Consider the following 258,947-nt stretch of genomic DNA (forward strand, 5'->3'; position numbering starts at 1 on the left):
GCTATTATTATATTGGGGTCTACATCTCCCCTTAGCTCTAATGGAATTTGGTTTATATATCTAGGTGCTTGAGTTTTGGGTGTATATATATTTACAATTTTTAATGCCTCTTGCTGAATTGACCCCTTTATCATAAGACCTGATTTGTCTCTCTTCTTATAGTTTTTGTCTTGAAATTATATTTTATTTTCTTTCTTTTTTTTTTTTTTTTCAGGAGAAGGAGTTTTGCTCTGTTGCCCAGGCTGGAGTGCAGTGGTGCAATCTCAGCTTACTGCGACCTCTGCCTCCCAGGTTCAAGCAATTCTCCTGCCTCAGCCACCTGAGCAGCTGGGATTACAGGCATGTGCCACCAGACCCTGATAATTGTTGTATTTTTAGTAGAGATGGGGTTTCACCATGTTGGCCTGGCTGGTTGCAAACTCTGATCTTAAGTGATCTGCCCACCTCGGCCTCCCAAAGTGCTGGGATTACAGGTGTGAGCCACTGCACCTGGCCTTGAAATTATTTTTTCTGATAGAAGTATAGCCACTCCTACTCTTTTTTGGCTTTAATTTGCATGGAATATCTTTTTCCAACCCTTTATTTCAGTCTATGTGTGTCTTTATAGGTGAAGTGTGTTTCTTGTAGGCAACAGAACGTTGGGTCTTTTTTGATTGGAGAGTTTGGTCCATTTACACGCAGTTATTGATAAGTAGGGAACTGTTCCTGCCATTTTGTTATTTGTTTTCTTATTGTTTTGTGGTCTTCTCTCCTTCTCTTCCTTCTTGTCTCCCTTTTAGTGAAGGTGATTTTCTCTACTGTTGATACGGGAGCTAGAAAGAAATTATTTAGGCAGATAGTGTGCATAAAAGGAGTCTTCGACAAGGCTTCTCTTTTAACAAAAACCAGCTCCCAAATCATTTCTTTTCTAACCAAGAGCAGCCCGAAAAATCAAGCTGCAGACATAGATAAGCAAGCTGAAAGCTTTGCATGGGTGAGTGCCAACAGCTGTGCCAATAGAAAAGGGCTACCTGGAAGCCAGGTATGTTCAACATGGGGGCTCCATCTTCCCTTTTCATTGTCACCACATGTACAGTAAGGAGCAGGCAACATGGCACTGGCCAGGTAGAGAACCCATCTGCATAATAAAAGATTAGGATGGGACAGCCAGCTTCTTCACATGCTATGCAAATAGCACACCTGGTCTGACCAATCTTTTCTGCCCTCTGTAAATCAGACACCACCTCCTCAAGCTCATCTATAAAAATTCCTGCACTTCACCAGAAAACTGGCAATACATTTTTCTCTGGGACCCTTCTGCACAGAGAGCGCTTCTCTTTCTTTCACCTATTAAGCTTCTGCTCTTAACCTCACTCTGGTATGTCTGCATCCTAGTTTTCTGTGGTCATGGGACAACTAACCTCAGGTATTATCCCAGATGAATGATGCTGCTTCATTGTGGGGGCCTGCTTGGGATCTGAGGTAGATTCATCAGAAGGGTGAGTATAGGATGAGACCCCAACTCTTTTCTTTCATTTCAAGGCCTTCTGCCCTCCATTTTAAAATCAAACTAAACACTGGGACCCTGTCAGCCATTTAAAAATGGTTAGCCTGGCTGCCAGTCTTACAACACTCAGAGGACAGGCTTGCCAGGGGGAACTTAGCAAATCACCCAGTATCCTCAGGGTACTAGGAATGTTGACTTTGTTTTGAACTGGTTTCATTTCATGGAGAGCCTAGCCATCACTTGGGGCTAGAAGAGGTCCAGAGGCAACTGAGGGTTTCTGGCCAGGGCAACATCCTAGTGTTACCTGAAGGCTTCTGGACTAACTCCAGCCTCTGACAGCTCAGTGTGTGATGGCAAAGGATCTCCAAGCTTTCTCTGTTGCAATTTTCCTTCATTTCTTATATCCATTCTCTGTATGCAATGCTGTGGGAATTTTTACAGTATAGGCAAGTAATCCTATTAGGTAAGATCAGAAAATGCTGTAGTAATTGGGAATACAGCTCAAGCTCAAGGGATTGCCATTTTTGAGATTTTCTAGGAAGAGAGGGCCCCCCAACCCCCTGCAGCAAGCATCTCTCTCTTTATATTTGGTCTGGAGAGCACATGGTATTTCAAAGTCAACAGCACCACCTAGTAGAATAGGAATCCTCTCCATTAGGCACATTGTTGGCCCTTTGCCAAAACACTCTAACAGCTTCATTAAGCAGTTCCCCAATAGGGACTCTGTATGGGGGTTCTGACCCCACATTTCCCTTCCACATTACTGCAGCAGAGGTTCTCCATGAGGGCCTGGCCCCCTGCAGCAAACTTCTGCCTGGACATCCAGGCATTTCTAGACATCTTCTGAAATCTAGGCAGAGGTTCCCAAACCTCAATTCTTGACTTCTGTGTACCTGCAGGCTCAACATCACATGGGAGTTGCCAAGGCTTGGGGCTTGCACCCTCTGAAGCCATGGCCTGAGCTGTACATTAACCTCTTTTAGCCATGGCTGGAGCAGCTGGGAGGCAGGGCACCAAGTCTCTAGGCTGCACAGAGCAGGGGGCCCCTGGGCTTAGCCCACAAAACCATTTTTTCTTCCTAGGCCTCTGGACCTGTGATGGGAAAGTCTCTGACATGCCCTGGAGACATTTTCCCCATTGTATTGTTGATTAACATTCAGCTCCTTGTTACTTATGCAAATTTTTGCAGCAGGCTTGAATCTTTCCCCAGAAAATGGGTTTTTCTTTTCTACCTCAAGGTCAGGCTGCAAATTTTCCAAACTTTTATGCTCTGCTTCCTCTTGAATGTTTTACCACTTAGAAATTTCTTCCACCAGATACCCTAAATCATCTCCCTCAAGTTTAAAGTTCCACAGATCTCTAGGGCAGGGGCAAAATGCCATCAGTCTCTTTGCTGAAGCATAGCAAGAGTGACCTTTGCTCCAGTTCCAAATAAGTTCCTTATCTCCATCTGAGGCCACCTCAGCCTGGACTTCATTGTCCACATCATTATCAGCATTTTGGTCAAAACTATTCAACAAATCTCTATGAAGTTACAAACTTTTCCACATCATCCTGTCTTCTGAGCCCTCCAAGTCTCTAGGAAGTTCCAAACTTCCTTGCATTTTCCCGTCTTCTTCTGAGCCCTCCAAACTGTTTCAACCTCTGTCTGTTACCCAGTTCCAAAGTCACTTACACATTTTCAGGTATCCTTATAGCTGTGCCCCATTCTACTGGTACCAATTTACTGTATTAGTCTGTTCTCATGCTGCTAATAAAGACATGCCCGAGATTGGGTAATTTATAAAGGAAAGACGTTTAATTGACTCACAGTTCAGCATGGCCGGGAAGGCCTCAGGAAACTTACAATCATGGTGGAAGGGGAAGGAAACACATCCTTCTTCACATGGCAGGAAGGAGAAATGTCAAGCAAAGATGGAAAAGCCCCTTATAAAACCATCAGATCTGGTAAGAACTCACTATCACGAGGACAGCAGCATGGGGTAACCATCCCGATTCAATTACCTCCCACCGGGTCCCTCCCATGACACATGGGGATTATGGGAACTACAATTCAAAATGAAATTTGGCTGGGGACACAGCCAAACCATATCACTCAGCTTCCAACTGCTGGGATGGGTGATTCCCATCTGGTTAGGGCTAAATACTCCCTTTGTGGGCACTGGCTGAATTCTGTCTGGTGCTGGCATCGCTGAGTTCCAGTGCAAAGCCCCAGAATCACTGCATTCTCCTTCTCTCCCCCAAGAGCACAGATTCTCCCTGTGCCACGCAGCCTCTGCCTGGGGATGGGAGAGGAGTGGCATCAGCAATACAAGACTGTCTTTCCCACCCTCTTCAGTGCCTCTTTCAGCAGTATGAAGTTAAAAACCAGGTATTGGGAGTGCTCACCTGCTTTTTGGTTTGTACGAAGATTTTTTCTTTTTTTTTTTTTTTTGTAGACAGTCGTTATATTTGATGTTCCTGAAGGAAAGATTGGTGGAGGCTTTTATATGGCTATCTTGATGTGCCTTATTCTTTATTGTTTTTGTTTTCTATTTCATTAAAATTCACTATGATCTTTAATATTTCCTTTCTTGTGCTTCCTTTGGGAAGCAGTTTATTCTTTATTTTCTACTTTCCTAAGGTAGAAGTTGAAGTCATTGAGACCTTTCCTCTTCTCTGATATGAGGAGGTCTCCAATTATTATGAAAAATGGAATTATAAAATATAAAACTTTTAATTCTCAACTTAAGTTCCATTAAATTCAAGACATTTTTGTACACAACGATCCCTGCCATTTAGTTTCTCCTTAAAGAACTGAGGGTCCTGAGAATGTAATCATGTCAGTACAGTCTTTTCTACATTATTAACTGAAGAGAAATGGGTGCTTTTTATAGATTTTTTTTAAAGATTAGGAAACACAAGTCAGAAGGAGCCAAATCAGGACTGTAAGGTGGATGCATAATGCTTTCCCATAGAAACTCACAAAATTGCTCTTGTTTGATGACAGGAACGAGCAGGAACATTGTCCTGGTGGAGACGGATGCTCTGGTGAAGCTTTTTTTGTGGATTTTTGTACTGAAGTTCTTGTTAACTTTAACATCTTTTAGAGAAAAAGGTATTGCTTTTTCATCCTGACTGGAATGCAGTGGCACAATCAAAACTCACTGCAGCCTTGAACTCCAGATTCAAGTGATCCTCCCACCTCAGCCTCCTAAGCCGCTGATGTGACAGGCATACACCACCGTGCCTGGGTAAACTTTATTACTTTTGTAGAGATGGGGGTCACACTGTGTTGCACAGGCTGGTCTCAAACTCCTGGCCTCAAGTGATCCTCCTGCTTTAGCCTCTGAAAGTGCTGAGATTACAGGCATGAGCCACTGCACCTGCCTAGATGTGTGTTACTTAATTTCCAAAAATTAAGGTTTTCCCAGATACCGCCTTCTGCTCTATGTTTATAATTTAACTCAACATTGTGTTCAGAGAACATACTTGGTATGTCTTAGATCCTTTTAAATTTACTCAGACTTGTTTTACGTCCTAGAACATGGTCTATCCTGGTAAATGTTTCCTGCATAGTTTAAAAATATATCTTCTGCTGTTGTTGGGTGAGGTGTTCTAGAAATGTCAGGTTCAATTGTTTTATGTTGTTGTTCCTGTCTTCTATATCTTATTATTTTTCAGGATACTTTTTCTATAAGTTATTGAGAAAGGGGTATTGAAATATCTAACTTTAATTCTGGATTTGTCTATTTTTCCTTGCAGTTCTATTAGCTTTTATATCACGTATTTTGAAGATCTGTTATTAGTTACTTATACACTTAGGATTGGTGTCTTCTGGATCACTTGACCTCTTTGCCCTTATGAAATTACCCTCTTTATCTCTGGTGATACTTGTCCTGGAAAGACCTTTGGTGTTAATATAGTCACTCCACCTTTATTTATTTATTTACTTATTTTATTTTTTGGGTTTGTTTGTTTTTTTTGTTTGTTTGTTTTTGAGGTGGAATCTTGCTCTGTCACCCAGGCTGGAGTGCAGTGGTGTGATCTTAGCTCACTGCAACCTCCACTTCATGGGTTCAGCTGATTCTTCTGCCTCAGCCTCCCAAGTAGCTGGGATTACAGGCATACACCACCACGCCCAGCTAAGTTTTTGTATTTTTAGTAGAGACAGGGTTTCACCATGTTGGCCAGGCTGGTCTCAAACTCTTGATCTCAAGTGATCTGCCTGCCTCGACCTCCTAAGATGTTGGGACTACAGGTGTGAGCCACTATGCTCAGCCCCACCTTTATTTTGATCAGTGTTAGCATTATCATATTTTTCAATCCTTTTCATCTATTTCTGTCTTGTACTTCTTGTAGGTAGTATTGTTTCTTGTAGGTGTCAGATAGCTGAGTCTTATTTTTTTGATACAACCCGATGATCTCTTTTAATGAAGATGGTTATGCCATTTACATTTAATATGATTATTGATTTGGTTGTCTTTAATCTACTATTTGCTATTTGTTTTCTTTTTGTCCCAGTTATTCCTTGCTCCCTTTTCCCTCTTTTTCTGTCTTCTTTTGGAAAAATTATTTTTTGTGATTCCATTTTATTTTCTTTTTGGGTTTATTCACTATAACTTTTTGTTGTGTTATTTTAATAGTTACTTTAGGGCTTATAATATAGAGCATTAACTTATCACAGTCTACTTTCAGGTGATATTTCACTCTTATACCTGAGATAAGATATAAGAGCCTTAAAATAGCCTTAAAATAGTATGCTTCTGGGCAGGCGTGGTGGCTCACGCCTGTAATCCCAGCACTTTGTGGGGCCGAGGCGGGTGGATCACGCGGTCAGGAGATTGAGACCATCCTGGCCAACATGGTGAAACCCCATCTCTACTAAAAATAACAAAATTAGCTGGGCATGGTGGCGCGCATAGTCCTAGCTACTCAGGAGGCTGAGGGAGGAGAATCACTTGAACCCAGGAGGTGGAGATTGCAGTGAGCCGAGATTGCGCCACTTTACTCCAGCCTGGCGACAGAGCGAGACTCCATCTCAAAACAAAACAAAAAACAAAAACAGTATACTTCCATTTCCCTCCTCACAGTCCCTATATGCTGTTATTGGAATAGATTTACTTTACATAGATTATAAACTCCACAACACACTACACACTATAGTTTCTAATATAGTATTCAAGAGGTTTGAAAACATTTTTTAAGAATTTTTGTTTCCCCTTGTCCCCTCCCCTCTACCTTTTGTTTTGTAGGGACTTCAATTAGAAGTATATTATGTCACTTGAAGATTTCCTGCAGCTGGTTGATGCTATGCTCACTTTTTTTTCTACAATTTTTTATTTGTTTCATTTTGATAGTTTCTAGTTTTGTATTCATGTTCATTAATCTTTCCTCTACAATATATAATCTCCTGCTCATCTCATCCAATTTATTTTTCATCACAAATATTGTTTTAATCTCCCAAAGTTGTTTGTATTTCTTTTTTATGTTTTCCATGTCTCTACTCAACATGTTCAGTGTTTCTTCTAGCTTCTTGAACATACGGAATAGAGTTGTAATAATTTAGTGGCCTTGACTACTAATTTGATCATCTATGTCTTTTCTGGTTGGTTTACATTGCTTTTTATCATTATTGGGTCATATTTTCCTGCTTCTTTCCATTCCTGGTAATTTTTTAAGAGATGGGGTCTTGCTATGTTGCCCAGGCTGGAGTGCAGTGCCTATTCATAGGTGTGATCATAGCACACTACAGCTTTGAACTCCTGGGCTCAAGTGATCCTCCTGCCTCAGCTTTCTGAATAGCTGGGACTACAGCTGTGTACCACCATTCCTGGACCTGGTAACTTTTGATTAAACACATTCTGAATTTTACATTATTAGATAAATAGTTTATTCTTATAAATATTCTTGAGCTTTTGTTCTTGGGCGTGGTTATTTGGAAACAGTTTTATCCTTTCAGGTTTTGCTTTAAATGACTCTAAACTAGTACCCAAGAGGCATTTAGTCTAGGGTTTATTTCCCCATTATTGAGGCACCATTCTTGAGAATTCTACCTGATGCCCTGAAAATGATGAGATTTTCTCACTCCTAGTCATGGAAACAAATCTATTCTCAGAGCTTTCTGAGCTCTGAGGATTGTTCCAATTATTCAAGTGGTTCTTTCCCTTGCCTTGTGTAGTTTCCTCACATATAGTCACTGATGATTTCTCATCTGAAAATTTGAGGGAGATCCTTTAATTTCCAGAGTTCTCTGTGTAGCTCTCTCCTCTTTATTACTGTGCCCTGTGAATTCTAGCCTTCTTAGCCTCCCCAGATTCCTAGCTCTGTCTCTTCAACTCAAGGTCACAGCCTAGAAACTTACTCCAGGTAATAAGATGGGGGAAATAAAGGGATCAACCATCTCTCAGAAATCACTGTCTTTTGTTGCTTCATGTCCAATATGTTAAAACTGTTGATTTGTAGCTTTTGTCAGGCTTTTTAATTTAGGCAGTCTGTATGCACTGATGACCCTCATATTTAATAGCAATCTGCTTTTTGTTGTTGTTGAGATGGGGTCTTGTTCTGTTGCCCAGCTTAAAGTGCAGTAGAGTGATCATGGTTCACTGCAGCCTTGAACTCTCAGGCTCAAGAGATTCTCCTACCTCAGCCTCCTGAGTAGCTGGGACCACAGCCACACATCACCATGTGCAGCTAGTTTCTAAATTTTTTTGTAGCGTTGGGGTCTCACTATGTTGTTCTTGCCAGTCTTGAACTGCTGGGCTCAAGCAGTCCTCCTGCCTCAGCCTCCCAAAGTGTTGGGATTACAGGTGTGAGCCATCATTCCCAGCCTACAATATGTATTTTATATATATAATGTATTTTATATATATAATAATTATATTATATATAATTAATTTATATATATTTTATAATTTATATATATTATATGTAAAAATTAATCTATAAAATATGTATTTTATATATATAATAATTATATATATATTATATATATGTATTTTAGATACATGTATTTTTATATATATATATATATATATATATATATATATATAGTCTCGCTCTGTTGCCCAGGCTGGAGTGCAGTGGTGTGATCTCTGCTCACTGCAACCTCTGCCTCCTGGGCTCAAGCATCAAGCAATCCTCCCACCTCAGCCTCCTGAATAGCTAGGACTATAGCACACACCACCATTCCTGGTTGATTTTTTTGTTTGTTTTGGTAGAGACAGGGTTTTGCCATGTTGCCCAGGTTGGTCTCAGACTTCTGGGCTCAAGCAGTCCTCCCACCTTGGCCTCCCAAATTGCTGGAATTACAGGCATGAGCCACCACGTGTGGCTCTATAGTATTCTTTAAATGTCAGTTAAGTCAAGTCAGTTTGATATTATTCATAACTTCTATATCCTTGCTGATTTTTTTTTGGTCTCTTATTCTTTTAATTACTGAAAACTGGAGGTTAAACTATGTGGATATATTTGTCCCTTTAGTTCGGCTAGATTTCAGTTCATGTGTCTGAAGTCTGTTATTTGGTGTATACACATTTAGGAGTATGTCTTCCTATTAAATGGATCCTTTTACCATTACGAAACATCCTTTTTTAATCTCTGGCAAAACTCATTTTTTGACATCTACTTTGTCAGATATTAATATAGCCCTGAAGCATTTTTTTATGCTTGTTTCCCTGGTATCTTTGTCCATACTTTTAACTTTCATTATATTGTTGATATGGTTTGCTTCTGTGTCCCACCCAAATCTCATATTGAATTGTGATCCCAAGTGTTGGAGGTGGAGCCTGGTGGAAGGTGATTGGATCATGGGGCCTGTAGCCCCTTTGTTTTTGGCCAATTTTTCTCTTTTGGAATGGGAGCATTTACCCAATGTCTGTACCCCCATTGTATCTTTGAAGTAACTAACTTGTTTTTTATTTTACAAGATCATAGGTGGAAGGAACTTGCCTTTTCTCAGATGAGACTTTGGACTATGGATTTTTGAGTTAATGCCAAAATGAGTTAAGACTTAGGGGGCTGTTGAGAATGGATGATTGAACTTTTGTGTGAGAAGGACATGAGATGTGGGAGGGGACATGGTTGGAATGATACTGTTTGGCTTTGTGTCTCCACCCAAATCTCATGTTGAATTGTGAACCTGAGTATTGGAGGTGGGGCTTGGTGAGAGGTAATTGGATCATGGAAGTGGTTTTTAATGGTTTAGTACCATCCCCTTAGTGCTGCCTCATGATAGAGTTCTCACAAGATCTGGTTGTTTAAGAGTGTGTAGCACTTCCCCCTTTGCTCTCTCTTCCTTCTGCTCCTGCCATGTAAGACATGCTGGCTTCCCATTCACCTTCCACCACGATTTTGTTTCCCAAGGCTTCCTGAGCCATGCCTCCTGTATAGCCTGTGGAACTGTGAGTCAATTAAACCTCTTTTCTTTATAAATTACCCAGTCTCACATAGTTCTTTATAGCAGTGTGGGAACAGACTATTACAGTTGTCCTTTTAAAAGTGTGTCTCACTCTTTCTCATGGCAAATCTGTCTTCTTTTGGATCACTGTTCCCCTACATGAGGATTTTTCTGTCTCTGTTTTTAAGGTATTTCTATGTTTGGTTTACAGAATTTTCACTATTATATTACTAAGCAGGATTTTTTTTTTTTTATCCTGCTTAGGGCTTGCTGAGCTTAGAAAATCTATAGGTTGTCATCTTTTCACCACATCTGTGATATTTTCAGCCATAACTATAAGAACTTTTTCCTGCCCCATTTTCCCTTTCTTCTCTTAATACTGTCTTACAGGTCTTAGATGCTCTTTTTATATTTATTCAATCATATTTCTCTTTGTTCTTCAGAGTGGAAATTTACTATTTATCTGCTTTCAAGTCAACTGACTTTTCTGTCACCTCCAATCTGCTGTTAAGCCAATATTGGGAGTTTTAAATGTTCAGCTACTATACTTTTTGGTTCTAGAATTTCCATTTGGTTATTTTACCTCTAAACATCCATTCTCAATTTTCTTTTCTGCCTGCCTGTAAAATACTGGGACTCCCTAAGTTTCTACCTTGTACCACTCATTGATTTGTATTTGTCTAAGATTCCTCCCCATCTATTCACTCATTATGGCCATCTTTTCCTTTAAATCCTCAAAAAATATGAATCATGAGGGTGGGTCTTTCCCATGCTGTTCTTGTGATAGTCAATAAGTCTCATGAGATCTGAGGTTTTATAAAGGGGTGTTCCCCCACATATGCTCTCTCTTACCTGCTGCTGTGCAAAACTTGACTTTGCTCCTCCTTTGCCTTCTGCTATGATTGATTGTGAGGCCTCCCAGCCATGTGGAACTGTGAGTCTATTAAACCTCTTTTCTGGCCAGGCACAGTGGCTCAAGCCTGTAATCCTGACACTTTGGGAGGCTGAGTTGGGTGGATCACCTGAGGTCAGGAGTTCAAGACCAGCCAGGCCAACATGGTGAAACCCCATCTCTACTAAAAAATACAAAATATTAGCCAGGCATGGTGGTGGGCACTTGTAATCCCAGCTAGTCAGGAAGCTGAGGCAGGAGAATCGCTTGAACCCAGGAGGCGGAGGTTGCAGTGAGCCAAGATGGTGCCATTGTACTCCAATCTGCGTGACAAAAGCAAACTCCATCTCAAAACCAAAAAACCTCTTTTCTCTATAAATTACCCAGTCTGAGGTATGTTTTTTTTTTTTTTTTTTTTTTTGAGTCTCGCTCTGTTGCCCAGACTAGAGTGCAGTGGCGCGATCTTGGCTCACTGCAAGCTCCGCCTCCCGGGTTCATGCCATTCTCCTGCCTCAGCCTCCCAAGTAGCTGGGACTACACATGCCTGCCACCACACCCGGCTAATTTTTTTGTATTTTTAGTAGAGACAGGGTTTCACCATGTTAGCCAGGATGGTCTCGATCTCCTGACCTCATGATCCACCTGCCTCGGCCTCCCAAAGTGCAAGGAATACAGGCGTAAGCCACTGTGCCCAGCCAGGCTGGGGTATGTCTTTATTGGCAGCATGAGAACAGACTAATACAACTGCCTAGAATAGTCACTGATAAACAGTAAACTGACTCAATGAAAGTCAGCCATTATTAGTACAATTATAAACCTGTGGCAGAATGACTTACAAATTTATACTAACTTTAAAAATTAAGTAATACTAGAAAAATTAGCAAATAATAGTCTGATTAAGAACTGACATTCCTTGCCTCTTTTCCTTTCTCTGCCATCATGGTGTGTGCTTGACTCTGCTTCTTGCCATGTCTTCTCACAAGACTTTCAGGATTAAGTGACTGCTGGCCAAGAAACAAAAGCAACATTGTCCCATTCCCCAGTGGATTCAGATGAAAACTGGTAATAAAATCAGGATTTTATTAATAAAATAAAACCAAAAGGAGACAATGGAGAAGAACCAAGCTGGGTCTATAAGGAATTGCACGAGATGGCACACATATTTATGCTGTCTGAAGGTCACAATCATGTTACCATATCAGGCTGAAAATGTCACCACTATCCAGAGAGTTTGACATGTTTTGTTGGGAATATATTTTTTCTCTCTGCATCTGTTATGAACGCGTTGGTTGACTGGGTTCAGTAATAAATATGTGAGGCCTTTCATTAAAAAAAAAAAAATTTACATTCCTCAACGTACTTATGCATTTTAACAATGATTTTTATATAAAAAGCAAAAGAAAGCAGCAAGTTTAAGCCAAAAAACAATAAATAAAATAATAAATTTTCTTTAAAAATATAATTAAGTTTTAGAAGGGCTTTTAAAATATTGAAATATAAAATTTATTCAAAAGCAAAATAACAGCTTCTATGAAGTATGAGCTACATATAATAAGTAAACAGCACAGTACCAAAAATTCCATTTTTTCAACACATCAGTATCTTCTTTGAATTACACATTTTCTCCCTAGAATAATGCAAAATAATAGATTAATATTTGAAATATTCCTAAACTGATTTAGCATTAAAAGTCTACCATAATAACAGGAGTATAATTTAAAGCGAGAGTGAGAAATATTTAGTCTACTGAAAAATATGAATCATAAAAAGTCAATAATGAACCACATGAATATAAAATGCAGGCCGGGTGCAGTGGCTCACTGCCTGTAATCCCCGCACTTTGGGAGGCCGAGGTGCATGGATCACCTGAGGTCAGGTGTTCGAGACCAGCCTGGCCAACATGGTGAAACCCTGTCTCTACTAAAACATACAAAAATTAGCTGGGTGTGGTGGCGAGCGTCTGTAATCCCAGCTAGTCAGGAGGCTAAGGCAGGAGAATCCCTTGAACCTTGGAGGGGGAGGTTGCAGTGAGCTGAGATCGCACCACTGCACTCCAGCCTGGGAGACAAGAGGGTAACTCCATCTCAAAAAAATAAAATAAAATAAATAAAATAAAAAATAAAAGCAAATAATTCTGGCTTGATGAGGTGGGTGTGAATATGGGGTTAAACTAATTTTAAAACTCGAAAAAAGGAACATAAAAATAACATTTAGGCATCAGTGTCACGTTATAGTTTGAGAGCACAATAAACAAGGATGATGAATAGCTACATGAAAAAAGTCAATGAAAAAGGAAGATTAAAAGAAGAAAAAAAGAGCAGAAAAAGACAAAAGACAATTATTTGCATATAAAAGCAGTTTAACATAAAGTAGAAAAATAGAGGAAAAAGGCCCAGGGGATTTAAAAAAATATGGGCCAAATTTTCTTGTCATACCTTCATCTTTACTGAGGGTGTGAATTTGAAAATATTATCATGTGTCTAGGTATTACCTGTACTCCTGGTTTAACATTTTTTTTCATCTTTGTTTTCCCTATAGCTAATTTCCTAATTTCTGATTTTTCATCTTACTGCATGATATATGTACCATATCTTGAAAACTACTTACAAATAAGAGAAATAGAAGTAATAACTTCTTATAAATTCCTAATAAATGGTGAATTAGCTAATTAATCAGTATTCACAACACTTCCACTGCTCTAATCCAAAACAGGATTAGAATAGGAGTTAATATGAAGTCTCTGAACTTGCTGATATTGTGTTCTAAATTGTGTACAGGTGTAATTTTTTGAGTTCTGAAGCTTTTGTTAGTCTGAAAGCAGAATACTGCAGTGTTAAGAGGCTTTACTCTCAATGGAAGTGCCAACGTACTTAACCACTAGGAAAATAGTATTTGGGCTGCAACACAAGGGAGCTAACACTTATTAAACACTTCTCATGTATCGGTTTCCACATTCTTTTCATTGTACCAGTGGACTTTAAAACTGCACTTTCTGAAGCAGAGCTGGATTTAGGCCAGCTGATACCCTCTGCACAGCCCAACAATGGCGTCTCCTGGCCCTACCACTGCTTTAAAAAATTGCTTAAGAGTCCTTTAGACGAATCAGCTGATGAGTCAAATGCTATCCAGACCCAGGTAGCTGGTTTTGAAACTCACACCATGTGTAAAGAAACAAATGTAATACCTGATGACACTTTCAAATCAAACTTTTAAACTTTTGTCACTCATCATACCACAGAAAATGATTTTTTAATAGTGCAGATTAAATTTGAACATGGCAGATAAAGACAGTTACTAAAAATTCTACTAAAGTCAAGTGTGGCAGTGAACGAATTAAGAGGATGATAGCTAGGGCAAACAACTCTGTGGCATTCCCCTTAGTCCCCTATGCTCCTGCTTATTTTCCTCAATGATTAATCCAGGGCTGCTCTGGAGCTTTTGCATGAGCAGCCATGAGTAGATTTAAGTAACTGGGTAAAGGTCAGACATATCCTACCCCCAATCAGATAAACTACCTTTGAATCCATTTGACATACTGGATTTCTTTATTTAAATAATAATTTATTTGGTTTAAAAGAGTTTTAAAATCCTGCTTTTAAATAGGAGACCAATGCAATGTCATACTTAAGTGGCAGGTGAAATAAGCTGAGGACCTGAACTAGGCTACAGATCATGGCTCTACATCCCAATTTAAAATGTCTCTTTCAGGCCAGGTGCGGTGGCTCACGCCTGTCATCTCAGCACTTTGGGAGGCCAAGGTGGGTAGATCACTTGGGGCCAGGAGTTTGAGACCAGCTTGGCCAACATGGTGAAACCCCATCTCTACTAAAAAATGCAAAAATTAGCTGGGCATGGTGACACACGCCTGTAATCCCAGCTACTTAGGTGGCTGAGGTATGAGAATTGCTTGAACCCGGGAAGCGGAGGTTGCAGTGAGCTCTCGTGCCACTACACTCCAGCCTGGGTGACAGCACAAGACTCTGCCTCAAAAAAATAAAAATACATCTCTTTCATTAAATTTTACAGAGTAGTATATATTTATTAATGCAACATACATGTAAATGACTATGAGGTGGTCACTACCACAGGTAATGCAACTGAGGCTCATGCGCTATAAGAGTTCCATGTGAGCTTAAAGTTATGAGTATTGACAGTGGTCAATGCATTTAAAACTCAGTAGAGTATCATTGACAATCAAGAAAACTATGTTTGTACAGAATATAACTTTGATAGGATTTTAAGAATCCAATCTTTAAGTTTAACAATAGGCTACAACGTTTGTTTGTTTTGTTTAGAGATGGGTTCTTGCTCCATTGCATGATAATAGCTCACTGCAGCCTCGAACCGGGCTCAAGCAATCCTCCCACCTCAGCTTCCAAGTAGCTAGGACTACAGATGTGCGCCACCATGCCCAGCTAATTTTTCATTTTATTTTTCTGTAGAGATCGGGTCTTGCTATGTTGCCCAGGCTGGCCTTGAAATCCTAGTCTCAAGTAATCCTCCTGCTTGGCCTCCCAAAGTGTTGGGATCAAAGGTGTGAGGCACCTTGCCCGGCCAGTATTTTGAATATTTTAATTTGGCATTGATCTTCAATGATACTTGAATAGGTGAAATGACTTGAAAAATTCAAATATATATTGCAAAAACCTACAGAGTAAGAAATTATTCTATCTGTTATGTAGTAACTTTTAACTCCTACTATTTATTTATTTATTTAGAGATGGAGTCTCGCTCTGTCACCCAGGCTGGAGTGCTGTGGCACAGTCTCGGCTCACTGCAACCTCTGCCTCCCGGGTTCAAGCAATTCTCCGCCTCAGCCTCCTGAGCAGCTGGGATTACAGGTGCACACCACCACGCCCAGCTAATTTTTGTGTTTTTAGTAGAGATGGGGTTTTGCCCTCTTGGCCAGGCTGGTCTTGAACTCCTGACCTCGTGATCCACCTGCCTCAGCCTCCCAAAGTGCTGGGATTACAGGCGTGAGCCACCACGCCTGGCTAACTCCTACTCTTAATCCTTAATTGGCTAAGCAACTGCAAGACCAAACTATGTAATTAGACATACTGAAGAAAATACCAATAAAATTATGTAAAGATTATATATAGTGGTTAAGAGCAGGGACTCAGTTTCCTCATATCATAAGGATAATAATAGTACCCACTACAGTAGAACTATTAGGTACTATTATTTGGTACTATTCAGATAATAGTACCTATCAGGGGGTTGTTATAAGGATTAAATGAGTTAATTTATGTAAAGGATTTGCTTGACATACAGTAAAGGCTATGTATTGTTATGATCACAATCTGTCACTGTACTTATCAAATTTATCCTGCATAAATTAGATGCTATTTTTACCAAAAAGAGAGTCTTGCATATCTATGACTGCAAGGGTCACTGGAGTAGAGCAGAGGTTCTTAAAGGGTGCAGTACCATCCTCTACAGAACATTCTAGAAATTTGTGATGGTACTTTTTGTTTGTCACTGTGATAGGGGAGAAAGGGACATGCTGCTGCTGATATACAACAGGCAGAGATAAATGATGCCAGATGTCCTGTATCTTGCACGGTTGTTCCACATGACAGAACTATCTGGCTGGCAATTCTACTAGACTTTGCTAGTCTGTTTATGCTTTCCTACTCTCCAAAGTAAGTAACCATTTCACATACCTTCCCTGTTCTTAAATATCCAATATCTTACTGTGCCTTAACTAAAAACCCTGCTTCTTATTTCACTAAGAAAATAAAAGCAATCGTCCGGGCGTGATGGCTCACGCCTGTAATCCCAGCACTTTGGGAGGCAGAGGCAGGCAGATCACGAGGTCAGGAGATCGAGACCATCCTGGCTAACACAGTGAAACCCCCGTCTCTACTAAAAATACAAAAAATTAGCCGGGCGTGGTGGCGGGCGCCTGTAGTTCCAGCTACTCGGGAGGCTGAGGCAGGAGAATGGCGTGAACCTGGGAGGCGGAGCTTGCAGTGAGCCAAGATTGCGCCACTGCACTCCAGCCTGGGCAACAGAGCCAGACTCCATCTCAAAAAAAAAAAGAAAAGAAAAGCAATTGATAAAGAAATTTCTCTCCCACTACCAAACCTTCCATTCCATGTGTTTCTGTGCTCCCATATTCTGCCTTCCTTCCCACCACAGTGGATGAACTGCCCCTTCTTTTATCCAAGACCAACTCCTCTACTGCTCTCCTGTATCCCATTTCTTAAGCCTACCTTAAGGATTTTACTCCTTCTTCTCTGTCTTGAATTGCTGTTTCCCTGTCTACTGGATCATTCCTATCAATATCCAACAGCTGTTTTCTCTCTTATGTTAAAAAGCAAAACAAAAAACTCTCCCTTGACATCACATCTCCCTCATTTCTCTGCTTTACTCTTTATCCAAAGAGTTGTCTATTCTTGATGTTTCTATTTCCTCTCTTTCCATTCTATGCTAAACCCACTCTACATCAGGCTTTCATTCCCATTGTTACGCTAAAGCCAGTCTTATGAGGGTCATAAAAGCCTCGACATTACCAAATATGATAGTCAATAATCAATCTTCACTTTACTTAGCAACACTGGACACAATTGATCTCACCCTCCTTGAAATACATTGTGAAATATTATACTCTGCTAATTTCTCTTCTATTTCACTGATTACTTCTCAGTTACCTTTACTGAATCTTTAACTTCTTGGGTGCTAAAAGTAATATGCTAAAAGTGAAATTTTGGCCAGCACAGCCTGATGAAATCTAGCATTTAAAACTACAGTTGTGTTTACTGTATATAATTTATTTAGCCACTTGATACATTCATAAATATTCATTCAGCATCTACTATATACCAGGCACTAGAAATATAGAAATAAGCGAAATGACCATACCCTGTCCCCACAGAGCTTACATTTTCAGTGGGGGAGACAATCAATAAACAAGTAGATAGACATATACTTAAGCCAGCAAAAATAAGTATTATGAAGAAAAACTCACTCAACAATTTTTCTTTGTCTTGGATCTATTCCAGAAAAATAGTTTCTAACTGTTCAGGCCACCAAAGCTATCTTGATGTGTTTGAAAATGATGTTAGGCATTTTTTAAAAAGCTGACATTATCTAAAGGAGATTATTTCCATTCTCAAACTACAGATTAAATCCTATATTGTGGAACATAAGGAATATGAGGAGCAGAAAAGTGAGAAAGTAATTAGTTCAAAATAAGAAGAGGACCAGAAAAATATTAAATCATAAAAGTCAAGAGAAGAGAAAATATCAAAAGGGGGAATGGACAGTTAAATCTACAAAAGCTGAAGAAAAAGAGGATACTAAATTTGTTTATTATACAAAGAGTTTTTTTGTGACTTTCAAGAAAACAGTAAATTTAATATTCAAGAGACAAATACAGTAAGTTACAAAGTGGGAAGGGTAGTAAGGAGGTAGCAACAATGGAGAAATAGAATGAATAAAAATGTTTTTTGAGATGGGGTCTCCATGTTGCCCATACTTGTCTCAAACTCCTGGGCTCAAATAATCCTCCTGCCTCAGCCTCCTGGATAGCTGGGATTGCAGGCATGTGCCACTGCACCCAGCTTAGGGTGGGTATGAATTTAAGATGTCTGGAAATGAAAGGAAGAGGGAAATAAAGAAGCCTGAAGATACAGATTAAATCAGGAAGCAGAGAAGCAAAACAGGCAAGCATATTAAAGGCTTGAAAGTACATGTTCAAGAATTTCTCTCTAAAAAAGAAGAGGGATATATCTTTCTTTTAAAGAGAAAAGGGACAAAAGAAGGAAAGATGAACATATAAATATTTTAGGGTGAAAAATTATAAGGATGAGGGCAGTTGGTCTTATTCATGCTTTTAAATAATGGCTAATTCAGTAAATCAACTTTCCAAAGATCAGTGATAGCCAGCAATAACTTATTTTGACATACAGAGCCCAAATGAACAGTAAATTATGATGAAGTTATGAGAACATTCACCTCAGAACCTACTTTCTCTGGATTCCTCTCACTGCATATTTCTTCTTACCATTTTTCTTTTTTTCAGTTTTTTAATTTTTTTATTTTTAAGCACTTTCATGTCCATCTTCCTATTTTTCGTTCTACTTCCTGTTCTGTCTCCCTCTGCCTCTCTCTTTCCCCCTATTATCTCACACCATGCAATAGAGAAAATGTCTTTTGGTATTGATTTTACTTAATGTATAAAATGTAAAATCTTCCTTCTTCAAATATTAGTAGTTTTTCATTTAAATATGTGAATTTTCTTCCAAGTAATAAAATGATATTCTTTGGAAACAAATTATTACAGCTTACAGTGTATAAAATACATACCTGATTTAAACCAGCACCTGTTTGCATAGAAGACTTTTTTAATAGTCTTACTTCTTTGTTTATGTATCTTAGCATCCCACTAAGCGTGTTAAAGTCATTATTCTCAGAACTATCATCTTCTAGGTTATATGTGAGAGGTTTAAATGAGTCTGGCTGGGTGTAAGTCAGATTCTTATGGCTTTCTTCTAATGTTGAAGGCTGTTCTAATTGCATTTTCTTTAAGCCCTGTAGTAATTCTTCAGAAAGATCTTCATCACCATGAGTTTTGAAAGTAAGATCACTGGCACTAATAGAGCGACGTAATTTTGTACACTTGGAAAAAGATGTGTGAAAACGTTTAGCAAATTTTGGATCTTGAACATCAGGCATAATTTCTGTTGGAGATGTAAATGGGGCTGGCAGAAACTTGATGTCTTCTGCCTTTTCATGTCCAGAAATTTTGGCCTGTAATCTGGTTAATTCTGATTCCTGCAGAAAAATTGGTACATAGTAGGTGCTCAATACATTTTTGTTAAATGAATGAACTCCTTAGAAAATCATAGACTTTTAGAAAGTCAACCTTTGTCCCACTATAGGAATTCTGTTTATAATTCTTGACAGTTTTCCAAGCTCTGTTTAAAACCTTTACTTAAGATAGGTTCACTTTGGGAAAATTACACATATTCCTTTGAAATATGCTTATTCTAAGAAATTCCATTAAAACTAGATTCTCCTTATATATATATTTTTGATGTTAATGACAATATCAATTTCTATTCAAGATTGAAATCTTACACCTAAAAATTTCTCTGCAAAGATGTAGAGGTACACTATCTTTTGTTAATCTAACACATATAGACACAAAAAGACCCCTTTCAGAATTTCCAGTAGGGAATAAATAGATAAGCTATTCTGCTTTTTGTGTTCTCATTACAAGAAAGCTTTAGTGTATTAGAAATTTTTCAAAAACTTAAAGTGATAAATTTTTAATAAATCAATCCTTGTTAAATAAACTTTTCATTTCAATTTTTTTCATGTCTTTCATTTGGGTCCTCTGACTGAACTTTGGGATCCTAGGAATGAGACTACATACACTAAAAAACCAAAAAGCCTAAAAAAAGAGATGGTATTTTAATTTCAAAAGCTTAATAAGGTAAGTATAGTAGTCTCCTCTTCAAATACATTTGCCTTTTCTTAAAGGTATCCATAAGATATATATTTCTAAATCCTGTCAGTTTTACTCTGATAGTTTCTATTCTTAAAGTAGCTTTCAAAAATACTGTGTTCATAACTAAAACTGTCATAACCACAGAATGCATTACAAAATAAAAGTTTAACACGCATATTTTGGTTCTTTCCGGTTTTTTGTTTTTTTACTACTTCATCTAAAATTGATTTATATGATTTTTTAAAAATAAGTTCTAGGGTACATGTACTCAACGTGCAGGTTTGTTACATATGTATACATGTGCCATGTTGGTGTGCTGCACCCATTAACTCGTCATTTACATTAGGGATTTCTCTTAATGCTATCCCTCCCCCCTCCCCCCACCCCACAACAGGCCCCAGTGTGTGATGTTCCCCACCTTGTGTCCAAGTGTTCTCATTGTTCAATTTCCACCTATGAGTGAGAACATGCGGTGTTTGGTTTTTTGTCCTTGCAATAGTTTGCTCAGAATGATGGTTTCCAGCTACATCCATGTCCCTACAAAGGACATGAACTCATCCTTTTTTATGGCTGCATAGTATTCCATGGTATATATGTGCCACATTTTCTGAATCTAGTCTATCATTGATGGACATTTGGGTCAGTTCCAAGTCTTTCCTATTGTGAATAGTGCCGCAATAAACATACGTGTGCATGTGTCTTTATAGCAGCATGATTTATAATCCTTTGGGTATATACCCAGCAATGGGATGGCTGGGTCAAATGGTATTTCTAGTTCTAGATCCTTGAGGAATTGCCACACTGTCTTCCACAATGGTTGAACTAGTTTACAGTCCCACCAACAGTGTAAAAGTGTTCCTATTTCTCCACATCCTCTCCAGCACCTGTTGTTTCCTGACTTTTTAATGATCACCATTCTAACTGGTGTGAGATGGTATCTCATTGTGGTTTTGATTTGCATTTCTCTGATGACCAGTGATGATGAACATTTTTTCATGTGTCTGTTGGCTGCATAAATGTCTTCTTTTGAGAAGTGTCTGTTCATATCCTTCACCCACTTTTTGATGGGGTTGTTTGTTTTTTCTTGTAAATTTGTTTAAGTTCTTTGTAGATTCTGGATATTAGCCCTTTGTCAGATGAGTAGATTGCAAAATTTTTCTCCCATTCTGTAGGTTGCCTGTTCACTCTGATGGTAGTTTCTTTTGCTGTGCAGAAGCTCTTTAATTAGATCCCATTTGTCTATTTTGGTTTTTGTTGCCATTGCTTTTGGTGTTTTAGTCATGAAGTCCTTGCCCATGCCTATGCCCATGCCTAGGCAATGGTATTGCCTAGGTTTTCTTCTAGGGTTTTTATGGTTTTAGGTCTAACATTTAAGTCTTTAATCCATCTTGAATTAATTTTTGTATAAGGTGTAAGGAAGGGATCCAGTTTCAGCTTTCTACATATGGCTAGCCAGTTTTTCCAGCACCATTTATTAAATAGGGAATCCTTTCCCCATTTCTTGTTTTTGTCAGGTTTGTCAAAGATCAGATGGTTGTAGATGTGTGGTGTTATTTCTGAGGGATCTGTTCTGTTCCATTGGTCTATATCTCTGTTTTGGTACCAGTACCATGCTGTATTGGTTACTGTAGCCTTGTAGTCAGGAAGCGTGATGCCTCCAGCTTTTTTCTTTTGGCTTAGGATTGTCTTGGCTGTGTGGGCTCTTTTTTGGTTCCATATGAACTTTAAGGTAGTTGTTTTCCAGTTCTGTGAAGAAAGTCATTGGCAGCTTGATGGAGATGGCATTGAATCTATTAATTACCTTGGGCAGTATGGCCATTTTCATTATATTGATTCTTCCTATCCATGAGCATGGAATGTTCTCCCATTTGTTTGTGTCCTCTTTTATTTCATTGAGCAGTGGTTTGTAGTTCTCCTTGGAGATCCTTCACATCCCTTGTAAGTTGGATTCCTAGGTATTTTATTCTCTTTGAAGCAATTGTTAATGGGAGTTCACTCATAATTTGGCTCTCTGTTGGTCGGTTATTGGTGTATAAGAATGCTTGTGATTTTTGCACATTGATTTTGTATCCTGAGACTTTGCTGAAGTTATCAGCTTAAGGAGATTTGGGGCTGAGATGATGGGGTTTTCTAAATATACAATCATGTCATCTGCAAACAGGGACAATTTGACTTCCTCTTTTCCTAATTGAATACCCTTTCTTTCTTTCTCCTGCCTGATTGCCCTGGCCAGAACTTCCAACACTGTGTTGAATAGGAGTGGTGAGAGAGGGCACCCCTGTCTTGTGCCAGTGTTCAAAGGGAATGCTTCCAGTTTTTGCCCATTCAGTATGATATTGGCTGTGGGTTTGTAATAAATAGCTCTTATTATTTTGAGATATGTCCCATCGATACCTAGTTTGAGAGTTTTTAGCATGAAGGGCTGTTGAATTTTGTTGAAAGCCTTTTCTGCATCTGTTGAGATAATCATGTGGTTTTTGTCTTTGGTTCGGTTTATGAGATGGATTACATTTATTGATTTGCGTATGTTGAACCAGCCATGCATCCCAGGGATGAAGCCAACTTAATTGTGGTGGATAAGCTTTTTGATGTGCTGCTGGATTCGGTTTGCCAGTATTTTATTGAGGATTTTTGCATCGATGTTCATCAGGGATATTGGTCTAAAATTCTCTTTTTTTGTTGCGTCTCTGCCAGGCTTTGGTATCAGGATGATGCTGGCCTCAGAAAATGAGTTAGGGAGGATTCTCTCTTTTTCTATTGATTAGAATAGTTTCAGAAGGAATGGTACCAGCTCCTCTTTGTACCTCTGGTAGAATTCAGCTATGAATCTGTCTGGTCCTGGACTGTTTTTGGTTGGTAGGCTATTAATTACTGCCTCAATTTCAGAACCTGTTGTTGGTCTACTAAGGGATTCAACTTCTTCCTGGTTTAGTCTTGGGAGGGTGTATGTGTCGAGGAATTTATCCATTTCTTCTAGGTTTTCTAGTTTATTTGTGTAGAGGTGTTTATAGTATTCTCTGATGGTAGTTTGTATTTCTATGGGATCAGTGGTGATATCCTCTTTATCATTTTTTATTGCATCTATTTGATTCTTCTCTCTTTTCTTCTTTATTAGTCTTGCTAGGGGTCTATCAATTTTGTTGATCTTTTCAAAAAACCAGCTCCTGGATTCATTGATTTTTTGAAGGGTTTTTTATGTCTCTATCTCCTTCAGTTCTGCTCTGATCTTACTTATTTCTTGCCTTCTGCTAGCGTTTGAATGTGTTTGCTCTTGCTTCTCTAGTTCTTTTAATTGTGATGTCAGGATGTCAATTTTAGATCTTTCCTGCTTTCTCTTGTGGGCATTTAGTGCTATAAATTTCCCTCTCCACACTGCTTTAAATGTGTCCCAGAGATTCTGGTATGTTGTGTCTTTGTTCTCATTGGTTTCAAAGAACATCTTCATTTCTGCCTTCATTTCGTTATGTACCCAGTAGTCATTCAGGAGCAGGTTGTTCAGTTTTCATGAGTTGTGCGGTTTTGAGTGAGTTTCTTAATCCTGAGTTCTAATTTGATTTCACTGTTGTCTCAGAGACAGTTTGTGGTGATTTCTATTCTTTTACATTTGCTGAAGAGTGCTTTATTTCCAACTATGTGGTCAATTTTGGAATAAGTGTGATGTGGTGCTGAGAAGAATGTATATTCTGTTGATTTGCAGTGGAGAGTTCTGTAGATGTCTATTAGGTCTGCTTGGTGCAGAGCTGAGTTCAAGTCCTGGATATCCTTGTTGATTTTCTGTCTCGTTGATCTGTCTAATGTTGACAGTGGGGTGTTAAAGTCTTCCATTATTATTGTGTGGGAGTCTAAGTCTCTTTGTAGGTCTCTAAGGACTTGACTTATGAATCTGGGTGCTCCTGTATTGGGTGCATATATATTTAGGACAGTTAGCTCTTCTTGTTGAATTGATCCCTTGTTGAATTGATCCCTTTACCATTATGTAATGGCCTTCTTGGTCTCTTTTGATCTTTGTTGGTTTAAAGCCTGTTGGTTTAAAGTGGCTAGAGTGCCAATTTTTTTTGTAAATCCTACATTCACATTCTTAAAATCACAATTAACAGAACACTTGTAGAGTTGGCACAGAATAGGACTGTACACAGCTGTAGTCTTTTTCTTTTTCCTCTTCTGCATTATCTAGCCATAATTGATATGTGGTATCTCATATAAGTAGGATTTTATTTAAGTTACAGTTTAACACATAACTTTTACAATTAAATATAGTACACTGAATACATTAAATTAATTCAACTTTTTCTTAAGACTCAAAGAAGGTCACTGTTGTGAACGTAATTGTAGTGAGCCATAATATAATGATGCCTTCATGGCTCTCAAAAAATTGGCTTTGCCCTTGTTGACCTCTAGTGATCTGCCCACCTCGGCCTCCTGAAGTGCTGGGAATACAGGAGTGAGCCACCACGCCCGGCCTACTTTATGATTTTAAAAGAACTTTGCTGATTTTGAAAAATGCTTCTACTTTTTTTTAGGTACATCAAGTATAAAACCCTCTAAACATGATGATTAGTTGAGTTTATATTTGAACATTTATAAATTATATCTTCTATGGTAATAAGATGTACATCATCTTAATAATTTCCTAAATTCAACATCTTCTAAATAAAATGCTTTTTATTCAAACAGGCCAATATTTGGTCATATAGTCCTCTATAAACTATAAAGACAGGTAAATAAGTCAGACATTTACATTTTCATAGATATGCTTTATTACTTTTATATGTTTACTTACTTTAGTAAGTAATGCTTCATTTGCAGCTTCAATTACTTCATTCCTATCTTGGACTTGTTGATGCAAATTGCTTACAGTATCCTGAGCTTCTTCTAATTCCAGTTTTGCCTTCTCTAACTGTTCATTTAATTGCTGAACAGAAGACTTTTGAGAGTCAGCAGAAATCTTCCACTTTGCATGGTTCTCTTGATGTGAAATCATCTATATAGCCCCAGAATTGGAAAAGAAAAAAAATTAAAAAATAGAAGGAAACTGGATTCGACAAGTCTAATGCTTTCTACTTTTATTTACTTTTTCTTTAAAAAAAGTAAATTCTGTTTATAGTTACAAACATCTGATTTCTCAATGAATACTAGAGGAAAAAGGGAACAAAGGAATCCATAATCTTCAATTTACTTAAGAACTTAATTAACCAAATGCAATGGACTCTATTTGGGTACTGATTTGAACAAATAAACTATAAAGACATTTTTGAAACAATTGGGGAAATGTGAACAATGATTGGGTATTTGATGATATTAAGGAGTCACTGTCAATTTTTAGGTGTGATCATGGTATTGTGGTTCTGTTCCAAAAAATAGCCCTTATCTTTTAGAGCTATGTTACGGTTTGGCTCCGTATCCCCATCCAGGCTTCATCTTGAATTGTAATTCCTGTATGTCAAAGGAGCAACCTGGTGGGAGGTGATTGGGTCATGGGGATGGTTTCACGCATGCTGTTCTCATGATAGTGAGTTCTCATGAGATCTGATCATTTAAAAGTGTGACACTTCCCCTCTTGCTCTCTGTCTCCCACCACCATGTAAGACATGACTTACTTCCCCTTCTGCCATAATTGTAAGAATTGTAATTTTCCTGAGGCCTCCCCAGCCATGTGGAACTGTGAGTCAATTAAACCTCTTTTCTTTATAAATTACCCTGCAACTGTCACCATTCTCCAGACCCCAGAATGGTAGATCCAGCGACAGCCCTTGCACCTTCACCTGGAAAAGCCTCAGGCACTCACACCAGCCCTAAGACTGTGTAATTTATATGGAAAAGAGGTTTAATTGACTCACAGTTTTTATAGCACTGTGAAAATGGACTAATAACAGAAAACTGGTATCAGAATAGTGGGGTACTACTATAAAGATAACCTGAAAATGTGGAAGTGACTTTGGAACTGGGTAATGGGCAGAGGTTAGAACAGTTTGGAGGAATCAGAAGACAGGAAGATGTGAGAAAGTTTGGAACTTCCTACAGACTTGTCAAATGGTTTTGACTAAAATGCTGATAGTGATATGGACAATGAAGTGCAAGCTCAGGTGGTCTCAGATGGAGATGAGAAACTTATTGGAAACTAGAGTATCTTGTATGTTTTAGCAAAGAGACCAGTGGCATTTTGCCCCCACCCTAGAGATCTGTGGAAGTTTGAAGTTGAGAGAGATGATTTAGGGTCTCTGAGAGAAGAAATTTTTAAGGATTCAAGAGGTGATCTGGCTTTTGTGAAAGTGTACAGTCATATGCACTCACAAAGAGATGATCTGAAATTGGAACTTATGTTTAAAAGGGAAGCAGAGCATAAAAGTTAAAAAAAAATTGCAGCTTGGCCACGTGGTAGAAAAGAAAAACCCATTTTATGGGGAGAAATTCAAGCTGGCTGCAGAAATCTTCTTAAGTAATGAGGAGCTAAATATTGCCAAGACAATGGGGAAAATGTCTCCAGGCCATTTCAGAGATCTTCAAGGAAGCCTCTCCCATCACAAGCCTAGATATCTAGGAGGAAAAAATGGTTTTGTGGGCCAGGCTCAGAGCCCCACTGCTCTGTGCAGCCTCAAGACGGGGTGACCTGTATTGCTGTTGCTTCAGCTCCACCCATGGCTAAAAGGGGTCAAGGTACAGCTCAGACCATTGCTTCAGAGGGTGCAAGCCCCACACCTTGGCAGCTTCCATGTGGTGTTAAGTCTGCAGGTGCACAGAAGACAAGAGTTGAGCTTTGGGAGGCTCTGCCTAGATTTCAGAGGATGTGTGGAAATGCCTGGAAGTCCAAGCAGAAGTCTGCTGTGGAGGTGGAGCCCTCATGGAGACCCTCTACTAAGGCAGTACAGAGGAGAAATGTGAGGTTGGAGCCCCCACACAGAGTCCCCACCAGGGCACTGGGTAGTGGAGCTGCAAGAAGAGGGCCACCATTCTCTAGACCCCAGAATAGTAGATCCACCAACAGCTTGCACCGTGCACTTGGAAAAGCCCCAGGCACTCAACGCCAGCCCGTGAAAACAGCCACAGGGGCTGTACCCTGCAGAACCACAGGGGTGGAGCTGCCCAGAACTTTGGGAGTCCACCCCTTGCATCAGTGTACCTTGGATGTGAGACATGGAGTCAAAGGAGATTATTTTGGAGCTTTAACATTTAATGACTGCTCCACTGGGTTTCAGATTTGCATGGGCCTTGCAGCCTCTTTGTTTTGGCAAATTTTTCCCATTTGGAAGGGGAGCATTTACCCAATGCCTGTACCCCCATTGTATCTTGGAAGTAACTAACTTGTTTTTTATTTTATAGGCTCATAGATGGAAGGCTTGTCTCAGATAAGACTTTGGACTTGGACTTTTGGGTTAATGCTGGAATGAGTTAAGACTTTGGGGTTCTGTTGGGAAGGCATGATTGTGTTTTGAAATGTGAGAAGGACAAGAGATCTGGGAGGGGCCAGGGTTGGAATGATATGGCTTGGCTCTGTGTCCCCACCCAAATCTCATCTCGAATTGTAATCCTCAGGTGTGGAGGAAGGTACCTGGTGGGAGCTGATTGGATCATGGGGGTGGTTCCCCCAAGCTGTTCTCATGATAGTAAGTTCATTCTCATGAGATCTGATGGTTTAAAAGTGTGGCATTTACACACTCTCTCTCTCCTGCTGCCATGTAAGACATGCCTTGCTTTCCCTTAACCTTCTGCCATGATTGTAAGTTTCCCGAGGTGTCCCCAGCCATGTGAAACTGTGAGTTAATTAAACCTCTTTTCTTTATAAATTACCCAATCTCAGGTATTTCTTTATAGCAGTGTGAAAATGGATTAATGGACTAATGGAAAATGGACTAATACAAGATACTTATTGAATATAGAATAATTATGTCTACATAATTATTTACAGATGAAATAATTATGTCTACATAATTATTTACAGATGAAATAATTATGTCTACATAATTATTTACAGATGAAATAATTATGTCTACATAATTATTTACAGATGAAATAATTATGTCTACATAATTATTTACAGATGAAATAATTATGTCTACATAATTATTTACAGATGAAATAATTATGTCTACATAATTATTTACAGATGAAATAATTATGTCTACATAATTATTTACAGATGAAATAATTATGTCTAAAATTTGCTTCAAATAATATGTGAATATGGGGGATAGGTTGGGAATGGGTTTAACATTTATGTTAAACTCCATTCAAGGGAGTTTGCTAACATTTTTGTGGGTGATTGGTGTGGCTTGGGGGACCATGTCTTGCTTAGATTGGTGGGGCTTGTGGGGACCATGTCTTGCTTAAATACATTTAGAATCATATCTCTTTGAAAGCATTGTGCTTTCAAAGGTTAAAGGTATGTTGACACACTTCCGAGAATGCTTAGGACTGTCTAGGTTTTATGCCTGTTACCCTCATGTAATTACTATAGCATTCCTTTTCATTCTCAAAAGTATTCTCTTTTAGATAAAGAAAATGGTCAATGTATTTATGGATGAAATAAATTGGCTATGCATTGAAAATTATTAATGTTCAAAAATAAATATGAGGATGTATACTATTTATACTATTCTATTTTTAAATATATTTAAATTTTTCACAATTAAAGGTTAAAACAATCTCATTCTCCTCCAATAAGTCAGGAGTTTTACATTTATTATTAAGTGATTTTCTGACAATTTGGAAACCTATATATTAAAAAATACTGTTGATCTCGAACTGGAAATACCATTTGACCCAGCCATCCCATTACTGGGTATATACCCAAAGGATTATAAATCATTCTACTATAAAGACACATGCACACATATGTTTATTGCAGCACTATTCACAATAACAAAGACTTGGAACCAACCCAAATGTCCATCAATAATAGACTGGATAAAGAAGATGTGGCACATATACACCATGGAATACTATGCAGCCATAAAAAAGGATGAGTTCACGTCCTTTGCAGGGACGTGGATGAAGCTGGATACCATCATTCTCAGCAAATTATCACAAGAACAGAAAACCAAACACTGCATGTTCTCACTCATAAGTGGGAGTTAAACAATGAGAACACATAGACCTAGGGAGGGGAACATCACACACCGGGGCCTGTTGGGTGGTGGGGGATTAGAGGAGGGATAACATTAGGAGAAATACCTAATGTAGGTGACAGGTTGATGGGTACAGCAAACCACCATGGCATGTGTATACCTATGTAACAAAACTGCATGTTCTGCACACGTACCCCAGAACTTAAAGTATAAAAAAAAAAAGAAAGAAAAAATACTTTTAAAGTATAATAAAAAAAACTGTTAAAAATTATTGATCCTCTTTTCTAGCTCTCTATTACTTTAATACCATATCCTCTCATTTTTATATTCAAACAACATATATATTTTAAAAGTAAATTTTTGTCAACTTCCAAACAGGTAAAAATATATACTTCAATATTATAGACAAAATATTAGTATCAAATATTAAATAATAATATTAAATATTAAAATGCAGCGGCATGTACTTATTTTTTTTGAGACGGAGTTTCACTCTTGTCACGCAGACTTGACTGCAATGGCGCGATCTTGGCTCACTGCAACCTCTGCCTCCCAGGTTCAAGCAATTCTCCTGCCTTAGCCTCCTGAGTAGCTGGGATTATAGGCATGCACCGCCACCACGCCCAGCTAATTTTTGTATTTTTAGTAGAGATGGGGTTTTGCCATGTTGGTCAGGCTGGTCTCGAGCTCCTGACCTCAAGAGATCCACCTGCCTTGGCCTCCCAAAGCACTGGGATTACAGGTGTGAGCCACTGCGCCCGGCTGGCATGTGCTTTTACTCCCAGCTACTTAGAGGCTGAGTGGGGAGGGTTATCTGAGCTCTGGAATCTGAGGCCAGTCTGAGCAACACAGACCCCATCTCTTTTTAAAAAAGATAGCAATACTGAACTAATTTTACAATTTATTTTATGTACAATCTATTTATAATTTCAGGTGGCTTATAAAACTAAAAGAAAAAATTGGATAATTATACTTAAAAACAGAACAGAGGCCATATAATGAAAGTGTAATGAGTAGTTAAGGGCAAACACTTGAAAGCGCCTAATTATTACTGATAGTTACTAAGCTGAGCTGTTAATAACAATTATATAATTATGCTGAGTCCAGCAGCATTCATTCAGGTTTGTCGCTAAAGATCAAAGGTTGCAAATTCTTAGCCTTTGGATTAGATTCAGCTTCTAAATATGTTTTGTTTGGCAGGCACAATGCTTTCAAAGAGATATGATTCTAAATGTATTTAAGCAAGACATGGTCCCCACAAGCCCTACCAATCACTCACAAAAATGTCACCAAACTCCCTTGAATGGAGTTTAACATAAATATTTGCAACCCTTGCCATATTAGAAAAAACGCTTTATTAGCACTAAACATAAGTAATTTATTTAAATCATATACAGAGATTTTGGGTAATATCTTTAAATGTAGTTTTTAAAAAGATGAAAAATGCTATTCTAGTCAATAATACTGCCCATTTCTGTGAAGGCTCAAGACATGCTGATAGATAAAAAGGCTCTAGTATTATCTCTCTAGCTAAGTTATTATAAGAAGAAATGCTGAAAATTGCAAAGCATTATAGATTTACATCACATGAAACGGTTTATATCAGTTATTAAATATTTCCAGTTAATCTTTTACAAATGCTATTTTATATTATATATTAATTCATTTAATATTCACCACAGTTCTGTGAGGTAGATACTATTATTATATCCATTTTAGACACAGGTTAAGTAACTTACCCAAGGTGATACAGGTGGCTCCGTGGTGAGCTAGGGTTTAGAACCAGGTTGTCTGGCTCAGGAATTCAAGCTCTTAACCCCACAGTATATTAAAGTGAAAGCTGTATGTTTAGGCTACCAGAAATGAAGACCACAATGTATTATTCAATAATGAACACTTAAGAGCTGGACTCATACTTTTGTCCAGATAGGTCAACCTACGTTAGTGGGCACTATCAAAACAAATTAAATTTTTCTTTACCTCCATATGATAAGCTTCTTTGAGAGATTCTACTTCTGCTGACAATTTCTTGATTTCTGCTTGCATTCTTGCTTCTAAATGAGCTTCATGTACTTTAGAAGCCCCCAGTTCTTCAGCTAAATGGTTTCCATGAGCATCCTTAAAAATGACATATTGAGTAAAAGCTATAAAACTTGTTTATTTGGTTATTATAGCTAAACTAATCCAGTGCATTATTGGAAGTAGTTTAATTTTTTATATTATATAAACACAGACACAAAGTTAACTTACTAAATAGTATGCTTTAAAATCTAGACATTTCAGAGACTATTAATGGGAGAGTATTAATATAATTGTTTGCTGTCATCATAAAATAGATGTTCACTAACCAATGCTTTCTATAAAATGAACTATTAATAATAACCACAGGACACTGAACTCTGGCAGATAACAGTCTACTGCTAGGTATGCCTGTATATTTTTGCTCACTATATATATTGTCTGTTTATCAAGAGTCAGTTGTGTTTTTATTCAAACTTATTTATGCTAATTTAGCTAACTATGCTTGTAATTTTAATTGTGTAATTTTATTACAGATTATGAACATGATGAAATAAGCAAATGCAAAGTTTTTATCCAAAAACTAAGTTATATGTTTTGAACCAGCTTAATAAGTAAGTCATGAACATTTTGCTATCCAATTAGAAGCACTCAAAATTGTTATAAAACATGGTAGGAGGTCCCATAAAAATATAACATGGTTCACTTACAAATGTCTTTTAATTAATTATTATTAATTAATTTTTATTAATTTAATTTTATTAATTAATTTAATTATTTTAATTTTAATTAATGTCTTTTAATTAATTCTTCCTCCACTTTAAAGAAAGCAAAATTGGAAACTATAGATGATGGAATATAGTGTGGTGAAAGACCAGGTAGGAGTCTAGTTATGTGAGAAAGACTAGGTAGAATTCTTATCAAATGACTCATACAAAAAGAACCAAGGTTTGGCCCTACATCAAAGGAAAAACATATCAATATATATTTAGTTTTGGGTTAAAATAAGTATTTAAAACACTGTCAATTAAAAAATTCCTAACTTTAATTCACTTTTTAAAGTGAGCTTAGCTTATCAAATAAAAACCAATTGTACTATACTTTGACACTATTGATAAAGGCAGAAATGAGATAAAAGTAGATAGCTTTCCTTTTCCTAGAAGCCCAAATGTATAATATATCTCTAATAAACATTCTCTATGTATGCTTTACTGGTCTAACCATCCAGAAATGTGAATAACAACATAGGTAGGCTTAACCAAAATTAAAGGTAAAAATATTTTAATTCAATTCCTATGGAATTGAATTAAACCATGGAAACCACAATGGAAAGCAGAATTTTTTTTTTTTTGCAACATCAATAAACACATTTTTCTTAAAGTCTAAATAATTAACCCAAGTATACCAATGTAAATATTTTTAAGCCAAGTAGTTAACTTCCTACCAAATACTGGAAAAATAAAATTTATATTAGTATTTTTGCTTTTTAAAAGCACTTTACCTCCAAGTTACTTTATCAACCAAGGGTTTTGAACTACAGGTTTCCTAAAAGTTACAAATTTACATAGTTACAAATTTGGATAGTTTTCATGTTTTTTTTTTTTTTTTTTGAGATGGAGTCTTGCTCTGTCGCCCAGGCTGGGGTGCAGTGGCACGACTTCAGCTCACTGCAACTTCTGCCTTCGGGATTCAAGCGATTCCCCAGCCTCAGCCTCCTGAGTAGCTGGGACTACAGGTGCCCACCATCATGCCTGGCTAATTTTTTTTTTGTATTTTTAGTAGAGATGGTGTTTCACCATATTGGCCAGGCTGGTCTCAAACTCCTGACTTTCTTATCCGCCCGCCTCGGCCTCCCAAAGTACTGGGATTACAGGTATGAGCCACCGTGCCAAGCCAATAGTCTTCATTTTTAAGAGTCACTACAAATGTAAAAATTTTTACTAAAAAAAGATTAGCTTTATTTTTTCTTCAAGTAAGAGCTCGAACTCACTTAAAAGTCTAAAAGTGCTTTATAACTCAATTTGAGAACTAGTTTAACCAAAACTCAGTTCTGAAGGACTTCCTGGTTATATTACAAAGTTATCTATATATAACACAGTTCATTATTTTCTAAAATTGTGGTAAAATACACACAAAATTGACCATTTTAACCATTTTTAAGTGTATAATTCGGTGGGATTAAGTACATTCACACTGTTGTGCAATACAGTTCATTTTTGCAAGAACTATATTCTACAGTTCAAAAAAAATGCTAATATTTGTAAGATTTCAGATACATAAGATTATTTAAAATAGGGATTACTTTCTCTTTAGAGAGTTGCTTCATATCCTCCAGTTCGCTAGAGAGCCTTTCTATTTCTCTCTGTGCTTGGACTTGCTGATGACGAGCCTCTGCCAATTCTGTATGAGAGTTCTGCACCTGCTCCCGGGTCAGCCTCAATTCTTGCCCCAAATCTATGGCCTCCTTGTACTGAGTGGCAATGTACTGTTCTTGCTCTTTCATAACCTGAAAAGCATAAGGTATTTGTAGGTTTCAGAATGAAATATACAGATAACCTATTTCTTATTCTGATTTTGCTTAATAAGTAAATTTCCCCCTTCCAACTAAATCCTTTAACATACAATGAGTATGTTAAAATTTAACATACAATGAGTATCACCCACTGTGAAACTGATATTCAAGAAAAAAATCTAATGAGAAAATGACAAAAATACCATAATTGGGACTCTTATATATTGGGATATATATTACATGACTGTAACATACACAAGCCATATAATCTTTTATCATTTTAAATGTAACATTTATGACAGAAAACATAAAGAGAAAAGAGAAGTTAACATTTGATTATCTATGTCAAAGACAGAGAATATATTGGTATAGATAATTAAAATCCACCATTTAATCCACACAGCTGGGTTAAGGTCTTACTCTCTGTGAAAGTAAAACTTGTCACTGGGGCTGCTACTCCCACTGAAATGGTTTTATATTACTCAATTAAATTTCTAATAAAGTATTCCTCCCCTCCTCCCCTCTCTGCTTCCCCCCTCCTTCTTCTTCCTCTTCTTTCTCTTCCTCCTCTTCTTCCTCTTCTTCTTCTTCGTTTGGTACAGGCTCCTGCTCTGTTGCCCAGATTGGAGGGCAGTGGCGTGATCACAAATCACTGCAGCCTTGACCTCCCAGGCTCAAGCAATCCTCCCATCTCAGCCTCCCAAGTAGCTGGGACCACAGGCATGCATCACCACACCTAGCTAGTTTTTTAATGTTTTTGTAGAGACAGGGGTCCCACTGCTACGATGCCCAGGCTGGTCTTGAATTTCTGGGCTCAAATGATCCTGCCAACTTGGCCTCCCAAAGTGCTGGGATTATAAGTGTGAGTCATCGTGCCTGACCCTAAATTCACTTTTTAAAAGAGCAAGTGGAGGAATGAATTCACCAGTCAACACACATGCATACTGATGATATGAAGTCATCAAACTTCATCTGGCAACTCAGTGCACTTGGTCTCAATGTACAATTATTTATTTATCCATTCTTTTGATGGAGTTCCTAACAGACAAAACACTGTATCTTATTAATAGCTGACTCTTCGGCCGGGCACGGTAGCTCACGCCTGTAATCCCAGCACTTTGGGAGGCCAAGGCAGGTGGATCACAAGGTCAGGAGTTCAAAACCAGCCTGGCCAATATGGTGAAACACCATCTCTACTAAAAATACAAAAATTAGCCAGGCGTGGTGGCAGGCGCCTGTAATCCCAGCTACTTGGGAGGCTGAGGCAGGAGAATCACTGGAACCCGGAAAGCAGAGGTTGCAATGAGCCAAGATTGAGCCACTGCACTCCAGCCTGGGCAACAGAGAGAGACTCAGTCTCAAAAAAAAAAAAAAAAAAAAAAGCTGACTCCTCAATTCTATTACATAGCAGCTTCTCAATAAACATTTGTCAACCAAATAAGCATATATTGTAGATTTACTATATGAAAGATACCATGCAAAGGCCTGTACACAGAGATAAATAAGACACTGTCTTTGCCTGTACCTAGACCATCAGAAAAATATTTTAAAAGGTCAAAGAAACTAACAGGTTTCTGGCACAAAAAACTAGTCTAAAAACAGTTATGGCACAGTTTCTGTATATTAAAACCAACCAGTTTAAAACATAAAGATTCATTTCACTCAACAGAGACTACCACTTGTTCCTTAGGTGGAAATAATTTGCTTACACTCTCCATTTCTTTCATCCTTTGTTGTGTTCTTTCAATTTCTTTTTTCAGTTGACTTATCTCCTGTTCATTTTGTAGCATTATAAACTCTTTTTCTCGAAGCTGTTCTTTAGCATTTTGTAATCTGTCATTCAAACTTTCTATCTGAATTTTAAACAGATAAGCAGTATCAGTAAAACTAATGAAATGTAATTTAATCAATGCTGTGTTCCAAGTAAGTCAAGCTTTAAACACTCATATCTAAAAGCAAAATATAAATAGGTTAAGGCAATCTTATCCTGGAAATAAGCACAAAAATTCTTGTTCTTGGACATTACCAGAAAGGCAGAATAGAGGGTAACCCACTCATATTCCCCCACAACAACAGGAATTCTGCACCCTCTCAGACTTCACCACTATAAAATGTATCTATGTAACCAAAACTACTTGTACCCCAAAAGCGATTGAAATTTAAAAAATTAAAATAAATAAAAGTAGAAGTTGTATTCTACCATTGTATTAAATAGAGAAGACTTTTTTGTTTTTGTTTTAGCTTATAGAAGTCTGTAAATTACAAAATGAAAATTGTGTCTTCACCCCAGTCTCTCAACAATACCTAGAGGTAAATAAACACTGTTAATTTAAAATAAAATAAAATAAAAAAAGAATCCTGCACCTTTCTATAGTCAAAAGCCTCTTTGCAGGAGCCTCAGGATTCAGGTATGAGTTTGTGAAATCCTGGTAGAGATGAAGACGTGGGAGGGTTATTTTGAGAGCACAGACAGAAACCCAGGTGGCTGATATGCCAAGCTTGCTTCTGGGTTCAAGCCTGGAAACAGCCCACGTCCCCAAGGGACTTGGCTACAGCCCCATTTGGCCTTGAGCCTACAAGCACAACCATCTGAAAAGGGGTCCATAAGGAATCATGCATACTAGTGCCTTAGTGGAAAGGCTCTCTCCCTGCTGACATCAGTCTCAGCAGTGAACCGGAAAACTGCCTGGTGACTCTGCTCCAACTCCCCTCATCTAAGGTCCCGGCTCAGAGCTGCTCACACACAGACCCAAAGGGAGACCTGTCCTTATCCTGCTGCCTAGGAGTCTAAGCCTCCTTGAAAGGCTTGCCAACCTCTGTCCCAGAGCAGATCCCAAGGGGACCCAGTCTCAGCCCCGACTCTCCTGCTGCAATCAGGGAACTATCCCGTCTGTGCAGGGACTTGCTGGGAGACACATGCACCTCTGAAATAATGAGATAGGCTCTCCAGCCTCTGTCCCACAGCAGATGCTAAAGGGGTTAAATCTCAGCTCCAGCACCTCCCACTGCAGACAGGGAACTATTCCATCTGAGCTGAGACCTGCTGGCCCTGTCTGGGCCAACAAGATAGGTTCTCCAGCCTCCATCCCACAGCAGATGCCAAGGGGGCCCAGTCTCAACTCTAGCTCCTCACACTGTCGTTGGGGAAATATCCTGTGAAGGAGCTTGCTGGGCTATGTGTGCCCCTCTAAGCTAAGACTGGGCTCTTCAGCCTCCATTCCACAATATATCCCAAGAGGGCCAGTCTCAACTCCAGCCCCTCTCATTGCAACTAGAGACTCATCCCACCTGTCAAAAGATTTGCTGGGAAACATGCCCATCTGGGCCACCAGGACAGCCTTCTGGACCTGGGTCCCTGGCAAGCATTCCCACAGCCTTAGTACGCAACTTGACCCCTTCCCAGGTCCATGTGGGCCGGAAAGCCATGTCAACCTTGAAGCCCTCATAAGACCTGCAGCAAGCCTGGATGTAGATTATTCTCTAGTGTTCAACAGCTGCAGTGATCACAGCCTCAGGGAACACAAAAGCCAGTTTGCTTAAATTCCTGGAAGGGCCTCCCAAAAAGGACAAGCACAAACTAAGCCAGACTGCAAAGACTAAAATAAATACCCAGTCCCTGAATATGCAGATGTCATTGCATATCTACAAGTATCAAGAACATTGAAAGAAATACAACCTTACCAAATGAACAAAATTAGGCACCAGAGAGTAACCCTGAATTGATGGAGATGTGTGATCTCTCAAAGAACTGAAAAATAGGTATTTTAGGGAAGTTCAACAAACTCTAAGATGACTCAGGGAATCAATTGAGAAATTTATCAAAAAAACTTAACAGAGAATAAAATAATTTTTAAAAAATCAAACAAAAATTTTGGAGCTGGAAAATACAACAAATGAAGTGAAAAATGAAATAAAGAGCATCAACAGCAGAATGGGTCAAATAGAATCAGTGAGCTTGAAGATGGACTATTTGAAAATATATAATCAGAACTGAGGATGGTGGCTCACACCTGTAATCCCAGATACTCAGTAGGCTGAGAGGATCACTTGAGCCCAGGAGTTTGAGACCAGACTGAGTCACATAGTGAAACTCCATCACTTAAAATAAATTTTTTTTTAATTAGCCAGGTGTGGCGGCATGCACCTGTAATCCCAGCTACTCACAATGCGGAAGTGGAAGGATTCTTTGAGCCCAGGTGGTCAAGGCTACATTGAGCTATGATTGTGCCACTGCACTCCACCTCTGGGTAACAAAGACACCATGTTAGTTAGTTAATTAGTTTGATAGATAGATAGATAGATAGACAGATAGATAGATAAATAGACTACACAGTGAGAGGAGGAAAAAAGGAATAAAAAGGAATAAACAAAGCTTATGGGATCTTTGGGACAACATCAAAAGAGCAAATCTTTGAATTATTGGAGTTAAAAAGGGAACTGAGAAAGACAAAGGGGTAGAAAGCTTTTTTAAAGAAACAAAAGAAAAATTTCCAAACCTGAGGAAAGATATAAGTATGCAGGTATAAAGAGGTCAAAGATCGCTAACCAGATTAAACCCAAATAATAACACCCTAAGACATATTATAATGAAACTCTCAAAGATCAAAGACAAACACAGGATCCTGAAAGCAGTGAGAGAAAAGAAGCAAATAATATATAAGGAAGATCCAGTATGCCTGGTAGCAGACACCTCAGCAGAAATTTACAGACCAGGAGGGAGTAAGATGTCATACTCAGTGTTGAACAAAAAAAACCTGTCAATCATGAATACCGTGCCAAGCAGAGTTATCCTTCAGAAATGAAGAAGAGACACTTTCCCAAAGAAAAGCTGAGGAAATTTGTCTCTACTAGACCTGTCCTACAAGAAATGCTAAAGGGAATACTTCAAACTTAAAAGAAAAACAGCCACTAATGTGACTGTTATACCAACACTGAAATCATGGTGTGTAAACCACTTATATCTTTAGTAAGAAGACTAAAAGGCAAAATTATTAAAAATAATAATTACGACAATTTATTCAGAGATAGGCAATATAACAATTTAACTGGAACACCAAAAATTCAAAATGTGGAAGGAGAAGGAGATTAAAGTATACAAGTTTTTACTTTTTTTTTGTTTTTGCTATCACAGTTGATATCAGTTTTTGATAGCTTGTTATAACAATAGGATGTTTTCTGTAAGTCTCACCACAAAGCAAAAACCTGTGAGAGATACACTAAAAATAAACAGCAACCAATTAATCATACTACCAGAAAAAATCATTTAACCACAATGAAAGACAGTAAGTGGGAAAGAAAGGGAGGAGTTACAAAACAACTAAGAAACAACAGAAAGGCACAGATCCTTACCTATTAATAATAACATTGAATGTAACTGGACTAAATTTTCCATTTAAAACACATAGAGTGGGTGAATGGATTAAAAAACAAATCCAACTATATGCTTCCTAAAAGAAATTCACTTCATAAAGACACACATAGACTGAAAGTAAAAGAATGTAAAAAGATATTCCATTCAAATGGAAATCAAAAGAGCAGAAATAGCTATACTTAGACAAAACAGACTACAGATCAAAGACAGTAAAAAGAGACAAAGAAGGCCAGTATATAATAATAAATGTGTCACGCTAGCAAGAGGATATAAAAATTATAAATATCTATGCACCCAGGCATATAAAGCTCTCGAGTATATAAAGCAAACATTAATAGATCTCAAGGGACAAATAGGTGGTTGCAGTAAAACGACAGGGACTTCAATACCCCACTCTCAGTAATGAACAGATTGTCCAGATTAAGAAAATCAACAAAGAAACATCAGAGTTCAACTACAAACTAGGCCAAGGAGGCATTTTGTAACTGACATTTACAGAACATTTCACCCACTGTTACTGAATACATATTCTTTTTTTTCTCTCTTTTCTTTTCTTTTTTTTTTTTTTTGACAGGGTCTCACTCTGATGCCCAGGCTGGAGTGCGGTGGCACAATCATAGCTCACTGTAGCCTCGACCTCCTGGGTTCAAGTGATCCTCCCGCCTCAGCCTCCCAAGTAGCTGGGACTACAAGTGCTCATCATCACACCTGGCTAATTTTTTTTCACTTTTTGTAGAGACAGGGTCCCACTATGTTGCCCAGGCTCACATTCTTATCTGCACATGGAATATTATCCAGAATACATAAATATGTTAGGCCACAAAATAAGTCTCATCAAATTTTAAAGGTAGAAATCCTATCAAATATATTATCTAACCACTATGGAATAAAAATAGAAATCAATAATAAGAGGAACTTTAGAAATTATATAAATACATAAAATGTAAACAACATGCACCTGAATGAACAAAGGGTGAGTGAAGAAATTTAAAAAAAAATTTTAATGTCTTGAAACCAATAAAAATGGATATACAACATAACAAAACCTACGGGCTGCTGTGAATGCAGTACCAAGAGGAAAGTTTATAGCAATAACTGCTTACATCAAAAAAATACAAAAATTTCAAACAAACAATGCACCTAAAGGTGCATGTTAAAATTAAAAGCATTATTGAAAATATTATTGGACATATTACTGAAAATGATGCTTTTAGAATTGCATTGAGAATATATTTGATAGGATTTCTACCTTTAAAAATTTGATGAGACTTATTTTGTGGCCTAACATATTATATATTCTGGATAATACATAATACATTTATGTATTCTGGATAATTCCATGTGCTGATAAGAATGTGAGCCTGAGCAACACAGTGGGACCCTGTCTCTACAAAAGGTAGGTTCAAGTTGGTCTTGAACTGCCTTTCCCACACTGGAATAGCAACAGCCAAACCCAATATTATTAGAAGGAAAGCAGTAATAAAGATCAGAGCAAAAATAAATGAAATTGAGACTATAAAACAATACAGAGGATAAATGAAACAAAGAGTTGATTTCTTGAAAAGATGAACAAAATTAACAAATACCTTTAGATGACTAAGAAGAGAGAGAATCCAAATAAATAAAATGAGATGAAAAAGGAAACATTACAACTCATACCACAGAAATACAAAGGATCACTACAGACTGTTATGAACAACTACATACCAACAAATTGGAAAAGCTAGAAGAAATAGATAAATTCCTGGACCCACACAACCTACTGAGATTGAACCATGAACAAACAGAAAACTTGAATAGAACAATAACAAGTAATGAGATAAAAGCAGTAATAAAAAGTCACCCATCAAAGAAAAGCCCAGGACCTGATACATTCACTGCTGAATTCTACCAAACATTTAAAGAAAAACTACCAATTCTACTCAAACTATTTCAAAAAATTGAAGAGGAGGGAACACTTTTTTTTTTTTTTTTTTTTTGAGACAGGGTTTCACTCTGTCGCCCAGGCTGGGGTGCAGTTGTGCACTCATGGCTCAATGCAGCCTCTACTTCCCAGGCTCAAGCAATCCTTCCACCTCAGCCTCCTTAGTAGCTGGGACTACAGGCACATGCCACTACACCTGGCTAATTTTTCTACTTTCTATAGAGATGGGGTTTCACCAGGTTGTCTAGGCTGGTCTTGAACTGAGCTCAGGCAATCTGCCCACCTCGACCTCCCAAAGTGCTGGGATTACAGGCACGCACCACCGTGCCTGGCCCATTTCTAAACTCATTCTACAAGGCCAGCATTACCCTGATACCAAAACCGGACAAGGACATAACAGAAACAGAAAACAACAGGCCAATATCCCTGATGAACACAGAGGCAGAATCCACAACAAAATACTATCAACTGAATTCAAAAACATTTTTAAAAGATCATTCACCATAACCAAGTGGAATTCATCCCAGGGATGCCAAGATGGTTCAACATACACAAATCATTAAACATGATACATTACATCAACAGAATCAAGGACAAAAACCATATAATAATTTCATATTAAAATTAAAAGCATTATTGAAAAGCATCAGATAAAATTCAACATCTTTACATTATAAAAGCTCTCAACAAATTGGGTATAGAAGGAAAATAACAGGCTGGGCGCAGTGGCTCACGCCTGTAATCCCAGCACTTTGGGAGGCCGAGGTGTGTGAAATCATGAGGTCAGGAGTTCAAGACCAGCCTGGCCAAGATGATGAAACCCCGTCTCTACTAAAAATACAAAAATTAGCTGAGCGTGGTGGTGGGCACCTGTAATCCCAGCTACTGGGGAGGCTGAGGCAGAGAATTGCTTGAACCCGGGAGGCGGAGGTTGCAGTGGGCTGAGATCGAGCCACTGCACTCTAGCCCGGGTGACAGAGCAAGACTCCATCTCAAAAAACAAAAAAAGAAGGAAAATAACACAGTAAAGATCATTTACAACAAACCCATAGTTAATATCATAGGAATAGGGAAAAACTGAAAGTCTGTCCACTAAGATATAGAACAAGACAAGTATGCCCACTTTCACCACTATTATTCAGTATAATACTGGAAGTCCTGACTAGAGCAACTAGACAAGAGAAAGAAAGGGCATCCAAATTGGAAAGAGAGAAGTTAAATTATCCTTGATTGCAGAGGATATAATCTTGTATTTGGAAAAACCTGAAAACTCCACCAAAAAACTATTAGAACTGATAAGCAGGGCTGGCATGGTGTCTCATGCCTGTAATCCCAGCACTTTGGGAAGCTGAGGGGAGAAGATCGCTTGAGCCCAGGAGTTTGAGACCTACCTAGGCAACATGGCAAAACCCATCTCTACAAAAAATTAAAAAATTAGCCAACCATGGTGGTGCACGCCTGTAGTCCCAGCTACTTCAGAGACTGAGGTGGAGGGATCACCTGAGCTTGGGATGTTGAGGCGGCAGTGAGCTATGATCATGACACTGCACTCCAGTCCAGATGACAGGGTGAGATCTTGTCTCAAAACACAAACAAAAACAAAAACTAAAAAAGAACTGATAAATTCAGTCAAGTTGCAAGATACAAAATTAACATACAAAAATCAGTAGCATTTCTATACACTAAAAGCAATCAATGTGAAAAATCAAGAAGGCAATCCTATTTAAAGCAGCTACAAAAAAAATAAAGTATCTAGGAAGAAATTTAATCAAAGAAGTGAAAGATCCACAGAGTGTGGTCGCTCACGCCTGTAATCCCAAAGCTTTGGGGAGACCGAGGCAGGAGGATTGCTTGAGCCCAGGAACTCGAGGCTGCAGTGAGGTATGATCACGTGTCACTGCTCTCCAGCCTGGGTGACAGAGAACGACTCTGTCTCCAAAAAAAACAAAACACAAAACAACAATAACAGAAAACACCCACTATGTGAAGGGGTGTTTTTAGTTACAGTTTGAATTTTTAAAAAAATAATTTAAAATATGTAATTTTAAAATAATTTACCTGTTTATTACATTCTTTAAGTTCCAATTCTGATTTCTCCAGAGTACCTTCTAATTTAATTATTTTTTGTTCCATTTCTCCTCTGTGCTCACGAATAGTCATATCCAAATGTGTAACCTAAAAAATAACCTTAAACTGTTGTTCAATTTTATTATGATATAAAAACTTGTATGCTTAGAATAGGCTTTGTAATTGTTTATAGCAAGTATAACAAGTATAAACTCATTTCAAATTATTTTTTAAATGGGAAAAATAATCACTGTTTACTAATACTGGTTCATGAGCCCCATATACATTTTTTTAAACAATACATAGTGACATTCAATCCCATATACATTATAGAAACAATAAAATATAGTTGTGTTCATAAATGACAAATAATTCAGACTTCATTTTATGCTGGATAAAAAGTGCTAAATAATGCCTTCCAAATATTTTTGTTCCTCCAACACTTAGCTTCTTCTGATACGGGGTAATATAAGAGATCAAAAGGCTCAGATACTAAGCTAATCCTCATTTTCAAAATCTACTTGCTAGAAAAATATCAAGATAAAGAGAGATGACATATCTCTAATTTAGTAAACCCTATGTGCAGAGAAAAGATATGCTATAAAAATGCCCATTTTACAAAAAATTGGTGACCTCTCAAATCCTGTGTGACTGTGTCATAACAGAAAACTCCATTAAAATATAATCAAGAAAAATCAACCTGAGCTGCTCTTTGCTTTAGTTCCCAATTTCTCTCTTTAAGTGCCTGATCCATTTCAAGGAGCTCCTGCTTTTTGTCTTCAATCTCCATCTTGCATTCTCTACAATTTATCAAAGGAAAAAAGATCAAAGCAGATAGTAGGAAGAGTATAATTTTAAAAAGTTAGGTCAACCAGGTTACCTCTTCTATAAATTAAAAGCAAAATAATATATGCAATCAAGTCAGATTGAAAGGGTCAAATTTAAGGAATAATAGATAAAAAGATTGACATCAATACAATTAATTTAATAAAGGGTATTCTAAAAGGGTAAAAGTTCACTCACACTGTGGTATTACAGATAATTTAAGCTAATTGCTAAAACACTCCCAGGACTCCAAGATTGAATTATTATAAGAATTTTTAAAAATACATATCCACATTTTTTCATACACAGATCAAAGGAGTGTTTCAAAGTCTTTTACATGTAACAATTGTGACTTCATTACAATTGAATGAGGCATTTAACCATAGTATTTCTCATGAGGATGTTACTCAAAATGATGCCTTACATATAAAAAAGCACTTACATCTAATATAAAAATATCACAAATTCTAAGCCCTCTTAAACCCTAATTTATGTATAACTTTATATTATAAAATGCTTAATACTGACACAATTTTAAGGCTTTTACCAAAGTGAAGCCTGTGATCAGAGAATAATTTGAAACTCTAAGTTCTGATATGACAAAGGTTGAAAATGTTGATCTTGAAAATCTTCATATGATTTTCCAGTCTGAAATATGAAATAGTACTGATAAGGGTGCTAATTTTTAAAAGAAGATTTTGAACTTCTTTAATGAGTTGTTTTTAATATTCTTCTAAAAGTCTCAAGAGGTATATAACACAAGGCTAAAACTAATATTCTAAAAATAGTATGAAATTAAAGAAAACTCTAACTTCTATCTATGCAAATAGCAGAGCTTCCACAATTCATCTGTTAGCTAGAACTTAAGATTTCACTGTTTACATCTTTCATGTTTTCATTCACTTATTTATTTTGCAAATATTTACTGGATGTTTCCTATATGCCAGGGTTCTAAGTGCTGTGGATTTAATAGTAGAAAAGATAAATGTCTCTGATCTGAGTTTACATTGTAATAGGTCCAGAAGAAAAGACAGACACCTAAGTAAGAAAAATATAATATTAAATGCTATGTTAGAGCATTAACTGCATGATGAGGTAGTGACTGGGTGGCTACTTTAGAGTGGGTAGTCAGAGAAGGCTTTTCTCTGAAGTAATGTGAAGGACAAGAAGAAGCTGACCATATAACTGTTATTCCAGTAAAAAGAAACAGCTATGGCCAAGGTTCCATGGTAGAAGCAAACTTGGTAAGTGTAAAGTATAAGAAAAATGTCAGGAACAAGGAGAGTTGTATGAAATGAGGCCAGAGAAGTAGACAGGAACCAGACCACATAGGGCTTTGTATTCAAGATAAGGAACTTGGATTATTTTAACTGTGGTAAAATTCATGTAATATAAAATTTACCATTTTAACCATTTTAAAGTGCACAGTTCAGAAGCATTAAGTATATTCATAATGTTATGTAACCATCACCACTATCTATGTCCAGTATTTTTCCATCAGTCCCCCACAAAGAACTTCCTACTCATTAGCACTTATTTTCCATTTTCCCTTCCCCTTGTCCCTGGCAACCACTAATCTTTCTTTCTCTATGAATTTGCCAATTCTGAATATTTCATATAAATGGAATTATGCATCATGTGTCTGGCTTTCACTTAGCATAATGTTTTCAAAGTTCATGCACTTTGTACCATGTATCAGTAGTTTATTCGTTTTTATGACTGAATAATATTCTTTGTATGGATACACTATATGATATGGTTTGGCTGTGTTCCCACCCAAATCTGATCTTGAATTCTACATGTTTAGGAGAGACCCAGTGGGAGGTAATTGAATCATGGGGGCAGGTCTCTCCTTGGCTATTCTCGTGACAGTGAATAAGTCTCATGAGATCTGATGGTTTTAAAAATGGGAGGTTCCCTGCACAAGTTCTCTTGTCTGCTACCAGTGAGATGTGCCTTTCACCTTCCACCATGATTGTGAGGCCTCCCCAGCCACATGGAACTGTGAGTCCATTAAACCTTTCTTTTGTAAATTGCACAGTCTCAGGTATGTCTTTATCAACAGCGTGAAAACTCACTAATACAGTAAATTGGTACCAGTAAAGTGGGGCACTACTGTAGATACCCAAAAATGTGGAAGCGACTTTGGAACTGGGTAATAGGGTTGGAACAGTTTGGAGGGCTCAGAAGAATACAGGAAAATGTGGGAAAATTTGGAACTTCCTAGAGACTTGTTCAATGGCTTTGACCAAAATTCTGATAGCAATATGGACAATAAAGTCCAGAATGAGGTGGTCTTGGAGAGAAATGAGGAACTTGTTGGGAACTGGAGCAAAGGTGACTCTTAAGTTTTAGCAAAGAGACTGGTGGCATTTTGCCCCTGCCCTAGAGATTTGTGGAATTTTGAACTTCAGAGACATGATTTAGCATATCTGGTGGAAGAAATTTCTAAGCAACAAAGCACTCCAGAGGTGACTTGAGTGTGATAGAAAAGAAAATCCCATTTTCTGAGGAGAAATTCAAGCTGGCTGCAGAAATTTGCATAAGTAATGAGAAGCCAAATGTTAATCCCCAAGACAATGGGGAAAATGTCTCCAGGGCATGTCAGAGGTCTCTGGAGCAGCCTCTCCCATCACAGGCCTGGAGGCCTAGGAGGAAAAAATGGTTTCATGGGTGGGATCCAGGGTCACCATGCTGTGTGCAGCCTAGGGACTTGGTGCCCTGCATCCCAGTCACTCTAGCTGTGGCGGAAAAAGGCCAACATAGAGCACAGGCCGTGGCTTCAGAGGGTGCAAGCACCATGCCTTGGCAGCTTCTACCCAATGTTGAATCTGTGAGTACACAGAAGTCATGAATTGAGGTTTGGGAACCTCCACCTAGATTTCAGAGGATATATGGAAAGGCCTGGTTCTCCAGGCAGAAGTTTGCTGCCGAGGCAGGGCTTCATGGAGAACCTCTGCTAGGAAAGTGCAGAAGGGAAATGTGGGGTGGGCACCCCCATACAGAGTCCCCCCTGGGGCGCTGCCTGGTAGAGCTGTGAGAAGAGGGAGGGCCACCATCCTCCAGAACCCCAGAATAACAGATGCACTGACAGCTTGCACCATGAGCCTGGAAAAGCCACAGACACTCAATGCCAGCCGGTGAAAGCAGCCAGGAGAAAGGCTGTAGCCTACAAAGCCACAGGGGTGGAGCTGCCAAGACCAAGGAAACCCACCTCTTGCATCAGTGTGACCTGGATGTGAGACGTGGAGTCAAAATAGATCATTTTGGAGCTTTAAGATTTAACTGCCCTGCTGAATTTCGGACTTGCATGGGGCCTGTAGCCCCTTTGTTTTGGCCAATTTCTACCATTTGGAATGGGTGTATTTACCCAATGTCTGTACCCCCACTGTATCTAGGAAGTAACTAACTTGCTTTTGATTTTACAGGCTGATAGGCAGAAGGGATTTGCCTTGTCTCAGATGAGACTTTGGACTGTGGACTTTTGAGTTACTGCTCAAATGAATTAAGACTTTGAGAGACTGTTGGGAAGGCACAATTTGTTTTGAAATGTGAGGACATGAGATTTGGGAGGGGCCGGGGCAGAATGATACAGTTTGGCTGTGTCCCCACCCAAATCTCATCTTGAATTCCCATGTGTTGTGAGAGAGACCCAGTGGGAGGTAACTGAATCATGGGGGCAGGTCTTTCCCATGCTGTTCTCATGAGAGTGAATAAGTCTCAAGAGATCTGATGGTTTTATAAAGCGGAGTTTCCCTGCGCAAGCTCTCTTCTCTTGTCTGCCACCATATGAGATGTGTCTTTCACCTTCCACCATGATTGTGAGGCCTCCCCAGCCATGTGGAACTGTGAGTCCATTAAACTTCTTTCTTTGGTAAATTGCCCAGTCTCAGGTATGTCTTTATCAGCAGCATGAAAACGGACTAAGACACTATATTTTGTTTATCCATTCATCTGATGATGGACATTTGGGGTGTTTTCACTTTTTGGCTTACTTTGTAAACATTTGTATACAATTTTTGCTTAGATACCTGTTTTCAACCCTTTTGAGTACAAAACTAGGAGTGGAATTACTGAGTCATATGGTAATTCTACGTTCAACTTATTGAGGAAGGCTAAAGTGTTTTCTACAGTGGCTGCACCATTTTAGATTCCCTCCAGCAATGAATGAGGGTTCCATTTTTTTCTACACTTGCTAACACTTGTTCTTTTCCATTTTTTGGTTTTTAAAAATGACCATCCTTGGTATGAAGTGATATATCAATGTAGTTTTTATTTTCATTTGTGAAGGAGTTTGGATTTTGTTCTGAAGGTTTTAGAAAGCCATTAGAAGGTTTAAGTAGGTAAGCAATATGATCTTTTTTTTTTTTTTTTTTTTGAGATGGAGTCTCACTCTGTCACTCAGGCTGGAATGGATCATGGCTCAATCTTGGCTCACTGCAACCTCCACCTCCCAGGTTCAAACAATTCTCCTGCCTCAGCCTCCTGAGTAGCTAAGACTACACACACCTGCCACCACACCTGGCTGATTTTTGCATTTTTAGTAGAGATGGGGTTTCACCATATTGGCCAGGCTGGTTTCAAACTCCTGACCTTGTGATCTGCTGGTCTCGGCCTCCCAAAGTGCTGGGATTACAGGCGTGAGCCACCATGCCTGGTCTAATTTATGTTTTAAATAATAAACTTAAATCTATTTTTGGAAAATGGATTGTTGGGAGGGGGTCAAGATTGTAAGCAGAGAGCCCAGCTAGGAAGCCACAGCAACAGACCAGGTAAGAGATGATGCTTTGTGCTAAGGATAACAGAAAAGAGGTCACGAAATCAATGGATTTAAGAATGTGTTTTGGGGCTGGGTGCAGTGGCTCATGTCTGTAATCCCAGCACCTTGGGAGGCCCAGGTGGATGGATCACCTGAGGTCAGGAGTTCAAGACCAGTCTGGCCAACACGGTGAAACCCTGCCTCTATTAACAATACAAAAGTTAGCCAGGCGTGGTGGCAGGTGCCTGTAATCCCAGTTACTTAGTGGCTGAGGCAGGAGAATTGCTTGAACAGGAGGCGGAGGCTGCAGTGAGCTGAGATCATGCCACTGCACTCCAACCTGGGCAAGAATCCGTCTGAAAAAAATATATATATCTGTTTTGGAAATAAAGTTGACATGGCTTGCTAATACACTGGATGAAAAAAGGGATGGAAAGAGAGAACAAGAAAAATCTTATATATTTGTGGTTTGAGCAACTGCATGATACTGAGTTAGGAGAAGGGTAGGGTTATGAGAAAATATAAGAGTCCTATTTTGGCTAAGTCTGAGATGCCTCTTAAAAATATCCGAATGGAGGTAACAACTAAGTAGTTGGATATTGAATCTGGAGTTACAGGAAAAGGTAAATACTGGAGAAATGGGTTTGGAAGTGTCTGACACATAGTATTTAAAGCTACATGAAATTTACTAAGGATGAGTTTGTGGATACAGAAGAGAAGGAGGCCCTACACTGAATTCTGTGGTACAGTATCTAAGTTTCTGGGTTATCTTGCTGCTCTTTATCCTGTTCTTTTATTTCACATTTTACATCCTAATTTGTAATTCTATTTTCCTTTTCTGAATCTATTTCTCATACTTTGGCTCTAATCTGGCTGTCCACCTCCACTCACTATACATGTGTGTCAGCATAGCAGTTTATGTTATACTGCTAATCTAAGATCCCAGACTTTAGGGTTGGACAGACTTGTGTTTAACTCCCTTCTCTAGACTCTACTACCTGTATGACTTGGGGCATTTTATTTTTCTCAAGGCCTCAGGTTTCTCAACTATTAAAAAGGTGATATATGTTTCTAATAGGTGTGTTGTAAGGAAATGAGTGAGATCATATGTGAAGTCCCTGGCGTAGTCCTAGCATAAAATAAGGACTTAATACAAAGAACAATATTATCATTATTAATATCCTCCTGCTGTTAGCCACTGCTGTATGCATGCCCAGTGATTTTTTACCACTAGGGCTAGTATAAAATGGTCTAAAGACTGAGGATGAAAGTTTTGGCGGCCAACAAAGACAGCTGAATGAGTTAGATAAGGCATGGGATAGGCTGGCTGGGATGAGCCAAAGTGAGCCAAAGACAGTTGAGAAATTTAGACGTCTAGAATGCAACAACACATTTTATTGTATTATCCAAGGACTTATAACTGTGATATAATTTCTTATTATTTAACTCACCTAAGTTCAACTGTGAGATCCTTTATAGTAGTGTATTTTTCCTCTAATGATAATTGAGCCTTCTGTAGTACATCTCTCAATTCCTGGAGTTGTCTTAAAGTACTTTTTAATTCTCCATGAGCATTTTGTAGTTCAGTCTCAAGTACTTCCTGTTTTTGCAAGGCTTCTGTTAGTTCAGTTTCAGTACTGTGCTGTAACTTTTCTAACTCCTTTACTATTAAGAGGAGAGAATAATTTTATAACTATATGTAAACCATTTATTACAAACTTTGTATATATTAAGAATATTCAATTATATTCATCTACGAGAGGCAAAATACCACTTATTTTCCCTTCCAGCCCCACCATCTCAAATTCTCACATTATTTCACTTCGTTAAGTACAAATACATAGGCAGCTATACTCATCTAACCACTTGCTTACCAGCATTTGTTTTCTTTTCTAGCTCTGTCTTTGTCTGATCTAAGATCATATCTAATTGAGAGAGGTGCATTGCTTTATTTTCTCCATCTCGTTTTAGGTGCATTATTTCCTTTTCCATTTTAGACAGCTCTTCTTTGTACTGATCCATCTCAATCTTTACTTGCCTAATTAAAAACAAATAATAAAACAGGTAATTTAGAAACTTAACCAACTAACTTGTCTCTGACTAAAAAAAAGCCTGCAAGTTATATAAGGACAAATATCAGCAAAATATCTAGTCGGAATTTTAAATCACCTATTTTTAAAAATTCACCAACTAAAAACTATTCCTTTACACATTACATACCACTAAATACAACTTTACTACTACCTGGTAATATTTAACAAGCCTAGCATTCTTTTCACTCTAACCACATTTAACTTTAGCTTTGCATGTATTGAAAATATCCAAGGACCTCATTCATCTAGGAATTTTTGTTATTAGCAACAAAGAAAATAAATAAGCCAAACAATCAAATTATTCATCATAAAAACCATATTACTCACTGGAGAGCCAAGTCAATTGCTTTTACTCAGTTTTATTATTGGTTCTATCCTTTTTTTAGCTTTAAAAGGAACTAGAGATTCCTAGACTAGTGCAACTTCCCTGCTTTACAGAGGAGGAAACTGAAGACTAGGTGAGTTGTCTGAGATAATACAACTAGCTGTTAATAGTGATAGGGCCAGGTTTACTAACTTTGTCAGTCCTGAACTTATTCTAATACGGCAGCTCCCCTACAGACAAATCAACATACTAAGAGCCAGTTTTAAGTCCCTTTGTTGGTAATTCTAAAGTGATATTTACTAATTAAACAATTGTTCATGTTACCCTCAATGGTAGGAAGAGTTCATGTTCCTTTGTGTCAACACTTTCTGTTGTTTGATCTTTGAAATTTCTAAATTGAGTTTGCAAGTAGGAGCATTTCTTTTCTAAATAAAACTTCAACAAATTTGGATTTGTTCAAGAGTTTTTTTAATCGGAAGTCCATGAGTAAACTTAAGGAAAACTATAAAACCCCTGAAACAGTATGCAAAATTATACATGTATAATGTACATGTATACATCTATGTATAGAAGACAAGCTAAAGCTTTTTACCAGATCCTCAAATATGTCCATAGACCAATTAAGTACTAGATTAGACGAGTGCTAATGACACTTTTACATTTCTAAAATCCCAAGTAAATAATTTTTAGCTTGACCAATTAGCTCTAATATTAAAGTAGATATAAAACAGATAATTAGAAAAGAATAATCAAAAGAGATTGGCATAGAGCCATGAGCAGATGGCTTGTCAGCAAAGGAGTTAGGGGAAAATTATAGAAAATATACAAGGACTCAAAAAGCATTAGCAGCCTACAGACATTTTATAAAACACAGAACTGTATATGCCTCAAAGTTTCATTAGGGTATCACTACATGTTAGCATGATGTATATAATGATAACCCTGAGATACCCAGAGAAAGTAAAAACCCCAAGAAAATATACATTTTAGAAAATTTCTACCAAAAAATGTTATTTGGTTTTGATTTAAATTTTCAGCACAAGATAAATTCCATGGGAGTAAGTGGCTGAGGTATGTTAAAGATCAGGATCACTAGAGTACAGAAATTGTTAAAAATGAGAAGCCAAGGTGTCAGAAGGATCAGCTTCAGAGGTGTACTGAAATCCCCAAGAAGAATGACAGAAGCGATGCTGGAGAGGGCAACAGTAAGTCAGGCCGTCTAAAGAAATCAGCACCAGTAAGGGTTCTGATGGCATGAGGTTCACCAAGTATAGTATATACTTCACACCTTGCCTGGACCCTGTGGTACAAGAGCTATGGGGAAAAGTTTTTTACTTTAGAAGGCTATAGGGGAAGAAGCAATGTCCTTAGGGGAGGGTCAGGTTTCTATTACAGCAAGAGAAAAGAAAAAGTAGTGAATACAGAGAATGGATTATGAAGTTCAAAAGGCACAGTAGAAGTCTTTCAGAAGTTGGGATGGGGTTGGAGAAAGAAACAGAATGTGTGGAGAGTTTTTTGGGAATTAGTGTGAGATATGAGAGCTGACCTGGAAATCTAGGGTTTCTTGTGGTATCTGGCATAAACAAGGATAAAGTGATAATGCAATCAGTCTTCACAGACTCAAGGTGGACACTAGTGGTGAGGCCATGTTAGTGAGTAGAACATCTGTCAATGGAAGAAAGAAGGTGTGAAAAACTTTGGTCTTAGCCTTAAACTTGGGAAGCCCTCAACCCTGCTGAGAGGGTGACAGACATCTGAGGAAGCAAGTTGCTCCTCTGAGCACAAAGGACCCCTGTCAATGGAGGAGAGGGAACCTGGGGACATGTGGTTTTAGTGCCAGTGCCTAAGTTCACTCTTGACTCCTGTTGGTAGAAGGGTGGACTGATTATGTTATAAATTATGTCAATTCTTCCCAACAAAGTAGAAGAGATCTGAAGAGGCTGGGTACTGCTTTCAGCTCATGGGTTCCTTTCTTGACCAATTAAGTATCGATGCCTGGGACCAGCCTAGCCAAATTAAATCAGAATCTTTAGGTTTTATTTAATCTAAAAGTGAGACCCAGGCATCAGTATGTTTTTTTACAAGCTCTTGAGGTGATTTTAATATTCACTCAAGGCTGAGAACCACTTTTATATTGTCATTCTTCCCCTATATAATTGGATTGCCTGAAAGTTTCCTCTATGTGAGTACATTTACATTTTTGCCTACAACTTTTAATGTTATTCACAATTAACAGTTGCTGAGTGCCTATGAATAAGGAACTGTGCCAGTTGTTGTGTAAGACCCTAAAATAAACCAGGTATGATCCTTGCCTTAAGAAACTTATAATATAGTAGGAAGGTTAAAAGCATTAAACTGTAATACAGAAAAAAGCATAATGAGAGATATGAAGGAAATACAAACAAAATGCAATAGGAACACAGACTATGGAGACATTAATTCCTCAAGCAAATGCTCCACTGAACATTATCTGATTTCAAAACTCAGATACCACTGATATTGAAGTGGGAAGGTAAATAAAACATATTCACATTTTACCTGGCAGTGCCAGTAAGCTCAATCACTTTTTGCCTTTTCAAATCTGCTTCACGTGCAGCTGATTCACATTTCTCCTCCATTTTTCTCAACTTTTCAGCTGAACTTTCCTTTTGTTTTTGAAGTTCTTGTTCTAGTTTTGACACCTTGCAAAGCAGTTTTCAGTAAACATTTTAAATTCAGAAGAAAAATACTTTTATAAATATGTAACCTAGCTTATCAGTTTCAAGATGTATCATAAAAATCAACATATAGACCAAGAAGTAATGTTTGGAAAATATAAAAAGCAAGGCTTACTTTCTAATAATAAAGATACTTCACATACATATTACTATTTAGGGAAGTGGCCACATCATAACACTAAAGTGTTAAAATAATTGAACAAAATGATAGTAAATGTTCCCCTTTTCATTGTCCCCATTTGAAATGCCCTTTCTTCTCTCACCATACTGCTCCTTTCTTTTCTTCACGAATTGGCTCACTCAATAGATTCCTAGATTTCCACATGACCTCAAATGCTAATTTGCATTTGCTCCCATCTTAACTTGAATCTGTTCCTATTCATTCTTCCTCTATTCTACTACCATAAAGGGGGTATTCTTCCTCCTTTATATAAATCAAACTGCTTCATAGGTGTTGTGGATTCAATTCCTATTCATTTTTTCAGGAACTTCATACTACTATCTCCTCTTTCCAATATCTTCAGTCTCTCTACTGTTTTTTTAATATTAGCATTTAAACATGTTAAAAGACTTTCCCACTGTAAAAAGCTTTTCTTCAGACCTTGACCTCCCTCTACCTACTACCCTTTATTTCCTCCCATATATAGCCCAGCTTCTCAAAGTTTTCTATGCATGTTGTATCGCTGTCTCACTTCTCATTCTTCAACCCATAGCCAGAGGCCATTCCACAGAAATAGGGATTACAACACCAGTGACTTCCAAGTTGCTAATTCCAGTGGACATTTCCCAACCTTCATTTTACTTGACATTGATTCCAGTAGCCCATGACAGCAACATTCATTCCTTCCTTAATGAAATACTTACTTTGGCTTCCATGTATCACATCCCTCAGGGATCTGTCCAAGTCAATCTTCTTGCTTCTCATTCTATATTCTCTCCCTAGGTAATTTCAGTCACTCCATGTATTCATGTATTTATATGACTGTGGTCTCAAAGTTAACCTCTCAACTCTGACCTGCATATCCCCCCTGTTCTTCTAAAATCCCTCACTGAAGAACTAAATATAGATCATAAACCATTAATATCTTGCCAGGTGCGGTGGTTCACACCTATAATCCCAGCACTTTGGGAGGCCAAGGAGGGTGGATTTCTTAAGCCCAAGAGTTCGAGACCAGCCTGGGCAACATGGTGAAACTCTGTCTCTACCAAAAAAATAAATAAATAAATAAAAAAGAAAAGCCACACACACACACACACACACACACACACACACTCTTAGCTGGGCATGGTGGTATGCACTCGGAAGGCAGAAGTGGGAAAATCACCTGAGCCCAGGGAAGTTGAGGCTGCACGGAGCCATGATCATGTCACTGCACTCCAGCCTGGGTGACAAAGTAAGACCCCGTCTCAAAACAAAACAAAACAAAACAAGAAAACCCCATTAATATCCACCCCTCCACCTCAAGTTTCAAGAAGAAAATTAAAACAGTACCCAGGTAAAAAGGGAAAGGAACCAAGGAAAATCCACCTACTCAATTCTTAATTAAATAGAGAAATCTAAAGATGCAAAATGGAACCTATGCACAGTGTAATATGAATGAAAGGCAGAAAAGGAATACCGAGTCAAAAATTTACTCCAAATACTGAAGAAATTTTTAGATATAAACTTCTGTAGACCTCAATGAAGCTAATGAGAACACAAAATCTTTTAAAACAAGATCACAAAGAAAATCACCGAATAAAAAATACAAATGAGGCCAGGCGCAGTGGCTCACGCCTGTAATCCCAGCACTTTGGGAGGCTGAGGCGGGCGAATCACAAGATCAAGAGATCAAGACCATCCTGGCCAACATGGTGAAACCCCGCCTCTACTAAAAAAAAACAAAAATTAACTGGACGTGGTGGTGCGCACCTGTAGTCCCAGCTACTCGGGAGGCTGAGGCAGGAGAATCACTTGAACCTGGGAGGCAGAGGTTGCAGTGAGCCAAGATCACACCACTGCACTCCAGCCTGGCGACACAGTGAGACTACGTCTCAAAAAGAGAAAAAAAAGAAAAAAAAAGTGAACTTGTTAAAAAAAAAAAAAAAAAAACAGAAAAAACCATACAACCATTACAGAAGTGAGTTAGGAACAAGAATCATAATCAATCCTGCAAGAACCAGAGTCAATGACAAAGGATGTAGGTAGTGGGAATCAAACATAGATGAGAAGAAGAAATGCTTCAGGATGAAGCTGTATAGTAGGCATAGCAAGCAGTAGGTCTAAATTTTAACAAAAGGGATGGAGAGTCACAGGAAGATGTCTCTTGAAAAAAAAATACAGAGGCCAGGAGCGGTGGCTCACGCCTGTAATCCCAGCACTTTGGGAGGCCCAAGTGGGTGGATCACCAGAGAAGGGAGTTTGAGACGAGCCTGATCAACATGGAGAAACCCTGTCTCTACTAAAAATACAAAATTAGCTGGGTGTGGTGACACATGCCTGTAATCCCAGCTACTCAGGTCGCTGAGGTGGGAGAATCGCTTGAACCCGGGAGGCGGAGGTTGCAGTGAGCCGAGATCGCGCCATTGCACTCCAGCCTGGGTGACAAGAGTGAAACTCCGTCTCAAAAAAAAAAATACAGAATACCTGCCTGATGTGTTTAAATGTAGTGAGAGGAAGATACTTTAGTTCCACTGGACAGGCTGAGGAGGACTTCAGAACAAGTAGATAAAAGACCAAAAAAATGACAAAAAAGGAAAATACAGTAAGATTACAGGGGACGATCATTTTCTAATTTACACATTACTGTAAATTTGATTTCTTTTCAAAGAAAAAACAAAATAAAAATGTAAAATATCTAAAGAATTCAGATAAATTCAGTAATGAATTAAAGGAAAAAGATTAGATTCTAGTATAAAATTCTCTAGAATTCTTACATTCAAGTAAGTAATAATTTTTAATTTTAGAACTTTCAGGGGTATTTTCCCTTGGGATTTTTCTTTTAGTGCACTGCTTTGCCATTTCTTTAAAGAATATCACATACCATGTCGTGATCCAAAAAGGAAAAATTATAGGTATTCAGATTAGGTACAAGAAGAGAGATTGAATAAAGAAACATGAATTATAAATTGTATGGAACAGCAAACATATAATCATGGTATAAGAGATGGAGGTCAGATTACATAGGAATAGAACTTTATTTTACAATATCAGTATAGAGTATTTCTTATAATGCAAAATCCTTGAGGTTTAACAGCAATTTTTTTTTTTTTTTTGAGGCGGAGTCTCACTCTGTCACCCAGGCTGGAGTGCAAGGGCACGATCGCAGCTCACTGCAACCTCCACCTCTTGGGTTCAAGCGATTCTTGTGTCTCAGCCTCCTTAGTAGCTGGGGTTACAGGCATGTGCCACAATGCCTGGCTAAGTTTTGTATTTTTAGTAGAGACGAGGTTTGGCCACGTTGGCCAGGCTCGTCTCGAACTCCTGACCTCAGGTGATCCGCCTGCCTCAGTCTCCCAAAGTGCTGGAATTATGGGCATGAGCCATGGCATCTGGCCAAACAGCAATTTAAAAAACTAACCAAAAATCTATTCGTGATTTTAAAAATTTCTATTTCATACAAATAAAACAATCTCGGGCTAATAATATATACCTGTTTTTCAAGTTTAGTTTGAGTATCTTCTAGCTCTCCATTTCTAATTGTCTCTTGTTGTAACATTTGCTGCTGTTGCTGAAGAGTATGCTGTAGAATAACGTTTTGCTCAGAAGTCTCTTGAAGACTGTGATTTTTTATCTTTAGCTCTTTCTGTAAACAATATACCTGGCAAATATATATATATATCTCAATACAACGCAATGTTTCAAATAAATGGCAATAAAATGTCAAAGCTGTCCTCCTTATTAGATAACCATCCACTTGTCACATGGGACAATTGCATTCATGTCTATAGTTTGTCATTGGAAGGACAGTATTCATTTTTCTAATGGGGAGATGTACTGGAAGGGCTTGCTTATAGGATTGCTCTTGGTTGGTGTCTGGAAATGTGGCTTTAAAAATGTTCCTAAGTGATGAGGTTGTTTTGCCTGGCTGGGGCACTGAAACATGCCTTCCTTTAGAATTCTGGAATTTTTGGTACTTGTAGGCTGGTCATCGTTCCTGTGTGACAAGCCCCCAATAAAAACCCTGAACTTTGAGTCATAAATAGGCTTCCCCAGGCAGAAACAGATATTGCCACATTTCACTGCTATAAAAAGGAGCATGTTCTGTCTGACCTCTCCCAGAAGGAGGGAACAGCATAGGCAGCCATGGTTTTGTCTGCACTTCACCTGATTCTTTCACCCTTTCTAATAATAAACTAGAGCCATAAAAGCACTATATGATGTTTGGTGCTATTTATTGTTATTGTTGCTATTATTGCTGTTGTTTATATAATAATATCCCAGCAAAGCACTGCTGAATATTTATGCTACAAAAAAACACATAAAGGAATGACAATAACAACTAAGAAATTTCACTAATTACTCTATATATTTAGGACTTGAATATGATGGTCTCCAAAATTGCTTTAAGATACTTCTATCCAAGAGCACCTATTAAGAAGAAAAATAAATGCCCTTTGTCCTAGTAATCCAAATTCTAAAAATATGCCAGCAGAAATTATTTTTAAAATACTATCAACAATGAAACATAATTTAAAATATATTTTATAATATTCTTCATCTCCTACCAAAGTGAATGGAAGATTTAATAAGTGATGATTGTCAATGTGATTAAAAATGTGCAACCATTTAAAATAATTAAAAAGACAGCTAACATAAAAATTTATAAAGTTAAAAAATCACATTTCATTAATATAATTTTGAAAAATATACATGCAAACAGAAAAATGAAAACTGAAGTATTAGAGAATGGGCTGTAGGTAAATGTTCTTTAGAAGTTTTCTTGTTGTTGCTTATATAATAAATTTTTTAAGTGAAGGAAAATAAAGCCATTCCTTTAAAGCAAAGAATCTTTCCAGTAAATATCATTCCAAAAGGAAATTTAAACTCCTTATAGTAAATAGCGGAAGAGAATCATGACTTGCTTCTTTTTTCTAACTATCCAGCAGGTGAACATTAAGGCCTTCAGGGCCAAATATTCTTTGCTCATTATGAGAAGCTCTGAGATTTCAGATTTCTTAATTATATGATGATGTTGTATACTCGAAGTAACCCTGGATATCACAGGCAACTAACTGATCTCTAATCCTGAATTATAATCCCTTTTCATGCAAATCTGTTTTGTTTAATTCTGTCTTCATGAAAATAATTTAGTGTAAATATGTGTCAGTATCACCTGTTTTGTTTTCTCTCTTAGCTCCTGACCAAACCTGCAGATCACACTTCTGCACTGGTTTATTTTAGATAGAACTGACTTGCCTGCAAGACAGGTTTAAATACTGTTTTTTTCTTTATTGGAACATCCTGTTTCATACTTACCTATTCAGAGAAAAAAATGGACAAAATATTAAAATAAGACAAAACAGAAGAAAAAAATAAGATCTAACCAAAACACAAAGCCTTACCACATAATAACAACAAAATTTTATTTCAGTAATCTAGTCACTGACATTTCAATTACATATATTGAAATAGCTAATATTAGTTATCACAAATATTTACAAAATAGAACGTATATCTATCAAACTTACACTGACATTTCATTGTACTGACCTTTAACTCCAGTCGGCTTTAGTTTTTTTTTGTTTTTTGTTTTTTTTTTGAGATGGAGTCTTCCTTTGCCACCGAGGCTGGAGTGCAGTGGTGCGATCTCGGCTCACTGCAAGCTCCACCTCCCAGGTTCATGCCATTCTCCTGCCTCAGCCTCCCAAGTAGCTGGGACTACAGGCGCCCACCACCACGCCCGGTTAATTTTTTTTTTTGAATTTTAATAGAGATGGGGTTTCACCGTGTTAGATCTCCTGACCTTGTGATCTGCCTGCCTCGGCCTCCCAAAGTGTTGGGATTACAGGCGTGAGCCACCGTGCCTGGCCAGTTGGCTTTAGTTTAAAAGTAAATATAGAACAAATTGTTTTTACATCATATTTTCTACTAATGTATTATTATATTCCCAGAGTACTTAATATTTTATAATTGAAGTAAATAAGAAAGTAGAATTTAGATGATAAAATCTACCTTACACTTAACTTTATCTAGTATCACTATGTACCCAAAGCAGAAAGTCTCATAATTGTTGCTTAAAAATAAAATATAATGCAGAAATATGATGCCAGCTTCTCAAAATCTAAGTCCATCCATTTAAATGAAGATATTTATCAATGAAACGACTGATTTTATTGAATAAAATCTTTATGCAGAAAACATTTAGGCTTATTCGCATCTACTTTGTATTTAGTTTCTTTTATCATGTTGACAATGTAATTTTGCATGAACACATAACTTTATTATTTTAAAAGCATTGTTAAAAACATTTTAATATGAAATTAAATATCTTCCAACAATTCAGAACCCCAAAGTATTATTTTCATCATAAATATATTTATTTCAACATCCGGAAAAGAATATGTGGCTGAGGCAAAAGCTCAGAGGAACATATATTAGCTTTTTGCAACGGGTAATCAATATGTAGTTTTTACAACTGGCTAAATTTCTACCTATATGCCCTAGGGCCACTTAATTATTCAGTGAGTTATATGATTGGGGCATATTCCCTGATTTAAAAGATAAGAACATCTTTATAATATCACCTATTATTAACGGAATGGATGCACTATTACTCAAATCAGATTTTCTAAAATGTAGCTATATATGATGAAAACTTCACAACTCTGCTGTTACAAGGTGTTAATTATATTAACCAACATTGGAAAGAATTTTCTCTGTAAGACATAATTTGCTGTAAAGGCAAATAAGTCAACAGTTAGTACTCGGATTCTTCTCCATGTTTTTTATCAATGCACATGAACATGTGACAGATGACCTTTTAAGTAAGCAAGCCAATGCATGTGCAGTTGAGCTAACGATTGAGCGGCAATAAATGAGCTTGCAAATCTTTTTAATTTACTTACTCCCTAGTCTGGTCAAATATACCTGATTACTGCTTCTGGTTTCTAATTCAGTTTGAGCCTAGGTATGTATTTCCAGTTGTTGTAAAAATCATTCTAAATGAGCCAGGTGTGGTGGCACATGCCTGTAATCCCAGCTGCTGGGAAGGCTGAGGCAGGAGAATTGCTTGAACCTGGGAGGCAGAGGTTGCAGTGAGCCGAGATTGCACCACTGCACTCCAGCCTGGGTGACAAAGCAAGACCCTGTCTCAAAAAAAGAAAAAAAAAATCGTTCTATTTATTTTGTGTGTAAATATCTGTTATCCACCCTAGTCTCTGATGTTGTTTCTATGAATGCAAAGTCTAAAGCTCAACCGATTCTCCTGTTACAAATGCTGCCTACCTCCAGGTAGATTCCATCTCTGCCAAGTCTATTTATTATGAAGCGGAGTGTGGGTACGGGCAGTAGAATAAATGCCAAAATAATGTATTTTGTATACTACTTTAAAGATGATCATAGTAAAAAAAAAAAAGGACATTCCTATTTTTAAAAATCCAAGTACATACAGTTTAGATGATTTAGTTTCTATGTATTGGAGTAGAAAAATATATGCCTGTCAAAGATGCTATAAAAACCTTCATAAGGGAAGGTAGATGGAAGAAGACATGACTGTATAAAATCTGAAGTTTTTTTTTTTTTTTTTAAACTTCTAAGGCTATATAATTACTTGATGCACTTAAGTCTGGAGTGCTGGTCAACTACATTATTTACTCTTAGATTTACCTATGGCTTTCCCCTGTTCTGCTCTGTGTATTGCAGGAAACTGCATTTCTTGGCCTCCTTTGCCCTCTAGATTACAAATAGGTTTGGCCAATGGGAATGGCCAGTAGCTGCAGTGCTCCACCTCTATTGCCCCAGTTCCTATTGGACAGACCCTTTTTCTTTGGCCCCAGCTCCAGATAGGCAGCCCTGCTTCTAGACTATGATCACACCATCTTTTCCTGATGTTCCTCTAACCTTAACAATGGTAGCGGGTCCCTGCTTATAATAATCTCTGAGTCACTGTGGTATACTGTTTGGCTTCTCTACCCTTTCATCACCTGTGTATCTAATTCTCTGTATAAATTTGCTCTACTTAAAAGATATAAAGGCTTCTGTTTTTCTCATTGGACCTTTCTGATATAGTCAAGTCAATCTTGACTAATATGTAAATATAAATAAATAAATATATATATATATTTTTTTTTTTGAGATAGGGTCTCGCTGTGCTGCCCAGGCTGGAGTGCAGTGGCGTGATCACAGCTCACTGCAGCCTCGACCTCCTAGACTCAAGTGATCCTCCCATCTCAGCTTCCTGAGTAGCTGGGACCACGGGTATGCACCACCATACCTGGCTAATGTTTTTAATTTTTTTGTAGAGATGGGGTTTTGCCCCATGTTGCCCAGGCTGGTCTTGAACTCCCGGCCTCAAGTGATCCACCCACTTTGGCCTCCCCAAGTGCTGGGCTTATAGGCGTGAGCAACAATGAGTGGCCAAAAGTCAACCTTGATGAAGATTCATTGGGAACGATTTCTAAAAATAAATTTTAACCTTAAAATATATACATTATAAATTCTAACAAATACATTCTTCATTACGATTATCCATTTGAGCAAATGTTTAGTGAGTGCCTAACCAAAGTAAAGTGCTACAAATTGAGCATACAGAGATGAGTAAGATGTTCAAGAAAAGTTTCCAAGTCTGGGTGCAGTGGCTCATGCCTGTAATCCCAACACTTTGGGAGGCCAAGGTGGGAGGATTGCCTGAGTTCAGGAGTTTGTGACCAGCCTGGGCAACATGGTGAAACCCCGTCTCTACTAAAAAAAAAAAAATACAAAAAATTAGCCGGGCGTGGCAGCATGCGCCTATAGTCCCAGCTACTCAGGAGGCTGAGGCAAGAAAATTGCTTGAACCCAGGAGGTGGAGGTTGCAGTGAGCCGAGCCTGGGCGACAGAGCAAGACTCCATCTCAAAAAAAAAAAAAAAAAAAAGGGTTTCCAATGCAGTATCTGAGAAACTTATCTCAAAAAAGTTGAAATTCTAAAGTTAATTCTCAATCCTACAGACAACAAGAACAAAAACAAAATGAAAAATTCTTGAAGAATTTTAAACCTCTAAATCTAAAACAATGTTCAAGGTGTCATGTAATATTATATTAGAATGACTGTAATATTAATAATTTATTCTTCTGATTCCCTAAAAATAAAAGAATTAGAATTTTAAGGTATATTCTATTTTGCATTGAAATGTTTGCTCTTTAAAGAAAACAAAATTGGAATTTACATTTTATTGGAAATACTTTTTTATATCAGATACATAAAAGATATTATTTTGGCCAGGCACAGTGGCTCACACCTGTAATCCCAGCACTTTGGGAGGCCGAGGTGGGTGGATCACTTGAGGCCAGGAGTTCAAGGCCAGCCTGGCCAACATGGTGAAATCCCATCTTTACTAAAAATACAAAAATTAGCCAGGCATACCTGTAATCCTAGCTACACAGGAGGCTGAGGAACAAGAATTGCTTGAACCCAGGAGGCAGAGGTTCAAGTGAGCCAAGATTGCGACACTGTACTCCAGCCTGGGCAACACGGGGAGACGCTGTCTCAAAAGAAATATATATATATATATTTTTTGTCCTACATCTCATGCTTCTTTAAAAAAATCACTTGAAATATATGCTATATATAAAGTAAATGTTAATTTACCTCTTCAGATTTCTTCTTTAACTGTTTTTCAAACTTTTCCTTATTTCCTTCCAATTGATTCAAATGCAAGACAAGTTCTTCCTTACAAATTTCCAATGCTGAATCTAGTTGCCTAACCTAAGCAGGAAAAAAAGCAAAAAAAAAAAAACACAAAACGATATACAGATATACAGATATACAGATATTTTACAGATTTATCTCCTAATGTTACCTGACTGCTTCAAATAGTGAATATACAGTCCTACTTAGGATATAAAATGCCATTATAGAAGATATTTATTGAGTAAACTAATTCTTCATTGCAAATGAGGAAACCAAAGAGAAAACCAAGGGATGGAATCCTGAAGAATAAACGAGAGTTGGACAAGTTTAGAAGGGCATTCCAGGAAAAGGGAGTATGCTCAGAAGCAAGGCCCTGTGAAAGGGAGTGGTGAGAAGTTGGCAAGAGCCTAGGGTAGTAAGAAGATGAATTTGTAGGAAATGGTTATTTGGGAGCCACAATTGACAAGATAAACTAGGGCCAACTGTCAAGAACCTGTAGGCCAAACACCCTAAAAACTTTTCTTTAAAAGGTAAGTGGTATTTAAACCTACTTCTTAAGCCTCCTTGAATAAGAAAAATAGGAAAGTGAGTACAAACTAGCATACTGTTAACGATGCTTAAGTGAGATTTTTTTTTTTTTTTTTTTTTTTTTTGAGACAAAGTCTTGCTGTGTAGCCCAGGCTGGAGTGCAGTGGTGCGATCTCAGGTCACTGCAACCTCTACCTCCCAGGTTCAAGCAATTCTCCTGCCTCAGCCTCCTGAGTAGCTGGGATTACAGGTATGCACCACCATGTCTTGCTGATTTTTGTATTTTTAGTAGAGAGTGGGTTTTGCCATGTTGGCCAGACTGGTCTTAAACTCCTGACCTCAGGTGATCCACCTGCCTTGGCCTCCCAAAGTGCTGGGATTACAGGTGTGAGCCACCTTGCCTGGCCTTAAGTGAGAATATTTTGAAATGCTGAAGTTACTAAGAAAATAATTTGTCAGCTAGAAAAAAGGAAGTGAAACCTTCTTTGCTTTGAAACAGTGAAAATATTTTCAGAAAGGCAGCAATTTAACTTGGTCCAAGTGTTCATATAGTTGCCACTGCTTTACTACCTTAATACCAAAGAGCAACTCAAATTTGGTACTTTTCTTTCAAGGCGCACATATTGCATACATGCTCCACATCTCGTCTATTAAGATTCTTGTCTTGCTCCTTGTTTTCTTTATTGTAAATTTGAGCTTCTCAATGGTGTTCTTCCTCTTAATGCTAATAATGTTCTAGTAAGCAGTCTTGAAAAAGTGAAAGAAATCTTAGATTTCTTAGATGAAAAAACGAGAAAAACATTCTCTCTTGCAGATTCTATTCTACATCATGAAATTATCTTTGCCACTCTTATTTCTAAAAAGGGAATCTTATAAGATACAGTTTTTGAACACCACCCTTATAGTCTGTATATGAAACCATTAACAGCTAAAAAATCTGTAATTCTGAATGACTAATTAACATTTGTTTTATGAAAATTATAAATACTTAGAAATTTTCTTTTTTATGAAAGAGAATGGGCATTGGGACTTGTATCATCCTTCACACAGAGAAAATAAATAAAATCTATGATTCTGTCAGAATATCACTACCTAATAGTTAACAGTGTAATAACTCATTTGGGCAAGATTCATCATTAGATATGAAAGCCATTGATTATAAGGTTATTGAGGAACAGGATATTCACATGGCCTCAAAGACTCACCCCAAAGTTAGTTTGCTAATTATCAATGAAAATGTATGCCCTTAAAATAATGAGATCTGGCAGTCATCAAATTAAATAAGGTATATAATCCTGAGAGTGTCTCCTTAAATTTTGTGTCATCACACTTGATTCACTGGGGTGAATCAGGTCTGGGGCATGGCTAGATACTCTTCAAAGCTTCCAGGTGATGCTGATGCTGCTAGTTCACAGACCATGCTTTGAGTAGCAAGGCTATAAAGGACAATTTTATGTAATTGGGGAAATTTTAGTACGGACAATGTTGAATGATATTACTAACTTAATGTTGACTTTCTCTGTAGTGTAGTGGTGGTGTGGCCATACAGAAGAAATTCTCTGTTCACAGGAGATGCATGTTAAGTATTAAAGGGGTAAAGTATTATGACATCCGTACCTTCTCTCAGGCGGTTTGGCAAAAGGGAGGTGGGTTGGTAGGGACACACACAAGCATGCATGCATGTGTATGTGTAGAGAGAGATAAAGTGAGTGTACCTAGAGTTTAATAGAGTTTAACAGAGAGTGAATCTAGGTGAGGAGTAGACTATTTTTTCAATTTTTTGTGGGCTTGAAATTTTAAAAAATAAATTAGAAATAAATCAATTATAGCTAATAAACAACTAATTAAAAACCCAAAACATCCACCACTCTATTGAATTTCTTATTTGAACAGAGTTTGAAAGTCTGAATCTCATACAGATAAACATCTTGCATTGTATAGAAACCACTTGCAAATGTGTGTGTGTGTGTGTGTGTATAAATAAATGAAATCAAAACAAAAACAAACACCACTCTGCTGAACCAAAGAAGCTCCTCAGGTGCACAATCTGGAGACAACCAGATAGGGCACTAGGCTATGCATCTTCAAAAAAAGAAGGTAAACTCTCCTTTTATGTTTAATACTTTTTTGTGGGGGTTTTGGGGAATCCAAAGTAGAAAATAAAAGGAAAACAAAACAAAAGAAATAAAATCTGTAAATCTAATAAGCACCTTTTCAATTTTCTATTTAACAGCAGGTAACAACTGGTTTAATTTACTGATTTCTTGTTACCAGTTTAGAATTTTATCATCAACCTTTTAGCTTAGTGATACAACTTTAAACTGATCCTTATAACTTTCCTATAGATAAAAAAATTCATATTTCTTTTGCAGAGAACAAGTTGAGGCATGTTGAGAGACATGAACAAAAGTCATGAAAGGAAGGTAGTAACGACATAATCAGGAGAGAAGTAGACTTCAGGCTTCTATTTTGCTGCTATAAATAACTTATGTGTAGAATCAGTCAATATAGCTTAAATCATAGGACTTTGGCTTCTATATTTCTTACTCATTTTGATTTTTCCCCAAACAGCAAACCTGCTAAAGATGTTAAAGGAATAAAATCCAACATCATAATTCATTCTTTTGCTGATTTCTTTTCCATCTCATATCTGGCTATTAACACACGGAAATACCTTACCAGATGACTGCCCAGTTACGTTAGGTAGTTTAATGAAAACCAGGAGTTAAGTGGCTACATGAGTTTTATCTAATAAAAGTTTTCATGCCTACAATCTTTGTACAGTAATCATTTTTTAATATTAATGAAATTTGGGGCTATTCTTACACAGGGAAATGAACTGACATTGCATTAAATGTTAAGAGTTTTGGTGAATACTACAGGAATAGTTATGAATAAACATATGTCTACATGGGCATACACAGTCACAAAATGAATTAAAAACAGAATAGGGAAAAAATAACATCGTATCTTTAAAGCAGATCTTTTATATTCAAGCTACATATGACAGAATAAACGTCATAGCATATTTGGACCTACGTTTAACACTAAAAATGCAAAAGAGAAAATACTAAATATATAGCAGTTAGTTACAAGACTTTGGGCAACTCAGTATGTGCTAAGCACTTTATATACCCTGTTTCATTTAATTCTCACACTAATGCTCTTCTAGGGTATTGTCATTCCTATTTTGTGGATGAAGAAATTAAAGTTCAAAGAGTTAAATAACCTGGCTAAGGTTACAGCGAGTGGGTAAGCACCTGAAGCCACACTGAAACCCAATTTAACAACAAAGCCCATGTTTTTAACCATGAAGATATACTAGCCAGAAAGCCGTATTTTAGCTAGAAATTCTGGCTTTATCTCAATTAATCTTACAAGCCAACTGATAAAAACAAGCAAAATTGAATCACTTTTAGTTTTCTCTTCCTCCACTTCCTCTGGTAATTTTTTTTTTTTTGGTAATATTAATAAGTAGCAATTATAGCTAAAATTTAAAACAATTTTTAGGGTTATAAAAACTGTTTTAAGACAAAAAGAGGCTAGATAACCTGCAAACTAGATGATTAACTATCAAATAATTAAGATCATAATTCGCTCTAAAGAAAATACATTTAAAGGAACTAAGTTCATTGAGTCAGGTCAAATCGTCAGCTCTGAATTGCCTTTTATCTGTACGATGTTTACAATTTACAGAGAAAAGTAAAAAAGCCACAAGAATGTCTCCAAATAGAAAGAAATAATTAGCCAGGCATGTTGAAGCACGCTTGTCCTAGCTGCTCAGGAGGCTGATGTGGGAGGATTACTTGAGCTCAGGAGTTCAAGGTTGCAGTGAGTTATCATCATGCCACTGCACTCCAGCCTAGGCAAATGAGAGAGATTCTGTCTGTTAAAAAAAAAAAAAAAGGAAAGAAAGAAAAATAAATTAAAGTACTAGCATACTAGCCTTGATTGTTTCTTCAGATACTTGGTTCTGTAATGCTTTTAAAGCTTCATCTTTCTTCATATTTTCCTTTTCCATTTCCTAAAAACAGTAAGAAAAGTATAAGTATGCAAATAAACATTTTAGCATTAGTAACAGGCTGTTAACTGATTTGATTAGATTTAAAGGCAAGTTATAGAGACACAAAATATTAGTCAACTTCTAAATAGCACTTTTATAAGGATGATTTTACCCCTTTGCTTTCCGTCAAGAGTCTATCTAGTGATTCAAGATGATGTTGTTTGCATATTATATCTTGTTGCAACATGGACATAGTCTTTTCTTGTTCTTTAAATTGTTGGTCCTTTTTCTGTAGTTGAGCTTCAAGCTAAACATGAAAACAGAATTTTCATATTAAATATTTTAAAATTTTGAAACATTTTAAATATTAAATACATGTGAAACTATAATTGAAATTACATAGATTTTTGTATTTTGCCAAATTGTCTTCAGCTTCTCTCTTTTTAAGGAAGAAATGAAATCACTTGCATGAACAGACACTTCTCAAAAGAAGACATACATGTGGACAACAAACATACAAAAAAAAAGCTCAACATTGCTGATCGCTCAAGAAATGCAAATCGAAACCACAATGAGATACCATCTCATGCCAGTCAGAATGGCAATTATTAAAAAGTCAAAAAACAAACAGATGCTGGAGAGGTTGCAGAGAAAAGGAACACTTTTACATTGCTGATGGGAGTGTAAATTAGTTCAACCATTGTGGAAGGCAGTGTGGCATTTCCTCAAAGACCTAGAGGCAGAAACACAATTTGACCCAGCAATCCCATTACTGGGTATATACCCAAAGGAATGTAAGTCATTCTATTATAAAAATACATGCATGTGTATGTTCATTGCAGCACTATTCACAATAGAAAAGACATGGAATCAACCTAAATGCCCATCAGTGATAGACTGGATAAAGAAAATGCAGTACATACATACTATGGAATACTAACTATGCAGCCATAAAAAGGAACGAGATCATTTCCTTTACAGGGACACGGATGGAGTTGGAAGCCATTATCCTCAGCAAACTAACACAGGAACAGAAAACCAAATACTGCACTTACTCACTTATAAGTGGGAGCTGAATGATGAGAACACACGAAGACATGGGGAGGAACAACACATACTGAGGCCTATAGGGGAGTGGGATGGGAGAGAGGGAGCATCAGGAAGAATAGCTAATGGATGCTGGGCTCAATACCTAAGTGATGGGATGATCTGTGCAGCAAACCACCATGGCACACATTTACCTATGTAATAAATCTGCACCTCCTGTACGTGTACCTCTGAACTTAACGGCTGAAGAAAAAAAGGCAAAATGTAGAAACTAAGAATACAGACCCCTTTACCCCTCCCCCTTTACACTGTAGTTGTCACATGTATTATATCAATATACCTCATCAGTAAATGTTATAATTTCTTCTTTCAACTGCCATAGATATTATAAAAATCCTATATTTACCAAATATTTACTGTTTTTGTTGTTCTTCCTTTATTCCTGAGGTCCCAAGTTTCTCTCAGGTATTTTTTTTCCATGAGGAACTTTCTTTAGCATCTCTTTTAGAACAAGTCTGCTGGTGACAAATTCTCTATGCGGTCCTTCATCTAAGAATGTCTTTATTTTACCTTCATTCCTAGAGAGTATTTTTGTTGGATATAAAATAGATCGACAGTTTTTTTCTCTTTCAGCATTTAAAAAATGTTGTTCCATCTTCTTATGTCCATAGTTTTTGATGAGAAATCTGCAGTAATTTTAACATTTGTTCCCTTATATGCAGTGTCATTTATCTCTGGGTGCTTTCAAAGTTTTTTGTTTTAGTTTTTGGCAAGGATTTTGATGTGTCTAGAAGTAGTTCTCTTTGATTTTTTAAAATTTGTAAATTTATTTCCTTCATCAAATTTGTGAAGTTTTCAGACATTATTCCTTCAAATATTTTCCTGCACTAATCTCATTCTCTCCTTTGACTCTGAAGACAAGAATATCAGATCTTCCGATAGGTCCTTCCCCATATATCCCTGAGGCTTTGTTCAATATTTTTATAAATCTTTCTTTTCTTGGAAAAAAAAATTTTTTCTCTGTTGCTCAGACTGAATAATATCTATTAATCTACATTCAAGTTCACTGTCTTTTTCCTCTTGTCTGCTCCATTCTTCTGTTAAGCTCATCTAAATTACAGGAGCCCTGTGGTATTCGTGGTTTCACTTTCCACAGTTCAGTTACCTGCAGTCAACCCTGGTCTGAAAATACTAAATGGAAAATTCCACGAATAAACAATTCATACGTTTTGAATTGCAGTTCTGAGCAGTGTGATGAAATCTCATGACGTCCCACTATGTCCAGCTCTGGACAAGAATGATCCATTTTCCATGCTGTATAAGCTACCTGCTCGTTAGTCACTTAGTAGCCATCTTGGTTATCAGATCAACTGCCATGGTATCATAGTGCTTGTGTTCAAGGAACTCTTATTTTACTTAATAATGGCCCCAAAGCAAAAGAGTAGTGATGCTATCTGGATGCAGATCCAATTTGGATATGTCAAAGAGAAGACATAGCATGCTTCCTTTAAGTGAAAAGGTGAAGGTTCTTGACTTAATGAGGAAAGAAAAAAAAACTGCATGCTGAGGTTGCTAAGATCTACAATAAAGAATAAATCTATCCATGAAATTGTGAAGAAAAATAAATTCATGCAAGTATGGCAGTTGTACCTCAAACTACAAAAGTTACAACCACAATGCATAAGTGCTTAGTTAAAATAGAAAAGGCATTAAATTTGTAGGTGGAAGGCATTAACAGAAAACATGTTCCAACTGACTGCAATGTGTTTGCACCAGAAAATATTGAGTATATATTAAGACTTCAGCAAGGATCCCCTGAAACAAGTGACACCAAGTCATTTACTGCAAATAAGGGATGATTACACAGATTCAATAATAGGTTTAGACTGAAAAATATTAAAATTACTGGAGAAGCTGTGTCTGCTGATGAAGCAGCTGCTGTCACATTTCCAGCAGAGATGAAGAAGCTAAGGAGAAAAGATACCATCCAAAGCAAGTCTTCAATTGCAGCGAAACTAGGCTGTTCTCAAAGATGCCTCACAGAACCTACATTCATAAAAGTGCAAAGGAGGCTGGGCGCAGTGGCTCACGCCTGTAGTTCCAGCACATTGGGAGGCTGAGCCAGGCGGATCACGAGGTCAGGAGTTTGACATCAGCCTGACCAACATGGTGAAACCCTATCTCTACTAAAAATACAAAAATTAGCCAGGCTTGGTGGCGCGCACCTGTAATCCCAGCTACTCAGGAGGCTAAGGCAGGAGAATCACTTGAACCCAGAAGGCGGAGACTGCAGTGAGCTGAGATCACACCATTGCACTCCAGCCTGGCCGACAGAGCGAGACTCTGTCTCAAAAAAAAAAGTGCAAAGGAGGCACTAGGGCATCAGAGAACACACTTTTATGAGAACAAGTTTTCACATAACTTTTATAACAGTATTTTGTTATAATTGGCCGATTTTATTAGAATTGTTGCTAATCTCTTACTGTGTCTAATTTATAAATTAAGCTTTATAATAGGTATGTATGTATAGGAAAAAATATATAAGGTTCAGTACTATCTGTGGTTTCAGGCATTCACTGAAGGTCTTGGAATGTCTCTCCCATGGATAAGCAGGGACTACTGTATCTATTTTTTTTTTACTGTGTCTTGCATTTTTGGTCACAAATTTTCTTTTCTACTTTTAACCCAAGGTCAAGAGTGCTTCCCTTATTCTGCTTTTTCCTCTCAATCAGTCTTCAAGCAACTGATATTTTTAGGGAAATGGAGTCTACAGAATTACTCTTACTTTAATCATGTCAAAAATAATGATTACAGCTGAAACAGAAGGCATACTATATTCTGTTAAAGCACTGAAAAATTATTCAGAAAGATTGGGATTCTAATTACAGCTCTTGCCACTAACTTTTGTGTATCTTTGTGTCCTCGTCTACAAAATAAAAAAATGCTGGGGCTAGTAATGTTTAAGTTTCTTTTCAGCACTCATATTCTAAATATGTATTACTTACTCTTTCAATCTGCTTTTCCATTTCTTTATGCTGTTCCAAGTGAATTTTCTTTGCTTTTTCAAAGGCTAAACAAATTTTCTCATGCTCTGTATTAATATTGGTTTCTAGACTCCTTATCTTTTCATTCTTTTCCTAGAAACACAAAACACTTTAAAGGAGTATAATTGATTTGGGAGGCCAAGGCAGGCAGATCGCTTGAATCCAGGAGTTCAAGACCAGCCTGGGAAACACGGCGAGACCCCGTCTCTATGAAAAATACAAAAAATTAGCTAAGTAGGTGTGGTGGCATGCGCCTGTGGTCATAGCTTCTGGGGACGCTCAGGGGGAAGCCTGGGAGGCCATGGCTGTAGTGAGCCATGATTGTGCCACTGCACTGCAGCCTGAACCACAGAGTGAGACTTTGTCTCAAAAAAAAAGTATAATTGAAAAGCAGTTTTACATAAAAGTACATTAGTCAACCATTAAATATGCCATACTCCATTCTTTAAAGAACCACAGTAGTTTATACTTCAAACTTTAACAAAATGGCTAAAAATACTTTATCAAGATGAGAAGATTAAACTATTTTAAATATCAAGAAGCATATCAAAGAACTACCATTATCTTCAATCCTATTAGGATAAAAATGAGAAAACGGCCAGGTGCGGTGGCTCACGCCTGTAATCCCAACACTTTGGAAGGCTGAGGCGGGCGGATCATGAGGTCAGGAGATTGAGACCATCCTGGCTAACACGGTGAAACCCGTCTCTACTGAAAATACAAAAAAAATTAGCCAGGCGTGGTGGCAGGCGCCTGTAGTACCAGCTACTTGGGAGGCTGAGGCAGGAGAATGGCGTGAACCCAGGAGGCAGAGCTTGCAGTGAGCCGAGATCACACCACTGCACTCCAGCCTGGGCGATGGAGTGAGACTCCGTCTCAAAAAAAAAAAAAAAAAAAAAGAGAAAACTTGGATAACTTGCCATATAAGCCTATTAACTTAAAAATATAAACAAGAAATGATCAGAAGAGTTTAGTAGAATTTATACTTTCCTATATATTTTATAATAATGATGCTAAAACAAATGTGCTGTCACAAATTAAGTGCCTAAAAACCACAGTAAATTTGTAGCAACAAAGATAAGTTTTACCATAAGCTCCTGTTCTAGTTCTGCATTTTTTGCAGCAATAGAGGAATAAGCAACTATCTTTTCTTCCAGCTGTTTCTCAAGAGTTAAAAGTTGAGAACATTTCTTTGTCATCTGAAAACACATTGAAATAAATGTAAAATTATTTTTTAAAGGTAATGATTTTGCATTCTAAGATCAAACACCTGCTCCTCTTTCAAAGTTCAAATACATTGTGTCTAGGTAAATTGGGCAAACTTACAGTTATAAACATTTAGGATGCAAAGTGAATAACTTTTTAACCCACATAATTATAAGTATTTTACAAAATAAGTGACGATTAAGAAGAAAAACAAATACTGAAAACAAAGGATCATTTCTTCTATCTATGTAAAACATAAGTCATTTAATTCAGACCCCTATATCCAAAAAGGACAATACCCTAATCTACTTTTAAGTAGCTGTTAAAGACTGAAATAAGTACAATAAAATGTTATCAGCAGTTATTTCTGGTGGTAGAATTATCAATGGTTCATTTTCTTCTTTTTCCCCTTTTATATTAACAAGACTGTGCTATTTTTGTAATTTAAAAAACTTATTAATCCCAGTATTTGGCAATTTCCTAAGTAAACTGGTAGCTATAGTTATAAACTGTCTAAATCTCCATCTTCATTATTAACATAAGTTCCTATCTTATAGTTCTTTTCCTCAGCCTTGGCTATTGACTTTAAGCTGAGAAAGCAGGTATTTAAAAAGTGTACCTATAGATGACTGCAGCCTCTGGTTTGAAGATTGAGTATAAGATATACACATGTGGTCCTGGTCCACAATTACCTAATGAGGCACCCTTATCCTGTCCTCAGTGAAAATGAAGACAAGATATTCACAAAACACTCAATTATCCCCTTTTCAGAATGTAATTCCTTGCGTAGTTGTTTCAGGTTTACATGCAGTTGTTTAAAAATACAGACTCTTTAAACAGCAGAAATACACAAAAAATAAAAATACAGATTCCGGCTAGGTGTGGTGGCTCACACCAGTAATCCCAGCATTTTGGGATACTGAGGTGGGGATCACCTGAAACCAGGAGTTCGAGACAAGCCTGGGCAACACAGCGACTGTCTCTACAAATAAAAAATAAAAAAAATTAGCTGGACATAGTGACACACGCCTGCAGTCTCAAATACTTGGAAGACTGAGGCAGGAGAATGGCTTGAGCCTAGAAGTTCAAAGCTACAGTGAGCTATGATCACACCACCACACTCCAGACTGGGCAACAGAGCAAGACCCTGTCTCTAAGAAAAAAAAAAAAAAAGAAAAAGAAAAGAAAAAAGCAGACTCTTGTGCCCGTATATACTGAATCAGAAATTGCTGGAACAGGACCCAGAAATATGCATATTAAACAGGCTTCCTAGGTGGTTTGGGGTTTGCTAAAATTTGAAATCCTTTATTATCACTCCTTTTCTTCCAACAGCATAATCCAAAGTCTTTATTTATAAATGTATATTAACCATATTAACTTATACTATGGAAGAAATAATAGGCTGCAATGCAATATTATTTCCACCAAATTTGAGACCTTTTACCCACTGCAGAGTTTTTCCTACTTTTAATAACTTTAACTTTTAGTAAGTTAAAATACAAAGGTTTCCAAATATAATTTTAAAACAATTTATAACTTATGTGGTACCATTTTTTAAAAACTTTAAATCTGGATGTAAACATATAATTTTTATAAAACCCTAAAATAATACCTTTTGTTCTAGTTCAAAAATTAACACATATACCAAGCTAATTCCAAGCTTACTTCACTTTCCAGTTTGCTGGAGTTTGAAGCTTTCTCTAGCAGCTCCTCTTGAATCAGCTGAAACTGACTAGTTCTGTGAGCCATGTTAACCCTCAAATCAGAATTTTCAGCTTCTATTTGTATCAGCTTAGTACGTAGTTCTTCTATTCCAGTAACAAGTCTTTGCCTCTCTTTTTCATATTGCTTGTTCATAGTATGTTGATTTTGATCTTTTACGCTTTCTGCTAATAAACATAAAAGGAAAATTGTTCTGAATAGGACTTCAAGAATAAAAACCTACTTAAATAGTTGAAAGATTTAGTCATCAACAAAGTTTAGTTTCTGATCTAAAGAGTACTAAAAGGGACAGAGAATGAGACATTCATTAAGGAAATCAAGGAATGAGTAATGTGCTCTCTAAATTAAATACGTAACAAAGAGGAGAAAAGTTCTGAATCACTCATTTTTCTAGGTAGCTAAGACTATTCCTTTGTACCAGAAATGTAAAAATCCTTCTCCACCTTTTAAATTCCATTTTTTAATAGAAATCATTGTAAAAAAATTTTTTTAAGTTGCCCTGTTTCCTTAAACTGAAGGTAATCATAAAATTTATTTGGACAGTTTGAGATCATTAAGAACATTTTTATGTACTGCACACAGAAGCAGGTTCAAAAGCTCCAAAGAGTGAATCCTTCCCGACCCCATCGTCTTTCTCTCCAAACTAGCTAATGAGAATTCAGTGATGCTTTAAAAAAAATTACTGAGGGTAGCCAGGCACAGAGGCACCTGTTATCTGAGCTATTCAACAGGCTGAGGTGTGAGGATCACTTGAGCCCAATTCAAGACCATCCTGGGCAACATGGCAAGATCCTGTCTCAAAAAAATTACTGAGGGTTATCAGAGGTAGCTACTTGACCATGCCCCTTCTCCACTATAAACATACACATCTCCCACTCCAAGGTAAGTAAGCCTTCAGGAGTGCTTTTAAAAAGCATAATGTAGATGATTACATGAGAACACACAGATGTGGAAACAAGAAAAGATACACTTTGCCTTCAAGATTTGCATAAGTAGCCATTTCTCATAAATTCTCTACATCTATAATATTTCACTTTCTAGGCTATTTACCTTTTATTGGCTCTGTTCTTGATGTAAAAGAATCTATAACATATTATATTTATTACCACCTCTAATTACTAGTATTCTCAACTTGGAACATTCACCAAGATAGATCATACGCTGGTCAATAAACCAAATCTCAAAACACTCTTAAAAATGAAGTCCTATACAGTATGTTCTCTGATCATCATGAATGACACAAAAATATCTGGAAAAACCTCCAAATATTTGGAAATAAAACACACACAGCCTATGAGTCAAAGAGGAAATCACAAGAGATAACTATTTTGAACTGAATGAAAATGAAAATACAACACATTAAAAAAAGTAGTGGAATACACCCAAAGCACCGCTTAAAGGGAAGTTTCTATCCTTAAATACTTAGATGAGAAAAGAAAAGAGGTCTAAAATCAATAATCTAAACTTTAAGAAAAGTTTTGTGGTTTTTTTGGGAAAAAAAAAAGAGAAAAATAAGCCTAAAAGTTAACTGGGAAAAAGTACAAAGGATCCTGGTGGAGATGTCTTATGTCTTGACTGTGGTGATGGTAACAAGAGTTAAACATTAAAACACAAACACCTGACAAAACGTATCAAACTGTATATTAAAATGGGTGCATCTTAACTGCAGGGGTCCCCAACCCCTGGGCCACGGACTGGTACTAGTCCATGGCCCATTAGGAACCAGGCCACATAGTAGGAGGTGAGTGGCAGGCGAATGAGCAAAGCTTCATCTGTAGTTACACCCACTCCCAATCGCTCGCATTACTGCTGGAGCTCTACCTCCTGTCAGATTAGCGGCAGCATTAGATTCCCATAGGAACACAAACCCTATTATGAACTGCACATGCGCAGGATCTAGACTGCTCACTCCTTATGAGAATCTAATGCCTGATGATCTGTCACTGTCTCCCATGACCCCCAGATGGAACCTTCTAGTTGCAGGAAAACAAGGTCAGGGCTACCACTGATTCTACATTATGATGAGTTGTATAATTATTTCAACATCAATGTGATAATAATATAAATAAATTGCACAATAAATGTCATGCGTTTGAATCATCCTGAAACCAACCCTGACCCCGTCCCTGGTCCATGGAAAAAATGTCTTCCACAAAACCAGTCCCTGGTGCCAAAAAGGTTGGGGACCACTGTATCATTAACGAATGATACAAAGTCTAATAATTCTGAAATAACTTTTGCTGTCTTATCAGACCACAACTAGTAACAGATTATCAAGTATGTTTGATAATAGAAACCAAACAGTTGATAAATTTGTTCTTTAAAAACTATCATCTGAGAACACATGGAAACATAGAGGGGAACAACACACACTGGGGTCTATCAGAGAGTGGAGGGTGGAAGGAGGAAGTGGATCAGGAAAAATAATTAAGGGGTACTAGGCTTAATACCTGGGTGATGAAATAATCTGTAAAACAAACTTCCATGACACAAGCTTACCTATGTAACAAATCTGCACATGTATCCCTGAACTTAAATTAAAAAAAATTTTTTTAATAAAAGTTTTTTTAAAAAAACTATCATCCAAAACTCTGAATATAATTTATTAAAATAACTCAATATACTTACCTACTTGATGACCACCTAGCTTTACAGGTTCTGTTTCTAAACTACTTAATTTGCTACTTTCTTGGCTGTCATTACAAGTAATAAGACTCTGAGATAACTGATTTGCAGTCAGGTTTGCATGAAGCTTTTGAATTTCTGCCTGTTTTATTGCAAGCTTAATTCTGGCACAAAAGAAAAGAAGGGAAAAATTATTAGAAAGATTCTATAAAAAAAACTCATACTGTACTATTTTTCACCTTTCAAGTTGATTTAAAAAATTAGAATTCTAATATTAGTCAACTCTTTAGGCAGGATATGAAAACTCCCATATACCACTGTAGGATTATAAATTGGTTCAGCCACTTTACAAACTTGATGGTATTTAGTAAAATTGAAAATGTACACACTGTATGACCCAGCAATTTCACTTTTAGGAATATATACTACAGAAACTCTCATATATATGTATAAGAAAACATGTATAAGGATGTCCTTTGCAGCACTGTTTGTAACAGAAAACAGAAACAAGATACCTATAAAGGAACAAATAAATTATGACACTGTTATAGGACAGAATCCTATACAGCTATTAAAAGTAATTACACAAATCCATTTGTTAATCTACTCTATCTCAATATGAATGAATTTTTTAAATACTGCTGAGTGAAAAAGCAAAATTGCACACAGTATACAGTACATTTATATTTGTGTACATGTGTGTAAACATACAAAAATGAATAGAGAAATATATATCCAATTCATGATGGTGGATACTTAGGGGAAAAATGGGACTAGTCATAAAGATCAAAGGGCATTATTCATCCTGTAATGTTTTATTTTTTATTTGGAGAAACAGACTTAAAACAAATACCACAAATTTTAAGGAGAATCAATCCTGGTTAAGAAGATTCAATTCTTAGTTGTGGAATCACAGATACCTGTTATAATATTCTCTGAGCTTTTCTGTATTTTTTTAAATTCCTCAATTAAGGGTCTTTTTTTTTTTTTTTTTAATGGAGTCTCACTCTGTTGCTCAGGCTGGAGTGCAGTGGCACTATCTTGGCTCACTGCAACCACCGTCTCCCGGGTTCAAGTGATTCTCCTGCCTCAGCCTCCCAAGTAGTGGGGATTACAGGCGCGTGCCACCACCATGCCTGGCTAATTTTTGTATTTTTAGTAGAGACGAGGTTTCACCATGTTGGTCAGGCTGGTCTCGAACTCCTGACCTCGTGATCCGCCTGCCTCAGCCTCCCAAAGTGTTGGGATTACAAGCATGAGCCACCATGCCCGGCCAATTAAGGGTCTTAATTACCAATAAAAAACATTCTATTTGCTATAACTGCAGAATCTGAAAATTGTACCTCAATTCCGAAATCACCAATTTATTTGCCTCACAGCAGCCAATGCAACGGTCTTCCTTGTTTGAGAAGCTACTCATCTGGTATTTAGAAAGATATGATTTAAAGCCAAATAATTCTCTTTTAAACTGCAAGTTTAAAAACAAACATATGTAAACTTATGTAAATGGGATGCATTTGCTTTTTTATTCAGAACTTCAAATTTTAAAAACTGTATGAATTTAATGGAAACAACTTAATGTCCATCAATAGGAGAATATATAAATACATTAATAAATATTAAGATAATTGGAAAACTACAATAGTTAAAAGAAATAAACCTGAGTCACATAAATCAGTATGGATACATCTCATAACAATATTGAGTGAAAAACAAATTATAGTGGCAAACAGTATTTTCATAAAAACACTAAGCAACATATATATATTTCTAGATGCATCGATATGTGACAATATTTAAAACATGGACGAGAAGGATACACATGAATTTCAGAATAATTGCCATTTCTGAGGAGAGAGGAAGATAATCGGGATCTGACAAGGTACACAAAGAAGATTTACCTGTAAAATTTTATTCTAAAAAAACATAGAGTTGATAAGACAATATGTGTCCCAAATTTTACAAATATGGTGCTACACTAGCATATGCACCTTTCTGTATGTTTGGATAATACAGAATTTTAAAAGACAGTTATAAAAAGGAGCAAGGTAAGCATTTAATGACTTCTACCTTCAAACTATAACCAAATCACACCTCCTAGAAGTAGGAAAAAATCACATTTTCTAATCGTGTCATTCTTAGCACTACAAGAAACAAACGATCGAGCATACATTACCACATTCGGAATCATATCTCAAATGATTCTTTTTTTAGAGACAGGGTCTCACTCTGTCACCCAGACTGGAGCTTATGATCATAGAGCTCACTGCAGCCTCGAACTCTTGGACTCAAGCAATCCTCCTACCTCAGCTTCTCGAGTAGCTAGGACCACAGGCATGCGCCACCATGCCCAGCTAATTTTTGCATTTTTGTAGAGACAGGGTCTCACTGTATTGCCCAGGCTGGTCTTGAACTCTTGCTTCAAGAGTTCCTCTCACCTTGGCCTGCCAAAATGCTGGGATTACAAGCATGAGCCACTGTGCCTGACCATATATGAAATAATTCTTGATACACAAATGAGAATGCCAAATTAAAATTGTTATCTGTATATGATTACTTTCTAATTTCAAAAGCAAACAGTATATTAAAAATCCAAGCAAATAAACAGCATCCTGGGAAAGCAGATATCAGAGGAGCTAATATCTTATGTTCTAGTTTAAATTCTACTACTTACCAGTTGGGCAAGTTATTTACTTTCTTGGGTCTAGGTTTCTTCACCAATAAAATAGTATTGAATCAGATGATTTCTGAGATTTTTTTGGTTCATAATTCCACAGTTCATAACAGTTTAACATTGGTAAGTCTACCATCTAGTCTACCATACATTCATATCTGAAACCAACCATAATATATTTATCTATAGTTTCCCCTGATCTTTCCTTCATTTTACACCTATTGATTACAAATTCCTGAATAGGTTTACTTACCTTCTTCTTAATCTCATTTATATATATGGTCACAAATATTACTCAAAGAGAAAAGGTGGTAGACCATTATTATAAAAACATTTTAGGCCAGGCGTGGTGGCTCATGCCTGTAATCCCAGCACTTTGGGAGGCCAAGGCAGGCAGATCACCTGAGGTCGGGAGTTCAAGACCAGCCTGATCAACATGGAGAAAACCTGTCTCTACTAAAAATACAAAATTAGCTGGGCATGGTGGCACATGCCTGTAATCCCAGCTACTCGGGAGGCCGAGGCAGGAGAATCGCTTGAACCCAGGAGGCTGAGGTTGCAGTGCGCCAAGATCTCGCCATTGCACTCCAGCCTGGGCAACAAGAGTGAAACTTCGTTTCAAAAAAAAAAAAGGCCGGGCATGGTGGCTCACGCCCATAATCCCAGCACTTTGGGAGGCCAAGGCAGGGGGATCACGAAGTCAAAAGATCAAGACCATCCTGGCCAACATGGTGTAACCCCGTCTCTACTAAAAATACAAAAATTAGATGGGCATGGTGGTGCGTGCTATAGTTTGAGCTACTTGGGAGGATAAGGCAGGAAAATCACTTGAATCCGGGAGGCAGAGGTTGTGATGAGCCAAGATCACACCACTGCACTCCAGCCTGGCGACAAAGCAAGACTCCATCTCAAAAAAAGAAAAAAAATTTTAAGTTTTATGCCATTCTAATAAGTACATGAAAAGTTGCTCATCATGAGCCATTAAAAAAAATGTAAATTAGGGCCGGGCATGGTGGCTTACGCCTGTAATCCCAGCACTTTGGGAGGCCAAGGTGGGTTGATCATGAGGTCAGGAGTTCGAGACCAGTTTGACCAATGTGGTGAAACCCCGTCCCTTGTGCCTGTAGTCCCAGCTACTCGGGAGGCTGAGGCAGGAGAATTGCTTGAACCTGGGAGCTGGAGGTTGCAGTGAGCTGAGATCATGCCGCTGCACTCCAGCCTGGAAAACAGAGTGAGAGACTCCGTCAAAAAAAAAAAAAAAAAAAAAACCCACAATGTGATACCACTTCACACCCACTAAGATGGTTATAATAAAAGAGACAGACAAGAACAAGTGTTGGCAAGGAAGTAGAGAAACAGGAACCCTCATACGTTGCTGGTGAGAATGTAAAATAGTGTAGACATTTTGGAAAACAGTTTGGAATAAATTCACCATATTACCCAAGAATTCTACTCCTAGGTATCTACCCAAGAGAAATGAAAACATGTCCAAAGACTTGTATGCAAACGTTCATAGCAGCATTATTCATAATATCCCAAAGTGGAAACAATCCAAATGTCCATCAGCCAGTGAATGGATAAACAAAATATAACATATCTATATAATGAAATACTATTTAGCAATAAAAAGAAATGAAATACTGATATCACAACATGAATGACTCTCAAAAACATTAAGAATGCAAAAGACCAGGTGCAAAAGAGCACATATTATACGAGTTCATTTATGTGAAATGTCCAGAAAAGACAAATCTGCAGATGCAAAAACTATTAGTGTCTTCCTAGGGGTAGAAGTGAGTACAGGGACTAATTATAAATGGGTCCAAAATACCTTTTGGGGATGATAGACATGTTTCAAAGCTGGATCATGGTGATGGTTACAAAACTTATAAATTTACTAAAAATCATAGATTAGTACACAAAACAGGCAAATTTTATGGTATATAAATGATACTTCAACAAAGCTGTTTAAAAAAAATTCTGTGCCATTCTTATATATGGCATCTGAGAAACTGGGAAAAAGTGTAGAATGGTAAGTGCAGGAAAAAAAATAGAGATTAGACAGAAGAGAAATTCATGACTAAAAGTATAGAGAAAAAGAAATTAGAAGCTAATAAAGCAACCACAAAATGATAGTCTTTTCTAAAACACTTTAGTAAAATTCTTCTTTTCCATTACGTAATCACACATACTTACTGGCAACTGGGATATAATCTTTTCCAAATTTCTTAGTTCTACCCTTGAACTTTCGATTTCTTGTTGACATAAATCTAGTCGCTCATTCTGTGCTGCAACACGGACCTTTAATTCTTGGTTTTCATTCATTAAAGAAAATTTGTCTCTAAGTATTTCGTCTTTGTTCTCTAACTCACTCTCTAGCTTCAAAATACTTTGTCTAGATTCAGTTAGTTGTGCCATGACTTCTGAATTTTTCACTGCCATGATCCTTAATTTTTCTTTTCCGTTGTTATTTTCTTCTTTTAACTGCCTATGAAGAAAAGAGAATAAAAATGAAAATAAAATATATATGCATTCATTTTAATCATATTTAATCTTTTAAAATTTTTTGAAGCTTAATTCTAAAATAATACCTGCTCACATTTACTAAATACCTACTTTCTGCATGCCAGGCATTCACAACTTTATATGGTTGGCACTATTATTACTTCTTATTTACAGATGAGGTTACTGAGGCACAAAAAGGTTATATAACTTTCCTAGTGTCTCACAGTAAATGGTAGGGAAGGACAGCCCTACTGTCTTAAAAGCATTTCTGCTCCCTGTTTAATTATATAAGACGGGAAATCTAACTTCAAAATCCCTGACATAGCATTTCACATTATCAACAAAGTTCTGGATTCCTAAAACAGGAGAAAAAGTAAACTGGCTCTACATAATTGTACAATCAGCTTAAGAGCCCAGCATCAATGACTTTCTGTTCTTACAAGGATTCTTTTAAGAAATACTGCATCAACAACTCTTAATGGCACACTGGGAGATACTGTGAGGAAAAACTTAGACATTTTAGAGGGTTAGACTCCAAATGTGAAGTTTTAAAAATATCTTAACCAATTTATTTCACTTATATTTGAAATATGAGAATAACTTTTTTGAAAAATATGAAAATAACAACTTAAGAAATCATATCTAATTACAAACACAAGAATTCTTTCATGAAGTATAAAAATTTTAAGTGATAAAGGATTGCATCATAGTGTAATTGGCAGCATCTTTCTTTCTTAAAAGTATATCTTGCAATCGATAACCGATTCTAAAAAATACTCCAGTAAAAAGTATCTTTACTTCCTCCTCCTTGGCAAAAATACTAAACAGACTACCTTAAGGAAAGTATGGCAAAATTAGATAAATCAGTCATTGATTGCTTCCTGCTCCCCCTTTTTTTAAAAATTTACAGTTTGAAGTGATAAAGACTGGTTAATATTAACCTCTGAAAGTTGATGGGTGTTAGTTTTGAGAGGACAACATGATGTACTAAAAGAGAGCATTGGAGTCAGAAGACTTCGATCTTTCAGACCTTCAGTAAATTCTGGCTACTCTCGGGGCTTCTGTTTACTTATAAAATGAGAAGTTTGGACTAGGTAATTTTTTATGATTTGAAAAACACTTTTTTTTAGAACATCAGATATTATACACATTTTACTAGTGAGTTAATGTGGTTATACATCAAGGACATTATATCTATTAATTTTCTCTAAATATATGCAAAGCAAATATGTTGATCAGTATGTCTCCGTATTTACAAGTATTATTAGCATTAACACATTTTACTTCACTTCTAATTCTAACTCTATAGCTAGAAAACAGTTTCAGTCATGAAGCCTATCCTTCTATATAATGTAAGCCTATAATTACAACAATAAAATATTGTGTTTTAAAATGTTTCAGTTTTTTCCATGTCCACACAAAAATCCTTTTTCTACAACAGAATACTGTACCTTAATTTCTCTTTCAGAATTTCAAGTTCACTTTTATATAGACCACACCTTTCTTGTAGCCTTTTATTTTCTTTTTCACAGTTAGTTAGATTTCTCTCTAATATTTCTTCTTCAGCTTGAACCTAAAACAATAATTTAAGTGGACATACTAATGTGGTTGTAAGTTTTAGGTGTTTCAAGCTAAAAATGTCAGTAGTGATTTCAGAAATAAGCAGGAGAGTAGACTAAGAATTTCATACATTTAAGTCCCCAGCCTCATAGTGAAAAGAAGCAAAGTGAAGTTCCTGGGCAGTAGCAAAGGACAGAGAAAAAGACACTACTACCTGTCCAGAAAACCTGTAACAGATAGGCAATTGCATCAACTGAAGTCAAAAATTCATCTACAGTTGCTGCGTCCGAGTTACTAAAGGTTAATTTCAGTGCAAATGTTCCAGAGAAGTTACTTTTGAAATCTGAACCACAAAATTTACCAACGAAACCACAGCCCAAAATGTAGAACAGATAAAAGCACCCAAGATACACTGTTGAGAGGAGAAGATTGGGTAGATCTGCCCCAATTCCTTTGATACCCTGTTACATCCACCTAACTATAGGGCTTTGCTGAGCATTGTTTGCAATTGATAATCCTAAGTGTAAAAAAACAAAACCTGTCTCTTACATTCTTCTCTCCTTCTCCATAAAGTCCTTCTTCTCCCCAAGCATATTCCTCCTACTAGGTCTTCTACCTCCCCTTACTGATTACCTTATTAAAAATCCCTTCTAAGATATTTCATTCCCACAAGGACCCTCTTTAGCTCTCAAAACAGCGTTCTGATTAACTAATTCACACTTAAGATTTCAGTACCCTAAAACTTAAAGTATAATAATAATAAAATTAAAAAAAAAAAAGATTTCAGTACCTAGTGAGACCTTAATATTTTACACTGCCAAGTGATACTCACAGTTTTACTGCAAAGGAATGACCACGTTGTAATCAACTGCAGACTTTCTCCTTGATCTCAGTATTTAATATTGTTGGTAACTTCTCCTCTAAAATATTTTATCATGTAGCTGTCAGGATAATATTACACTTGACTCTGGCCACTCTTGTTTTCCTTGCTTCCTTTTATTAACTCATCATTCCTGACTGCTCTTTTCTTTCTATATATTCTCTCAAAAGTTTAGCAAATTTCTTGGCTTTCCTTATTGCAAATGTATTATGAGAAACACTCACCCCAAGTTTCCAAAATCCCTCCTATCCTCCTTACGCTATGAAAATTACTTAAGCAACATCTTAATTTATGAGACCAAAGACATTTAATTCAAAATCGTTCAATTTCCTTCCACCTAAAACTTTTTTCTGTTTTTATCCACTTTTTTCCCATAAAGAAATGTCCTATTTCATTAAAAAAAAAAGAATCTCACTTCTGCTCTTGGACTATCATCTTGCATATCATTCAGACCCTTGTGCCATCTTTTATTCCTTATAATTCTAGCATCTTCAATCTCCCCCTACTAATATGTTCAGGATACCCTTAGGTGCTTTACCACAGCTTCTTCACCTTAACTTAGCTTCTTTCTACCCTTCCATTCGCTGCCTCTCCCAACCCACCACACACACTTATTTCCTCTTCACCTACCATATGTAAAGAATTGTCTGTTAGCTACCTCTACTCCCTCCCTTTCCATTTCTCCCATTTCAGAGGTTGTGCCTTCTACTTTAATAAGTTGCTCTCTACAAAGTATCCAATGACTCCCTGATTATAAAAACCAATAGCCCTGTCTTGTTCCTCATCTTTCTAAATTTTTTTTTCTGATTTTTTACAGACAGGGTCTTGCTCTTTCACTCAGGCCTGAGTGCAGTGGCATTATCATGGCTTAATGCAGCCTCTAACTCCTGAGTTCAAGCAATCCTTCTACCTCAGCCTCCTGAGTAGCTGGAATTACAGGCATAAGCCACCACACCTGGTTCAGTCCTCATTCTTCTTGACCAGTTTGCAACATCTGGCACTGAAGATCACCACCTTCTTTTTAAAATGTTCTATCACCTTGGCTTTTCTTATTATACTTTCCTGATTCTCTAATTTTTTTAAATCACTTCTTGATATCTTTCAAAAGCTAATCTACCTGTTCTTTATCTCCCAGGGTATCTTTCATCTTGTTCTCATTCTATATGAACTCTGTCAATGTCCAAGGCTTCTACCACTTTAATTCAGTACTGTCAATTCTCAAAACTACAGCCCTAGTACAGATTTGTATGTCTAAATCCAGACCTATAGATACAAAAGCCTACTAGAAACCTATAACTGGACATTCTACAGACATTTCCAAAATAGAACTCATTAACATTTTTTCCTAAACTGTCTATTTTGATTCATGATGCAATCATCCAGCAGTCACTCAAACCAGCAACCTAAAAATATCCTATATTCTTCTTTCTCATACTGCCCGCTTCTAATGCATTCAAGTGGTCACTAGATCCCACTGATTCCCCAACTTTAACATCCCTCATAGCTACCTACTCAGCTCCTTCATCTTCAATATCTCTTGCCTTGTCTTTTAAAGTCTCCTTGACTTGTCTCTCACCTCTCAAATGCATCTTCACATGACATCAGAGTGAGCTTCCTAGAACATAGATTTTGATCATTTTCCCTGCTTAACAATGTTCAATGATATATCACAATCTTTGAGATAGCCTAGCAGCTCAAGCATTGCCTACTCTGTGAAGCCTTCTTTGGGTCCACCAGAGTTTATTAACCACCGCCACCTTCATCCCACCCTACCACACCTACCTCTTATTTCTATATTATACTTATTCCAAAATACTGAAATTATTTGTTTACATACTTGTCAATCTTACTAGACAGTGAGCTCTTTAGGATAGGTATCATGTGTTATGTATCACCGAATCTCCCAGAGACTAGCGCAGTACCTGGCATGTAAAAGGAATTTCATGATTGTTTAATAAATGAACACCCATCTTCTTACTCTACCCTTCTACCTAAACATTCCTTCCTCTGCCTTTCTACCTTTCTTGGATCAGAATCATAAACTTCCTCTGCTTTCATTGCTATCTCAAGATGGAAGTCTCCCATATTAGTATCTCTTTACCAGACCTCTCTTTTGAGCTCAATATCTGAATATCCAACTGTGGTGTTCCTCCATACACATTTCATTACCATGTGATATTACTTAAAGATACTAAATGAATATAATAAATGAATGTAATAAACTCACTATTATTTCTATATCAAATCAGTTCAAGGAACCTTCTGAGACGCAGAAGCAAGCACCTCTCAGAGTAGCAGACTGAGGGAGACCAGTTGAAAGCTACATAATCTATCTTCATTTTCATTGAAGTGATAAAAATGAATTTCTTTCTTCTACTTCTTTAGCTCCAGTCTCTGTTAACACATTCCATCCTTCTCTATATTTTGTTCCTTCTCCTCTCTCTACTCTTTTCCCTCTTTGGATAAAAAAAGTTTCTCCTGATAATAAAAGGGTTGGTGAACATCATCCTTAACTAACATTTACAAATTGTTTATTTAAATGATTTTGTAAGATCATAAAAATTACTCTGTCTCAACCATAAACATATTTTAATTATTCCTACCTTTATTGTTGGAATATAGACAGTAATACAAAACACTGAATTTGCACAACTGCCTTTTACCTTTTCCAGTTTTTCAGCCACTTTTTTTTTATATTGTTGGAAAGCTTTACTCAGCTCTTCGGCATTATATAGTGCTTCATTCCTTTGTCGTTCAGCTCTAAAATTTAAAAAGAGATAATGAATAAAAGTGAAGAATGCTCTGCATTTGAAGAGTTAAGTTCCAAAGTAATCTTTAATTATAAGGAATAATTGGAGAGAAACAAATTTCTCTGCACTAAAAAGGAGTATTAGGCTTAAAGTATAAAATGAAGAATGTAGATCATACTACAAAGATTTTCTCACTCTATCAATATGAAAAATAAAATACAACACAAAACAATAATAAACATAAATGTTGAAATATATATAAATTCTTATGTGTTGGCAATTTTTTTTTTTCCCTATCTGGAAAAGACAGATTAGGGAAATAGCCTGAGGCTGGATGATACATTTTCAAAGGTTAGGTATTACAGAATCAGTCTATTGTCTAGAATATTAAATATACTCAGTAAATTCTGTGACCTTTGCAAAGGTCAAATAAATTTCAAATAGTTATTTCAAAAAATGGTAACTTCTATTGATACCAGATATAAAAATCTAGACAACAAAAAACACAACCACCACCAACCACTGTTTAAGCCGAACCTTGTTGCCTCATCTCTTAGTTCCTCATGCTTCTTGCAATGAAATGAAAATTTGGGGCACAATACATTGAGAATATTTGGTCAACATCACTCTCACACCTAAAAATGTTTTAATATTTAAACCTATTCCCATCATATTCTTTCTAATGTAAGTGAGGTTAGTGACCCTCCTCTTATCCAGGGTGAATTACTCTATTTATAGTCTAGATCTTAACTCTTAACCCTTCATAAATACACTCTAGCTTCTGTATTTTCATTCTCTCTGTTGGTTATTTTGCCACAAGTATAAACAAGTTCAAGTAAAAGTACTCCTAACTTTCTGAGTCTATGTGGTTAAGTACATCTATTTGACTCCAAAGTTTCAGATAAAGGAAAGTAAGGACAACAAAGGACTTCTCTGAAAATGTGTAGGAATATAATCAATTCCTGAGTGTGCACAGGTACTGTTCAGATCAAAGGATACCTGTATTTCTCACTTAAACAAACAAAAACCTTCCCATGTATTGTGCTTTCCTCTATTATCCTTCTTTTCAAGCCAGACTTATCCACTTTACACTTATCTACTCTTCCTCACTTCCAATTTGTAAAAAGTAATGACATATTTCAGCCACATCAAAAAGTCTGGATAAATATTACCATGTACTCCCAATCACGTTTTAATGAATCTTCACTCTTTGTCTGAAAAGGCTACAGAAGACAAACAAAATATTACAAATAAAGTTGAGGTCCTTATGTGTCCCTTCCAAATCCCATTCCCCTGACTTCTTCCAACAGAGGTAACCCTATCCTGATTTTGGTGTTTTTTATTTTGTACATTCATGTTAACCTACACCCACAAATAGTATATATCACAGTTCATCTATTCTGAGAGACACATTGTTTTCACTTTTTGTTGTGTGTGTGGGGTCTTGCTATTTTGCCCAGGCTGGTCTTGAATTCCTGGCCTCAAGTAATACTCCCACTTTGGCCTCCCCAAGTGCTTGGATTACTGGAGTGAGTCACTGTGTCCAGCCTGTTCTCGCTTTTTTTTTTTTTTTTAAATAATCTCCTATAGTCTTACCATGTTTTCACATTTTTAACATCTCTAAAATTGTTATGTGCTGGGTGTGGTGGTTCACGCCTGTATTCCAAACAGTTTAGAAGGCAAAGCCAGGAGGATTGCTTGAAGCCAGATGTTAGAGACCAGCCTGGGAAACATAGTGAGATCGTCTCTACAAAAAGTTAACTGGGCATGGTGGTGCACACCTGTAGTCCCAGCTACTCTAGAGGCTGAGGCAGGAGGATCCCTTGAACGCAGGGGTTTGAGGCTGCAGTGAGCCATGATCGCAACACTGCATTCTAGCCTGGGTGACAGAGCAAGACCCTATCTCTAAAAAAAAATAAAATAAAATAAGACAGTTCCAGGTGGGGGTCTGTAAAGTGCAGGAGCCACGGCCAGCTACCTCATGCTCAACAACAGCACCTAGATGCTTATACTGGGGCTGGGCATCTGCAAGTCCCCCTTGGGCCAGGTAACTGAAGCTGTGAAGGTGGCAATTGACATCGGGTACTGCTGCATTGACTGTGTCCACATGTACCAGAACACAAATGAGGTGGGGGTAGCCATTCAGAGGAGCTACCCACTGTGGGTCTCCTCTGAGCTGTTCTGTCGCTCAACAGAGCTTCTCTTGCTCACCCTCCACTTGTTTGCTTACCTCATTCTTCCTGGATGCAGGACAAGAACTCAGGACCCACTGAATGGTGGGGCTTAAAATGCTGTAACACAAATGGCTGAAACACACCCCTTGCTCACTACGTTGCAGGCAACAAGAAGAAAAGACGAGAAGGAGAGAAGAGCTACAGCCCTTCAGGGGAGCCCAGACCTATGAGCTTCCCGAGCCAGGGCTGTGACACCCTCTTTAGGGCTCTGTGGTTCCTGGTGTCTCCAAGCTTCCAGTACCACCACGTTCCCTGGTGTTAGCCACAGAAGCTGCTTATGCTATGCCTGGTCCAGCCACAGCCTCGTGGGGAGCTGGCGCCCGTGCTGGTGCCTAGAGCTGCTCACACCACCACAGCCGGCATGCCTGGCTATGTATAGTGGCTGGACCCTACGGTCGTTCACACACACCTTGCCATTCTGCACCTAGCTCACCCTTGGCAGGTGTGGGATCCAGGGTGGTAGCACGAGCCAAGCGTAGCCTGCCAGGCTGAGTGGGCAGAATGAGCCCACTGGGCCAGAGTAAAACTCGGGCAAAGGTGCCACTGGCCACAGAGGTTTCTGGCTCATGAAGCAACACCCCAAGGATCCCAAAACAGCACATTGTGCCCCTCCTACTTCTAGAAATCTGTAAGTATAAAAATTTCTTCCTCCATGTCAGTCCTGTGTCTGTATCTTACCATACCTGATTAAAACAAACCCCAAATACATTTTAAAACACGCATTAAAGCCAGGCACAGTGGCTCATGCCTATAATACTTGCACTTTAGGAGGCCAAAGCAAGAGGACCACTTGAACCCAGGAGTTCAAGACCAGCCTGGGCAACACAGTGAGACCCATGTGTAAAAAAAATTTAAAAATTAGTCGGGTGTGGTGGGGCAAGCCTATAGTCCTAACTATCTGCGAGCCTGAAGTGGGAGGATCACTTGAGCCCAGTAGTTGGGAGCTACTGTGAGCCATGACCACAGCATTGCACTCCAGTCTGGGTAACAAAGCAATACCATATTTCTTTAAAAAAAAATTAAGACTATACATATCTTCTGCAGATTTTTTCTTATAGTTTTTCTTATTTGATTTTAATTTTTTATTGAGTAAAGTACAGAAATCCTAAATGAGAGAAGTTTTTAATAATGTGTATACTTACTTAACTACTAACCCAATCAAATAGAGAACACTTCCAGCACCCCTGTGTACCTTCCCAGTGAATATTCTTTACCCCAAAAAGGTAAGCACCATTTGGACTTTTAACAACATATGTTAATTTTGCCTATCCTTGATTTGCTATGGAATTATACAGTATTCTACTGTGTCTGGCTTCTTCTGCTGAGCATTATATGTGTGATAATAATCCATGTTGTTACATAGTTGTAGTTGCTCTTTTTTACTGATGTGTATAATTACGTGAACATACCACAGTTTATAGATTACACTGTTGATGAACATTTAGCAATGAATAAAATTACTTTAACATTCTTGTACATGTCTTTTAATACAGGGACTAAGTTTTGTTGAAATGAATGCTGGATCATAAGGCAGGCTTATGTTTACCTTTAGCAGCTACTGACAAACAGTTTTCCAAAGTGGTTCTACCAATTTACACTTCCATTAGAAATACAGGAGAGTGGGCCGGGCGCGGTGGCTCACGCCTGTAATCCCAGCACTTTGGGAGGCCGAGGCAGGCAGATCACGAGGTCAGGAGATTGAGATCATCCTGGCTAACACGGAGAAACCCCGTCTCTACTAAAAATACAAAAAATTAGCCGGGCGTGGTGGCGGGTGCCTGTAGTCCCAGCTACTAGAGAGGCTGAGGCAAGAGAATGGCATGAACCCGGGAGGTGGAGCTTGCAGTGAGCCGAGATCGCGCCACTGCACTCCAGCCTGGGCGACAGAGCGAGACTCTGTCTCAAAAAAAAAAAAAAAAAAGAAAAGAAAAGAAATGCAGGAGAGTTTCAATTCCACATCCTTGCCATAACTTGTTTTTGAGAGTCTTTTCCATTTTAGTCATCATGGGCTGTAGTGGGCCTGATGTTTCCTTTCCTTTTGTCACCATTGTTTTGACTAGTTTAGTTATTTGTGGGCAGATTTTTAATTACTGATTTGATATCCCTAATAGCTATATATATACACACACACATATATATGTATACACACACACACACACACACATATATTTATTCAGGTTTTCCATTTATTTTAAAGTTAGTTTTGTTAAATTATATTTTGCTGAGAATTTTATTTAGTCTAAGTTTTCAAATGTATCATCTTTAAAATGATTCAGTTATTGGCCTTATTTCTTATATATTTCTTATTGCTTACCGATTTATAGCTAAATCTGTAATTTGGGAGTCCCTTGCCAATCCCAACACTTGTGCCTTTTCTCCTTTATTAGTCTTGTCTGATGCCCATTTTCTTGTTCATTGTGAAAATAACCACATTTAGGTTTTGGTAATCCTTTATATTGTTTCACTGTTTTCTATTCATCCATTTCATCCTTATCTTTATTATTTCCTTACTTCTATTTTCTTTTGATGTTCATTCTTTCTTCTGATGTCCTCCTTTTCCTGACCACACAATTATCTATTTCAGTTCATTAATTTTCAGTCATGATATAATACATGTATATAAGGTTAAATTTTTTTCCTCTAAGAGTGTCTTTAGGTACAGCCTACATGCAGTGATGTGCATTTTTTATATCACTCAGTTCTAAAGGTTTTCTAATTTATTCAATGGTCAATGAACACCAGTAGGTCAATGAACACCAGTAAGCCTGGTTTTACATTTCCAAACATACAGGATTTCAAGGAGTTATATTCTAACTTAACTGAACTGTGGTTGCAGAAGATAATACATACGACATCAATCTTTTGGAATTTATTCAGATTCATGCTTTCTGGCATAGTGAGGTAACAGATTACATCCGCTTGAAAGAATGTCAATTTCAAACTGTTGACTACATGGTTCCATATACACATCCATTAGATCAAGAATATTAATTGTCTTATTCAACACTTCAAGCCTTAATTTTTTGTTACTTAATTTAACAATTCCTGATAAATGTATAAAGAATTTTCCCCATATGACTACAGATTTGTTATTTTCTCCTTGAAATTGTGTTATTTTTCTTATGTATTTTGGGACTAAATTAGATACATATAAGTTTAGAGTCTTTATATCTTGCTGGTTTAGAGTCTTTATATCTTCTTGGTTAAGTGTTAAACATTATATGAGTCATTTTAATGTTGGTAATGCTTGTTGCACTGAAGTCTATTCTGTGTGATCCTAATATAGTAATATCAACTTTGCTTTGGTGAGTATTTATCTGAAACATTTCTTTCCATTCTTTTTTTCTCTTTTTTGAGACACAATCTTCCTCTGTCACTCAGGCTGGAGTGCAATGGCACAATCTCGGCTCACTGTAATCTCTGCCTCCTAGGCTCAAGCAATCCCTTTCACCTTAACCTCCTGAGTAGCTGGGACTCCAGGCGTGCGCCACCACACCAGGCTAATTTTTATATTTTTTGTAGAGATGGGGTTTCACCATGTTGCCCGGGCTGGTCCTGAACTCATGAGCTCAAGTGATCCACCTATCTCGGCCCCACAAAGTGCTAGGATTACAGGTGTTAGCCACCGCATCCAGTCTGCTTTCAATTTTTCTGTGTCCTTATGTTTTAGGTAATCTCTTAGAAACAGCATAAAGCTAAACAATCTCTCCCTTTCTTTACACTGGCTTTTTAATCCATTATGATTAATCTTCTCCACCAAATAGTCCTTGAAAAGGTTCTGATCTTTCAATCTCAGAATATGTCTTAGTCTATTTGTGCTGCTAGAACAAATATCACAGTCTGGGTAGTTTATGAAAAACAGAAATGTATTTCTCACAGTTCCGGAGGCTGGGAAGTCCAAGATCAAGGTACTGGCAGTTTGGTAGGGCCTAATCTCTCTGCTTCCAAGATGGTGCCTTAAATACTACATCCTCCAAGGAGGAGGAACACTTTATTCTGACATGACAGAAAGGAAAAAAGGGACAAACTCCCTCTGTCAAGCCCTCTTATAATGGCATTAATCCATTCATGAAAGCAGAGCCCTTGTGACCTAAGTACCTCCAAAATGCCCCACCTCCCAACAGTGTTGCGTTGGGATTAAGTTTCCAATACAAAAAATTGGGGGGACACATTCAAACCATAGCAGAAGGTCAATATTCATTTTAGTTCTTCAAAAAGCTCCAAGAGTCTTCATGTCATACCTCTACCTAAAAATCTCAATTGGCTATTTACGCTTTCCAGGTTAAAATACAAATCCTTTGGTATAACACACAAAGCCATTTACAGTCTGGATCCAACCTGTCTTTCTTGTCTCATCTCCCACTACACCTATTTACTTATAAGAACATAAAATTACTTAAGAGTTCTTCAGCAATGATACCCTTTTATACTTCTATATCTTTGCACATGCTGCCCAGAATGTGTCTGTCCCCCACTTACTCACTTTGTGAAGCCAAAGTCAATATTTAGCCAGGCGCAGTGGCTCACACCTGTAATTCCAGCACTTTGGGAGGCCAAGGAGGGTGGATCACTTGAGGTCAGGAGTTTGAGACCAGCCTGACCATCATGGTGAAACCCAGTCTCTACTAAAAATACAATAATTAGCTGGGTGTGGTAGTGCATGCCTGTAATCCCAGCTACTCAGGAAGCTAAGAAAGGAGAACTGCTTGAACCCAGGGGGCAGAGGATGCAGTGAGCCAAGATCACACCACTGCACTCCAGCCTGCGAGACAGAGTAAGACTCCATCTCAAACAACAACAACAACAACAACAAAGTCAATACTCTATCCTAAAAGTCATCTCTTATCTAAGTTGCATAGAGGAAACTAGTAGCTCTTCCTCTTTATTTTTTCTTGGCAGCTATATTGTGAATGTGGTCTTCATGTATTATTATCTCACTATTTTAACTAACCACGTGCAAAGCTTATCTGAGTAAGTGAAGTGTGAATTCTAGAGTATTTAACCACAAAGTTTATAAAATAGTTAAATTGTTAGTATTTATTAAGAGGTACCTTACATTTCTTTTTTTCATTTACTCTTCATATCTATCCATATCAAGATAATATCATCTTTATTTAACAGATGAAAAAAACCTGAGATTTCAAAAGGTTATATCATTTGGCCAAGGTAACAAAGCCAATGAGAGGTAAAATCTAAAAATTTTCTAACTCCAAAACCTACGCATTTTCTACTAAGCAATATTGCAAATTGCAAAATTGCAAATATTGCTTAGTACAGATTATGACTTTATACTGTATAACAACTGCTATAATCCTATTTTATTATAAAATCTTATTAGTTTAAACTCAAAAAATTTAAATCTTTATCAGTTTAAAAGTGAACTGGCATTCAGAGTTAATGGTTCCTTGGACAGAGCTACTTAAAAGACTTGATCTCAAGATATAATTTATACAAAATAGATATTTTTGTACTATTTATATATTTCTAAAGGAAGATCCAACCACACATTCACAGGCATTGAGTTTCTTTCTCTATGAGGCAAAATTTTCTTTTAAAGAGTTCATTCAACATTTTATTTAGTTTTATTAGAGGTAATATTAATTTACAGGCTTTTTCCCTGTTAGTATTTTAAACTCAGTGTACTGGTTTCAAATAGGCCATAGAACTTAATTTCAGAAATAAGTATCATTAAACTGATAATCGTTATCAGTTTTGTAGAAATTAAGCCCAATCCAGAATGCTAATAACATAAATTCCACATATAAACATTTTAATGGAAATTTTTTAAAAATAGATAAAAAAGAACATTAAGTTAATTTATTGCCAAATCTCTGAAATTTTTTCACTTCAAAAATTAACTAGAATTTTAAATAGGTAATATATCCTTTTATTCCCTTTCAAAAACATGTATTTGCTTTAAAAACACATACCTTTTTCCTTGTTTGGTTTGTTCAAGTAAGTCCACCTTTAATTTTATACATTCCTCTTTGGACTCCTGCAAACTCTGTTCCTTTTCAATTACCATTTTCTGGCTCTGTTCCAGCTTATTTTCTGCCTCTCTATAAAATAAAGGATACTTTGTTTAAGACTACTAAAGAGATTATCCCAGGTATGCAAGAATAATTTAATATTAGGAATTATATTTGTTTAAATCAATGAGTTAAGAGAAACAATATACAAAAAGAGAGAAAAAGGCACATTCATCACTTGTTAATTAAGAGTTTTTTAAAGAATAAAAGAATACTTCCACCAGATGATAAATATATCTGACGTAATAACTCACATCGTATTTTATAGTCAGATACCAGAAGCATTCCTGTATAGTTCAGAAACTAAATAAAGATGACTGTTATCACCCCCACATCCAACAACTTTTCTGACAGTTCTACCCACTGCAAAAAGCAAATATGAAAAGGTAATAAGTAGTATAAATGCTGAAAAGGAAAGACAAAATTTTTTTTCTTTCTTTCTTTTTCCTACTCTTTGACTCAGAAACAAAATTTTTTTATTTGCTGATAATACCATTAGCTACCAATTACAAAATAATTATATTATACAAAAGTCGGTAACCTTCCCATACACTAGCAATGAACAAAGTAGGAACAATACACAATTGCCAAAAATATAAAATACCTACAAATAAATTTAAAATAATATACGTATTACAAAGAAAATTACAAAACTCTGATGGACATAAAAGACAACTTCAGTGTGCAGCAGCATCATTTGCAGAACTTGTGAAACCCCTCCCAACTTGGTTCAGTATGCCAGAGATAAGACCTGAGAATTTGCATTTCTAACAAGTTCCCAGGTGATGCTACTACTGCTGGTCCTTTAACTATACTTTCAGAATCACTCAGAGTAATATGTTATTTAATATGCATATATTTCCCATTTTATTCAAAGCAGAAGAGAATAAATTATAAAGTGCCTGATGGCAAGGCATGGCAGCTCATGCCTGCAATCCCAACACTTTGGGAGGCCGAGGCAGGACGACTGCTTGAGGCCAGGAGTTTGAGACCAGCCTGACCAACACAGTGAGACCCTGTCTCTACAAAATAAAAAATAAAAAGCTTAGCTGGGCACAGTGGGTGCGTGCCTGTAGTCCCACCTACTTGGGAGGCTGAGGCAGAAGGATCACTTGAACCCAGGAGGCTGAGGCTGCAGTGAGCCATACTGTACCACTGCACTCCAGCCTAGGTGACGCAGTGAGACCCTTTCTGTAAAAATAATAAAAGTGTCTGACTCCTTTACATTTTATTTCTTGAACTCCCTTTGAAACACTGAGTATATACTTCTATGTAGGTGAAGAAATGAACTAATTCATATTTGATAAAAGCATGTAAATAGGCATCTCACCTTAGTCTTTTTAGCCCCTATGTACTGCATGCAACCTACAGCCAAGAGGAGTTATAGACTGACTAAAAATAGATTCAACAAGTTCTAAGACAGCTGAACACCATTAGGTTACTGTAAATTTATTGGGTGTGGGGAACAAGATTTAACAAGATATAATAAAATGTAAAAGTAGAAAATAAAACTTTGAGAGCTATAAAAAGTATATTTACCTCAAAACTTTATCTTGAGCTGAAACCTCTGCTTCCAAATTTATAATCTGTTCTTCTAAGATTGGGACACTGGCTGCCTGCTGTTGAGCAGACTCAAGCATAGAAACCTAAAACATAAAAACAACTTTTATAGTACTTTCAGAAAATAAATTAACCTACTTGGTCCTTAGTTTTTTTCCTGTCAAATGAGGGTGTTCAATAGGGCTCCCAAATCATTGGTCAGATATAAAGCTTCCCATCTATTCCTTTGATCAACATTTACATGGGCATATCATTATAAGCCAGCCTTGGCATGTAAGCTCCTGGCATTACCTTCAACTTATAACTGAAGAGTTATTTAGGGGAGAAAATAGAATCTCTATTGATAAGCATCTAGCAAGATTCATTTTACATAAATTAGAAAATTAAACATAAAATATCAAACTATAAACAATTATAAAAGAAAATATTTATTGAATTTTTATGATTTAAAAACCTAATTATAGAATACATGCTTACTAGGAAGAATCTAAATACAGAAAAGCATAATAACCCTACAATCTGTATTATAAAGAGAGTACAACTACTATAGCAGGGTGGGAACCCACAATCTAAATGGTATAGAAGAGAGTATCAATAAGATAACTATCACTGAAAAAGAAGTTTAGAACATGAAGGCACAAGGTACTGTAGAGGGCAGAAGTGAGGACCCAGTGAAAAACCAGGGATACAGTTCAAAGTATCTGCAAGTAACAGTCATCCTCTTTTTCTCACTCCCAGAACACCAATAGCAAGGTGCTGGCATACTAGGAAAGAGGCAGAAAGTTTATTATCAGAAGAAACTGAACAGAAGAAGCTTGAGACTGTGAGACACTAAGAGTAATGAGCAGGAATGAAGTACAGCGTAACAAGGGAATTAATATAAAACGGTTAGCCCCACCTTACTACTCAATTTCATTTTGGGTTATCCCACAGGTGAGAAACTAAAGGATTCTTTGCTGGAGAAACTCAATTGCTCCACAAAAAAAAAAAAAAAAAAAAAAAAAAAAAAAAAATCTCCATGCTGATAGCACTCCCGCAAACATGGTGAACATTCCTAAAACCTGCGGGACTTTCTGTAAGAAGTGTGGCAAGCACCAACCCCAGAAAGTGACACAGTACAAGAAGGGCAAGGATTCTCTGTATGCCCAGGGAAAGTGTCGATATGACAGGAAGCAGAGTGGTTATGGTGGGCAGACTAAGTTGATTTTCCAGAAAAAGGCTGAAACTACAAAGAAGATTGTGCTAAGGCTTGAGTGCACTGAGCCCAACTGCAGATCTAAGAGAATGCTGAGTATTAAAAGATGCAAGCTTTCTCAACTGGGAGGAGGTAAGAGCAGAAAGAGCCAAGTGACCCAGTTCTAAGTGTTATCTTTTGTTTTATTATGAAGACAATAAAATCTTGAGTTTATGTTAAAAAAAAAAAAAAGGGAAAGAAAAACATCTCATACTGATACTGTTTGGGGGCTGGCAGGTGTTTCCCTACAAAAGAACCACCTCCCTAACCATCACCCAGAAATAAAGTCCACTGGACAACAAACCACCAATCTGCATTTAAATGCCTTTCTCTTAAATATGAATAGCTAAAATACTAACACCTGAAAAACTCTTTTTTTTTGAGATGGAGTCTCACTCTGTCACCAGGCTGGAGTGCAGTGGCGCGATCTCGGCTCACTGCAACCTCCGCCTCTGGGTTCAAGCAATTCTCCTGCCTCAGCCTCCCGAGTAGCTGGGACTACAGGCACACATCACCACGCCCAGCTAATTTTTGTATTTTTAGTAGAGACGGGGTTTCACCATGTTGGCCAGGATGGTCTCGATCTCTTAACCTCATGATCTGCCCACCTCAGATTCCCAAAGTTCTGGAATTACAGGCGTGAGCCACCATGCCCGGCCCAAAAGCTTCTAACATAAAAGTCAGAGGCCTAAACAAAAGAAAAAGGAAAGTAAAGCAAACATGAAAAAAAAATCATTAAATCTTCAGAGTGCTAAGAGAGAATACTACATTAGTATGTTATGAAATACAAAACAATCGGAACAAAAAAAAACTTCAGAAACCGAAAAAAGTATGACAGCCAAAATAAAAGTCAGGAAACAACAGGTGCTGGAGAGGATGTGGAGAAATAGGAACACTTTTACACTGTTGGTGGGACTGTAAACTAGTTCAACCATTGTGGAAGTCAGTGTGGCGATTCCTCAGGGATCTAGAACTAGAAATACCATTTGACCCAGCCATCCCGTTACTGGGTATATACCCAAAGGACTATAAATCATGCTGCTATAAAGACACATGCACACGTATGTTTATTGCGGCATTATTCACAATAGCAAAGACTTGGAACCAACCCAAATGTCCAACAATGATAGACTGGATTAAGAAAATGTGGCACATATACACCATGGAATACTATGCAGCCATAAAAAATGATGAGTTCATGTCCTTTGTAGGGACATGGATGAAATTGGAAACCATCATTCTCAGTAAACTATCGCAAGAACAAAAAACCAAACACCGCATATTCTCACTCATAGGTGGGAATTGAACAATGAGATCACATGGACACAGGAAGGGGAATATCACACTCTGGGGACTGTTGTGGGGTGGGGGGAGGGGGGAGGGATAGCATTGGGAGATATACCTAATGCTAGATGATGAGTTAGTGGGTGCAGCGCACCAGCATGGCACATGTATACATATGTAACTAACCTGCACAATGTGCACATGTACCCTAAAACTTAAAGTATAATAAAAAAAAAAAAAAAAAGAAAAAAAAAAAAAGAAGTGCAAAAAATAATGTTGAGAATACCTCTTAAATAAAAATCACAGGGCCAGGGGCGGTAGCTCAATCCTGTCATCCCAGCACTTTGGGAGGTGGGTGGATCTCTTGAGTCCAGGAGTTCAAAATCAGCCTGGGCAACATGGCAAAACTCCATCTCTACAAAAAGACAATACAAAAACTAGCCAGGCATGGTGGCACGTGCCTGTAGTCCCAGCTACTTGGGAGGTTAAGGTGGGAGGATCACTTGTGCCCAGGAGGTCAAGGTTGCACTGAGCTGTGATTGCACCACTGCACTTCAGCCTGGGCAGCAGAGCAAGACCTTGTCTCAAAAAAACCAAAAAAACAAGGCTTACATTCAAAAGACAGGTAATAACAAATGTTCGCATGAATGTGGAAAAAAGGGAATCTTCATACGCTGTTGGTGGGAATGGAAATTAGTACAACCATTATGGAGAACAGTTTGGAGGTTCCTCAAAAAACTAAAAATACAGCTACCATATGATCCAGAAATTCCACTGCTGGGCATATACCCAAAAGAAAGGAAATCAGTATATTGAAAAGGTATCTGCACTTCCATGTTTGTTGCAGCACTGTTCAATAGCCAAGATTTAGAAGCAACCTAAGTGTTCATCACAGATGAATGGATAAAGAAAATGTAGTACTTACACAATGGAGTACTATTCATCCATAAAGAAGAATAAGAATCAGTCATTTGCAACAACATGGATGGAACTAAAGATCATTATGTTAAGTAAAATAAGTCAGGCACAGAAAGACAAATATCACATGTTCTTACTTATTTGTGGGATCTAAAAATCAAAACAATTGAACTCATGGACACAGAGAGTAAAAGGATGGTTACCAGAGGCCGGGAAGGGCAGTTGTTGGGGTGGGGAGAGGTGGAGATGGTTAATGGGTACAAGAAATAGAAAGAATGAATAAGAACTACTATTTTATAGCACAACAGGGTGACTATAGTCAATGATAACTTAATTATACATTTAAAAATAACTAAGAGTATAACTGGATTGTTTATAACACAAACGATAAATGCCTGAGGGGATGGATATCCATTCTCCATGATGCGATTATTATGCTGCATGATTGTATCAAAAAACCTAATGTACTCCAAAAATATATACGCCTACTATGCACCCACAAAAATTAAAAATAAAAATTAAGAAACAGAAAAATTTCCAGAACCAAAAGATACAAGTTTCCAGCCTGAAAGGGCTCTCAAATACCCAATATGAGTAATAAAGGCCTATTCAAAGACACCTTGTTGTGCAGTTTCAAAACACCAGAATGGGAAGATCCTAAGAACTACCATCTACCATAAAGTGAAAAACAAACAAATGGGGGGAAAAAAGAGATTACATGCTAAAAAGTAATTCACAATGGCAACAGACTTTTCAAAGTGGCACTGGAAGATAGAAGGGAGTAATGTCCTAAAAATTCTGACATTAAATAATTTTCAAACTGGAATTTAATCATGAGTGAAGAAGAAATTAAGACATTTTCAGGCAGGCAAGGAAGTAACTGGAAGATATGCTCCAAATACAGAAAGAATAAACTAGGAAATAACAAAAAATGAAATTCAGGAAACAGTAGCTCCAACCTAGAACAACACCAAAGAGAAGTCCCAGGGTAGCAGTTGCACAGCAAGTGTAGAGGGCAAAAAGCTCAGAAAGAGCAGGATGCCAGGCTCCAGAAGAGTAAGTACAACCATTGCCAGACGTAAGTTATGAATATATTGATTGATTTCTGCAAAACAGTCTCAATAGTGGGCATATATGTAACATCAAAAGCTCATACATGGCCTGAAATAGGTGGCTTCCCTAAAAAATATTTCAACAACTTTGAAAATGCTGAGCTGAGAAATACAATACTAGTATCTTACTTCCTCACATAACCACTGGTATGTTTATATCCTAAAAAGAAAGGTTCAAAATGCTATTAGTTTGTAGTTATTAAATTATCTTTATGTCTCTTTTCTTACTTTAAATCACTAAGCAATCATGACTTTAAAAAGAGAGATTATCTACAGTTGAAGAAAAATTTTAAAAATAAGCAGAAAAAATGAACAGACAAAGAAAATCTAAATGGCAAACAAATATACTGAAAAGGTACATTTTGTAAGAAATCAACAAAAACAGCATTTTTCCCTCAAAGTGACCAAGAAAAGATGAGGAACCAAATGTAAATGCTTGAAAAACATTATTTCCCTAAAATTTGGTCATTCTGCCTCTGTAAGTCTACCCTAGAAATAATCTCAAACACCAAAGAAGTTTTATGTTCATTGCTGCATTTTGTTTTTCCTGTGCTGAAATAATCCCTAATAGCATTTTGTTTTGTTTGAAAAAACAGAAAAGAAAAATAAAGTCTTCCCATAACTCCTCTATTTAAAACTACATATAATGTATGTATACAATGCTTATAAAAGTAAATAGTGAAAGCCTCACTCCAACCTTCCAATCCCTCTCGAAATTATCAACAGTGTGAAGCATAGTTTCTAACCTTAATATATCACATGTATATACATTTACATACAAACACACACACACAGACACATGCACACTTCTTATAAAGAGGAAAACTAAGATTATTATACATGTGTGTACTGCTCTGTAATGTTTTTCTGCCACTAAATATATTAGGTAATTGTTTTTGAGTGCTGACTACACATAGACACTGTTTTAAGTGACTACATATATTATATCATTTAAACCTTATAATGCTCCATACAAGTCAAACAACTTTGCATCTTAGTAGTAGTATATTTGCCTCATTTTTTTAAAAAAAGGTTTTGTTGCAATCTATCTTATGGGTATACCATAATTTACCATGTCTCCATTATTGGACATTTTGGTTTCTTCTAATTTTTGTGTAATACCAATCATTTAGTAAAAAAATAGGAAACCACTGAAATACAGGAATTATTAACTAAATTATGATATAATCACATGAAATATAATGCTACCATAAAAAATGTTCAATGGAAAAGCTATGTAAATGCATCAGAAAATGCACAGACTATATATAAAGTAAAAAACAGAAAACACCAAAACTATTTAAAACAGTCTGGATTCAACTACGTATTAAACTGGTAAAGTGGTTTCTAGGTGGAAACTCTGGGTGATCTTTCTTCCTCTTTTTGCTACTTTTAAAATTTTCAACAATGACAATGTGTTATTTTAAAAGGGAAGATAAGTAAGTTATACTTCCTTTGTATAAAAAATAAAACCACACAAATTGGTAATCTTAACACCTTAAGAAGCTGACTTATCTAAATGCAAAAACTGTAAAGTTCCCTTCAATCATTTTCAGATATAATTCATACAATATTGATTTTATAACATGTTGATACTATAGTATTATAATGAAAATTACTTCCCATAACACATTAAGGCAATGTGGCAATACAAGGAATATTTTTCCAATTATAAATCTTAAAATAACAACTATTTTCTGTTGGCAAACTTATTTCAAGATACATACTTTTGCTCTTGACTGTGTTAATTCAAAGTGAATAGATTCAAATTTAGTCATTAAGGAATGATTCTGTGTGACCAAACAAGCATTCTGTTGCCTAAGTTTATTTAGTTTCTCTCGAAGGCTTTTAATCTCCTGATCCACAGGGGTAGAAGATGAAAACATCTGAAAGAATGAAAAAGAACAAATATATTTTCAATTATTTCAATTAAGGGTTACATGTAATTAATGGAAAATTATGAGCAATTATTAACAAAATGACTAAGCAGCTCAGAAAATGAGTTAAAATACTTAGTGAGTATTGACAAGGATATGTGGAACAATCAATACTCTCTCTTCCACTGCTGGTGGAAGTACATACAAGTATAACCTGGAAAACAGTGGTGCACTTTGGGAAACTGGCTGGTATTATCCAGCAAAGTTGAATATGCTAAGAACCAATAATATCATCCCTAGACATAAACCTGATAAAAACTTTCGTACTTTTTCACGTGCAGATATAAAACTATTCATAGCTACATTGTCCACAGAGACAGTAAATAGGAAGAACCCAAATGTCCACCAACAATAAAATGGATAATAGGTAAAATATTATTTCATCTGTATACATATTTTTATTATATTCTTTTTATACATATTTTACAATACATTTAATTTTCATGAGGATTGTGATTTTCAAAACATTTCTTTTAATTAACTTTATTTTGAGTGATTTATTTATGCAATTCAAAACTTGAAACTATATAAAAGAAAAAGTATACACAGAAGTCTCTTCCTATCTTTAATAGGTGGGTAACCACTTTTATAAGTTTCTTGTTTAGTCTTCTAGTAATTCCACATGCATACATAAGCAATACAAATTACCCACTTCCCTCCTCTCCTTATGCAAAAACTAGCACATTAAATATAACATTCTGCACCTTGCATTTTTTTTTACTTGAACAATATACACTGGCAATCTCTCCATAATAAATACATTGACAAACTCCTTTTTTCTTCTCAACTGCATAGTTTCCATTGTATGAATAAACGATTAGTTTATTCAACTAACCCCCTATTACTGGATACTTGAACTATTTCTAATCTTTTGATATGATAAACAATGCCTAATTTCATATCCTGCAGGGTGTCTATAGTATCGTTTTTCCAGAAATGGGAGTTCCAAGTCAAGGTAAATGTATTTGTAATTTTGGTAAATATTGCCAAATGCATCTCAGTTGGGGTTATATCACTGTGCATTCCCACTAGGCAATGTACCCGTACCCAATATCACCAATAAAATAACACCTCAAACATCTGAATGTTTAATAATTCTATAGGTAAGAACTAGGTAAGGTACTTAGGTATAGTTTCATTTTGAATTTATCTTATTATGAGTGAAATTGGACACCTTTTCATTAGTTTGGATATCACTTTTATTTCTTTTTCCGTTCATGTCTTTTGCCCATTGGGTTACTGATCTTTTTGTTCTCAATTTCTAGGAGATCTTTACACACTAGATTAGCCTTTTGTCTTTGATAGGCATTATCATTATTGTTTTCCCAATTAAGGCACATATACAATAAGAATGATCAGCAATTTGAATGAGGATAGAGATCAAATTTCTTAGAATTACATATCATGTAAACATGGAATTTGAATTTGTTTCTAAAAAGTAGATTCAGACAGCTTCATTAAGCAGATTCGTTACAAAAAGGAAAGCTCTTAATGGTTGGCTTTCCGAAGTGGAAAGAGCAAATACATATCCAAAAAGATTATGTGCAACCATATCTGTGTATATACATGTAGGGAGTCGGGGGAACAAAGAATAGGAAGAGAGTGTAAAAGGAGATAAAAGAGTTGAGTGAGGAAGAGGGATAAATGCAGGGAGATAAATATATGATAGAATAAGAAAAAGGAAGAGAGTTTCAGACCAAGCAAAGATCTCTAACATCATTGACAAAATAGATAATGAAAAGAGAACAGTGCCATACTATCCAAAGTACTTGATCCAGGCTTTAAATGGTGGGTATACCTTAACTACTTAATAAACAATTGATTACCTATTATGTATAAGATGTAGTGTTAAAATCAAGGGGATTATAATTTACTTAAGAAGACATTTAACTGCAAAAAGGTAATAAATATGTAAGTTTAAAAGTAGAGTAATACACCAAGATAACTACTTTCTTGTTAGAACATAAAAAGAACAATTATATTTAAATTCTTGAGTACCATAGTAAAAGATTATGGAAACCATGAATAAGGTATTTAAAGAAAAATTTTTTTCTTTAATTTAATTTTAAAATTAAAAAAATTTTTTTTTAAGTAGACAGGCCTAAAACCAAAACTTCTTTTAACTAGATAGGTCTAAAAACAATAACCTTATCTCTTGGCTTTTTTTGAAAATCAGTGCTGCTACCAGATATTTTACAGACGTTTTCATAAGGTGAATAATTCAAAAGTCCAGGGTGGCTAGGCTGAACATCCAAAATTAGCTTTTCAGACCTTGAAGGATTAGGGGCATAATCAGAATTTTCACTTGGACTAACACTAGAGAAAAAAGAAAAAACATATTTCAGTTCTTGGATAGTTTATTCACTACAAACTGCTATACATTAAATAAGAAAATAGAAAACCTGAAATGCTGCTAAGCAGATTCACAGTTATGAACATAAGGCAATGTTTCCACTAAATTTTAAATAAATCATAATTACTTTTAAACTAGCAAACTGTATTTCTAGAGCCTCTACGATAAGATTACTTAAGATTCAAAAAAATCACAAAAAATTAGTAAAGCCCAAAATATATATTTTATACTGAGTTCTAATACACTGAAAGTGTTTTTAATATGCAAAGAGGCTTCCCTAATATTCCTTATTTTTCCCTAAACTGAAAGTTACATTAAAAAGTATAAGAAAATTATTTCTTATTCCAGAGGCACGTTAGAAACAATACATCATAATGAAAGCCACACATTTTATATTGATGTATTTAAGGCACAGTGAATTCTATATGTGATTTTACTTACTTACCTGGATAACTCTTCCCCTAAACTCTGCAAACTCCATTCTGTTATCTTCAGTTCATGTCTTAAGGAAGCAACATTTGCAAGCAAACTTTCCTCTTCATTGTCTTTATTATAGTAGTCTGATGAACTAGATTCCATTTCTTAAAAAAAAAAATGAATTTCTTGTACCTTGTCTGAAAGATTCTGTAGTTTCAGTCAAAATACTCACATGAATAGAATTTAACTCATTAGTTTTCTATTTCAAATGTTGTGAAATCTTTCATGGTGGTTTAAAACAAAACAAAAAATCAATAATAATGAATTTATCTGTAGTGTAAAGCCATAAAGGAGTTCAATACAATTTCAATGAATGAATTTTTCATTTTAGCCAGGGTCTAGTTATTATAGTTCTCCTTTTCTAAGCATACCTGATCTTCCTAACAATTGTTAATTATTTTCATTACATGTTAAGGAAACTAAGAATCAGACATTAAATAACTTGCTCAAAGTCACACAAACTGTAAATGGTGAAATCAAGATTTGAATCCAAGTCATTAGGATGCAAAGACCATTAAATTATGTCGCATTGTAGCTTTATTACATATTACATATCAATTTCAATATGAGGTGTTTGAACTTTCATAATTACATTACAAGTACTGGACATCTGATTAAATGGTATCATTACAGTCATTCATATTTCGTTAGAAGGGAATTTATTACCAGATAAAAGCTGTCTCCTCCTCCTATGCCCAATAGTTATAAAATTTTAAAAACACACATTTACAAGTCACAACCACAGGGATCAAAATAACATTTGGCAGGTCAACTCATAGAAATGAAGAAAAGCTTTTGTTTCTTCAGTGGATGAGTATCTCTAGGGTTGTGAAACTACTAAATTTCTTTGCATATAAAAATCACAATAGAGCATCACATTTTATTATTGTAATTAATACAATAAAAAACTAAAGCTTTATAATCTCCACTACTACAGAGCTTTCTGCGCAATCTTAAAATTACATTCCTCTTTCAGATCCCATTTACCTTTTTCACTGTAGCATCTCCTTCAACGCCCTTCTTAGCATTCTGATCCCATCCCAAGTTCCAAAAGGTTAAAAGTCCTGTGCATTACGTTCAGGACTGCAATGTACTTAGAGAAGCTCAATATTTTGAATGAATTAACGAATACTAAACTGTCCTTCCTTCCCTCATCCAGTTAGAATGGTATGTTACATTTATTCCCCACTCAAAAATTCTCAGATGTAGGGAGGAAGATTAAAAAGAAAACTCCCACCTTATGGAAAGAAAGTGGCAGGAAATTAAATGAGATACTATGTAATCTTAATAGACAAACTGGTTCTATCCTCTTTCCCTTTTTTGTTTCCACAAATTTGCTTCTGCTTAAGTGACAAGACTCTCGCAGACAAGTCAATAAATCAGGTCCCCATCCTGCTTTATCTATTCAACATCTCTAGCTCTCTGTAGGATGGTGAAGGAGAAAAGGGTAGAGAAAATTGGACAAATTCTATAATACCATTTGGTACTATATATTTCATCTTAAATCAGGTTTTAGTTCAACATCTGTGTATTGCCATGCAAGAAATAACTCCCAGTCCGGGCGCGGTGGCTCACGCCGGTAATCCCAGCACTTTGGGAGGTCGAGGCGGGTGGATCACGAGGTCAAAAGTTAAAGACCAACCTGGCCAAGATGGTGAAACCCCGTATCTACTAAAAATACAAAAAAATTAACCGGGGGTGGTGGCGAGCGCCTGTAATCTCAGCTACTCGGGAGGCTGAGGCAGAGAATTGCTTGAACCTGGGAGGCGGAGGTTGCAGTGAGCCGAGATCGCGCCACTGCACTCCAGCCTGCGCGACAGCGTGAGACTCGGTCTCAAAAAAAAAAAAAAAAAAGAAAGAACTCCCTAACTCTTCTGCAGTAGCAATGAATATATTTGATACTAAAATGTTTTCATTTTTCTAGTGGGCCATTTACTGTCAAATGAATGTCCTTAACTTCAATTTACAGTAGTTACCCAAAAAAGGCTATCTTCACTGACTATGCATACCTAGAAGAGCACATCATCCTACTCACCGACCTTAACAACATCATCTTTCGGTCCTAATTAACAATGTGTTTGTAGGTTTGCACACGTACACCCATCAAACGAAGGACAAGTGTTCTTTTATACCCTATGTATGTGATACAATGGGCTGTAGTCGAAAAAGATTCCTCATTTTGGAAAGAAGTCATAACTTTATGTAGTAGTCTCCTGTCTCAAGATCGCTTGACACAGCTAATCTTACATCCGTCTGAAAGAAGCGGGGGCGGGGGTGGGGGACGGAAGTGACAGTTTCCTCTTTTTTTTTTTTTTTTTTTAATTTTATAGAGACAGTGGCTCGCCATATTGCCAAGGCTGGCCTCGAACTCCTGGGCTCAAAAAATCCTTCCGCCTCGGCATCCCAAAGTGCTGAGATAACAGGCGTAAGCCACTGCGCCCGGCCTCCTATTTTTCATCAAATAAAATATAACCGTTCAGAGCAGCATGCTCAGCAACCACAAGGACCAGTCCCAGTGCATCCAAGGTGCCGGGAGGGAAAGGAACAAAACTCCCCCAGGTAAGCCGGTTTCCCCACGTCAAGGCACAGTCGCTCACCACCCAAATCGTCGCTGGGGAGAGACCCACCCGGCGACTGCGCGCTTCGCACTCGAGTCTGCGTTAGGAAGCCTCTGACCCTTTCCCGGGCCCCTGCGCGTGGAAGCCTCGGACACAACTCGGAGAACCAGCGAACCCCGGCAGCACGGAATTCGAACCGCCGCGGGAGCCGTTGGGACGCGCCTACCCGGTCACTGCCCCGCCCCGGCGCAGACTACATGAGGCGCCGCCGAAGGCGCGGGGCTTGCCGGGGATCGTGGTCGGCGAGCGCGCCCGAGCCCACTAGCGGAGCCCGCCGGGGACTACATTTCCCACAATTACCGCCATGATGCCCATTGGTGGGGGAAGCCATGGGAACCGGAGGCCGTCAGGGGGAGAGGCGGGCGGCGCTCACGCCTGGCCTGAGGGGGCCGAGACTGAGGCGGTTGCGGAACGGGACTGCTAGCCCCGCCCAGAGTCCCTACCCTTTGGAGAACTGCGCTCCTCTTTCGGAGAGAGTGTTCGCCGCCGCCGCGGCCGCCACCTGGAGTTTCTTCAGACTCCAGATTTCCCTGTCAACCACGAGGAGTCCAGAGAGGAAACGCGGAGCGGAGACAACAGTACCTGACGCCTCTTTCAGCCCGGGATCGCCCCAGCAGGGATGGGCGACAAGATCTGGCTGCCCTTCCCCGTGCTCCTTCTGGCCGCTCTGCCTCCGGTGCTGCTGCCTGGGGCGGCCGGCTTCACACCTTCCCTCGATAGCGACTTCACCTTTACCCTTCCCGCCGGCCAGAAGGAGTGCTTCTACCAGCCCATGCCCCTGAAGGCCTCGCTGGAGATCGAGTACCAAGTAAGTGCGGAGGATAAACCAGCCTCCTTCCTTTAACCCAGCTGCACTGCGTTGTCGCCTCTCACCCGTTTAGAAACTTCTGGTGGACGGCCCTGGTGGTGAAGAGGCGAGGGCCGTTCAGGAAGCCGGCCCGCTCCGCGCAGGCGCGCGAGGCGAGGCGAGGCTCTCGCTGGGGCCGGGGACCCAGAACTTAGGCTGGACCTGGAATTGATGACTACCCGCCTTCTCCCCTTTCCTCCGGTGGGAAGGAGGCCAGAACTGGTGATGTCGCTGGCTTTTCTCTTTGTTTCCTAATTCGCCCACTGCTTTTCTTAGCCACTACACGCTCCGATACTGAGAATTTCACAATGCAGAACTGATACACGTTCTCCTTCATCATTGGACGAGGTGATGACACTTGTTTGAATCACCCCCACCCCTTTCACACAATTCAGATGTTACAAATCACTGTCTTTGCTTCAGTTAAGGGTTTTTGGATTATGATCGTGTAATTGGCATTAAGCCCGATTTTGAAATTTTTTGGAAGACGCTGTTGCTATATTTAATGATACATTTCCGTTTAAGTTATATATCCATTATTTTCAAAAGATCAAATCGTATATTAAAACTTTATAACCTTTCTTTTCATTTTTTCATTGAGCATTGTAAGCATTTCCCTCGTGTCATTTTTTTTTTTTTTTTTTTGAGACGGAGTCTCGCTTTGTCGCTCAGGCTACAGTTGGAGTGCAGTGGCGCTATCTCGGCTCATTGCAACCTCCGCCTCCCGGGTTCAAGCGATTCTCCTGCCTCAGCCTTCCGAGTAGCTGAGATTACAGACATGCGCCACCATGCCCAGCTAATTTTTGTATTTTTAGTAGAGACGGGGTTTCACTATGTTGGCCAGGCTGGTCTCGAACTCCCGACCTCAGGCGATCCACCCGCCTCGGCCTCCCAAAGTGCTGGGATTACAGGCGTGAGCCACCATGCCTATCATGTTTTCTTTTTAGTATCTGCATAATATTCTTGCTGGGAATTACCTTATTTTATGTAGTCATGGTGGTAGGGGGTAATTTCTTAGAAGAAATCTTCTTCGTTCCACAGCAAATTCCGATGTTTTCAGGTAGCAGTACAGGGGGAAAAGAAAAAGGCATTGATGTGTTTCATCTTTCAGTTTTTTAGAAGTTAATTATAATCATCAAATGTTAATTTTTTAAGTTGATGTAGAGAATTGTTTTTAAATACCAGGTACTGTCACATACAGAGCAAAATAAAGAGTTGTAGAATGTTTTATACGATGGAACTTTAGGATTAAGTTGTATATAGATACACACGATAAGCACAGAGAATAAAATATCTAAAATCACATAGTGAGCAAAACTGAGGCTAAAACTCAGTGTTTCTTGATTTCCAGTAAAGTTCAAAAGTTCAACATTTACTGAACAGTTAACACGTGCCAGGAATTGTGCATGGAGGTGGGGGAGACAGAGGGGGAGCCGGGTTGTGGGGGATGTAGGTAAAAGAGAAAGAAAGAATCCCTCTTCTCAAAGAGCTTAATAAAGGTTACTGGCTCATAAACAGGTAATTTCAATAAAGGATGGCTAAGTACCAGTAGAGGAGGGTCACTTCTAAGGGTTTCAGTAGAGGATTCCTGGAGAAAATAAAATTTAATCCAGAAAGATGCTTAATTGAGACGAAAATGCCAGGAACAAGGGATTTCAGAAAAGCGAACAAAAAGATCCATAGTTCTTAAAATACATAGTGTAAGTGGGGATGGTTAGTGTGTAGTGGACACTACAAGTACTGAGTTTGTATTAGACTTTAAGACATATAAAGTCTAGGGTGGGAGTAGCAGAAAAGGACATCGGAGAGGCCAGAAGGCTGGGGTCATTAAGCATGAATCATAGCCTTGTTTGCCGTGCTGAGTAGGTTTTCCTTAATTTTGTACAAGTCCATTTAAAATTTAAGCAGATCACTGGATGCAGTGTGGAAAATGGATTTAAGGAGAGCAAAATTAGAGTCAAGGAAACTAACTAGAGGGCTAGTGAAATAGTCTAGATAAGAAAACAATTTGTATTAATAAAAAAATCTTCAGTATTTACACACATATTAGGGAAGATATCTATTTTAACTACTGTCCTCTTATAGTTAAGAGCACCAGCTCTTAACCTTAGCCTGGGTTCAAATCTTGACTCTGCCTACTTAAAACTTATGTGATCTTCTCACTTGTAAAATAGAGATAATAATTGTAACTACATCATAGAGTTGATTTGAAAAAGCATGAGTTAATAAATGCTCATATTCAGTGTAAAGTGGTCTATTAAAAAATGCTCATAGATCATCCCTGACACATAGTAAATAATCAATGAATGTTAATTTTACATTTATACCTCTATAGTTATGTAGCTGGCTTGGTTTAGCTTTATTCTTTACATCTTTAGTCACTCTTAAAGGGACTGTTCCTTTTTTTTTTTTTTTTTTTTTTTTTGAGACAGAGTCTCCCTCTGTCACTCTGTTACCCAGGCTGGAGTGCAGTGGCGTGACCTTGGCCTACTGCAACCTTCATCTCCCGAGTTCAAGTGATTCTCCCACCTCAGCTTCCCGAGTAGCTGGATTACAGGCATGTGCCACCACCCCCAGCTAATTTTTGTATTTTTGGTAGAGACGGGGTTTCACCGTGTTGGCCAGACTGGTCCCAAACTCCTGATCTCAAGTGATCTGCCAGCCTCGGCCTCCAAAGTGCTGGGATTATAGGTGTGAGCCACCGCGCCCGGCTGGGACTATTCCTTTAAAACATTCTCCCTGAACAATTTGTTTTGATTAAGGAAAGAGGTAAAATCATTTGTCTGTAATCCTAGACAGTGTTGGTGAGATGTGTAGGGTAAATATCATCTTCCACCCTGTTTGTATTTCCCAACTTGTTTAATTTCCCAGTAACTACATCCTACTAATTTTTGTCTTAAAGTTAGTTTTTAAAATATTATAGAACAATCTAGTTTTGTCCTTGGTTACTTATTGAAAATTTTACTAATTTCTTACTTTTTAGGTTTTAGGAGAATACTTTTTGGATAATTGACTAGCCTCACATTATATTGATAGAGGTTCTTGAAAACTTTAATGCCAATTCATGTATCTTATGACTAAAATAGATAATCCATTTGGAAATTTAAGTCATTCTTGAGTGCTTGATATGTGTCAGCACTATCCAAGGTGCTAGGGATACAATGGTGAGTGAAAATATCAGCTAGGTGCAGTGGCTCACACCTGTAATCCCAACACTTTGGGAGGCCAAGGTGGGAGGATCACTCAAGCACAGGCATTTCACACCAGCCTGGACAACATAGCAAGACTCCATCTCTACCAAAAATAAAGTTAGCCAGGCATGGTAGCACACACTTGTGGTTCCAGCTACTTGGGAGGCTGAGGTGGGAGGATCACTTGAGCCCAGGAGGTTGAGGCTATGGTGAGCTGTGATCACACCACTGTACTCCAGCCTCGGTGACAAGAGCGAGACCCTGCCTCGAAAAAAAAATATATATATATGTTTGTGTGTGTGTGTGTGTGTGTGTGTGTGTATGTGTATAGTCTGTGCCCTCATACAATCAAGTATGGGGACAGACATTAATCAAATTATTACACAAACACATGTCAAAATATTTAATAAGGGTAATGAAGGTAAGTTCATAAGACTATGAGTGGGCTCAGTAGGAGGACTTCATTTTATCTGGAAATTGAAAGACATCCAGAAGTAGAGTTAAGATCTACAGAATTATCAGACTTTCACTCGGCATAACGGAATGAGTGGGACGAGACAATGGGTAAAAAAGAACAACAACGTGCCAAGATACTAAGGAAGAAGAGAGAAAGATACCTTTGAGGTCCTGAAAGATAGGATACAGAGAGAGAAGAGTGGTACAAGTCTACTTTAGAGAAGTCAGTAGCAACAGCAACCAAATCATTGTGGGCTTTTAGGTCCTTGTTAAGGATATGGGTCTTTTGCAGAGACCAGTAAGAAGCCACTGAATAGTTATAAGCAGGTTAACTTGATCTGTGTTTTTTAAAAGATCGTTTTGGCCACAAGGTGTTGAGCCTCTCTGTACCAGTTTCTATACTTTAACAGTAATCACCTGCTCCCCACTATATATTATTGTGAAGAATAAATATGCTAATACATGTAAAAGGAATGGTATCTAGCACCAAATAAGCACTCAAAAAATGTTAGCTAGAAAATAAACCCTGAGCCTAGAACAACAATACCTTTTTAAGGGCATAATAGGCACTAAAAAGTATCTATTGAATGAGTGAACCAGACGTTTACCAAACATGTAAAACTATCTGGGTGGGTTTTTGGGAGAATATAGCTATATCAATTTTTTAAAATTTTTATTAGTCTTTCATTTTTGTATAGAGCCAAATTTGAATATTTTCTGGTAAACTGACCATTTCATCTAATTTTTAAAATTTACTTGTATAATATACCTGATGCCATTTGGAATATCTCCTATTTCCATTTTATCTACAGGTATACATGCCTAATATTACATGTATAAAGTAGATAGGACTACTTTATTGATCTTTGGGAAAAAATGGCTTTTGAGTATTTATTATTTTTTGTTTTATATACATACACACACATATCTATTACATATACACACATTTTATACATATACAAAATATATAATATATTCATATACATATAAATGTATATGTATATATAAATATGTATATAAAAAAACAAAAACTCAAAGGCATATATGTGTGTGTGTGTGTATATATATATATATATATATAGGCATAAGGGAGTAAGTGGAACAAGACAATGGATTAGAAAGAACAACATGTGCCAAGATACTAAGGAAGAAGAGTGAAAGATACCTTTGAGGTCCATTTATATACATATATAAATGGCTTTTAAGTATTATATAAATATATATATAAAAATGGCTGGGTTTTGGGGAGAATAATATATTTAATAATTTAATATATATATTTGGGTTTTATGTGAGTCTGTGTGTGTGTGTATATATACTTTTTTTTTTTTTTTCCAGAGATAGGGTCTCCAGCAATCCCATTACTGGGTACACACCCAGAGGAATATAAATCATTCTACCATAAAGACACATGCATGTGAATGTTCAGTGCAACACTATTCACAATAGCAAAGACATGGAATCAACTAAATGCCCACCATGACAGTTTGGATAAAGAAAATGTGGTACATATACACCATGGAATACTATGCAGCCATAAAAAAGAATGAGATCATGTCTTTTGTGGGAATATGGGTTGAGCTGGAGGCTATTATCCTTAGCAAACTAACGCAGAAACAGAAAACTAAATACCACGTGTTCTCACTTAGAAGTGAGAGCTAAATGGTAAGAACTTATGAACACAAAGACGGAAACAACAGACACTGGGATTTACTTGAGGAGGGAGGGTGGAAGGACAGAGAGGCACAGAAAAGCTAACTATTGGGTACTGGGCTTTATATCTGGGTGATGAAATACTAAGTTGGTGCAAAAATAATTGTGGTTTTTAACACGTTTACCTATGTAACCTTCACATGTATCCCCAAGCCTACAATAAAAGTTAAAAAAAAGAGAGAGATGGGGTCTCACTATGTTGCCTAGGCTGAATTTGAATTTGGGCTCAAGTGATAATCCCACTTCAACCAGCCTCCTGAGTAGCTGGGACTACAGGCACATGCCACCACACCTGTCTCCTTTATGAATTTTTTTACTTCCAATTATAAAAGTAATATACAACCTCCTTAGAGTAAGTCAAACAATACAAAGATGTAAAAGCAAAAAAAGCCGGGTGCGGTGGCTCACACCTGTAATCCCAGCATTTTGGGAGGCCAAAATGGGTGGATCACGAGGTCAGGAGTTGGAGACCAGCCTGACCAACATGGTGAAACACCATCTCTTAAAAAAAAAGAAAAAACAAAAAACAAAAATTAGCTGGGCGCAGTGGTGCGCGCCTGTAGTCCCAGCTACTCGGGAGGCTGAGGCAGGAGAATCACTTGAACCCGGAAAGCAGAGGTTGCAGTGAGCCGAGATCGTGCCGCTGCACTCCAGCCTGGGTGACAGAGTGAGACTCCATCTCAAAAAAAAAAAAAAAAAAACCTCTTTGTAACTCTATTGAATGCCTGTTGTCATTCTCCTAGATGTGAACTCTTCCACACCTTTTCCCATACTCATAAAAACATATAGGGTTTGATGGGGTGAAACATATATGATTATTTAATTAAAATGTCATGGTCCTTAAAGTCCTTACAAAGTTTTTAACAACAGGTAAACAAACCAAATCAGTTTTTAATAAGGAAGTCTATTGGTTCATATAACTGGAAGTCTGAATAGGACTGATTTCAGGCTTAATTTGTTTTCCTCTGGTTCTTACGGCTCTGCTCTCTTGACTTTTCTTAAAGAATTGAATTACTTAAAGAATTCTTCACTGACAGATATTTTTCCTAAATGCATCAAAACTAGTATTTTATTGTCTTCTGACTTCGATTATAGCTGTTGAAGCTTCCTGTCAGTTTGTTATATATTTGTAGTTCATCTCTATTTTCTCTTGTAGCTTTTTAAATTTTCTGCTTCTGCATTTTCACTGCAGTTTAAGTGGATCATCCGAGCTTCTTAATCTCTCATGATTTCTCTCTTTGTCTCACTCTCCTATTTTATGGATAATTTCTTCAGCTGTATCTTCTACTTCAATAGCTTTAAAAATTTATTATCAATATTATTTTTGATTGGCAAATTATAATTGTATACATTTATGCAGTATAGCGTGATGTTTTGATACATATATACAACATGTAATGATTAAATCAGGCTAATTAACATTGCCTTGCCTATAATTTTTTATGATAAGCTATTTGAAATTCAGTCTCAGTTATTTTGAAATATACATTATTATTGACCATAGTCACCTTCCTGTGCAATAGATCTCAAAACCTACTCCTTCTGTCTATCAGAAACTTTGTACTCTGTGATCAACAACTCCCTATTCCCTCTCTCCCCAAGTCCCCCACCCCCAGCTTCTGGTAACCATCGTTCTACTCTCCACTTCTAGGAATTGAACTGTATGGAATTCTACGAATTCCACGTATGAGATACTGCAGTATTTGTCTTTCTGTCCCTGGCTTATTTCACTTAGTGTAATGTCCTCCAGTATTCCATTGTGTATCTATACCACATTTTCTTTATTCATTCATTAATGGACACTTAGGTTGTTTCTATGTCTTGACTATTGTGAATAATGCTTCAATTAATATGGGAGTGCAGATATCTCTTTTACATACTGATTTCAGTTCCTTTGGATGTATACCAGAAGTGAGATTACTAGATGATATGGTAGTTGTATTTGTGGTTTTTTGAGGAACCACCATATTGTTTTCCATAGGGCTGTACTAATTTACATTCCCACCAACAATGTACTAATTTGTTTTTTCTTTTTTGAGATGAGGTCTTGCTGTGTAACTCCACTGGTCTCAAACTCCTGGGCTCAGGATCCTCCCATCTTAGCCTCCTGAGTAGCTGGGATTACTGGGATTATAGATCTTGTACATATTTTGGTAGATTTATACCTAATTCTTTTTTTCTTTTTTTTTCTTTTAGTGCTAACGTAAATGGTATTGTATTTTTTATTCCCAACTCCAGTTGCTTGTTGCTGGTGTATAGGAAAGCAGTTGACTATTGTATGTTAATATTGTATACTGAGACTTGGCTATCATCACTTATTAGTTCCGGGACGGGTTTTTTTTGGCAGTTCTTTAGGATTTCTACATGGACTATCACGTCATCTGTGAACAAGGACAGTTTTAGTTCTTCTTTTCCAATAGGTATGTCTTTTCTTTCCCTTTCTTGTTGTATTACATTAGCTCGAGCTTCCAGTATAGTGTTGAGTAGGAGTAATGAGGGAGTAGCATCTTTGTCTTGTTTCTGATTTTAGTGAGAAAGCTTCTAGTTTCTTGCCATTAAGTGTGATCTTAGCTGTAGGATTTTTGTAAATGTTCTTCCTTAAGTTGAGGAAGTTCCCCTCTATTCCTAGTTTGCTAAGATTTTTTTAATATTAAATATCATGGATTGATATTGGATTTTATCAAATATGTTTTCCATACCCATTGCTGTGATCATCTGAGTTTTCTTCCTTAGCCTGTTGATGTGATGAATTACACAAAATAATTCATGAATGTTGAGCCAGGCTTATGTACTTGGAACAAATCCATCTGGTCATGGTTGTAATTCTTTGTTTACATTGTCGAATTAGCTTTGCTAATATTTTATTGAAGATTTTTGCATCTGTGTTCCTGAGAGATACTGGTATGTAGTTTCCATTTCTTGTAATGTCTTTTCTGGTTTTAGAATTAGGGTAATGTTGGCCTCACAGAATGAGTAAAGAATTGTTCCCTCAGCCTTTATTGTCTGTAAGAGATTTTAGAGAATTGGTTTCATTTTGTCCATAAATGTTTGGTAGGATTCACCATTGAAACTGTCTGGTCCTGGTCCTTTCTTTTGGGGGAGGTTATTAATTATCAGTATAATTTCTGTAACAGATACAGGCCTATTCAGGTTATCTATTTCTTGTATGAGTTTTGGTACTTCGTATCTTTCAAGGAATTGGCCTGTTTCATCTAAGTTTTCAAATTTGTGGGTAGAGATTTATTAATAATGTTCCACTGTGTCCGGAATTGGTGGGTTCTTGGTCTCACTGACTTCAAGAATGAAGCCGCGGACCCTCGCGGTGAGTGTTACAGTTCTTAAAGGCAGCGTGTCCGGAGTTTGATCCTTCTGATGTTCGGATGTGTTCGGAGTTTCTTCCTTCTGGTGGGTTTGTGGCCTCGCTGGCTCAGGAGTGAAGCTGCAGACCTTTGCAGTGAGAGTTACAGCTCTTAAGGTGGCGTGTCTGGAGTTGTTCGTTCCTCCTGGTGGGTTTGTGGTCTCGCTGGCTTCAGGAGTGAAGCTGCAGACCTTCGTGGTGAGTCTTACAGCTCATAAAGGCAGTGTGGACCCAAAGAGTGAGCAGCAGCAAGATTTATTGCAAAGAGCAAAAGAACAAAGCTTCCACAGTGTAGAAGGGGACCCCAGCGGGTTGCCACTGCTGGCTGAGGCAGCCTGCTTTTATTCTCTTATCTGGCCCCACCCACATTTCACTGATTGGTCCATTTTCAGAGAGCCGATTGGTCTGTTTTACAGAGAGCTGATTGGTTTGTTTTGACAAGGTGCTGATTGATGCGTTTACAATCCCTGAGCTAGACAACAAAAGTTTTCCACTAGATTAGCTAGATACAGAGAGTGTGGATTGGTGTATTTACAAACCCTGAGCTAGACAGAGTGCTGATTGGTGCATTTAAAATCCCTTAGCTAGACATAAAGATTCTCCAAGTCCCCACAAGACTCAGGACCCCAGCTGGCTTCACCCAGTGGATCCCGCACCTGGGCCACAGGTGGAGCTGCCTGCCAGTCCCATGCCGTGCACCTGCACTCCTCAGCCCTTGGGCGGTCGATGGGACTGGGTGCTGTGGAGCAGGGAGTGGCGCTCGTCGGGGAGGCTTGGGCCGTGCAGGAGCCCACAGCGGGGGGCTGAGGGGAGGCTCAGGCATGGCGGGCTGCAGGTCCCAAGCCCTGCCCCGCGGGGAGGCAGCTAAGGTCTTGCGAGAAATCGAGCACAGTAGCTGCTGGCCCAGGTGCTAAGCTTCTCGCTGCCCAGAGCTTGAGGGCCGGCCAGCCGCTCCCAGTGCGGGGCCGCGGAGCCCACGCCCACCTGGAACTCGAGCTGGCCCGCAAGCGTCATGTGCAGCCCCAGTTCCCGCCCGCGCCTCTCCCTCCACACCTCCCGGCAAGCTGAGGGAGCCGGCTGCGGCCTTGGCCAGCCCAGAAAGGGGCTCCCACAGTGCAGCGGCAGGCTGAAGGGCTCCTCAAGCGTGGCCAGAGTGGGCGCCAAAGCCAAGGAGGCGCTGAGAGCGAGCGAGGGCTGCCAGCATGCTGTCACCTCTCACCACTATTATCCTTTTATTTATATTTTTTAAGATGGAGTCTTGCCATCACCCAGGCTGGAGTTCAGTGGCACGAACATACCTCACAGCAGCCTTGAACTTCTGGGCTCAAGTGATCCTCTCACCTCAGCCTCCCAAGTAGCTAGGGAGGCATGCACCACCGTGCCTGCCTAATTCTGTGTGTGTGTGTGTGTGTGTGTGTGTGTGTGTGTGTGTGTACAGACAGGGTCTCACTTTGCTGCCTAGGCTAGTCTCAAACTCCTGGCTTCAAGTGATCCTCCCAACTCAGCCTCCCAAAGTGCTGAGATTACAGGCATTGGCCACCACGCCTGGCCATTATTATCTTTTTAATGTCCATAGATAATTAATGATGACCCAGCTTTTATTTCTGATATTAGTGTTCTGTGTCTTTTCTCTTTTTTTTCTTGGTTTGCCTGACTAGAGGTTTATTAGTTTTATTGATCTTTTTAAAAAACCAGTTTTTTGCTTCATTGATTTTTTTTTTTCTGGGTTGATTTCCTGTTATCAGTTTTTTTGATTTCTGCTCTAATGTTTTTCTTCTGGTTGTTTTAGGTTTGTATTACTGTTCTTTCTCTGGCTTCCTAAGGTGGATGTCTAGATTATTGATTTTACATCTTTCTTCTTTTCTAATAAGTTCATGCAATGTTAAAAATTTCCCTCTAGGCACTGATTTCTCTGTATCCCACAAATTTTTGTTAGGTTGTATTTTCATTTCATTGAAGTTAAAAAATATTTATCTTGAGACTTCTTTGTCCCATGAGTTCTTTATAAATGTGTGGTTTAATCTCCAAATAGTTGGGAATTTTACAGCTATTTTTGTTACTGATTTCTACCTTAATTCCACTGTGGTCTGACAGCACAAATCAAGGTGTGTTTTATGGCCCAGAATGTGGTCTGTGTTGGTGAATGTCCATATGAGCTTGAGAAGAATGTTATTCTGCCGTCATTGGATTGATTAGTTCTCAAGATTCAATTAGACACATTTGATTGATGGTGCTGTTCAGTTCAACTATATCCTTACTGATTTTTTGCCTCTTGGCTCTGTCAATTACTGATAGAGGGATGTCGCAGTCTCCAACTATAGTAATGATTTTCTGTTTCTTCTTGTGGCTCTTTCAGTTTTTGCCTCACATATTTTGATATATTGTTGTTAGGTGTATACACATAAGGATTGGTATGTCTTCCTGGAAAGTTGACCCATTTATTATAGGTAATGCCCCCCCCCCCTTTTCTTTTTGAGACAGAGTCTTGCTCGCTCTGTCGCCCAGGCTCTAGTGCAGTGGTGCCATCTCAGCTCACTGCAACCTCCACCTCCCGGATTCAAGAGATTCTCCTGCCTCAGCCTCCCAAGTAGCTGGGACTACAGGCATGTGCCACCACGCCCAGCTCATTTTTTGTATTTTTAGCAGAGATGGGGTTTCACCATGTTAGCCAGGATGGTCTCGATCTCCTGACCTCATGATCCGCCTGCCTCAGCCTCCCAAAGTGCTGGGATTACAGGCGTGAGCCACCATGCCCAGCCAGTAATGCCCCTCTTTATCCCTGAAGATTTTCCTTATTCTGAAGTCGTCTTTCTCTGACATTAATATAGCTACTTCAGATTTCTTTTGATTAGTGTTAACACGGTATATCTTTCTGCATCCATTTACTTTAAATCTATCTGTGTCTTTATATTTAAAGTTGGTTTCTTGTGGACAGCATATGGTTAATCTTGTATTGTCATCCACTCTAGCAGTTCTTTTAATTGGCATATTTAGACCATTCACAATGTACTTACCGATATTGTTGGATTAATATTGCCATGTTTATAACTCCTTTCTATTCATTGTACTTGTTCTTTTTTTTACATCTTTCCCCCCTTTTCTGCCTTCTCTGGTTTTTACTGAACATTTTATATAATTCTACTTTTTCTCTTCTCAACATATCAATTATACTTATTTTTTAAAAGTTTTGTGGTTGAAATGGAATTTGTCCCTGGGATGCAAGGATGGTTCAGCATTCTCAAATCAATCAGTAGAATGATATGATACATCATATCAACAGAATGAAGGACAAAACCCATATAATCATTTCAATTGACGCTGAAAAAATATTTGATAAAATTCAACATCTCTTCATAATAAAAACCCTCAAAACACTGGATATAGAAGAAACATACCTCAACATAATAAAACCCATAGACGACAGACCTACAGCTAGTATCTTCTGAATGGGGAAAAACTGATAGCCTTTCCTCTGAGATCTGGAACACAACAAAGATGCACACTTTCACCACTGTCATTCAAAATAGTACTGGAAGTCCTAGCTAGAGCAGTCAGAGAAGAGAAACAAATAAAGGGCATCCAATTTGGAAAGGAAGAAGTCAAATTATCCTTCTTTGCAAATGATATATCTTATATTTGGAAAAGTCTAAAGACTCCATAAAAAAAGCTATTAGAACTGATAAACAAATATAGTGAAGTTGCAGGATATAAAATCAACATACAAAAATCAATAGCATTTCTGTATGCCAACAGTGAACAGTCTGAAAAAGACATTTAAAAAGTAATCTCATTTACAGTAGCCACAAGTAAAATTAAAAAAGAATTAGCCAAAAAAAAGAAAGATCTCTACAATGAAAACTATAAAACATTGATGAAAGAAATTGAAAAGGACACCAAAAATGGAAAGATATTCCATGTTCATGGATTGGAAAAATCAATATTGTTAAAATGTCCATACTACCCAAAGCAATCTACAGATTCAGTGCAATTCCTATTAGAATACCTTTCGCATTCTTCCCAGAAATAGAAAAAACAATTTAAAAATGTATATGGAACCACAAAAGACCCAGAATAGCCCAGAAATATCCTAAGCAAAACAAAACAAAACTAGAGGAATCACATGACCTAACTTCAGATTATACTACAGAGATATAGTAACCAAAATGGCATGGTGCTTGCAAAAAAACAGACACATAGACCAATGTAACAGAATAGAGAACCTAGAAACAAACCTATACACTTACAGTGAACTCATTTTTGACATAGGTGCCAAGAACATACACTGAGGAAAAGAGTCTCTTCAATAAATGGTCCTGGGAAAACTGGATATCCATATGCAGGAGAATGAAACTAGATCTCTACCTCTCACTGTATACAAAAATCAAATTAAAATGGATTAAAGACTTAAATCTAAGACCTCAAACTATGAAACTACTACCAGAAAACATTAGAACTCTCCAGGACATTGGTCTGGGCAAAGATTTCTTGAGTAATACCTCACAAGCACAGGCAACAAAAGCAAAAATGGACCAATGAGATCACATCAAGCTAAAAAGCTTCTGCTCAGCAAAGGAAACAGTTAACAACGGGAAGAGCCAACCCAAGAATGAGAGAAAATATTTGCAAACTACCCATCTGACAAGGGATAAATAACCAGAATATATAAGGAACTCGAACAACTATACAGGAAAAAAAATCTAATCTAATTTAAAAATAGGCAAAAGATTTGAATAGACATTTCTCAAAAGAAGACATACAAATAGCATATAGGCATATGAAAATGTGCTCAACATCATTGATCATCAGAGAAATACAAATCAAAGCTATAGTGAGATCATCTCACCCCAGTTAAAATGGGTTATATCCAAAAGACAGGTAATAACAAATGCTGGCAAGAATGTGGAGAAAAGAGAACCCTCATACACTGTTGGTGGGAATGTAGATTAGTACAACCACTATGGAGAACAGTTTGGAGGTTCCTCAAAAAACTAAAAATACAGCTACCATATAGTCCAGCAATCCCACCGCTGGGTATATACCCAAAAGAAAGAAAATCAGTATGTCAAAGAGATACCTGCACTCCCATGTTTGTTGAAGCACTGTTCACAACAGCCAAAATTTGGAAGCAACCTAAAGTGTTCATCAACAGATGAATGGATAAAGAAAATGTGGTGCTTATACACAATGGAGTACTATTCAGCCATAAAGAAGAATGAGATCTTGTCATTTGCTGCAACATGGATGGAACTGGAGGTCATTATGCTAAGTGAAATAAGCCAGGCACAGAAAGACAAATATCACGTTCTCACTTATTTGTGGGAGCTAAAAATGAAAGCAATTGAACTAATGGAGATAGAGAGTAGAAGGATGGTTAACAAAGGCTGGGAAGAGTAGTGGGAGGCTGGGGGGTGGAGGGGAAGGTGTGGAGATGGTTATTGGGTACAAAAAGAACAAAAATGAATAAGACCTACTATTTGATAACACAACAGTTGACTATAGTCAATCATAACTTAATTGTTCTTTTTAAAATATTTTTGCTTTGTAAGGCACTTTTGTTGTAGCATAAATGTACATTTTAAAATAACTAAAAGAGTATAATTGGATTATTTGTAACACAAAGGATAAATGCTTGAGAGGATGGATACCCAATTTTACACTATGTGGTTAATATGCATTGCATGCCTATATCAAAACATCTCATGTACCCCATACATATGTACACCTACTATTTACCCACACAAATTAAAATTTTAAAAAAATTTGCCCTAGATTTGCAATATACACTTACAACTGATCCAAGTCCACTTTCATGGGTAGTACAGGTACATTATAACTGAGTATTCCCACTTCCTCTCTGCCATCCTTTATAGTTGTCATTCATTTCACTTATCCACATGTTGTAATCACTGAATACATTGTTGCTATTATTACTTTGAACAATGATCTACTTATTAGATTAAAAAAATAAAAGATTGTTTTCTCTTCATTTATTCCTTTCCTGATGCTCTCCTTTCTCATGTAGATCCATTAGTTATCTATTGATAAAAAACTAATCAACCACAAAATTTACGGGCTTAAAATATTTACTAGCTTTAGTTTCTGCCAGTCAGGAAAATCTGGTCACTGCTTAACTGGGTCTTCTACTCTGGATCTCTCACAGGGCTGCAGTCATCTTAGGCTCAATTGGGAAGGATCCAAACTCACTCATGGTTGTTGACAGGATTCAATTCCTTACTAGTTGTTGGACTTAGGCTTCTGTTCCCTACAAGCTGTTGGCCAGAGGCCTTCCTTGTTTCTTGCCATGTGAGCCTCTCTGTAACGCATCTTACAACATGGAAGCTTTGCTTCATCAGAGCGAGTAAGAGGGCAAGAGAAAGTGCCAGCAAGAGAGGACAAGCTAGCAAGACGGAAGTTACAATCTTTAGTAACCTGATTATGAAAGCGACATCCCATCACATTTGCCATGTTGTATTTATTACACAAGTGTATGAATATCAGAAAGGCAGGGATCGTTGAGAGCCATGTCAGAAGCTACCCATCAAACCCATGCCCAATGGGACTATATCCTATGTGAATTGTGTGTGCCCTAGGTTGAGGATATGACCCTCCAGAAAGGTTTTGCATTTCCTCCTCCCAGGCATTCCACGATGGAGGACTACGTTTTATATTGTTCTCTGCTTGAGTCTCTGAACACGTGGGTAGTGAAACTGTGAACTACAAATTTGCTTGATGTGTAAGCTTATAGATGAATTACCTGGTGAGCTTATATTGTTTTTTTCACATATGACTTGAGGCCAAGACGGACAAGCTTTCTTGTGATCTCTATGTACTGATGGACTTTTTAAAAAAATTAACCCTTTTACTGATGGTATGACCCTTCAAAGATCCTAGCTTTATGCATAGTTCTTAGTTCCTGCTCCTTACATAATTTAGCCCCAAAGCTTCATGACCTGTCCTCATGGGGATATTAAATCTCAAGCTCCCAGGTAACTGTGACAAGTTAACCCCCTTCACAAACTTCCATTTACCACTCTAGTTTTCATTGTCTTTTTTTTCTTTGCCCTTGCTATGTAGTTGGAAAGATTGTTTTCAAAATATAATCCAGCATTTCCAGGGGGTTTTATACTGGGAGGGCTTTTTGGTTATCTGTATATTGCCAAATTAGATGTCCCTCTATTTAATGTTTAAGTACCCATTTGTCAGCATCAAAATTAATGTCTATGTTTCCTTTTAACCTAACTTTTAACAGTTTTACTGTTATCCCCATCATGTTCCATTGAAATCAACTGGAATTTTTGTTCCAGATTATGGCTTTTTTTTTTTTTTTGAGATGGAGTCTCACTCTGTGGCACAGACTGGAGTGCAGTGGCATGATCCCAGCTCACTGCAACTCCACCTCCCGGGCTCAAGCAATTCTCCTGCCTCAACCTCGCAGGTACCTGAGATTACAGGCGTAAATCACCAGCTAATTTTTGTATTTTTTTTTTTTTTTATTAGAGACAGGGTTTCACCATCTTGCCCAGGCTGGTCTTGAACCCCTCACCTCAAGTGATCCGCCCACCTCAGCCTCCCAAAGTGCTGGGACTACGGGAGTAAGCCACCATGCCTGGCCCAGATTGTGGCATTTTTAGTATTTATTTTGTATTTTTAAAGTGTATTTTATGGCCAGGCACAGTGGCTCACACCTGTAATCCCAGCACTTTGGAAGGCTGAGACGGGCGGATCACTTGAGGTCAGGAGTTCCGAGACCAGCCTGGCCAACATGCTGAAACCCCATCTCTACAAAATACAAAAATAGCCGGGCATGGTGGCGCATGCCTGTAATCCCAGCTACTCAGGACACTGAGGCGGGAGAATCATTTGAACCTGAGAGCCAGAGGTTACAGTGAGCTGAGATCGCGCCACTACACTCCAGCCTGGGCAACAAAGCGAGACTGTGTCTCAAAAAAAAAAAAAAAAAATTATATTTTATGATTTTTTAATTAACCTTCCATAGTCTTAAAAATCATTTTTCACAATTTCATTAAGCCTGACAGCCACTACCAATAACTGCTTTTTAACTTGGTTTTACTGAAATCTTTTCTTAGCTTTGTTACATTGCTTGTTTTCTGATTTAATATATATATTTTTTGTTTTTGGAGGGTATCCTTGAGTAATTCTTTGAGAATGTTTTGAGTCCTTGGATATCTGAAAATAACTTTATTTATTTATTTTAAAATTTTATTTTAGAGATGGGTTTTCACTGTATTGCCCAGGCTGGAGTGCAGTGACTATTCACAGGCACTTTCATAGAACACTACAGGCTTTAACACCTAGCCTCAAGTGGTCCTCCCACCTCAGTCTCCCAAGTAGCTGGGAATACCAGTGCATGCTACCACACCTGGCAAATGGCTTTATTTTTGCTTTCATGTCAGTAAATATCTTTTTACTTGGGAACATTGACTACATGGCCCCATTATTTTTTTCCATCTAATGTTATATGTAAGAATTCTGATGCTAATCCCAATTCTTGTATTTTGCAGTTCTCTACTACTTCTGCTACTTCTCTTTGATAGAAGATTGTACTTTTTAAATCCTTTGGAAAACTCCATATTTTATGGTCTTTTTTCATTTATCCTGCTTTACATTTATTAGATCCTTTCTGTCTAAAGATTTTCATCTTTTGAAACAGGAATTTTTCTTCTTTGTGGGTTTTTTGTTTTTGTTTGACGTGGAGCCTCACTCATTCTTTTGCCCAGGCTGAAGTACGGTGGCGTGATCTCTGCTCACTGCAACCTCCGCCTCCTGGGTTCAAGCAGTTCTCCTGCCTCAGCTTCCCAAGTAGCTGGGATTACAGGTGTGTGCCACCATGCCTGGCTCATTTTTTTTATTTTTAGTAGAGATGGGGTTTTGCCATGTTGGCCAGGCTGGTCTCAAACTCCTGACCTCAAGTGAACCACCCGCCTCGGCCTCCCAAAGTGCTGGGATTACAGGCATGAGCCACCACACCCAGCCTACAGATTTTAATTGTTACATATCTTCTTCATTTCATTGGGATTTAAAGAAGAAAATTATGTACATTTAGCCAGCCATTTGAAACCAGTTCTGTTGAACAATAAAAGCACAGGAGTAGGTAATTTTTTATATCATCACATTAAAGCTACCATGAAAAATAAAATGGAGTGCTAAGAAAAAGAGTAGCCATTGAGTTAGGTTTTTTTTTTTTTTTTTCAGTTAAAAGGCTGTACTATATAGTGTTCCAAATAGATTATTTTTAAAATTTTAGCAAACACTATAAATACAGAAGAGAAAACGCAGGGAAAGAGGAAGACAGGAAGAGAAGTTTGCAGACAGATCTACAGGGAAAACACTGAGACACTTTAATTTGTATAGGATGATAAAAAGATGTATTTATTAAATATTTGCATCTGTGACAAAAAATCAAAATATGGATAATAACATTGTTAGGACCAGTACCCTTGGAGTTATAAAAATAGTGAACAAAATTTTCATCCATCTTATCATCTATGTTGGATATGCCACATAGGTGTCCATAAAGGTACTTACAAGTTTATGCTAAGTGAATCCTACAAAAAGATGCTTAGATTCCAGAGAACGTCTCATAAGTGCCAAAGAGGATAGGTGTGCAATCTGTAGTAATACAAGAGAGAGTGTGAGAGGACTGGACAGGAGGAGTCAGAGGAGATTTCAAAGGACTTGACCCATTTATGCAGGAGGTTACAATTTTTTGAATTGCAAAATGAGACCTTGGCAATGACCTTGAGCAGTGGGATATAAATAACTCCTACATGCTTAGTGTTCCACTAATGGAACACAAGGCATAAATGGGTTAAACTGGCTCTTAAAGAATGAATACAATTGGATGAGTACCTATTCAGGAGAATGGAACAGAAATAGAGGCAACACAGCATACTTATTAAAAATTATTCTAGAGGCAGATTGCTGAGTTCAAATTTTGACCATGTCACTTATTTGCTGTATCACTTTGGTTTTTTTTTTTAATGTGGCCTAGATGAATTAATGCTGTGTCACTTTGGAAAAATGATTTCTCTGTGCCTCAGTTTTTGTTGTTTTTTTACTAAAATGAGAATAATAGGACCTACCTTTTAGAGTTGTTATAAGGAATAAATTAATCCACATAAAGCATTTAAGACAATTTATGGCATCAACTATAATTGTTAGTTGCCATGATTATCATCATCATCTTCATAGAAGGACATTTTGGAATTATAGATGGACAGATTGTATTCATTGGCTAGTAAATGAACCGGCCTGCTTCGAATACACAATTCATACTGGGAAGTAGTAGAAGAATGTGTTGAAGTCAGTTGGAGTCCACACCATGGTGGTCTTGAATTCCAGGCTAAAAAACAGTTAATTATTATTCTTTTATTGAAGAGGAAACAAAAAAGTTATATACAATGTCTGAAATTGCCTAAGTCTTTTTTTTGGGGGGCGGGGGGGCGGGGTACCGAGTCTCACTGTCGCCCAGGCTGGAGTGCAGTGGCACGATCTTGGCTCACTGCAACCTCCACCTCCTGGGTTCAAGCGATTCTCCCGCCTCAGCCTCCTGAGTAGCTGGGATTTTTTTTTTTTTTTTTTTTTTTTTTTTTTTGAGACGGAGTCTCGCTCTGTCGCCCAGGCTGGAGTGCAGTGGCGCGATCTCGGCTCACTGCAAGCTCCGCCTCCCGGGTTCACGCCATTCTCCTGCCTCAGCCTCCCGCGTAGCTGGGACTACAGGCGCCCGCCACCACACCCGGCTAATTTTTTGTATTTTTTAGTAGAGACGGGGTTTCACTGTGTTAGCCAGGATGGTCTCGATCTCCTGACCTCGTGATCCGCCCGCCTCGGCCTCCCAAAGTGCTGGGATTACAGGCGTGAGCCACCGCGCCCGGCCGTAGCTGGGATTTTTGTATTTTTAGTAGAGACAGGGTTACACCATGTTGGTCAGGCTGGTCTCGAACTCCTGACCTCATGATCCGCCTGCCTCGGCCTCCCAAAGTGCTGGGATTACAGGCGTGAGCCACCGCGCCCTGCCAATTTGCCTAAGTTTTAACTAAAACGCCCAGCATTTGAACTGCTCTTTGTGTTTCCGTCCATTCTACAGGGATTCTGAATGAAACCACTATTTTAGGAAGATTTATTTCAGTAATATCCATAAGGCCTAAATTTAGGTGATGGTGAGAGAAATGGGTAAGGAAGGGACAAGTTCCAAAAATGAATGGAATTGAACTAGATGATCTTTTGGTTCTTTTCTAGCTCAGACATCACTGATGACTTTCTTACCTCTCTAGTTTAGAAAATCTTTACATCATATGATCTACTGTGTATAATTTTTTATTTCCAGAATTTGTAATATATGTTTTTTTCATGTATGCTTTTCTACAGGTTTTAGATGGAGCAGGATTAGATATTGATTTCCATCTTGCCTCTCCAGAAGGCAAAACCTTAGTTTTTGAACAAAGAAAATCAGATGGAGTTCACACGTAAGTAATCTCTTTTAGTTGAGTTTCATTGCTGAATAATACCAGTGGGTTATCTGCAGGGCATGGAAAGTTAGCACATTTGATACTACATATCAATATTAGATAATTCCATATGATTTAAAACAGTTCATGATAGTGTGCCATCTGATAAACAAAAACATCTTCCATTAACCTTTCTATTTTTGTTTAAGCATTTTCTTTTGATCAGGCTAAATTTTTTCTGTGCTTTGGTTAGTAAATTAGTATTCCCCTGGTATTCCATTCAATCTATCGTGGCATTTTAAACCTGCCTTCTGGCCAGCACAAGCTTTCTATTTTAACTTAAAGCTGCTGTTCCAGGTATGTGTCTTAAAGTTTCTTGAGCTGCTGGCTATATGCCATTTTTGTCCATAGTTTTCTTTCTTAAAACAGGACAGTATATCTTTGTGTGTACGTAAATTTTTTTTTTTATTCAGACCTCATTCGTTTTAGGTAATTAGAAGGCCTGAAAGTAAAAGATCTGATCATAGGGAACTATATAAAAATAAAATACTTGTTATAACTGTTTGAGTTCAGAGTTCAGCAAAAGACCATATATTCTTCTTCTGACACCTCACTTCCCTCTTTTCATATCTCACTGGTATGTTTCCTGGTTCCATTATATTATCTTACTATAACATTTTCTTAAGTCAGTTTTGTTATATGTTTAAACTGTGAGTCTGTAGGAAGAAGAGCAAATATGGAGTATCTAGTATTTGCTATAAACAAGGGTTGGCATATTATAGGCTTCTAAATTAATCTTTCCATTACACTATGAGATAGAGTCTTTGACTCAAGATTCCCATTTTATAGACAAGGAAGCTCAGAGAAGTCAAATAAGTCTCCAGGGATACACATGCAGGGTGGAGACAGGATGGACCAAAACTCTTTGCTTTCTACCATATGCTTAGAACATCCCTGGCACATAACACTATTGTAAGAACTAGCTATTATTAAAATTATTGGTCTTTGTTAACCAAAATGCCTGATACATAATCGATACTCAGTAAACACTGAATACATGTATGAATGGATGAGAGGAAAAAAATCTCTCAACAATAATTTTTTAAGATACTCATTTAAAATGCATTTTAAATGGCATTTTACCTATGCAGAGCTCAGAAAAATATTTGCATAAGCTATTACTAAATAAGATAGAAATAGTAATTTTAAAAGTCAGTTTATATTGATATACTTGGAATTAACTGTTTTCTCTTTGATAGGTGTATAAGAGCTAAAAATGGGCCAGGCACTGTGGTTCACGCCTATAATCCCAGCACTTTCCGAGGCCGAGGTGGGTGGATCACGAGGTCAAGAGATTGAGACCATCCTGGCCAACATGGTGAAACCCTGTCTCTACTAAAAATACAAAAATTAGCTGGTCATGGTGGCGCACGCCTGTAGTCCCAGCTACTTGGGAGGCTGAGGCAGAATTGCTTGAACCCCGGAGGCGGAGGTTGCAGTGAGCTGAGATGGCGCCACTGTACTCCAGCCTGGCGACAGAGACTCCATCTCAAAAAAAAAAAAAAAACTAAAAATATAGTTCATCTTTAAGTTTCAGAATTTTTAAAATGTTCAAAATGTATGTCAGTCTTTATTTCTCCCCAATTATTTGCTCCCTTTTTGAGATAATAAAATTCACTGTTAGAAAAATAAGTATCTTACTGCTTCCTTGTGTAGAATTACCTCTCATTAAATAATTGGGAGAAAATAATTGAGTTTATAATAGTTCACATTTATTGCATTCTTTTGATATGCCAGGCCAGTGTTCTCAGCACTTTTCATGTACTAATTTTTTTATTCTTAACCACAGTCCTATGAGGTAAATATTATTTTACCAATGGGGAAACTGAGGCATAGAACAATTAAGTTGCTGAAGGTTACACAGCTAGTGAACGGCAAAGCCAGGATATACATGCAGGCAGTCCAACTCACTCTTAATCACTATACCAGATTTACAAATCTATTTTTTTTTTTTTTTTTTTTTTTTGAGACGGAGTCTCGCTCTGTTGCCCAGCTGGAGTGCAGTGGCGCGATCTCGGCTCACTGCAAGCTCCGCCTCCTGGGTTCACGCCATTCTCCTGCCTCGGCCTCCTGAGTAGCTGGGACTACAGGCTCCCGCCACCACGCCCGGCTAATTTTTTGTCTTTTTAGTAGAGACGGGGTTTCACCGTGTTAGCCAGGATGGTCTGGATCTCCTGACCTCGTGATCTGCCGGCCTCGGCCTCCCAAAGTGCTGGGATTATAGGCGTGAGCCACCATGCCCGGCCTACAAATCTGTTTTTTAAACATTAAACAAAGCTTTTATCTTTAGCTATATTAATTTTGTAAGAGCAGCAAACATCTGAGTATGTCACTGGTTTTTCTTAAGTAGGCTTTTTTTCTTTTAAATGTAATTTCTTTTTTTAAAGACAAGGTCTCACTATGTTGCCCAGGCCAGAGTACAATGGTGTGACCATAGCTTACTGCAGCCTAAAGTACTGGGCTCAACCAAGCCTCCCGAGTAGCTAGGACTACAGGTGTGTACTCGGCTAATTTTTTAATTTTTGTAGAGACAAGGTCTCACTTTTGCCCAGGCTAATCTCGAACCCCTGGCCTACAGTAATCCTGCCTCAGATTCCCAAAGTGCTGTGATTGTAGGTATGAGCCACCGCACCTGGCCCTGCTTTTAACTTTCGCTAATATGGGAAACTAATTTTAACTAGGGTACTGGTAATTCAGATATTATTCATTTTTTTCTCCAGCACTTGGCATAATTAATGATGGGTTGAATTACCCTTATAGAATTAAATAATAAAAGATAAACTAGTTTTATTTAATTCTCAAAAAAAGCATTTAGGATCAAACAAACATCTATAAGGGAGCCAGTGGCAGTCAATAGGCAAAATCAGTAAGAGGCCTGGAAGAAGACATTTAGGACAATCCATCACTGCTTTTGAAAACAAAACTCAGTTTAGATTAATCTCAATTGTAGAGTAGGTTGGCAGTCATATCTGCATATGAATTGAACTCATGATAAAATACTTTTAATAATGTATAAATATTAAAGTTTATTATGAGTTACATATACAGGTTTTTAATTCTTTTTCCAAAAATGGGGTCACTAACCATAATTTACTGAGTAAATGCCAAACATCTCTAAGTTGTACTTGAACATATATATTTTCAGGTTGCTTCTTTCCCAAGAAATTATAAATTATCTTTCAATACTAAGGAAATTTATGGGTAAGCTGTCCAATTATTATAAACTATGTTATTTGTTTTTTGTTTTGTTGGTTTCTTTTTTTTTTTTTTGAGACAGGATCTTGCTCTGTTGCCCAGGCTGGAGTGCAGTGGCATGATCATGCCTCACTGCATCTTCAACCTTCCGGGCTCAAGCAATCCTCACGCTCTGCTAAGTTTTGTTATTTTTTTGTAGAGACAGGATTTTGCCATGTTACCCAGGCTGGTCTCAAACTCCTGAGCTAAAGTGATCTACCAGCCTTGCCCTCTCAAAATGCTGGGATTACAGGTGTGAGGCAACACACTCAGCCTGTTACTTCTTATTTTTACCTTTAGTTGCTTTTCATCACAAATAGAAATACAGGTAACTTAAAACATGTACTTTTTTTTATACAGTGTAGAGACTGAAGTTGGTGATTACATGTTCTGCTTTGACAATACATTCAGCACCATTTCTGAGAAGGTGATTTTCTTTGAATTAATCCTGGATAATATGGGAGAACAGGCACAAGAACAAGAAGATTGGAAGAAATATATTACTGGCACAGATATGTTGGATATGAAACTGGAAGACATCCTGGTCAGTATGGTCTTCTAATAAAATAAAAATTATTAACAGCCAGAGGCCTTACTATGGTAATAAGTTACTGAACTAAGCATTTTATCTGCATTATCCAGGAAAATCTGTTTCTAATATTTTATTTTTGCCATAAATACTTTGACCTCAAGTATCAGCTTAATTTTATTTTATATTCATATAGCCCTTTTATAGTTTTCAAATAACTTATCTTCCAGGACCCTATTATAAAAATAGCTTCAGATGTGCAAATAAGACTGCATCTTGGTAAGTTTGTTTTATAAATGTGCAGTTAGAATTTTTAAATTATAAATAGATTATGCTTCTGATTATACAGCAGGCACATGAAAAGTAAAATGTTTTCTAATTTCACAACTATTTTGTGGTATTAAAACATTGGGTGTTTTACTGAATACTAAATTGTTCAGATTAACATACAAAGAAGGAAATATTATAAACACATGCATTATGTAATAGGTAAATACCTAAAGTTATATCCATTGGGTTTTTAAAAATGAAATCATTTGCCAGGCATGGTAGCAGGTACCTGTAATCCCAGCTACTCAGAAGGTTAGGGGGAGGATCATTTGAGCCCAGTTCAAGGCTGCAGTGAACCATGGTCACACATGTAAATAGATACTACACTCCAATATAGCAAGACCCCATCTCTAAAAACTTAATCATTTGACCAGGCACAGTCTCAGGTTGCAGTGAGCCAAGATTGTGCCTGGGCAAACTCCATCCCCGACCAAAAAAAAAAAACAAAAAAACCTTAGTCATTTCCTTTGGTTGTGTGAGGACTAAGAAAGAGATAATGTACGTAAAACTCCTGATGCTATGCCACTCAGAATAATTTCATGTTACCTATTTTCAATTCACAGTAGCTTTGTTCTCTTGTTAAATAACTACTTATAAACAATATAAATATGTCAGGAGAACTATTATATAACCTTACAGAGAATCTCTAATGTAATATAAATAGTACCTGCCCTTTAATTGAATTGTGCAGCCATCTAACTTAAAATTGTGTTTGGATAAAAAACATAAAGCATATTTTGAAAAAAACTTTTTTTGAGACAGGGTCTCACTCACTCTGTTGCCCAGGCTGGAGTGCAGTGGCACCATTATGGCTCATTGCAATCTCAACCTCCTGGACTCAAGTGATCCCCCCACCTCAGCCTCCCAAGTAGCTGGGACCACACTTGGTGCTACCATACCCATCTTTTTGTAGAGGCAGAGTCTGTCTGTGTTGTCCAGCCCAGTCTTGAACTCCTGGGCTCAAGGGGTCCTCCTGCCCTAGTCTCCCAAAGTTCCAGGATTACAAGGCATGAGTCACTGCACCCAGCCTCATTTTTTAATTAAGTTAAAATTTCTGAGCATTCTTTAATAATAAAATTATTTTATTTATCTCCAGGAATCCATCAACAGCATCAAGTCCAGACTAAGCAAAAGTGGGCACATACAAACTCTGCTTAGAGCATTTGAAGCTCGTGATCGAAACATACAAGAAAGCAACTTTGATAGAGTCAATTTCTGGTCTATGGTTAATTTAGTGGTCATGGTGGTGGTGTCAGCCATTCAAGTTTATATGCTGAAGAGTCTGTTTGAAGATAAGAGGAAAAGTAGAACTTAAAACTCCAAACTAGAGTACTTAACATTGAAAAATGAGGCATAAAAATGCAATAAACTGTTACAGTCAAGACCATTAATGGTCTTCTCCAAAATATTTTGAGATATAAGTATGAAACAGGTATAATTTTAATGTGAAAATTAAGTCTTCACTTTCTGTGCAAGTAATCCTGCTGATCCAGTTGTACTTAAGTGTGTAACAGGAATATTTTGCAGAATATAGGTTTAACTGAATGAAGCCATATTAATAACTGCATTTTCCTAACTTTGAAAAATTTTGCAAATGTCTTAGGTGATTTAAATAAATGAGTATTGGGCCTAATTGCAACACCAGTCTGTTTTTAACAGGTTCTATTACCCAGAAGTTTTTTGTAAATGCGGCAGTTACAAATTAACTGTGGAAGTTTTCAGTTTTAAGTTATAAATCACCTGAGAATTACCTAATGATGGATTGAATAAATCTTTAGACTACAAAAGCCCAACTTTTCTCTATTTACATATGCATCTCTCCTATAACGTAAATAGAATAATAGCTTTGAAATACAATTAGGTTTTTGAGATTTTTATAACCAAATATATTTCAGTGTAACATATTAGCAGAAAGCATTAGTCTTTGTACTTTGCTTACATTCCCAAAAGCTGACATTTTCACGATTCTTAAAAACACAAAGTTACACTTACTAAAATTAGGACATGTTTTCTCTTTGAAATGAAGAATATAGTTTAAAAGCTTCCTCCTCCATAGGGACACATTTTCTCTAACCCTTAACTGAAGTGTAGGATTTTAAAATTAAATGTGAGGTAAAATAAGTTTATTTTTAATATTATCTGTCAAGTTAATATCTGTCAACAGTTAATAATCATGTTATGTTAATTTTAACATGATTGCTGACTTGGATAATTCATTATTACCAGCAGTTGTGAAGGAAATACTGCTAAAATGATCTGGGCCTACCATAAATAAATATCCCCTTTTCTGAGCTCTAAGAATTATCAGAAACAAGAAAGAATTTACAAAAACTTGAGAAAACCTAATCCAAAATAAAATTCACTTAAGTAGAACTATAAATAAATATCTAGAATCTGACTGGCTCATCATGACATCCTACTCATAACATAAATCAAAGGAGATTAATTTCCAGTTAACTGGAAGAAACTTTGGCTGTAGGTTTTTATTTTCTACAAGAATTCTGGTTTGAATTATTTTTGTAAGCAGGTACATTTTATAAAATGTAAGCCCTACTGTAAGGTTTAGCACTGGGTGTACATATTTATTAAAAATTTTTATTATAACTTTTATTAAAATGGCCTTTCTGAACACTTTATTTATTGATGTTGAAGTAAGGATTAGAAACATAGACTCCCAAGTTTTAAACACCTAAATGTGAATAACCCATATATACAACAAAGTTTCTGCCATCTAGCTTTTTGAAGTCTATGGGGGTCTTACTCAAGTACTAGTAATTTAACTTCATCATGAATGAACTATAATTTTTAAGTTATGCCCATTTGTAACGTTGTTTATGACTACATTGTGAGTTAGAAACAATCAAACTTAAAATTTGGGGTATAGAACCCCTCAACAGGTTAGTTATGCTGGAATTCTTGATAAGCAATAATGATAACCAGAGAGTGATTTCATTTACACTCATAGTAGTATAAAAAGAGATACATTTCCCTCTTAGGCCCCTGGGAGAAGAGCAGCTTAGATTTCCCTACTGGCAAGGTTTTTAAAAATGAGGTAAATGCCGTATATGATCAATTACCTTAATTGGCCAAGAAAATGCTTCAAGTGTCTAGGGGTATCCTCTGCAACACTTGCAGAACAAAGGTCAATAAGATCCTTGCCTATGAATACCCCTCCCTTTTGCGCTTTCTGTTAAATTTGTAATGAGAATCAAATTTACAGTACCATAACTAATTAATAAAGCAGGGTACAGATATAAACTACTGCATCTTTTCTATAAAACTGTGATTAAGAATTCTACCTCTCCTGTATGGCTGTTACTGTACTGTACTCTCTGACTCCTTACCTAACAATGAATTTGTTACATAATCTTCTACATGTATGATTTGTGCCACTGATCTTAAACCTATGATTCAGTAACTTCTTACCATATAAAAACGATAATTGCTTTATTTGGAAAAGAATTTAGGAATACTAAGGACAATTATTTTTATAGACAAAGTAAAAAGACAGATATTTAAGAGGCATAACCAAAAAAGCAAAACTTGTAAACAGAGTAAAAATCTTTAATATTTCTAAAGACATACTGTTTATCTGCTTCATATGCTTTTTTTAATTTCACTATTCCATTTCTAAATTAAAGTTATGCTAAATTGAGTAAGCTGTTTATCACTTAACAGCTCATTTTGTCTTTTTCAATATACAAATTTTAAAAATACTACAATATTTAACTAAGGCCCAACTGATTTCCATAATGTAGCAGTTACCGTGTTCACCTCACACTAAGGCCTAGAGTTTGCTCTGATACGCGTTTGGATGATTAATGTTATGCTGTTCTTTCATGTGAATGTCAAGACATGGAGGGTGTTTGTAATTTTATGGTAAAATTAATCCTTCTTACACATAATGGTGTCTTAAAATTGACAAAAAATGAGCACTTACAATTGTATGTCTCCTCAAATGAAAATTCTTTATCTGAAATTTTAAAAGACATTGATTCCGCATGTAAGGATTTTTCATCTGAAGTACAATAATGCACAGTGTTGCTCAAACTGCTTTATACTTGTAAACAGCCATCTTAAATAAGCAACGTATTGTGAGTACTGATCTGTATATAATAAAAATTATCAAAGAAAATTACCTACCAGTCATTTGTAAATGCTGTCTACTCCTGAAAGCCTTCCTTCATCTCAATCTTAGTTAATAATGTGCTCTCTCCTCCTGTTTTGCAACCCCATAGCTCTCTACACCTCTTATTGTACATCACTCTACTCTGCATTGGAGTTGTTTCTATATGTACTTACTCACCTGTTGCCTAAACATGCACTGTTCCTAAAAGGTACAGTTTTTGCTCAAAATATATGAAAGGAAAGATAATCAGTTCTTAAAGTTTGGTATGCTAAATAAGCACCCAGGGAACTTACCTGCTCCACCTCACCCCAGAAATTGACTATTTAGGTCTGCAATATGGCTCAGGATTCTTAATTTTCAACCAACACAATATAGAATCCTGTCAGTTATCCTTGGATCATTTGCTAAGTGATCTTGCAGAATCAAAACTCCTTTGAGACTATTTCATCTTCAGAAATATTTTAAAACTTGTTCAGAAACATCTTAAAACTTGTTAGCATATAGGAAAAGTACAATGCTTGGTGTAGGTAGGTTATTATTTGGTCATTTCCCTCAAACCATCCAGACAAGCCACTCTTCTACCACAAGCTGGTAGAAATCCTTAGGCACCTTTCTGCTTCTGCACTGCTATCACTTTCAGGTGTCTAAGGCTTCTGGAAGGCTGTTGTCATAACCTGGAGCCATACACCTAATGTACGTCTGGGGAAAGGACATCAATTAAAGAATCTAGAGCTAGGATGATGTTACGTAAGACAGGGCACAATGGAGATGGACTCTGGATCCCTGCATCTGAAAGAAAAAGGCAAGAAAATGCAGGGCAGGGAAAATCCTGGAGGTCTTCACTGACCATGAATTAAAATCCTAATTGACAGTTTTACAAACAAAAACCCTCGTTTTAGTACTTGTGTTGTTTTTGTTTCTGTTTTAACAAGCTTAGATTTATTATTGTGCCTTTTATGGAAGATGAGGAAGAAATAGGAAAGAAAGAAAATGAACAATGAGAATCTGTTACCCAAACTGATATAAACTCCCTCAGAAAGAAAGATACTACTCCCTAATCCTGGAAGTGTTAAGTGGCAATAATGATCAAATGTTGTAAAGGGGATTGTTACTATGGCTAATATGAAATGAGAGGCTGGACTAAATCTAACCCTTCTACCCTTGATTTCAATTCTAAAAGGACACGTAATACCATTGCAGAAAGAAAAGACAGTTCCAAATGATAAATTTTAGAGTTGTTTTGCTAGGATGCAAGAGAAATTGGATAAGTGGACCACTCGTACGTTGCTGGTGAGATATGAAATAGTAGAGCCACTGTGGAAAATATTCTTGGCAGTTTCTTATAAAACTAAACATGCATTTAACATATAACTGGCATTTGTACTACTTGACAGTTATCCCTGAGAAGTTAAAACTTAACATTCACAAATGTTACATAGCACCTTCATTTATAATAGCCAAAACCCGGAAACAACCTGGATGTCCTTCAAAAAGAGTGAATGGTTTAGTATGTCCACACCATGGAATACTAAATAGTAATATGAAGGAACAAACTACTGATACATGTAACAAATTGCATGGACCTCAAGGGAATTATGCTTGGGTGGTTTGGGGGGACAATCCTAAAGTTTTACACACTGTATGATTCTGTTTTTGTAACGTTCTTAAATAATATAGCTATAGAGATGGGAAACAAGATTCGTGGTTGCCAGGTCTTGGGACTGAAGGGAAGGAGAATGTGGCTATAAAGGGAGCCTTGTGGTGGAAAAGTTCTGTAGTTTGATTGTGGTGATTACATAAATATACATGTGAAATGTTAGAAGTATTTATAGCTGAAACATATTAGTATGTTGGTATATACATATTTCTGACTAATTAATTTCGCCATGTTGCCCAGGCTGGTCTCGAACTCCTAAGCTCAAGTGATGTGCCCGCCTCAACTTCCCAAGTGCTGAGATTACAGGCGTGAGCCACCATGTCCAGCCTGTTTTTTCCTATGCATGCATAATTACGATCAAGTTTAATTTGTAATTAGGCACATTAAGAGATTAACAATAGCTAACAAAATGGAACAATTACAACAATATATTGTAATAAAAGTTATGCAGATGTGGTTTCTCTCTCTCAAAATATCTTGTACTCACCCTTGTGAGGCTGTGAGATGTCATACAATGCCTACATGAAGAGATGAAATGAGGTGACTGATGTAGGTATAAGTGATGTAGTTAGGCTACATTATCATCAAAATAACTTCGGGTAATCCTGGATCACTGAGCCAAGGTAATGTTGATGGTTAAGGAGCAGACAATGTTGATGGTTGGGGATCCTCAATAGGTGAAGGATTTCTATTTTGGGGTCTTTTTGCTGAAAAATTTTGGAAGAACATTGTAACCAGAAGTTGTTGACTCTTCAACTCATCGAAGTGTTGCTGCAGAGACTGTAATCCTTTGGTGATCATATTGGTAACTTTAATGCTGTGTCTCATCTGAGGATCGTATTCTATAATTCTGTTCTTTAATGTCTGTGCAATTCAAAACACTTTAACAAGTTTAATTAATGTCTATGTTGGCTATTCTGCTTCAGTTTTTTTAATCTTCCTCTCCCTCTGTAGATGACTCAAAAATTTCTTCCAATTCCTCATTTGTTAACACTTCGTGATGGCCTTTGATATGCTCTTCTTCATCAAGCACATCAGCAAATCCTTCTTCACAAGTTCTGTGAAGGATTGTCTTGTCTTGCTACATGATTTAAACTTGCCATGGGTCCCTAGGAAGCCTTTAAATCATATATATAATTCCACATTCTTCCAGCAGGTATTTACCTGTTTCTGGTTTTAATTCATCCACTGCAGCTTTGATGAATGTTATCACATGAACAATAGTGAATGATATCCAGCACTGCATTATATACGTATTAGGGTCTGCAGCAATTGCTAACCAAATGTGTTCAAATATCAGGCAGTTGTATGTGGCCCTGACAAACCAAATGATGCCCTGTTCAGGGAGTGAAGCAGTGAGGTTTTATCTGGAGGTAAAAATACCACCTCAACATTTTCATTTTCATAGCAGACAGATTCATGTATTGTCCATTATTAATACTTTAAATTCTAACCCTTTCTCTTTCAAGTATTTTTGCACTTCTGGGATGAAGCACTGGTGGAACCATTCCATAAAAATGGCTGTCACCCACACTGATTATGTTGCCAGGACACATAATTTTTTGTTTCGTTTTCGAGATCATGTAGGTTCTTCACTCTATACACTACACCTCGCTTTATCATATGTCCTGCAGCAATGCCATATAGTACCAGAGTTAATCTGTTCTTCCATGTTGTATGCCCTGATGCCGCCGCATTTGCACTTCTATGAATCTAAGTTCTATTGGGCATCTTCTCCCAGAAGAGCCTGATGTCACTGCAATTGAAGACTTGCTTTGAATGGTATCCTTGCTCCTTAACTTCAACTCTGCCGGAAATGAGGCAGCAGCTTCTTCATCAACAGACACAGCCTCTTCAGTAATTCTTAAATACTTCAGTCCAAACCCATTCCTGAATCTGTGTAACCATCCCTTATTTGCAGCAAATGGCTTGGTATCACTCATTTCAGGGGATCCCTTGCTGAATGTTTGTATAGGCTCAGTGCTTTCGCGGCAACACCCTGACGTCAGCTGGAACACATTTCTTTCTGTTCGTGTCTTCCACCCACAAATTTAACCCATTTATACCGGAGGTTGCAAAATTTGTGAAAAATCAGACCTTGGCAATGACCTTGAGCAGCAGGATATAAATAACTCTCACAAGCTTAACGTTCCAATAAAAAAACACTAGGCATAAATGGGCTAATGCCTTTTTCATCTTAAAACTAGCACGAATGTTTTTTCTTCACAATTTCATGAAGATCTGTTCTTACCTTAGATCTTACCAATCTCTGCATATAATTTCCTTCTCAAGTACTTTCACCTTTTCAGTTTATGACTTAATGACTTATCTTTGGCATATCCAATTGCCATCATCTCTACACTTATACCTTGGGGCCACTATAAAGTAAAATAAGGGTTACCTGAACACAAGCACTACAATACTGCAATAGTTGATAGGATAACCAAGATTATTAAGTGTCTAATGGTAGGTAGCATATACAGCATGGATAGGCTGGACAAGGGGATGACTCTTGTGTGAGATTTCATTACGCTACTCAGAATGGCATGCAACTTAACACTTGAATCCACAGACAAGAGGTGACTACTGTAATGTCTTTGAAAATGCTAGGCCCTCAAATATTGAGTGACATGCTCATTCCTGACTCCAGGCCTTATTCTGCTCCTTCATGTTGAAACTAGATTTTCTCTTATGTAGCCTCTATTCAAGCTAACCCATCCTTCGAGGTAAAACCTAACAAATATTGCAGTCCAGATCAATCTCATTTCTCCAGCAATGCAGCACATATTTTGATACCTGTAGTCATCTACTGTTTTCAAATGTTACTTAACAATTACACTTATGTCCTAACTCTCCAAGACTGTACTATTATACTATAAACAATACTTTCACCACCCCGCCCAAATTCCACCTCCTTGATTTTATGCTATGTCTTACACTATCCTATTTTTGCCAGTTAAGATCCTATCATCCTTCAAAGCCTAATTCAAATAGAATTCCCTTTCAATAAGTCTTTCCCTTGGTATCTTTCTTAGGCTTACTCTAAATATCAATGGAACTTTGTACCAATACTCCATAGTAATTATCAATTTCAACTCAAATTTAGTTTATTTATGTCTATCTTCCATAATTTAAGAACTCAGAGGCGGGCTCCTAATGTTTACTCTATCTCTTCACAGCAACTCATAAGCATTCAAAACATGATTGCTGAATTTGAATAAACACTTAATACAACCACAAAGAATTTTACATCTCAACCACTTTCAGAAAAACTAAAGCATAAAAGAAAAAATCCTGTAATACTATAGTGAGTTGACTTGTGTCCCCCCGAAAAAGATATATCCAAGTCCTAACTCCCAGTATCTGTCATCGTAACCTTATTTGGAAACAGGGTCTTTGCACGTGTAATTAAGTATCTCCAGATAAGATCACCCTGCATTTAGAATGGGCCCCAAATCCAATGACTGTTGCCCTATAAGAAAAGGAAAGGAAGATTGGAAATAGGGGAATGCCTCATAAAGATGGAGGCAGAAATTGGACTTATATGTCCAAGAATTACCAGCTGCAACCAGAAACAATAACAGGCATGGAAGGGATTCTCCCTCAGAGTATCCAGAAGGAACCAACCTTGACACAAACTCAGTTTTAGACTTCCAGCCTCTAGAACTCTGACGAACTGCTGCTATTTTATGCTGCCAAGTTTTTGGTAACTTGTAGCAGCTCTAGGAAATACAAAGGCCTCAATAGCAGAGCCCCAGAAAAAATTTTTTAGAAATAATAGCAATAATGAAGTTAAGAAATAAGCAGATTTGAGTTTTATTTAATGAAATCCATACTTTGCCTGTACTTATGATGAATAGGATTTTGATTATAAAGCAGTGACTCATTTTATGTTGTTCAGCGCAACCTCTTAATATGTCTTGTGTTAAAAGTATATTTTTAAAATGTTAAACCAAAGCTTTTACCACATTGACTATTCTCTCTCTCTTGCTGTATGTACACACACACACACACATACACACACACACAAACACACTTTTTTTTTGAGACAGAGTCTCATTCTGTCATCCAGGCTGGAGTGCAGTGGCGTGGCCTCTGCACACTACAGCCTCGACCTCCCAGGCTCAGGTGATCCTCCCACTACATCCTCCCAAGTAGCTGGGACTACGTGTGCCACCATCCCCAGCTGATTTTTGCATTTTTTGTAGAGATGGGTTTTCCATGTTGCCCGAGGCTGGTCTCAAACTCCTGGGCTCAAGTGATCCACCCACCTTGGCCTCCCAAACTGCTGGGACTACAGGCATGAGCCACCGAGTCCGGCCTAGACAATAATTTTTAAAATTCATGCAATTTCTAAAGAGAATGATCCTAATTAAGTTCTATGTTATGATGGTTATTTTCAGTACAATCTATGTCTTTTTTAATTTTTTTTGAGACGGAGTCTTGCTCCGTCGCCCAGGCTGGAGTGCACTGGTGTGATCTCGGCTCACGGCAAGCTCCACCTCCCGGATTCATGCCATTCTCCTGCCTCAGCCTCCCGAGTAGCTGGGACTACAGGCACCTGCCACCACACCCGGCTACTTTTTTTGTCTTTTTAGTAGAGACGGGGTTTCACTGTGTTAGCCAGGATGGTCTTGATCTCCTAACCTCATGATCCGCCTGCCTCGGCCTCCCAAAGTGCTGGGATTACAGGTGTGAGCCACTGCGCCCAGCCCAATCTATGTCTTAATGTTCTTAATGGTGAGGTTACACATTTTGGACATAATACTAGATACGGCCTTATATTTTGCTTATTCTCTATAAAGAATTTTAGGCCAGGCGTGGTGTCTGACGCCTGTAACCCCAGCACTTTGGGAGGCTGAGGCCAGCAGATCACGAGGTCAGGAGATTGAGACCATCCTAGCTAACACAGTGAAACCCCGTCACTGCTAAAACTACAAAAACAAATTACCAGGCGTGGTGGCATGCACCTGTAGTCCCAGCTACTGGGGAGGCTGAGGCAGGAGAATCACTTGAACCAGGGAGGCTGGGGCTGCAGTGAGCCAAGATCACACCACTGCACTCCACTGGGAAACAAAGCAAGACACCTTCTCAAAAAATTTAATCCAGTTCTTCCCTTTACCTTTATGCTTTATTTCTAAGTTATCCAGCTTGGGCTTTTTAAAGTCAGAGTATGCTAAAGGAATTACAAAAATAATTTCCATGAGCTTAAACCAAAAATGTAGACCTCAAATTCCAAATATAAATGATTGTTTTGTTAATTCTGCTTTTCTATGAAAACTAGCATCTTCAAGTAGCAGATAAAATTTGATTATAACAAACAACATATAGGTTCTTTAGAAAGTGTCCCAAAATAAATGTAAATTACATTTAAAACCACTTGAAGCTGGGCACAGTGGCTCAGGCCTGTAATCCCAGTCCTTTGGGAGGCCAAGGTGGGTGGATCACTTGAGGCCAGGAGTTCAAGATCAGCCTGGCCAACACAGCAAAACCCTGTCTCTACTAAAAACACACACAAAAAAATGGCCAGGTGCGGTGGCTCACGCCTGTAATCCCCGCACTTTCAGAGGCCGAGGCGGGCGGATTACTTGAGGTCAGGAGTTCAAGACCAGCCTGGCCAACATGGTGAAATCCCATCTCTACTAAAAATATAAAAAATCATCCAGGTGTGGTGGCGGGTGCCTGTAATCCCAGCTACTCAGGGGGCTGAGGCCGGAGAAGCGCTTGAACCCAGGAGGTGGAGGTTGCAGTGAGCCAAGGTTGTGCCACTGTACTCTACCCTGGGCAACAAAGCAAGACTCCATCTCAAAAAAAAAAAAAAAAAAAAATATATATATATATTAGCTGGGCATGGTGGTGCACGCCTGTAATCCCAGTTACTCAGGAGGCTGAGGCACAAGAATTGCTCGAACCCAGGAGACAAAGGTTGTAGTGAGCCAAGCTAGTGCCACTGCACTCCAGCCTGAGTAACAGAACAAGACTGTCTCAAAAAAAAAAAAAAAGAAGAAAAGAAAAAGAAAAAAGAAAATCCAATCCAAGCTACTTTTAACCATAGAGGGCTTGAATTAGAAAATTAAATATACATATAACTACCTTTAAAAACACTGAAGGCTGAGAATACTGCTTTCAAGAAACTGCTAAGTAGGTCCAAGGTTAATATTTAATATTATTCAAAGAGTTGCCACACGTAAAAACCGAGATCGCACCACTGCACTCCGGCCTGGGTGACAGAGCGAGACCATCTATAAATAAATAAATAAATAAATAAATAAATAAATAAATAAGTGCACTTAAGTCTCAAGTACTTTTTAAGTCCTTAGTTTTAAAATATTTTCAAATTTTTGAAAATTATTTCAAAAATATAGAGAGTGACCCTACTAAAACCAATTAAATTCTACCTTCCATATAAAAGCAAACCAGTACAGGTAACCTAATTTTACATATTTAGTTATTTACCCAAGATCATGAAACAAATCAAATTTAATAAATATTACTTGAATTTGGTAAAACAATTATCTTAGAAATTAATTATAATTCTTTGAAGCTTGACATTCTTAGATGTAGATAAACAATTTCAGCACTCTAAGGACTAAAAAGGTTAAGCAAATTACTAATATCGATTATTGTATCCATTTAACCTATAAAGTAGTAGGAATTAATATTGAATTGCTACTCTAATAACATCTCCATTCTATTCCTTTGGGCCTCTTTTATGCCTATTAAACATATACATGAAACAAAACCATGTCATGGCAATTTGCTGTTCTCTAAAATAGTACTATTCTTATATGGCAAGTCCCTACTAGGCAAAACACTGTTTTTTCTTTCTCATAACAACACACAGCATACATGAGCCAACACTAGCAGTACTCTTACACTACCTCTCAGTTAACAGAAAACCACGGTGCTGTTTGGCCAGGCAGTTTGTGTTTGGACATGTGTTAAGGAAATGTGAAGACCAATTAGAGAGCTACAAAATAATCAACTTACTCTAGCCTACATTATAGTCACAACTTAATTATCCAGCAGCCACATTTCTAAATATCTCAACCACTTATATTTCATAAAGTAGAAAGCAAGAATAACAAACTGAAAAAAATATCTTTCCAGTGGTGAACAATATTTTTAAGCCATTTATGTTTTTTCAGAAGTAAATCACTCTCAAACCCTCATAAGTCTAAAAAATCAGAACTGTGGTTTGTAAAAGGTTTGAACTTTATTCATGTGATTACTTGTCCCAGAAAGCCTTCTTTCCAGCCTATAACAAATTAATTAATAATGTTCAGAAGCTATGTGGGAGAGTAGAAAGCTGCTCAGTTCGCTATGAATAAATAAACATGGATTACTAACATAGGGATTCCAACAGAAGATATGTGAAAAGCAGAAAAATATAAAAGCACCACCTAGCCTAAGTCATTAAGTGTTAAGGGATTCCCCACCTACATCCAGATTCCCATGAGTAGCACAACATGTTATAGCAATGAGCAATAATGAATCTTCATAATCTCTCAGTAGAAAGGTAGGAAAGGTTAGTATGTTATAAAAATGGTGTTTTTAAAAGCATGAAATATTTAATACCTTCTAGGAAATGCTTCAACGAAAAGGTATTTTCAATGTTTCTGGTCTTCAGATGGTTTAAAAGTTGCTTACAGAACAAACTATAGTTTATAAAGAATGGGTCTCTAATGACACAATTCTTCATTGGAAAATTCATACCAAGTTAAAATAACACAAAATATCTAAGATATAAGGTTATGCAAAATTACAATAAACCTTTTAAAAATCAACAGACCTGTTTGTTACAGAATACGCTCTTGGATTCTGGCAGGAACTTGGTGACAAAGGGATACAGAAACCAAAACCATGCTTCCACAAGTCTTTGATGAACCCATAGGCTTTCCCTTCCAAAACTCTTTCCAACAAGCTTCATTTCCTTAAGCTTCCATGTCTCCTCAAGGAAAAAAGCTAATATTCAAGGATACTTCTCACAAAATCTCTTATCTGCTTATTGTCATCCCAAATTCTGTATACAAAAAAAAAACCTTACATTTTACAATATTAATGACAACATATTCAAGTGCCACTTATTGATTAAAACACCAATTATAATCTGTCACTAAGGATACATTACTAATCCAGGATGCTATTAACTTATTTGACTTAAATTTATAACATTTTATAATGTATCAAATTACACATGTAAATTAGCAACTCATATAAATTCAGAAAAGCAATGCAACCAATTTTTTAAAAATCATTCAAAAATCCTATTTTCTAGCAAAAGTAAAACATTTGAAAAAAATTAATTTTTTTTTTTTAATTGTTTTCAGAGACAGCGTCTCACTCTGTCACCCAGGCTGGAATGCAATAGCATGATCATAGCTTGCTGCAGCCTTGAACTCCTGGGCTCAAGCAATCCTCCCGCCTTAGCTTCCCAAGTAGCTAGGACTACAGGCATGCACCACCATGCCTGGCTAATTTTAAAACTGTTTTGTAGAAACAGAGTCTCACTATGTTGTCCAGGATGGTCTTGAACTCTTGGTTTCAAGTGATCCTCCCACTTTGGCCTCCCAAAGTGCTCGGATTACAAATATGAGCCACTGTGCCCAGCCAATTAATTTCTTAAACTATTATTGGTGAGCTTACTTTTAACTTCTGCTTGATATGAAAAAATTACTTTTAACTAGCTGCTAGAGATTCATTCAGATATTGTCAACATTTTTTCTTTTTAGCATTTGACATTTAATGATGGGGTAAATAACCTTGGTTAGAATTAAAATAATAAAATACAAACTAATTTTATTTAATTATTCAAGCCCAGGCCATACATAAAAGCACTGAGGATCAAACATAAATATCCACAAGGGTGCCAGTGACAGCCAACAGGCATGTGCAAACCACCTCTCACAATACGTTTTCAAGATCAAGCAGTCTTTCAAAGCACAGTCATCCATTTGCCGTGGTTTTGTAGCACTGATATTATACATATTTTATATATAGTTCCATTAACTCACTGTCAAAGCTGCCTGTGTGACACCTAAGAAAATTCAGTGAGAGCAATACTAAGACATAAAGATTTTTGTTGGATGGGTTGGACTTTGGAGGGCCACAGACCATTATCTAAGGTTTTTTGTCCCCTCCCCAAACAAATTTTTGCCCATTTATGGATGTGATCACCCACACTGGGAATACATGTCATAGGGTTAGGAGAAAAAATGGATTAGACGCCTTTTAGTAAACACAAAGAATAGAAAACGGACTGATTTCCGAGCAGGATATATTTTTATCCAAAAATATATTTTATCATCTGTGAAGGTTAAAATGGTTTGTTTGTTTCCTTGCCTAAATCCAGGGAAAGGTATCTTGAATGACACATCACATTTTCTGAAGATGCAGGACAAATAAAAAGTTACTAAGAATACAGTTTATACACTTATCATCTCCAACAAAGAGAAAACCGCCAGGGGAGCTGGCAAAGAGGGATTTTGTTGAGCAGAAATGAGAGGAGGGAAGAGGAAAAAAAGCATAATATTTCAATCTAGCTATTACTCCAAGACATTTTTATAAAAGTTACAAATATTGTACCTGGAGCCCATCTACTTGTTTTACAGAGAACCTATTAGTTTGCTTTCATAGCTTCTTCCATCTCCAAATGTGTGACAGACAGACATGCGGTTTTCTAACTGCTGCCAATTAGAAAAGAATCCATAATCAGATAAAGTTCTTACCTTACATTTCACTGTCCAGTTTTTATTTTTCTGAACATGACTGATCAACTGCCACAGAAAAAAAACCAAAGGGGACTGTGATGTGTACATTCATTGAGGTACTCAAATATAACTAAGAAAAATCTCCCCACAAAAACAGGGCTTAAAAAAACAAAAAAACAAAACTGTTTCCCCACACTGCATGAGCATCTTCTTTGTCATCACATCCTCATTCAAACAACTCTAGAACCACAATGTAAAACAGTCTGGTAGAACTGCCTAAGTCAGATCATATTCCAACCAAAATTTAATAGTACTTAGTAGAAACTCAATAAAGTGGCCCAAAACAGTTAGTTCTACCCCCAACACAGATAATAGAGATATACTCAACATACACATTATAGAAAACAACCATGCATACTTGGACATATCTTGCAAATAAAAAAAAAAAAAAAGCCGGGGGCACCTTCAACTCTAACACATCAGTGAACATTCAATTCTGTTAAATATTTAGTAAAAAATATACGTAGCAAGAGCTGGCTTCATCACCCCTATATTAGAATTTATAGAGTAACTCTGATAGCTTATGTTCTGGCTCTAGTTTGGTGGTCTAAGGGTCTAGGAATACACATTTATCACTTAGTAGCAGAATATTTATAAAAATGTATTTGTTTTGAATAAAAATGGAATTACAATGAGTAAGGTATATTGTTTCCGCATCTTTTATTTGCCTAGGGGCAAAACTTATTTCAAAAGTACAGGAAATCCTTTTTTTTTTTTTTGAGACGGAGTCTCACTCTGTTGCCCAGGCTGGAGTGCAGTGGTGCGATCTTGGCTCACTGCTTCACTGCAAGCTCCACCTCCAGGGTTCACGCCATTCTCTGGCCTCAGCCTCCCGAGTGGCTGGGACTACAAGCGCCTGCCACCACACCAGGCTAATTTTTTTGCATTTTTAGTAGAGACGGGGTTTCACTGTGTTAGCCAGGATGGTCTCAATCTCCTGATCTCATGATCCACCCGCATCGGCCTCCCTAAGTGCTGGGATTACAGGCGTGAGCCACCGCACCTGGCCCAGGAAATCCTTTTATATGAACCCTAACAATTCTATGTAAGAAGAAAACATAGTTGGAAAATTAAGTCTGAATTTTTTAAAGTTTGGGGACACAATAGAGATTATATTGTCTTTCAAATATAAAGTGTACATGCTCACTAAACGTACTTTAAGACCACTTAAGATGAACATGTGATAGTTATTAATATTATAAGAGGGATGAGGAAAATGAAAGCAAAGTTTTATAAAGATTAATTCAAGTGAACATACTAGCAGTGGAATTAGAAAATCCTTACCACCCTAGCTAAATAAAAGCAGTCAACTACTGCACTAGTGTGTATTTTCAAGCAAATACAGAAGCAAAACTCATTAGCTCTTTAAAAAATACACACATTTAATGTTGGTCTGTTTTAATTTCTAAGTAAAGCAATTCCAAAAATACAAACTGAACATCAGAGCCATGTGAACCACCATGAGAAAATAAAACAGACATTCACAATAATTACGTCTAAAGACAGTTCAGCTGGATAAATCATCTTCCAAGTATGTTAAAGAAAAATTTCTAAAAATACTGCTGGTGTTCAGTTAGAATTAAAGGACTTTGGGGAAAATGAAATAATATGATACAGGTGGAGTGAATAAGGATACACGGGATTTACATTTTTCATTACCCCTAGATATAAACAAACATTCAAAAATCAACACAAACTCTGTGTGTTATTCAAAATATTGCAGCTGCAGGAAAGGCAACCTTAAATTAATAGCTAGGGGAAAATCAAGTTTTGGTGGAGGTAAACAGAAGTAACATTTTTTAATTTGCACTTTTGTAAAGCTCATTTATACCTGGCCAACCAGGAACCAAATGCAGACAATGAAGTTCTCTGCTTCTTTTGGCTATAATGTGACAAGAAAGGATCATCTTTTGAAGATGTTTAAAGAAATAAAGCAACTTTCTTTATAAACAGTCAAATAATCAATTAATGGAATAAATAAGTACTAACCCACATTTTAACCACTCTGTAATCACTACACTTTACATATTTTTTATTTTGGCGGCAAATTCCCCCATAATTAGTCTAAAATCCACCAATCACTTTTAAAAGTAAAATGAATAGCCACCAAAATAAGAAAATCTTCTGTTCACTCTTTGGCTAAAAAGGAAAACAAATAAAACAAAACAAAAAGAAACAGAAGACAACTCTAACACTGGTGATAAAAGAAACTTTTTTTTTTACAAGTAAAATAAAGTTATCAATTTAAATCTTGGTACACTTTATAAAAACAAGAGGTAATGTTGTAATAAAACAGCAGTAGCCTCAGCTGGCAACATACTGTTTGTTAACCCTGTGCAATAAAATACTTTGTTCATACTACACTTATTCAAACATGACTAACAGTTACTACAGACATTTCAGGAATCTTCACGGGACTCCTATAGACTTACTGTTTAAAATGAGAGACATTTACAATCATAATGTGCCATGAAAACTTGAAAACGTTACTTCTAGTAGGAGATAATGTTCATATTATTTGAATTTGTTTTAGGTACTGAACAGCTGAGTTACAAGGACTAAAAGTGAAAAGCATTCTAAAAGCCCATGAACACTGTTGTTCACACCCTTCTTCAGAACACACTAAACTTGTCTGACACATTTCTCTTCATACATAGCAAGCAACAGCACCCAATAAAAGCCTGAGAAGAAATGCTGCTGTGTAAATACTGCAACTATTCCTGAAAAAAGAATTATGGGATATATACTCCAAAGCTGCCCATTCCCATAATTTGTATTGCATAGGTCACATAATCACACACATATATATACACGTGTGTGTATATATATGCACATGCAAGAATATATTAAGACGACAATGAAGTCTAGTCACAGAGCAATTTACAGGCTCAATATATTTTTTTACACTTTGCTTGAAAGAAAATTTCAATATTTTACAGTCTTTCAGTAGGCATTATATACACTGCACTTTATGAAATCTAAAAGGTATTGAAATAAATTTTTCCAACATTTTGGTAACAAAACAAACAACGTTTCTCCAAATACTTGTGCTATCTACATGATGTTTGCTCTGATAATCACTAATCACAAAAAACTGACTCAATGGAATAATTAGAAAAATTGTCTAACACCATGCATGGGTTTCAATCATTTTTAATATCCTATCCTAGAAACATTCTACAAATCTTAAGATTTAAAAAATTAAGTCTCTGTTCTGATTTTTAAAAGATACCTTTTTATGACAATATCCATAACATTGACAGGTACATGTTAAGGCTAGTATCATCCCCTTTTTTGAATTTTTTTGACTTTTTTTTTTTTTTTAAGAAAGATAGTAAAAGCCAGACTCCTTTAGGGCTTTGAACTGTACCTACAGAAAATCAGAGTGCAGTGAACATAATGTTCAGTCCTACAGTCAGGATGCAGTTGCTCCTTCCCATTCCACAAGATACTGCACCTTTCCATCAAGTGTCACCCGACGTGCCAAAACTCGGTATTTTTCGCCACATGCTATTCTACCTGCAGCACCAAAATAACTGGTAATGGAGTTCTTTAGATGATTGAGTTGTAACTCCTGATCTGCTAAGTTATTCAGAATCTCTGTGTTGAGTTCATCAAACTGATAATCTTCTTTGCCTTCATCATCTTTTACAATTTCTGAGTTCTGAGTCTGGAGTGCTCTTCTTGGAAGACGACCTCTTCTTCTCCGCAAATGTGGTATTGCAGCAGGCCAAGATCTTCCTGTACGCGTTCTTTTTCTGGAGTCAGATAATCTATGTAACAGAGAAGGCCAGAATTGTCTACTAAGCTTTTTTAGCATCCTATGCCCATACAATATGTTCTCTTTTCTGGATTACTCTACTATACCATATATCCTTGATGATATAAAAATGAGCCAAACCCAAACAATAAATGCTATATAAATGGACTATCACTTGCGCTCATTACTTTAGATTTTGTCACCTTCTTGGAGCTGAACTTTGTGGAGCTTTTCTTCCTTAACTACTAGTAAGTTTAGGGTAATTTTTTTACTTAGGAGGCCAACAAGGAAAATTCTTACGAAGAGGCCCTACTCATAAATCAGGTATTGCCAATAATCTCATCATTTAAAAGAGCTCATGCATTTGTTCATTAGAACAAATAATTAATGAGCACAAACTACATCTATGACACTGCTCCATGTCCTTAAAGAGTGGAACTAGAATAGAGGTTCTCTTATTACCAGTTCTAGGCCTAATGAAGTAATACACCAGAATCAGAATAAGCACAAACTAGCAGTCAGAGTATCCTGGGTCTATCCCTAACTCTATTACTTGGCCAAATTCAAATCTCAATCTCTGTGTTCACTTAATGAGTGAAGGGGTTAGACTGGATAATGTGTGAGGTCCTTTTCAGCACAGAAATTCAATTATTTTATGATTTTATAATAAAAGGAGAATATAGTACAACAACTAAATTGAAAGACCTGCAGTCATACTGTATAAGTTAACAACCCAGCTCTGTTATACTTGCTAAACATGCAATGTTGGGCTTGTTACTTAAAATCCCCTAAGTCTCACTTTCCTCATCTGTAAAATGAGAACAACAGGACTTACACAACTCAAAAAATTGTTCTCTTTTGTTTGTTTGAGACAAGTTCTCACTCTGTTGCCCAGGCTGGAGTGCAGTGGCACAATCATGGCTCACAGCAGCCCTGACCTCCTGGGCTCAAGTAATCCTCCGCCTCAGCTTCCTGATTATCTAGGACTACAGACACCAATACCACGCCCAGATAATTTTTTTCTTTTGTAGGGATGGGGTCTCATCTCAAACTCTTGCCTCAAGCAATCTTCCCACCTTGGCCTCCCGAAGTGCTGGGATTATAGGCATAAGCCACCACACCCAGCCAAAAAATTGTTTTAAGAATTAAATAAGACAATATTTGTAAAAAGCTTAGCAGAGTATCTAGTAAGAGGCCCCAAAAAAGTCGATTATTCAGAATTCATTAATAAATGGGTTACACTTTAAGCATTTAATGTAGAATTCTGCATAATTTACAACAGCAGTTTTTGAATTATGAACAAAATTTAAACAGAATGAAGTATAAAACTTGAAAATAGTAGCTCTGACCCCAGATAGATTAACCTTTTCATACCTGACACGATGTGCTTTAGAGAAAAGTTGTCCTGGCCAGGCAAAGTGGCTCATGCCTGTAATCCCAGCACTTTGGGAGGCCGAGGCAGGTGGATCACTTGAGATTAGGAGTTCAAGACCTGCCTGGCCAACATGGTGAAACCCCATCTCTATTAAAAATACAAAAAGTTAGCTGGGCATGGTGGCGCACGCCTGTAAATCCCAGCTACATGAGAGGCTGAGGTGCCAGAATCGCTTGAATCCGGGAGGCGGAGGTTGCAGTGAGTCGATATCATGCTACTGCACTCCAGCCTGGGTGACAGAACGAGACTCCATCTCAAAAAAAAAATAAACAATAAACAAAAACGTTGTCCTTCTGAAGGGCTGGATTAAATAAGATATCAGAGGGGAGTCTGCTATTGATGAAAATCTTAAGTTTAAAATCATTTTATGGACAAAAGGATTTAGGTGTCTGATTTTTTTTTTTTTTTAATCAAATCTTGGCCAGCTGTAGTGGCTCAGGCGTGTAATCCCAGCACTTGAGAAGGCCAACACAGGAGGATCACTTGAGATCGGGAGTTCAAGACCAGCCTGGGCAACTTAGCAAAACCATCTCTTCAAAAAATAAAAAAGCATTACTTAGGTGTGGTGGCACAATCTGTTGTCCCAGCCACTAGAGAGGCTGACATGGGAGGATTGTTTGAAGCCAGGAGTTTGAGGCTGCAATGAGCCATGATTGTGCCACCGCACTCTAGCCTGGGCAACAGAGTGAGAATCTGTCTCTTAAAAAGAAAAAAAAAAAAAAATCATATCTTCCTAAAGCAAAGAACACTTGTGTAGCAGAGGCATTAAAAAGCCTAACGAGCACAGCTTCTAAACAATGGTATACTTTTTCTCTGTGTACACAGCAAATTTCCACACAAACATGAAAAATACATTTGTACTCTAGAAAGCAAAAATATTTCAAATGAATATTAACAACTATTGGGATCTACATATGGATTACCTCTCAAAAAGCTGATAGACACAACTTACATCACTTTCAATTGCTAAAAAATTATTCAATCAACACTTTACAAAGAAAAGAAATCTAGAGTAAAAAAAGTAAAAAAAATAAGAATGTAAAATATCTACCCATAATGCCTGGAAATGCTAGACGAGGTAGTTTCTTTTGCACTGGAAGCACCCGTGAAATCCACATCTGAGGTATTGGATGAATGTGCAGTTCCCTCAGTTCTCCTGAGACAAAAGAATTTAAATTGTGTAACGACTATATTATATAACAAACAAATAATAATATCTACTCAAAAGACAAAACCTAGAAAGGGAGAAAATAACTTTCTATTTACCCTATAGAACAAGGTAAATCCAAAGTAGGATTCTCTGAAATTGATTCCTTATCCTGGAAAATAAAAATATATACTTAAAGCATGTCTCTAAAGTAAGCTGAAAAAAATACTAGCTTCTCAGTTATTTCATGCATCCCTCTTCTTGAGAACATATACCAACATATCCTCTTACCAAAAGTGGCTCAGCAGTTTTTTGAATCATTTTTCTTGTATATGGGCCAGGTGGACGACCTACAGATTTTTTCTTTCCTTTTTTTTCTATGCCATTGCTTACTTCCCTGAAATGGAAAACCATTATGCATTTAATCTCTGCATAAAGAAAACAAAGACATTGACTCTATGTATGTAACTAGACACATATACATATATTTTATTATTTTATATTAATGGTAATAAAAAGTAAATATTAGTTGAATCCACAAGTTTAGTCAAGTGCACAGATAATATATTCTAATCCAAATAAATATTTCTTGACTTTAAAGATATTTACATTATGAAAGGTTTAAAGAAAGTCCTCTTTAATATAATTCTGAACAATATATACCACTCAAAGATTTAAAAACAACAACAAAAACCAGACAATTATACTGGATGGAAGATTTCAAAACTCCTAGAAGCTCAATTATATAGTTTAATTTTAGGTGGTTACAACTTGGAGGATGTTTCAAGGATTTACTACTAAAAATGACTATGAATTTAGCAGTTAACTTCACGGAGTCAGGAAATATCTATGTTAACATTGTAGTAGTCATAAAGGCTGCCTTTAGATATATATGTAGATTCTTGAATGACACCATCAGAAAGAGAATGAAGCCCAGAGTGGCAGAACGTAAAGGAGAAAGGAGTAAGAAATCCTTCATATTCTCAGGGAGTCATTCAAAAGGAAAAATCAGAAAGACCTAGAAAACCATTTTTTAAACATAAAGCCAAATACCAAGCAATAGGAAGGAAAAAAGTGCAATAGGCAAGACACTAATTATAGAAAAAAAGAAAAAATATATATAGAAAGAATATCTATTTCATTTACTCAGCAATAGCTACCATATAAAGATGATATTAGATAATATGGATACAAAGGTGTTCCCTGTGCTAAAGAGTTCACAATATAGTTAGAAAGTGACAAATGTGTATACAAGCCAAGCTAATAAAATGGAGTGAGGGCTATGAGGAAATTGTCCAGGAGACTTCAATTAAGGAGAGGAAAAAAGAACACTATACAATAGCCTAGAAAGAGATGAATGGAGAAAGTAGGAAAAAAACGTATCCCTCCAGATGCCAAAAAAGGTCAGGGAATAAAGGTGGAAGTATGAGGAAGGAGAAAGTAGGGGAACTAGAAGGACAAAGTAGAACCAGACGCTATAATCAAAAGTCTCAAGAATAAGATGGATGGGATATCCATTTCTTTTGTAAAATGATCAACATAATATTTATAAAGGACTCCTGGACTAAAGAAAGTAATCTCAAACTAAAAGGAACAACTTATACACAAGGTCCAGAAGGAACTGAGGATGCCTTTAAAGAAAGCAGCTGAATCCTTATCTGGTGGCATCAGATGACCTGATAGCTACCACAAAGGGAATATCCTATCACAATCATGATAGAAATGAAAAAGCTTGTGGAATTTTTTTTTCTGATTTATAATATGGGCAACTGCTAGCAAAGGATTTGAGTGACAAAATCTGAAAGTGATAGGAATAATAAGCATTCTTTCCTTCATTCAAAGAAAACTTAATTAGTAGCTAATTTCTTACAAACTTCATATAACTGGACTCATTGTCAAGGCTTTGTACTGACATTTTCCTTATCTCCAAGATGACTATTCCATACCTTTAACTGACCCTTAAATTCCCCTCTCTGTACAAGCCTCTCAGCTATCTTTACCTTATATTTCATCGAGAAAATGGAGGCTACCAGGCAAGAACTTCAGTCAATTTCCTTATCTCCAAGATGACTATTCCATACCCTTAATTGACGCTTAAATTCCCCTCTCTGTACAAGTCTCTCAGCTATCTTTACCTTATATTTCATCGAGAAAATGGAGGCTACCAGGCAAGAACTTCAGTCAATTTCCAACTGCCCAATCTACAACAGAACTAGCATCTGTACCCATCTTCTCTTTCACCCCATTTCAACAGAAGGATGTTTCTCCTTCTAGAAAAGGCCAGTCCCACATTCAGGCTCTACATCCCTTCTCTTTTGGCTTCTAGTCTCCTATACCAATTTCCTCTTCTCCACTGGATCATTCCTACTTACACACAAAAACAGGTTCCAACTATCTCCCATCTATTTTAAAAAACCATCATTTGACTAGTCCTATCCCCCTCTTCAGCTGCCATTCCATTTGTCGGCCTCCCTACATAGGAAAACTTCTAGGTGTTGATGACATATACCCTTTCCATTTTCTCCCCTCTCATTCAGGATCCTTAAAAATAGTTTCCTATTTTCCTCCTTTCCTTTACTACTGTTATTATTTTGAATCTGCCTGTGTCCCTGATATGCAAGAGAAGCCCAGTTTGACACGTAAATTTGGCAATGCTGGGTTCAGTCATACTTTCACCCAGTCCTATCTGGTTTCTATCTGTACCACTTCAAAGAAATTCCTTTTGTCAAGGTCACTAATAACAAAATGATACCTTATGCAATAAATATTTTTCTTTCATTTTAATCTACCTCTCACTAGCATTCAATACACTTTAATATACCTATCTCTCTTGAAACACTACCTTTCTTTTGGTTGTCATGACATCAAACTTCCTGGTTTCCTCCCATCTCACTGATCATTCTTTTTTAGTCTCCTTGCTTATTTCACCTCTTCCAAATTTATAAATGATATCAGGACATGATTCCAGACCACCCTCTCTTCTCTCTCTACTTGCTCCCTTGGTAATTTCACTCATTCTCATGGCTTTATCAATCAGATTCCAAATTTGTATCACCTGCCCAGAGCTCTCCTATGAGCTCCTGAATTACACATCCAATTGCCTGTATTTCACATCATCCTGTGTGTATGAGGGTGGGTGTGTGTGTGTGTGTGTTTGTCCCTCATAAGAATCTCAAATTCAATGAATATGAAACAGAAGAATGCTTCATTCACCATACCAAAATCTGTTCTTCCAGATATTGATTAACCACCCACCTGTTGCTCAGGCCAGAAATCTGGGCATTATTTAATTGATTCCTTATTTTCAGAAATTTAATTCACTAGCAAATCCAATTAATTCTACCTCCAATAAAGACCTCATATCTGTTTTCTCTCCATTTGAGTGTTACCACCCACCTCTGCACAAGCCCTCATATCATCTATCTCTCACCTAGACAATTGAGTGTTAATTTTCTCCTGCTTTTATTCTTACCTCTATACTATCCATTCTCAAAACAGCATCCAAAACAATATATATATATTTTTTTTTTGAGACAGAGTCTCGCTCTGTTGCCCAGGCTGGAGTGCAGTGGCACGATCTCGGCTCACTGCAACCTCCGCCTCCTGGATTCAAGCGATTCTCCTGCCTCAGCCTCCCAAGTAGCTGGGACTACAGGCAAAAGCCACCATGCCCGGCTAATTTTTGTAATTTTAGTAGAGATGGGCTTCACCATATTGGTAAGGCTGGTCTCAAACTCCCGACCTCAGGTGATCCACCTGCCTCGGCCTCCCAAAGTGCTAGGATTACAGGTGTGAGCCAGTGCGCCCAGCCGAGTATTTCTAAAAGATAATTAAATCCCTTACATGCCTCCCCATTATTCTTAGAAAACAACCCAAATTCCTTGTAAGACCTACAAGACCCTACACAGGATCAAGCCCCACCTAATCTTTCCAATTCCTGATGCTACTCTCTCATCCTCATTTATACCACATCAGTCTTCTGTGAGTTCCCAGAATGTTTCAAAGCCTTTGCACTTGCTGTTTCTGCTAGCTGGAGTAGTTTTTCCCTTTGTTTTTCACATTGTTATAACATTCTCATTCTTTAAGTCTTAATTTAAATATTATCTTAAATAGTCCTTCCTTAAGCCTCATTGTTAAAGTACAAAGACCCCATCTCTATCCACAGTAAAGTCTAAAACAGTATGCTATCCTACATGGCACTAGCATAATCTGTAACTATTTTACTTATCACCTTTGTAAACCCCATCAGGGCAGAAGAAAAATCTATCTGTCATTGTACTGCCTAGCACTTAGATAATAAGGCACTTGAAAACTTAGATAATAAGTCACTTGAAAACTGTGCTGAATGAATGAATCAATCAATCAATCAATGAAAAGTGAACAAACAAACAGGCTAGTACTCTTAAGCTGTTTGCTAACAAAATCAATAGAGTCTATTTCTGGAAGGCCAAAGTCCCAAAATAAATAAACAAGCATCTGGCATCAACTCTTCATACCTTGTCTAAGCAAGATATTATAGACCAAAAAAAAAAAAAAAAAAAAAAAATCAGAGTAACTGCCACTTGTACTTTCAAATATACTAAGGAGACTAAATAACATACATTTTTAGTTACAAATAAGCTAAAGAGAAAAACTAAGCCACAGATCAACTTTTACCTTGAATCAGATATAGGTTTGGATGCCTTTCTGCCTTTAATTTTAAATTCATGAGATGTTCCTTCAGGTTCTTTCTCTGCTTTGAAAGCCACATTTGGTGGCACAGGAGGAACACGAATTCGCAACCCAAACAAATGCTTCTTCTTCTTTATTTCTTTCCCAGACATAAACCTAAATTTTTAAAAAAATTAACTAAAATTTTAAAAACTGAACACATATACATAGTAGACCCTAACTTAACTTTCATATATAAGGCCCTTATACTTGAAAGCCCACCCAATACTATAAAAATTCACTTCCCCTTGCTTTCCTTGATTTTTATCTGCCCCAGAGCCAGTCTACAGTAGGATATGATGGGCCAGTCTACAGTAGGATATGATGGGGAGGAAGGGATAGGACCAGAAAGGAGAAGAGCACATGTCCACTTTTCTTTTTAAACATGGCAACTAACTTTTTAAAGGAAGAAAGAAGAACAAAGAATGGTATATTTTTGGTCCCAATATGCTTTCCCATATTTAGTGTCATCTGTTAGAAATATTTCAAAAGGGATTTAGGGAAAAAAAGAATTCCATCTCAGAGTGGATTTATAAGGAGAAAAACCTTAGTCAGAAATAATAGGTGACAGCATTGAAAAAGAAAGCAGGAGATAAATCCTAGAGGCCCAGAAAATAAAAGGAGTATCTAGAGTGCCGGATCTGGAAATGGAAATAACCTGGGGCAAAGAAGGGTTATTCCAGTTTATTATGGACTTGGGCCTCTGCAAAATATGCTCCTTAGACCTTTCTTTTAGTCTCTATGGTCCTTATTCCCAAGCAACTCCATCTACCTCAGCTCTACTGAAACTTGCCTGGCCACAAGAACCTCCATCAGTTGTTTAGAATGTTCTCCCTCTCTTTTTAAATTTTTTTTTTTTTTTTTTTTGAGACAGTCTCGCTCTGTCACCCAGGCTAGAGTGCAGTGGCTCAATTTGGCTCACTGCAACTTCTACCTCCCGGGTTCAAGCGATTCTCCTGCTTCAGCCTCCTAAGTAGCTGGAAATACAGGTGTGCACCAACATGCCTGGCTATTTTTGTATTTTTAGTAGAGACGGGGTTTCACCATGTTGGCCAGGCTGGTCTCGAACTCCTGACCCCAGGTGATCCGCCTGCCTCGGCTTCCCAAAGTGCTGGGATTACAGGTGTGAGCCACCACGCCCAACCAAAATGTTCTACTTTTTTGCAGGTTTAAGAAAGGGGATCCCTCATTACTACCATAACAGGAACAGATATATTTCTGGTACCCTAAACTGAAATTCAGAATTCACTGTCCCATGAAATATTTTTACCAGCACAATAACTGCTCAGGTACCTTATGACTTTTTTACAGTCTTTTTTCCTTTTTATTATACTTCAAGGTCATATCAGGTACCTCATGACTTTTTGAGCTGGTCTAAAGATCCAGCCACCGGTAATTACATTATTTAATGAAGAAATACTATCAATTTCAGAACACCAACTTATTGCCAACAAAAATTTTATAATATAAAACTTTACTGGAGTCAACACATACATTTATAAAATTTGTTGCATTTAAAAATGTTTCTAAGAAATGTAGATACATTGTTTTAAAAAGAAGGGAATCCTTGTTAGTACAGTGGTGAGTTAAAAAAAAAAAGTAAAAATAAGGTAGGGTGAAGACCTGTAGATCTGTATGAGAATATATCAAATAATATCACTTAATTATCTTAGACTACTCAGCTAGAAATATTACTTTTCTGTAACTAATGGTGTTAACTATTATAACCACAGATCTCAATCTTTTTAAAAACCCATATTCCCTACAATATTCTCTATCTTTTGAATATTCCCACCAGCTAACAAGATTTTATTTTACTTTCAGTACATTACATTATAGAAGGAAGTTATTACTGAATATGCTTTTTCAATGAAACAGGCTAAATTCTCCCAGAGATACCGATATGTCTCCCACCCACCATTCCCAGGAGAAGGATTACTCCTCCCTCCTCCAATCCTTGAGAATCACTGCTTTAATCTAACTAAAATAGAATAGGACATTATACAGTTTAAAATGGTATAGACTTCTTCTATACACCAACCCCACAATTCTTAAACAATGCCATTATTCCTTATACTTACTAAATGTCTCCCTCATAGGGATACATAAAATAAATCAACTTACATGGTCTTGTAATCATTTAATGCCTCCAGAACATGCTCATATCTTTCAGATTTTGGTGTGTCTGCCAGCTGTGAAGTATCAAGAAACAATTTAACGCACTACAATTTCATCAATTAGTAATATACAGGTGCTAGATAGAGGCAATGTGATGCAGAGGAAAAGTGTACTGATTGGTAGTCAGAAGATCTAAGTTCTAATTCCAAGTCCTCACTGACTATTATGTGACCTAGGGCCATTTAACCTCTCAAGGCTTATTTTCTCACTTATAAAAAATGAAGTGTAAATCCTACACTAGTTACTTGTTCATTATATTAATCCAACGATATGTTTATGAAGGAACTACAAACTGTAAAACACCACAAAAATGGGACTGTATTATTAGTTATTAAATTTTTCAAAAATTCTTTAACCTAGGGAAATAATAGAATTATTTTAATATTTACGATAAAAGTTCCTAACAGATATCAACAGGAAGGAGTACAAAAAGTAGTAAAAAACATACCATTTTCCAGTACCTCTAACACTAAGCATAAACTGATAATCTCTATAATTTTTTAGAATACTGTAAAATTGAGAGATCTTTTCACAACAATTATAGACTTTAGCCAGCTCTAAATGGCTCAATAATTTTTCATCATAACAAACCGTTTTAAAATCTAAATATTTAATTCTAGAAAAAAACCCTATTTTGTTTCAATAGGGCTTTTTCTCAGAGACCTTTCTGCCTCTTCTTGACTAGGGCATATTAGCAAAGAAATCTTAAATTACAAAAGGACCATCCTGAATTAATGCTACAAACACCTTGAAAAAAAAAAGCTGCTTCCAAAATATCACAGTTGACTTTCAAAATTACAGCCAGTATGTTCTTTACCAGTTGAAACTCCCAAGCCTCAGAACTGCTTTAAGTGAGAGAGAAAACAAATCTGCCAAATAGAATGCTGGAGCTAGAAAAAACTTGTAAGTCATCTACTCCAATTCTATTTTACACAAGTTAACAAATATAAAGGTTAAAACTGCTCAAATTCACCTGTCTAGTTGGTGAGAGAGCTAGAACCTGAACTCAAGTGATAAGTCCATTCATTCTACACTCACTGAGAGCCCACTCTGTGCCAATATGCTGAGTGCTAAAAAAAAAAATGTTAAATACGAGTTAGGTACTCATTCCCCTATATCAAACCACCAACTCCTACTGTAATTTCTGAAGGGTTCTAATGATAGAGAATTTCAATTTTAAAGGAGGAATAATAGAATCAGACTTTAAAGCCTAAATGAGACCCTAGATCCAATTCAGCCTTCCACCAATATTGCAGTCTCTTTTACAGTACAGATATTTATTCGACCTTGGCTTAATTAGTGCCACTGATAAAAGCTGATAAGGCACCAACTAAAAAAGCCCATTCCGTAAGTAGGCAAAATCTTCCTCCCCAGAGCTCTTTCATTCCTTCTTTTACAAGACAGCTCTTCAAATATCTGAATGCAATTATCATGTCTAACTATAAGATTAGGTTAAAATGTTTAATAGCTATATCACATGGTTACTTCATATTAAGCTTGTGACTAACTCTGTCTTCTTCCTGGTCCCCCCTCCCCACCCCAACTGTGAAATCTTATCAGATGAACTGCTATCAAATTGAGTATCCCCTATCATACCCGTGTATTGTTTGTGTTTATGGCTAAAGCAGAATTTTATAACTGCTGTTAATTGATCTTGTTTTCATCTCAATGTTCCAGATCTTTTCTCTTGATTCTGTCATCCTTCTAGAATTGAAGGTAGAGACAAAGACAGAACCCCTATGGCCCTCCATTAGAGTCTCCCTCAAGAATGTTTCCAAAGCACCGACTTTGTTACTGTTTTTCCATTAGTTACAAATCCATTTAATTTTCACTTTAACCAGTTCACATTTTAATATCTCACCTGAAATCAAGTTATACTATGTCTATATCATGCCCAAACCAGTGTTTGCTAACCATAAAAAAAAAAAAAAAAAAAACACTGACAAACCAGCATTGCTAATCATATCAAAAAAGAAACCAAGGGTATACATGACTTATTCTAATAAGAGATTTTCCTTATTGCCTTTTAAATCTTCACAAACCATATATCGGAAAAATCTGAAAATTTGCTGAGTCAACAGCAAAACTAACTTCCTAATTTCTAAAACCCACTTTTTTACTTTCTGACGATCGCAATGAACTCTACTGTCTTTTGGTATTTACTCCCTACCGTTTCTCAGAAATTTTATCTACTAAGTTCCTTCAGCACTCCATGACTACTCTGCATAGAACTGCATATTTTAGCTACCATAAAAGTGCCAAAGACTTCCCTCTTTCAGTGTTTTGCAAACTAAAAGTACAACCATTATAGTGCAAATCAGATAATCTACATTAGAAGAGCATCATATTCTACACCTTCCATCTGACCATGAGGTTTATTATATAAATCTCCAAAAGAATAATTTTTTTTTTTGCTCCCCCCTCTCCAGATACTAATCTCACACTAATACTTATAGTATAACTCTTCCTTTCAACTACCAATATTAAGTTCCAAGCCACCTGGGCTTAAGTATCCCAACAACTTAGGTAATTTGTTGCTAACCACCATACTATATGCTAATTATAACACTCTAAGCCTCAAGGTATTTTTGTTCAGATTTCTTATAATTTCCACTTATAAATATTATTCCACCTCTATTGTATATTTTCCTCTAGTATCATTTCTACCACAGTATTTCTTGAGTTTCATCTTTGCTTTTCTCCCTACCTCCCTCAGAAGTGAAGTAGCACTCCATAAATTATTCTGCTATCAACCTCAGGGTTTCTAAAATTTAAGACCACAGAAGAGTGGTTGTTACAGAACGAGGATTTCAAATAACTTTAAGAATCAAACACAAATGACAATAAGCGATTACAAAAAGTACTAACATCTCATTTTAAACTCCCCCAAACAATCTGATACAACAGATGAGACTTCATTTTACATAAAAACCTTAAGAAAGTTTATCATGGTTTCAAATGTTAAGTATTTTTACTATCTCAAAGAAAATAATCCAAAACATAGTAGTTCCTCAAACAGCTACACTCAATGTATATGATAATCATTAGGTACCAAGCCAAAAGAAGTACAAAAACTACATAAGGAAACAGTGTAATACTACCATTATCTTCTAAAATGATTCAAAAGTTTTATCTTCTCTTCATAACAATCCTATACCGTATTCAACTAAGAAAAAATATGATACATGAATGTTACATTTTGCCTTTTCAGTATGACAGGATATTATCTCCAAACGTGTAATATTTTTGAAACTTCTTTTTATTACTAAAAGAAGTCACAGCTTTGGATGATAATGATGTATTGATGTAGCTTCATCAATTATAACTAATCTACCACTATGGTGGAGGGATGTTGATAATGGAGGAGACAATGCATGTGTGGCAGAAGGGGACAACCTAAATCTGCTCTAAAAAAAAAAAAAAACAGTCTTTAAAATAAAAACAGTCACAGTGCTTCCTTTACAAAAAAAAGAGGGGGGGGAGACACAATACATGAAACAGAATACAACTGATTCAATGTAAGATTACAGCAAGTAATTACAAATGTAAATATGTATTTACTAGGTTTCTAAAATAAAAAATACCATTAAAGTTTAGCCAGCCTCATCATATGTAAAATTATAATTCAAAGTTCAGGGATAACAAATGTGGATAACTGCCTAGTTGTGCAATATATATTCCTACGCAAAATGCCATAAAAAATCTCAATCAACTTATATCATTACAAAATTTTTTCTCTGATGTGGTGGCAAGAGGAAGGAAACTCCACATTTTAGATAAACTAAAATCACAACCTTTGTTCTATTTTGTTTCATTTTTGAAGATAAATTTCTAGAGCAGGCGCTTTAGTCTATATTACGTATAACAAGAATTGCTGAGGCAGGAAGATAACTTGACCTCAGGAGTTCAAGGCTTCAGTGAGCTATGTATGACTGTACCATTGCACTCCAGCCTGAGCAAGGGTCTCTTAAAAAAAAAAGAGAGAGAGAGAGACTCTCCGGTCCTGTCTCTTAAAAAAAAAAAAAGAAAGAGCTGATGTTCAAAATGACTAAAGTACTCCAAGGTACTCAATTATAAAATATAAACATTGTATTTAGCATACACTACTTCCCATGTTTTGAAAATAATTAATGGCATTTTATAAGATTTGGAACAAGAATATAAACAAAAGTAAATTTTTGTTAACCTAAATTTGGATTAGTGACAAAATTCAATTTGTAATTCATTTTTAGTTTATCAAAAATTTTCTATTCAAATAATTTGGAATGACCCATTATTTATGTTACCTTTTTATTGATCACTACAAACATTTGAAAGTAAACTAAATGAAAAACACTGAATAAACATGATAAACTAGCATAAATTTTATCATCTCTTTATTATTAAAAACTCACCCTAAAATCCAATTATAATTACAGTACAAAAATATAAAAGAATACAGAAAATTAGAAACCTTAACTTCAATCTGTCAGTTACCAAAGTCTGTGAATGAGATGTCTCATCTAAGAAGTCTGAATATTTTCTTATTTTAATTCACAGAAAGAACAGTAAGAAATTATTAGTCTCTTGTTTTAGTAATAAATTTGATGGCTCAAAAAGTGGAAATAATTTGCAAAACTTTTTCTTTTTTTCTAAGACATTACCTCATAGGCTACAGAAATAAAAACATGTATTATTACTGAAGCAAATTTTTTCTAGTATGTTTCAGAAGTTCAGTTGGAGCTGGGACACCCGAAATTCATAAACTGAACTCTTTTCTTGAAAAATATACTAAATGTGATTTTCATTTTCTTATATTTCCAGCCTCTCAAATAAAATCTAAACACTAAAATTTAAATTTTAATTAAAAAGGACAGCATTTGAAATAAACACAACTTGAGTTTTTATATTATATATACCCAATATCTACATCAAGTTACTACTGCAGAATTTCATCATGTAATGCATACAATGTACTAACAGGTATACATATGTATCTGCATATGAAGTGCTAAAAGAATGGCTAGAAAGAATTTTTAAACAAATGTATTATAGTATTAAATATTAAGATAATTATAAAAACCACTATAGCCACTTCTAATGCCTTACCCCTTACTTTCTGATTACTAATCAGTTTATTAAAATTTATCAAATGTGGCCGTGCCCAGCGGCTCATGCCTGTAATCTCAGCACTTTGGGAGGCCAAGGTGGGCGGATCACTTAAGGTCAGGAGTTCAAGACCAGCCTGGCCAACATGGCAAAACTCCATCTCTACTAAAAATACAAAAATTAGCTGGGCATGGTGGCAGGTGCCTGTAATCCCAGCTACTTAGGAGGCTAAGGCAGGAGAATGGCTTGAGCCTGGGAGGCGGAGGTTGCGGTGAGCTGAGATCACGCCATTGCACTCCAGCCTGGGTGACAGAGCAAGACTCCGTCTCAAAAAAAAAAAAAAAAAAATCAAATGTACACATCACTCACTTTCTCTCAGACTTCATCTAAAAAAAAAGTATTTAACAGAAAACTTAACAAAAATTTGTATGATAATCCAATATCTAACATTCAAAACTCAAATGATGAATTCAAAAATACATCAACTGAATTTCAATAATATCCTAGATTTTAAAACTACAAACTAAATCATGCATTATGTTCTCCCTGATATCCCATAAACCCCCAAAAAGCCCTTTGATATCCTATTTGATATGAAATAGGATGTCCTTCGTGTCTCAAAGCTACAAATCAAGAAATTCTTCCTAAACTTCAAATCAGTGTGCAAAATTTTTACCTAAAAAAAGCATGACTAAGATATACATATCAAATTCCATATTATAAAACAAATTTTTTAGTTTTAACTAAAAGTAGTTAATATATGTACTTTAGTAATTCTAAATAAAAGCTAAAAATAAGGTCCCTAACTATTAAACTTATTCTAGTTACTTTTCTCTTTCTGCTATTCATTAGTTTCAAAATTTTCTTTAATGAACACACATTACTTTTAAATTCATTTAAAAAAAGACTGTAAACCAGCATAGGTAGTTACACTTCAAAAATAAGAAGCAAAATGAGATGTCAGAATGAGAGGGGATAATTTTCTATTCAGGCAGCTTCACTCTACAACTCATTTTTCTAACAATATTATTAGATCCCACCATTCCTACAAGTCAGAAATATATAAAGGAGTACCAACAAGAGAGGAAGGAAGAATGTTGGTTATATCTCTAAGTTTATAGAAAACTTAGAAGAAAAGGAGGTTGAACTACGAGTAAGATACCCAATACTAAAGATTTCTCCCTCCCTTCTATCTTTAACTACAATGATTTTCACTTCAGAAAATGAAAGAATCAAATAATATACCTCCTCCTTCTACAAATTTCCAGAGTCAACAGGCAACAAACACACAGGAGGATGAGAAGGCTGGTCCTGATATCCATACCAAACTTATTTGTCCCCAGAACTAAAAATAAAATTCTATTTTAGTTGTCTGACTTATACATGTGTCTCAGTTGTTTTTTGAAAAACAAAACAAAACAAAAAAGACATCAAGTAGCTACTGAAGTTAGTTCTCAGACCACCTACCTCTCCAGGGTGCAATCTATCCCAGTTTTCATTAATGTATGTCATAAGCTCAAGTTCAGAATCAAAGTATTTCTTCTTATGAATAACACTTAGGTTGTAAAGGCATAGGTGTGCTATATCTACCCTGGAATCCGAAAATAATCAAATACACAAAACAATGTTTTTGGTTACTGTTAAAAAATCACGGTTTCCTTGTAAAACAGTAATTAAAATGCAAAGAGAAATATTTAGGTGGATAGTCATATTCACAATACAATAAATCACTACACATAAAAATAACTAGAAAATAGTGACTAAACATTCGCTTATTCTGAATAGCAACTATAAACTAGAAGATATATGAATTACTTTCTTTTTTTTTTTTTTTTTGTGGAGACAGAGTTTCGCTGATTGCCCAGGCTGGAGTACAATGGCGCAACCTCAGCTCACTGCAACTTCCGCCCCGTGGGTTCAAGCGATTCTCCTGCCTCAGCCTCCCTCAGCCTCCCAAATAGCTGGGATTACAGGCGCCCACCACCACGCTAGGCTAATGTTTTTTGTATTTTTAGTAGAGACGTGGTTTCACCGTGTTGGCCAGGCTGGTCTTAAACTCCAGACCTCAGGAGATCCACCCACCTCGGCCTCCCAAAGTGCTGGGATTACAGGCGAAAGCCACCGCGCCCGGCCACGAATTACTTCTTCAAGTGCATTCAAAGAGGGTCTGGCTTTAAAAAAATATAACTTAAAATGAAGATTTTTGTGTTTTCACTTCCGGATATAAGCTACAGAATATACCATACTTAACCAAACTATTTGATTCATGGGTTAAATCCTATCTGTTGATAAAATATGTAAAATACAACAAAGATTTGTAAGTACTTACTGTAAGCATTTTATTAGTAAACCTCTAAAATTCATCACACTTCCAACACACAAGAATTACTACATTGAAGCAGAAATTAGTATATTTGTTATACCTATCTCTCTTCTACTGTATGCTATTCTGAAGGTTCAAAAGAACTAGAAATATGAGTAAGAATTTAGGTCTAAAGGATATCTGAAAGTTTCATTTATAACATTCAACAATGAACAGCCTTATTAATTTAGCAATACAAGTGGATGTTACTTAGTGAAGATGACATCAGGCATGAGGATAAATAAAAGAAATAAAGCCAAGCATAAATAACCTATGTTTACTTAAGCCAAGTAAATGTATATAGAAAGTTTCAACTTGTAGGTTTAAGAAAATGGCTTTTCTTTTTTTTTAACAGAAAGGTCCACACTTACCACTGTAATGGTAGACGTTTGAGGTATTCTGGTCCAGAACTGCAGACAGAGCATATAAACGTATAAAATCTAAGAAAAAAAAAGAAAAAGTTTTATACTGAGTAATCAGAGATAAACTAACAATTATAGCTAATATTCACCAAGTGAATAACCTACAGCTGATATAAAGACTGATACTCAAAACAAAATATAATTTAAATTATAATGCTTTCTGTGATTGAAGGAAGTTCTTTTCCAATAACAAATAATGAAACAGTTCATATGTGAAGAGAAAGGATCTTTTTTTTTTTAACCATTGGAGACCTTCAAAGTTCACACACAGACTCACACGTACTTGTAGTTTACTAATCAATCGCTTGTGTGTGTCAGGAATTGTGATGGCTGACCCCATATACACAGTTTAATTCAACGCTCAAAATAACATAATAAGCCCAAAAGAGACAAGTGAACTTCCCTAAGGTCAGAAAGAAAATTAAGTGGCATAAGCCAAGATTTTTAAAACCAGGTTTTCAGATGTCAAACTTAGTGGTCTAGCTTTTTGTTCCTGGAGCTCACTGTGCTACCCTGCATTCTTCTAATATAGAAAGTACATTAAGTCTGCTTTTACAAATTTTTTATATCTAAAGTATAGTTGTGTCTTTAACAAGGCCCTGTGCTCTTTTCCAATTCTAATACTATCCCTTTGAGGTTCTTTAAAGGAAGGTACCAATGAGAATACTTTAGAGTACTATGGGTCAATAGGAGCAAATGTAATCACTGACAATACTTAAAAGCTTTCTGGAATAAAATCCAAAAGCACAAAAATTATGTATATTTTAAGTATATTATTTAATATTTTCCCTCTGAGACAACCCCTTTCCAAATCACTGTTGAAACTATCTTTAGGAAATCTGAAATCGCAAATATAACCACAATTAAAAAGTGACAAAAATCAGCCAGTAAAGTTCAAATGCCCTTCTCACCTGTCTCCAAATAGCATTGGCTTTTGAAGGCATTGCACACAAGCCTCATGAAACCACTGCTTACATTTGCAGCACTGTAGCATCTTTAAATACCAGCTATTAAAAAAAACAAAAAAGTTAACACTAAAATTCCTGTCTTAAGGGAAAGGTTCATTTCTTTAAAAAAAAAAAAAAAAAAGTGGCCTAATCCACAATACTGTTCTAATTAAAGCATCACATTTCTACTATACTTACTGTAAATATTTCCTTTCCCAAAGAGGCTTATAGTATCAGCTATTTCATCCCTCTTCTTTTATTCACGAAATTTTATCAGCTCTTGAAAGATACACTACTACTTCTAGTCAAAAATGCCTGGCTCCTACACTAGTCAAATGAGCTCTGTTAAAACACAAGCCCAGGCTATTTTTTTTTTAAGAGGCAAGTATTGCTATGTTGTCCAGGCTGGAGTGCAGCAGCATGACCACGGCTCATGCAGCCTCAACCTCCCAGTTCAAGTGACCCTCCCACCTCAGCCTCCCAAGTAGCTAGGACCACAGGCATGCGCCACCAAGCTAGGCAAATTTTTTTTTTAAAGTAAAACTGAGCTCTCCCTGTGTTGCCAGAGCTGGTCTCCAATTCCTGGGCCCAGGTGATCCTCTGTCCTCGGCCTCCCAAAATGCTGGGATCACATGTGAGAGCCACCATGCCAGGTCTCTGGGCTTTTTTTCACATCAACTGTCTAAACCCCAGGAGAGGTCAGATTCAGAGGTACTGTTGTTTGCCCCAAATATCAAATGGCCTTAGGCAGCTTTCAGATTAGAAACATTCCACTTCATATCTTTACTGTGTTTCTATTATTCTTGTCAGCTATAATAAAAAGAATATAACGATTTAATAAACCTGCTTAACATTATCATAAATCTAATCTAAGACTCTACCAGGTATAAAGGCTTTTTGACAGGTTTAGCTGTATTTCAATGTATGGTCTATAGATCTGTTTGAGAAAGCTAAAGATGCTAAAATTGAATCTTCATCTAAGAAATATATCTTCTCTTTTCAGTTAGCACATGGATTTTGGGTTTGGTTTAAGGGACAGGGCTACATTGCTACATTGACCAAGCTGGACTTCAGGGTTCAAAGGATCCTCCCACCTCAGCCTCCCAAGTATCTGGCAGTACAGGTACACACCACCACACCCAGCTAGTATGTGGTTTTGATGTGGTTATCTTTATTTGAAAATAATAAAAGGCACCATTTCCAAACAGAGCTATACCTTGATTCAGTCTATTAGCACTATTTTTCTAGGTTCATGTGCTCACCTTATGTCTTTGTGTCACATTTTGGAAATTCCCATAATATTTCAAACTTTTTCATTATTATTAATATTGTATCTTTCATGGTGATCAGTGCTCTTTGATGTTACTACTATAACTATTTTGGGCCACCAAAAACCGTGCCCACCTAAGATGGCAAACTTAATCACTAAATGTTGCATGTGTTCTGACTACTATCAACCAGCCAGTCCCCATCCCTCTGCCTCTCCTCAAGCTTCCTATTCCCTGAGACACAATATTGAAATTAGGCTAATTAATAATCTTACAGGGGGGGTCAGGCGTGGTGATCATGCTTGTATTTCCAGCACTTTGGGAGGCCAAAGCAGGAGAATCAGTTGAGGCCAAGAGTTGGAGACCAACGTGGACAAATAGCAAGACTCCATTTCCACAAAAAAACTTAAAAAACTAGCAGGGTGTGGTGGCACATGCCTGTGGTCCTACCTACTCAGGAGGCTGAGATGGGAGGATTGCTTGAGCCCAGTTCAATGCTGGAGTGAGCTATAACCATGCCACTGCACTCCAGCCGAGGTAGCAGAGCAAGAACCTGTCTCAAAAAAAAAAAAAAATCTTACAATGGCCTCTAAGTGTTCAAATGAAAGGAAGAGTCACAAGTCTCTCAATTTAAATCAAACGTTAGGAAGGTATGTCAAAAGCCAAGATAGACCAAAAGCTAGGCCTCTTGCACCAAACAGCTGGCCAAGCTGTATATGCAAAGAAAAAGTTCTGGAAGAAAATAAAAATGCTACTCCAGGCCAGCGTGGCTCAGGCCTGTAAACCCAGCCAGCTTTGGGAGGCCAAGGTTGGAGGACTGCTTGAGTCAAGAACAGCCTGGGCAACATAGCAAGAACCTGTCTTTACAAAAAAAAAAATACTTTTTAAAATTAGCCAGGTGTAGTGGCACGTGTCTGTGGTCCTAGCTACTTCGGAGGCTGAGGCAGGAGGATAACTTGAGCCCAGAAGTTCAGTGCTGCAGTGAGCTATGATCATGTCACTGCACTACAATCTGTGCCCTATCACTTTAAGAAAGAAATGAAAATACGTAGAAGAAAGCAGTAATCTGTCTGTGAAAAAGTTCCATGTTGATTTTATGTCTAAAAAAACTTGTCTTTTACTCTCCCATTTAAATTATAATATTAAATATACCAGTTTCTAAATGGTCAATCACATTAAATATGACATCCAATGAAACTACTGATACTGGGCCCCTGCAGTAAATGTTTTCCCTCAATAGTTAATTTTATGACAATATTTATAATTCACTTTAAATTTCCAGAATATAAGACTTATACAAATATTTTAATGTGTGGATATGATCAAAAACTAGATGAAAATTATTTTTTTATGAAAATAACAGATTTTCCCCCTGGTTTTCTTCACTGATGTGTTCACGCAGTTGCAATTCACCATCACTCACACACCATAATCAAGAAAAATAGATAAGGCAAGTAAATAAAAATTACTTAAAGGGAATTACATAACTGTATTTACTTACTCTCCAGGGCCTCCACAATAGCAGTAACACTGCTGGACATTGGTTTTATGACCTGCATCCCATTCAAGGTCTGCCACACTATAGGGTAATGTCTGCTTCATGACTTGCAATGCTTTGGCATTTGGTCCTTTCTTAAGTGCACCACCCCTCTACATTAGAGGGAAAAAAATGTGAAAGAGTGAAGGCTAAAATTTTAAACACAATTCTATACTTTAAAAATGACTCTGACACTTCTGGAGAAATTTCCTTTCCAAACTTTTACCATATCACAAACTGTCTGATTAATAATAATCTCTATTTTTCTTTTCTTCTTTCAAATTACTGCACCAATTCCCATAGTACTATCAACAAATAAGTGAAAGCATCATTAAAAAGTCACTTAAGCATCATTAGTCAAATAAATAGCACCTCTTTCTACCCAGCATTCATTGCTCATTTCATTCAAACAAACTTTCAGTGTACACAATCATTATGTTGATAATGTCTTACAAATTCCATCAGAGCTTTAGCCCAAAACACTTAAAATATACCTTTGTTGTCGTTGCAAAAACACACTGCCGACAGAGCCATTTTTCATCTGAATCAATCACACTGGAATCAATATGAGGTGTGTGACACAACTGATGATATCCTTAATATCAAAAAAAGCATAAAGCAAATTCTGTTTCATTAATACTTTCAACACAATTTCAAGAATGCATTTTAGCATTATTTCCTACATTAATATAATTAATAAAAAGGATAATTTCAAATTATCAATGTAAAGTATTTTTAGTCATTAATCTTCAACATAGGCATTCAGTATGTAACAAGATTAAAAGAAATCAATGTTACCTTGGCCACACTTGTCACATATAACCATTTCATTGGGAGCTTCTGAATACTCTTCTTGACATATTGTACAGACCATTTCCCCACTTCCAGTGGCTCCTAAAATATTTAAAACACATTAAAAAAGAGTCATAAAAAATTCCATAAAACAAAACCACTTTTATGACTCAGTGAGCAGCACATACGCACAATGTTTGCTAAGTACATCATAATGCTTCACAAGACAAAGTACACAAATGGTATCTCTCTGCTCTCTGTGTTCTTTCTACCTTTAACTTAACATGCCTGTCTACTTTCATAATTTAATCTGCTTTTTGGCAGAAGGCATAATTTAAATTGCTCTTGAGCATCTTCCCTTATTACTCATTTCTCATATTCCCACTCTTAAAGGTGAAGGTGGAGATGAGGGATGGGCGACAGCAGGTAGAGGAGGTTTGTGAACACTAGAGCTACTTTATAGAATACTTATCTATTCACGTACATACATTCACTTATCCTACACCACTAATATCATGAAATTAAAGAAAAAAAGCAAGGAAGATAAGTAAACTACCTCTTTCTCGCTCAATTCAGAGCATTTCCTTTTACTTACTAATTTATTAAACAGGTTGAACACCAATTATTTAATCTTCAGCTTCTGAAATCTGAAAATATGGTATCCAATAATATACCCTAACAAAATATCATTTCAACAAAATTTGGGGGTCCTACAATTATTAATTTTTTTTTAGCAGAACAAGTGAAGCATTTCTTCCTTAGACATTTTTATTCTTAAAAAAAAAAAAATCACACAAAATTTATAATACAATTTACCACCCTAACACATTATCATTTCCAGTATTCTCATCTTCTCTGTTTCAACAGAGTCAAATTCACAATACACACCCTTTATATACATAACAACAATAAAAACTTATAATTTTGTGCTATGGGCCAAGCACTGTGTAGGATCTTGATATAGTTTGTTTAATTCTACAACTAACTTATAAATATACTATTTATAGAGAAGAACTGAGGCTCAGACAAAGTAACTAACCCAAAGACCCTGAGAAAACATCAAGACTAGGATTCAAACCCAGATGTGCCAAAATCCATGTTCTCTCCACTACGAGATGCTTCATCAATACTATGTAATATTTCTTCTATCAAAAGCATTTTTCACTCAAAATTGAAAATGAAAATCATTTTTCATTTCAAAATTGTAACTTCTAATAGCTGCATAGTATTACATCTAGTGGAAATAACCCAATTTACTTCATTATTACTCTACTCTCGGACATACAGGTTACCAACTGTTTTTCTTTTTTTGGAGGGGGAGAAATCTGTCTTTTGTATTTCTGCTATTTATTTGTTTGTTCTGGTCTCTCATCCTCTCTCTTCTGCTTTGTTTGCTTCCTTTTATTTTTCCCCTCAGACAGGGTCTTGTTGTGTCATCCAGGCTGGAGTGCAGTGGCACAGCCACAGCTCACTGCAGCCTTGACTTCCCAAGCCCAAGCAATGCTCCCACCTCAGCCTCCCAAGTAACTGGAACCACAGGCGTGTGTGTCACGATGCCTAATTTTTTTTTTTTTTGTAGCGACAGGATCTCCCTGTGTTGCCCAAGCTGGTCTCAAATTCCTGGGCTCAAGCAATCCTCCTGCCTGGGCCTCCCAAAGCACTGGGATTGCAGACATAAGGCACTGCACCCAGCTGTTTGCTTCTTGGTACACTTTGTTGAAGGTGGTCTCCCATAGCTTCTGGGTTTATGGTTCCGATCAGGAGAGCAACCAGATTAAGCCTGGGAACTCTCTGTGAAAATTTACAATTCCCTGGAAATGGAACGACAGCCCCGCTAGGGTAGGTGCCTGACCTGACTCTCACTGTAACTACCTGGACTAATGATGGGGAAGGCAATTCCTCAGAAAAGGGGGTAGTGACCCAAGAAACAATCCTGAGAAAGCTGGGAATTAACTTTTACTTGTGAAATCAAATATATATGTATATATTTTTTACCATCAAGTTTACAAGAACCTTCCTATATAGCTTAGTAATCTTCTATAGTCTCCTTTACTCTAAATCCAATTGACTAGAAAACCTTGGCCATTTCATCTTAGAAATACCAAATTTTTTGTTGTTGTTAAAATAAACTTCAGGAAACATTTTTCACCTAGTATTTTTTGAATTACTTCTTATGAATAAACTGCTAGAAATGAGTCTATTAGATAATTATAAACTTCTGCATTTAATGCAAATGCTAAACCACCAAAATAGAAATTTACACTGCCACCAGCAATGCAAAAGTATATCATTTCACAGAAACCAAAACAGCATTAGATGCTAAGATTTAAAACCCTCTTACATTTATGTAATAGTTGTAACATGATATATTTCACCCTGTTGACTACTAATATTTTTCTTTATGTAAAATTTTTAAAAGAAACTCATTAGACAAATATAATTTATTAAGTTTTGATATACATTATTGGCAGATTTCTTACAGGGAAGAAAACTACTAAACCCACTCCTCACTGAAATATGCCATAACTCAGGTTTCAGATTCATTTATTCATTTTTATAGCAACTATAAGTTTCATATGTGTTAATATCAGGGTGCTAAGAAGAGTTAAATGACCAGGAGCAATCCTTTGTAATTCCAAGAACAGCAAAAGGAACCAGTGAAGAAAGAACAACCACAGAACATTAAACAGACATACTGAGTGCAGCACTTACAGAACCCCTCACACAACAACTTTCTATCTCTATGTAACATTGGTTTTCTTCTTTTCTACCACTTTTAAAAGCAGAGGAGAAGTAGAAAGGAGGAAGTAGACAAAAGGACAGACAGACCTATTACATTAAATCCACAGGAAACTCCAAAAGATCTTTAAAAGCTGAAACAAACACATAGCTAATGGAAGGGGAGTAAAAAGCAGCATAACATGTTTCACTGCTATTACAGAGAGACCTATGTTTACAAAATAAGGAAAAAAGAATAATTTTGTGTGCAGGGTAGTAAGATCTGCTCAATATTAGTAGTGTTGGAGATCTCCTATCCCTTTAAATCTCATGAGTCACACTTTTCTCTGGCTCCTCAATTTCAGATTCAAAACGTAATTTTAGTCCTTTAAACTTATCAGTCCAGGAACCATAAAAAGTTTCTCCAGAAAAACATTTTACCAGAGTAAAAGCTACTTAGTTCCCCACCTAAGCCCTGAGTACCAACTATACAGATGGTAATTAGAACATTCCAATTCCTTTACCAAAACTTTTTTTATTCTTTAAGAAACATTAAGAGTAAAGTCAAGAACTAAAACATGGCAGAAACCTACCATAAAATTGAACTTGGTATTCAAATATAAAACCCAATTGTTAAATACTTTGGCAAGGTGTCTACCCTTTAGGGAGAAAATCTATCTCTTTTCTATGAGAATACACAAAACACGGGTCTTAGTGTAGGCCTATTAACCCAGCAAAAGGCAAACCAAAAGTAGGGCTTTAATGAACAGCTAAAATACTCAGGCTTTTAGTAAAGATTGGTAATTTTTAAAAGTACTTTGCATGAAAGAGGTACCTGGTAAAACATCTATATTTAGCAGATGCTAAAAGCATGAAACAATCATAGTTTCTAATAATACAAATCATCACAAGAAGCATACCCATAACCAAACCAAGGCATACTTTTATTCATTTTTATTGGCACACAAATATAGCCTCATTTTCCCATTTAAACATAAAAAACCCATAACTAAATGGTAATTTTAAACCATTCTTATTAACGAATATTTTTATTATTCTAAATCAGTTTTATATGTCCTAATTTCCCAAATCATCTGACAAACAGTATGCTCCCAATAAACACTTGCTTTCTACAAATATAAGCAAGTAACAGTTGAATTGAATCCCAAACCGTTACTGAGATTAGTTACTAAAGATTTTTCTTCAAAGTTCTTAGAAGGGTCTTAACATAGCTTACAGGTATAAATTAGTGATGCATCTGTCCTCTAGAGTATTCTTGTTCTTCTTATGGTCTATAATAACGGCTATGCTGATTTTTTAACCTCTCCTCGGAAGTAATACTGAGTTATCTAAAAACACTGTATTCAACAGACAACATCATAATATGACAAGTTGAAGAAAATCAAATTTTAATTTAAATCATGTTCAAGAGAAATAGTAGCACCTGCCTGTTTGAATGTCCTTCCAGAGAACCCAGGATTTAGAACTGTCTTCAAATATGATGAAGCAGCTCTGTTTCAATATGTTTATCTGCAATACAGAGAAATACTTAACGGTGATCTCTTAAAATTAAAAACATGAAGTTAAATTTAAGATTATTAAATGCTTACTGCAAAAATAGCAAAAGATACATTAAAGTAACTTGCCTTTTTGATAGTGCCAAGATAAAACAAGCCATCTGACCATCTAGCTAGGACATCCTGACCCTCTTCAAATTTACATGCTGGCTTTTTGGCTTTATGTCCATCCTGTAAAGACAGCTTGGTCAAGGATGTTGGGGTCTTTTGGTTTCGACGTAAAGGAGACCGCTTGTGGACCAGTGAATTACCTGCCCCTGTAGAGTCTCTGTTTAGAGAATAAAAGACCATACATAAGACTTACTTGTAGAGCTTATTTTATACCAGTGGGATATTTTATATGTTAATCAAAGTTTTAAATTTGTTAAAAACCTTAAGACAAAAATATAAAAAGTACCTCAAATCATAAATACTCTCCAAACAAAGCAGTTTAAAACAAAATGATAACAATTCTCAATATCCATTCATTGCCTACTCTAAGTGAGGCCAAGACTCAGCAAACACTCCAAGATAACACATTCAAGGCAGCTGCCATCAAAATAACAGCTTTATGTTGAGGTATGCAGGCCATGGTCATGAGCAAATAATGTCTTGAATCTCATGACTGGGTTTAGGTAAAGAATAAAAGTGAATTACATTTTAATCTCTTGATTATGCCACATGCAGTTAAGACACATTAACCAGTGACTTCAAGGGACAGCTGGTGTTATTCACACTCTTCACACTCAAAGGAAGGGCAGTCATGACCTTCTCCTTACAGGGAATCACTACTGAATTGAGCAAATATGCAGACTGAGAGTTTAAAAAAAAAAACATTGAGAACCAGCAATTTCATTACATTATAGACAAATAGTACACTATAAGGCCAGGTGCGGTGGCTCATGCCTGTAATCCCAGCTCTTTGGGAGGCTGAGGCGGGTGGATCACCTGAGGCCAGGAGTTCAAGACCAGCCTGGCCAACATGGTGAAACCCTGTGTCTACTAAAAATACAAAGATTAGCCAGGCGTGGAGGTACACACCTGTGATGCCAGCTACTGGGGAGGCTGAGGCAGGAGAATCATTTGAACCCAGGAGGCGGAGGTTGCAGTGAGCTGAGATCATGCCACTGCACTCCAGCCTGGGCAACAGAGCAAGACTTTGTCTCAAAAAACAAAAAAACAAAAAAAAAAGGAAAGTACACTATAAGAGTACTTACAGGAAAAAAAAATTATTAAATACTGTGAAATTACATTATAACTTATGTATTAGACATTCCATAAACAGCAAAGCATACCACCATCAGCTTTCTTAAAGGTAACAAAGCAGTGTTTGGTTTCACTTTTCCAAATTAGATTTTTCACTAATTAAACATACAGTGACATGTAAAACTAGATAAGATAATAATTCTAAAAACAGCATAAAAGTTTAGTAAAAATAAAATGAGCAGGGAAATTAAAGAAAAAAGTTTCAAAAAGTTCCTAAGTATTAGGAATATCTAATTTCAATACCTAAAAATACAGAAATTCTGGGAAACCCTGTCACATGCTAAAACACGGATGAACCTTGAAGACATTATGCTAAGTGAAATAAGCCAGACAAAATGGACAACTATTCCACTTATATGAGGTGCCTAGACACTCAAAGTCATAGAGATGGAAAACAGAATGGCGGCCAACGGCTAGGAAGAATGGGGAATAGGGAGTTAGTGTTTAATGGGTACAGAGTGTTTCAGTTTGAAAGAAATACATTTTAAAGATATCCAAAGAAATAACTGGTACCTTCCCAAATTTGCTGAAAAACATTATCTACACATCCAAGCAGCTCAACAAATTCCAAGTAGGATAAATGCAAAGGAGATCTACACCCAGCCACATCATAGTAAAAATGCTGAAAGGCAAAAAAAAAAAAAAAAAAAAAAAAAAAAGAAAATCTTGAAAGCAACAAGAGAAACACAATGTATCACGTACAGGGAAACCCCAATAAGATTAACAGTTGACTTCTCATCAGAAACAATAAAGGCCAGAAGGCAGTGAGATGACATATTCAAAGTAAGCAGGCTGCAGGGAGTGGGTGCTGTCACCAGAGAATCTTATATCCAGCAAAACTGTCTTTCAAAAATGAAGGTGAAATACAAACTCCCAGATAAACAAAAACTGAATTTGTTATTAGCAGAGACATATTACAATGAATACTACTATGATTGAAAGTAAGTAAACCCAGAAGGAAATTCAAATACACGTACATACACATACACACACACACACACACACACACACACAAAGAATACCAACAAAAGTAATTATAAAAGACAGCATAAATGCATATTCCCTCCAAAGCAAGTATATAAAACAATATGTACATAATTGTATTGTTAGACCCATAATATATAGAAATGTAATGTATTTGGCAATAATAGCATAAAGGAAGTATATAGGAGCAAAACTGTTTCAACTGTTTCAAAGAAATGACACAGGCCAGGTGCAGCATGGCTGACGCCTGTAATCCCAGCACTTTGGGAGGCTGAGGCAGGAGGACCCCGAGTTCAAGAGTAGCCTGGGCAACAAAGGGAGAATGTCTCTAAAAAAATTAAAAAATAAAAATTAGCCGGGCATTGTGGCACGTGCCTGTGGTCCCAGCTACTCAGGAGTCTGGGGTGGGAGGACTATATGAGGCCAGGAGGTCGAGACTGCAGTGAGCTGTGATTGTGCCACTGCACTCCAGCCTGAGCAACAGAGAGAGAACCTGTCAAAAGAAAAGAAGAAAAGAAAAGAGAAAAATGGAAGGAAGGACAGACACAAGATGCTAACTTGAATTCACAAGAACAAATGAAAAAAAATGGTAATTAAGGTAAATATAAAACGTAGATTGTCACTTCAAGAAAATACCTGCCTGATACAGAACTAAGTGGCTGTTTCAAGTAAAAATGGTGTTCCATGAAAAAGCTGCTAGTTCAGCTGGCAACTCAAACAATGGCACAAGTACCTTATGCCATTTCTATTTTATCACACATATTAAAAACCTGGCCAGCACGGTGGCTCATGCCTGTAATTCCAGCATTTTGGAAGGCCGAGGCAGGTGGATCATTTGAGGCCAGGAGTTCAAGACAAGCCTGGCCAACATAGCAAAACCCCCCATCTCTACTAAAAATACAAAATTAGCCAGGCATGGTGGCGCATGCCTGTAATCCCAGCTACTCGGGAGGCTGAGGCAGGAGAACCGCTTGAACCTGGGAGGTGGACGTTGCAATGAGCCAAGATTACACCACTGCACTCCAGCCTAGGCAACAGAGCAAAACTACATCTCAAAAACAAACAAACAAACAAAAAACATTCTTAAGTGAAATAAGGTTTGGGGGTACGTGTGTGTGTTTATATTTTTTACCGTTAGTACACAATGAAGAATACAAGTACAGTTTGATGCTGCTGCCTTGATTCATGCTAAGGCACAAAGCAATTTTATCTAACATTGTTTTTCTGTGCCATAGTCAGCTGTGAGGAGAAGGCACTTTTGGTAGTATAATTAGAGGGGTTAAAAAGTTTAAATGTTTGACAAGATCAGTGCAAGAGAACAAAAGTAAAAATGCAGGAAGAATCACAATGAATTATCATCAGGGATGCTCAAGGAGAGGGTAAGAATCCTCTTTCTCCAGACTTTGAAACAATTTAATGGCTTCACAGTATGGGAATAACTCTATTGGCAATCAACTTTGAAAAAAGCTTTAAGGGGCAGGATGCGGTGGCTCACGCCTGTAATCCCAATACTTTGGGAGGCCGAGGTGGGCAGATCACCTGAGGTTGGGAGTTCGAGACCAGCCTGACCAACATGGAGAAAAAACCCATCTCTACTAAAAATACAAAATTAGCCTGGTGTGGTGGCGCATGCCTGTCATCCCAGCTACCTGGCAGGCTGAGGCAGGAAAATGTCTTGAACCCAGGAGGTGAAGGTTGCAGTGAGCTAAGATCGCACCATTGCACTCCAGCCTGGGCAACAAAAGCAAAACTTCGTCTCAAAAAAAAAAAGGCTTTAAGCTCAGTGTTCACTTGAGGGATTTTGTATCCCTTCAGTTAAAAAAAACAAAATAGCCAAAGCCTGAACAATAATCATGGGTGAAAAATGACCTCAGTAGAATGCCATGGCAGGTCTGTGTTAAGACCTAGAATTCCAAAGTAGAAACTGTACAAAAATAAAAATTGCAAACATTCCCAGTTTCATATGCTTTGCTATTATTTGAATAAACTATCCCCTTCTTTCAGGATGGCAAGGTCTGTCTCTGTCTTACTCTCCACTGTACTACTCCTGCTGCATAGCACATCCTTAGGTCATAAGGTATCAAACATTTTTTTATTTTTCCATCTCCTAGTGTTTATGCCCTGCTTCTCCTAATGTTTCTGGTGTGCTGTGTCTCAAATGAGACCTAACCTAATTATAGTTACCCTTGATTCCTTATGCCCCCTTCCCACCACCTCCTCATTTTTTCCCTTCCATTCACAGCCAAACCTCCAAGAAAAAATTACTGAGATTACCAAGTCCCTAACCCTACATTAAACATTCAACACATTCATGGCCGGGCATGGTGGCTCACACCTGTAATTCCAGCACTTTGGGAGACCAGGGCGGGCAGATGACGAGGTCAGGAGTTTGAGACCAGCCTGGTCAACATGGCCAAACCACGTCTCTACTAAAAATACAAAAATTAGCCGGGCGTGATTGCTGGCACCTGTAATCCCAGCTACTCAGGAGGCTGAGGCAGGAGAACTGCTTGAATCCGGGAGGCGGAGGTTGCAGTGAGCCGAGACCGCAGCATTGCACTCCAGCCTGGGCGAAAAGAGCAAGACTCCGGTCTCAAAAAAAAAAAAAACACACACACACACACACACACAACATTCAACATATTCATTCACAAATCATTTTTGGGTCCCTATTATGAACCACATACTGTGCCAGGCAGTAGATATATAGAGGTAATTTAATACTCAGATCACTGCTTTAGAGATATTTTTGCAGATGAGATTTTACAGATCCCTTTTCACATGAGGAAACTACAACTGCAAGACAGATTATAACTTGATGAAGTTTATTATAGGATACAAACCAGAGCCAGCATTCAATAAATCTTCTCTCTGAGCACCCTCCCATTAGCATTCAACTATGCTTAAAAACTTGCAAGGATCTTGGGGATGGGGGGTAGAATAACTAAATTCTCTTGATTCTTTGTGCTCCGTTCCCACCACTTCCTACTCTTTCCTCTCCCATTTGCAAGCAAACCTCGGGGTAAAGTTATACACGCTTAATGTCTCCACTCTTATAGTCTCCTCCCCTTTTCAGTCTTTGGCCCACTTCAATATAACCCACCAACTTCCCCCCAAACAGGGAATGTCTGTCTCTTTTTTTTTTTTTGAGACGGAGTCTCACTCTGTCACCCAGGCTGGAGTGCAGTGGCGCGATCTCGGCTCACTGCAAGCTCCGCCTCCCGGGTTCACGCCATTCTCCTGCCTCAGCCTCCCGAGTAACTGGGACTACAGGCGCCCACCACTACGCCCGGCTAACTTTTTGTATTTTTAGTAGAGATGGGGTTTCACCTTGGTCTCGATCTCCTGACCTCGTGATCTGCCCGCCTCAGCCTCCCAAAGTGCTGGGATTACAGGCGTGAGCCACCGCGCCCGGCCGAGAATGTCTGTCTCTTATTCACACTTGTATCCTCAATCTCTGCATAGGGCATGATACATAAACGGCAGAAAGATTATGCAGAATTTATATAGTTCAAGTCAAGAAACGCCTATATTTAAGGAGTTAAATTTTTTATCTAACCAATATTTAAAGAGTTTAACTTTTCATCTTTATCTACTTTTTTTTTTTTTTTTTTTTTTTGAGATGGAGTCTCGCTCTGTCACCAGGCTGGAGTACAGTGGCACGATCCCAGCTCACTGCAACCTCCACCTCCTGGGTTCAAGCAATTCTTGTGCCTCAGCCTCCCGGGTAGCTGGGATTACAGGTGCATGCCACCACGCCCAGCTAATTTTTGTATTTTTAGTAGAGACAGGGTCTCACCATGTTGGCCAGAATGGTCTCGATCTCCTGACCTTGTGATCCACCCGCCTCGGCCTCCCAAAGTGCTGGGATTACAGGCCTGAGCCACAGCGCCCGGGGTACATTTTTAATCTAATGTCTCTAAGCACAAATCATCTGTTTTGCTTTAAGTAAAAAATAGACTCTACTTTCATTCACATTTAAGACAAATACACATCAACCTTTTACCCACATAAACATAAATCCTATATAAAACTGCATTAATAGAGAGATCATTTGTACCAGGCATGGTGGCTCACACCTGTAATCCTAGCACTTTGGGAGGCTGAGGCAGGAGGATCACTTGAGCCTAGGAATTTGAGACCAGCCTGGGCAACACAGTGAGACCTTGTCTCTACAAAAAAAAAAAAAAAAAAAAAAAAGCTGGGTGTAGTGGCATATGCCTGTGGTCCCAGCTACTCAGGAGGCTGAGGTGGGAGGATCACTTGAGCCCAGAAGTTAGAGGTTTCAGTGAGCCATGACTTCACCACTGCACTCCAGCCTAGACAACCTGTAACAAAAACCAAAAAATACATACATAAATAACGTGTAAAAGCAGTATCTTCTTTTAAAATTTCTCTGCCCAAAAAAATCTTACAGAAAACAAAGCAAGAAAAGAGTAAATTACCCATAATGTCACAACTCAAACGTAAGTAGGATGAACATCGTTGCACATTTTCCTCCCCTAAGGGTTTTCCTCTATGCAGTTCCCCCACCCCATTACTATCACTGATTACTTCCCTCTTTGCTAGAATGTGACCTTCATTAGAAGCCAAATTAATTTTTCTAATTTTAGAATTTATTACTTCCTTTCTGATTACAAAGGTAAACATGCTGATGTTAGAATAATATAGAAACATATAGTTAAAAGTGAAAATGCTCCACGCAATCTCCTCCCATAAAAAAAATTAATCTCCTGATTTTTCTTATTTGTACTACATATTTATAATTCATATAAATGTTTTTAATAAAATATAGGACATTATATATATTGTTCTATAAATTTTCTCACATAACAATGTATCTTGAACAATGTAATTTCCATCTGTTATGTAAATATAAAATAAAAGCACATAAAATAATCTTTTCATCAGCTGCTAAACTGCTTTCCAACCATTACCCAATGGAGGAACATTTAGGATGTTTCCAATGTTTTAACATAAGCAGTAATATAAACCTCATTCTTCTACATTCCCAACTACTATATAGGATAAATAATAAAGAGAATTACTATATATATAATAATATACTACGTATATTTTTCCTTTTTATAATAGAAAATTACAAACGTAGACAAAACAAGTATAATGAACCATCAAGTGACACCCAGTTTCAATTATAATTTCTTTTTTTTTGAGATAGTCTCACTGTGTCACCCAGGCTGAAGTGCAGTGGTGCGATCTTGGCTCACTGCAACCTCTGCCTCCCAGGTTCAGGCAATTCTCCTGCCTCAGCCTCCCAAGTAGCTGAGACTACAGGCGCCCGCCACCATGCCCGGCTAATTTTTTTCGTATTTTTGCAAAGACAGGTTTCACTATGTTGGCCAGGCTGGTCTTGAACTCCTGACCTTGTGATTTGCCCGCCTCGGCCTCCCAAAGTGCTGGGATTACAGGCGTGAGCCACCGTGCCTGGCCCATAAAATTTCATGGCTAAAATTATTTCATTTATATACCCATATCCCCCCAACCTCATATGTGTATTTTTAAATATCATAGGTATTATCAAATTATTCTCCCAAAAGGTACCAACTCACACTCTCACCACACCTTCACCAACAGGAAGAATTATCATTCTTTTGCTGTTTGACAACACACACTCTATTTCTATCTACAACTCTATTAGTAGTAGTAAAAAAGCATGTTTCTCATAGGTTTGTTAACAATTTTTTTTTTGAGACACGGTCTCTCTCTGTCACCCAGGCTGAAGTGCAGTGGTGCAATCATGGGTCACTGCAGCCTCAGTCTCCCGGGCTCAAGGGATCCTCCCACTTCAGCCTCCCAAGCAGCTGGGACTACAGGCACACACCATGCCACCACGCCCACCTGATTTTTTTAAAATAATTTTTAGTAGGAATGGGAGCGGGTCTCAAACTCCTGAGCTCAAGTAATCCCTCCCCTTTGGCCTCCCAAAGTGCTGGGATTATAAGCATGAGCCACCACACCCAGCCTATTAACAATTTCTAAGTCTTCTGGAAACTGCAGTTGATGTTCTTTGCCCATTTTTAAATGAAATGTTAATCACTGTCATGATAATTTTCAAGAGCATCTTATATGTTATAACCCTTTCTTATACGTATTGCAAACATTCTTCTGAGTTCATATACTAAAGTGCCATGAGAAACAGACTTTTTGATTGGGGAATCAGTACTCCTTTTGGGTACTCAGTTGACTCTGGTCAGTAGCTACAAAGCTATATCCCTCATCTCACCTCATCTCAGATTCAAACTGCCTCTCCTGATTAAGCAGCCAGGGATTGAGGGGAGGGAGAAAGAGGTAGTTGTTATACAACGGGCATATAGTTCCAGCTTAACAAGGTAAAAAAGTATTATGGAGACGGCTCAATGTATTTAATATCACCGAACTGTACACTGAAAATTGGTTAAGACGGGCCAGGCATTGTGGCTCACACCTGTAACTTCAGCTCTTTGGGAGGCCAAGGCGGGAGGACTGCTTGAGGCCAGGAGTTCAAGACCAGCCTAAGCAACACAAGATCCAGGCCTACAAAATATTTCTTTGAAATCAGCCAGACATAGTGGGATGTGCCTATAGTCCCAGCTACTTAGCAAGCTGAGATGGGAGAATTGCGTGAGCCTGGGAGGTCGAGGCTGCAGTGAGCTGTGACTGCACCGCTGCATTCCAGCCTGGGTAACAGGGAGACCCTGTCTCAAAAAAAAAAAAAAAACAGCCTGAGCAACATGGCAAGACCACATTCCTACAGAAAAATTTTAAAAAATTTGCCAGGCGTGATGGCACATAGCTGCAGGATCACTTGAGCTCAGGAGTTCGAGACTGCAGTGAGCTGGAATCACACCACTGCGCTCCAGCCTGGGCAACAGAGTGAGACCTTATCTCCTTAAAAAAAAAAAAAAAAAAAAAAAAAAAAAAAAGGTTAAGATAGTAAATTTTGTTACATGTATTTTAACTCAATAAAAAGATTGGGAGAGAGGGCTCATAGTCACTACCACTGGATCACTGCTAGTGATATACATCTTGAAAGAGATTGCCTGGACAAATAAGTTTCTTCCCTTGAGACCAAGTGTTCAAGCCAGTAACTCTTTCTTGGTTTACTACCCTAGAATAAGTAAGGCCCTGATTCAAGAACTTGAAAACTGGATGTTTAATTCAGAAATAGTGTGGCTTAGGGAAAATGGATTAATTCTTCCCAATCCGTTCCTCAATCTGTTCTCCTAGTGAACTAAATAAAGAACTATCTCAATTCTTAGTTGCCATCTTTCCCATGCCCACAATTTCTTCCCTTCCCTGGGAAAAGTAGTAAATATGTGGGTTAATCGCATGTGAAGGATATAATATAACCTAAGAAAAGTGCTATTTTTGGTGAAAACTTTCATACAGATATAGTCAAATTCATGAGGCCAAACAGGGCCAAAGTAAGGCCCAGGTATAAGGGAAGCAACAGGTAATCTGCTTAAGCTTGGCACTGCATTAAAGCTATGAAGAAGGAATTCTCTTTTATCTCTTGAGACAGGTATGTAAAATGAAGCCTGAGACTCGTTGCCTTCTTTCTGGTTAAGGTTTCCCTGAAAGTAGAATGTCAAAGAGAACCAGGGTTGAACCTAAAGGACAGAAAGCATAAAGCAAGCAGCTTAAAGGCCAGCTCTACTCCTTAGTTTTAGAAACAATACAAACAGCTGGGGGTGGTGGCTCACGGCTGTAATCCCAGCACTTTGGGAGGCCGAGGCGGGCAGATCATGAGGTCAGGAGATCAAGACCATCTTGGCTAACACACAGTGAAACTCCGTCTCTACTAAAAATACAAAAAAATTTAGCCAGGCATGGTGGCAGGCGCCTGTAGTCCCAGCTACTCAGGAGGCTGAGGCAGGAGGATGGCGTGAACCTGGGAGGCGGAGGTTGCAGTGAGCGGAGATCATGCCACTGCACTCCAGCATGGGCGACAGAGTGAGACTCTGTCTCAAAAAAAAAAAAAAAAAAAATACAAACATAATGCCACATATATGCTTTTTTATAAAAATAGCAAATAGTATAGAAAAAAATTAAGGTGAAAATCAATAGTTCCTCACTCCACCACTTCTAATATTCCAGTCTAATATTCTCAGAGGCAAGTGGGTTTTTTTTAACTCTTTCAACTATGCCTTCTGAAGGTACCCTCGTATTTACAAATAATGTGTTTATACTTCTCTTTTTAAACTGATCAACTTCAAATCTGACTTCTTGCTATTGAAGCTGATAATTCGCATCTTATGCCAACTCCTATTTCCTACCTCCCATCCTCTACAAATCTTATTGAACTATTTTCATTAAATCAGTAAGTTTTACTTATTGTACAATGTGTAAATATTGGTCATGCAAAGATAAGTGGTATGCCCTTATTAAATATCCTTTCTTATTCACTTTCAATTTTTCCCAAAATTGCTTAATATATCCCTTTGTTGCCTCCTGTTTCAAACTGTCAATGATAATTTCAAATCTTTTTTCCACATGTAACTCCTGCTTCTAAAGCTCTCCATGTTCCTGTGCCAATCTAGAATGACTATCCTCTAAGCCTTGCTCTTGTCATCTTGGAAGTTCCCCTTATCACTCTGCTTTCTAGATCCCATATTCTTTTGCTGGAGCAGTGGCTTACAACAGAAGGCAGTATAAACCTTGCATATCTATTTCAATCCCACCCTCACAATTGACCAATACTTTCCCAGATGCAGAATTTAATGTTGAAAATATTGAATGTTGAAAACTTCCCTCGGAAGTTTGATACTATTCCTCTACCACACTCAGCATTCATAATGAAAAATCTGATGCCACTCTGACTTTTACTCCTTTATAGGTTACCATTTTTTCCTCAGAAAGTTTCTAGGATCTTCATTTATCCATAATGTCTTAAAATTTCATAATGATGTGTCTAGGCATAAGGTCTTCTTTCAATCATACTGTCCAGCCCTTGGTAAATCCTTTCATTTGTTTTTCTGTTTATTTTAGACTCTCCTTTGATGCAGCAGGCTTTCCTCAGCTATTTAGTGGCCCTTAGTTGTCCAGTGACAGTTAAGATTGAGGTTATATAAATCTACATGGGATCTCGTCACACATGATGCAGGATTTGTAGAGAGTTGAGCTTTGCCTTAGTGTGATCAGGTAGGGAGGCAACGCTTAGACTGATAAACTCTGCCAAAATATGGAGGTCTTTTTCAGGACCTTATCAATGTAAAAACCCTCTCTACATTCTTTACCTGAGCGGCTGGACAACTGGGTATAGGTGGGTAGTGTCCATCTGTTTACAATATAGACAAACATCCCCCTCTCACCATCTGTAAATGTCATCCTCTCATCCCTCACCTTGCTGAAACCCATGGTCAGGGGTTGCTACTAGTGGCTCAGAATCAGCAGATACCCTAGTTTTACAACTGGGTAACACTGAGAAGAAACACATTCATTGGAGAACAAAGTCAAAATTTTGAAACCATTACAGTAGGTATTAAGTATCATAGATACTACAAATAAACTATATTACAAATTACAGACCAACTGACTTGGAATCCCAATTCCTATTTGTAATGGTTCATATGCAAAAATTCAGCCTTCTTATAAACAACCAACATATATACGTTTGTCTCCTAACCTACTGACAACTTATATTTGAAAACTGGTATCTCAGAGTATACTTTAATTAAACAGAACATTTTAACCAACCAAAACATCCATACCCCAATCATTTTATAATACGAGTCCAATGAGAGTTAAGGAAAACATGATTATTGTATTTAAACTCAATGGCTCTGGTCATTCAACAAATATACAATGCCTGCTATATGCCAGGTACCATGCCAGGTGTTAAGAGAGACAAATGTGGAAAGATACAGTACATACCACCAAGGAACATAGCCTTTGTAGAGAAACACGTGTGCACACCAAAAAAACTATATGCAGTGTAATTCCTATAATGAATAAACACAAGAAGAAAAATATCTAATCTGTCCAGAAGCAAAAGGCACGGACAGACAAAACTTCATCAAGACTTAGCTTTTAACTACAGACTTAAAGGATGAGTAGTAGTTTCAGAGATGAACCTTAGAGAGGACTTCATAAGCCTAGGGAACATATGTAAAGGCACAAAGTCATGAGACAACACACACTTTTCTAGGAACAAAACTGCAGTATAACTGCAGCTCAAATTAGAGAGAAAGTGGCATAAATAACACTAAACAAACAAAAAAAGACCAAGCTATAAGAGTAGAGACATTGCCTCTTTGTCTTATTTACTCTTATATATCCCCGGTACCTGGCACACATCGATTCTCAATACTGGCTGAATAAACAAACACTATGCAAAAGAGAGAAAAAGATGGGAACCCAAATAAATCTGCAATAATCTATTAATAAGAAAAGGGCCAGGCGTGGTGGCTCATGCCTATAATCCCAGCACTGTGGGAGGCTGAGGCGGGCAGATCATTTAAGGTCAGGAGCTTGAGACCAGCCCGGCCAACAAGGTGAAACCCCGTCTCTACTAAAAATACAAAAAGTAACTGAGCATGGTGGCATGCACCTGTAACCCCAGCTACTCAGGAGGCTGAGGCGTGAGAACTGCTTGAACCCGGGAGGCGGAGGGTGCAGTGAGCTGAGATCGCACCACTACACTCCTGCCTGGGCGACAGAGTGAGACTCCATCTCAAGAAAAAAGAAAGGAAAAACCTGAAATCAGGCCACGAAGAAATTGGAATTTTAAAACATCCCTGGATACTAGGGTTTTAAGTAACCTAGTTTTCATACTTTATATTTTCCAAGTTTTTAAAAATAATCATGGCATCACTCTTATAAACAATAAATAATTTAAAAGTAAAACAGACAGACATTAAGAATTAACTTTATGTGGTATTGAGAGCAAAGGAGAAATTCAGAACAACTCCCAAGTTTTTAACTTGGGAAACTGGGAAGATGGTATGGGGGAAATTAGGAGGAAAGTAGTAGCAAGTTTAAATTATCTCTTTCATCCAAGAAAGGATATCTGCTAGGCAAAATATTTACAAAAACTGACCATATACTGATCTATAAAGCAAGTCTCAACAAATTTTAAGCTATAAAATCATACAGCATATATTTCATGACTACAATGCCGTAAGACTCCAAAATCAATAAAAAGGTAACTTAAAAGTTTGGAAATCAAGACATATACTTTTAGGCCAGGCGCAGTGGCTCAGGCCTGTAATCCCAGCACCTTGGGAGGCCAAGGTGGGCAGATCATTTGAGCTCAGGAGTTTGAGACCAGCCTAGGCAACATGGTAAAACCGCATCTCTACAAAAAATTAAAAATTAGCCAGGCATGGTGGTGCACGTCTGCAGGCCCGGCTACTCAGGAGGCTGAGGCAGGAGGATCAATTGAGCCCAGGAGATTAAGGCTGCAGTGAGCCATGATCACACCACTACACTCTAGCCTGGGAAGCTGAACTAGACCCTGTCTCAAAAAAAAAAAAGAAAATATACACTTTTAAATAATCCATGGGCCAAAGAAGAAATCATAACAGAAATAAGTATTTGAAGTTGAACAACAAAAAGCACATATTAAAAACTTGTGGGATGCAGCTAAAGCAGTAGTTGGAGAGATAAGTCTCGAAATACATATAATAGAAAAGAAAAAAAAAGTTGATGAATTGAGTAGCTATCTCATGTTGAAGGAAGAAAAAAGAAAATAAGCCCCCAAAAAGTAGAAAAATAAAAGAACAGAAATTAACGCAGAAAAAAAAAAAGCATATGACAGAACAAATGGCACCAAAAGCTGGTCCTCTGAAAAAACTAATAAAATTGGAAAACATTTGGGAAAGATTATTCATGAAGTCTAGGAAGCAGCTGGCTATTAAGATCCACAGCTCAGAAAATCTGGTTTGGAAGTGAAGACTTGGAAGTTGTAACATATTAATAATACGTATTTGGGGCCCTGGATAGAAATGAGAAGTGAAAATGAGAAGAGTAGGACTTTGCTGTATTAAGATAGGAGAGTAAAGATTTATTTGTTCCTTTTCATGACAAAACAAAGAGAAAAGAAAAAATTAAAACACACTCCATCTTCAACCATACATGATGTTCCACGTTCATGTTACATGTGAAATTCTAAATCACAATATATGAAGATGGAAGGCAGATGGAAGAATGAACACTTGTAAAATAAGGAAGAAAATTATACATAAGTGTCAGCTGAAAGAACAATGAGGAATGAGAAGCAAATCCATTGCTCTACAGAACCTCAAAAGACTAAAGAACTGTTGACACAAGACTCAAAAGACAGAGGTCAAGTGGGAGCATTAAGAATGGAGAAATAGACAGGGTGCAGGGGCTCCCGCCTGCAATCCCAGCACTTTGGGAGGTCAAGGTGGGCGGATGACAAGGTCAGGAGTTTGAGACCAGCCTGGCCAATATGGTGAAACCCCATCTCTACTAAAAATACAAGAATTAGCTGGGCATGGTGGCATGCACCTGTAGTCCCAGCTACTCAGGAGGCTGAGGCAGAAGAATCGTTTAAACCTGGGAGGTGGAGGTTGCACTGAGCTGAGATCACACCACTGCACTCCAGCCTGGGTGACAGAGCGAGACTCCATCTCAAAAAAAAAAAAGAACGGAGAAATAGCCAGGCAGGGTGGCTCACGCCTGCAATCCCAGTCAGTACTTTGGGAGGCCAATGTGGGCGGATCACTGAGGTCAGGAGATCGAGACCATCCTGGCCAACATGGTGAAATCCCGTCTCTACTAAAAATACAAAAATCAGCTGGATGTAGTGGCGGACTCCTGTAATCCCAGCTACCTGGGAGGCTGAGGCAGGAGAATCGCTTGAACCCAGGAGGCGGAGGTTGCAGTGAGCCAAGATTGCACCATTGCACTCCAGCCTCGGCGACAAGAGCTAAACTCCATCTCAAAAATAAAATAAAATAAAAAGAATGAAGAAATATGTAGAAGTTGGTATAAAAGGACACTTGGAAGCCAGGTGAGGATCACTTGAGGCAAGAAGTTCGCAACCAGCCTGGTCAATATAAGGAGACCCCACCACTACAAAAAAAATTTTTTTAATTACTCAGGCATGGTGGCATGTGCCTGTAGTCCCAGCTTCCCAGCTACTCAGAACACATAAGTGGGAGGATCACTTGAGCCCAGGAGTTTGAGGCAGCAGTGAGCTATAATGGCAGTGAGCTATATAATCCAGCCACTGTATTCCAGCCTGGGTAACAGAGCAAGACCATGTCTGGAAAAAAAGACACTTGGAACCCCCGAGTCACATCTCCTACCCTGTACATCCCATCAGAATATGGAACGTTTATTCTTTCAAGGAATTGAATCAAGGGAAATACAAGGCACAGAGAGGGGAACAGGTAAGGTGCCAGCTGAAAATAGAGGTAAACTTTCTCTATAAATATATTCAAGCCAATAAATAAAAAAGAAAATGTTTTAAATCACCATTTTGCAACACCTAATGAATAAATAGATCTATGCACTGAGCATCAGTAGCTGCTAAGAGCACAGCAAGAGAAACATTACATGCTTCCTGATGGGAGAACCCACAGCACATGTGAAATCGTCTTGCCCACCCCACCCCCCAAAAAGGCAAACCTGAACCTGGTAAGCCTCTAGATCTAGACATCAATTTATAGTAAATGCAGAGAAATATGTTCAACTACACAGTAGGGATGCAACAGCAAAATACAGGTTAGGAAATGCACATGACAAATGACCTGGTTTCTCCCACAAATAAACTCCACAGAAAAAAAGAGGCAAGATCTAAGATAGAACCTGTAATTGAAAAAAATCTTAAAACATATATTTTAAAACTAGCAAATTAAACTACAATCCTCAAAATGCACATCTGAATAATAAGACTACAAAGAAAAAATAATCACCATAGAAGTCAGGATGGAGATTATCTGGGGGATGAAAGGGTTGCAATGTGGGTTTCTGGGTTAGCTGGCAATGTTCTATTTTTGACCCTGGGGTGATTACAAAAGTTTTCACCTTATATAACCAAGATACAAAGTAAGAGAAAACAGATTAAGAAAATTAGAGGACCAATCAGAAATATCCAACATGTGAAAACAGAAAAAAAGTGGAGAAAAAATTATCAAAGTAGAAGAAAACATCCTAGTACTGAAAGAAGTAACCAGATTGAAAAGGCCACAAGTGTCCAGCAAACTGAACAAAAAAGACCTGTTCTAAGAAAATCAAGGACAAAGATACTACGTTTACAAAGAGATAAAAGGGCAACTAACAAGGGACTGAGAATAATGATCATTATAGCAATATTACAAGTCAGAAGACAGTAGAACTATTCACTTAAAAATCTGAGTGAAAAATAAATTCTGGGTGAAAATCAACTTTATAACCGTCAAATTATCAATCAAGGCACTAAAAAGAGTAAGTAAAGCTGGGCTACAGTGGCACACTCCTGTAGTCCCAGCTACTCCAGAGGCTGAGGCAGGAGGATCGCTTGAGCCTAGTTCAGGGCTGTAGCGTACTATGATCATGCCTGTGAATAGCCACTACACTCCACCCTGGGCAACACAGAGAGACCCTATCTCTAAAATGTATTTTTTTAAAAAAAGAGTGTATGTGTGAGTGTGAAAATTAGAACATTTTCAGCCATATAAAGTATTTAAAGATTTATCCCCCAAGCACACTTTATTTGAGCTTAATAAAACTAAACAGAGGGAGTAAACCAAATAAAAGGCAGGCACGGAATGCAAGGTATGTCACACAGAAGGGAAGAGAAAGGAATTCCCAGGATGATGGTAAAGGAAAGCCCCAAGACAACTTCCATGCAGCAGGTCTAGAGAACCAGTCCAAATTAGAGCGGAACTCCAGAAGAACTCCAGGAGGATACCTCTAAGAAAAATAAATGGCACTGATAAATTAGATGACAGATTGACATTGTGGAAAAGTGCACTGTGAGACATTTTGTGGAACTGAAGATGTATGAAGATTTTAATGTTCAAAGAAAACTAGGCAAATTTTGTTTTTTAATGAGGCAATTTTTAAACATAGTTGTATAAGAAAAAATGTAAATCTAGAAATAACAGCTAACAAGTATTTGACACTATTTTAAATTTTTTTTTTTTTTGAGACAGAGTCTCACTCTGTCGCCCACACTGGAGTGCAGTGGTGTGATCTCAGCTCACTGCAACCTCTGCCTCCCAGGTTCAAGTGATTCTCCTGCCTCAGCCTCCCAAGTAGCTGGGATTACAGGCGTGTGCCACCACGCCCGGCTAATTTTTTGTATTTTTAGTAGAGACAGGATTTCACCGTGCAAGCCAGGATGATCTCGATCTCCTAACCTCGTGATTTGCCCGCCTTGGCCTCCCAAAGTGCTGGGATTACAGGTGTGAGCCATCGCACCCGGCCTCTAAATTCTTTACAAGCATTAACTAACCCTCACCACTACTTTGTGGTACCATATTCTACGTGGTTCTTCATATGTAAACAATTTGTATATACTCACAAATGAAAACAGTTTAAAATGTTTTATATAACTATATTGAAAGAATGAGGAGAGAAGCAATGAATTTCTTTCTCATCTAACATGTTTATAGAGAAAGCTTTCTCTATAACATTGTTTCATCTAACATTATGTTACAGAGAATATATTTATAGAGAAAGCTTACCCCCTTATTCCTCTCCTCATTCATTCTCATCTAACATTATAAAAAATATATAAAATTGATGAATCTAAATGCAGTGCTATTTTATTTAGAGATATAAAGAATTAGCTAAGGGTTAAAAGTTATTGCCTCTAAGGAGTGGGAAGGGGCGGAGGGAACAGACAAGAAACTACATTGTTTTGGTAAAAAGCCTTTTAATTTCAAAATTATCTGATGTTTTAAACTTTTAGCAAGTAGCATGCCATTAAATATTCCAAATTTACTTTTTAAAAAATAGAAAATGATAAAAGCAGTGAAGACAAACCCAAAGCAGTGAAGACAAACCCTTGGTAACATCAACATCTATGGTAGTGTTTCAAAAGGATATTCTCTGAAATACTAGTTCTAAAGAATGTTAATAGTTGGTATGTGAAAAAACTGTTTCAATAACCAATTAATATCCTCAGAGATATGAGAAAATATTACATCCATGAAATAATAAGGAGCTCTAAGAAATAAAATTATAGCCAAAATAAAAATTTCAAGAGAAGAAAAACCAAACATATATAATAAGAGAAAACAGATTAAGACAACCAAAGGCTCAATCTAAGACATCCAGCACATGAAAACAGAAAAAAGGTGGGGAAAAAATTATCAAAGAAAAAGAAGACGACATCCCAGTAACCAGGTAAACTGTGGGGCTTTTTCACAAAAGGACTTCTTGGAGATTTTAATATGTTAAGAAATACTTTATATATAGTTTTCTCTGACACGAGACAACAGAAACTCCACACTCCCTTTCCTTAAAACAGCTCAAGAAACAATTGTTTTAAGGCAGTGGTTCTCAACTCAAGTCCATAAACCAGTACTGATCTACAGCAAAGTAAGAAAAGCAAGAACAATGTATTCAGTATTTAATTAAGTTAGTTAACTTAAAAGACCACTCCGTATTTTGAGGGCATATCCTTCTTATATTCTTAAATTTAAGTATCTTTTATGCAATGATGGTGGTCACAGTTTAAAACATTCTTACTTTCTAAAATGAAACGTTGGCAATCTTGTCAGTACACTAGCTCCACCCCACCAGTTAATGGTTCATGAAAGGTAAGTATAGGAATCTCTGGAAAACTCTTATTTGAATGATGGACAAACAACTCCAGAGGGGCTAAGCACAGTGGCTGTCGCCTATAATCCCAGCACTTTGGGAGGCTGTAGTGGGAGGACTGCTTGAGGCCAGAAGTTTGAAAACTAGTCTGGACAACATGGCAAGATCTTGTATTGCCATGTTTTAAAAATGTTTTAAATACAAAATTTTAATTGCTTTTTTATAAAAGTATCCTGAGGAAAAGAAGTCACCAGAGAAATACAAGGATAACCCAGAGAGTAAAATATTACCAAAAAAATGAGAAAATACAACTAAGTAGTAGTATACCAGATGTACCAGACGGGTTAAGTAAAATGAGTAATAAAAACTGTTTATTGAATATAACAATTCAAACGTCACATACGAGCACTGACTTCAAATGCCAGACTGCATGGGGTTTAGAAGTGAGGACTAACAGGCTGAGTTTAGCTTATTCTAAAAGTTTAGCTCCTCAAAAAGGTCAAAAAAGTTTTAGGGGCAAAAAAATGTTTGAACATTCATACAAGCTACAAGGTTACAAAAATGGAGAAGTTATTAAAACTAGGAAAAATAGGCTGGGTGCGGTGGCTCACGCCTGTAATCCCAGCACTCTGGGAGGCCGAGGAGGGCGTATCATGAGGTCAGGAGATCGAGACCATCCTGGCAAACACGATGAAACCCCATCTCTACTAAAAATACAAAAAATTAGCCGGGCATGGTGGCGGGTGCCTGTAGTCCCAGCTACTTGGGACACTGCGGCAGGAGAATGGCATGAACCTGGGAGGCAGAGCTTGCAGTGAGCCGAGATCGTGCCACTGCATTCCAGCCTGGGCAACAGAGTTAGAATCCGTCTCAAAAAAAAAAAAAAAAAACTAAGAAAAATAACGTAACCAAGAATATTCATATTCCAACAATCCTACTCTTTTACTTTCATACACTGATGATTAAACCTGAATCTTCTGTGTAAAAGATATATTAAAAGTACAATCAGTCAGGCACAGTGGCTCATGCCTGTAATCCCAGCACTTTGGGAGGCCAAGGCAGGCAGATCACCTGAGGTCAGGAATTCGAGACCCTCCTGGCCAGCATTGGAGAAACCCCCATTTCTACTAAAAATACAAAAATTGGCCAGGCGCGGTGGCTCACGCCTGTAATCCCAACACTTTGGGAGGTCAAGGCAGGCAGATCACCTGAGGTCAGGAATTCAAGACCTGCCTGGCCAGCATGGAGAAATCCCCATCTCTACTAAAAATACAAAAATTGGCCAGGCATGGTGGCTCACACCTGTAATCCCAGCACTTTGGGAGGCTGAGGTGGGTGGATCACGAGGTCAGGAGATGGAGACCATCCTGTCTAACACGGTGAAACCCCGTCTCTACTAAAAATACAAAAAATTAGCCGGGCGTGATGGCAGGTGCCTGTAGTCCCAGGTACTCAGGAGGCTGAGGCAGGAGAATGACGTGAACTTGGGAGGCGGAGCTTGCAGTGAGCCAAGATCGCGCCACCGCACTCCAGCCTGGTGGACAGAGCGAGACTCCATCTCAAAAAAAAAAAAAAAATTAGCCAGGTGTGGTGGTGCACACCTGAGATCCCAGCTACTCTGGAAGCTGAGGTTGCAGTGAGCAAACATTGCGCCACTGCACTCCAGCCTCGGTGACAGAGTGAGACTCTGTCTCAAAAAAAAAAAAAAAGGAAAATCAAGCTATTAATACTTGGGAGGCTGAGACAGGAACATCCCTTGAGGCTGGGAGTTCAAGACCAGCCTGGGCAACATAACGAGATCCCCATACACAGACACAATCTCTAAAACAATGAAAATATTAAGCCAGGCATAGCGGTGAGAGCATGTAGTCCCAACTACCTGGGAGGCTGAAGTGTGAAGATATCCTGGGCCCAGGAGTTCAAACGCTACCGTGATACAGTGAAGTACGAGAACTGTGATTGTACCACTGCACTCTTGAGAGGCTCCATCTTTCTTTTTTTTTAAAGGCAGAATCAAACAATTTTCTAGAAATTTACAATCTAATAACTCCATGTAAACAAGTGGAATTTGCATTTTGAATTACAATTGAAAGTAAACATTTTGCTCATCACTGGAACTCTAAAACTTTTCAAGGTATGGCATAAAGTAGGGACTTAAAAATCTCTCTTGAATAAACTAATCAAAGTCTGTATTTATCAATACACACACTAGTAAGTAAATCCTCCATTTATCAAGCAAATATCACTATCCTATAAAAGCACATATTCTATTACAGAGACCCAAATTTATTTATATATTTATCTAGAATTAAAAAGCCAAAAAAGCTCTTACAAATTTTACTTAATTTCACCTCACTTGAAAATTGCAACTAAAAGCAGAGGCAAATTCTCCTCCCCAACCTCAAGTTCAGCCTGAGCCCCCTAGAATTAAAAATAGCTTAACCACCTAACAGGTTAGACAATGAACAGAGGTGTTTACAATGTCAGTGAGTGTGGCTTTAGTACTCTTCATGAAATTACAGAAAATATTTTTTAAATATCTTAAAATGTACAATAAAAAGTCAGTTTTATAGAACATCTTTGTATGTTTGTTTCTACCAAAAGCATGTATTTTTGTGATCACAAAAAAACTTTTATAAACTATAAAAAATACAGATCTTAAGTTTTTTTAAAAAATTGTAAATGAGGTTGGGCATGGTGGCTCATGCCTGTAATCCCAGCACTCCACTCTGGTAGGCTGAGGCAGGCAGATCACTTGAGGTCAGGAGTTCCATACCAGCCTGGCCAACGTGGTGAAACCCCATCTCTACCAAAAAACACAAAAATTAGCCAGGCACGTTGGCACACAGCTGTAATCCCAGCTACTTGGGTGGCTGAAGCATGAGAATTGCTTGAACCCAGGAGGCAGAGGTTGCAGTGAGCCAAGATCGCACCACTGCATTCCCGCCTGGGCAAGAAAGTGAGATTCTGTCTCAAAAAAAAAAATTGTAAATAACACTGTTAAATATAATATATCAAGTATTTTCAAAATGGTAAATACCAAACATTTAGAAACAGTAATAGATTTCAAAAATATATCTGATTTTTTTTAAAAGCCAATATGACAACTGGTAAAATCTTTACATCACAATATCCACAGCCATCTAAATTATTTGTGCAAAAGGAATCCTTGATGATATTATCTCACATATACAATGAATAATAAAGAAAGGTTAACTACAGACTTAAAACACCAAAACCAACAAGGCCACTAATATACATAAAAACCACAGATAAATGTGAATTAAGCACAGGTATATACATTCATGTTCAAGTCCAGAATTTATAAAGTTGATTACACTACATAAAATGAGCCTCCACTAACAATTCAGGCAAGGATGAACTGGAAAGTTCAGTGTTTTCATTATAATCCTGCAGACTCTGGTCCTAAGACCAACGAGAAAGAAATAAGAGAACTGAGGGGCTCTTGCTGCAAGCCACTAACTATATCCTAGAGTTTCAAAAGTTCCAACTACTACAAACAAAAGTATGAACTGGATCTTCGGTAGGTAGTAGAGCATACGGATCATAAGGGCTTGAAAATATCTTCATCTTGCTATACTGCTTAACTTTCTCAAAAGCATTCGTATCTCATTTTCTCCTCCTAATAATGCCATAAAATAGGAAGGGAAGACTACTGTTTAACAAATGAAAAATCTGGAACTCAGAAGTAAAATTACTTCCTTAAAAGTTGTAAAGAAAGATAGGTAATACTTGGCTCTACTATGGTAAACCCCAGTTAAGTGATACTATTTCTGAGACAAAGTTATTCTAGATATTTGTCACCTTTGGATCCCAATTATGAACCGAGGTCACATACAGTGGGGAAGGCCAAGAATATTTTCAGATTTAGCAAATGGTGAATGAAATCAGGCCATTCACTGCCAGTATCGACAGTATCCAGCCTCTTGTCCACAGTATATTTTTGCCATTAAGGCTTTTTTTTTTTTTTTTTTTTGAGACAGAGTCTCACTCTGTTGCCCAGGCTGCCATGCAATGGCACCATCTCCGCTCACTGCAACCTCTGCCTCCTGGGTTCAAGCAATTCTCCTGCCTCAGCCTCCTGAGTAGCTGGGATTACAGGTGCGCGCCACCACGCCTGGCTAATTTTTGCATTTTTAGTAGAGACAGGGTTTCACCGTGTTGGTCATGCTGGTTTTGAACTCCCGACCTCAGGTGATCCACCCACCTCAGCCTCCCAAAGTGCTGGGATTACAGGCGTGAGCCACCACACCTCAGCCTTAAGGCCTTTTTTATAAGTCTAACTGAAGTCATCTATCAGTGATGAAATGATGCATTTCTACAGATGGTTCAACTTGGTTGTTAAGTGTCCTCAGATACTAATACAAGTTGAGCATCCCTAACCTGAAAGTCCAAAATCTGAAATGCTTCAAAATCTGAAACTTTCTAAGCATCAACCACACATGAAAAATTCCACATCTGACCTCGTAACAGGTTGTAGTCAAAACGCAGGTGGCACAACACAGTTTATTCAGTGTCCCGAAGGAAAAAATAAGCTTTAGACTAAGCATACAACGTGTGTATGAAACATAAATGAATTTTGTGTTTAAACTTGGGTCTCATCCCCAAGACATCTCATTTGTATATGCAAATAACTCTAAAATCCTAAAACCCTTCTGGTCCCAAGCATTTCAAATAAGGGATATTCAACCTGTAGCTGTCTGCCCAATTTTGAAACAACAAGAAAAAGTTCAAAGACAGCTGCCTGCAGTATACATTTTCAAAGCTCTGTATTTAAGAGTCTCATATAGATAAATACAAAAGGACTTTATAAATAGTTCTTCAAACACCAACAAAACTGGGAGACTAACATAATTACTAGGCTGAAAAAGCTACAAGTCAAATATGATATATTAGTTTTCTTCTCCCACAGGAATATGTCTTTGCATCTCAAGATTCACCCGGGGCTGCCTATCAATTATTCACAAACCAAGATCTTTTCCACCCAAGGCATTCATACATATCGTACCTACTACCAAAATTGCCCTTCTTCCTCATCTTTTTTTTTTTTTTTTTTTTGAGACAGTCTTGCTCTGTCACCCAGGATGGAGTGCAGTGGTGCAATCTCAGCTCACCGCAGCCCCCGCCTCCTGGGTTCAAGTGAACCTCAGCCTCCTGAGTGGCTGAGATTACAGACATGTGCCACCACACCTGGCTAAATTTTTTGTATTTTTAGTAGAGACAGGGTTTCACTATGTTGGCCCGGCTGGTCTCGAACTCCTGGCCTCAAGCGATCTGCCCGCCTCAGCCTCTCAAAGTGCTAGGATTACAGGCGTGAGCCAATGCGCCCGGCCTCCTCCTTCATTATTTACATAGTTGATCCTTCCTTCTAAGCATAGTCATGTGCTACACAGTAAAACTTTGGTCAACGACAGATTACATATACAACAGTGGTCCCATAAGATTATAATGGAGCTGAAAAATTCATATTACCCAGTGACTTTGTAACCACTGTAATGCAATGCTTTACAATGTGTTTGCAGTGATGTTGGTATAAAATAAACCTACTGCACTGCCAGTAGCATAAAGTCTTGCACATATACTCATTATGTACAATACATAATACTGATAACAAACGACTGTGTTACTGGTTTATGTATATGCTATTTAGTTGTCCCTTGGTATCCACAAGGCACTGGTCACAGAACCTCCTGAGGATACCAAAATCCACAGATACTCAAGTTCTGCAGTGTGACCCATAGAACCTATGGATGCTAAAAGTTGGCCCTGGCTGGGCCCAAGTGGCATGCCTGTAATCCCAGCACCTAAGGAGGCCAAGGCAGGAGGATTGTTTGAGGCCAGGAGTTCAAGAATAGCATGGGAAACATACCAAGACCCCGTTTCTACAGAATATTTTAAAAATTAGCCAGGTGTGGTGGCATGCACTTGTAGTCCTAGCTACTCAGGAGGCGGAGGTGGAAGGATCACTTGAGCCCGGGAGTTTGAGGGTACAGTCAGCTATGATCACGCCACTGCACTCCAGCCTAGGCAACAGAGAGACCCTCTCTTTTAATGAAGAAAAAAAAAAAAAAAAAAAGGCCGGGTGCAGTGGCTCACGCCTGTAATCCCAGCACTTTGGGAAGCCATGAAGGGCGGATCATGAGGTCAGGAGATCGAGACCATCCTGGCCAACATGGTGAAACCCCGTCTCTACTAAAAAATACAAAAAAATTAGCCGGGCATGGTGGTGGGCATCTGTAGTCCCAGCTATTCATAAGGCTGAGGCAGGAGAACGACATGAACCTGGGAGGCGGAGCTTGCACTGAGCCGAAATGGTGCCACTGCACTCCAGCCTGGACTCCATTTCAAAAAAAAAAAAAAAGAAAGAAAGAAAAGAAAAAAGGTAATGTAATTAGGATCCATAACTATACTATAATGACAATGCTTTGAAATTTTAAAAGTATTTTTAGTACTAGATAAGTGCTTCACAAACTACCCTTCTATCTCCTTGATTAAGGGAGAATTCTTTAACTACTATCAAAAAATCCTCAGAACTGAGAATCAACAGAGGGGTTCAAGTACTGATAAGAACTTTAAATTAAATGAGGATAGGAGAAAGTGATGCTTTATCTTATCAAGGAAAATGGTTTACTTTGTTTCTATATGTTCAAAGTATTTCTTTTAATACTTACGTTTTTAGAGACAGGGCCTTGCTCTGTCACCCAGGCTGGAGTGCAGTGGCACATCATAGCTCTCATAGTTCACTGAGGTCTCAAACTCCTAAGCTCAAGCAATCCTCCTACCCAATCCTCCTGCCTCAGCCTCCTGAGTAGCTGGGACCACCGTGCCTGGCTCAGGAATAAATTTAACAGAAGAAGTTCGAGAATTGTACAATGAAAACTACATAATATCAGAGAAAGAAATTAAATAAGATCTATATAACTGGAAAGGCATCCCATGTTCACAGATGTTAATAATATTAAAATGGCAAGTCTTCCCAAATCAATCTATAGATTCAATACAATACCTACCAAAATCCCAGCTGCGTTTTTTGCACAGACTCACAGATTGATCCTAAAATTTACAAGGAAAAGTGAAAGGAACCCAGAATAGCCAAATTGTTTTTTAAAAAGAAAAAAACTTGAGGACTCACAACGTCCCAATTTCAAAACTTACTATGAAGTAATGGTAATTAAAATATTATGGTACAGTCCTAAGTACAGACACATAAATCAATGGAATAAAACGGGGATCCAAGAACAAACTTTTACATGTATGGTTAATTTATTTTTGACAAGATTGTCAAACACAAGTCAATGAGGAAAGAATTAGTTTTTTTAACAAATGGTACTAGAAAACTGGTATCCACATGCAAAACACTGAAGTTGGACCCCTACCTCACACCATATATAAAAAATGGACTCAAAATAGATGACAGGCCTAAATGTAAAAGCTAAAACCATAACGCTCTTTAGATATGGCATCAAAAGCATAAGCAAAAAAAAGGAATAAATTGAACTTTATCAAAATTAAGAATATTTGTGCTTAAAAGGACACCATCAGGAAAGTGAAAAGACAATGCACAGGATGGGGGAAAAAAGTCTGCAAATCATATCTGATAACAGGCTTGTATCCAAAACATATGAAAAACTCTTATAACTCAAGAATAAAAAGACAGCCCCATTTTTTAAATGAGCAAAAGACTTAAATAGTTCTCCAAAGTAGGTATACAAATGGCCAACAAGTACGTGGAAAGATCCTCAATATAATTAGCCATAAGTGAAATTCAAATCAAAACCACAATGAAATACCAATTCAAACCCTAGGATGGTTATAATCAAAAGATAGACAATAATAAGTATCAGTGAGGATGTGGATAAACTGGTGAGATAATCACTCACCAGATAATCGCTAGTGAGCTTGTAGAATGGCACAGTCTCTTTGAAAAACAGTTTGGCAGTTCCTCAAAACACTAATCCGAGTTATCATCTGACCCAGTAATTTCACTCCTAGATATGTGTACCCAAGAGAAACGAAAACATGTTCACCCAAACCCTATACATGAATGATCACTGCAGCATTACTTACAATAGTCAAAATGTGGGAACAACCCAAATGTCCATCAACTGATGAGCAGACAAACAAAAAAAGGTATATTCATATAATGAAATATTATTTGACCCTAAAAAGATATGAAGTGACTATAAATGCTACAACATGGCTGTACCATGAAAACATTAACGATATAGTTTGGATTTTGTGTGCCCGCCCAAATCTCCTGTCAAATTGTAACCCCCAACATTGGAGGAGGCCCCTGGTGGGAAATGACTAGATCATGCAGGCAGATTTCCCCCCCTGCTGTTCTCATGATACTGAGTTCTCTGGTTGTTTAAAAGCGTGTGGAGCCGCCCCCATCTCTAATCCTCCTGCTGTGGCCACTTCAAGGGGGCCACTTCAACAGGAAGTTTCCTGAGGCCTCCCCAGCCATGCTTCCTGTATGGCCTGTGGAACCATAAGCCGATCAAAATTATTTTCTTTATAAATTACCCAGTCTCAGTTATTTCTTCATAGCAGTACAAGAATGGACTAATATAGTCATGCTAAGTGAAGGAAGCCAGACATAAAAGGCCACATATTGTACTACTCCATTTATATGAAATGTCCAGAACAGGCAAATTTATAGACACAGAAGGTAGATTAGTGGTTGCCAGAGGATAGCGGATAGGTGAAGAGGAGTGACTGTTAATGGATTAAGATTTTCTTTTCTTTTTGGGATGATGAAAATATTCTGAAATTAGGTATGGTGATGGCTGCACAACTTTGTGAGTATACTAAAAAAATCACTGAACTGTACACCTTCAAAGAACGCATGTGAATTATGTACATATAAATATAGTATATAAATTATATCTCAATAAAACTTATTAAAAACTGTACAGTTAAGATTTGTGCATTTCAATATATGTAAACTTCACCTAAAAATAAACCTTTAAAAAATAATAAAAACGATGGGCTGGGCACAGTGGCTCAATCCCAACACTTTAGGAGGCCACAGCAGGAGGACTGCTTGAGGCCAAAAGTTCATGACCAGCCTGGGCAACACAGTAAGATCCCATCTCCACAAAAAAAAATTAAAAATTTAAAAATCAGCCAGGTGTGGTGGTGTGCACCTGTAGTCCTAACTACTCGGCAGGCTAAGGCAGGAGGATCACTTCCGCCCAGGAGTCTGAGGCAGCAGCAAGTTATGATAGCACCACTTCACTCCAGCCTGGGTGACAGAGCAAGACCTTGTCTCTTTTTACAGAAAAAAAAAAAAAAAAAAAAAAGAATGGTTACATAAAAGCTCACTATTCTATTCTGCTCACTTTGTATTATGTTTGAAATATTCCTTAAGTTTTTTTTACCAAAGTGTAAAAACAAAGTAATTTTTTTAAACAACAAAACGTTCCTAATATCCATTTTTTGTTGTTTTTTGAGACAGAAGCAGAATCTTATATTTTAAAAAGACTAGAGAGGTCACTATCTTTCATTATTCTATTGCAATGTTATATGAAAACAGAAATATGACAGCAGACATGGTATGTGGTAAAAATGAATACTTCATCTTAAATGTACAAAAAGAATCTGAACTTCCTCAGTTCTAAGGCATTTCCTCATCCTTGGATTCCTGTGGTTTCCACGGTTAATGAATGTAACAATTCCTCAATACATGGATGCAATAACCCCTACTACTGTGCTGTCCAATACAGTAGCACTGCTACATATGGCCATTTAAATTTTAGTTTTAATGAATTAAATTATAAATTCACTTCTTAGTCTCACTAGTTACATTTCTAGAGTTCAATACCCACATGCAGCTAGTGGCTACTGTACTGGATACAGCAGATATAGAACACTGCCATCACTGGAGAAATTTCTACTAGATAGCACTACTCTAACATATAAGAAATATCCACAGGGAAACTTTTACATTCCAATTTAGGATGGTTATACTGCATTTCACAGCAATAAACAAATTTTCCTGAAGAACAGGGAAAACAAAGTACAAAAATATTAACCATCAAAGATCGTTCATGGAAGTGTCGACTAACTAAAACAGCAGTTAAGTTTTACTTTCAGAACCATCAAGCTACAGATGTTGGTCATGGTAACTCCTCAGAGGCAAATTTCTCTGTTAAAATACAGATTAACAATATACTGTCAGTTTCCTCAAGTCAGATGTAAAGATTATGCTGAAAAATGATTAAAGCAAATTATCCTTCAAAGATCCCACAAAAAGGAATATTTATAATCCATGAAATCAAAGAGTTAATGACCCACAGTAAAATACACAGAATGTCTTTCCTAACAGAGCTTTGAGGCAACGGGGATGATTTAAAGAACTATTAAATATAATTGTGTCATCTAGAAAAAAGGCTTAACAAGATGATTTCTGTACAACTAGTTCTAAAACTGTGTATGCATTTCATCCTGATAGTTACACATTTCCGTTAATACCCACTAACATTATAAATGTAGTATCAGGAAGCAGGTGTGTTCTTAATTCAAATATTTAGAATATTTTTAGCACTTTAAAAAACTGCAGGTGAACTAATTTTAAAATGTGAATTCAAATACATTTTTATATTTAGGAATCTGAAAAAACAAGTCATTTTGTATTCCCTCTCAAGTTATAACTAAACTATAGGGCACTTAAAGCCATCAGTCAAAACAACTCCCTTTAAAGCATTTTCAAATCCTAAAAAGGTTATTGTGAATTTAATTACATTTTATCCACATTAACTACTTCTACATACAACTATCTTTGAAATTTACTGACAAAAAAAAAAAAAAAAAGGAATTCCCAAGAGAGAATGAAACCATGGAAATTGAAACCACCTTGTAGGCTAGGTATACAAGAGGGTCACATGGAATCGATCTGAAGGAGAAAGTAACTACTATTACTACCGGAGGTTCTGGAGTCAAATTAAATCAGGTACTATTTACATATTTCTAGCTCTGTACTGACCTCACATGGTGCCTTCCTATGTATTACACACAGGCCTAGCTAGGTTTTCACATTTAAGTTAGTGTTACATGGTTTCTATCTTTAACCAAAGTTAAATGTTTTAAAGAATAGAGTAACATTCCATAAGCCTTTTCCCATTGTTCACAAACCCTTGCTGTTAGTCAGATTACCCCGATAAATCCATCTGTTCCCTCTAATTGCTTCCAAAGAAAAATTCTAGCAACCAAGGACACCAGATTGTAAAACACAGAGTTAGAGTTCTGGCACTACCGAAATATGTTAAGAAATCTTGGCAAATTGGTTAAAATTCCTTAAGCCGTAATTACCTCAGTTGTAAAAATGAATACAATACAAATCTACATCCTAGACGTAGATTATATGAGTTGGGTTTAATTAAACAGAAGAAAGGCCTCATATTTTTGGTGAGCTCCAAATATAAGGTACCTAGCTTTCCTCCATCTCACTTTCCCTCCCACCGCTTCCCTTTAAGCTTTCAGGTTGTGCTTCCAACCTCCACTTCAGTGTGTTCCCCTTATCCTTACCAGCACTTACACTCGACCCCCTTTACTCCAATTCCATACAATTCCACCCTCCGATTCCAAGCTGCTACTTCCCTTTGCGCACTGCTAAGGTCCCAGGCAGCCCTCCACTCTGCTCCCCACATTTCCCTCAGCCCCCATTTCCCAACGGCTCCTCCTCTCGGCTCCCCACCCCCTCGTCACCAGGTTCATCCTGCCCCTCCAACCGTCTCCCGCCCCCAGGTTCCTTCCTGCCCTCCAAACACAGCTTCCCCGTCTCAACGTTTCATCTTGTTCCCCCAACAGACTCCCCCAACGACCTCCTCGCTCCTTTAGTCCCTATTTTCTCCAACACTCAACTGACTACTCCTCTTCATCCATTCTTTTCAATATACACATAAATGCAAAGGCACCCACATACAGGAGCCCCCACCCCCACCTTGGTCCTCCATCTTTCCCTTTTATACTTGCTTCCTTTCTTCCTCCTTCCCCCAACCCCCATCTCCTCCGGAACAGTCGGTTCCCAGGCCAAGGTCTCTCACCTCATTCGGTCACTTCAGTGGTGCCAACCGCTTCATACAGGAAAAAACAACCAATCCGTCCCCGTGGGCGCTTCCCCTGCGAGTCCGAGCACTTACTGGGCACCCACCCCACCGGGTACCCGGTACATATGCACACACAAACCGAGGTCCTTGGAGACAAGGGTTGGGGGTAGAATGAGCGTTCTTACACCGGCCTCAAACACAGCCCACTTCAATACAGCCCCTCGCCATTTTGGTTTCCCGCGGACTGCCGGTGCATTCTGGGAGCGCGGAGCGACTCCGGTGCCGAATGGCAGCTCTCCAAAGCTGCGGGGGGGCAGGGACTGCGCGGCGAGCGCGGAGGAACACCGCGCCCTGCGTCCCCGACTGGGGCTGAACAAAGAAGGACTCTTTAACGTTGCAGTGAGGCTCAGTCCTTCCGCCGCCGGGGCTAACACAATAGTGAAAACTGCGCTCCTCATCGTCGGCAGGCTGGCTCTGTTATACAGGAAAAGGGTCGTGTGCGACCTTCGGTGTGCGTGGTCGTGACGGTGCTCTGTGCATCTTGCTGGGCCGATTTCTTTTCCCTGGAGAAAACCTTAACTGAAGCACGTTTCCTCTACTTTCATCCTAAGGCCTGCTGTTAGAATTTCCTTCAGCGGGGAGAAGACCCAGGATGTCGAGATTAAATTTTATTCAGCGATTCACTGTCCAGTCCCAAACTCCTTATCAGGAGCTGCTTTTATGAAAGACTTTCAGACGATTTTTTTCCTAACGATGAAAGGTTGTTTTCTGTTTACCCGCTTTGCAGTCCTTCCTAGTTGTAATGAAATCTGAGAATAGTCCCCTGCAAAATGGTTTAAGAAAACAGAATTGTTTATTAGTGCAGACCCTTAGCCTGCCCAGATTCTGCTGCCTACAGGGGTCCCAACTGACAAGCTGTGAGATTGTATGCTTGTCTCTTTAACTTACACCTAGATACAACCCAGCTCCTCTTAGTAGCCACGTGTGGAATCTTTATTTATAATTTAGTCAAAATATTTTTAAAGCCATTTTATATTTTTGTCCCATATTATGTCACAGGGATAGTGAACACCATATTTTTTCTGTCTCTGAAAAAGTACCTCTTGTGGTCTAAGCTCATTTGGCTCATACTTCAAAAGGGGGGTTCCCTCAGCCTGTGATCTCAGAATTTGGCAAATAAGCATATTCGTTTTATCCAATACCATTCAATACTTTAAATATTGTGGTCATACCGTTCCACTCCTCTGCTTCTCCTGAATAATAGTCCTAATCTTTTAAGTCTGTCTTCTTACTGTACCCTCACTGTATCTACTTACCTACTACCTTTCAGGTTTCACTTTATTTCAATTCTGATCATCGTCTCTCATAAATTCGTCCTAAGTGACCTTCATACGTTGGCTGAGGAAAATTTTGACTTAAAAAAAGCGGATGCAGCCGGGCGCGGTGGCTCACGCCTGTAATTCCAGCACTTTGGGAGGCCGAGACAGGCAGATCACCTGAGGTCGGGAATTCGAGACCAACCTGATCAACTTGGAGAAACCCCGTCTCTACTAAACATACAAAAATTAGCCAGGTGTGGTGGCACATGCCTGTAATCCCAGCTACTCGGGAGGCTGAGACAGGAGAATCGCTTGAACCCAGGAGGGTTGTGGTGAGCCAAGATCGTGTCATTGCACTCCAGCCTAGGCAACAAGAGCAAAAACCCCATCTCAAAAAAAAAAAAAAAAAAAAAAAAAAGTAGGTGCATTCCCATTCAGGAACGTGGCATTAAGGTAAATAAATAAATAAAATATTAAAAAGTAGATACAGTACAAAAATTAATAAAGATATTGCACAAACAGATATATTTGCTGTGCAGCTAAGCCTAATCAGAGAACATCTGTTTTGGAGAACGTTTGGTCTAAGTTTTCCTCAGCATTTCTGTAAAGTGGTCACCAAGCCTCAACTTCAAAATCTTCAGTGATTCAATACTTCAGACGCATTCATTTCCACCTCAGAAACTCTAATAATTTAGGCTCTTTGGCTACACAAAAGTATTCTAATCCCTTATACATTAGAGAAGTAAATTATGCCTCTATCAAAAAAAAGTGTTATTTTTCTGTGCAAACGTGTGAGTGCAAAGGTGTAAGCAAACCAAGTGTTCAGAGATTTAAGGACACTCAGGGAGTCACAGTCAAGTATAAAGAATACCTGTCAGCCAGCCACCAGCAACTCACTCCTGTAATCCCAATACTTTGAAAGGCCAAGGTAGAAGGATCACTTGAGCTGGGGAGTTCCAGACCAGTATGCAGTCTAGGCCACATAGTAAGACCCTGTCTCTACAAAAAATTTAAAAATTAGCTGGGCCCCTGCCTGTAGTCCCAGCTATTCAGGAGGCTGAGGTGGTAGGCTTACTTGAGCCACAGTGAGACTGCCTCAAAAAAAAAAAAAAGAAACACAAAAAAAAAACCTGCTGTAGTTGTGGTTCCTCGGAAATATAGAGTGAACTCCGATCAGAGTAAACTGTACCCTTTATTGTTGTATGTATTTCTGTGATCATCCTTAGGGTCGTTCATAAGTATTCTGGTTCCCCTCTCTTCCAGACACGTAGTAAAATTGCACTCTCTGGCCAGGCGCGGTGGCCACGCCTGTAATCCCAGCACTTTGGGAGGCTAAGGCGGGCAGATCACTTGAGGCCAGGAATTCCAGACTAGCGTGGCCAACATGGCAAAACTCTGTCTCTACTAAAAATACAAAAATTAGCCGGGCGTGGTGGTGCATGCCTGTAATCCCAGCTGTTTGGGAGGCAGAGGCAGAGAATCACTTGAACCCAGGAGGCCGAGATTGCAGTGAGCCAAGATTGCACCGCTGCACTCCAGCCTAAGCGACAGAGGGAGACTCTGTCTCGAAGAAAAAAGAAAAAAAAATTTGCACTCTCTTGCACCCCTGAAGTTAATTGCTTTGACCAATAAAATGGGTGACATGTATCACTTCTCAGGAGAATCTTTAAGAAGCAGAGACACATCTCCCTCCCCCATGCTATGATAATCATGGAAGCTTGGGTTGAGATAGAATGTCTGTCGCTTTCAGTTCCTAAATGTCTACAATAAGCAGTGACTAGAATTGTGCAATCATCACCACAATCCACTTTTAAAACATTTCCATCACCCCCAAAAAATTCATTATGCGCATTTGCAGTCAACCCTCCTTCCAAGCCCTAGGCAATCTGCTATCAGCTTTCTGACAATTTCATATAAATGGTTTCATACAACAAGTAGTCTTTTGCATCTGGCTTCTTTCACTCAGAATGATATTTTTTAGGTTCATCTACATTGTACCAGTCAGTAGTTATTTCTTTTTATTGCCAAATAGACTCCATTTGAATGAATGTACTACATTTTGTTTATCCATTCGCCAGTTGAAGGACATTTATGTTGTTTTCAATCTGGGGCTATTATAAATAAGACTGCTATGAACATTTGTGTACAAATCTTTGTATGGACATTCGTTTTTTATTTTTCTTGAGTAGATCCCTAGAAGTGGAATTACAGAGTTGTATGATAAGTTTATGTTTAACTTTTTAAGATACTGCCAAACTGTTTACCAAAGTGTAAGCAATATGTAAGCCTTCCAGTTTCCCAATATCCTCACTGATACTTGTCTATCTTTCTGATTTCACTCATAACAGTAGGGATTGCTAGGCATGGTGGCTCACACCTGTAATCCTAGCACTTTGGGAGGCCAAGGCTGGAGGATTGCTTGAGCCCAGAAGTTTGAGACCAGCCAGGGCAATATAGTGAAACCTTGTCTCTAAAAAAATAATAATTTTTTTTTTTTTAGATGAAGTCTCTCTCTGTCACCCAGGCTGGAGTGCAGTGGCACAATCTTGGCTTACTGCAACCTCTGCCTCCTGAGTTCAAGCGATTCTCCTGCCTCAGCCTCCTGAATAGCTGGGATTACAGGCACGTGCCACCACGCCCGGCTAATTTTTGTATTTTTAGTAGAGACTGGGTTTCACCATGTTGGTCAGGCTGGTCTCAAATTCCTGACCTTGTGATCTGCCCGCCTTGGCCTCCCAAAGTGCTGGGATTACAGGCATGAGCCACCGCACCTGGCCAAAAAAAAAAAAAAATTATTATAATAATTTAAAACAATGGGAGTGAAGTGGTTCATTGTGGTTTCCCTAATAGCTAGTGCTATTGAGCATCTTTTCATTGGTTTGTTAGCCATTCTTATATCTTCTTTAGTGAAGTGCCTACTCAAATATTTTATGTATTTTTTAACTGGACAATCTTCTTATATCAACTTGTAAGAGTTCTTTATATATTCTAGATTTAGGTTCTTTAACAGAAGCATGATTTGCAAATATTGTCTTCCTGTCTATGACTTTATGACTTGTCTTTTCATTTTTCATAATGATGTCTTTTCTTTTTCCCCCAGAAACAAGGTCTCACTCTGTTGCCCAGCCTGGAGTGTAGTGGCACTGATCATAGCTCACCGTAACCTCAAACTCCTAGGCTCAAGCAATCCTCCCATATTAGCTTCTCAAGTAGCTGAGACTACAGGTGCACACCACCACTCCCAGCTAATTTTGTTTTAATTTTTTTAGAGATGGGATCTCTATATGTAGCCCAGGCTGGCCTGAACTCTTGGCCTCAAGCCATCCTCCCACCTCAGCCTCTCAAGTAACTGGGATTACAGGTGCAAGCCACCCTTGCCAGGGCTTAATGTATTTTCAAGGGAAAAAAATTTATTTTAAGTTCAATGAAATCCTATTTATCTTTTTTTAAATACCATATGCTTTTGGTGTTATAACTAAGAATTATTTTACCAAAGTCTATTTTCTATTATGTTTTCTTCTAGAAGTTTATAGGTTTAGCTCTTATATGTAAGTCTATGATCCATTTCGAGTTAATTTTTGTGCACGGTGTGAGAGGTATAGGTCTGTATTAATCTTCTTGTGGCTGGGTGTGGTGGCTTCTGCCTGTAATCCCAACACTTTGAGAGGCTGAGGTGGGAGGATTGCTTGAGCCCAGGAGTTTGAGACCATCCTGGGCAACATGGCAAAACCCTGTCGCTACAAAAAATACAAAAAAAAAAAATTAACTGGGCATGGTGGTGTGTACTTGTAGTCAGTCCCAGGTACTTTGGAGGCTGAGGTGGGAGGATCAATTAAGCCTGGGAGGTTGAGGCTGCAGTGAGCTGTGATCTTGCCACTGAGCAGTAGCCTGGGCAACAGAGCAAGACCCTGTCTCAAAAAAAATTTTTTTTTTGCATGTGAATATTCAAATGGTGAAACAAACTTTTGTTGTATTAGCCACTGCAGTTTGGAGTTGTCTGCTACCCAGCATATTTTAGCCTACTCTGACTGATACAATCTAGATTTGTTAATACAGGCATACCTGTATTAATCTGCAGGATCGGTAGCAGACCACCACAAAAAGCAAATAGTCACATGAATTTTTTTGGTTTCTCAGTACATATAAAAGTCATGTTTACACTATACTGTAGTCTATTAAGTGTTCAATAGCATTATTTCTTTAAACAAATCTTAATTTAAAAATACTTTATTGCTAAAAAAAAATGTTAAAAATTATCTGAGCCTTCAGCAAGTCATAGTCTTTTTGCTGATGGAGGGTCTTGCTTCCATGTTGACGGCTGCTGACTGATCAGGGTGGTGATTGCTAAAGGTTTGTGGGGTGGCTGTGGCAATTTCTTAAAACAAGACAACAATGAAGTGTGCTACATCGATTGACTGTTCCTTTCACAAAAGATTACTTGGTAGCATATGATGCTGTTTGATAGCATTTTACTCACAGTAGAACTTTCAAAAAATGGCTGGGTCAGGTGGCTCACACCTGTAATCCCAGCACTTTGAAAGGTTGAGGCAAAAGGGTTACTTAAGTCCAGGAGTTCGAGACCAGCCTAGGTACCATGGCGAGACCCCTTCACTATAAAAAATAAAAATACTAAAAATAAATTAGCTAGGCATGGTGTTACATGTCAGTAGTCCCAGATACTTGGGAGACTGAGGAGGGAAGATGGCTTGAGCCTGGGAGGTCAAGGCTGCAGTGAGTTGTGTTTATGCCACTGCACTCCAGCCTGGAGTGAGACTTTTTTTTTTTTTTTTTTTTTTTGAGGCGGAGTTTCGCTCTTGTTTCCCAGGCTGGAGTGCAATGGTGTGATCTTGGCTCACTGCAACCCCCGCCTCCTGGGTTCAAGCAATTATACTGCTTCAGCCTCCCTAGTACCTGGGATTACAGGTGCCTACCACCACACCCAGCTAATTTTTTGTATTTTTAGTACAGACAGGGTTTCACTATGTTGGCCAGGCTGGTCTCGAACTCCTGACCTCAGGCGATCCACCCACCTCAGCCTCCCAAAGTGATGGGATTACAGGCATGAGCCACCATGCCCGGCTGACCCTGTCTCGAAAAAAAAAAAAAAAAAAAAAAAAAAATTGGAGTCAATCCTCTCAAACCCTGCTGCTTTATCATCTAAGTTTATATAATATTCCAAATCCTTTCTCATAATTTATTTATTTATTTTTTGAGATGGACTCTCACTCTGTCACCTAGACTGGAGTGCAATGGCCCAATCTCCACTCACTGCAACCTCTGCCTCCCAGGTTCAAGCGATTCTCCTGCCTCAGCCTCCTGAGTAGCTGGGATTACAGGCACGTGCCACCATGCCCGGCTAATTTTTGTATTTTTAGTAGAGATGGGGTTTCACCATGTTAGCCAGGCTGGTCTTCAACTCCTGACCTCAAGTGATCCACCCACCTCAGCCTCCCATAGTGCTGGGATTACGGGTGTGAGCCACCATGCCCAGCCTGTCATTTCAACAATGTTCACAGCATCTTCACTGGAGTAGGTTTCATCTCAAGAAACCACTTTCCTTAGAACAGTGATTGCCAAGGGTTGGGAGAGGGGATGTATTAGCCCATTCTCACGTTGCCATAAAGATCTACCTGAGACTGTGTAATTTATAAAGAAAAGAGGTTTAATTGACTCACAGTTCCACAGGCTATATGTGAAGCATGGCTAGGGAGGCCTCAGGAATTATGGTGAAATGTAAAAGGGAGGTAAGCACATCCTCACAAGGCCAGCAGGGGATAGAGAGAGAGAGCCAGAGGGAAGGTGCTACATACTTTTAAACAATCAGATCTTGTGAGAACTCACTATCATGAGAACAGCAAGGGGAAATCTGCCCCCATGATCCAATCATCTCCCACCAGGCCCCTCCCCCAACACTGGGGATGACAATTCAACATGAAATTTGAGTGGGGACCCAGAGCCAAATCATATCGGGAAGGATAAGAAGTGAGTAACAGCTTAATGGGTATGGGGTTTCCCTTTGGTGTAATGAAAATGTTTTGGAACTAGATAGAGGAGATGATTGCACAAGTGTGAATGTACTAAATGCCATTGAACTATTCACCTTAAAATGGTTACTTTTATGTTACCTGGATTTTACTTCAATTTTTAAAATACTTGAAAAGAAAAAAGAAACCACTTTCTTTGCTCATTCATGAGAAGCAACTCCTCATCTGTTCAAGTTTGATCATAAGATTGTAGCAATTAAGGCACATCTTCAGCCTCCACTTCTAATTCTAGTTCTCTTGCTCTTTCTACCACATCTGCAGTGACTTCCTCCACTGAAGGACTCCCTCCAAGTCATCCATGAAATTTAGGATCAACTTCTTCCAAACTCCTGTTAATGTTGATATTTTGACCTCCTCCCATGAATCGTGAATATTCTTTTTTATTTGTTATTTTGTATTTATTTATTTTATTTTTTTGAGAAGAAGTCTTGCTCTGTTGCCCAGGCTGGAGTGCAGTGGCGCAATCTCGGCTCACTGCAAGCTCCACCTCCCGGGTTCACGCCATTCTCCTGCCTCAGCCTCCCAAGTAGCTGGGACTACAGGCGCCCACTGCCACGCCTGGCTAATTTTTGTATTTTTAGTAGAGACGGGGTTTCACTTTGTTAGCCAGGATGGTCTCGATCTCCTGACCTCATGATCCACCCACCTTGGCCTCCCAAAGTGCTGGAATTACAGGTGTGAGCCACTGCGCCCAGCCGAATCGTGAATATTCTTAATGGCATCTAGAATGGTGAATCCTTTCCAGGTGGTTTTCAATTTACTTTGCCCAGATACATCAGAGGAAACACTATCTAAGGTAGCCATCACCTTACAAAATGTATTTCTTAAATAATAAGACTTGAAAGTCAAAATTAATCCTTGATTCACAGCTGCTGAATGGATGTTGTGTTAGCAGGCATGAAAACAACATTCATCTCCTTGTACAACATTCATCTTCATCAGAGCTCCTGGGCAACTAGGTGCATTATCAATGAACAGTAATATTTTGAAAGAAATCTTTTTCTCTGAGCAGTAGGTCTCAACAGTGGGCTTAAAATATTCAGTAAACCATGCTATAATCAGATGCGCGGTTGTCTGCTTTGTTGTTCCATTGTTAGAGCACAGGTAAGGTAGATTTAATATAATTCTTAAGGACCCTTTGATGTTCAGATGGCAAATGAGCAATGGCTTCAACTTAAGGTCACCAGCTGCATTAGGCCCTAAGAAGAGAGTCATCCTGTCCTTTGAAGCCTGGAAGCCAGGCATTGACTTCTCTCTAGCTATGAAGGCCTAAGCTGGCATCTTCTTCCAACAAAATGCTGTTTCATCTCCATTGAAAATCTGTCATTTAGTCTAGCCACCTTCATCAGTTATCTTGGCTATATCTTCTGGATAACGTGATGCAGCTTCTACATCAACACATGCTGCTTCATCTTGCACTTTTATGTGATACAGATTCTTTCCTTAAACCTCATGAACCAACTTCTGCTAGCTTCTAACTTTTCTTCTGCAGCTTTTTCACCATCTTAGCCTTCATAGAATGGAAGAGAGTTAGGGCCTTACTCCGGATTAGGCTTTGGTTTAAGCAAATGAATGTTGTAGCTGGTTCGATGTTCTATCCAGACCATGAAAAGTTTCTCTATATCAGCAATAAGCCTGTTTTACTTTCTTATTATTTGTGTGTTCACTGGAGTAGCACTTTTAATTTTCTTCCAGAACTTTTACTCTGCGTTCAGAACTTGGCTAAATGTTTGGCACAAGAGGCCTACCTTTTGGCCTATCTCAACTTTTAATATGCCTTGCTCACTAAGCCTAATCTTTTCTAGCTTTTGATTTAAAGTGAGAGATGTGTGGCTCTTCCTTTCACTTGAACTCTTAGAGTTATTGTAGGGTTATTAATTGGCCTAATTTCAATACTTTTGTGTCTCAGGAAATAGGGAGGCAAGAGGAGAGGGTAAGAGACAGGGGAACGGCTGGTTGGTGGAGTAGTCAGAATACACACAACATTCATCAATTAAGTTTGCCATCTTATATGGGCACAATCATGGCACCCCAAAATAATTACAACAGAAACATCAATGATCATTGATCACAGATCACCATAACAGATATAATAATAATGGAAAAGTTTGAAATATTGTCAGAATTACCAAAATGTGACACACAGACACGAAATGACCACATGCTGTCAGAAAAATGGTACCAATAGACTTGCTTGATGCCGCATTGCCCCAAACTTTCAATTTGTAAAAAAATGCAGTATCAGTGAAGCACAATTAAAAAATGAAGTAAGCCTGTATATGGGAATTCTACTATTTTGTCATGAACCTAAAAATGCTCTAAATTTTTTTTTTTTTTTGAGATGGAGTCTCACTTTGTTGCCCAGGCTGGAGTGCAGTGGCGTGATCTCGGCTCATTGCAACTGCAACCTCTGCCTCTCAGGTTCAAGAGATTCTCCTGTCTCAGCCTTCGAGTAGCTGGGACTACAGGCGCCCACCACCATGCCCGGCTAATTTTTTGTATTTTTAGTAGAGATGGGGTTTCACCGTGTTAGCCAGGATGGTCTCGATCTCCTGACCTCGTGATCCACCCACCTCGGCCTCCCAAAGTGCTGAGATTACAGGCATGAGCCACTGCACCCAGCCTAAAATGTCTATTTTTTAATAAAACCAAACAACCTTGTAACTGTGGCAGCTATTATTCATATGTGGAACTTTTTCATTTGTTTATTTAGGTATGTTGTACCGCAATTTTAAGAAATAAATAGAAGGTTTCCCTTTTCTAGCTTACCTCTGTCCACCTATTGTTCAAATTGGAACTCTCTCTCTTAGCTTCTCTGGTGAGTGAAGTAGTGCTCCCTAAAGAGATTTGAAAATACTAATGTAAGAAATATTTCCTTTATTCACTCTCAGAGGAAGTTCAAGTAGTTGTCAAATTGTCATAGTTGTCAAGTGAATGAATTAACTAGTTCAACAAATAATAATCAGTTTTCCTACCTTGAGTGAGCCTGGGATGTTCTTAGCCCTTGGTTCCCAAATTATGGTCTCCAGATCAGCTGCACTAGCATCACCTGGGAACTTATTATAAATATACATTCCTGGCCAGGCATGGTGGCTCACGCCTGTAATCCCAGCACTTTGGGAGCCCGAGGTGGGTGGATCACCTGAGGTCAGGAGTTCGAGACCAGCCTGGCCAAAATAGTGAAACCTCATCTCCACCAAAAATACAAAAATTAGCTGGGCATGGTGGCACTTGCCTGTAATCCCAGCTTCTCGGGAGGCTGAGGCAGGAGAATTGCTTGGACTCAGGAGGTGGAGGTTGCAGTGAGCTGAAATCATGCCACTGCACTCCAGCCTGAGTGACAGAGCAAAACTCCCTCTCTGAAAAAAAAAGAAAAAAGAAATATACATTCCTGGACCCCACGTCAGACATACTGAATCAGAAATTCTTGACCAGGTGCGTTGGCTCATACCTGTAATCTGAGCACTTTGGGAGGCCAAGACAGGCGGATAACTTGAGGTCAGGAGTTCAAGACCAGCCTGGCCAACATAGTGAGACCCCCATCTCTACTAAAAGTACCAAAATTATCCAGGTGTGGTGGCACTCACCTGTAGTCTTAGCTACTCGGGAAGCTGAGGCACGAGAATCGCTTGAACCCGGGAGACAGAGGGTGCCATGAGCCAAGATCGCACCACTGCACTCCAGCCTGGGCGACAGAGTAAGACTCCATCTCAAAAAAAAAAAAAAAGAAAAAGAAAAGAAAAAGAAAGAAACTCTGGGGGTGGGGCCCAGCAATCTATGTTTTTCCCAGCCTTTCAGATCATTCTGATGCATGCTCAAGTTTAAGAATAACAATTCTAGATAGTGATGATACAGAGGCAAAGAAAACAAAGTGCTTATCCCCTTGGAGCAATAATAAACAAATAGTTATACATAAAATTTCAGACAGAGGTGAGTGTTATCAGGGAAACCAGAACAGGAGAAGGAGGGAGAACACAGAGGATGCTCAGGCTGGGTCTCCCTGAGGGGTAGGAGCTCTGAAGTCACATAGGGCAGAGTCTGAAAATTGGCAATCCACCAGTTTCTAGCCTTTTAAACGTTTGGTTTCCTCATCTGCTAAAATAGAGATAATAATATTACTTACCTTACAAGCTCACTCGGAAGATTAAATAAGATAATGCTTATAAAATCCTTGCAACTGTTTCTGGCACAGAATAAGCCTTAAATAAATGTCAGCCCTCCAAATATGAGGGCAGGGGAGTGCTGTAGATGTATACTTGGGAATCATCAATGTAGAAATTAGTAGTAAAATAGATGAAAAGATAGATAAACCAACACACAAAAAGAGAAGAGGATGGATGGTGGGATCATGTCGATAGAGACAGAAGTGGGTTGAGAGATGGTGAGAAAGTAAAGAAATGAAGATGAGGAGAGGGAGCTTTTATGTGTACCCAGCTAAAGCTGGAAACTTGGAAGAGAAGGCCAATAGATTAGGTGACCAACCAACCATCATGGGTGTGGGACTTTCAGTGCTAAAATTAGGAAAGTCCTGGGCAAGCTGGGCCAACCTGGTCACTTTAGCAGCGGATATAACCATAGGGGATGAAGTAGACAATAAATACTTTGACCTTTCTTTCCTGGTGCCCTCTGATCTCCATCCAGTAAGCTTATAAGGTGCCTTTATGGTGTCTTGACCCAACCAGAAGCCAGAGGGCAAGGGAGCTGGGGTAATATAGACCAGAGAAGTCGGTCTTGCCTGGTCACAGACCAGGGCAAAGAAAGGACAGAGAATCAACCTGGAAGGACAAAGACAATGACCAGCACAGTGGCAAAACTGGAATTAAAATTGTCTTGGATAAATCTGACTCCAGAGCTCTTCTTCTTCTTCGTCTTCATCTTCATCTTCTTCTTTTTTTTTTTTTTTTCAGACAGGGTCTCACTCTCGTTACCCAAGCTGGAGTGTAGTAGCTCAATCTCGGCTCACTGCAGCCTCAACTTCCCAAGCTTAGGTGATCCCCCCACCTCAGCCTCCCAAGTAGCTGGGACTACAGGCAGCCACCACCACACCTGACTAATTGTTTTTGTATTTTTAGTAGAGACAGGATTTTTCCACATTGCCCGGGCTGGTCTCTAACTCCTGGGCTCAAGCAATCTGCTCTCCTTGGCCTCCCAAAGTGCTGGGATTATAGGGGCCAGTCACTGTGCCTAGCCCAGAGCTTTTATTCTTTTTCCAGCCTTATCTAAAGGTAGAAAGCCCTCTAGGAGGGATGAGTGCTTTCTGCATCCTCAAATTAACCCTACATAAAATTTTAAAAATTACCCAAAGATATTCTTTGGTATCTGAACAGCCCACAAAGCTTTTCTTTTTTCTTTAAAGACAGGTTCTTGCTCTATTGCCCAGGCTGGAGTGCTGTGGTGCAATCATAGCTCACTCTAACCTCAAACTCCTGGGGTCAAACCATCCTCCCATCTCAGCCTCCCAAAGCACTGAGATTGCAGATGTGAGCCACTGTGCCCAGCCATCTTTAAAAAACAAAAATTGTATACATTCAGTGGTGACTATAATGTACAAGAGGCAGACAGGATCTAGATGCTCCAGAAATAGAGTTAGTGGAGAAAATCCCTATGGGGACTCTGGACTCCCTCTGAAAAGATTTAGGTACGGGATGGTCCCAGGTGCTAGGAACTGTTTCCCAGCTCACTCCCTCCCTGGAAGGCTTAATCCTCAAATCACACTTGATGTGAGCTCTGGCAAGTGTCAGTGGTCAAAGACCACTATTCACATGGTACCTTTTTGAAGACCGGAAGGCCCAACTGCCCCATACCCCAGGCACCTCCAGCTCGCCCAGGCTCCATTGCCACCAATGGCCAGAACTTTCAAAATTAGCAATATTAAAACTTTTGGAGCATTTATCACAGAAAATCTTCATAGCAAGGTAAAGCAAAATTCTTATCATTGATACTACCTCAGCCTATAAAAATATTTCATTGTACTTTTAGTCATGACAAATCTTTTTGCTTCATTGAAATAGGAGAATATCTTTTTGCTACTTTAAATAAGCTTGCTCTTAAAACTAAGTGTGCCATGCAATTATCAAAAAGATTTTAGAGACTATAAGTGAAACATAGGAAGTTATGTAACTAGTTGCCAAGTGGTAGTGCATTATAAATATGACAGTGATTCCCAAAAGACTATAGATAACTTTCCAAAGTAATTAGGTGAATTTGTGACAGAGGATACTTATATACCACCATTCACTGGAGCAAAAGCCAACCAGTCTTCTCCTATTTTTCTTCTAACAACTCAGATCCTAGAAATACCAATGGGCAAGTCAGTAATGGAAAGGCAAGAGGTAAAGTGTTTCACTCATTCATTTAACAATAATTCATTAAGTGCCTACTGTATATTTTTCTATAGTTTAACATGTATTTATTAGATTACTGTGTACCCTTAAAGAATATCTAATCTAATTGGGGAAATACAATGCATGAAGCAGTAAGAGGCATTAAATAATTAAATGCTAGGTTGTGAAGTGAATACTATAATTATTATATGCATTCAAAAGAGAGAATATTAGGGTTAGAATAGCGAAAAAAGTCTTCATTCCCTTAGCACCCATTTATTGAGCATGTTAAATAAAATATAGCAGGTCCAAAATGGAATCACCCATGCTAAAGTTTCACATCACCAAACCAAAACCTAAGAGATGATAACCAAATCCCATTAGGCCAACAGGATTTCATTTATATCCCTGTAAGGAAATTAACCTTGAGATGGTCAATCCACTATTTGTTTTTTGTTTCTGTCTGCTTCTGCTTTTTTCTGCCTATAAAACTCACCCACTCTGTTTAGCTCATTAGAGCTCCTTTTTATTTTGTAGATTACATATTGGCCAGTTCATGAGTTACCAATAACTCAATCAGAGCTTTGAAATTTAATTTGCTGAAACTTTTTTGTTTGTGTGTTTGTTTTGATACAGGGTCTTACTTTGTCACCCAGGCTGGAGTGCAGCGGCGCAAACACAGCTCACTGCAGCCTTGACCTCCTGGGCTCAAGCGATCCTTCTGCATCAGCTGCCGCACATAGCTGGGACTGCAGGTGCAAGCCACCACATCCAGCTAATTTTTTCTTTTTTTTTTTTTTTTTTTGTAGAGATGGGATTTCGCCAAGTTGCCCTGGCTGGTCTCGAACTCCTAAGCTTAAGCAATCTGCCCGCCTTGGCCTCCCGAAGTGTTAGGATTACAGGTGTGAGCTACCATGCCTGACCAAAACTTTGTTCTTTGACAAATACATCTTCCACATGCCAGACACTGGGAATATCTCTACGAATATATCCTGTTCTTACCTTCAAGGAGGTAGGAAGAAAACTACAAGATAGTGTGGCAAATATTGTAAAAGTAAGCACAACATGCAACAAGAGCAATGAATGGTACAAAATTGAAAAATGGTTAGGTAGAGGGAAAAAAGAAGATTGAAGTAATAATAGTCAACATTATATTGCTTTGCATGTATTATCTCTTTTCATTTGCATAACAACCCTGTTATTATTCCTATTTTTCAAATAGGCAACTAAGGATCAGAAAGTATTTTGATTGGCTGGGTGTGGTGGCTCACATCTGCAATCCCAACACTTTGGGAGGCCGAGACAGTGGATCAGTGGAGCCCAGGAGTTCGAGACCAGCCTGGGCAACATAGTGAGACCTCGTCTCTACAAAACATACAAAAATAAATTATCTAGGCGTGGTGGTACGTGCCTATAGTCCCAGTTACTAGGGAGGATGAGGTGGGAAGATCACCTGAGCCTGGGGAGGTCAAGGCTGCAGTGAGCCATGATCGCGCCACTGCCCTCCAGCCTGAGCAACAGACTGAAAACTTGTCTCAAAAAAAAAAAATTAATTAATTTGATCAAGGTCATTATGGTGGCAAGATAGGATTCAAACCCAAGTCTGTCTAACTCCAGATCCAGAGCTATCAACCAGAAAGTTATATTGCCTGTTACTCTCACTGAAGGGAAAACAAGAGAAATAGAAAAAATAATGCTGTGGAGGTTTTCCTTGAATAACATGGGGAAATAAAGTTGTATAGGTAAAAAGGGCTAAATAGAGTAGGTATGGAGGGTGGGAACTGGGGACAGAGGACCTTAAGACCTCTGTCAGAGACATTTGTATTTGAACAGATAATAACAATAAACTTTATGGATTTCTTTTAGAAAAGAATTTACATAATGCAATCATTTGAAAATTAGCCTGACAGCAGTATACAAGACAGACTGAAGGGAGGAAAGGTGAGCCACAAAGGCAAATGAGAATGTTACCACAGTATAAGGTGGTGAGGTTTCAGACAATGCTAGTGGCAGTGTAATGAAGAAAAAGGTATGGATCTAACAGAGTTTTTATATTTTATTTTTTATTTTTTTGAGACGGAATCTCGCTCTGTCGCCCAGGCTGGAGTGCAGTGGCGCGATCTCGGCTCACTGCAAGCTCCGCCTCCCGGGTTCACGCCATTCTCCTGCCTCAGCCTCCCGAGTAGCTGGGACTACAGGCGCCCGCTACCACGCCCGGCTAATTTTTTGCATTTTTTAGTAGAGACGGAGTTTCACCATGTTAGCCAGGATGGTCTCGATCTCCTGACTTCATGATCCGCCCGCCTCCGCCTCCCAAAGTGCTGGGATTACAGGCGTGAGCCACCGCGCCCGGCCTGGATCTAATAGAAATTTTGAAAGAGAGAAACTATAACAGAAAGTGATCTATAAACATAGTTTATAATAAAGAAGGGGGAAATTTAAGATGACACCAAAGTTCTAAGCCTGGAATAATAAGAATAATTATATAGAAAAAGAGGGAGCTTGGGAGAAGCTAGTTTTCAGAAGGAGATGATGACTTTTTTTGGGGGATACTACTCTTTGACATTTTGAATTTGAGATAGAGTGAGATTAGAACCGTCCCAATTAGAACTATTTCAAATAGAATTGGGAGGAAAAGCTTGGAGTTTAAGTAAGTGTGAGAATAAAGAAGTTTATTTAGAAATAGTTAACATAAATGTTTTTAAATTGTGAGAATAGAAGAACTTTCCATGAAACAAAGTCCCTAGAGTACAGCAAGTGATGGACTGAAACTTGGGACAGCCCACAGGTAGGAAGCAAGAGAAAGAAAAATAGAAGCCAATAAATGTAACTGAGGAGCCAGGTGCAGTGGCGTGCACCTTAGTCCCAGCTACTTGGGAGACTGAGGCAGGAGGACCACTTGAGCCCAGGAGTTAAAGGCTGTAGTGTGCAATGATCATGCCTGTCAATAGTCACCACACTCCAGCCTGGGTGACATAGCGAGACCTGCCTGTCTCTAAAAAAATTAAAAAGTAACAGAGATGGACATGCAAATAACAATAATGGTAGCATCCAGGATAATTTCTATTCCTTCTCCTTCAGGGCTTTGGTGTGATTCAGACACTGATTCTAATTAATGGAAAAGTCAGAGTTTCATGAAAATCAGTATTAAAAAACTCTCTTAGATTCAATTCAACATTTATTGAAGATTTTTCATTGTTCAGCTTTACTCCCACTCTCCCTGATTGATCTTATCTGGACCAAGAACTTAAGAAATTGGCAGCTTCTATTTTTAGTCTTTTGGAACACTCTCTCTGGGAGTCCTGAACTGTCAGGTACAAAGTCGAACTACCCTGAGACCATCATGAAACAGAAGTCACATGTAGGTGCTCTGATTGAGTCTCAGCTGAGCCCAGCCTTCCAGCCTATTCACCCTAAATGTGAGACGTGGCTGAACCAATCTTGAAACCTCCAGCCATCTGCCTGCTAAATACCACCAGGTGGCCTCAGTCAACCACATGGAAAAGAACCACCCAGCTGATCTCTGCCCTAATTACTAACCTACAAAATGTTTAGTTATATTAAAGTTGTTGTTTTAAGCTATTATGTTTGAAGGTAATTTGTTATGCAGTAGTAGATAACTGGAACAGCATGTAAACATGTGCATGTCATTTCTCTCTTGAAGCTCAATTTCTTCATCTATAAAGCAAGGGAGTTTGATAACTAGATAATCTCTAACTTTCTTCTCACTCTAAATTACCATGACTGTATTCCTTTTTTAGTGACTCATCTGGGACTAAAGCACTTTTATATAGAGTCCTCTATGCTAAAAAGAAAACAGGGCCAGGTGTGATGGTTCACAGCTGTAATCCCAGAGCTTTGGGAGGTCAAGACAGAAACATCTCTAGGCCAGAAGTTTCAGATCAGCCTGGCCAACATAGTAAGACCCTGTCTCTACAAAATAAAATTGAAAAAAACAAATAGAAGAAGCTGGGTGCGGCGGGTTTCACCTGCTATATCATCACTTTGCGAGGCCGAGGCAGGAGGATCATTTGAGCCAGGAGTTCAAGACCAGCCTGGGCAACATGGCAAAACCCTGTCTTTACACAAAACACAAAAATTAGCCAGGTGTGGTGGTGCACGCCTGTAGTCCAAGCTGCTGGGGGGCTAAGGCAGAAGGATCACTTGAACTGGGGAAGTCGAGGCTGCGGTGAGCCATGATCGCGCCATTGCACTCCAGCCTGGGCAACAGAGTGAGACCTTGGTTCAAAAGAATAAAAAAATAAAAATTAGCAGGGCATGGTGGCACGCTCCTGTTGTCCCAACTCAGGAGGCTGAAGTAGGAAGATAACTTGAGCCCAGGAATTCAAGGCTGCAATGAGCTATGATAGTACCACTGGACTCTATTCTGGGCAACAGAGCGAGACCCTGTCTCCAAAAAAAAACATTTTAAAACATTTTAAAAATAAGAAAATATTTTTGTTATCATCTAAGTAGATCAGAGCTACTGAGCACAGTGATGGCTTTGAGATTGGGGTAAAAAGACAAAGTGATAGCTTTCTCAGTGCCAGAGTAGGGGGCAAGAGAAGGATGAGATGGAAGGCAGTGAATAAGGAGAAGGCAGGGGCAGCAGCAACAGACAAAGGGATGAAAGCTGTGGCTTAAGAGATGATGGCAGAGGAATTTCTTTGCCAGCTGAAAAAGTGGTGAAGGTAGAGAATAAAGACATTGAAAGCAGAAACAAAGGCAGTTGCATGGAGATGAAGGTAGTTCTCAGTCCACTGCAGGAGGAAAGAAGAAGAATTTATCCACCAGCTCCCATCTCCCATTAGTCAGTAGTTCTCTCCCCAGGGTATTAAGACTCCTGCCTAGCACCTCTGAGTTGCCTACAGGGCTACTGTGGATTTTTATTGTGTCTCATGCCTCAAGGTCAACAGTGAAATCCCTGGGTGGGAAACAAGAATGCACATCGTGGACATAAAGTCAGGGGTTGTCAAGTTGTACCCTCCTGAATTTAGCCAGAAAGGCATTAGTGTTCTTATTATTTTATAATAAATTGTCTGAATCTCCCTGCCTATATAGATGTATAGTCTTATATCTATAAAGTATAAGTTCTAATTATGGAATATATTGAAACTATACAAATGAATCTAAAATTAAGCATCATATCATCTTTTCCAAATATAGTTGCATGACGTAAACTTTCAGGAGCATAAAAAATTTTAATTTTGACTGTTACTGTTACCTAATAATTTTAGATTTATTAAATCGTCTTCCCCCTACTCCAATCCCATAAGAATTTGCATGTGCTTCCATCAAGTGATATTAGTGCTGTCTTGGCAGTTGGAGACTTAAGGTGAGTAATTGAAAAGTGTGTTTGCAGTCAAAACAAATCACTCGATTAAGAGTCACAAGGGCTAGGTTCCAATTCCCATCTTCACATACCCTGCTCACGACACAAGGTTTGGAATATTAAATCATCAAAATTTGGGAGGAGGAATAAGAGAGAGAGAGAGAATGAATTATATAATGGCAAGAAAAATAAATCTTCTTCCTTTTTTTGCTTCACACTGCTAATTTGTCCACTGAGTAGCAGAGGCAGGAATCTTTAGAGGAAAGAGGACTTCAGTTGCCAGCCAGCCTCTGTCACTTTTATAGCTGAGTGATCTTAGGCAAGTTTCCTGAACTCCCACAGCCTGAGATTCTTTGGGGGCTCAATGGAGAAAATAAGAATATCAACATTAAAGCTTTATTATACAGACTAAAAGGGATTATATACATATATATATACACACACATATATATACATATATATATATGCGCTTCATTTCTTTTTCTCTTACAGCACTCACTACATGTCTGACTCTCCTAATTAAACTCTGAGCTACTTGAGGATAGGAGGGCATTACCCTTTTTTTACATCCTGTCCTTGGAAATTCCTCTGGCACAGAGCATAAATCGTAAAGCAGCCCTTACATAAATTTTAAAATGGATATTCATTTGCTTAACAATGTTAACTATGTTCTTCTACATGTGAAGGACTGTGCTATCCACTGTTAGGACAGGATACAAACATTAAAAATGTATATAACCAAACACCGCATGTTCTCACTCATAAGTGGGAGTTGAACAATGAGAACACATGGACGCAGGGAGGGGAACATCACACACAGGGGCCTGTCGAGGGGTGGGGGCAAGGGGAGGGAGAGCATTAGGACAAATACATAATGAATGTGGGGCATAAAACCTAGTCCCAAATGTCCATCAATGATAGACTGGATAAAGAAAATGTGGCACATATACACCATGGAATACTATGCAACCATAAAGAGGATAAGTCCATGTCCTTTGCAGGGACATGGATGAAGCTGGAAACCATCATTCTCAGCAAACTAACACAGGAACAGAAAACCAAACACTGCATGTTCTCACTCATAAGTGGGAGTTGAACAATGAGAACACATGGACACAGGGAGGGGAACATCACACACTGGGCCCTGTCGGGGGTTGGGGGCTAGAGGAGGGATAGCATTAGGAGAAATACCTAATGTAGATGATGGGTTGATGGGTGTAGCAAACCACCATGGCACGTGTATACCTATGTAACAAACCTGCACATTCTGCACATGTATCCTGGAACTTAAAGTAAAATAAAAAATTTAAATATATATTTATATGTCCACCAGCTGGACTGGAGAGCTCGGAGTCTGGAGACAATGGCATTGATAAGTAATTAAGATGTAGTACAAATGTATACAGGTGTGAAGGGTGTGATACATCCTAGGAATGAGGAAAAAATTCAATGGAACCTAGTGTGAAGGATAAAAACAAGGATGGAAAGGCAGTTGGGTCTCATTGTGAGAGACTTATATGAAAAGTGGTATGGAGCAAGACATTTTTTATTGCAAGGGTCATTATTGCAACCAACACAAGCCTCAGAAGGGTGGCACCCCATCCCTTGGTGTTGTCTGGAAACAGAGTAGAAAGATGTCAAGATTCCCCTGGCCGTCTCTCATTTATTTCTGCTCCTGTCTGAATGTTGCTTTCATTCTCTGCTGCAGATAGTTTCTTTATGTAGTGGGAAACAGCTTTCAGCAAGGTTACATTTGAGTATAGAAATCAGTTAAGAAAAGGATATTCACTCCCCCAGCCTCCTCCTTTACCTCCATAGCCCACCTTATAGTTCTAGCCAAAAAAATAAAAAATAAACCAGGGAAGTATTCTTTTTTAATTTTTAATTTTTGTGGGTACATAGTAGGTGCATATATTTATGGGTTACATGATATATTTTGATATAGGCATGCAATGTGTAATAATCATATCAGGTAAATGGGGTATCCATCACCTCAAGCATTTATTCTTTGTGTTACAAACAATCCAATTATACTCTTAATTATTTTTAAATGTACAATTAAATTTTTTGACTACAGTTACCTTGTTGTACTAACCAATACTAGGTCTTATTCATTCTTTCTAATTATTTTTTGTACCCATTAACCATCCCCACTTCCTCCACACACACCCCCACTACCCTTCCCAGCCTCTGGTAACCATCATTCTACTGTCTATCTCCATAAGTTCAATTGTTTTAATTTTTAGCTCCCACAGATAAGTGAGAACATGCAAACTTTGTTTTTCTGTGTCTGGCTTATTTCACTTAACATAATGGTTTCCAGTTCTATCCATGTTGTTGCAAATGACAGGATCTCATTCTTTTTATGGCTGAATAATACTCCACTGTGGCTGGGCATGATGGCTTACACCTGTAATCCCACCATTTTGGGAGGCCAAGGCGGGTGGATCATGTGGTCAGGAGATCGAGACCATCCTGGCCAACATGGTGAAACCCCATCTCTACTAAAAATACAAAAATTAGCCAGGTGTAGTGGCACATGCCTGTAGTCCCAGCTACCCAGGAGGCTGAGGCAGGAGAATCACTTGAACCCGGGAGGTGGAGGTTGCGGTGGATCTTGCCACTGCACTCCAGCCTGGGTGACAGAGTGAGACTCCGTCTCAGAAAGAAAAAAAAAAAAACCTCCACTGTGTATAGGTACCACATTTTCTTCATCCATTCATCTGTTGATGAACACTTAGGTTGCTTCCAAATCTTAGCCTTTGTGAACAGTGCTGCAACAAACATGGGAGCACAGATATCTCTGCAATATACTAATTTCCTTTCTTTGGGGTACATAATAATTAGTGGGATTGCTGGATTATACGGGAGCTCTGTTTTTAGCTTTTTGAGGAACCTCCAAACTGTTCTCCATACCATGGACGTACTCTAGCCAACCAGGTTTGGTTCACGTGCCCAACCTGGGCCAGGTGCTATAGCCAAGAGGATGAGATATTTTGATCAACAAAATTATATCGATACCCACCTTTGTGGGCAGAGAGATGGAGTCTTTTATAATATTAACTGCACCACAAGAAGCACATATTTAGAGTTGGAGAGACCTATTTCCCAAAATAAAAAGGGTTGCTATTCTAAGCTGCCAAAATACTTGGAGTCTACTAACATGCTAACTAAATATGAACTTTCATATGATAATAACAATAGTAACAGAAAAAATAATAACATTTACTGAATGTTTACTTTGCACCAAGCTGCATGAAAAGTACTTTGCATATGTTCTTTATTTAATTTTTCAAACAACCTTATGAAGAAGATAGTATAAATTCCTATTTTACAGACAAAACAACTGAGGCAGGGAAGATAAGCAAATTGTGCAGAGTCATACAATATACATATTTGAATCCACTTTTTTTTGACTTTGGAAACTACTCTTTAACCACTATCTTATATAGAAATAAAAGAACCATAAGAAGCTTTAAAATAAGTCCATCCTTGAGAAATATCTCTCTGTCATTGTACAGAAATAGGATTCAACAAGGGAATTACACTGCAAATAAAGAAGTTGCTGTGACTGCAATGCATCTGGAGCTCAAGAAAGGAGACGGCTGGTATCAGATGGAAAACTACACACCTAATCAAGCTTTGGTACCCCAATCCAGTTTGACTGACTACTGCTCTTCACTGTCTCTCTCATGCCAGGGACAAGGGCTTGGCACAAATAATAATTATAACTGAAGCAGAGTATATTTAATTACATAATCTTAGATAATCAAATTTAATTCCACATAATTTATACATTAAATTGGAGCATTTGAAGGATTTCTGGCAAAGGAAGATTGGAATGGATAAGTAGGATTCATTTATACATATTTTATCATCAATTAATAATGAATGTACTTAATGTGGTAGGATTTTATTTTCTTCTTTGTGCTCCTATTTCTCAATTTTTTATAAGTTGTAATTTTATACTGTTTTAATATTTAAGAAGACTTAGTTGAAACTAATGCAGTGCAGTTACATAGGTTTCTGGTCTTGTGAGACTTTGAGACAACTTAAATGCTGTCAGCTAGGGGCATTTGAGAGCTCCCACGTTTCGAAAATGTAGATGCTCTAGGAGCTCTCCAGGGTACTGGATTGCCTCTCCTCAATCTCTGATCAATGAATCAGGTCCTTGTGTTCTCTTCTGACCTATCGGTTTGCCCTAAATCTTGCCCTTCCGGTCGGCTGCCTGTCTCAACTATGTCTGAAAGCAACTTAGTTTCCCAGATGAGTTCCCAGCAGGCTTTGGCTATTATTTTCATGCTGATGCCTTCTAAATCTATCAAGCCAGTAATTTTCTTCTCACCCAAGCTCTTCTGTTTCATTTCTATTGCCATTAGCCCTCATTAACTTATTTAACAAATACTACTGAGAGTGGCCAGAAATGTAAAATTCAAAACTATAAAACTTACAGAAGGAGATAACAAAGGAGAAAGTCTACGTAACTTAGGTTTAGCAATGAGTTTTTAGAGGAAACACCAAAACAAACCACAATCCATGGACTCAAAAATTGATAAGTTTGAGTTAATTAAAAATTAAAACATCTACTCTTCTAAAGATACTGTTAAGATAATTAAAAGACAAAACACAAACTAAGAGAAATTTTTTTCAAAATATATGTCTGGTAAAGAAGTTGTATCCAAAATATACAGAGAATACTTAAAGTTCAACAATAAGAAAACAAACAACACACTTTAAAAATGGGCAACAGCCCTAAACAGACACCTCATCAAAGAAGATATACATAAGGCAAATAGACATATTAAAAGATGCGTAACATCATATGTCATTAGGAAACTGCAAATTAAACAATGGGATACTACTACAACACCTATTAGAATGGCCAAAAACAAAACAAAACAAAACAAAAACTGACAAGACTAAATGCTGACAAAAAGGTAAAGCAACAGGAGCTGTCATCATTGCTGAAGAATGGTATAGCCACTTTGGAAGACAGTTTGGCTTTCTTACAAAGTTAAACATAGTCTTATCACACGATAGCACATTTAGGTATTTATCCAAATGAGTATGTTCACACACAAACCTGCACACAAATATTTATAGCAGCTTTATTCATAATTGCCAATAACTGGAAACAAGATGTCCTTCCATAGATAAATAAAGAAACAGGTGTATCTATACAGTGGAATATCATTATTTGATCGAAAGAAATTAGCTATGAAGCCATGAAATAAGAGTTTCCATGAAGGAAACTTAAAATGCCTATTGCTAAGCGAATGGAGTCAATCTGAAAAGGTTACACACTGTATGGTTCCAACTAATATGGCATTCTAGAAAAGAAAAAACTACAGACAGGTAAAAGATTAGTAGTTTGCAGGAAGTGGTGGCAGAGGAGGAATGGATAGGTGAAGCACAGGGGATTTTGAGGAAGCTGAAACAATTCTGTATGCTATCATGGTGTGTATAGGACATTATGCATTTGTCAGAATCTGTAGAACTATACAACACAAAGAATAAACCTTAATGTAAATGATAGACTGTAGTTAATAATGACACATCAATATTGGTTCATTAATTGTAACAAATATACCACACTAATGCAACATGTTAATAATAGCAGAAACTGGGGGTGGGGGGGGAGTTATATGGTAACTCTGCCACCTGCTCAATTTTTCTGTGAACCTGATACTGTTCTAAAAATTAAAGACTACTAATTTTTAAAATATTACTGAGTGTCTTCTGTATATCAGCCATTGCACTAGCAACTGGGATTACAACATGAACCCAATGGACATGACCTAGCCCTCCTGGTGTTTATACCTAGTGTGTAGGGAGGGACCAGACACTAATCAAATAGTGACACAAATAAGTGCATAAATATACACTGCTGTGAGGTTGGGTGCGGTGGCTCACACCTGTAATCCCAGCACTTTGGGAGGCCTAGTGGGGGGGTGGATCACAAGGTCAGGAGTTCGAGACCAGCTTGGCCAATATGGTTAAACCCCATCTCTAATAAAAATATAAAAAATAAATTAGCCAGGTGTGGTGGCAGGCGCCTGTAGTCCCAGCTACTTGGGAGTCTGAGGGAGGAGAATTGCTTGAACCCGGGAGGAGGAGGTTGCAGTGAGCTGAGATCGTGCCAATGCACTCCAGCCTAGGCAACAGAGGGAGACTCCGTCTCAAAAAAAAAAAAAAAATATATATATATATATATATATACACACACACACACTGCTGTGAATAAAAGTTTCATAGGGCTATGAGAACTTATACTTAGTCTGGAGGGTTAGGGAAATCTTCCTTAAGGAAGAGACACTTGAACTGTGATCAGAAAGATGAACAGGAGTTAACTAGGTGTGTGTATTTGGTGGCAGAGCAGAGGAGCATTACTGACAGAAGGTAAGTAAGGCCCTATGGTGAGACACAGTGTGTATATGATAATTGAAGGCAGACCCATGTGGCTGGAACACAAAAAGCAAGAGGCAGAGTGCACGAGCTGAGATGAAAGAGACTGGAAGGAGCTACACTGTAGAAGACCCTATGGACAAAAAAAGATTTATGGTCTTAACCTAAAATCAGTAGGAAGAGCTTGAAGAATTTTCAGCAGTGTGTTGTCATGATTGCCTTTGAAAAAGACTTTTCTGACTACTTGCTAAAAAAAGATTGCCAGGTTTCTCAACCTCAGCATTATCGACATTTGGGGATGGATAATTCTTTGTTGTAGGGGGCTGTCCTGTGCATTGTAGGATGTTTAGCAGCATCCCTGGCTTCTCTACATCAGATGCCAGGAGCACCCACCCCCTGAGATGAGATAACCAAAAATGTCTCTGGACATTGCCAAACGTTCCAAGAGGGAAAATCATACCTAATTGAGAACTGCCAAATCAGAGGAAGAGCAAGAGGGGGTGAGGGGGATTATTTGAAGGTTTTTTTTTTTTTTACAATAATCCAGATAACAGATTATGATATCTTAGAATTGAGAAGGTGAAAAAGGAAGGAAGTGAACTGATTAGGGAGATGTTTAGGAAGTAAAGTCAACAATATAGGATGCTAGATTGAAATGGTGGGGGAGGGGAGGAAATAAGGAGAATGAATAAGTTTCTGGCTTAAGCATCCAGGTAGATGGTGGTACTATAAAATAGGGATCCCAGGAAGATCTAGATTTGGAACCAACAGAAGAATGGAATGAGACTTTTGGAGGTGTTGGGAGATGTGAGTACACTTTGCATGTGGAGGAACATAAATCATTTGAAGCCAAAGGCAGGGAGACTCTCTGAACCTATTCTGGCTCAGGAGTCTCCCTGACCACACAAAAAAAACAAACAAAAAAAAAAAAACAAAAAAAAAGAAACAAGTAGAAGCCAAAGGTAAACTGTGGTGGTCAATTATATTCATGGTTCCCAATGAATCGTGTGTCCTAGCATTCATTATTCATGCCCCTGTGTAGTCCCTCTGACTGAATTGGGTCTGACTTCTTGACCTTCACCAGTGAGATGTGGCAGAAGTGACCTTATGAGACTTCTGGGTCCAGCTATTAAGAAGTCCTGGTCATATGGTTTGAATCTGTGTCCCCACCAAATCTCCTGTCAAATTGTAATCTCCAGTGTTGAAGGTGGGGCCTGGTGGTAAGTGATTGGATCATGGGGGCAGAGTTCTCATGAATGGTTTAGTGCTACCCCCCTTGGTACTGTATTGTGAGAGAGTTCTCATGAGATCTGGCCATTTAAGAGTGTGTAGCACCTCCCCACTCTGTCTTCCACCTGCCCCTGCCATATGAAGGCGGCTGCTCCTGCTTTGCCTTCTGCCATGAGTAAAAACTCCCTGAGGCCTCCCCAGAAGCAGATCCTGCCATGCCTCCTGTTCAGCCTGCAGAATCTTGAGCCAATTAAACCTCTTCTTCTTTTTGTTTTTATTATACTTTAAGTTTTAGGGTACATGTGCACAACGTGCAGGTTTGTTACATACGTATACATGTGCCATGTTGCTGTGCTGCACCCATTAACTCGTCATTTAGCACTAGGTATATCTCCTAATGCTATCCCTCCCCCCTCCCCCCACCCCACAACAGGCCCCGGTGTGTGATGTTCCCCTTCCTGTGTCCATGTGTTCTCATTGTTCAATTCCCTTAAACCTCTTCTTTTTATAAATTACCCAGTCTCAAGTATTTCTTTATAGCAGTGTGAGAAATGGACTAATAATACACCTGGCATCTTTTACTTTTGTGCTCTGGGAGAAGCCAGTAGCCATTTAAGACAACTAATCTCCCTGAGATAGCCATGCTGTGAGAAGCCTAATCTTGCTATTTGTAGAGGCCATGTGGAAGACAACTGAGGCTGTTTGCCAACAGCCCCAGTTGAGCTTCCAGTTGTCAGCTAGTGCCAATTTGTCAGCTTTGTGTGTGAGACCATCTTGGGTGTGGATCCTCCAGCCCCATCAAGCCATTCCAGATGACACCATGTGGAGTCTACAAGCTGTTGGCTCATCTCCAAGTGTTTGGTCACCAAGCCCTGACCAAATTGCAGAATTATGAGCAAAGAAGTAATGGTTGTTATTTTAAGCCAGTAAGTTTTGAGAAGTTTTGTTACACAGCAATAGATAACTAGAACAGTCAGCCACTCTAAGGCTCAGTTTCATCTACTGTAAATTTGAAATAATAATACCTACCTCAGACTTGTTGTAAGAATAAGTTAACGCTTGACACTAGAAGTACTCAAATACTGCTATTATTATTCTGGTAGTCATTCAAGAAGGGCTTGATGACTGATAAGTTTATTGAATAATATTGATTAATTGGACCAGAGCAAATTTCACCTTCTCTGACTGCCATATATCTAACAGAACTTTTCAGTCACTCTGTTCCTTTTTTTGCTTCACAACACTTATCGCCACTTGAAAAAAATATTTTTTATTATCTGGCTTTCTTAGTAGAATATATGCTCCATGAGAGTGAAGACTTTGTGTTTTTTTTTTCCCATGATATCCCTAGTGCCTAGAACAACATCCTGTCAATTAGACGATCAGTAGGTATTTGTTGAATGAATAAATGAGTTTTGCACATAAATTTCCATTTTTCACAAAAGCAATAAAGGAAAATGTTTTGTATTTTATTCATTTTTTTTCTTAGAAACAGGGTCTCACTATTTTGCCCAAGCTGGACCTGAACTCCTGGGCTCAAGAGATCTTGCACTGCAGCCTCCCAAGTAGCTGAGAACCCAGGTGTGTGCAAAGGTGCCCAGCTTGCCCTGCATTTTACTTAAGGCTTAAACCCTTTCAGTTCTCAGTTCTCAGCACAGCATATTTGGTTAGCTGATGAGACAGTAAAACTAGTTTGCTCTCCTGAAAGGAAATCTTAGGGTACAAACATTATAAAAGTAGGTGGAATATAGTTGCAGAACAACTTAACTTCAATTAGCTTAACCTAATTTAATTCATTAAGCTTTACAAACTAATTATTTAGCTTTTATTTCCTCAGCTGATTAATGCCTGTGGTCCAGATCTTTAAGACATTTTGTTAGCTTTAAATTTCAGTCTTATTTCAGCCTAAAACTCTCTTATATACAACCACCCAACCAGAAATTGGTAGTTTCTTCTGCTGAGGTCTATGTAGGATGCTTTATCAAGGATACTTCTTCTTGAGCACACATCAATTTAGCTCTTAAAATGCTTCTTTTCTTCAACTCTTCTACTTTGAAAATGTTCTCTTTTTTCCCCCCAGAGACAAGGGCCTTGCTATGTTGCCCAGGCTAGGCTCAAGGGATCCACCTGCCTCAGCCTTCCAAGTAGGTAGGGCTACAAGCATTCACCACCATGCCCAGCTTGCTTTGAAAACTTTCTAAAGGTTACCTCTAATAGATTTGATCAGCTTAACCTAAAATCTGATTAATCTCTTTAAAATATTTCTTCATTTCTTCTATGTTACCTGCAGTGATTTACATATTCAGAACTTTGAGTACAGACTTGTCAGCCACATGCCTGTGCAAATACTGGGGAGTGGGCACTGTCACCCCGTGTGCCTGAAGGGCCTATCTTTGACCCAGGCAGGTGTTGTAGGCCCTCAGGTACAAGAAGGTGTTAGGATGCATGCAGGCCACATATGTCTGTGCAGACTATATTCAGGATATTGAATGTACAGTAGCAACCTGCCAAGAACTGCAGGCCTTTCATGGCAGTATATACACAACCAGGAGTTTTGACAGAAAACATTCTTCTTTACTTTAAGGCCTCAGAAGACCTCACTCGACGCTTTGTAATTTAGCCAAGTGTTACAGTGTATAGGTTGTTGCCCATGTTGAATTTTTACTTGTATATGATATACAAAAGATAGCTCAGAATTAATCAGTCTTAAATGTAAGAGCTAGAACTATAAAACCCAGAATAAACTACAGCTGAGATCTCGGATTAGACCATGATTTCTTAGATACGACACCAAAAGCACAAGCAACCAAAGAAAATAAATTGGACTTCATCAAAAAGAAAAAATTGGTACTACAAAGGACACTATCAAGAAAGTAAAAAGATACCATAGAATATTTGCAAATCATATATAATGAAATAATTTTATCCAGAATATGTAAAGAACTCTTACAACTCAATAAAAAGACAAATTGCCCAATTTAAAAATGGACAAAGGATCAGAATAGACATTTCTCTAAAGAAGATATTCAAATGTACAAAAAGCACATCAAAAGATGCTCAGCATCATCAACTTTACTTCAACTGGAGGCAACTCTCCATCTTCACAGCTCACCCCGGGGGTCCCTAAGGCCTTGTGTGACTACATTGTAGCCAAATTCTCCTTCTGCCCAATCTTGCTTTCTTCCCTTCCCAAACAGGTTTTGATCCCAAGAGACTTTGTAATAAACTTCCTGCATGCTAATTTCCATCTCAGGGTGTTCTTCCCAGAGAACTCAACCTGTGACAAATCTTTAGCCTTCAGCAAAAGTACAGACCCCTAGTAGGGGCACTTGTACCCAGCTGCTCATATGAGAGGTACTCCAGGTCAGAAAATAGACGATAATAACTGTAAGGATAAAAAGATGGCCAAACCAAGGAGTCTGGCTGGGTGAGTTCATCCAAACCAGCATCAGAAAAGGCATGGTGTTTGTGCTATCAATCTTCTGTGCCCAGTTCAGGGCCAGCCTTGGGAAAGAGGGGCCCAGTCCTCTGTGTTTTCTGAAACTACCAGGCTGGTTCTGACCTTTATTTCCATTGTAGTTAGTAGATTAATGTTATTTCAACGATCCATATATTTCCCATTAGGAGCTTGTTAACATTAATTGAGTTAATATTCATTAACCCTTTTCCCGTTTGCCCAGAGAATACTCACCAGCAGCGCTTGCTGCAGCAGCATTTACCTTGAGATAACTTTGCCATGAAATAGCTCACTTTCATTATTATTTTCTTTCTTTCTCTTTCTTTCTTTCTTTCTTTCTTTCTTTCTTTCTTTCTTTCTTTCTTTCTTTTTTATTTATTTTTATTTTTTGAGACAGAGTCTCGCTCCGTCGCCCAGGCTGGAGTGCAGTGGCGTGATCTCGGCTCACTGCAAGCTCCACCTCCCGGGTTCACGCCATTCTCCTGCCTCAGCCCCCCGAGTAGCTGGGACTACAGGCGCCCGCCACCACACCCGGCTAATTTTTTTTGTATTTTTAGTAGAGACGGGGTTTCACCGTGTTAGCCGGGATAGTCTTGATCTTCTGACCTCGTGATTTGCCCGCCTCGGCCGCCCATAGTGCTGGGATTACAGGCGTGAGTCACCGCGCCCAGCCTCATTATTATTTTCACACTGCTCTAGTATAACAACTCTGTAAACAAAAGACATCTTTCAGGCTGACAGTGGTGACTCACGCCTGTAATCCCAGGACTTTGGGAGGCCAAGGTAGGCAGATCACTTCAGGCGAGGAGTTCAAGACTAGCCTGGCCAGTGTGGTGAAACCTCATCTCTTCTAAAAAATACAAAAATAGCTGAGCATGGTGGTGTATGCCTGTAATCCCAGCTACTTGGGAGGCTGAGGCATGAGAATCGCTTGAACCCAGGAGGCAAAGGTTGCAGTGAGCTGAGATGGCGCCCCTGCACTCCAGCCTGGGTGACGGAGGGAGACTCTGTCTTAAAAAATTAAAAGAAAAAAAGACATCATTCTATTTATAACATTCTGTTTTTAGTAATGGTATTTCCATTTACAAAATGTAGTAATTCTCTATGGCTAAAAAGGCTAAAAATGTCAAATCCTAGAATACATAGCATTCTTATGCATGATGTTAATTAACATTGTTATTGGACAATTGTTGGCTGAAGATTCATTTGATGAATCCAATTTTTCCAAAATAGATGATTCTGATAATTCAGATGATTCTGTTGTTACTTCTGTTTAGAAATAACTCCAAGGACAGTTTTTATATTTTGTTTTCACATTGAAAATCATCAGATTTGCTTCAGCCTCAAAGAGGGTGTTTATGGAAAATTAAATGAGAGCACTGGCAGAGAGCTGCACTTTTTCTTTCTAAATGGTAAATTGACCATGTTTTATCAAATAAATATTTTAGAAAATGTACTGTAGATTTATTGTCTTCGTGTGCTATGATCTGCACTAAGGCCTGATGAAAATATTTTACTCTGTATAAAAATCGAGGTCTATGAACAGAGATGGGTTCTGCCCCTTTCTTTTCTGCAAGGATTTGAAGTTGACATAGGGACTTTGATCCCAGGGTCCAACATAGATCAAACATTTTGTCCATAAAGCCAGGCTAGTTGGGGTGAGGAATAGTGGCAATAAAACTTTTGTAACCAGCTTGCCTCTGAGCGATGGGAGAATGATCTAGGCCAGGGTTGGTGTAGGATGGAGGCTGAAGAAAACCAGTGCAACAATAAGTAACCATTTCTCCAAGCCCAACGGGGCAGGTAGAGCCTGGTGCAGGTTAGGTTTATAGCCCAAATCAGAGTAAAATGGCAGGGATGTCTAGACAGGAAGTGTCTAAAAGTTACCTTTATCATCTTTGGTTTCTAGTGTCTGTACAGTGTATAACATTTGTTATATGAATTACTGAATAAGAGTCTGAGTGAGCATGTTCATCTTTCTTGCCACCATACTCCAGGGTTTAGACGAGCATATCATGAAAAGTGATCTGAGAATAAAAGACACTATTCTTAGCATAAAAAAACTTCAAGTGACACTTTTTGGTAAAAGCTCAATTTCATTTGGGCCTTCCTTGGTTCCATTATTATTATTATTATTTGAGATGGGGCCTTGCTCTGTCACACAGGCTGAAAGTGCAGTGGCGTGATCATGGCTCACTGTGGCTTTCACCTTTAGCCTCCAGAGTAGCTGGAAACATAGGTGCGCGCCACCACATCCAGCTAATTTACTTATTTATTTATATATTTTTTTGGTACAGATGAGGTCTCACTATGTTGCCCAGGTTGGTCTCCAATTCCTGGGCTCAAGCCAACCTTTCACTTTTGCCTCCCAAAGTACTGGGATTACGGGTGTGAGCCACCACGCCTGGCTGGTTCCATTATTCATTTCTAGAGATGAAACAAGCAGAATGGGGTAGAATATTTAGATGTGGATATATCATAGTTCGTTGAAAGGAAGGACAGTGTTTTCAATTTAATTTTCCTTTAATTTTTGGCAATGCCCAATCTTTTATCGGCATATTGGCTGTAACCATTGAGGATTATTATTTTAGAGGAGTAGTTAATAACGACTTATCATTATCCTCTAAATACATTTTAAATGAAAGTACCTTGCTTTTATTCATGCTGAAACTCATGTGACACATTTTTCTCAACCTCCCTGTCTTACAATAACTTCCTCTGATTTATCCTCATGCATTTGGGTTTTCATCTCAAAGAAGAGCTGAGTGTCATCTACATTCCACTTTCTGCCTTCAAGTCTCATTTTCTTCATCTGTAAAATAGGATAATAATACATTACTCATAATTACTCATAGGATCGTTGGGAAGATTAAGTAATAAATCCAGGTAAAATGCCTAGCATAATGTCTGATGTATAGTGGCATTCAAGAAATGTAAATTACATTTCTCTCTGTTATTGGGTCCTTTGATGATTGAATATGCCCACTGTTTTCTATTTTCTTTTTCTTTTGTTTTGTTGTTAGAACAAGATAAAACTCCTTGATGAACTGCAGACATATTCAACGGTTATTTGCGCTAACCGTATGGGTATGAACATTCAGAATTAGAACAATATAATAATATTGACCTAGTATTCAGTTAGCAATATTGACATACAGAAGATTGAGACCACCCTGGCTAACACGGTGAAACCCTGTCTCTACTAAAAATACAAAAAATTAGCCGGGCATGGTGGCGGGCGCCTGTAGTCCCAGCTACTTGGGAGGCTGAGGCAGGAGAATGGTGTGAACCCCAGAGGCGGAGCTTGCAGCGAGCCGAGATTGTGCCACTGCACTCCAGCCTGGGCCACAGAGTGAGACTCCTTCTCAAAAAAAATTAAATAAATAAATAAACAAATAATAATAATGATGTTGACCTAATATTAGGTTGACCTATTAGTTTTAGATAAAGTTAGAGTTAGGTCAATATACATTACAACTAAGGTTAGGAATTAATCAATACGTAACTTATCAGGATCTTCTCTCTTCAACTTTAGACAGGTTTTGATTAAATTAGTCAACAGAAAACTTTAAATATATTGAAATTTAGAAGTACATAAAAACTTGTAAATAAGCAACATTAGTTACGTTTAAAATAATCCTTTTGTCCAGGCACTGTGGCTTAGGCTTGTAATCCCAGTACTTTGGGAAGCTGAGGTCAGTGGATCACTTAAGGCCAGGAATTCAAGACCAGCCTGGCCAACATGGTGAAACCCCAACTCTACTAAAAATACAAAAATTAGCTGGTTGTGATGGCGCACGCCTGTAATCCCAGCTACTTGGGAGGCTAGGGCATGAGAATCACTTGAACCCGGGAGGTGGAGGTTGCAGTGAGCCAAGGTCTCGACACTGCACTCTAGCCTGGGTGACAGAGCAAGACTCTGTCTCAAAAATAAATAAATACATACATACATAATAATAATCCTTTTATCCTTTTGTATAATCCATGTGCTATCCCCTGCTTTTTTTCTTTTTTTAAAGCTTGTGGGAAGTGGTATGATTATGGACAGGCTATCAAACTTTTAAAAATGAGTTTTCAAACAACCTTTGTAGCTGGAATTATATAGTTTGGTACCGATCATGCCTTGGCTACTATTAAAATTTCTAAAAGGGGCCAGCCTCAGTGGTTCACACCTGTAAGCCGAGCACTTTGAGTGGCCAAGGCAGGCAGATCATTTGACGTCAGGCGTTCAAGAACAGCCTGGCCAACATGGTGAAACCTTGTCTTTACCAAAAATATTAAATAACTTTTAAAATTGCAAAAACCACAATTACTTTTGCATCAACCTATACAAAAACTAGCCAGGCATGGTGACACGTGCCTGTAGTCCCAGCTACTTGGGAGGCTGAGGCAGGAGAATCTCTCGAACGCAGGAGGTGGAAGTTGCAGTGAGCCAAGATCACGCCACTGCACTCCATCCTGGGCAACAGAGTGAGACCCTGTCTCAAATAATAATAATAATTATTATCATCATCATCATCATCTAAAATGTTATAATCCCTAAAGATCTCCACATCTGATTCTCATATTTTGTAGGTTGCATCTGCACTGCCAGTAAGGTTTTGCTTTCAAATTGTTTAGTTTTGTTTTTGAGTCTTCAGACTTTAAAAAAATTAAACAAGTTATACTACACTGTGTTTGAAAAGAAAAAGAATATAAATGAAAAGGGAAGCCATAAATATCGGTCAACAGACATAGTTGAGAAATTTGGGGAACTCTAGGTCTATACAACTTTCCTAGATTGAACCCTGTAGTCTCAATTGATTTCAATGAGAATTTTTTGTCAAGTGAGGGATGATAATTTTTATATAGATCTCATTCTTACTTTTCCAAGTTTTCACTTTAATTCTGTAGTGGACTCAGTGTGGGTAATAGGCATATTAGATTCCACAAAATTGTGAAAGTTATTGGTCTGGATTTTATTTTAGAGTGCCAACTGTTGTGGTATTCACTTCTGTTTGAATCAACTATAGCATATAATGTCAAAACAATACATTGGAACCAATAGCTCCCAGGGTAAAAATTATCCGTGTACAGATGGTGGGCAAGAGTGATTACTTAAATTCTAGATATATAAATACCATAAGTACTTATTCAGAGTTATGAATGGAGTAAGGATTCCCACAGTATTAATCTAACTTCAACAAGCCACGCAAATAGAGTGAAACACAATCTGTTCTATACATTTTGCACACTCTCAATTGCTGTAACATGAGAAATGGTATTTTAAGGGTAGAAACCCTCAACTGCTTTGAGACCACAAAAGTCCATCAGTTTACAGCTGGAGGCTTCTATCTATTCAGAATGTTTGGTACTCTTACAAACAGTAGCCCCACAGTTAAAATTAATAGATTTTGTATCCTAGGGGGCAAAGTTCTTTAAAGTCATGACATGACTTTTGCTTTGGCCTTGATTTTCCTTTTATTTCTAAGGAGTTTCTGTAAAAGGATTCCTTTGTTAACATATACCATTTTCGTTATAATATAACATTAGTTTTTCCTCTGTATTTTCACAAAAGCAAAAAAAAATTGTACAAGCCGATACTTATCCCTAAAATATATTTTTCTGATTACAAAGTATTGATGTTATTTCTGAAAAAATATAAAAAGTATAAAACAAAAAATAAAAATTACTCATAATACACATAGAGAATAACATTTTGGTGTCCATATTCCCATATAAAACACAGTCATATGTTGCTTAATGACAGGGTACAGTCAAAAAAAGCATTGTTCGGTGATTTTGTCCTTGTGTGAACATCATAGAGTGCACTTACACAAACCTACATGGTAGAGCCTACTACACACCTAGGCTATATGGTATAGCCTAGCACCATATAGGACTATGAATTGTCCTATAACTAAATATGGTACTAAGAACATAGAAGACAATAAATGCTTCAATTTATGATAATTAGGCATTGAGCAAAACTCTGATTTTCTATACCAGTTTTTCACAAGATGCCTGTTAAATTGAGTTGAAACATTGATGGGATTGGTGTCTGCAAGAAATATTCTGGAAATACTAAATTTTATAATTTAATGTTAATAGGCTTTTAGTGTTGAGAGTAATGTATTTCTTGCTAAGTCATCAATAAACATCTAATTTAAAATACAATAAAAATAATTTATAAAATAGGTCATTACACTTATACAAGCTTGTTGAACAAAGGCTAGTAATATAATTTTTTAAGTACCATGAAAAGAGATCATACTGGTTCTGTGTGGTGGCTCATACTTGTAATCCCAGCACTTCGGGAGGCCGAGATGGGAGGATTGCTTGAGCTCAGGAGTTCAAGATCGGCCTGGGCAACATAGCAAGACCCCATCTTTAAAAAAACACAAAAAAATAGCTAGGCATGGTGGCACGCACCTGTAGTCCCAGCTACCTGTGGGGCTGAGGTGAGAGAATTGCTTGAACCCTGGAGGCAGAGGCTGCAGTGAGCCATGTTCGAGCCACTGCACTCCAGCCTGGATGACAAAGCAAGAACCTGTCTCAGAAAAAAAAAAGAGAGAGACAGTTTGTATCAAGTAGTCCAGAAGAAATGAAGCTGGAGACTAAAGTTTCAGTAGTGCTTTCTAAAACTTTTCAAGACAAGGTTATCTGTATAACTGAATTTGAGTATTTCACCAGGCATGAGAGCCAATCTCATGTGAAACACCGAATAGTCCCAAAGAACGTGAAAGGAATATCGTAATGAGGCAGAATAGGGTCTGGAGGCAAGGAACCTAAGGCTGATTCACCCTGACTTCCTAGAACTAAATCGAAAGAAAAGCCCCAACTTTCTGCACCTAAGTAACAAAAGGACCAGAAGCTACTCCCTTTGCAAACCCCAACCTTTTCTACACAGCAGATGGGAAATTGAAACTACCTCTGAGTGGTTACCTTTTGCAACCAATCAGACCTTTCCATAGGAATATAATGTTGTAACTTCACTTCAGTGATTATGATTATGAGCCAAGGCTACATTTGCATAGAAGTGCAACTTTATAACTTCACTTTAGCCTCTGATTGTTTGCTTTCCACAGCCAATCATATGTTTGCATAGGAGTGTGACCTTTGTAACTTCACTTCAGCCTCTGATTGCTTGCTGTCTGCAAGCAATCAGACTAATTGTGGACCACCACTTCATTTACATGCGGTGAACACCAAGTGGCCAATGGGAAACCTCTAGCGGGTATTTGGACCCAAGAAGGTTCTGTATCCAGAGCCCTTGAGCCGCTGTTGGGAGGGCTTCCACACTGTGGAGTGTATTTTCACTTTCAATAAATCTCTGCTTTCATGGCTTCATTCTTTCCTTGCTTTGCTGTGCGTTTTGCCCAATTCTTCGTTCAAAATGCCAAGAACCTGGGCAGCTTGCAGTCAAGAGCCTCTACCGGTAACAGTAACGTGGGTTGTTTTTGTTTTGTTTTGTTTTTACAAGAGTAGGACTTTCCTCATACCCTACGTCTTTGGTCATTAAGACACACAAATAAAACTGCATATCCTGCACTGATCATCAGCCAAGTATATTTACTAATTTCAATTAGAAGAATATAAACAACTTAACTGTCACAGTTAATTAGTATATTTGGAGATAGTGATGGAGAATGTTACGTAGAGAAAAAAAAACCAATTACTTACAGTGCAAATAGAGATTCTTAGAGGAGGGCTAAGGCAGAACTTCAAGATTAGTGTCAGATAAGGGATAAGAAGATAAAGAATAAGGGCCTGGTGCGGGGCCTCACGCCTGTAATCCCAGCACTTTGGGAGGCGGAGGCGGGCGGATCACGAGGTCAGGAGATCGAGACCATCCTGGTTAACATGGTGAAACCCCGTCTATACTAAAAAAAAAAAAAAAAAAAAAAAAAAAAAAATTAGCCGGGTGTGGTGGCGGGCGCCTGTAGTCCCAGCTACTCCGGAGGCTGAGGCAGGAGAATGGCGTGAACCCGGGAGGCGGAACTTGCAGTGAGCCGAGATCGCGCCACTGCACTCCAGCCTGGGCGACAGAGCGGGACTCTGTCTCAAAAAAAAAAAAAGGGTTAATTTCATGCCAGGCACTGTGCATGACAATTGCAATACAAGTTAAATACTATAATAGAAGAAATAACAAAATTCTGTGAGGAGAAAGGAAGCTGTTCAGCCAGTGTGTCTACCTAGCCATTATTCCTTCTAAGCCAGCTGCTCTGCTATGTTAGTCATTTCACACAATTAGCTTTTGCTCCAATATATTTTTATTCCAACCTGACTCCGCTGGCAGATTCCGGACTCTAGACTCCTTTACTCTGGCTCCAACCCTCTTCTGGCCTTTTTGAACCTGGGGCTTGTCTTGTCTCCCTGCCATTTGATTCTTCTCTTTCTAATACATTGGCTTGGACTAGATTTCTTGAGTTTTGTATCTTCAGGTGCCTTGATAAAAGCGCAGATTCCTTTACTCTGTTTAAACCCTGGCTATAGTTACAGACTCTCTGAAAACCCCACCCGGTGTTCAGACAACCGTCTTCATCTCACCCTAAGGCAATAGAAAACGAAATTCAGGCCGGGCGCAGTGGCTCACGACTGTAATCCCAGCACTTTGGGAGGCCGCGGCGGATGGATCACCTAAGGTCAGGAGTTTGAGACCAGCCTTACCAACGTGGAGAAACCCCATCTCTACTAAAAATACAAAATTAGCCGGTGTGGTGGTGGGCACCTGTAATCCCAGTTACTTGGGAGGTTGAGGAATGAGAATCACTTGAACCCAGCAGGCGAGGTTGCGGTGAGCTGAGATCGTGCCATTGCACTCCAGCCTGGGCAACAAGAGCGAAACTCCATCTCAAAAAAAAGAAGAAAAGAAAGAAAGAAAGAAATTCAAATGGCCCTTCACCATATGAAAAGACATTATCATAAGGCAGTCGCAAATTAAGAGTAACTGAAATAACATCCTGCACTTCTCAGATTACGAAAAAACAAAAGCGTAGCAATACACTTTGTTCAAGAGATTCTAGAAATAAAGAAACTACTGTTGGAAGTGCAGAATCCACATCCCTTTGGGGGGTGATTTAGAAGGCATTTCAATCGCACGTATTCTTCAACCCAGCACTATCACTTCTGGCAATTCATTCTAAAAATATGTTTGCATTTATACAAAATGACAAATTTACAAGGTCATTTATTGAGGCATTGCTTGTATAGACCTGAAGATTGGAAATAGCCCAAATGTCCATCCATAGCAGAATTTTCCAATCTCAGCACTAATTGACATTTTAGACCAGATAATTCTTTGTTATGGGACTGTTCTGTGCATTGTAGCATATTTAATAGCATCTCTGGCGTCTACCTACTAGATGTGAGCAGCACTTTACTCCCAGACCAAAATGATTGGTAGACAATGCCAAATGACCCCAGTCAGGGACAAAACCTCCCAGACTCTCTAATTGAGAACCACTTATGTACAGATAACTGGTTAAATAATAATGGTATGTTCACAAGTGGAATACTATGCAACTATAAAAACAATGCGGAGCTTTCAATGTGCTAATATGGAATACTGATTGGATAATAAAAAGAATGGAAACAAGAGAAGAAAGAAAGCTACATTTTCATGATTACAAGGATGTGAGGAGATGGAGAGAGAAGACTGTATCTCCATTATCCATACACTTTTTGTTGTTGTTGTTGTTGTTGAGGGAGTCTCACTCTCTCTGTTGCCCAGGCTGGGGTGCAGTGGCGTGATCTCAGCTCACTGCAACCTCCGCCTCCTGGGTTCAAGTGATTCTCCTGCCTCAGTCTCCCAAGTAGCTGAGATTACAGGTGCCCACGACCATGCCTGGCTAATTTTTTTGTATTTTAGTAGAGACGGGGTTTCACCATGTTGGTCAGGCTGGTCTCTAACTCCTGACCTCAAATGATCCACCCTCCTTGGCCTCCCAAAGTGCTGGGATTACAGGCATGAACCACAGCGCCCAGCATCCATAATGCTTTTTAAAGTATATTCTGGATAACTTAAATTTTTAGCTGTGTGAAAAGTAAGGCTACAATTTTCATCCAGAATGTTCAAGATAAATAGTGAAGCTATAGAGAGCAAAAAGTAATTTTAAAACAATAATTCTCATACAAATTAAAGTTATTTCCAGAAAGTGTTGGAGGGTTGATTGCATTTGCTTATAACAGGTTCTTGTGCTACTGTGAAGAATTGCTCAGAGATCTGTTCTGGAATCTATTAATAATGAGTTATAGAAGTTATAAAGTTATATCTTTCCAATGCATTTTAATTTCCTTTTGAAAATACTTTATTATTTAAGATTCTAGGCCAGAAAGGAATCAAGCTGCTGCCCTTATGTTGCCAAGGATCTAAAACCATCCTCCAGTTGTGACTCAAATAAAAACTACTTCATAGGAGAAAAAAAATACATCCTGCTGATAACATATATCAGTGACAATGTCACACTAAGTGTCCATCTCTGATTAATCCTGCAGCTGAACCTGAGCTCCATGGAGATCTGTTTATTCCTCTATTCATTCAGCATCATGTTTAAATGCATACTGTGTACCAGGGATAATGTCAGGTACTGAATACAGCCCCAGCCATGAATGACACATTTCTTGCTTTCAAGGAGGAGTGAAGGAGTTAGACCTTAAAAACCCTATAAGTACAGAATGTTATGGAAGTACAGAAAAGAAGCACAGAGAAATCAGTTTATGAAACTGCCTTGTTTTACTTTCAATTTTGCTCATAACAATCCTCACGACTATAATGAATGTCTTGTGCTTTCATTGGCAACAAGAATAGTACCCTTCCTACAGAATCCTGTTTAGGTTCTATAAGATTCCGCCTTCTTAGAGAAGTCTTCCTGGACCATCACCAAGCCATCATAAATGTAATACATATCATTTGTTGATCAATACATGCTAGGCCCTATTCATACAATACTTTTATTATTTTCACATCTTTTTAAATATTTTTTATTATATTTTATTTTATTTTATATAATATTATATTATTATACTTCACATCTACACTTTGAAGAAGTGATTATTATGCCCACTTTACAAATGAGGAAAATGAAGCTTAGTGAGGTTGAGTAACCTCAAGTTCCTCCTGCTGCTAAGTAGTTGTGCCGGATTTGAAAAAAAGCCTGATTCTAAAGCCTGTTCTCATACACACTGCACTTCATGGTGTACTATTGTGTTACTCTGGACTCTTATAGAATTTGTCAACTGTATTACCCATTTATTCATTCATCAAGCATTAAGTGTCTATCATGAGGCTGGGTGCAGTGGCTTACAACTGTAATCCCAGCACTTTGGGAGGCCAAGGTGGGCAGATCACCTGAGGTCAGGAGTTCGAGACCAGCCTGGCCAACATGGTGAAACCCCATCTCTACTAAACATACAAAAATTAGTTAGGTATAGTGGCAGGCACCTGTAGTCTGAGGCACAAGAATCGCTTGAACCCCAGGCGGCTGAGGTTGCAGAGAGCCAAGATCACACCACTGCACTCCAGCATGGGTGACAGAGTGAGACTGTTAAAAAAAAAAAAAAAAAAAAAGTCTATCATGTACAAAATGACTTGTCATTTACTGCCTAGGCTATTGTTTGTTTGCTGGGCTCTGTGTGCGTGTGTGTGTGTGTGTGTGTGTGGTTGCCTTGCCTTCTCAACCTGTTGTAAACTTGTCTTACAGGTGAGGACTTTTAGGTAGGTCCAACCATATAGCTTTCAGTTTGCATTTGATTTACATTCAGCTGATCCCTAAATCTTTCTTATTATACCTTGAAATGTGTCTCAGAGCTTTCTTCTTTTCCCTTGCCATTGCCAGTGCCCTAATGCATCATTTCTTGCCTTTTCTCCTGTTGGTCTCTGAGCCTCAGTTCTCTTTTTTTCCCTTCAAAGATTCTTCCTTCCTGCAGCCCTTAGTTACATAGCTACATCTGATCATATTACTTCTCTCTCTCTCTTTTTTTTTTCTTTGAGAAGCTGGAGTGCAGTGGCACAATCTCAGCTCACTACGACTTCCGCCTCCCGGGTTCAAGAGATCCTCCCACTTCAGCCTCCCAAGTAGCTGGGATTACAGGCACCCATGACCACACCCAGCTAATTTTTTTTTTTTTTTTTCATTTTTAGTAGAAACAGGGTTTCACCTTGTTGGCCAGGCTGGTCTCAAACTCATGGACTCAAGCGATCCACCCACCCACCTCAGCCTCCTAAAGTGCTGGGATTACAGGCAAGAGCCACCTCACTGGGCCATTTCTTAAACACCTCAAATTCCACAGGACAAAGACAACATTCCTGGGCAGTAGCTTGAGGTTGGAGCCCTCCTCTCCTGGTCTGCTGTCTCCTGCACTCCCCTGCTCCGCACTTCACTCTCCAGCCCACTAGTCCAGTCACATTCCCTAAACAAAACGTGCTCTTTCTTTTTGTTTGTTTGTTTCTTGTTTTTTAATTTTTAGACAGAGTCCACTCTGTCACCCAGGCTGGAGTGCAGTGGAGTGATCTTGGCTCATTGCAGCCTTGACCTCCCCAGCTCAAGAATAGCTGGAACCACAAGCGCAAGGCACAGCACCCTGCTACTTTTATATTTTTTATAGAGACTGGGTTTTGCCATGTTGGCCAGGCTGGTCCCAAACTCCTGGACTCAAGCGATCCACCTGCCTCAGCCTCCCTAAGTGCTGGATTACAGGCATGTGCTGCCGCGCCTGACCCAAAATATGCTCTTTAATAGTCCTGGGTCTTCTGCTATGTTACTCTCTCTGCTAGAATAAACTTCCTTTCTTTGTTCACATGGTGACCTCATCCTAATCCATCAAAAATCAGTTCAAATATTCTAGACTTTAGTCCCATTAGTGCCCAAATTAGAAGTTCCTTCCTCTGGGATTCACTTTGTTCATATTTCCATGTTTCACTATTCACACTATGATTTATATATGTTGACTTGCCTGCTTTCTTTTAGTCTGAGCTCCTTGAAAACAAAGGACCATGTCTTCTTCCTATATGTGCTATCATAGAGCAGCTTCACTATAAAATTAGGTGATAAATCAGTAATTAGATGAACAACATTTCTTTTTATAGCATTTATTTTTGCCTATGCTTTTTCATTACAGTTAGTCTACATTACCCACAAAAGAGTTAAAAAAAAAAAAACTACATGGGTTGTTTGTTATATGTTTCTTTCTCATAACATCTTTTTTCTTTCCTACTTCTATAATGGCAGGGAACCAGGAATTATACTCATGGGTGTCCTGGGGACCATCCTTCCTCAGTTCCCACTCATTCTGTCCAATTCTGAAGTATTAAAGGATCCTCCAGGCTTGCCCTCACTCTTAAGTCATAGAGGTACTTTTTGATTCAGACTGATATCCTAGTTTTCTTTTCATTTGGACCATTCACCAGCCAACTGTGATTTATTTCAATGGCCACCACTAGTCACAATAGAGAGACAAAATCAGATAAAATCAATATAATGGCTCTCACCAAATATTAAATCCTTTCTCCTCTGTCTTCAATAGACAGAGGCACCTGGCAGCTTCAGAGGCCGGTTTTCCCTGGTCCTTACCAGGATGTCTATTATTTTCTGCTTATTTCAGGGAAAAGGTACTCATGTTTATCAGACCTCAGGAGTCAGTATTTTGCTGTAATTGGCCTGTGCTGGTCCCAGATCCTGGAGGTTGGGGCATATTTTTCCATGGAGAACTCCCTCTCCAGGCCTATCTGTACTCTATGTATTGAAGTGTTTTCATGCTAAGTAGATTTTTTGTTTGTTTTCGGAGATAGTGTCTTACTCTGTCACCCAGGCTGGAGTACAGTGGCTCGAACACCAGGCTGGAGTGCAGCCACGATTCCCCAGGCTCAAGCGATCCTCTTGTTTCAGCCTCCTGAGTAGCTGGGACCACAGGCAAGCACCACCATGCCCAGCTAATTTGTTGACTTTTTTTGTAGAGACAGTGTTTCACTATGTTGCCCAGGCTGGTATTGAACTCCTGGGCTCAAGCAATCCTCCCACCTCAGCCTCCTAAAATGTTGGGATTACAGGCATGAGCCACCATGCCTGGCCTAAGTAGATTTTTTCAATATTCTAATTTCTTCAAAATTAATCAGTGAAGAGTTGGGCATGGTAGCACACACTTTTAGTCTCTGCTACCAGAGAGGCTGAGGAGGGAGGATTGCTTGAGGGCAGGAGTTCCAAAGCCTAGTTTGCTGTGATCATGCCTGTGAATAGTCACTTCCCTGCCGTCTGGGCAACATAGTGACACCTCATCTCTAGAAAAAAAAAAAAGTACTGTACTAAACAATAATCTTTTTTATCTTTTGTAAAAAAATTTTTTTAATTAAATATCTTGTCAATTTCCTCTGGCAAATTACATTATTCATAATATACAAAAAGTAGAAACAACCCAAATGTACACCAACTGACAAATGGATGAATAACACGTGGCATATCTGTAAAAGTGAATATTATTCGGCCATAAAAAACGAGTGAAACACTGCTACATGCTACAACAGGGGTGAACCTTGAAAACCTTATGCTGGGCCAGGCACAGTGATTCATATCTGTAATCCCAGCATTCTGGGAGTCAATGGTGAGAGGATCACTTCAGCCCAGGAGCTCAAGATCAGCTCAAGTAGTGCTCCCATCTCAGCCTCCCAAGTAGCTAGGACTACAGGCATGCACCACCGTACCTGCCTAATTTATCAATCTTTCTTTCTGAGGTGATGAAAATATTCCCAAATTGACTGTGATGATGGCTGTACCTATATGCGAATATACTAAAAACCATTGAATTGTGCGTTTTAAGTGAGTAAATTGTATGATATATGAATTATATCTCAGTAAAGCTGTTTTTAAAAAGTGCTAAAATATAAAGCTTTTCCCTTTCTTCTGAGCTCTTCCTGGATTTGCAGTGGTATTTTTTATTGGCTATTTAATGTTTTTCTGAATAAAGAAAAATTTAAATTTAAAACTATTACCATGAATTTTAATGTTCATCTTTCCGTTGTGCAATGCCGGTTTTAAATGAAAATATCAGAGTATTTAACTCATGCAGAATCAACAAAATTACACAATTTGTATATTGTAGCTTATACACACACATGTGTTTTGTTCTTACTAGAACAGTAGAAACACTGCACAAAACTAACTCAACTGTTTTTATTTCACTTCTTGATTGCACGTGTTCCTCCCAGCGCTATCTTCAGCTTACTGATAAGTAAGGAGGAACTGAAAGGGAAAGAAACTAAGAGCTGTTATCTTTCCCTTTCCTTATATGGCATCATTTTCCGTGTAAGTGGTTGGCTAATACAGGGAAGCAACATAAGCAAGAATGAATATGACATGATTCCTTTGATAATTTTTTTTAGGATGCCTTTGCTTTCTCTCTGCAGTCAAAACAGGCTCCGGTTTGAATGGAAAACATGGCCTCTCAGGACTGTCAGTGCCTACTTATTTGTGGACATACATGCTAATCATGTACTTCCTTTGTGTCTGCTACATTTCTAGGCATTGTGGGTCTGTAGTGGAATTCTGTGTTCATGGAGCAAATCTGGAGAGCCATATGCAGACAGATTTAGTAACAAAGACTGGAGGGCACTCATGTATCTTCTCTGCTCATGCCATTGTCCCATTGAACATCACTTACAAAATATAAGTTCAAAAGTAAAATAACTAAGAATTTCAAAATGGAGACAGCAGAGCATTCAACCAAGTGCAAAGCTCTTCTGAGTGTGGACCCTGTGTGATTGCACAGGTTGCACACCTGTGAAGCCAACGCTGATTGAAATACGAGATTTCTAAATCATTTTAGATACATTTTTGGATAAGCAATGCATCTGAGGGCATAACATTTCTTGAGTTCTAATCTTTCTTCCCAACTGAGTGACTTTGAGCAAATGACATATTGTTTGGCAAGTTCTTGGAATTGAATTGGATGTTTTCATCTCTCCCTTATCCTGTCCTGACTTAAAAAACTAGAAGAGTGAATTGCTGAGTCATTTTGCTCAACTTATCGAAGTGAAGAACAGATGGCCCTGTTCAAAAGGTTTTAACCCCCAAGAGGGCCTGTGGTTGACAGGGAACAGGGGAGGGGTTGAGCAGTTGGATGTTGCTGGGAGCATGGGGCATGCATGTAGCTCAACGGGGCATGCATCTGATCCAGACGTACATCAGGTAAACCAAGAGAGGTCTGATACAAAGCTCTTCAACCTCCTAACCCTCTCTAAGAAGCACAGCAGAGCATCAGAATAAATGGATAGAAAGGTAGTTTGTAAATTAAAATTGCAAATGCTCAACGATAATAAATATTTCTTTTTATCTACATGTCATTTAATGGCCTTAATAAAGGTAATCTATACAGATTGCCTAAGAGAAATATTTAAATAACAAGTTATTTATAATACTTACTATTTAACCAGAAAAATACGTTAATCAGATTCATGAAGGTAAAGCACAGAACAACTCTAAGTTATTTTATAACTATGATAGTAATACAAGCTCAAAAATATTTACCGAGTGTAGAATTAGAAAAAGGAATCTAATTTTGAAGAAAACACTTTAAGCTGCGGTGATGGGCTGCTAGACACTATCAAATGCAGTAAATTCTACCATCCATTGTTCTATTAGTAAGAAATGCCTGTTATCTGAACATTTCCCTTTTTAATCCAGTACCATATAATTATCATAGGATTTCATATATTATTTCATTATTATAGGATTTCAATTCTGTGTTCATGGGGCAAATCTGGAGAGCCATATGCAGACCCTGGGACTCATGTAGTAATCCAAAATTTTTGAATGGTGACATTACATTCTATTTTATTTCAATGATATTATCACTTTTCAGTGCTTTGAAGACTCAGTTTCTAGAATATCTTATTTATAATGTACACATGGTATTTGATTACCAACATATCCTATTCTCTGGCCAAACATAAAAACTCTAGTAAGTAAAGATTTTATTTACTTAATTTCTAGATTAAGATTTCCAAATTTCTCTATATATCAAAAACATATTTCTGCTTTTCAAAAAACTTTTCATTATTGTCAAATAAATGTAATACTTTTATTTACTTTTCTAGACCTCTGTCCTTCTATAGTTATAAAATTCACTTTTGTTGTTTTCATGTGCCAAAGCCTTATATCAAAACAA

General features: G+C 38.0%; 4 protein-coding genes and 1 pseudogene across 17 annotated transcripts; 3 read left to right on the forward strand and 2 right to left on the reverse strand.

Annotated features, from left to right (window-relative positions):
• The first annotated feature begins 11,723 nt into the window (after window positions 1-11,723).
• Window positions 11,724-11,892, forward strand: LOC115934562 (large ribosomal subunit protein eL39-like; annotated as a pseudogene).
• Window positions 11,816-110,218, reverse strand: CCDC18 (coiled-coil domain containing 18). 9 transcript variants are annotated; one of them, XM_055352370.2, is made up of 29 exons: window positions 109,979-110,218; window positions 107,350-107,485; window positions 106,699-106,867; window positions 104,342-104,500; window positions 98,046-98,152; window positions 96,408-96,536; window positions 88,157-88,253; window positions 84,505-84,626; window positions 82,745-83,036; window positions 79,218-79,342; window positions 77,878-78,038; window positions 75,193-75,416; window positions 73,410-73,520; window positions 72,283-72,414; window positions 68,403-68,537; window positions 68,174-68,251; window positions 63,658-63,774; window positions 57,522-57,689; window positions 53,711-53,853; window positions 50,629-50,792; window positions 50,206-50,419; window positions 43,871-43,970; window positions 43,162-43,278; window positions 35,518-35,661; window positions 33,599-33,802; window positions 31,258-31,395; window positions 24,996-25,196; window positions 19,069-19,536; window positions 11,816-12,382 (listed from the first exon to the last, which is right to left on the reverse strand). In XM_055352370.2, exons 2-29 carry the CDS (start codon window positions 107,481-107,483, stop codon window positions 12,368-12,370), a joined length of 4,368 nt encoding a protein of 1,455 aa, XP_055208345.2. In that variant the 5' UTR covers window positions 107,484-107,485; window positions 109,979-110,218; the 3' UTR covers window positions 11,816-12,367. The 9 variants fall into 9 exon arrangements, with proteins under 9 accessions (XP_055208345.2, XP_055208356.2, XP_018886210.4 ...); XM_055352381.2 differs by having other exon boundaries at window positions 75,193-75,413; window positions 109,979-110,169; XM_019030665.4 differs by having other exon boundaries at window positions 110,009-110,143.
• On the forward strand, window positions 99,108-99,428 carry LOC101125376 (large ribosomal subunit protein eL42-like). The gene has a single exon (XM_019030848.3). The coding sequence runs from the start codon at window positions 99,108-99,110 to the stop codon at window positions 99,426-99,428; it is 321 nt and encodes a 106-aa protein (XP_018886393.1).
• Window positions 110,027-139,320, forward strand: TMED5 (transmembrane p24 trafficking protein 5). The gene is made up of 4 exons (XM_004026146.5): window positions 110,027-110,807; window positions 130,953-131,050; window positions 134,687-134,870; window positions 136,282-139,320. Exons 1-4 carry the CDS (start codon window positions 110,619-110,621, stop codon window positions 136,498-136,500), a joined length of 690 nt encoding a protein of 229 aa, XP_004026195.1. The 5' UTR covers window positions 110,027-110,618; the 3' UTR covers window positions 136,501-139,320.
• A 12,783-nt stretch (window positions 139,321-152,103) lies between these two features.
• On the reverse strand, window positions 152,104-212,519 carry MTF2 (metal response element binding transcription factor 2). Of its 6 annotated transcripts, none has more exons than XM_019030601.4 (16): window positions 211,699-211,972; window positions 180,934-180,950; window positions 180,752-180,853; window positions 180,554-180,635; window positions 176,394-176,489; window positions 176,090-176,190; window positions 175,560-175,708; window positions 172,755-172,850; window positions 171,793-171,861; window positions 170,527-170,650; window positions 163,918-163,985; window positions 161,740-161,910; window positions 157,375-157,480; window positions 157,203-157,255; window positions 156,988-157,092; window positions 152,104-154,514 (listed from the first exon to the last, which is right to left on the reverse strand). In XM_019030601.4, the coding sequence occupies exons 5-16, from the start codon at window positions 176,467-176,469 to the stop codon at window positions 154,157-154,159; spliced, it is 1,476 nt and encodes a 491-aa protein (XP_018886146.1). In that variant the 5' UTR covers window positions 176,470-176,489; window positions 180,554-180,635; window positions 180,752-180,853; window positions 180,934-180,950; window positions 211,699-211,972; the 3' UTR covers window positions 152,104-154,156. The 6 variants fall into 6 exon arrangements, with proteins under 6 accessions (XP_018886146.1, XP_063553005.1, XP_004026192.1 ...); XM_063696935.1 differs by adding an exon at window positions 206,323-206,478 and having other exon boundaries at window positions 180,752-180,950; XM_004026143.5 differs by having other exon boundaries at window positions 180,752-180,950; window positions 211,699-212,519.
• Between the last annotated feature and the right edge of the window lie 46,428 nt (window positions 212,520-258,947).

This window comes from Gorilla gorilla, chromosome 1, assembly GCF_029281585.2.
Source record: "Gorilla gorilla gorilla isolate KB3781 chromosome 1, NHGRI_mGorGor1-v2.1_pri, whole genome shotgun sequence".
In the NCBI taxonomy this organism is placed as follows: Eukaryota; Metazoa; Chordata; class Mammalia; order Primates; family Hominidae; genus Gorilla; species Gorilla gorilla.

Excerpts from the sequence above, each read along its gene's own strand:
- LOC101125376 (XM_019030848.3), top strand. The coding sequence starts at position 99,108 with ATGGTGAACATTCCTAAAACCTGCGGGACTTTCTGTAAGAAGTGTGGC.
- CCDC18 (XM_055352370.2), bottom strand. The coding sequence starts at position 107,483 with ATGGAATCTAGTTCATCAGACTACTATAATAAAGACAATGAAGAGGAA. Across the intron at positions 83,037-84,504 it reads ATTCTGAAAGAGAAATTAAG|GCAGTTAAAAGAAGAAAATA; the intron begins GTACAGTATTCT and ends TTTTCTTCATAG. Across the intron at positions 50,420-50,628 it reads AGAAAAGAAAACAAATGCTG|TAAAGGAGTTAGAAAAGTTA; the intron begins GTAAGCAAGTGG and ends TCCTCTTAATAG.
- TMED5 (XM_004026146.5), top strand. The coding sequence starts at position 110,619 with ATGGGCGACAAGATCTGGCTGCCCTTCCCCGTGCTCCTTCTGGCCGCT. Across the intron at positions 131,051-134,686 it reads AAATCAGATGGAGTTCACAC|TGTAGAGACTGAAGTTGGTG; the intron begins GTAAGTAATCTC and ends TTTTTTATACAG. Across the intron at positions 134,871-136,281 it reads TGAAACTGGAAGACATCCTG|GAATCCATCAACAGCATCAA; the intron begins GTCAGTATGGTC and ends ATTTATCTCCAG.
- MTF2 (XM_004026143.5), bottom strand. Across the intron at positions 176,191-176,393 it reads ATGTGACAAGTGTGGCCAAG|GATATCATCAGTTGTGTCAC; the intron begins GTAACATTGATT and ends TTTGATATTAAG. Across the intron at positions 157,256-157,374 it reads AAACTGCTGAGCCACTTTTG|GATAAGGAATCAATTTCAGA; the intron begins GTAAGAGGATAT and ends TTTATTTTCCAG.